The 288,358-nt window shown below is 36.6% G+C and overlaps 1 long non-coding RNA gene across 1 annotated transcript; it reads left to right on the forward strand.

Moving 5' to 3' along the window:
- Positions 1 to 8,739: 8,739 nt before the first annotated feature.
- Positions 8,740 to 174,927, forward strand: LOC112619131. Its single transcript, XR_003118179.1, has 4 exons — positions 8,740 to 8,800; positions 24,061 to 24,149; positions 171,968 to 172,077; positions 174,574 to 174,927. It is a non-coding gene; the product is annotated as an uncharacterized LOC112619131 (long non-coding RNA).
- Positions 174,928 to 288,358: the final 113,431 nt, after the last annotated feature.

Consider the following 288,358-nt stretch of genomic DNA (forward strand, 5'->3'; position numbering starts at 1 on the left):
TCCCACCTCTCGTTCTCTTGCTCCCTCTCTGGCCAAGTGATCTCTGTGCATGCTAGCTCCCCTTCTTCCACCATGAGTGGAAGCAGCTTGAGGCCCTCACAAGATGCAGAAGCTGGTGTCATGCTTCTTGTACAGCCTGCAGAACTGTGAACCAAATACACCTCTTTTATTTCTTAATTACCCAGCCTCGGGTATTCTTTTATAGCAGTAAGACAGGAATGATCCCAGCATTGCTCTCATTGGGTTTAAATGAGAAATCTTTTTCCCAACATGGCGGTTTTAACCCTTCAGTAAAAACTAGCGAAGCGCCTACCTATAAGCAAAACCCTGTAGTAGTTCCTGGTGATTCAGAGAGAACACAAATTACTCATGGGCTTTCTATCAGGGACCTCTCATACTTAATAATATTAATACCCAGGCTGGACTGCAGTGGCTCATGACTGTAACCCAGGACTTTGGGAGGCCGAGGTGGGCGGATCACAAGGTCAGAACTTCAAGACCAGCCTGGCCAACATGGTGAAACCCCATCTCTACTGAAGATACAAAAAATTAGCTGGGTGTGGTCACGCATGCTGTAATCCCATCTACTTGGGAGGCTGAGGCAGGAGAATCACCTGAACCCGGGAGGTGGAGGTTGCAGTGAGCCGAGATTGCTCCACTGCACTCCAGCCTGGGCGACAGGGCAAGAATCTGTCTCACAAAAAGGAAAAAATAATATTAATACACATATAAATATCTAATTATGGAGGCTGATTGGGACTATGAAAAGGTGGTAGTGGAGAGTGATGAGCTAGTGGGAATAAAGAAAAACTACTTCAGGTTTCTGGGTCAGTGTCTCACTGTGTAACTGCAGCAGCATCTGAATTTTATCTCCCACTTATGTGGCCACCTTCACAAACCAACAACATACTTAGTGGTCATTCCCAAAATCATGGCCGTCACTCTGAAGAGGTAGTTGGTATATCTTTATGCAATACTTTTGGTCTGTTATAATAGTTTGCCATATCTGGAATCACCACCATTGCGTCAATGGTATCAATATTGAATGGCTCATGCCCAGCTTGCTTCTGATAAGTTAATCTAAAGGTTGAGTTATACCAATGAAAGTGTATATTTACTTTTTAATTCCAGCTTATAAACAATAAAACATAAATTAACTTTCTACTTAGAAAACATCAGCTCAAGAAGCATGGTTTAAAGTTGACAATGTCTTTGACCATTTAACTTCTTAATATACGCATATAATATTTTAAAGCCCTCATGGTAAATCTGAAGCTAAGTGAAGAATTGTCTATGTAGTCCAGTGTGGTGGGTTACGCCTGTAATCCCAGCACTTTGTGAGGCCAAGCTCACGAGTTTAGGACAAGCCTGGGCAACATGGTGAAACTTTGTCTCTACAAAAAAAAAAAAACACATAAATTAGCTGAGTGTGGTTGTGCACACCTGTAGTCCCAGCTACTGGGGAGGTTGAGGTAGGAAGATGGCTTGAGTCTGAAAGGCAGAGATTGCAGTGAGCCAAGATCATGCCACTGCACTCCAGCCCGGGTGATGGAGCCAGAAATAATTTTTAAATCCAGGGATAAAACTGTGGTGTCTGTACAAACCCTATACCATTAATATATAAGTAAACATAAATTTCATCACATAACAATAGCATGTTTTTCCTCAAACCCATTCAGGTACATGATGTTTTCATTGTAGTATTGTGACAGCAGGCAGAATGGTTTAGTCAGAAGATATGGGAATGATACTGTCCTCATGTTAATTTGGGACACTCAGAAGCATGATAGCTAAATCCTGGTATATGTGATTACTCTTTCTCCTACAAAAAAAATTTATAGAAGGGTGATAAGAAGTGATTTAAAGAAGCACATTTCTTTTTTCTTGACTTCAACCAAAATTAGCAAAATGTAAGCTATTCTGGAAAAGTCCAAGAAATGCTATTAGTGAAATAGTCAGGAGTGGTGTGAACAACTGCACTCTTTTTTGTTGCTCTTCTGAAGTCTGAGGAGTTTCTACTTACTAACAAGATTGGACAAACAGTTTTCTTTGCTTCCATTAAAAATAAATAGAATTATGGATGACATAGGGGAAAAAGTTACAATCTGTAATTTATCCTAAATTACAAGTTCAAGTTGCAATTTTCGGGTCTGAATATGTTTGACAATAAGGACACAGAGCTAAAATCTCAATGGGCAATAATACATCAGGTTGCAGTGGACAAAGGATAAGACACTTCATGACATTTGAAAGCGGCCATTATATTGGTGGTCTTCCACATCCTCCAAGATTAATCAGAAATTATCGTTTGATGTTTGCTATAGCTTTTGATGGGAACACTAAATCTTTTAAATTCATGATTTGATGTTCAACATTCTCGTTGATTATTTTAATCACATCACACACAGAAGTACTTCAGTTATCCAATACCTCCCAGGAGGCATAGCCTCAATTGCTATCTCTAATCTTTTTAGAGCACCCTCTTCTGCTACTGTTCATTAATTAAACATAGCTCTGCTGATGCTTCTTTTGGCTGCTGCTCCCCCAGAAGCTGCCAGATTGCTTGTCATCATCTTATTCCCTTCATCCCAACCAAGTTCATTATCAATTATTTTCCTCTTTCAGAGCTATCTTTCTCTTTTAGAATATTCTTTGATGACTTGATAAGTCTTTACAGTCAAATCCCACCTCCATTTATTAATATTACTACTCTCAAAGGCACGACCAATCTTTCTTTGTAATCTTTTCTTTAGTCGCCAAAGAAGCTTAAGACTCCAGGATCAACTGTGGATGTACAAAATTAAATCCTCATATTGAAGAGTAAAATTTCAAACCAGGGGGCGAGGTTGATACCAAAACTCAATGTCAATGTAAAAAAATAGAAACTACAGCAATAATACTGTAACACTGATTTATTTATTTTCATATGCTATATGTATTTAATAAGCAAATATTTATTAAGGAGCAATACTGTGTTAAACACTGTGCTGGATAGGTGGGCAGGATAAAAATGGCATTTTTGGCAGGATCTATTTTTCAAAAAACACTCACGTATTTTTCTCATAATGTGACTTTGACACTTTCCTATAGACAGATGAGGGTCTGTGTTATTTTCCCCTCAATCTTACGACTATGGCTTACCACTATGACAATGCCAATGCTATTTGATTCCTAAAAGTAGGTCAAAAAGACCACAGAGTTTTTTGCTTGGTTCTTTTGGGACACTCATTTAGGAGCCCTATGCTACTGTGTAAGCTGTCTGACTGTCATAAGGTAGCCATGCTATAAGGAAGCCCAAATAAAGAGCTGGCAGGAAATGAGACCTCATATCTTTAACTAGTTCACTACCAACAGCCATCTCCAACTTGCCAGCTCCAGCCATGTAAGTGAACCATCTCGAAAGTGACTCCCCAGGTCCTAGTCAAGCTGCCCTAGCTAATGCTGCACAGAGTAGAGACAAGTCACTACTGAGCCCTGCCCAAATTGCCGACTCAATAATTGTCTTTTCAGGCACCAGGTTTTGGAGTGGCTACTCAGTAACAGATAACTGAGCAGTCCAAAATGTGCAGCACCTACAGTCTACAGTGGAAGACATCATGTTTTCACATAGTTCATCATGTGTGAATTAGTTGGAATAAATACCTCAGGAAGCCAGACATTCCAATGAAACAAGACCTTTGCGTGCATTAGCTCCTTCCTTATGAACTTCACAGCCATTTGCTGGAACGCATGGGATAAAAATCTAGGACTACACATGAGATCAAATCTTATGACCATGAGAAGCACCCTCTAGAGTTGTGTGCACAGTGCAATTATGACCCAAGATAAAAACTGGGCATTCAAAAAGCCCCAAAAAGTCAGAAATACAGTCCAGAAAACTAGGTCCAGAAAACCAGGTCCAGAACATCAGAAAATAACCTAATTCCTTTTGCCAGAACATAATTCTTGAACTTTTACATATTCATGGCCTATTCATTCCAATGCTGGGAAGCTTTTTGTTTTACTTCCAAGTATTGATTTTAGTAATAATAGTAACAATAACACTGCTACTACTACTGCATTTATTAATCAGTTACAAATTCCTAAATACTTTACTAGGTATGTATTTTCTCATCAAAGAACCCTATGGAATACATGCTAATGTTCTCAACATTTTATGAAAAGGAAATTGGAGCATAGTGAAGTGAAATCAATTGCCCAAGGTCATATAACATGCAAACAGTGGTGCTGTGTTTGAACTCAGAGTACCTCAATCCACAGCCTGCATTCTTCACCACTGTGCAAACTGTCCTCTTTTGTGCTCTGGCAATGCCTAGTAGTGCCATTCTCAGTTTACTCATCTGAACTGTCAGGCACTATTTTATCTGTACTCCCTAATGAAATGCACAGCATGGCAGTATATTGTTGATGCTCAATAAATGCTTGTTACGTAAATGCATGAAGGAACAAATTGTGTAAGTCACCTTTCCTCCCTGGATCATGATATTCTCATCAGGAACATGAGGATGTTGCAGTAGATATACAGGAATATCTCTTTTAGCTGTGAAATTCTGTGATTCTCTGACTTGAACTACCTCTAAGTGAAGCAGGAACTGCGAATTTTCATTCAATGTTGTCTTGATCCCCAGACTAGAAAATAATAAAAGTTTTATAGGGTTGCACTGAGACTAGCTCTTCTTTTTTTAGCGTTGGGGATTTCCTGTGCTACTTTAGTTAAATAGATCATACGCTCTGGATTCTTGAGAGGAACCCAGTTGAAAGAGTCACACTTTTGTTCTTTGAGATGAATGGGCAAACGGAACATCCTCAAGGCCCACAGGACTTGCCAGTTCTTAGGGCAGATGTGGTTCAGGGTTGGGTTGTCAGTATCACTCTTTTGGGTCTCTTTGTTTGTCAGGGATAACCCATCTGGGTCGTTCTCATCATATGAACCACAAGGCAAGAGAAATGGGAAGCTGAAGCTCCTTTTGCAAGGTAGCAAAATGGACTCCACTTCTCATATATCAGAGTGCTTGCAATTTGGTATATAAATGCTTGGAATGTTAAGTTGGCTTTAGAAGGGCGATAATCTACCTCTGTTACCTCGTCTAATTTTGCCGTTTTTTTAATTGGGGGAAGAAGAAGAAGGTATTCAGTTCATTGCCAAGCAAAATTACTCAGCACACCTCTCACTCTCTGAGCTCTCACAACTGAGAGGCGGCTCTCTGTCCTAGATTCCATGCTCCATTTAGGTGGCATAGTCATCACATCAAAGTCACTTTGTTGTTGTTGTTGTTTTGCTCAGAAATGCTCATATTTTCCCCCTTTGCAATCTATTGACTACTCTCCCATGTAATTTTCCTGGACTTCCTGGGTTGTTCTATTTTACTATTTCCTCAGCAATGACTTTAGAAAAGGAATTTGGTATTTATAGGACACAGTTCATACCATCCTTTCCTAACTTTATATTCTTGTCAAGTTGTCTGTAAAATGAGTCACTTTCTGTTCCAGCTAACACAGTAAACTTAAAGTTACCATCTTTGGAGGGTGAAGGAAACAACCTAAAGGAGTAGAACCCATTATCAATTCAAGGGTTAATACATGTCAATTTGACACTGTAGATATTTAAACATTTTCACTGTCCATAACCACAAGTATTATATTACATTCCTACTGAATCCACCTACAGGAGTCCTTGCCTCTCTTCTCTTCGTGTGTCAAAAATATATTTATTTTATTGCTAATGCTTTGGTCAACTCTCGGAATTTGTACCTAGTTTATGACTCTTACCGCTCTGGGATTTTCTGGGGACCACTCCTAGACATATCTTACTACACATTCTTACAGACCCTTGTAAATATCAATGCTTTGTGTCTGTTATTACAATAGTTATACATATAAGCTATTTTGCAGAGCCTGCCAAGATGACAAGTTCTCCCAGGGTTATTCAGTCACTTTGCTCACATTAAAACTTTGGACGTCACCCAATTTCCTTCAAATGAATGTGACAGAATACTGAACCATTGCTTACTGAGTTTCCTCTTTTTTTGGCCCTTCTTTGTTCTGACAACAGTGTTTAATAATCACACTCTCCCTCCTCTGTTTCCATAGCTAGTAACCCCGAGGTTGCTTTTGACTCAGATTCTTTCTTTGAGATTCACATTAGTCATGCAGTTAGCAATTCATGTATATACAGCTTGGCACGGAGATATAGAGAAAATTGGAATGATGGTCGCACATTCTCCCTGCTCCTTGCTTTCCCTTGTTGCTTTCAGTCTACATCTCTGTGTGGAAACACTGGGTCCCCTGCCTGTTTCTAACCTTTAATGGTTTGGCACATTTTGAATTGCTTGCAGTCACCTTATGAGAGTTGAGTGCACAGATTTTCTTTCATTTATTACCTGTCGTACAGAATTACAAAATTATTGTATCAAGTGGATAGCCTCTTTATTCCTTGGCCTACATGAATATCCCTTCTGTTCTTCCTTCCTCCCTCTTTCCATTCTTACTTTCCTCCCTCCCTCCTTCCTTCCTTTGTTTCTTCCATTTTCATTAGTCATTTGTTGAACACCTATTATGAACCATGTTTTGTTCCAGACACTGGAGAGAGCTTGCTCAAAAAAAAAAAAAAAAAAAAAAAAAAAATGAGATTGCTGGTCCTTATGTTTCTGGAAGGCAAGAAAAGGAGGTCCCAGGAAACATTTAAAAGGAATAAAACATAAACAGGATAGCTACATGTAGTGATAAATTCTCTAATAGCAAATATAAAGGGCAATGTAATAAAGAGTGACTTGGGGTAGGTAAGATACTCAAGAGAGACTTCTGCGTTAAGTTAAAACTATCATAATAAGAAACTAGCTAATCATGCAAGGCTTTAAAATAAGAACATTCCAGGCAAAGGGAACAGCTTATGCTATGATGTGGAAAAAACTTGGCTTGACCAAAAAGTCAGAAAAAATTCATTAAAAATAGTAAAATCAAACTTGAGAGCAAGAACACACTCATCTTCCCCATGTTAAAAATGGTTAAACAAATAAAAAAATGAGTAATGGCATTCCAAAAAGGATACCGATCATCTGTTTTCTCCAGTCATTTGTTTCAATGATACCGGATGGAACTCAGCTTCGCCCATTAAATATTGAACTAAACGTCTGTGGTACTGTAACCAGACGGCCAGTGTAGTATATCTGACTCTATTTCTTTATACCAGCCCTCCATTCCCAACTTTTTAAAATAAGAAAATAACTTTGGAGAATGGTACAGAGGCATGGGTGCCTGCTATAACATAATACCAAAGTCTGAAAATTAGGAACTGGAAGTACATGCATGCAGCTGTGTGTCAAGAAGCAGGTGTAAGATTATGTAGAATCCTGCTATTCATAACAAACAATTAAATATCATTCATACTAAACTAGATACATTGTATAATGTCCATACAATGGAATACATTGTGATATGTTTATAGGATAGAATGTGAAATACCCAAGGAATGCTACAAACAAGAGCATGAATGAAAACCACAAATGTAGAGTTAAGGAAGACAGACATACAAGAATATATACTATAAAGATTCAATGTATTTAAAGTTCAAAAAATAATAAAGCCCAGTATTTTTGGATACATGGTAATGTAGTAAAACTATAAAGAGAGATAGTAGCCATGACCATAAAAGGAAAGGTAGTAGGTGGGGAGAAAGGTAGCTGGAATTGGGCTAGGCTGTTTAGTGATTCTCAGGAGCAGGCAATTATCCGATTTTGATTTAGGTACATTACATGAGTGTTCTGTTTTTCAGGGGACAAATCACTGACCTGTATTTTATGGTGTACTAATCTATATGTCTATTACATTTTACAATAAAAAATAGTAACTAGCATAGTTCCTGGCCCACACTAAATGTTCCATATATTAAAATGGAAGGCATTATAAGCTTGGAAAATACATTTCTCCTCCTCATCTATGAAAGGAAGGATTAAGTGAAATGTTTCCTAAGTGCTTTCCTTTTCTTTTCTTTCTTTTTTTTTTTTTTTTTTTTTTTTTTGAGATGGAGTCTCACTCTGTTGCACAGACTGGAGTGCAGTGGCACAATCTTGGCTCACTGCAACCTCCACTTCCTGGGTTCAAGTGACTCCTGCCTCAGCCTCCAGATTAGCTGGGATTACAGGCATGCACCACCATGCCCAACTAAGTTTTCTATTTTTCATAGAGATGAGGTTTCACCATGTTGGCCAGGCTAGTCTCGAACTCCTAACCTCAAATGATTCACCTGCCTCGGCCTCCCCAAGTGCTGGGATTACAGATGTGAGCCACTGCACCCAGCCTCCTTTTTCCAAAGGAAAAAAAAAAACTATTTAAGAAATGGTTTATAGTTGCATCCTGATTCCTGGGTGTTGGGGGAGGAAAGGAAGAAACAATTTAACCTACTGATTCTACTAGTCTACTCTGGACTCAGCTCTCTATTAACATGAAACCCAGATTTATTTTCATCCGAACTAACATTCGGAAATAATAATATTAAGTATTAATGAATGAAAATATTTTTCAACCCCAGAGTAGTTTAAATATTACTGTATTATATGCTCTATAGGTACTAAATTTCTATTTTGCATTTCATTACATGTATATAATTAACAGATTGATTGCAATAGTTTGAAGTGTGTCTATTTTTTTCCTACTACTTTAAGATGCCATTCTTGTCTGGTTACCATAGAATCCTTGGAATCTGCATTGCAAGGCACATAGTAAGCAGTCAAGAATATTTGTGGTTCTACTGATTGAAGTCATCCTGTCTTGTGACTCACGCATGGCACGTGTAGAAGTCAAGGTAAAACGAGCTGTTGAAACAGATATACCCAAATTCTCAGTGATAAACAATAGTTTTATTGTCAGGGATCTAGACAGGTGATACTCCATGCAGTCGCTGGTGACGTGGGCTTTGACAAAACTTCTCACTTTTCCCCAGCTTGAGAGGTTACTGATATCCAATGGGCAGAGGGGGAAGAAAGAGACATATGGGAGTATACTGCTCAGAGGATGGGTGCACTAAAATCTCAGAAATCACCACTAAAGAACTTTTCCATGCCTCCAAAAACTGTACTCCAAAAACTATTGATATAAAAGAATGTAAAATAAAAAAAAAAAGAGAGAGGCGGTCACATGGGAGATCATACAGAAGATCTTGTAGGCCATGCCTGGAAATGGCATACCTGCCTTCTGCTCATATTTTATGAAGCAAATCCAGTAAGTGGCAACTCTAGATGCAAAGTCCTCTGGGAGATGCAGTCCCTGTCTAATCTGGGCCACTCCTTCTGAACAGTAGGGTCTCCTAGAAGGTTTTTCTACCATGCAACTCTGGTGGACAGCTGGCTCTCTATGCCACAAGACCATTCAATTAGTTTATTTCTACAGCTCTATACACCACACACACCTGCCTCAGCTACATTATAAGCAGGTGAAAGGAAAGAGATTAGATTCAAGTTTGAGTTTCAAAAGGATTTTACTTTGTCTTCTCAAAGTCACCATTTTAGTGTGGCCAGTGTAGATTACTGCTTTGTGTTTTAAGAAACTACAGAGTGAACAAATATTTAATTCATATTTTTGATCAATTGTGAGGACCTTAATATATTATACACTTAGAGACTTACCAGATCTGTTTATAAATGTCACATAGAAAGAGAGAGTGTTTGCTCAGAGTTTTCGAGAGAATATCTCAAACCATTCAACATTCAAAACAGAGAACAGTTCTGCCGGAAGATTAATCTTCATTCTCATAATGTCCTTGGTAAAATTTGAAATTACAACCTCAATTCCTTGACTCATACCAACAAAGGAATATTTCCAAAGGCTTGCTTCTCTTTCACACCAAAATTTCAGTTTGTTAAAGCAAACAATATCCTTCCTTTTGCAAATGCTTACTGCATTTCAGGCTATTCCTGAACCTTACATTTCTGATCTTTCTTACTAATAGTCAGCTGTTAGACATTTCAGTCATTCAAAAAAGGAGATTTTGAAATTTCTAATTTCATAGAAGACTATCTCAAGGTGCTGAAAGATAACCAAGAACTGGGAATTGTGGAAATTCTTGCTTCTGTGATTTCAAATTAGAGCTCACAATATCTTTGGCATAAGCTACATAAAGAAGAACATCATGGCACTGAGTGATTTAAACATGATAAACAGGTACAGGTGATGTGGTTCTAACCAAATCACTAATGTACTGCAGATCAGACAGAATTAATGAATTTTATGCTGCGGTCTCTATAAATGAGCCAACAAATATGCAGCAAAATTCTGAACTGCAGCCTTGAAATAAAGAGCTTAATGTAATTCAGCGCTTATTGGTTGCCTAGAAACTAACTTGGAAGGGGGTTGGGGAGGGAGGACTAGAAAACATGGAGGGTTCACAGGTTTAATAAGGAAATTATTAACTCTGAACTGCTTGGGGATGTGACAGATATACTCCACAATGCGCTCCTCTCCCAAGAGCTCCGTAATATGTTCGAGAGCAAGGTTGGGTGGCACACAGAAGAGGCTGCTATAGAATGCCAGGGCAGTAGTGAAGGCTTTGGGCAAACACCAGCATATACAAACCTCCACAGTTGCTGCAACCCATGATCATCTCAACTTGTCGACCAGCTGCAGCTATGGGTAAAGCATGCTTATTTGCTTTTCCTAAATTATTTTTTCTAGAAATATATAGCTTAGGACTTGGTTATTACATGAGACACTTTCCCAATTCATTATATCACTAAGGATATTTTAAAATGTTATTTGGGGCAGGTAGGGGATGGGGAGACAGAAGACAGCTTAATCAATTTTATATTAAGAAAAGTGGGCCAGGTGTGGTGGCTCCTGCCAGTAATCCCAGCACTTTGGAAGGCCGAAGCAGGCAGATCACCTGAGGTCAGGAGTTCGAGACCAGCCTGAATGATATGGTGAAACCCCGTCCTTACCAAAAATACAAAAAAAAAAAAAAAAAATTAGCCTGGCATGGTGGGAAGCACCTGTAGTTCCAGATACTCAGGAGGCTGAGACAGGAGAATTGCTTGAACTGGGGAGGTGGAGGTTGCAGTGAGCTGAGATCATACCACTGCACTCTGGCCTAAGGGACAAGAGCAAGACTGTGTCTCAAAAAAAAAAAAAAAAAAAGAGTGAAGGGGCTGAGAAACGGGGCACGGGGCACACGGCACACATATTCAGCAGGAAGCCTTTTGGAAGAGGAGAAATTAACCAGTTTGGATGTTTTAACTGCAAACCACGTGATGTGAAGGGCTCATTGAGACCACTCATGTTACAGTCCCATTGCTAGTTCAACTTCTTTTCTTTATTTGAATATAGAAACCAAGGAGGAGGAGATGATGCCCAGGTGGCAATTCACAAGGTAGCATTTTAGTATTTCCTTTAAAACTTAAATAAATGGCCCTCTCAATTTTAGAGCAGTGCATACACAGGAGGTACTGTGCTTTAGCGTCTCAGCTTCAAAGAGTTGCTTAGGGAGGACATATTTTATCCTAATTATTTTTGACAGGAATTAGGTCAGATTAATTAGTTTAAAATTCAGCTGAACAACAACGTCTTTGCTAATTACTTCAGGGTTCATACATAATTCATTTACAGTAGCAAAAAAAAAAAAAAGGAAATACTGGGAAAGAATGCTACCTAACACTGACCGCTTTGATGGGCCATTCATAAAAAGAGGACCCTCTGTGACCCAAAAGGTGTGATGAGGAGCACAGAGTTCCGTGAGCATTTGATTAAGTATGAAGATAAATATTTATTTATATAAATATGCATTTTTAGGTAGCTTTATGTTTTTAATTACTTATATTTAAAATAAACATTATTTATTTATTTATTTGTAAACAGTGTCTCCCTCTGTCACCCAGGCTGAAGAGCAATGGTGCAATCTCAGCTCACCGTATCCTCTGCCTCCCGGGTTCAAGTGATTCTCCAGCCTCAGCCTCCTGAGTAGCTGAGATTACAGGCGTGCACTACCACACCCAGCTAATTCTTGCATTTTTAGTTGAGATGGGGTTTCGCCATGTTGGCCAGACTGGTCTTGAACTCCTGGCCTCAAGTGATCCACCTGCCTTGGCCCTTCAAAGTGCTGGAATAACTGGCATGTGCTGGACCTAAATATATTTTTAAAAATACTTTAGAACGTAATGTCAAGGTAAGACAGAGTAAGAGAGTGAGTGATGAGGAAGTGAGTTTTAGAGAGAAGATAGTCCTAGCTCAGTCCCTTACCATCGGCAATGTACGTAACTGCTCTGAGGTTTAGAATTTTTTTTGTTATTGCTGTTAAACTAATAATAGCATTTAGCACCTACTTTATGGCCTGTTGTGAGAATTACACAAGATAATGTATGTAAACCTCAGCACCTGACATAGAATAAGTATTTAATGTTTGTTAGTTATTATCGTTTCTATAGTAGTATAGGAAATTAAATAAATGTTTGCCTTACTACCTACACACTTCTAAGCTTGCCCTCAGATTACTTTAAAGTGAATTATACCTTTTGGCTCAGATTGCATTAGAAAGGCTGCTTTAAATTTAGAGTCAATTTTCTACAGGGGGAAAAAAATAGATGGACTAAAATATTTCAGTAGATTAAATATCGACTAATATTAAGCAAAAATCAAAGGTGTTTGGGAGGTCTTGGACAAATATCAAATAGTAGAGTGTAAGTATGCATTATTTGTCCAGTGTCCTACTCAGGGATAAGAAAGCATTTTAAAATCTTTTATTTATGAAGAGAATCCCAAATGCAGATTGTGGAATCTCTTGATATTTAAAGGCTTGCTCACAGATTCTTTTTTTTAAAATGCATGAGACAAACAAATATATCTACACTTAGGTTCTGTTAGTCAAAAATTCTGGGCTAAATTATGACTGGATTTGGGGACATATAATCAAGCATCTAGATACATGTAAACTAAAGGCGAATTTTGCTGGCAAACAAACTAGTTCTGGCCTCTGGCATTAGGACTACTTAGATTTTCTTTTCAAATACTAGACTATATTTACAGCTTAAAATTTGGATGGAATAGGAGCCATTAAAAACGGATGACATTGAAGGAAACAGTAATAATATTTTCCATATGTAAACACAAGTTGAAAATATAACTGGCAACTCTGTCTGTTCAGTGCAAAGTATTTTGATGCTTAACATACATGTTATCATGATTGCTGCTACTTTAATTCCCACATCTCCCTGGCAAAATAATTGAATAGTCAAGAGAATAAATGTCTCTCACAGCATGTGAGGCAAAACCCAGGATGGTTCAGATCACATTTGGCCAAAGAAATGCTTTCTTATTTGTCTTCTAGAACTGTGTGTCTGAACACTATGATGGGCTGTCCAAAGTGTTTTATTAGATGGTTCTTCCCCCTAAATACCTGATTTCTGTACTGGAGGCATGCTGTCTTCCCTGGAAACAATTTTCCTTTTAAAGTTATAAAACAGCCATTAAAATAAGTAACTTAACAACTGTCATCAGAGAATAAATTCTAAACAGTCTGCAGCACTGTTAAGAGAAAAACAAAAGAAGGCCTATGCACTTTACATGGATAAAATTTCCAATTAACCTTTGGCTATTTTGGGGAGCAAACTTTAGCTATCAATGGGGAAAAGGAAGCAGGTGTTAGGGTGGATTGGGAAGGAGAGTGCAACTATCTTGAATTGCTGAATTGCAGACTGCAGTAATCATCAAATTCAGGCCATTTCTGGTCTTACTTTTTCTCTTTGACAAAAGAGCAACAAAAGCTCATTCTAGCCTATATACGTCTCAATTATCAACCAGCTGTAATTGATATTGTCATTTCCATGGGCACTGGCCGCACAACAGGTAGTGAACATGGGTGCAGCGAGAAAGATGTGGCTGAAATATTTTCTCCAACACAGACTATCTGAGATCTTTACCTACCTTATAAAAATGTTTTCTGCATTAAATTTTACATACAGGAAGACTTTAGCAAATCTCTTGATATATTGTTACCATAAAATAATGAAGGGCAGTATCATTGTTACTTTTGTGATTTTTATCAATATCAAATAAATTGTCTACAGTACACTGTAGACTGTCAAATAAATACAGTCAACAGTAGTTCTAAATTCAAAGATGTTTTACTTTTAAATAGAGAGCATAAACACAAGATATAAGCAAATGAGAACAGGTAAAAAAACAATTTTATAAATAGAATGTCATTGTAGCATTTGACTACACTTGTGACCACTTTTACTATCATAAAATAGGAACACTTACTTTTTCTTGAATGCTAACTCTAGGTTTAATTGTGTTAGGTGTTTTACCTATGAAATTTCATTGAATCATTGCAGTATAACTAAGCCTGGTGTTATCATAATCCTCATTGTAGAGTTACAGAAACAACTGAGCTTACTACATGAAGTTCAGTAACTTTGCTCAAGTCCCCCAGCAGGTGATGCTTAAACACAGGAGAGTAGGTGACCATATCTCTGGTAGATATGACTAGTAGACTGATACTTGTGAACCACTGCACCGCACTATACACTTTCTAAATTTGTTTGAGCATATCCACTGTTTAGTCTTTGCAAGAAAAGATGGAGGTAGGGTGACAGAGGGTGTGAAGGAAAGAGTAGATTGCTTGAAAGTTTGGCCCCATGGATTTAGGTTGACAGCACAGCAGTCTAGACCACCACTAGGGGGCAGACTGGTGCTAATTCATATTTCCATCATTTCTGGCCTAACCATAATGTACAGAACCCAAAGCAGCACCTTACTTTGCTCCCCACTATCCAAAAGGGCACAGTTCTGTTTCCTTCAGGATAATTAAATGAATGCAGTTATAAAGGTAAGTGAATATGTGCTTATTAGGGCAGAGATGAAAGAGCGTGAATGTAAAATGTTGCAGCCACGTTGGAAAGAAGTTGGACCATTTCTGAGAAAGTTCAACCCAAACTTAACATACAACCCAGCAATCAGACTCCTAAGATAACTATCCTGGAGCAATGAAAACCTATGCTTAAAGATTTTCATGTGACTATTCATAGCAGTATCATTCACGAATGATGGTCAAAAAGGGGAAGTTATCCAGATGTCCATCTATTGAAGTATGGATATATAAAATGTGCTCTATCCATAAAATGGAATATAAGGCAGCAATATAAAAGTAATAAAGCACTGATATATGTTACAACAGGAGGGAACCTCTCCAACAATACACTAAGCAAACGAACTCTGACACAAAAGAACCCACATGTTGTATGGCTTCTATGAAATGTATAGAATAGGTAAATCTGTAGAGACACACAATGCATGTGTATTTGCCTGGGGCAGAATGTAGGAATGTGGATTAACAGTAAATGGGTGTATGGAATATGGAGCAATGAAAATGCTTTAATACTACATTGTGGCAATGCTTGTATGCTCTGTAATTTTATTAAAAATCATCGAATTGCCAGGCGTGGCACTGTAATCCCAGCACTTTGGGAGGTCAAGGAGGGTGGACCACAAACTCAGGAGTTTGAGACCAGCCTGGTCAATATGGTGAAACCCCATCTCTACTACAAATATCAAAAAATTAGCCAGACGTGGTGGCACATGCCTGTAATCCCAGCTACTTGGGAGGCTGAGGCAGGAGAATTGCTTGAACTCGGGAGACGGAGGTTGCAGTGAGCCAAGGTGGCACCACTGCCCTCCAGCCTGGGTGACAAAGTGAGACTTCGTCTCAAAAAAAAAAAAAAAATTGAATTGTATACTTTAAACAGATGAATTTTATAATATGTAGATTATACTTCAATGAATCTGTTTACAAAAACTTTAAAATGAAATTAGGGATGGAGCGCGTCAGGTATGAGATAGCACATTCACTCGAGTCGTTTCTCTACTAAAAACATCTCACCCTTCAGTCCACATTCTGCTGCAGTGACTTCCTGCCCTTCTAGTCCCAACTTCTTTTATAACATTTTGCCTCTGCTTCTTGTCTCTTTATCCTCATCTCATATTCAACCCTCAGCCCACTGCAATCTGGCTTCAGCCCACATAATTCTACCAAAATTGTTCTTGCCAACTTTGTGATGACCTCCTTTTTGTTACATCCAGTGGGTGTTTTTAGCCTTTATCTTTACTTTCTCTCTCAGCACTCTGACCCTGTTCACCACTCTTGTACCCACTATTTTCTTACAGAATTTGTAACGTTTTATTCTCCTGGTTTTCCTTCAATACCTCTGGTTGCTTTTTTGCAGTCTTCTTTCTGGGTTCCTTTTTCTTTGTCCATCGCTTATGTTCCGATACTACTCAGGACACTATGCAAGATCCTCTTCTCATTATATTTCAGAGTGGTGTCACAACATCATCTCTACCAGAACCATTGGGTGGGGCTCTGCTTTTCAACAAGCCAGATTTGGGAACTACATTCTACACCTACTCAATGAAACACTCTGGAGTTGGTACCCAGGATTTTGAATTTTATTGGGTTTCCTGGGTAATTAATCTGACCCCAAAGTTTGAGAATCATTCCTTTATATATCATCCCTGAGTAAGATTATCTACTCCCATATGTTTAATTACCATCTGCTTGCTGACAACCTCAAAGTTTGTATCTCTAGCTCAGATCTTGTTCCTGAAAAGGACTTTGTTCATAATCCATATGCATAAATTTCTGCTAGCCATCTCACTTGAAGTCTTACAGAAGGAAAACCTTACTATGCCACCAAATGATCTCATTACCTTCACTTGCCATATTTAGTGTATGTTTCCTAGTTCAGCTAAGGAATCAACCATCACTGTTACAGATCTCACGAATCTAGTTAGCTTCCTTAACCCTTGATCCTCACCCTCCTTTACATCCAATCTGAAGCACTCTCAATTTAATCTTCTAAAAATACGATGATTCCAGCTACTTGTCTCCATCCCCACTTACAGGTATTCTAGTTGAGGCCAACAGTATCTGTCACCTGGAACCACTATAGCTGACTCCAAATGAGTTTCTCAGCCTCTATCTTTGCTGCTCTCATTTGTCTATCATCCTCTATTCGTACTGAAATGATTTTTTTGAAATGTGAACCTAACTAGGCTGCTTTCTTATTTAAAACATTTCTGTAGAATTCCAATCTTCTTAGAAGAAAGGTCAAATTCTTTAACTTGATAAAAAGGAACTTCCATGATGACACCCCGGCTTACCACTCCAGATTTATTATTCCCAATCTCCGTGTCATCTTTTCAGGAATTCTAACTTCTAGTTTCATTGAACTCTTACTTCTTTAAAGAATGCCCATTAATTTTGTATCCTGAGACTTTGCTGAAGTTGCTTATCAGCTTAAGGAGATTTTGGGCTGAGACAATGGGGTTTTCTAAATATACAATCATGTCATCTGCAAACAGGGACAATTTGACGACTTCTTTTCCTAACTGAATACCCCTGATTTCTTTCTCTTGCCTAATTGCCCTAGCCAGAACTTCCAACACTATGTTGAATAGGAGTGGTGAGAGAGGGCATCCCTGTCTTGTGCCAGTTTTCAAAGGGAATTTTTCCAGTTTTTGCCCATTCAGTATGATATTGGCTGTGGGTTTGTCATAAATAGCTCTTATTATTTTGAGGTACGTTCCATCAATACCGAATTTATTGAGAGTTTTTAGCATGAAGGGCTGTTGAATTTTGTCAAAAGCCTTCTCTGCATCTATTGAGATAATCATGTGGTTCTTGTCTTTGGTTCTGTTTATATGCTGGATTATGTTTATTGATTTGCGAATGTTGAACCAGCCTTGCATCCCAGGGATGAAGCCCACTTGATCGTGGTGGATAAGCTTTTTGATGTGTTGTTGAATCCGGTTTGCCAGTATTTTATTGAGGATTTTTGCATCGATGTTCATCAGGGATATTGGTCTAAATTCTCTTTTTTTGTTGTGTCTCTGCCAGGCTTTGGTATCAGGATGATGTTGGCCTCATAAAATGAGTTAGGGAGGATTCCCTCTTTAGCAAACTATCACAAGAACAGAAAACCAAACACCGCATGTTCTCACTCATAGGTGGGAACTGGACAATGAGATCACTTGGACTCAGGAAGGGGAACATCACACACCGGGGCCTATCATGGGGAGGGGGGAGAGGGGAGGGATTGCATTGGGAGTTATACCTGATGTAAATGACGAGTTGATGGGTGCAGCAGACCAACATGGCACAAGTATACATATGTAACAAACCTGCACGTTATGCACATGTACCCTACAACTTAAAGTATAATAATAATAAATAAATTTAAAAAAAAAAAAAGAATGCCAACTCTTTTATTACCTCTATACATTTGTATATAATGCTTACTGAGATGAAGTATTCTGTTCTCTCTCTTTGGCTGATTTTTACTGATTTGTCAGATATTACCTTCCATGTTACCTTCCCTGGAAATTCTCCGACCCTCTGAGTTCAAATAAGAGGACTCTGCAATATGCAATTGTAATACACTATGTAGACCCCAGCATAGGACTATTACACTGCATGTTAAGTTTTCAGTTTTAAGAGTTTACTGAACTCTTCTTCCACTGGACTACAGGCTTAATGGGGGCTGGACCCAAGTGACCAGAACATGGATTTTGCCAATATAAACCTATTGAATTATTCAACAGGGGAATGATTTTTTTTTTGTAAACCACAATCTAAAAAAAGTGTTATAGTCACATATGTTTAACTTCCACATAATTGAAATTATAATGAAGACTAAAACATTTTGTGGTAGGTTTTTGGATGACACTATGGATATCATTTTAAAACACTATTTGAATGTTTCATATAGAATAAATACAAATTATCAACATTTGGGGGAAAAGTATTAGAGAGTGTTAGCATCCTCAAAGCTAACTCAGTATAAACAATACCAAATTATATTAAAAAATATTTTCACTTATTTGGATACAGAAAATAATGCTGTAAGTTTTAAACTATTTTATTAGCACCACAAATTCAATAGCATTCTTATTCAAATAGACATGAAAAAGAGTCTTGTTCAAGGTCTATTTTCCTGTTGATTTACCTTCTGAATGAATGACATTTTTGAAGTTACAATGCAGATTTCCTTATTTAAAACACATTTACCTCCTCAGAAGCCTGTTTTTGACTCTGTATATTTTGAGGTGACCTCTTCACTTACAGTTTCAAGGTGTCTCTACTAAAAATACAAAAATTAGCTGGGCACAGTGGTATGCACCTGTAATCTCAGCTACTTGGGAGGTTGAGGCAGAAGAATCACTTCAACCTGGGAGATGGAGGTTGCAGTGAGCTGAGATCGCACCACTGCACTCCAGCATTGGCGACAGAGTGAGACTCCATCTCAAATAAAAAAAAAAAAAGAAAAAGAAAAAAAAAGAAAAAAGAAAGTTCATGAAGATCAGTAAAACAGTCAAAGAAAATACAGGAATGAGAAATTCAAGGCAAAATCTGGCCCACTGCCCAGATGATATGGGAATAAACTACTTGTGATGTTTAATGGGAAGCTATAGAGAAGTTAATAGGTTTGTGAACAAATACGCCAAGCTCTCAGCTCGAGGTATGATTTCCCAATTTAAGAAAATTTCTACCCTGAGGGTAGTAATTTTTACCCAGATTTTGTCCAAAGAAACTGCCACTATTTTCTTTTTTTCTTCCTTTTCCTATTTTCCTAATAAAAGTGTTCAGTATTCTTTGGTGGAATTCTGCCCTACTGTTTGATGTCATGACACTTTCTTGTCATTTGGAGCCACTGGTGCTAACCAGAGCAGTGCAGGATAGATACTAGAAGGTGCATTAGTACATTAGGTTATATCTCATATTCTTATATAACTCACACAATCAGCTACTTAATAGAACTCAGCTTCAAAGTTGTGTAATTTTATTTGTAGCATTTTTAAGTAATATTTTATTTTTAAATGTGATATATGCTCATTAAGAATGCACACTAACAATTAGTCACACATCGCTGTAACTGAAAACAAAAATTATTTGGAATAACTTCAGACAGGCCTGATAACCAGAAATATTCATAATGTTGGAGTCCTTCTCAGCTGCTTAACAACTGGGGTGATAATTTCGGGTCTCCTCACCCTGGTCCACTCCTTTCCCAAACACTCAAATATTCACTAGATCATCTTTGTTTGCGCTAAAACTCTCTGATACAAGAATACAATATTGTTTTGCAAGCGGAAATACAATTTGGAAAATGAAAATGAGAAAGGAACATTCTTGGTTGTAATTTTCTTAGAGCAGAATGACATTTCAGCTCCAAGAAGAAGCATCATTTTCTTAGAAACGACACAGGTCTAGAGAAATACTGTGACTTGCCTAAGGTTGCACAGACCTAGAATCCACGATCCTGGCTAGATATCTCCAACTTCAGTCTTATTTCCACTGTATTGATTATTTGATTCTATTTTCTAGTTCATTAGTTTGTACAATGTGATTCACTAATAACTACAGCAGGGTTAATCCTAATAAAGTTAGTGAATTACTCTAGACACTCATGAAGTACCTGCAATGGGAAGCTTCTGTAAAGAACTTTTAAAAAAGTAATCCTGCTTTATTCTCACAACAACAAAGAAGGGAATCACAGGCATTACCCACATTTTAGAGGACACAAGGTATTTTTATTCATATTGATGCATTATTTAAGTTTCCGTAGTTAGAAAATGAAGGACTTCAGATAGGAATCTCACATGTATGCCTCAAGAACTTGAAAACCTTAGTCTTTTTTTTGATACTCACTCATGACTTAATCAACTTTTTCTTTGCATTGGATTCACAATTTGTGTTTCTATATTTAGTCTGTTTTCTCAGAATTTAGCTTTTTACTAGAGGAGCAGACTACAAAAAGGACCCCTATTCTTTACTCCTTCCTTTGCCCTCTGCAATGTAACATTGCAGTTTCTTCCATCAAGAAGTGAGATCCCTTTGTTGACTGCTTGTTGTTTTGTTTTTGAGACACAGTCTCACTCTTTTTGCCCAGGCTCCATGGAGTGCAGTGGCGTGATCTCAGCTTACTACATCCTCCGCCTCCCGGGTTCAAGCGATTCTCCTGCCTCAGCCTCCAGAGAAGCCGAGATTACAGGCGCCTGCCACCATGCCTGGATACTTTTTTGTATTTTTAGTAGAGGCGGATATTTTAGTATTCCCCATGTTGGCCAGGCTGGTCTCCAACTCCTGACCCCAGGTGGTCCACCTGCCTTGGCCTCCCAAAGTGCTGGGATAACAGGTGTGAGCCATCGTGACTGTTGTATTAGGACTAGTTTTGTGACTTGCTTGGCCAATGTAATGCAACAAAAGCTAGTTAGCACATAGCAAAACAAAGATGCAACCTACAGAGTGGGAGAAAATATTTGCAAACTATTCAACTGAGAAGGGGTTAATAGCCAGAATATATAAGAAATTCAAACAACTCAATAGAAAAAAAGAAAGTCAACAAATAATCTGATTTAAAGATGGGCTAAAGATCTCAATAGACATTTCTCAAAAGAAGACATACAAATTGCCAACATCAATAATCATCTAAAAATTGTAATTCAAAACCACAATGAGGTATCATCTCACCCCAGTTAAAATGTCTTTTATCAAAAAGACAAAAAATAATGGATTCCAGTAAGGGTGCAGAGAAAGAGGAATGCTTGCACACTGTGGATGGGAATATAACTTAGTACAGTCACTATGGAAAAGAATATAGAGGTTTCTCAAAAAACTAAAAATAAAACTATCATATGATCCCAAATAAAGGAGATATATACCCAAAAGAAAAAAAAATCAGTACATCAAAGAAGTATCAGCACTCCCATGTTCACTGTAGCACTAGTCACAATAGTGAAGACATGGAATCAACCTAAGTGTTCATCAGTGGATGAATGGATAATGAAAATGTGGTCTATATACACATTGTAATATTATTCTTCCGTAAATAATAAAATCCTGTCATTTGCAAGAACATGGGTGGAACTGGAGGACATTATGTTAAGTGAAATTAGCAAGGCAAAGAGAGACAAATATTTCATGTTCTTATTTATATGTGCACGCTAAATAATTTATCTCATGGATGTAGAGGGTAGAATGATGGTTCCCTCACAAAATTGGAATTACTCCATAATCTCCCTGTTAACCTACTTTTTCAATTTACCAACATACATAGACTTAAAAAATCAATAGGTGTAGGCTCTCTTTGTGGTATTAATAGTTATGAAGTACTCATTTAAAGGATTTTACCACAGCACATTTAAAACATTTAACTAATTAGTTTTCCTTGATGCTTATGTGGTTACCAACTGCTCACTACGTTAAGCATCATGGCAAGAAACATCTTTGTACAGTTATCTCTTTCTCAGATCGTTTCCTTAAGAAAGATGTTGAATGTTTAGTCAAAGGGTATACTGAAATCAGTGATACATATTGCATGATTATCATCTAAAAATGAAATATCAATTAACATCTGTATCAACATTGCTTTCTTGAAAACGTTGTGAGGGCAGAAGACTGAAAATATGTATTAGGACTTCCTTGCATTGCTCTAAAGAAACTGTAAGACACTGGGTAAATTATAAGTAAAGAAGTTTAATTGGCTCACAGTTTTGCAGGATGTATCAGAAGCATAGCAGCATCTGCTTCTGAGGAGATCTCAGGAAGTTTCTAATCATGGCAGAACGCAAATGGGGAGCAGGCTCATCACATGGTGAGAATGGGAGCCAGAGTGAGAGAGAATGGCGGGGGCAGTGCCACACACTTTTAAACAAACAGGTCTTAGGAGAACTAATCATCATGAGAACAGCACCAAGGGGATGGTGCTAAACTCTTCATGAGAAATCCACCCCTATGATCCAACCACCTCCCACCAGGCTCCATCTCCAAAATTGGGAATTACAATTCAACATGAGTGTTGAACAGGGACAAAAATATGAACTACTTCAACCATATAGACTAGGATTGTTTTCCTGTATACACTGAATATAGTATAATGGTAATTTCCCATTCATCCATATTGGAAATTGTCAAATGACCATCTTTTACCTTTGCATATTTTCTACTGAATTATCTTAAACATTCGTTATCATTTGTAAAAGTGCTTTATATAGTAAAGATATCCCCCATTGTCTATATATTGTCAGACAGGTTACAACCCATATAAGCTTTTAACAATACCTCAAAGCAAATTTAATTGTATATGTATTCTATCTTCTCTTATCCTCTGTATTTATCACAGTTATTACCGTATATTTTAAATCATTTGGGTTTTATCATTTTTGACCAAATACTTGAATTGTCTAGAGCATAATAGCACTGAGGCCAAAGTAGTGGAAGCTGGCTATGATTTTCAAAGGTTTTAGAGTAAATTCCTTAGACAAACATGCAAAGACAATCTTGTGTCCCTGGGAGAAACAATTATGGCTAAGAACAATTAAGTCCACTGGTAGAAAGATACCTTATTGCATAAGTCTTTATTCTCCAAATGGGTCAGTGTTATCTTGGCTTACAAATTATGTCACATTATTAATGAAAACCAGCAGAGAAAATGTTTTTAAGGCTATCAAATTGCTGAACGTCAGAGGTCAAACTAAAATGTATTAGAAGCTGTCAAAAACATGTTATTTCCATGATTATAGACATGTTTCAATCACACTGAAAAATTATTAGAAGAAATTGCAGAGTTTTTAACCTAAAAGGACTCTGGAACTTTAAAAAAACAAAACAAAACAAAACAAAACAAAACCTTCTTTAAAAAGAAACCTGCATATTGAATTCTGTCACTCTTCTTGTTTAAGAAGCATTAAGCCTTTTAAAAAACCATGGTAATGAGAAGTAGTTCTGTCATCTGTGGCAAGTTTATGTATAAATTTTGTATACCAGCAAATCTGAATACATCTGCTATTAAAAGCACAAGTGTGCCCCCTTCTGAATAAATGAAATATTGAGTCCTATATTTGCACTTCAAATAACCAACTCCCTCCTTTCTGGACAAAACTGAATAAACAAATTTGGGCAAATATTAACAGAGAGTTTTAAGAGCACTCTTTTCTACAAACATTTATGATTGGCAAAATTGTAAAGGAATATTCAGATGACATCTGCTACGTCCTTTCATATGTGTTTGGTTGTTTTCACAGTTGGAATCCACTAAAATAAGTCACCCGGGAAAAAATTCTGATCTTATTCTAGATAAAGAATGAAAAGCCAGGAAGCTACATAACCCAAGGTTGAGTGGAAAGAGTTGGGTAGAGAGTGGGCAACTGTTTTGGAAACCAAAACAGTGTTAAAGATGTCAGAAAAATGTGAAGTGATATTCCATTAAGACAGTTCAAAGATGTTTTTAAAGACGGTAGCTACGTAAGTTAAGTATCTCGTGTTGACTTAAGTCTGACTTTGTTCTCTTAGTTCTATGGCTGAGACAAGTCCCAGAGTGATTAAGTAGGTTTTGGGAAATTATTTAATGACTAAGCCATATTTTTATACCTTCATTCAAGTGCTCTATCTACCAGAAAACATAATGATCCACATGAACTATTCTGGTATATTAATACATGCTGAATAGATTACCTCTATAAAACTATTTATTTCAATCCAAATTCTTCTCTTATTTCTCCTTCTGTAAATTCAGACCCAAAAACAATTTTTGACCAAAATATGGCACCATGTTTGATACACTTCTCTTGGGCAGTGTGACATTTGACTATTTTAAAACATCATGGAAATCAAATGTGGATGATGAAGATGATTATGACAACAGCAATTGTTATCAAAGTGAAGGTGCACTTTGTCATCACATTATTAAAGGTTGACAGTTAAATGATAGCTTAAATCATAGTTAAATGATATCCTAAGTCATCTGATAAACAGGAATTAACTTCTAACCAAGTTCTCCAATTTATAATCAGAGAACGTCGTGCTTTGTCTCATATTTGCCGCTATGGTGGCAAAAATAATTTGCCTCATTTTAAACACAAAGGCCGACTGATTAAACCTATAGCTACTATTGCTAGTTTTAGTGGGATTGGTGGCTAAATAAGTTACTTTCTAAAATGCTATAAATGTAATACATTAGAAAACTGAATATTTATACAAATTTCATCAATCTCTGCCTTTGTTTTCTAATGTATAGAAATTAATGTATAGAAATTAGAAAACAAAGGAGAGATTGATGAAATTTGTATAAATATTTAGGATTTTCCTCTCTTTAGCAAACCCATTCACTTCGTGGCCATTCGATTTAGCTCAGATCTATTTTTTCACATGGTATTTAAAACTCATATTCTCTAAGAATGAAGTAAATTATTCTTATTTTCTACATATTTCCAGTGCATTTCCAGAAATCACTAACTTCTGACATTATCAGAACTTTGGATTAAATAAACACAGGCTTTTGAATGAAGTAAATATTGTCTATCACCAGTTAAAATTCTTTTCCAATACTATTCTTTAATGATTCTATAAAGATTCTACACAGAATCTTTCCAACATTATTACTCAATACATTCTCCAGAATACTGTGTTAATATACTTACAAAGTGTTGAATCTTTAAATTGCTGTTCTCAATGGATAAAACTGACTGATAAAAGCACATTTATAAATGTCAGTTGCCATATGGTTTACACTTTTGCTAATGATCAATCACAAGATTAAATCAATCATTGGACAAATACTGTTATAAAACTGTGAAATGTTTACGCCAACTCTCTTCTTCTCTCCCCAAGTAACATCACTAATTTGTGCCTATATTTATGAACATTTAACCCATACCTCCTTTCCTGCTGTAAGATTCAAATTCACCAATTGCATTTAGAGTGACCACCTATTACTTGGCCAACGTATTCATTTGAAAAGAACATTTATTGAATCAGCATATATAAAATATCTCTTTGATTTAATTAATAGGCATTGTGTATTCCTTGCCAAAAATATGTTCTCAACTAAAATATACCCTATGATCATCAACTCACAGAGCTGTTGCTGATTATTCATAATTGTGCAATGAACTATCTTGTAGAATAAACAACCTCGACAGTTCTTATTTTGAAAAACTTCAAAACGTTCAGACTAGTAATTACATTGAATAATAGCTTAATTTAAATTGTAAAAGACCTCTAGTGGATTGTTTATTTCATTTACACTGTGTGATATGTTTTATACAGAAAGAAGTTATACATACTCATGAATCAATATGTACAATGAAGAATATTGAAAACAAATGGGTTTTATTCTACTTTTTAAAAAACTGTTGAAATTGAGCCCAGCCTTCCCCCGCCACTTGTTGCAACTTCCATACTTCATACGTACACCACCTCTTTCCTTGACCCTTGAAAGATATCATGTGTTTTTCACCTGAGAATGATGTAAATATGAACACTCTGATATTTACATTTTGTCAGAAGGTTTTGTTTATGTATTTATCTTGTGAATTGCTGATGTATTATCAGTATGGCATCCAATTGTCTTTCTTAACTGTGAATCACTTTTCAGTTGTGAATTTGTTATCTGTAAATCACAAACTATCCTTGTTGCCTGGGCTTAAATAAAAAGCCCAAGATGCATACCTGACTGATCACTATATTCCATCCCCTAGACTACAGAGCTTGATTCAAGAATGGACACCAACTAAAACTAGTCCAGTCTCAATAGGGTATTGCAAATTAAAACAACAATGAGATACCACTACACACTTATTAGAACGGTACAATCCCAAACACTGACAAGGACAAGTGCTGGCCAGGGTGTGAAGTAACAGCAACTCATTCATTTACATAGAAATGAAAAAAGGTATGGCCATTTTTGGCGACAGTCTTGCAGATCCTTAAGAAGCTAAACATAGAATTACCATATGATCCAGTAATTACTCTTGTTGGTACTTCTCCAAATGATTTGAAAACGTATGTCCACACAAACCTGCACACACACATTTCCAGTGACTTTATTCATAATTGCCCAAACTTGGAAGCATTCAGGATATCCTTCAATAGGTGAATGAAAAAACAAACTGGTATATCCATGCAATAAAATAATACCAGTGTAATAACAGTGATAAAAACAAGCAAGCAACCCCTCAAGCCATACGGAAAGGAACTTTAAGTACCTAGTGCTAGGTGAAAGAAGCCAATCTGTGAAGATGACACACTGCATGATTCCAACTATATGACATTCAGGGAAAAGGAAAACTCGAGAGACAGTAAAAACATCACTAGTGGCCAGGACTTTGGCAGGAGGGAGGAAATGCTGAACAGGTGGAGCACAGAAATTTTGGAACAATATTCTGTATGATACTGTAATGGTGAATAAATGATATTACATATTTGTCAAAACACATACAAACTACAACACAGAAGGTGAGCTCTAATATAAACTATGGACTTTAGTTTATCATGCTATATCAATACTGGTTCATCAGTTGTAACAAATGTACCACATCAGTGCAAGATGTTAATAGGGAAAACTGTGTATGGAGGGGTTGAGAATCTTTGGGAGCTGTCAATACTCACTGCTCAATTTTTCAGAAAACCTAAAAGGGCTCTAAAAATGAAGTCTATTAATTAAAAAACAACTGGTTGAATGAATCATAGTTCCAAAAATTCTCTTGGTGTTACTTGGAAAGAAAATCACAGGAAAGACTTCTCAGGGACTATCACATGAAGAAAGCCTGCCCATAAATAAAGATAAATTGAGGTGAATAACAGGAAAAGAGTGAGAAACAGAAATCGAATCTTGCATATTCTCTTCCCTCTGAAGGGAAACTGTGCTTGAATCCAGTACTACCTCTAAGCCTTTCAATGTACAGCTACCTCTAAGTCAACAGAATGCCTTTAGGTCAGAACGAGTTGGGTTTTCTGCAACCAAAGGACTCCACTCCTGAATAATACAGTTCTATAGGTACAGATAAATATTGCAGTGCTAGTTTTATTTTTTTAAATAATTTATTTAATTTTCCAAGTTGATGGAGATGGAGTGCTAGTTTTAAATTACCAGTTAGAAACACAGCTAATTTCTAGAGTGGAGAAGGGAACATTTCTAAGTAATGTTGATAATAGACCCCCAGAAATTCAGTTAAAGACAATGAAACAGATTTTATTTAAGTAGTGTTATTAGCACTGGGTATGGAAGAGCTCTAGACAGTCAATGGAATTCCCACAGTGGCTGCTATGGAACAAGTGAAGTCAACAGGTGGGTGTTGACAATGAGCAGGAAAGGCTCCCAAAGTCAGCATTCACAGCTTCTCTATTTCATTTACTGGACATCTCTGTAAGTATTTCTTTGAACAAAGGAATGTTCAGTGAAGACAAAGTTTGAAAGACACTAGATTTGGAACATGGGTAACTACCAAGTTCAGGTCTTGCTCAGTTCTGGACCTCCAAGAGAACCACGGAGCAGGAACTGAAACACATAAATGATAACCTGGCAACTGAATTTAGTGGGCATTTATTATTACAACAGATCAATTGGCTGCATCACAATAACCAGCCAAGTTTCTCAGGAGAAACAATAAGCCTCTGCAGGGGTAGAGAGAGCTTAGCACCTTGGAAGATGCATTCTGATGTCTTAACACAATACAAAAAGGGAGAAGACATCTACACAGAAGTGTGATGAAAGCATGGACAGGGTGACACTGACCTCAATGTATGCCTTTATAGACCAGGGTTCTGTTTGTATAAAGAATCTCTCACGATGGTCTTTCCAAATTGCTGCTTCTGTGTAATACTCTGTATTCCATAACACTTCCTGGAATAAAGGAATGGATGAATGGTGCCCCCTGGAGTTGTTCGATCCAGTGACCCTGCTGCTGTCACACTAACACGAGTATTTCAGTCCCCATATTATCAGCTATTTCAGGTGGGCATTTATGTCTCAATGCCATAATGTTAAAATGACTTCCTGCCAAAGTCATGCTCCCAATCACCTTGGATCCCCTTGGAATCCAAGATTATCTTCCAGTCTAGTTTCAACTCCTTATTTCCCACCCCAGGTTTTCTCAGGGCAATTTCTAAAAAGGTCAATTTAATTTAATTTTTATATTAAGTTTCATTCCTGATCACCAAAACCCTTGTTTTTGGACAAACATATATGTGTCTATTGAAAGACTTGCATACAGCTATAGTAATGTAATAATGATGATGACAAACATTATAAAAATCAACATTTATTGTTGTACCACACTGTACTTAAAGATTTTGAAATACATCATCCCATTCCAGGAGCTTCTAATTTCTAAATGAAACATTGACTTCTCTAAGGTGTCCAGAGGATTCCTCCTCCAAATAACTGTCTATTTATCAGGTACAATTGGCAATTCCACCAACTGGGATTCCTGCTGCTAATGTGGTTTCCCATATTGCTGTGTAGGAAGTAATCGTGACATCAGCTTCTGAACCAGCCATGGAAATAGCAGATCTCACACACACCTACTCTCTGCAAATCATCATGGACAGTTTTCCTCTTTCATGTTTGTAAAAGGGGGAGCAGATGATTTATGTTACTTGAGGGGGTGGAGATAAAAATTCTCCACCTATTTCTTGCACATCACAGCCACAGAAAAGATTTCAAGAAAGATTTGAAGCAGAAATGAATAATTTTGGACTCAGCTCTTGCCTCTACTGCTCTCTCAGGAAGGGTGCATAATAATGTTTTTTTCTTTTCATCTCAGAACGCTGGCAAATGTGTCAGGGAATGAGGATTAATTCATTTCTGAAAAAAATCTTTTTAGTCATAAGAAACATGGAAAGCAATTTTTATGAACATTCTGAATGATTTTTTTGATGTCAATAGTATTGAAGATAAAAAAATGGCAAATTAAAGCTCTACTTCCTTTTTAATTAGTGATGTTTAAAGGCCAATGTAGTTTTTAGAGCAGCATCTGTACTTTGATAAATGACATCCTTCAAAGAATAGTTTCTGATAGACTGAACTATATATTAATTTTGTTACAGAATTTCTTTCTTACCAACACTTTTATGTGATCATGAACACGCTTCTTCACTATTATGACTAAAAAATAATCCACATCGTAGCTCATTTTTCATCTGTAAGATTTTTGGCTTTTGAGGTACTTATTTGAAAGCTAAATAAGATTTCATTGAAGCCTCAAAAGAAACAGTTCTGCCTGTTAGTATCCACACACTTAAACTTCATGACATCATATACAAGTTCAAACACATTTTTCTTTACAAACTCTAATATTTTTACTGTTACGTGGAAACAATGTCATGTTATATTTATAGCAAAATGCCTAGACATGGTCAGAGGCTCCTGTTAAATGAGACATAAGACTGTTACTTTATGAAAGGGGGATGTGGTTGGGCAATGTCAAACAAATCAGAACCAATCATGGGGCAACAAGATGGGTATTTTTTAAGACTATTTTTTAGAACAATTTTAGGTTCAGAGTAAAATTGAGATAAAGGTACAGAGATTTCCCATATATACTCTGCTGGTACACATGCATACTCTCCCCCACTATCAACACCCCCTCCCCCACCCACCGCCCAGAGTGGTGCCTTTGTTACAATTAATAAACCTATGTTGATAACATCATTATCACCAGAGCCCATAGTTTATGTTAGGGTTCACCCTTGGCGTTATTCATTCTATGAGTTTGGACAAATGTATAATGACATAAATTCACTGTTGTAGTATTATACTGAGTAATTTCATTGCCCTAAAAATCCTCAGTGCTCCACCTATTCATCCCTTCCTCCCCCAAACCCTTGGCAACCACTGATCTTTTTGCCATCTCCATAATTTTGCTGGTTATTTCTTTTGACCGGCTATAGTGGGTTCACCACGTGAAGGGTAAAGCCAGCTTGCTTCCAGCGGACATGACTCACCAGTTTTCAAACAATAAAATTCTAAAATTCTAACCATATTTTTGCTTGAGAGAATTTTTAGAATTCAAATGGTATATATAAAGTGAGAGTATTTTGATATATTTAAGTTGCTCACTATTTTAAATTTGCATGGTTCCATTTATAAAAATGTGGCTCCACTGGTGCCCAACACATGGAAGATTCTCTCACAGATAAATCTGACCTTTTGCTGTAGCTGTACCCATTCATGTTCTGTGACACTCATCTCTTTGCCCACTTCATGAAAGAGAAGTAAAGACTGTTTGTACTAGAATAAATTATCTATATTGTCCTTGCCCCTTACTAAGTAATATTTAATTTATCCTTTTGGCATTGGGTCTACCATGTGAGATCCAAACAGAAGAGATTCCAAATTTTTATTCCTGTGCTTCTAAACAGAGAACACAGAAGGACATTCCATCTATAAGAGCAACTCTTTATAGTTCCTGTTTCACACTGCTGTATCAAAGAATGACTTTAGTCCTATGCATTCAGAATGCATCTTAAACAGGCATAAAGAATAATGTAATTGTACATTTAAAAATAATTACAAGAGTATAACTGGATTGTTTGAAACACAAATGATAAATGCTTGAGGTGACAGATACCCCATTTACTCTGATGTGATTATTACATATCATATGCCTTTATTGAAATATCCCATATACCCCATAAGCATAAAAACTTACGATGTACCCACAAAAAATAAAAATTAAAAATAAATAAAACAGGCGTAAAGAATGATTGAACACTAAGACATTTTGCTCTGGCATGTTTTGTTTGTTTGTTTTTTCCAGAGATAGGGCCTTGCTCTGATGCCTAGGCTGGAGTGCAGTGGCACAATCATAGCTCACTGAAGCCTTGAACCCTGGGCTCAGGCAATCCTTCTGCCTCAGCCTCCTGAGTCCTTTAAAATATTTTGTGAGCTAGCAAGAAAGAACTTTGGAGTTTACATAATCTGGGGCTACATGCACGAGCCACCATGCCCAGCTAATGTTTTTAGAGACATGGTTTCCAACTCCTGGCCTCAAGTAATCCTCCCACCTTGGCCTCCAGAGTCCTTTGGAGTAGTTTTGAGCAAGTGACAAAGTACTTTAGAGATTACATAATCTAGTCCATTCTGTTTTATAATGGAAGATCCTTAGTCCCAAGGGAGTAAACCTAATTGTCCCCTCAAATTTCTAATCATGTAAGCGACAGTCCAGTCTACTGAATCCTTAATTACACATGGTTCACAACATAAGTATAATTTCACCTACTTGTTTATTAACTTATCATTCCCATATGATATTCAGTGAGAGTTGCAGTAGACAAAGGACAGACTCGTTTCCAATTCTTTTCGTCCAGATCTTCCGATCTGGAATAAGATCACCTGGGTTTGTAATCTAGCTCTGCCACTTACTAGCTGAACAGGTTACTTAACCTTATCATTATCTTTTTCTGTATATTTAAAATGGAAAATTTAGTACCAATCTCTTAGGGATGTATGTCGAAATGCATAGCAGAGAGAGGGTTTAATAAATTTTAGCCACGGTGATAAGTATTAGCGTTATCCAGCCAATCTATTTCTAAATAAATAGTCCATAGTAGAATTTTCATCAGATCTTTTCTGTCTTGTATGTAACCTGCTGGTCTTCATTTCTTTACTTCTCTGGAACAAAAAATGTAATCTGAAAAAATATTATAACATATGTCTAAACTGCATCGTCCTAAGCAATATATCTTCTAAGGGATGTGGATGGGAATCCAATTGCAAACCATCCAAAAAAACTCATGCAAGGGAATTAAGTATCTAGTATAATAAAGGAAACACACCTAAAAAGAAATGACCAGAATATTTCTCTCCTGACTTGACACTGATTTTTGTCAAATGGTTTATGAGTTCTCTAGGAAACTTCTTGCAAATTTTTGTATTGGTGACTATGATGTTCACTCTCCAATGGAAATACTATATAAACACTACTATAAGAAATGACAAAGCCATTGTTTATTGTTCTAAAAAGTAGAGTTTTAGAACCCTCTAGGGAAACTATCTTCTGTAGAAAGTGATGTTCATGAAAACTTTTAGCATTGATTCAATTAAAAAAAGCCTCTATTTGCAAAAGTAATAGACTAAATGTGAAATTGTTAACCAATTGATATCTGCAAATGGAAATGAGAATAATTGTCAATCTGTACTCCCCAGTACAGATCTCTTCGGGTCACCACAAAGTAAATTTTGTTGGCATAATGTTACTTTTCCCATACTTTGCACCATGTCTCAAATCATAGCATATTATTATTTATATGTAATATACATATACAATACAACACACATACCTGCCAAAAGAAGTAAAATTGCTGGGAGTTTTCTGTTTGTTTGTGTTCATTCAACTCTGCATTCACATACAAACGCTTCCTAGGATTGTGTACCAAATTATTAGTATCAACTCTCTTAAAATTTGAAGAATGTTTTTACTAAACAATTCACTTATTTCCATTGCTCACAGGCATTCTAGAATAGAGCTTTAGAGCACAGGGTTCTGGGTTCTGGCTCTAGGTTCTACTGGAATTCAACTACTTTTTAGATCTAAGCCTCAGTTTTCTGAAATTTAAAGTGAGGGCAGAAATAACATAGATGTGGCAAAACTGCTAGGCATAGATGTCTGGAATATAACTAAGCACATACAATATATGTGTGTACAAGTGCATGTGTGTCTGTGTATATTGCATACATGCATGCCTTTTATTTCTGTTTTCAATTTTTTAGGTAATGCTGAAATTGTATTTGTTCAGAAAAAGTCAGTTTTTTGTAACATTAGTACAAACCAGCTCTTTTTCCTGGCTTCCATTCTCCTTGGCCTTTCAGATTTTGAGAGCTTTCTTTTTTTTTTTTTTTCCCACAGTAGGCATTTAATAAATATGTATTGCAATGATTTTGACTCTTTTCTTATTTAGGAATATCTGAATCTTCCCTTCCTCTCCCTTGGAGACCATATTTATTTATTTTTACTTTTATACCTGATAGTCCTGATTCTTCTGTTACTTATTTATATCTGGGAATCTGCCTCCTTTTCTAGTTCAGTGAAATTCTATTGCTGTAATGCGGTGTTTCCTGGCCTCTGCACTACTGATACTTGATGCTGGATACTCCCTGGTTGTTGGGGTTTTGTTTTGCCTTGCAGGATATTTAGCAGCATCCTTCATCTCTACCCAGTAGATGCCGGTAGCACACTCCAACCCGTTATAACATCCGGCATTGTCTCCAAACATTATTAAGTAAATATTCTCTGAAAAAATTGACTCAGGTTGAGAACCACTACTGCAATGTATTGGTTGACACACACACTTTAGAGTTAGAAAGTCACATAGTTTAAGTCTTGATTCAGTCCTTTCACCTGATTTTGACAATAGTAGGCATTTAATAATAACTTGTTAAATAAAGGCTGAAAACTATGATAACCACTTAACATTTCCAATCCTTAGTTTCCTGATTTGTGATATAGGAATAACAAAACACCTATTTTTAGAGAGATGCTTTAATGGTCTTAAGTGGGATTTAGTGAGACCTTGTAGTTCAGCTGCTGTGTTTCATTTGGGTATCTGAAGTGGATATGAAAATGGGATTAAACTTGTAAGAGTTTACCTAGGGGAAATGTCCATGTGAAGGACAATGGAAGGGACTTACGGAAGTCTAGAAGAGCAGAGCTATCAGGAAGCAAGCCTGACTCCAAGGAAAGCGAGGAGGAAAGGAAGATTGGATACCAGTGTCCTGAATTGCCATGCAATATAAAGAAGTTTCAGCAAGGCTGAAGGGGAGTCCTGGAGCAATAATCAACCATCAGAGGAGTCCTTCCTGCCTTGGAATCCCTGCCATGATCCCACCTCCACTGGGAGTTGTCCGTGAGAGACCTGGCCCTAGTGCAAAGAGGGTAACAGATCGCAGAGCGAGGCAGCTGGGGCCCTTCCTCAGTTACGCTCCTTGTGGTGGAGGTCTGCTGGGTGCTTGCTGGTGTCTGACAGCTACCTCACACAGTGCTTAAAATAGATTGGGACATTATTATGATAATTAATATTATCATCTTTGTTATGATTACTAGTATAATTCATATGAAAACCTCACCTTATACCAGACCCTAAACCCATAGCCATCTTCTCAAATTCTTTATTACGTTATCGACAACACACTTTTTACATTCGTTAGACATCTCTATTTGGAAATCTACTAGGAATCCTGAAATTAACATGTCCAAAACAACATAACCTCATTTCCCCCTACCCTGGCCCAACTTTTTCCTTCCCATTCATCACCAGCTCAGTAATGGGCTCCATCATCCACTCAGTTGCTCAGACAAAAACTCCTGGAGTCATTTTTGACTCCTCTTTTTCACATACTGTGTCTGATCCCTAAGCAAATCTTGTCACTTGGCCTTTAAAATATATCCTGAATCCAACTATATGTTTCTTTTTCTTGTTTTGTCCTTCATTCCGACTGGCAATCATCATTTCTCTCTCTTTCTTCTCCAGAATAAAAAGTTGCATGAAGGAATAATAAATGATTAAACAGCAGGGGCCTAAGGTCTAACATCATTGCCTAGGCCAGAGGTTGACAGACTTTTTCTTTAAAAGTTAGACAGTAAACAGTTTAAGCTTTGCCAGCCAAGAGGCTACATCAAAACTATTATGTAGGTACTTCTATAACCATTTATAGGGGAACCATTACAAAACGTAAAAAATCATTCTAAGCTCTCAAGTAATGACCTAGATTTTGCTCACGTGCCACAGTTTACCAAACACTTAACCTAAACTATCATCTCTCAACAATCGGGTTACCTTTCTCACTTCTTATTCTCCAACAATACTCTTCGTAGGAGAGCCAGAATAATGATTCTTTTATAATAAGATTTCATTTCATTCTGTTTCCCTAAACCTTCCTATAGATTCTGGTAAAAATTGTTATAAGATTCAAAATTCTTCCCTGGACCCATATGGCCCCACATGATGTGTCTCCCACTTCACTTCATCTCTCTGACATCATTTCCCACCACATCACCTCTTGATTTTTGTCTGTCCTGCAGCCACACGGGTTCTGGGGTACTTTGAATGCCACTCACATGTTCAGCCTCAGGGCCTTTGCACTGGTGTCTTCCTCTGCTGTTCCCTGACGCACCACCTGGCTGCTCTCTCAGGTCACATACCCCTCTGCAAAAATCTCACCTTCTTGGAGAATCCTCCCATTGAGAGGTGACAACGTGCTAGTAGCCCTCACTCTCGGTGCCTCCTCGGCCTCAGCGTCCACTCTGGCAGCGCTTGAAGGGCCCTTCAGCCAGCCACGGCACTGTGGGAGCCTGTCTCTGGGCTGGCTGAGGCCGGAGCCGGCTCCCTCTGCTTGCGGGGAGGTGCAGAGGAAGAGGCGCGGGCGGCAACCCGGGGCGCTAGCGGACCAGCGCGAGTCCCGGGTGGGCGTGGGCTGGGCGGGCTCTGCACTCTGAGCAGCCCTGGCCGGTGCTGCCGCCCCGGGGCAGTGAGGGGCTTAGCACCGGGGCCAGCACCCGGGCCAGGTTGCGTCACGACCCCCAGCAGTGCTGGTCTGCCAGAGCTGCGCTCAAATTCTTGCCAGGCCTCAGCTGCCTCCCGGCGGGGCAGGACTCGGGACCTGCAGCTCGCCACGTCCGAGCCCCCGCTGTCCGAGTCCCCCTCCGTGGTGGGCTCCCGCGGGGCCTGAGCATTCCGGACAGGTGCCGCCCCCTGCTCCGTGGCGCCTGGTCCTATCGACTGCCCAAGGGCTGAGGAGTGCAGGTGCACTCCTACATCCCCTGTGTGGGATCTACTAGGTGAAGCCAGCTGGTCTCCTGGGGACTTGGAGAACTTTTCTGTCTAGCACACTGAGTCTAGCTAAAGGATTGTAAATGCACCAATCAGCATTCTGTGTCTAGCTCAGGGTTTGTAAATACACCAATCAGTACTCTGTGTTTAGCTCAAGCTTTGTAAATACACCAATCAGTACTCTGTATCTAGCTAACTTAGTGGGGACTTGGAGAACTTTTCTGTCTAGCACTCTGTGTCTAGCTAAAGGATTGTAAAGGCACCACTCAGTGCTCTGTGTCTAGCTAATCTAGTGGGGACTTGGAGAACTTTTATGTCTAGCTAGAGGATTGTAAATGCACCAATCAGCACTCTGTGTCTAGCTCAGGGATTGGATCAGCGCTCTGTCAAAATGGACCAATCAGCTCTCTGTAAAACGGACCAATCAGCTCTCTATAAAATAGACCAATCAGCTCTCTGTAAAATGGACCAATCAACAGGATGTGGGTGGGGCCAGATAAGAGAATAAAAGCGGACTGCGCAACCAAGTCAGGTTCTTATCTGTGCTGTGGAAGCTTTGTTGTTTTGCTATTTTACAATTAGTCTTGCTACTGCTAACTCTTTGTCTCTCTGCTGCCTTTTTGAACTGTAACACCCACTGCCAGGGTCAGTGGCTTCATTCTTGAAGTCAGCGAGACCAAGAACCCACCAATTCTGGACACACCATGCAAACCCTAACTGGAATATCACTTGTCTGTCACCGTCTCTCCTCTTACTCTTTATTATGTTCCTCCATTGCGCTTATCATTGCTGGGTTACTTGCTTATTTGTTGGCAGGCAGTTTTTCTCTTCCACTAGGATGTTGGCTGAAAAATAGTTGATGGGGTTCACGGGAGGTCTCCATGCCAAGAAGAGTTCTTGATACTCAGTATAAAAAACTTGATTTTTTAAAGTAAACAAACAAATAGGGTTTAATGTCGTTTTGAATTATTTATTGCAATGTCTAGATTAAGCCCAAGCACCTTAAGTTTTGAATCGTGTATTTCATTTTCTTCTATTCTGTTACTCTTATGTCTTACACATGATCTGTGCTACATGTTTACAACCATTAAATACATATGACATATATGGATTTACTGTTAAAGCACATTTTCTTTTTTTTGTCAATAGAAGAAAGTCTTTTCTTATAATAAAACTAGTGCGCACTGACAAGTAGAGAAAAAGTATAGCAATAAGGTACATAAAAATTGAAAATTTTTTTTTTTTTTTTTTTTTTTTTTGGAGGCAGAGTCTTGCTCTGTCGTCCAGGTGAGAGTGTAGTGGCATTATCTCGGCTCACTGCAACCTCTGCCTCCTAGGGTTCAAGTTGTTCTGTCTCAGTCTCCTGAGTAGCTGGGACCACAGGTGTGTGCCATATGCCTGGCTAATTTTTATATTTTTAGTAGAGACGGGGTTTCCCCATGATGGCCAGGTTGGTCTCAACCTCCTGATCTCAGGTTATCCGCCTGTCTCTGCCTCCCAAAGTGCTGGGATTACAGGTGTGAGCCATCGCGCCTGGCCGATATATTTCTTTAGTGTTGTGTTTCTGTGCACGTATTCCTTTCTTTTCTTTTAATAAAAATAAGGTAACACGCTCCATAATCCTTTAACGGCTTATGGACTTTTTAAATTCAGTTAATGCTAGGTTTTTAATATCTTTTCATGCCAGGAACTTATAATTTGAGACTTGGCTTTTGAAAAATATGTGAGAAAATACAGAAAATCCATTAATTAGGATACTTCAGGATTAAATTATTGCAGAAGTGACAAGTATAGGATTTTTAGTGAGCAAGAGATGGCATTTGGGGGCCTAAATGCATAGGCATTGAAGTATAGATGGAGTTGGGAGAAAAATGTCATCTGTAGGTTAACAGGCTACCTAAAAGATACAGATTAACTATCTGAATTCTACAAGAGTAAGAATGAGATCAAGCAGTATAATAAAGGAAGAAGTAGCAAAATTACAACAGAGCAGTGAAATGGATATGCTTTCTGGCAATAATTGTGAAAGGTCTGGTAATGAGAAAGTAGGAACAGCTAGTGGCTGCCACGTAAAGAGAAAATAAATGAGATTAAATAGCTCAAGTTATAGCGTGATGACTTTAACAATCTGGAAAAGGTTTTGAGGAACATTTAACCATAGACAGATATTTTATGTGCAAAATTAAGGTTAGAAAACTTATTTTCTTTTTAATGTGAAGTTACACATTTCAAATGCAATGTTACTGCCTTTTATAACCTAAATTATTATTACTAGTATTATCTTTTTCCAGAGCTCTTGAGTTTAGTTAGAGCTGCCAAACATTCTCACATGATAGAAGTGATGCATTAAAAAGTAAAGTAATAGAAAAAGAGTTTTGCTGTTTTTTTTTTTTTTTTTATAAAAGGGCTGTTCAAATGGAATAGTTTCTTGCTTATATGGGACTGTAAGAGTTTGCAGTAACCAGTCTTCATGGTGTGCTTTTTCTTTAAACTTCCAATTGCTTTATGCTCAGGTATTGAGTTTCTACGTGCATTTCCTCCCTGTACAGCTGAGATGCTGAGAGATTCTAGTGTAATCCTTTGAGCCAAATGCTGTTGTTGCTAAGGCAGAATTTACGACATACATATAACTCCTATTTGGGATGTGGCTGTTTATTTTATTTATTTTCCCCTGGCTGGTGGAGCCCTCTGGGGAACATTCTGAGTCTGTTTAAATGAAGGCATGCTTAGCATGTGTGGAATCACGCATCATCCTTTTCAGCACAGACTCATCAAAGATTACTTTATACTTTATTACAAGAATCAAGATACGTATTTTCTCACTTTTTACACTGAGAAAATATCATTTTACAATGATCTCTCATCACCTTTCTTCCCGATATTTACATACATATGGTCAAAAAGGCAGGATCTGTACAAGTTCATCCACCTCTTAAAAAAGCTTAGTGGTCCTGATAATCGGCAATGATAGGAATAAATGCCTTCCCAATGTTTTCGAAAAGAACTCGCTTAGAGACCATAGATTTCATTTCGTATTGTCACTTAGACTGTCATTAGTATGTCCCTTTATCCATCAACTTCTTTGATATGCCATGACAACAGAAAAACTTACAGCAACCCTTTAGTTGAATCACAGTGTATTCAAATTCACTGCAGGCATTTCATTTAGAGCTCTTGTCAAAATGCCTCGGAAACAGAACTGTCTCTACCCGACACCCAAATTTTGCAAATCCCATTACCTTACTAATGGCATTTTATATCTGTAAATCTTTTTAGCCTTTTCAAAGCACTTTCAGATTTATTTATTTATTCGTTCAACTCAATGAGATCGTATGACATGCTAAACACAGAATTGGGGACAGAAGAAATAGGAAAGTACGGTCCAGCCTAACAGGCATCTAACCAGCTAAAGCTGGGGCAGAACTGCTGAACTGTGGTATTGACCACGATTCTCCAAGTGTGCTCCCAGATCAGCAGCATCAACATTTTAAGAAATATGTTTCATGAACATAAAGATGGTAACAATAGATACTGGAGACTACTAAAGAAGGTAGAAGGGGAGCAGGACAAGGGCTGAAAAACTACCTATTGGGTGCTATGTTCACTACTTGGGTGATGGGATCATTTGTATCCCAAACCGCAGCATCATGCCATATATCCATGTAACAAACCTGTACATATACCCCCTGAATCTAAAGTAGAAGTTGAAATTATAAAAGTTAAAAATGAAAACATAAATTCTAGAAAAAACACAGAAGCATATAAAATAATTTTGGAAAGTTGCATGGGTATCTCACATGCCTGGATGAGAATATTCAGCATTGGTAATATTAAACCAAGCTAAATTTCTGTATATATGCAAGTTGTTCCCCATCAGAAAAAAAAAGCGTTGATAAAGATAGATGAGGGGAAACTTGCACTTGCAGATATTCCATCGTGATTACGTACTAATCAACAGAACGGACAAGAACTGGTGGGGAAATAGAAAAGTCACTGATGGGCCGGGCGGTGGCTCACGCCTGTAATCCCAGCACTTTGGGAGGCCGAGGCAGGTGGGTTACGAGGCCAGGAGATGCAGACCATCCTTTAACATGGTGAAACCCCATCTCTACTAAAAATACAAAAAATTAGCCCGTCGTAGTGTTAGCGGTGGCTCACGCCTGTAGTCCCAGCTACTCGGGAGGCTAAGGCAGGAGAATGGCATGAACCCAGGAGGCGGAGCTTGCTGTGAGCCGAGATCGCGCCACAGCACTCCAGCCTGGGCTACAGAGCGAGATTCCGTCTCAAAAAACAAACAAACAAAAACAAAACAAAACAAACAAAAAATCACTGATGAATCTACATAGATAGTAACGCTGCATTATAGCATTATATATATTGATATATCTAAATAAATAACTGAATACATGTGGTAGTTATACCAGATACATATTTGTTACTTATATGATGCAAACATTAGTTATATTCAATAGCATTTCACTTTGTGAGATTATGACGTTTATTAAACAAAGTTTGTGAAGCTGGGGGAAAAAAAACAAAGAAAAAAAATGTGTTAGAAAGGCACTCTTACACCCCCACCCAGAGTAGCGGAATCAGAGACTTGGGGAAAAGTGGCTTGGGAGCCAGCTATCTATGTTTAATAAGCTCCCAGGTTTCTCTAAAGCTGATAAAAGTTTGAGAAACACTGCGTTATATATTAATAGTAAGAATATTTTTCAAAGTGAACACTGGAACAGTTTGCTCAGGTATGGGGCTCCCTTTAAAAACTGGCCATCATGTAGTTACAATGGCTAAAAAACCAAAAGCTTTCAACTGAGGTGATTTTACCCTGGAGGGGACTTTTGGCAATGTCCAGAGACATTTTTGATTGTCATGACTGGGGGAGTAAGTCATGCATTTAAAAAGCAGAGGCCAGAGATGCTGCCAGACATCCTACAATGTACAAGACAGCTCCCAAACACAAAAGAATTATCTGGACCAAAATAACAAGATTACCAAATTTAAGAAACCCTGAAATAGAAGTAAAAGAGGTTGTGAGAGCAGAAAAGAAGTGATTCATTTCTAAGGGAGTAAGGCAAAAACCTAAAAAGAAATCGCAAGGACGTGGTGATCTGGCTGTACACGAAAGGACTAGAAGATTTCTGACCAGATTAGAGAAGGTAGTGGAAGGTTGGTGTAGGGAGAATGGAAGAATGGGAAGTTGAGACTGGAATTCTAGGTTGAGAAGACTACCTGCTGTAAATAAAGCAAGGGAAGTAATAACAGATGTGATTCCAACTCTGTTAGCCAATCACACCTCCCCACTCCACCTCCTTCAAATATATCCCTGGACCACTTTTTCCCCTCCTTCCATGGGGACAATGTCTTTTGTGAATTTATCTATGTCAATTTTTTCTTGTTTAATTAAAGATTCAGTCTATGGATCCATTCTATACCATCATTGCCTTATAATTCTAAGTCATTTAGCTATGTCTCAAAATACTTGCATATTTTATCTCATTTGAGGACAAATAGTATGAGACAATAGTTTAGGAGTGTGAGACCTGGATTCAAAATCAGATTTAGCCTGGATATGAATCCTGGGCCTATTGAACTTGGGAATATGATTTGTGATGAGGATCAAATAAACTGATACTTGTAAAGGAACTAACACAGTGCCTGGAACATAGGAAAAGCTTAATATATGTGAACTGCTATTAACAAAATACTCATATTATATTTTGCACCAGTGCTATTAGGCAAATAACAAATGTTCCTATTATTGACCTGTGAAGGTGCTGAAGCTCTGAGAGTATCAGCAACTGATCCTGGATGACCAAACACATGTTTGTGAGACTAGAACCTGGGTCTCTTGCTGGTTTGAGGTTTTGACTTTTACCCCATGGAGCCAGGCACAAGTAATATCCATCATACAAATTTAAACAAAGATTTGAAACTAAGGCCGTTTAAAAGTCTACCCTTCAATTAAGGAATGGACTTTATGCATTCAGGTTAGGATGTATATATGTCACTACTTGGTAATGCCAAAATGATAGTAGGGAATGGGGACGTTTTATACTGGGGTAAGTTGCTTAGATACGGTCATTTCATTAACACTGCTTGAGCTTCGGCTTGTGTCCAGAGATGTGGAGATATAGTAGATACAGAGGTATCCTCAAGGAATTTATAGTCTGGCTCAACACAATATGTCAGATTTAGACAAAGGATAGATACTATGGGAACCCAGGAAATGATCATCAAACCTGCCTGAACATGTTGGTCTGGTCGGAATAGGTGTTCCAAGGGAGTTATTCCTGAACTTAAGAAAGAGCTAACTGCATGAAGAAGCGGTGTGTGGGCTGGGATCCCATTCAGACCTACTCATCTTCAGTCCTTCTCTGTGTACTTCTCAAAGATGTACAGATGCAAGATGTGGGCCTAAAATCCCCAATTTCCCCTTCAAGTCCATACTTGTCACAAATTTCATAAATTAAAAGGCAAGACTGGTGACCCTAGTGTATAAATTCATTTGAATGTCTCTGTCTAAGTCAGCACAAGCAACTTTCAAAATATGTTCTGAGTTTGCATTCATTTGTGCAAAGGTTTGTAAAGTGAAAAAGAATAAATTTTCACCTTAGTAAATAAATATTCATAGTGAATATGTTCTGTTCACAACTAAGTAACATATATGATCTGAGGTTTACAATCACTTTAAATATTTGTTTTACATAAAAGAGTAGCAAAATGTCCACAGGACAAGGAAAGAAGGAAACTCGATTCTAGTCTGATGCCTCTAAAGAACTGAGTGACCTTGAGCCAGTCACTTCCTCTTCTGGGTCGCATCGTTCCCTTTTATAAAAGAAGGAATTAATAACTTATTAATATTCTCTCATATGCTTTATTATACAAGACAATTCCAATTATATAGAATTAGACATAACATTTAAAGATCCCAGAAACATACAAAGAGTTAATTCTTGTTCTCTCTCTCTCTTTCTCTCTCTTCCTCTCTCTGTCCCCATTCCTTTTATTTTCAAATCAAATCCTCATCCAAGCATATATATTTTTAATAAGGTATTAGAAAAAATATTGGGTATCTGAATATTATGACTACTTAGAATTTTTCTATACTGTATTAATTTTATAAAGTGTCTATCGTAAAATACTTATTTCTCAATCTAACTTTTTCTTGTTCAAAACAGAGGCTCAGCAGAGGTATTAGAATAGAATAGCAAATGGAGTTTATCTTATTGTAACGCATATGCACATGCACACATCGACACTTATTCACATGCACACACAACACAACTGGCTGCTAAACATAGACAAAAGGCAATAGGCACATTTTTCATGTGCGTAATTGTCACCATAATAGGATTGTATTTGAAAGACAATGTAAAATGTCATGTCTGAGTGGTGACTCAGCTCCTGTCGATCTAGATTTATTTTTATAGAAAGAGCAAATGGAAATCAAGATGAAATGTTTGAGCAAAACTTATTGCTCTCTAGAAATCACTCAAACAATGGTTTAATCTTATCCTCTATTTCAACTGCTCTAAAATTATTTTATGTCTCCATTCTCAGCTTGTCTAGTAGATTGAATGCCGAAGCAAAGAGTCTCCAGAAAGGAGGGATAACTAATTTCTGACTTCTAAATATTGAACACTGACAAATTTTCAAACTATATCCCACATCTTCTTCTATTTTCACTTTTATATCTTCCCAGAAGTACGGCCTTTGAAGAGAAAGACAGTCAGGAAAGGGATTAAGTGGCACATTTCCTTCAAACGACTGATGCTCCTGTGAGTAAGAGACTATACAGTGCAATATAAATCAGCTGTTGATTTGAGTTATGGGAAAGAGTTGGTCTTGTTTATATATCTTAGATATCAATAAAGTGGTCAAAAGGAGGCAATCAAAGTCAGCATTAGAGTGATAATATACTTGCACAGTCTCGTCTCCAGCCTCATGCTAGGTGCTTGCCTTTTCACAAAAACAAATAGGAAAACAAACCACAAATAAAAGCTCTGAAGTTACAGAGTCTCCCACATTTCTTCCCTTCTCAGCCATCAATCCTTTCCCCAGCCCTCACAGTAGGAGCCCTGGGAAGACATCCAGGCACCTAACAAAGGAACCAGGAGGAGTTTTACATTTAAGGCAGACAACTATAGAATTCACTGAAAAGGTTGAAACAGAACCATTCAAGAGAGGTCCAGACTCAACCACAGGGAAATCCTCATTTTAGTTTTCACAGAAAGTTGCACTGAGGTAAAAAAGAATGAAAGATACAGGGAGAGGAAAAGCATGCATATTTCTTTGATACCCTAGACTTACTCCCCGAGGCTAGATAATGAGGGTAGAAATTGTGGCTGAGAACTATGACCCATTAAACTGTATAGCAATAAATACTGGAAAACGGCCCAGAACAATGTGTCCTAATCTTTGAGTTTACCAGTAACACTTCCTTTATTTTGCCTTTTTAATGTATTGTCTACGTAATCACTTTTTAAAAAATTGAGCTCATCTTTCTTACTTGATTTAAATTCATATATTTGAAGAAAGACACTGTATCATTACTATAAAAGCAAAACCAATATACCTGGCATATTAAATATAACTTCCAAAGTGATGTCAATGAAAGGAAAATGGTACTAGGAGAGTCCACCTCACACAAAAGTCTGGAAACTGCAGGTTCGTTATTTAAAAAGAGGTGAGCGTGAATTACAGAAGTGCTGAAGACCTGAATGGTAGGACTAGACCAACACTATCCCCTCCCAACAATGATGTGCTGGTCCACGTTTAACAGCTATCTGAGACGAAGAGGCTGACTTGTAGAAATTTCTGATTTCTGTGTGTAGATTTTTCCACCATGGATAATTTCAAGCTATTGAGGTAGCATCACTGGATATAGATGGGAGGAGATGCAAACAGCCTGCTCTTGTAAGCATCTAAGAGGTAACCCAGCACACAACTGCCTTTTTAAAAAAAAACTTTTATTTTAAATTCAGGGGTACACGTGCAAGTTTGTTACACAGGCAAACTTGTGTCATAGGGGTTTCTTGTACAGATTATTTCATGACCCAGGTATTAAGCTTAGTACCCATTAGTTATTTTTCCTGATCCTCTCCCTCCTCTTTTAAGTAATTAGAAGTACTGAAAGAATTGAAACAAGAAAACTTTTCTTATTATTATGTGTTTCTAGGTAATTAATTCCACCTTAGTGTTATACTCAAAGCCATATTCATTTATCAGCAGTGCTACATGTCCCCCTTTTGGAAAACATAAGTCTTAGGTAACTTCCCAGGCTACTTTTTTTTTTTTTTTTTTTTTTTAACACTGAGGCACTTTAGTAGATAAAATCATGTTATAAGAATGGTACTATTTTTCTACTTCAAAGCATGATTTCGCTGGTACAGTTGTATGTACATGATGCTTGCCCCACCTTCTGTGAGATACTAAATTGGATCTATCTGTAGAGAGTACATAAAGAATAACACAGGAATAGTGTAAGAATAAGCATCCATTTCAACTTTGTAAAATACAAAGTAAACACAAACTAAAAGAGAAAATGATGCTAATATCCTTAATCTAAACTCTTTTTCTATGGGAAGGAAAAAGGGGGTTGTTCTTTGAATTGGTTAGAAAATGTTTAAATGGCGGCATGAGACGAAGTGTTCAGAAGAATAAAGTGTATCAAAATCCCTGCATATATTTTGCATCCTATTTAGATTTCCTCGTACCCTTCCGGCTACTCTTCCTATTGTTTACAGAGGTAAATTTTAAGAGAGTTTTGTTTATTTTTTGATGAATCCTGATGGCATTTTTAGGCAGCAGAGATACCAAATGACACAGCTGAGAATAATGAAGCTCTTACATTAAATCAAAAGGCTCATGATTTCATCTCAACAATGCAGATTCAGCAACTGAGACCTTGAAAGCATCTATATGGAATACAAATGTGTAAAAGCAGAGATGGAAAATGTCCCAAATCTCTTCAGAATGCCACAGCAAATCAAATAAGAAAAAAATTACGGGATTTTTAAGAATGTTCTGTTCTTTTAATGGATAAAGATTCAGTGGCGTCCAGAAATGAGATGTGAACGTTCAGAATATAGTGGTGTGAAACTTTGTCCTGTCACTTCTATTCTATGAATTTATGTAGAGATTAAATTTTTATAGCCTGCTTCAACTCCCAACCAGTTCCTCAGGAATAGAGGAGAGATTCAAAGGTGATTTAAGGGAGCATTTACATCGACGGAGAGAAGGCATAATTCGTCAGTAGAGACTCATGCTTCCTTATTCTTCAGGCTGCTCAACTGAGCTGAAACTTTAGCAAGTTGAAAGGCTTAGCTGTTCAAGGAGAAGTTCTGGATTTAAAAAACTGGGGAAAGGGGCTGTGAATAATGGCACTAAGCTGTTGCGTGCACATCTTCTTTTCTCCCTGCTATCCCTGTTCTCTCCTTTGGGGATAATGGTAAAAATCACCTTTTAAGCTGGATTCCATGTGATCCATGGCTTCCCCCATCTTTCCACAAAATACAACAAATTATCCACTTTGACTTGGTAATATTTCCCCACTAGATATTCCTTTGCTTGCTTCCACCCTATTCTCCAGCATTGTTCTTCTAGTTCAAACTTCATCGTTTCCAGCTAAACTGATCTATGACTTTGTGACCCTAGTCTTATCCACTGCAAACTTCCAGAGTTACAGCTCAGCCAGCCAAGTCTGAGCATATCCTTCCCTTGAAGAGAATATCCTCAAGTCAGGATGACTGCCAAGTGCCTAAGGAGGGCATTTGCAGCCACTGTGCTCTAGGCCCTGCATACTTCTCCACATTCATCTCTTGCCATTCTCCGGCTTGAACTGCACCCTGTGCAAGGCTGTTTCTTCTGCTTCTGTGTCCTTCATGTCCCTCTCTTGTTTGTAGGACTCTACATCCCTTCTCCCACTCTACCGTACTTGATAATAAAAGCAACAGCATGTCTTCCATCAATGACAGACTAGATAAAGAAAATGTGGCACATATACACCATGGAATAGTATGCAGTAATATAAAGGAATGACATCATGTCCTTTGCATGGACATGGATGGAGCTGGAAGCCATTATCCTCAGCAAACTAACACAGGAACAGAAAACAAAAAACGACATGTTCTCACTTATAATTGAGAGCTGAACAATGAGAGCACATAGACAATTGAGGGGAACAACACACACCGGGGCCTGTTAGGGGGTGGAGTGTCAGGAGGGAGAGCATTAGGAAAACTAGCTAATGCACGCTGGACTTTATACCTAGGCGATGGGTTGATAGGTGCAGAAAACCACCATGGCACACATTTTCCCATGTAACAAACCTGCGCATCCTGCACACCTACCCTGGAACTTAAAATAAAAAAAACAACAACAAAATAACAGCAACAACAAACACAAACAAAAACCCAATAGCAACTTGTTTTTATAAACTGCTTACTAAACTCTAGGTACTGCTCTAATCATTTCATGTAATCCCCAATCAATTTTGACAGTGTGGACCATTATTATCACCATTTTAAACAGAGAAGTAAAGTAACTTGCCCAACATCATGGAGTTAGTAAGTTTTAGATTCCTGGACTCTGAAGTAGCACTCCATCACCATGCCATATTCACTGTGTTTGCCTTAGTTAAATGCAACCATCTCTTCAGACACAGAGTCACTGTCTCCAGTACGCTCTTCCCACTCTCCTGACTGAGTTGGGTTATGTGTTCTTCCTTTGCTCATGTGAGTCTTTCTATAAATTTATTTGGCTCATCGAACTGTAATGAACTGTTCATATACCTCTTCACCCTGCTGGATCATCAGTAGCCATGGCTGATTTGTTTTTATATCCCAGTCTGCTATCCAATAAATGCAAGTTGAATGTGAATGTAAATACATATCTTACATTATAGCAAAATATCAGAGGCTTACAAGGCACTAGAGAACATGATATTTATATATAATTCTCACTATCTTTTATACAAATATCCCCATCATCACATAAACCCAGAGAGCTTAGGTCAATATTTGTTGAGTGAATGAAAATGTCCATGATGAAATGTTAAGAGAAACTACAATCTTTGTAGTAAATATTCAGACTGTTCTCAAAATAAAGAGAGTACCCAATTAAATCAAACTAGACCAATGCTTCTGGGTTAGATACATCCTGGGTACAAATTAAATATTTGGAAGATTTATTAACTGATCTATGCAAATGGACAGAGTTCAACAGTTGTGCTTCAAATATAAATAGGTAAGTCTATGGGGGGAAATGGGATTTGATAAGTGCAGTTTAGGAAAAAAAAATCATCTTGATCCAATATCTTAGCTTAAACAGAGCAGCAAGTTAATGGTAGAAGAACTGATTACTTTCGGATTTAATCTAAGTATTGTGGAAGCTTCTTTGCAGTCAAACAATTCAATATATATATCAGCCTCTAAAAAATTAAACTATTCTAACATACAAAATAATGAAAAGGACAGTTTTGAGCCAATATTTCACACTAACTTTAAGTCAGTACAAACTGCATTTAGGAAGTACTTACTACAATCCTTTCATTTCCATTATTATTTTGTCTTCTTTTTTAAATGGATAATATGTGTACATGATATGCCATCAAAAATTATGAATGAATATATAGGGAAAGTAAGACTTTCCACTTGTTTGTTTTCCTCTTTCCTTCTCTATAGGCTAGCACTATTACCCATTTTGTGTGAATTCTTCCAGATATATCCCAACAAATACCAATGCACAAATAGTTACATAATCAAACTGCGTTATAATATTGAATTCAGTTTTCTATTATTGAACATTTGAAGTGTTTTAAGTTTTACAAACAATTTTTCAATGACTGTTCTTGTATATATGTCTTTGTTTATACCTATTAAATTCTAGAATACCTGAAGGAAAAAACACCTAACAATAAATCTGCTAAATTAAAACGTAGCTACATTTTAAATTTTGATGTGTTATCAAATTTGTAATCAAGCTGACCTTTGCAGAAGTTTTGCAATTTAAACTGTCACAACAATAAAAGAGAGTTTTTTCCCCTCTATGTCTTCATTGATAAACAAAAAGTGATGTCTCAGTGTAGTTTATACGTGTGTGTGTGTTTGTGTGAGTGTGTCTGTGTATCTATATATAAGCAGAGCTTAGTACCTTTTCAAATATTTAAAAGACAAATTTTAGTTTATTATTTGTCTGTAAGCTTTGTTTATTCTACGCCTATTTTTTTTCTGTTGGTTTGTTTTCTGATACATAAAAAGTTCTTTATACAGTAAAAATGAATAGTGGTGGCACTTAAAGTACTGGTTGGAAATATCTTTTTCTAGTTTGTTGTGTTGCCTTTTGACATTGTTTGTTTTTTTTTCCTATTCCAAATGCTTATGCAGTTGAACTTATACATTCTTGGCATGGTTTCTACGATTTGACCAACACTAAGAAAGGTCTGCATCTTCAAAAAAAGCCTCCATGCTTTTCCCAAGAACATTCGTGTTTTCATTATTTCCATTTATATCTTTTTATGTTTTATCCAGTTTTCTCCATGAGATTTATCAAATAACCTATCCTTTTTTCCTTGATATAAGTTTCATTTTTGATATATAATGAATTCCCTGTGTAATTTGGGTCTATTTCTGGACTCTATTCTGTTCCAACACTGTATTTGCCATTTAATTAGTTTGATAATATCTGTAGTATGATTTGGAGAGCATATTCTCACCTCTTTGTTCTCCTCTTTTGGAGATACTGGCTATAACTATTTTCCATATCTTTAGAATCTAAATTCCTAATTCCAGAGAGAAAATGATCCTTTCAAAATTGTTCCTTATTTTATCGGAATCGAATTAAGTTCGTAGAGTAATTTAGGGTGAGTTGAAATCTTCATTGTATAGAGTTTACCTATCCCAGATCAATATGATTTTCCTTCTATGCAAGCACTTTTAGGTGTCTTAATAACCTTCTACAGTTTCTTCAATAAATATGTCTTCAAATATTTTTAGTTCATTCATAGGTATTCTATGTTTCTATTTCTATTTAAAATTGAGTCTCTTCTGTCACTTGAAAATTTAGTTTTTTGTCTATAGCAAGGCCATTAATTTTTGTTGTTGATTTTGTTCCCAATCATGTCACTGTATTCTCTTGTTATAAGATGTCAAGATGATTTTCTTGCATTTTTCAAGTATGTCATATCTTTGGCAAATAATGAGAGCATTATTCCCCTCTTTCCCATTTTTATGCCACACTTATATTTGTAATAGTGAACATTCTTGTTTTCTTCCTAACCTCAGTGAAGCATTATAATATTGTATTTCTATTCATTCTGATGTCATATTTTATGCTGTTTTTCTTTTATTGCTTTATTTTTTCTGTGTTGTATATATTTGTTTGCTTTTTTGTGTGTGGGTTGGGTAACTTACTTCCATTCTGGAAACTTTTGTTTCTGTTTTGGGTCATTTTAGTATTTGATTCTATATCTATAACATGATTTAGTGTATTTATCTCCTATTTTGTGGACACTAGAACAATTTTGTATTGATACATCTCTAACTCATTTTCTCCAACATGGCTTAGTAGATACTACTATTAGCTCTGCTTGTACTTACTGCACACCTTAAATTATACCCAAACCTCAGTTGTTTGAACTGTCAGCTATAAGTGAGGCTTTTAGACTTCTGATTATAAAAGATGAAATAATCAGTATTTTTACACAACTGCCTAATTTCTTGCCAACTTTTATTAGTTATATTGTTTGTTTGTTGTCATTGCATTCACATTGTACTAATGAAGCTGTGATTCCAAGAGTTCCTTTTTCGTTACTTTTAAAGTCAAATAGAGTTTAGGTTCACCTTTGTCCTTTTGGTACAGTGTTTCTATTCAACAGGTGTTTGACTGAGATTTATTTTTTTTAACAATTTCTTCAAGTTGGCTTTAGAGGAAATATATTCTCCTAGTGCTTGCATGATCAAAAATGCCTGCTGTTGCCTTTCTATTTCAGCAATTTGTCTAGGTGTGTGAAACATTTTTGCTCACACTTTATTTCCTGGAGGACTGTGCATTTATCTCTCCACTGATTTCTGATGATGTATATTGTTGTGAATGCTAAGGCCAGCCTGATATATTTCTCGTATAGATTTTTGATCTTTCTGGCTGGATGTTCAATTATATTTTTAAAAATCATAACTTTACTGGGTTGTATTTTGGTAATTTTTAAATTGTGTTTTTATTGACAGATAATAATTGTACATATGTATGATGTACAGTGGGATGTATATATTATGGAAAATTCAAATCAAGGTATTTAGCGTACCCATCACCTCATACCTTGTCATTTTTTTGTGGTGAGAGAATTCAAAATCCTCTCTTCTACCTATTTTGAAATATAGAGTAATCTGTCTATCTATCTATCTATCTATCTATCTATCTATCTATCTATCTATCTATCTATCTATCTATCTATCTATTTTTCGAGACAAAGTCTCACTCTGTTGCCTAGCTGGAGTGCAGTGGTGTAATCTCAGCTCACTGCAACCACTGCCTCCCAAGTAGCTGAAACTACAGGCGCCCACCACCATGCCCAGCTAATTTTTTTGTATTTTTAGTAGAGACGGGGTTTCGCCATGTTTGCCAGGCTGGTCTCAAACTCCTGACCTCAGGTGATCCACTTGCCTCAGCCTCCCAAAGTGCTGGGATTACAGGTGTGAGCCACCACACCCAGCCACAATATTGTTAATCATAGTCATCGTACTGTGCAATAGAACACCAGAACATATTCCAACTATCTACCCATAAATTTGTACACATTGACCATTCTCTCCCTATTCCCCCTTCTCTCTCCCTTCCCCAGCCTTTGGTAACTATTATTCTACTCTTTACTACTATGAGACTTACTTCTTTAGATTCTGCACATAAGTGAGATCACTTGGTATTTGTCTTTCTGTTTCAAATGTCTGGCTTGTTTCACTTAGCATAACGTTGTCCGGTTTCATTCATGTTACTGCAAATGAGAGAATTTCATTACTTTTATTGGCCAAATATTATAGTATCCATTGTGTATATATGCCACATTCATTTTATTCATTCACCCTTTAATGAACACTTAGATTGATACCATTTGTTGACCATTGTGAATACTGCTGCAATGAACATGGGAAAACAAATAATCTCTTTAAGATGCTGATTCTATTCTCTTTGGCTCTATACCTAGTAACAGGATTACTGGATCACATGATAGTTCTATTTTTAATTTTTTTGAGGACTCTCCATATTATTTTCCTTAGTGGCTGTACTAATTTACATTCCCACTAACAGCATATAAGAGTTTCACTTTCTTCACATCTGCACCAGCATTTGTTATTGTTTATTGTCTTTTTAGTAATAGCCATTCTAACAAGTGTGAGGTGGTATCTCATTGTGGTTTTGCTTTTGCTAATGATTTATGATATTGAACATTTTTTCACATACTTATTGGCCATTTGTATGTCTTCTTTTGAGAAATGTCTATTCAGGTTGCTTGTTTGTTTTTGTTTTTTGTTTTTTTTGACAGAATCTGTCTGTCACCCAAACTGGGTTCAGTGGCACAATCTGGGCTCACTGCAACCTCCACCTCCTGGGTTTAAGTGATTCTCCTGCCTCAGCCTTCCAAGTAGCTGGGATTACAAGCATGCACCACTGTGCTCAGCTGATTTGTATTTTTAGAAGGTACTGGGTTTCATCATGTTGGACAGGCTGGTCCCAAACTCCTGACCTCAAGCGAGCTCAGCCTCTTAAAGTGTTGGGATTACAGGCATGAGCCACCAAGCCAAGCTATTCAAGTCTTTTGCCCATTTTTAAATATAATTATTTTTCTTTTGTTATTGGGTTGTTTTAGTTCCCTATCTATTCTGGTTATTAACTTCTTGACGCATAGTTTGAAGATACTTTCTTCCATCCTGTGGTCGTCTTTTTACTCTGTTGCCTGTTTGCTTTGCTATGCAGAAGTTGTTTGATGTAATCTCATCTGTCTATTTTTGCTTTTGTTGCTTATACTTTAAAGGTACTTTCCAAATTGCCCAGGCCAATATGATGAAGCATCTACCCTAGGTTTACTTCAGGTAGTTTCATTGTTTTGAAGCTTACATTTCCGTCTTGAATCCATTTAAAGCTGAGTTTTGTATACTGTGAGAGATAGGAATCTAGCTTTGTTCTTCTACATGTAGATATCCTCTTTTCTATTGAAGAGACTGTCCTTTCCATGTGTGTTCTTGGCAACTTTGTCAAAAATCAGTTGGCTTCTAGATTTGTTTCTGTGCTCTCTATTCTGTTCCTTTGGTCTATTTGTCTGTCTTTTATGCCAGTACCATGCTGTTTTGTTTACCATAGCTTTAATGTATATTTTGAATTCAGATAATGTGATGCTTCTAGCTTTGTTCTTTATGTTCAAGATTGCTTTGGCTATTTGGGGTCTTTTATAACTCCATGTCAATTTTAGGATTTGTTTTACTATATCTGTGAAGAATGTCATTGGTATTTTGATAAGGATTGCATTGAATCTGTAGATAGCTTTTGATAGTATGGACACTTAAACAATGTTATTTTAACCCATGAGCATAGAATATCTTTCCATTTGCTTGTGTCTTCTTTAGTTTCTTTGATCAATGTTTTACAGACGTCAGTGTAGACTTCTTTCACCTCCATGGTTAAATTTACTCCTAAGTATTTACATTCTGTAGCTATTGTAAATGAGATTGTTTCATTGATTTCTTTTTTATGTAGTTGCTATTAGTGTATAAAAATACTAATAGAAATTTGTATCCTGCAAATTTACACAACTTTATAGAAAATAGCATTTTGTATCCTGCAACTTTATTGAATTTGTTTATTCCAACAGTTTTTTGGCATTTCAGTTTTAACCATACCTTATTGTCTTTTCATGAGGCACACTGTGGTTTTGAATCTTATTTTTAGAATGTATTTTTGAATTTTTTTATTAACATGTTTTTAGTCTTTGCCTTGGTAGGAATTTTTTTGTAATTCAAGGATGCTAGATGCATGTTGAAACTCCTTTGCCTATTTTCAGTATCTATTTATTTTTTTCCTCTAATCCTACTTAATTCATTATTAGTTTCTAGTGTATGTTTTAATTTTATTTAATATGTCCTGTGCTCCATATTTTTATTGTGTTTTAAACAGTCCCTGAAGTTACTTGTTTTTGCTTTTTCTAATATTGTCTTCACTTATACTATGGTTGTATTTTTGTCTTTCACTGCTTTAGTGGGCTCTGTCTGCCAATTTAACTTTCATTTGTTTCCACTGAAACATATTTCTAATGTCTTACCTGGCCCATATCTCTGAGAATTCTGATTTCTTTAAATTTAGAAACTATTTTTTAAAAATTTAAGATTGTTTTTTAAAATTACTTAAATCCATTAAAATGCATTTGGATGCAAGATTCTTTGGCCCTCGGTAATATTTTTCTGATGTGTAGTCTGTAGTCTCTGACTTTTGTTTTTCTGGTTCTAGTCCTCCTCTTTTCTTATATTTACACAGATGCAGTCATGTATCGCTTAATGATGGGGATACATTCTGAGAAATGCATTGATAGGTGATTTTGTCATTGTGCAAACATCATAGAGTGTGCTTATACAGACCTAGATGGTGGAGCTTATTATACACCTGGGCTGTATGGGATAGGCTATTGCTCCCAGGTTGCAAACTTGTATAGCATGCTACTGTAAAAAATACTGTAGTCAACTGTAACACAATGGTAAGGATTTGTGTATCTAAGCATATATAAATATAGAAAATGTATGATAAAAATACAGTATAATACAGTATTATAATGTTATGGGACCACTGTTGTATATGTGGCCCACAGCTGAAAGAAACATGATTATGCTGTGCATGCCTATATTGTGCATCCTTTTGAAATATTGTTCACTTTGAATTAGGTGAGCCCTTCCTGGACCAGCTATTTTCTGGGCTTTATGATGGAGAGAGAACAGAGCTGCAAAATGTTTCTCTGCCTCAGAGCAGAGTTCTTCACGACACAGGGAGGTGTATGTGTGTGGAAGGGATTGATTTAGCCTTCTGTTTATCCCTAACTTTTAGAGATTTATGGCTGCAGGTCATCTAACAACTCTGAATCTTTCTTCTAGACCTTGACTCACAGACGACTTACTCCTGGCAAAAATGTCATGTGTCACCTAATTCAATTCGCTGCACCCCTCCAGTCTCTAGAGTTCTGTGGTACCAAACCAGGAAGCTCTGTCCTAGCTGTGTGTACTGATCTTTTGTAACAGACAAGGTGTGGCCCCTTGGCATGCTCCTGAGTTTTGGAGCTTGGTCCTCGCCAGGTTGTGCTGCCCTTGGCTGCTGCAGTGTTTCTCTTTAGTACCTTCCTGCACACCAGGCAGATCCTTTCTTCACACAGCACCCCATCTTCACCATTTGTGATTTTTGTGATTGAGGATTGTATGTATCTGTTGGTTTGTTTTTTTAGTCTCTGTTTTCTGCTCAGTTGTAGATAGATAAGGATGGTAGTATCTGAAATCTGCCATTGCATACATGATGGTACTGATGCTTCTATCCAATGTCCAGCACATTTAGTGCAAGTCTACTCTAAGCCTTCTACTGCTTTAGCTGCTGGTAGTACAGCGGCATCAAGAAACAAAAACAACAATAAAAACAACAACAAGCAAAACAGACCCATATCTTTGTCCCCTTGAAATAGGAAAGAATAGTTAACATAAATAAGGTAGTAGTTTAATTACGTCTTGCCCTCTGCCCTTCAAGTGTTTGGCTTGGCCTGCATAAAATATAATTTCAGTTAAAAAAATATTGCAAACTAAGGTTAGGCCCCCAAATCCACTGTAATTACCTCTGAGTTAAAAGGTCAGCCAGATTTCAGATTGTCTGTTGAACTCCCTGGCTGGAAATTCCCTTTAGCCACTTCACTAAGTATTGCTATTTTCCTTCTTCAGGGGTTATGTGTGACACAGGCACTGGGAATGAGAGTAAATGGCCCTGGTAATTCAACTTTAATAATCTCTTAGTGCCTTTCTCCCTTTACAAAACACTCATAGTGATTTTTGTGTGTTTGCTTGCTTTTGTTTATGAGAGCAGTACTGCAGTGATGACTCTTAAAATTCAATCCCTTTCTACTGAAATTTGAAGAAAAATTGGAAATATTTTATGACAGATCATCATGCCATTTGGAAGTATACCCTGGAGTGTAGAAGATGACAGGAGATTTCCCCCCAAACAATGGCACGAAACTCAAAATGGTATATAAATCAACTTGGGGTAACTAAAACCTTGTTCCTATCCATTTTCGTCATCATCGTGGAAGGTTAATAATAATGATGATGACATTTACTATTTTTAAATTTGTTTCATCTATTTTTTATTTTTAAATAATGTATTATTATGCTTGAGTGTTTACGCTGTGCCTGGACATCATACTACCGGCTGTATAAACAGTGTCTCATCCACCCTTGCAATTAAAATAATTAGCCTCATTTTATTTATTTTTTCCTTTTTTAGTAGACACGTAATTGCACATATTGATGGGGTACACAGTGATATTTTGATACATGTATACAATGTATCATGATCAAATCAATTTAGCCTCATTTTAGAGTTAAGAAAGGCAAGGCTTAGAGGAAATAAAAAGATCCTTGAAAATAATCCAGCTACTAATGGCAGAACTGGAGTTCAAATCCAGGTCTGTGAAATACCCAATCCAACACTCCCACCCATCATATCGTACCATCTTGGTTCTAGTTCCAGAGGTTCTTCAGAACCTTGGAAGAAATGAAAATCCTTTGACCCCACTTTAGGATTTCTGACTCTGTAGGCTGGGATGGAGCCTAGGAATTTGATATGCTCTAGATGATTATTTTCTGTACCAAGTTTCAGAACCATTGTTTTAGAAAAAAGAAATCTCCTTGTTATAATGAAAATTATAACTTAAAAAGTTTTGTTTTGTTTCTACTTATAAGTTTTTATATTAAAATATGAAACAAAAGAAAATCAGAAAAAAAATAAAAAATGAATTCCTTTAATCCTACCATCCAAAAATAACTATTTTTATATTTCCATGTTTTTCTTCTTTTTTACGTATTATGTATATCATTTCTTTTTGGTTTGCTTTCTCTTTCAGGTCATCTGCAATAGTGTTCTACATAAAATGTGGTATCATGATTTTTATACTTAGTGTTCTATAATAAAATATTTTAGTATTATTACGTAGGTCTTTATAAAGCTCACATTTGTCAAGATACTATACTTGCAAGAAAACCTGAGTCCAACTTATACTGGCTTTTACAAAAATGAGAATGTATTGGTTAATATAATACACCAGGGAAAGAACACGGTAGAGCTGGATTCAGTGACAAAACACCATCCAGCCTCTTTCCGTTTCTGTCCTTGTCTTGTTGTTTCTGTCTCATCACTGTTCCCTTTTTTCCCTGCTTCTGGCTGGCTTTTGAATTTAGCCTCTCAGGCTGTCAGTTCTCATGATTCCCATGTGGCTATAACCGTCGGTTCCCATCTAAAGAACAAGGCAGAAATTGCAAAGGGCAGAAAGAAATTTCCTGTGCTGATTTCAGAATGAAAAACCCTTTGGATCTTTGCGGTGGGTTGTGCGGTCAGCCCGTGGACCAACTGACATAGTCAACGAAGGTGGAGTTTCATGACTGGTATGACACGGGCCCACTCTTGAAGCCAGGAGATAATATGCTACAGTTGTTACCTCCCGTAACTACCAGACTTGAGGAGAACCTGCCGTTTAATTTTTTTTACATGAAAAAAATGTAAATGTAATTATATCTATTTTTCCAGAAGTAAAATCACTAAGCCAAAGTGTTGAAAAGGTTTAAGGATCTGTTATGTCTTTCCTAATTGTTTGTAAAAAATATTTTACCAATGTACACTGCTGCAAACACTGTCTGAAGGCTCTCTTTTTCCCATATACCTGTCGTCATTGACTTCTTTTATGATAGCTTTAAGTAAATCATCTGGGTATATATAGTGTAAAAGTAAATCTTAGTAATTACAGCAGAGACGATGTTTAGAAGACTATGTGGTTTAGCTATTAGACCACTCCCATGTGTATTCTACCTGAGGATGTTTACACACATGAATTTTTTCCTGCAATGTTGTAGTATAGTAGTTATTTATTAGTTACACTGTGATGTCTGGCTTAAGTAAAATTCAGTTGCATTATGGAAAATTATTGTTTCTAAAATTGAAGTAAAATCGTCGCACGTCTCCTAGTGTGTATTATGGTACACTATGATTTTATGTGGAATAGTATATGTGACAGTGTATAGCATAGGTGAATAGATTATACATAGCAAAAACAAGGAAGTGTGATTGCTCATAAAAAGAGAGAAGAAAAGGATAAAAGAATAATAAATTCAAATAAATTAAAAATATCAGCAGGTACTCATGCTGTCAAAAGCAAATAAGAAAATATAATTTTCCTATTGTGTTATTGAATTGGTTAGAAGCTTGTGTGTTACCTAGCTTATACAATGGAAATAATACAATGGAAATAACCAATACTTAATCAAAATCTGTGTACTAATAAGGAATAAAAAGAATTAGGGCTGTAAGAAATTTTGAGAATGCAAGAAATTCAAGGTGGGCCCTGTAAAATTTGTGGTCATCAAATAAGTGACTTCAAAAATATAGGGAAATAGTGGTAATGTGACAAAGTGTCAATTTCAAAAAGGCCTTCACTCTCCAAATATTACCAGTGCCAAAAATAAATGAAGTAAGTCAAAGCTTCCATGGGCCAGGCGCGGTGGCTCATGCCTGTAAACCCAACAAGTTGGGAGGCCGAGACGGATGGATCACGAGGTCAGGGGATTGAGACCATCCTGGCTAACACGGTGAAACCCTGTCTCTACTGAAAATACAAACAAAATTAGCTGGGTGTAGTGGTGGGGGGAAAAAAAAAAAAAAAAAAAAAAAAAAGCTTCCATGATACTACACAAAGGGGAAAACAGTATTAATTGGAACTCATATATATATATATATATATTTTTTTTTTTTAGATGGAGTTTTGCTCTTGTTGCTGAGGCTGGAGTGCAATGGGTTGATAACGGCTCACTGCAACCTCTGCCTCCCAGGTTCAAGCAATTCTCCTGCCTCAGCCTCCCGAGTAGCTGGGATTACAGGCTCCGCCACCAAGCATGGCTAATTTTTTTTGTATTTTTAGTAGAGATGGGGTTTTTCCACATTGGTCAAGCTGGTCTCGAACTCCTGACCTCAGGTGATCCGCCTGCCTCGGCCTCCAAAAGTGCTGGGATTATAGGCATGAGCCACCGCACCTGGTCTCATACATAAGTTTTTAATAATACTCACACATACATAAATTGCAATCAACTTAAATGAGTTTTACACCCAAGATTTCTGGCCAAACTTTAAGTTGGCAATCATAGATGGTAAAAATAAATTATTAGTGATGTAATAAAGGTGTTATTAAATTATAACCCTTGATATTTCAAATAAAAATGTATTTCTGTTTGTAATACATTCACAAATGGAGCCATCTTAAAACTAAGAAAAAAACATGGATAACTATCAATGACTAGGAAATGAAATGTCAAAATTAGTAGGGACAGCTGTGAGCACATACTGTATTACTTATTCAGAGGAGCTTTAAACAACTTCTAAGAGCACTTTCTTTTTAAACTATTAACAGCCAAAACAAACCCATTAATTGAATGTTATCTTGTTTATTTATTTATTTATTTATTTTTATTTTATTTTATTTATTAATTATTTTTGAGACGGAGTCTCGTTCTGCCGCCAGGCTGGAGTGCAGTGGTGCGATCTCAGCTCACTGTAAGCTCTACCTCCTTGCCATTCTCCTGCCTCAGTCTCCCGAGTAGCTGGAACTACAGGGACCCGCCACCACGCCCGGCTAATTTTTTGTATTTTTAGTAGAGATGGGGTTTCACCATGTTAACTAGGATGGTCTCCATCTCCTGACCTCATGATCCGCCTGTCTCAGCCTCCCAAAGTGCTGGGATTACAGGCATGAGCCAACTCACCTGGCTGAATGTTATCATGTTTAAACATATAACGAATATACAATTATCCCAGATACATTAATAAACAAATTAATGTTCAGTGACTTGTCCATGACTGCATATCTAATAAGAATTACAATGTGAATTTAATTCTGAGACTTATTCTAGGTATCTCAATACGTGATCTTTATGCATCAAGTCAATTATTAAAAGAAGCAATTTGATACTGCTGGAAAAATCAAATCAATAAGTGGATTTGAAAATCTAAAAAAATTTAATAGGGAAATAAGCTTTCAGTATGAATACACACACAAACACACCCAGGTTGCTTCAGGATATTGCTTCAGTGCTGCTAATTTCTAAAACATTTGGAATAGAGAGTTACGTAAAATTCGGATAAAGGTCATACTGGACCACATTACTCTGTAAAAGCAGTAAATTTGAGTAATAACTGCAGGAGTCCCATATCATGCTCTGGCTACAGCCTCTGCTACTCAAGCTGCAAAGGCTAGCTGATGTTCCAAGCCTGGCTGTGTCCACTAATAAAAGAAGGAGGAGAAGGAGGAGTAGGAGAAGGGGGAGAAAAAGAAGAGAAGGAAGATGAAGAGAAAGAAGAGGAGGAAGAAAGAAAAAGAAAAAACAAAGCTCATACTCAACACTTGAAGTAGTAAATTTTATACTAACGCTAAATAAAATATTAAAAATATATCCACAAAATTTAGGAGAAAGTAAAAAGTTTAAAACAATACCAAGTCTAAAAACTCTAAAAACAGTATATGAAAATATTTCTTGATCAAAGAAATATTTCTCACCTTATAGAATCTCTTAATCTGTATAAAATTAAAACACCTTATTTGCAATATATAAATTTTATAAAATAGAATATTACTATAATTTAAAATTAAACAATTCCAAAGTTAAAAAATAAATTGCACAAATTATTAATAAGGTTCAGACTAGAAATCTCTGCTTATAAATTGTCAATGTGATAGGACACTTTAAATTCTGGTAATCTTTATATACTATAGTCCTCTTTGAATTGTTACCACCAAACTCAAGGAATTAAACAAATGAGTACCAGCTACTCATTTTTATTTTGCCTTTATTAAGTCAAATAAAATATAAATTTTAAAGTATCTTGACTTTCTTATCCCAGTGACGAGAAGAGAAGAGGGTTGCTCTACTAGACCACCGGATAAACTTCTATTTAAGACTAAAGTTTCCGCATCATACTTTTTCCGCATCAAATTTTAAAATATTGCACTCCTTAACCATGTCAAAATGGTTTCAGTAGAGTGGGGAAGGCCAAAATTATCTGGAGGGGATTGGGAAGCAAAGGAGGGGTGAGGTGAGAAAATAGAGAAAGCAGGTACAGACATTTTCAAAAACTTTATTGTAAACAAAAGAATGAAATAAGATATTAGTTGAAAGGGGTTGTGGGGCCTAGCACGGAATTTAATTTTAAATACAAGAACTGTTTTTCATGTTGATTAGATTAAAAGGCATCATTGGTTGTACAAGAATGAGACACCAGGAAAGTCCATGAATGAGCAAAATAGAATAGGAGTACTGTATTTAATGTTGCCCTTACCTAGCTGCAAGGAGAAGTCCATCATCATTATAGGAGGGTGGGCAGGTGCCCTGGTACATCTGGTGAAGGGACAATGAGGCAGAAGTGGAGGAAGTGACACTGAAGTAGGAAGTAAGATAAGATGACTATTTCTCTACTGAAGTGAGTCAAAGCAGGATAACAGAGAAGATATAAATCTGTTATCTCCGAAAGCAGGAAGCAATCAGAAAAATGTAAGAAGCCAGCTAACAACCCAGTTGTGGTCTGAGGGTGTAAATTTAAATGTCTACCTACTTTGTGTCTACAGTTGAGAAGCCAATGTGGCTGGCAGATGCCATTTAAAGTTACCAATGTAGTGAGGATTGGTATCTTGCTGGCCAAACTCAACAGAGGTTAACGGAAGGTTTGCCAGTGATGGACTGTGAGTCCTTGCAGGTGCGGTGGAGCCACTGCAGAGTCCCCATGGGGTGGGAGATTGGATCTGAAAAGTAATATTAACAGCTTACAACACATAACATTGCTGAGGGAAGTTGCATCAATAATTGTGCATACTTTTCTTCATGTCAATTTCACTTGATGCGATACATGCAATTAAGAATAATGCTTTCAAGAGTTCTCTGAAAACTCTAGGTTCACAGATGATGCCACTTTACTATTAGTAGTGTGGCTAAGGTACAAAGAAGAACCTGCCTGCGTCAGCTGCCATAAATAGACTAAGAATTTCATGTAGCTACTACCCATCTGTAGCCTGCACAATGACTGTTCAAAAGTCCCAGATTCTTTTCCTCTCTGACACAGATGATTGGTCAACACAACATGATTCTCTCTAGGGAAATGGAGGTTCAGATCTGATTGGATATGTGAGAAAAAATAAAATAAAATAAAATAAGAGATCTCACGGGGAGATGAAATCAATATTATTATTATTTTTTTTTTGAAGTCTTCCTATAAGAACTGCTTGCATTTCTTTTTTTTTTTTAATTTATTTATTATTATTATATTTTAAGTTGTAGGGTACATGTGCATAACGTGCAGGTTTGTTACATATGTATACTTGTGCCATGTTGGTGTGCTGCACCCATCAACTCGTCATTTACATCAGGTATAACTCCCAATGCAATCCCTCCCCCCTCCCCCCTCCCCATGATAGGCCCCGGTGTGTGATGTTCCCCTTCCTGAGTCCAAGTGATCTCATTGTTCAGTTTATTTTAAACAGAAAGCAAATGTACAACATAATGAATCTTTGGTGGTCACAACCTTTTGTTTTCTGCCTTTTATCTTTGTTGTTAATCAAGAATTAAGTCTATTCTAGTGAAAAGAGTCACCCTCAATTTTGGTAAAATCTCTTCTCTTTAAAAAAAGTTGAAGAAAAAAAATTACATTGACCAAAATGTAATAAAATATATATAAAAATTTCCCTTAATTCCACCAACTATTGTACACCCTTACTGTCATTATGGGGTAATTTTTTTCCTCTTTTTTCTCTGCATTAAAATACATGAAACCACCTTTGCAAAAATTATGTAAGTAAAAACATTATGGCAGTTAGGCATTAGGGAGATCTGATCTAGCCAACCCCCTCCTTGCCTTTAGCTTTCAAACTGCCTTAATTATTCTTGGACTTAGGCCAAGCTAACTTTGGAAGACATTTAGGTTATAGGCTAAATGATAATAGCCCTTCTCCCAAAATCAACCATCTTTACCTTTGTAAAGCTAATGAGAGGCCACTAGGGTAGCAGGAGGAGAGGAGCCTGAATTTTGATAAAACGTAGACTGGTCACAAGATATGCACCTTCCTCAGTTAGTCCTGCAGATAACATCACTATTGTAGACTGGCCTTTTGAGATATCTTTTCAGGGTTTTCGTACGTCTGATACCGATGGATCCACCTAGACCCACCAACTGATGGTTTCACTGCTCCTGTAACTTCACCCAGAAGCAACTGTGCACAAAAGGACAGCTTAGACCCTGTATCATTTCATTTCCACTCCAACCAGTCAGCAGCAAGCACCCATTTCCTAGCCACTCCACCATTACCCCAAAACTGCCTTTGAAAAACCTCTACCCTACAAGACTTCAGTGAGATTAATTTGAGTAGTAACTTTCTCCCACATGGCATGGTTAGTCTCATGTCAATTAAACTCTTTCTTTACTGCAACGCTGTGGTTTTTATTTGTGCAGTGGGTAGGAATAATCTGTCAGGAGGTTACATGCATATATTTTTTAAAAATTGATATCATAAATACAGTTAAACAAAGTTTTTTTTTTTTTGAAACTGAGTCTTGTTCTGTCACCCAGGCTGGAGTGCAGCGGTGCAATCTGGTTTCACAGCAACCTCTGTCTCCCAGGTTCAAGTGATCCTCCTTCCTCAGCCTCCTGAGTACCTGGGACTACAGGCATATGCTGCCACACCTGGCTAATTTTTGTATTTTTAGAGACAAGATTTCACCACTTTTGTCAGACTGGTCTTGGATTCCCGACCTCAAGTGATCCACCCGCCTTAGCCTCCCAAAGTGCTGGGATTACAGGCATGAGCCATCACTTTCGGCCTAAAAATTTTTAATAGTTTTACTTTTTTTTTTTTTTAAGTTGGATATTTTTACTTGAATTTTGCGTACCTTTTTCCAGATTATTACCTATCATCAAATTCATAATTTTTACAGACTGCAGAGCTTTCTATGGGAAATCCATATTTTACCACTTTGCTGTCATTAGATATTTTCATTGTTTCTAGTATATTTGCTATATAAGACCCCAATAATCCTACTTTTTAGTACATGTTTTGGTGTTTCTCTAATTATTCCTAGAAATAGAGTTTTGAGGTCAAAAAGGAAAAGGTCTATTGTGAATATGATGGTTTCTCCTCAAGGTTTGTCTCCTTTTAAAGTTCACCACTGTTTTAAAGCCAGAGACTCTCATGTCTCCTTATGTTAGTTAAAAACAGCACCTTCACTGGCAATTATTTCCACAAGGGCCTTAAAAACATACCTAAAATATATATCTATTAAATCAATAAATAGTGTCATTTTATCAGTTCCTCACTTCAGGGGAATCACTCTTCTGACTCAGAGGAATTTAGAGACCAATAAGAAAGCTAGTCCTATAGAAAACTGGAAAGAATTAATTCAAACAAAAGTTGAGTTTCTATTGTGTTTGAGGAACACGACCCCAGTTGACATCAAAACATTGTTTCCTTTGGCACTTGAGATTTATTTCTCCCTTTGACAACAAAGATTTTGCTTTTAGGACACAAATAAGATATTCCAATTTTCTGTTCAAATAACCGTTTACTTGGTATTAGATAAGGTGGGCTCAGTTTCAAAAGCAAATTAATTGCAAACCTCAATTTGAGGCAAGTCAAAGCTACAAATATATTATGGAATTCATTTCAAAAAATGACACAAAATTAAAATGAAATAGGCTCTAAAATTTGAGAACCCTTAGGCACAGTAAATCTTAGTTATAGCAGAAAATGAAACATTATATGACAAGATCGGGTCTGATAAGATGTAATAAAAACATGAGGCATGATACATAAGGGCAGGAGGATTGATATAAAATGTGAAATGATCACAAAGATAGCATAGTCCTAGTCCCCTAAAGTATTTGGTAGTGACAGGAGAATTAAATAGCAAGCAAAGCTGAATAGTAAATGAGGGTGAATGTGCAATACATCATCCCTAAATCTATCTAGGTATTCCTAAAATGCATGTCACATTTTTCCTGGAAATAACTAATGTCTAGACCAAGGTTAAATTTTTCAAAAATGAGAGCATGAACATCATGGAATTTCAACAATGGTATTATGTACATATGATGAGAAGGAGATGAGGAGAAGGTATGGTGATTTGGCAGCAGTAAAATACAGTTAAGAAACCAGCAGAAATGTATTCTTGTAAAACAGAGTGTGACTTACTTTTATGCCTAACCTTGAAATTATGATGGCAAAGCCCACAGGTGCTGAAATGGCCAAAAGCTTACTGACATTGCACTGTAGAGCAGCGTGACATTTATCCCATAGGCACCTCTGATTAATTCACATAACCCTTTAACAAGTCAAGGGCCACCTTTTAAAATTGTTTTGGTAGTACAAAGTTCTTAGAATGAGGAATAATAGCTTTGCACTTCCTCATAGTGGGGTTTCAAGTCTGTCTTTGCTACTTAGTAATGTATGATCTGGAAGAATTTCTAAACTGTTCTGAGCCTCAGTTTCTTCATCTGTGAAACAGAGATGAATCTTACAAATGTTAACCAAGCTAAAATATGGAAAGTTATAAGCACAATGTCTGTTATTCAGTAACTTTCAAAGAACTTCACTTCATTTTCTGCCACTCCTTAACCTCTCCTGGCTGCAGAAATGTGAATTGATCTTAATTAGTCAGATACTGTCTTTATTTGTGGTTAACATCAGTAGCTATGAGAAAGGATGCAGAAAGGGGAGAAGGTGACTAAATATAAAAGGATAAAGCATAAATGTAGCTTAATGTTTCCTCTTAGACATTTTATAGCACCTGGCTTTCATCTTATTCCTCATCTTTTCTCTCTCTCTTTTTTTTTTTTTTTTTTGCCAGAAGTAAGACACTATGATATTGACATTCAGAATTCAGTAGGACAATAGTCTTGAAAACCAGGCTATTGTCCTGCTAAGACACTGGATAAATTATTCTTTCTTTTCTTTTAACTGATGCAGTTGGACTCATTGTTAAATCCCCTCATTGTATTGAGGAGATCAAGATTTCCAAGTTGCACAGACACAGGAGGCATCATCTACATTGTGTGCAATGGTTTTCTCCAGGGGTTGCTATTCACGTAATATACAATTTAAGTAATATTCAGGGAGATATTGCTGTTCCCCATTAGAGATGGGTGAGATAAAGTAGAAGGAACATAAGATAGGAGGGCAGTAAAAAGAAAACAAATAATTTTATCTACCCACTAGGGTGATACAAAGAAGAGAAGATCAGGGAAGAGAAGCTCATGAAGGAAACAAACATGGCTGTCCTGCTTAGAGAAGCACATTTGACAGTTTATGAAATCGTGGAGGAGAGTGACTCTTGCCTTGCCACCCATTTATTCATCTGGAAGGAGGCTTCCGTGTAGGTTGCACTCACACTCAGAGGGAGGGCAGTCACATGAAAGCAGAGGTCAGGCAGAGATTTAGTTTCCTTGGTTGCCCTTGGGTCTGATGAGGCAAAGGCATATTCAAAGCAGCTAAACACTTGGTTGGCATAGTGGGCAGAGAGGCTTCCCTTAGGGGTTCTGCTCCAAGGGCTATGAGCTAAATTCCCAGTCAGACAATCAGAGAGTGTATAGCACCAGCAAGAGCTCAAATAAAGCTGAGAAAGTCAAAAAGTATTACATGGCCTTGACTACACCCAGACAAAAGATGCTGACCATGGCTGGGCATAGTGACTCAAACCTGTAATCCCAGCACTTTGGGAGGCCAAAGCAGGAGGATTGCTTGAGCACAGGAGTTCAAGGCCAGCCTGGGATGCATAGTGAGACCTTGTCTAAAAAAAGAAAAAAAACAAAACAAAAACAATGCTGACCACAGTCCTAAATGCCAGCAGGGCTAACTGCCCCAGGGTGGTCAAAGGACATTGCTTTGGAGGTTAGGGTAAGGGAGGAATCACAAGACGAAGTATAAACACCTACTCCCCTTCTACCCAGATACCATCTTTAGCAGATAAGCAGAGATATTTGAGGTAGAGCAATCTCTGAGAGAGAGTAGGAAATTATATTTAAAAAATCTAAACCATTTTTAAAAGTCCTTGACTAGTTATTGGGTTAAGTTTTATTTTTTTAACTACCTATCTCCAAGTTCTGTGAATAACCTGAAAATGAGGTTGTAGAAGGCAAATAGTTACAGGTAATAGTTAAAAGTGACATTTTTCCCTCCTGTACCTAAGATGAGTGAGAATTATTGGAGAGACACTACTACCTACAAGGCATGCACAATTTACATTTGTATGACTACTAGAGTTTACAAAACATATCCAAATGTATTTTTCTTTTAGAAGGAAATTATCAAGGTAGAAAATATAGATGTTGTCGAGAGATCTTCATAAAGCAAGAGAAAGAGGAAGGTTTTTCTTGCATGAGGTTAGTTTAACATCCTTGAAATAGAAGAATAATGACTGAGATCTTGCTCTACTACATGTGGAAACATGCCATGAAGCTACAGCAATTATATCAGTATAGTTCTGAAGTGAAAATGATGGATCAGTGAAACAGTAGAGCCCCAAAATGCACATACATGAATAGATGGATATAAACAGTTAGGTATCCATATAGTCATCACATCTATCTATCTATCTATTCATCTATTTATATTCATATATGAATATCCTTATGTGAAAAAGTTACATTTCAAAATCAACAGGTAGTGGATGGACCATTCATTGGAGTGGATAGCTACAATAGGTTACTAATTTGTGGTGAAAAATAGTATTTGATTCTTACCTGGTATATCTTCCCTAACATAATATATTCATTTGACACACATTTATTCCAAACAAATACATGACCAGAAGGTAGAAAAAACATCTTAAAATACTAGATGAAAATAAATGTTAATTTGGAGAATGTGTACCTCTCCAGAAATAAAATAAAAATCAGAAGTAATAAAGAAATTAAATATTGGAATTGTTTAATGAAAAAAAGTTAAATTTGTCTATGGCAAGTAACACAATAAACAGCTTAAAATTAAAGACAGACAGGAGAATTATTTATAAGTATAAAGGCTAATAATAATAATAATAATAAAAAGGTCATATAAAATGTTGACTGGACTATATATTAGTACAACTTGTACTAATATGGGGCAATTTGGTATTAACTACTAACATTTTGATAGAGGATGGATAAGCCACACATACCCATTTATACCAAGACATTTTGAGAAAGAAGGAGGGATATTGGGGAGGGGGTATTTGTGAGAAATTAAGGATTTACATTCAGGAGAGGCTAATATTTTCTGAATGTGCTCAGTATGTATTGATTTAAACATTTCTTACTAATCATTAGGTGCCTTTCTAGGATTTCAGCACATAGAAGAAATGTCCCTACCTATGCATACAGACATGCATAAGAACAGAAAGTGAAGTCTTGTTTATCAGGAAAAACAGCATTCATGTATTACTTACAAAAATTGAGGCCAATCTCCAAGCTCTGCTGTGGAAAGAGTTCATCAGTTTCCTAGATTGAAGAAAGCTAATTGTAAGAAATACATATGTAGTATAAAAAAGTTTCATTATAAATAAGAGTAAAAATGTGCATTGTATATGTACATTTTTATGAATGTCTGTGTGTATGTGTGTGTAAATGTCTTTTTGTATGTGTATAAAATCTAGAACAATCTGCACCAATCTTGAAAAGTGGTTATGTTTGAGAAATGAAAATGGAGAGGCGAAATTTCTGCTCTAACCCTGACTTTGTTTCTTTCATTGTTTTTGTTCTTTTAAAAATAATTTACAGTGTGAAAGGGTTTGACATTTATTAAAAAAAATTAAATAACTAAACCACCTGTGTACAACAAAGCAGAATGTAATTCTATATGTTAATTAGAGTTATAATTTTAATTAGACAAAATTTGCATATATACTCAAAGATGTAGTCTTGATTGGAGGTAGGGGTAGGGGTAGTTTTTGGAAAAATTTACCAAGGTATAAATAGAAACTATACATAATGTAATTTACTTCATTTTTGTGCATTTTCTAAACTCAACAATTAATACAAGCTACTTTTTTATCCAGAAAAAGTCATTAAAATGACAAAATCTAGGACACCTGTGCATTTTGAAATATCTCATTTGGATAACCAAGATGACACTTCAGCAAACAGGTAAGAAGGTGTCTGTCTTAGGTTGATTCCCTAGAAGCAGACTGAGATTGGGATTTATTACAGAAACTGTTTATTCCAGAAGCGCCCCAAAGGGAACCAGTAAGACACAGGGAAGCAGAAAAGAGAAAAGTGGAAGAAACTCAACAAGGGTGTGGTTTCAGGCGATGTCTTCCCAGAGTTTTCCTGTCTATTCCTGCAGGGGACCTCGAGAACATAAATTAATCTCAGAGTTGTTCACCTCCATGCAAGGAAGTTGGACTTGCAAGTATTCTTTGACTAAGAGCCTCTGCTGGAGAAAGGGGCCAAGCTGGGCAGGAAGGAAACTCCTAAGAATGCTGCAGTAGGTGGTAAAGGGATTCCAGCATTGAGGCAGGCTTCCTAAGAGAAATGCAGGTGCGACAGAGAAACAAAAGCAAACACAAGCCAGGAGAAGGATGCAGCCAAGGAGAAAAGGGGATTGGAGGAGATTTAGTAGAGCATCAGCAGGATCCACTGCAGAAGAAGTTTTATTTTATTTCCAAATATACCTTCATTTGTTAAAATACTGCATTGAACAAATATCTTTTCTACTTCTAACACCATAGAAAAAAAATCAAAAATTACAAGTGAACGAAATTTCAGACGCAGTAATTGTAATACAGGGAAGTTTTTAGGAATTCCCAGAAAAGCATAACAATTTAACAGCTTAAATTTAGTGAGATCAGAGTTCAAAGTTCTCAATATTTTACAGACTTAGATGTTTCTATTATAAATCAAAACAGTGATTCAGCTCCCGCATCTATTTTTCTTCAGGATTCATTTTCTTTTTCAGTGTTCAGTGTTCTTTTATACACTCTGGGAAACTCAGTAGAGAAAAAGGATACTTTTGTTTTAGAAAGATAATTTAAGTTAATTACTCCTATATTATCCTAAAGCATCCCTGGACACAAGGAAAATAAGTGCTTTCAGGATGACTTAACACACAATTTAAACTATAGTGCAAAGGAAACAAGAAAAACAAGATGTATTCAAAGATAAAGATTAAGTACTTACTCAGAGACCCTACTGGCTGGGGTGTCACACAAACATGACTCCATTTTCCCCTACAGCATTCTTGTCTTCTTATATAATTGTTTTTTGTAAACTTGCGCAGGTTACTTAAGCTCTCCTAATTTCAGTTCCCCCATTGGTTTCCTGGTCAAGTTTTAACACATAGTAGGCACTCAGGAAATACTTGTTCAAAGGGCGGGCGTGGTGGCTCATGCTTGTAATCCCAGCACTTTGGGAGGCTGAGGTGGGTGAATCACTTAAAGTCAGGAGTTCAAGATCAGCCTGGCAAAACCCTGTCTCTACGAAAAATACAAAAATCAGCCAGGCATGGTGCCTGTAATGACAGCTACTTGGGAGTCTGAAACAGGAGAATGGCTTGAACCTGGGAGGTGGAGGTTGCAGTGAACCAAAATTGCGCCACTGCACTCCAGCCTGGGCGACAGAGCATTCAATATATGGATCAATATACAATATGGAGTATTAAAGATGAGTGTATTCTGGATACTCTAGATGTATGGAACCACAGAGCAGAAGTCCAAATAAGAATGTCAGTCTTATTCTCTGTACTTTAGCTCATGTGGTTCTACACATCTAGAGTATCCAGAATATACTCATCTTTTTCTCTAGCCATCTTATTATTTTTCTATTGCTACATAGTGAATTACCACACATGTAGTGGCTTACAACAACACACATTTACGATCTCGCAGTTTTCATGGGTCAGAAGTCCAGACATGGCTTAGCTGAGTCCTTTGAAAGGTCTCACAAGGCTACAATCAAGGTGTCAGCTGGGTGGTGTTTCTTTTTGGAGCTCAGGGTCCTGTTCCAAGCTCACATAAGAGTTGGCAGAATTCAGTTACTTGCAGCTGCAGAGCTGAGGCTCTGCTTTCTTGCGGGTTGTTAGCTGGGAGCCACTCTTAGCTCCTGCAAGTTTCCATAGTCCCCTATCATGTGGCCCCTTTGTAGCCCACCTCACAGCATGACAGCTCACTTCTTCAGGGCCAGCAAGGCAGGGTCTCTCATATCATCCTTGTCTGCCCACAGTCATAGATCTATATCTATGTCGATATTTATATCTGTATCTATATTTGTGTCTGTATCATCTATATATATCTATATCTACTACATGTATATATAACTTATACCTCAAGGGAGTGATATTCCATCATTTTTGCCATATTCCATGGGTTAGAAGCAAGTCTCAGGTTCTGTTCATGCTCAAGGAATAGAGATCATCAACAAGTATGACTCAACTGGGACTCCCCTTATGGTATATTTGTCACACTGTACAAGTCCTATTGGCTTCAAAGTCAAGCTCAACTCACAATCTTCTCCTTTGGTCTCCTAGCACCAGACACCAGACAGGACAGAACTAAGAATTTATCCAGGGTGTTTTTTTTTTTCTTTTTTCTTTTTTTTTTTTAAATCATTTGTCATGTCCTGTAACACACACACATAGGTGCAGGACTAAATGCTTAATGCTTACGGCTTCAGATCCCCTGAGGCTGGGATCTTGCAGCTATCTGCAATCTTTCTCTGTCTTTTGGCACACTATCCAAATCCTCAACAAATTATGCTAAATTTTCTGCTCAGACACTTAGAATCCTCACTTCTTCCCCATTTATGGGTCTTCACTCTATTTCAAACTTCAGATATATCTCGTGTCTGAAAAAAACCTTTTGGCTGTGCTTCATGCTTCTCGTCTTTGCTAACTCCTCAAACCCCTACACACGCTACTCTCTGAAACTGTCACCACAGTGATTATGCGATCCCCACGACATAGGCCAGATGTCTTCCTTACTTGAAGCACTTACCAGCACTTATATATCTCATCTTTCAACGAGTACATATGTAAAGACTAAGAATAATTTGTGTATTATTTTTTGTTTAGGTAACAAATTAAAAAATTAACATATCCCAAAATGGAAATAAAACAGATAAAATGCCAAGTGCATATTAAATAAGGCAAGCTATTTATGATGAGGTAAGGAGAGTACATAAAACTTTATTTTTAAGATGTAAAAGCAATACTAGTTTGAAACTACTTTGTTTTATTTTTAGTTTTTCTCAAAATTAATATATGTAATAAGATTCATAATTTTGTAGATAAGAGTGTGGAGCACAAAATTATGCAATACATGGGTGTTACCTACCCTCAACTGTGATGGTTTCCAAGGCTGCCTGTGGAGTCTGATACAACTGTGAAAGAAAAATAAATCTTGGGGCCCCCAAATCCCTCAGCTAAAGGGAAAAGTTAAGCTGGGAACTGCTTAGGGAAAACTAGCCTCCCGTTTTGTTCAGAGTCACCCCTCTGCTCACTCTGATTGCCTCCTTTGGAAAGGCTAATCAGAAACTCAAAAGAATGCAACCATTTGTCTCTTATCTACCTACGACCTGGAAGCCCCCTTCTCCCCCTTCTCGTTTGAAGTTGTCCCGCCTTTCCAGATGGAAGCAATGTTCATCTTACACATGTCAGTTGATGTCTCATATCTCTCTAAAATGTATAAAGTCAAGCTGTGCTCTGACAACCTTGAGCACATGTCATCAGGACCTCCTGAGGCTGTGTTACAGGCACACATCCTCAACCTTAGCAAAATAAACTTTCTAAAATAATTGAGACCTGTCTCAGATATTCAGGGTTTACACAACTAGAATCAGTCCTTGACACTAGAGAAGCTCATCTCAAATATTGATGTTCTGAAGTACCATAATTAGAATAATTGAAAATTAAATTATATCCAAGGGCAAAATAAATTCATCACAACAGGACCAGTGATGGCCAAGACCTATACAATTTGACACAGTTAATGGAAGCCTATTATTTCCATCTGCTTCAGGGGCATTAAGATTTAGTTGTAGATTTTTAAATATGCAAAAAAAATCTACATGTTGTTAACTTCACAAACTTGAAAAATATGGAGTTATTTATTCATTTGTTAACCTCACAGCAAGAGGCTATCTTGGTGCATTGATGAATGCTGGGAAGTCAAACAGGGAAGTTTCATATTCTGGTGATTCTCATTCTTTCTTGGGGACTGGAGTTTATTCAAAGCTAAGAAAGATGAAGAGGTAAATTGTTAACAAATTAGTATGCCTTGCCCAAAGAACTAAACAGGAATGAAATAGTTTATTCTCAACCTTTCCATGGTTTAAGCAATATTTCTTTTTTAGCATCTATTGTTAAGTATTAAAAACTACTAATTTTTTTCACAGTATTTTAGCATATGGTAAGGAGCATTTCTTTTTTCTTCTTTTCTTCTTTCTTTCTTTTTTTTTTTGTTTTTTGACAGAGTCTTGCTCTGTCACCCAGGCTGGAGTTCAATGGCACAATTTCAGTTCACCGCAACCTCCGCCTCCCAGATTCAAGCGATTCTCATGCCTCAGCTTCCCTAGTAGCTGGAACTACAGCATAAGACACCATACCCAGCTAATTTTTGTATTTTTAGTAGAGACAGGGTTTCGCCATGTTGGCCAGGCTGGTCTCGAACTCCTGACCTCAGGTGATCCACCCGCCTTGGCCTCCCAAAGTGCTGGGATTACAGGTGTGAGCCACCGTGCCTGGCCAATAGCAGCTTTTTTTTTCAATGATCAAAGAGAAATCATTTTGTAAACTTGCTATAAAACTACAGCAAACTCTTTCTGTACAGTTGAAAACATTGTTTATCAGGAAATATACGTATGCAGCTCAAAACTGTGGCAACTAATTGTATATTATATTATTTGTTTGTGTATTTAATCTATTTTGCTTTGTTCAACACACCATGAACAGAATTGATACTATACTGCTGCGTCTTAGAAGGTACATTCTTGGACCAATGTTGTCCTTAATTAAATTTAACAATGTTTTAAATGAAGTGGCCTAAACAGACACTTCCTTTGACTGCACCATTTACACAGTGACCAATTCAATTTATTTTCTAAGTTCCAATATCCAAGCCTCAAAAATAATGAGCAATCATTCTATTCAACAGAACTGATTCCATAAATAAAATAGTGAAACGTCAAACAAACGAGAGTTGTGGCATCCTTGCACCTTATCTTTTACCTACAGATATCATCATGCTTGCCCCAGCCAAGCAGATTTTAGAGGAAACTGCTCTGCTCATCTTCCTGTGTTGGGGAGCTGGTCAGGGGTCAGGGGGCGGGGAGCATGTTTTGTACCTTGTAATGCAGCCATTTCCTGGTCTAGGCTACAGAGCTGTGGTGAACATATAATAAAAGATGAGCTATCTACAGAGTAGCAGTGTCTAAAAATATGAAGTTGGCAGATCTGATCTTCTTAAGAATTTGAACTCAAAAACATAAAGAAATTAGAATAATTAATAGTAAGAAAAGAGCACAAGGGAAGAAGAGGGAACAGAAAATACCCCTGGCCAGAAAAGGAAATTAAAAGAGAATGAAAAAATATGGGGCAGCCTCATAAGTAGGTAGTGTCAAGGAGATATGGGTACTCCCTTGACAGAATCCATGTGTGTCTTGAGGGATAAAAGCTGGTTCTTAGAATTGTTGCAGCTTCTGAAGTTTCCCGTAGATGGGAATATTGTTTTATTTTCCCGAAAATTTCTTGAATATCTGTTTCTAACTATATGACAACAAAAGCAACAAATGTGTACTTTGATACTAATACCCTGGTATGATATTCAAATTATGAAATAATCAGTACGAGATAGGCAGTGATCAACCTGAATAGATGCTGAATATAAATATCCACTACTTGCACACCCAGTGGCCTAGCTAAAACATTCACTGTACTAGCACCATGCAATGTATGTGACACTAATTCAGAGGTGGTAACATTATGCAAAGTCAGTGTGCACTGACCTTTGACTTTGCTTATCAGGGCAAAAACAGATGCTCATAAAGTTTGAAAGTAGCAACAGGATTCTAACCTGGATCTCCCTGACTTTATTATTAATTAATTTATTTATTTATTCATTTTAGAGACAGGGTCTTGCTCTGTCACCCAGGCTAGAGTGCAGTGGTGCCATCATTACTCATTGCAGCCTTGACCTTCTTGGCTCAAGGAACACTCCCACCCCAGCCTCTTGAGTAGCTGGGACTACAGTATATGCTACCATGCTCAGCTACTTTTAAAAATTCTTGTAGAGATGGGGTCTCACTCTGTTGAGCCCAGGCTGGTCTTAAACTCCTTGTCTCAAACTATTCCTTTTTGGCCTCTTTTGGGAGGCTAAAACTCCTACTGGGATTGCAGGTGTGAGCCACCATATCTGGCCCTCTTTGACTTTAAAGCCATAATAATTCTAACTGAAGATTAGATTATACACACAGAAGTGGCTGACATTTAGTTAATGCTTAATATATATAAGACACTTGATTTGGTCTTCACCAGAACTCTGTTTGCCTGGTGTTATTATTGTGCCTATTATCGAGAAAAATAAATGAAAGGTTGAAGAATTTGTTCAAGATCACACAACTGGTATAATTTGCAGTCAAGTTGTAACAACAATCTAACTCTTGAGCCACTGTATTTACTGTACTGCCCCTCAGTCTAAGATCATGCTTGCTAGGTGGCCTTCAAAAATCTGACAGAAAGTAAGCAGTGGTGATAATTCAGACATGAAGGGCTCCCAGAAAAGGCTTTGTTTGTATCATTTGAAAGCTCTTCTCAGATGAAATCAATATTAACAGCCAAGTGAATAGTGAACCCAGCATGCCATTGTTACTTGTTGTAGGCTGGGGCTTCAGGTTTGTAGGACATAATATTAAGACATAATGTGACACGATGATGGCTGCCCCAAGCAGTCTCAGAGACTGAGAGTCACTAGTGACTTTAAATCACCTAGAACATTTGAATCATGATTCTAGAGAGAGCAATAAGCAGTGCAGAGCACAGAGTAAAGAGATTGTTAGAGGGGATAGCCAACAATAAACAAAATACTGGACTTCTTTGGCTTTCCCATAATAAAAAACTGCGTTTTTCCAGCAAGTTGTGTCTATGCTTTTATGAGTTAATGCAGAGAGTCTCTAAGAGTCAAGACAAAGATTGTTAGAAGATAAATATCTGTGATAAACCAGATAATGTCTTCAGTATTGATGTAGTATATAGGGATTTACTCAGATAAATTAGATGTGGAACAATGCTCCTGTGTGTAATATTATTTTTGAAACTTTTAAGGAAAAGACCAGAATCGCATGTTCCTTTCATTCTAACATTCCATGATCACTGAGCATATTTACTTGACAAGTATCAGATGAGCTCCTATCATCTATGCAGGAATGTGCTGAGTTCCCAGGACAATACAGAAGTAGTAATCTACACCATGCCTGCATCAAGAAGCCCAAGTTTGATCCACTGTTACTACTCAGAGCTACTTTATGAAAACTCATGAACAGAATTCATTCATTAATTTATTCTTTCAACAGTTTGTCTCTCCTTTGTTCCATAACTATGCTACATACTAAAATGTAAAGAAAAAATAACTGATTAATATAATATATAAAAGTGCCAATGAAAGATTCAAAATATCTACAATGAGATCCCTGCTTTGCTAGGCTGACAAAGATGAGAATTTAGCCAAATTAAGGCTATTTTACCAGGGGCCTTTTGGAAATAAGGATAGTCTCCCTCTTGTGACAAGTATAATGGTCCACCCTGGGCAATGCAATGGCTAGACTACAGACACTATATGCCCATTACCTTTAGAATCATGACTCTCCTATGGGGTTAGTATACCTAGACTGATTAGGTTTGATGAGGGTAGTACGAACAATGCCATCATTTATCAGAGTTAGTGGCTGAACTATTAGTGGAGCTTGAGGTGTGTTAAAAGCAGTGAGAAAGGATTAGTTTGTCAATGACTGCATTAATTTGATTTAAAGTATTCATTTGGTCAGGTTAAGTTTGTTTACTGACTACAAGTTAGGTTTGTTTATAGACTAATGTTCTCATCTTCATGCTGGCATAGAAATAGTCTCATAATTTTGTTGGTTATTGCTAATTTGACTCAATTTCTTATGCTATTTTAATCAAGCAGATATCCTTACTGTCTCATTGAATATTCAGCAATGACAGATGAAATTTTGCATGCACTTTTCCCTTCAACTGGAAAGGCATTCTATTTCTCATTCCTTCATCATAATTCTTCCCTGTTCTTGAAGCTTAATTCTATTCTTTTCTAGCAGAACTGTAGGCGTTATCAATCACATGTTCTTTGAAATCTTATTGCATTTTTTTTGTTTGTATAAAGCATTTTAGACTATCCATATAGAAATATGCATGCTGTATTACAACTTTTTTTCCATATACACATGCCATAATATAACCTTTTCCCTGTGTTTATTTCTTTATTTCATAGCTAACTCACTTGCAAGTTACCAGAGAGCATGGAGTAAATCCTTTATTTCTCATGTCCTCATTGTGCCTAAGACTGTGTTTCTGTGCACACATAAAAAATAGGAAATCAATGGTTCCCAATGCTGATGTGTGAACTCTTCAGGATCTGGAGGAACATTATAAATTGCTCTATTAGCTTTCTCTTCTTTAGGTTGAAAATAAAAATTGTGATGCCACTTCTACCTAGTTCATTCTTCCCAAGACTAACCTAAGTCATGGTTTCCTTACTAATTAGGCAATAATGAGGATCTTAAAAATATTGTAAGAGAAAAATATCTTAGCAATGGAATATGCTATCAGAATAGCAATAATGATAGTGCCTGAGGAAGAAAGGGAAGAAATTTTAAAGTAGGTAATTTTTGTAAATCCATATCTGTTTTTACTTTGGCCTAGAGGCAAATATTCTCTACTAATTTAACTTTTGAAAAAAGTCATTAGATTATGTAGACAAAAGACCAGATGAAGAGAAATAAGTAAATGTTAGAGGAAATTCTGCCATATAATATTTATAGGACTTCAGCAGAGCTGTTTTTGACATTTACAAAATAACAGAATTGTACTATACAATCTTTATGATTATTTTCTGTTCTGAAATTTTATGCTGAATTAGGTCCAACTTTTAACTCTTACACAGTTGTCCCTTTGTATCCATGGGGAATTGGTTCTAGGATCTCCAAAGTTATCAAAGTCTAAGGATGCTCAAGTTCCTGATATAAAATGGATATAAACTTATATCCAAAGGTTATATGCAAATACTATGCAAAGGTTAAATAACCTTTCCTATACACTTTAAATTATCTCTAGATTACTTATAACACCTAATATGATTTGGATTTGTCCTCTCACTCAAATCTCATGTTGAAATTTAATCCCCAATGCTGGAGGTGGTACCTAGTGGGAGGTGATTAGATCGTGGGGGCAGATTACCCTCGGTTGCTGTTCTCATGATAGTGAGTGGGTTTTCGTAAGATCTGGTTGTTTGAAAGTGTGTGGACCCTCCCCTCTCTCTTCCTCCGGTTCTGCCCATGTAAGGCATGCTTGCTTACCATTCACCTTCCACTATGATTTTAAGTTTCCTGAGGCCTCCCCAGCCATGTTTCCTGTGCAGCCTGCAGAATGGTGAGCCAATTAAACCTCTTTTCTTCATAAAGTACCCAGTCTCAGGTATTTCTTTATAGCAGTGTGAGAACAGATTAATACAATACCTAATACAATATAAATGTTATGTAAATAGCTATACTGTATTTGCATTATTTTTCATTGTTGTAATGTTATTATTATTGCCTTTTTCCTAATATTTTTTGATCCCCAATTGGCTGAATCCACAAAGGCAGAAACAATGGATGAAAAGGGCTGGCTATAAATCTATGTCAATGTGGGAAAAAGGAGCTGAAAACCATGTGTTTACATTGATCATCTTTTGCTTTTTTTTTTTTTTTTTTTTTTTTTGGTAAGTGCACTTAACAGGAAATCCATTCTCTTAACAAAATTTTTAAGTTCACAATACAGCATTGTCAACTACAGGGACAATGCTATGCTGCAGATCGCTACAATTTACTCATCCTGCATAACTGAAACTACACATGCATCAAACAGCAACTTCCCACTTACCCTGTCCCCAGGCCCTGGTAACCCTTCTTCTTCTGTTGTCTGTTTCTATGAGTTGTACTATTTTAGATATCTCATATAATTGAAATTATGCAATATTTATATTTGTGTGCCTGGCTTATTTTCTTAGCAAAATGTCCTTCAGGTTCATGCATGTTGCTGCATATGACAGGATTTCCTTATTTTTAAGGTTCAATAATATTCCATTGTATGTACATACAATATTCTCTTTATTCATTCGTATGTCAATGGTCATTTAAGTTGTTTTTACATTTTGGCTATTGTGAATAATGCTTCAATAAATATGGGAATTATAGATACCTCTTCGAGATCCTGATTTCACTGATTATGTATCCAAAAGTTGGATTGTTAGATCTTATGGTAATTCTATTGTTCAGTTTTTTTTTTAGGAACCTCCATAGCATTTTCCACAGTGGCTATAACAATTTTACATTCCCAACAACTATTTAAAAGAATTCCAATTTTTTTCATATTCTTGCCAACACTTTTTATCTTTTGTTTCATAACAATCTTTGATTAGCAAAATCCTTACCTAGTATTTAAAATCTTGAAGAAAAGAACCACCATTTCACTTCTTTTTCATCACCTTTCCTTATTAGTACATAGTGTTTAATAAATAAAGATAGTTTAATTTGACTTGGTTTTCTCAAAATACTTCTTAAAGTAGCAATCTCCATAATTTCTTCCACACTCTGGAGTCTAGAGCTATGGCTGTTAAGCCCATTCTAAGTTCTTGGACTAGCCTGATACTCTGGAAAAATAAATGGACTACTGAACTAAAATCTTATCGTTCAGTATTAATTTGGTTTCCTAGCTGACATTGAATGGACTCTTCTTCCAGGGGTCAGGATCTAGCCTTCTAACACCGAATCTAAATTCTGAACAACCCCTATTCCAGTAAATGGAGTTGTAGCTGTTGGCTATTGACACGTAATAAACATTCTCCACATTTAGTGGCCCAAATCAGTATCATTTATTAAGTATACAATTCTATCGATTGGCAATTTGGAATAAGAAGTCCTGCTGGTCTTGGTTAGATTTAGTCATGGATATGTGATCAGCTAAGGATGGGCTGGACAACTTCAGAAAGTATGACTACCCTTGTCCCACAGAGTCCCTTGCTCTCCAGCAAACTTCCTTGAGCTTGTTCACCTGGCAGCAGGAAGGGCTTGAACAGAGCAGCAGGAAGCAGGCAAGCTCTTTTGATGTTTAGGCTTGGAACCAGCCCGATATCACTTCGGTGATACTCTGTTGGCTGAAGCAAGCCACAAGCCATGAGGCCAGCACAGACTTAATAGATGGGAAAAAATGCTCCATTTCTCAATGAGAGAAGTGAAGACTCACACTGAACACAGCATAGATACAGGAAGGCAAAAATAATGGTGTCTATTTTTATAATCAGCCTTCTACGTGACATTTTTTCTTATTTTATTTCATGCCTAAAATCCTATCTTGACACCGTGTTCTGAGAGTCCAGGTTCCCCTGCAATGTTGTCATGGCTCAATCTAAATGCAAGTCCATTCTCCAAAGCCAGCTTCCATGGTTTGCTTTCCTACCACCTGTGCTGGTAGTTGGCTATGTCAGTTTTGTTTTTCCTTTTATTTTCAGTTGACATGTAATAATTATACGTATTTGGGGGATATGGAGTAATATTTGGATACATGTAAATAAGGAATAATGAGCAAATCAGGGTAATTAGCATATTTATCACCTCAACCAATTACCATTTATTCGTATTGTGAACATTCAAAATCCCCTTTTCTAGCTTTTTGAAAATATACAATAAATTATAGTTAACCATATTTGTGCTATAGTACTGCAGAACACCAGAACTCATTCCTCCAACCAAGCGGTTACTTTCTATCTGTGAACCAACCTCTCCCTGTCTTCCTTTCTTCATGCCTTTCCCAGCCTCTAATACCCACAATTCTCTCTACTTCCATGAGCTCAAAATTTCCTTCTTAACTTTTGTATATAAGTGAGAACATGTAATATTTATCTTTCTGTGCCTGACTCAACTTTGTTTAACATAATGTCCTCCAGGCTCATCCATGTTGAATGAGAATGGCTATTGTCAAAAAGACAAAAAAATAGCAAATGCTGGTGAGGATGCAGAGGAAAATGATTCCTTATAACGGTTGATGGCAATGTAAATTAGTACAGCCATGATGAAAAACAGTATGGAGGTTTCTTTAAAAACTATAAATGAAACTATCATACTATCCAGCAATCCCTTTACTGGGTATTTATCCAAAGAAAAGGAAATTAGTATATCAAAGGGATACTTGCACCCCCATGTTTATTGCATCCCTATTCACAACAGCTAAGATATGGAAATAGCCTGGATGTCCATCAGCAGATAAATGAGTAAAGAAAATGTATATATACACACTGGAATACTACTCAGCCACAAAAATGACTGGGATGTCAGTTTTTCATTGGATTATTTCACGTTGCGACTTCCTCTGTGTTCCTCCTACCTACCAGGTCACTAACACTCAATGAACACAATTCATTTATACTGTGCAACAGTGATTTCATTCATTCTGTGGATTTTACCCATGTCTTTTGTCTTTCTTATCATTGGATGAGACTCTGTCATCTAACTAGTAGAGGCATACATACAATAAATGGTTGTAAAATGGTCTTGTCATGAAGAAAACAGGAAAGTGTAGGCAGAGAACTTAGAGGGAAAACACAAGCAATGACTAAATAGCTACAACAGAAGAAAATGCAGCAGTATCTTTATTACTAAGGTTTTATTGCATTACTGCTTTCCACAGGAGGCAAATAAATCATGAGTTAGCTAGACTGATATCAGTACTGTCAACTACTATTTCTACAATAACATATGAGAGGAATAACAGCCTTGTAGTTTGATTCCTTTAGTAATTCCCAAGTCAAGGTTGAGATGAGATTATGCAGAGTGACCTGGAAATAAGAATCAAACTAGCCTATGTAAGTGCCAAACCAAAAATGCTGCTTCATGGAGTCCTTTTTTTTCTCTCAAAGCCCCAAAGAATAAATGTTATCAAATACAGGTTCTTTCATTTGCAGATTGTATAGCAGTTGTCAATTTCAATATGGAAAGGTAGAGGACAGGGAGCTGTGAAAAGCAGCTATTTTATATTTATGGATGGTTCGGGAGTCTGAACAATTCAGGTCTAATTACATTTTCATCATGGACTCACTTTATCAGAACCTTGTGACCTGAAATATGCCTGCTTAATGGATTTATTGTGGTGAACCAGAGAGTCATTTTCAGCTGGGCCAGAGAGTCATTGATACAAGCTTCAGGGATACAAGTAGATTTTAAACCATTTATTATCCAATGAAGCAAATAGATTTAAGGACAATTTAAAGAAGAAATCTGCTAGAGGGAGGGGTTGCAGCTTTTTTCTCTGAACAGTGATTACTGGTTGACTTGGTACCAATTCAGGGTCAAAAATGGAAAGGTAAAACTACCAAATAAAGGCCCCATCAAGAATTAAGATGGTCAAGATCATGTAGCAATGCCAAAGTCAGAAAAATTAAAGCTAACGGGGAGAAACGGGAATGCAAGAAACTAACAGGGAAGGCTAGGAGCAAAACGCTGACATGTGTTTCCCAGACCCCTAACATAAAAGCAAGCATTTCTCAGGCCCAAACCCTTCATGGTCACTATAGGGCTCATGGAACTCTCATGGTAGGAACATTAGCAATTTGTTCAAATACAGATCATACTGATTTATATTAGGCACTCAACTAGTACAATCATATGGGTATACCAAAAGCAAATGAAAATCCCAAAATAGATGAAATAATTTGTAAAATTTTTTATGGTTTTCTTTTTAGACATGGATGATTATAAAAGGATGGACACTTTTCTTAAGAACTCTCTAAATTATTGATGGTTTTAATGTAGTTATTTTGTCTCTTTTTCATTTGATAATGAACAATTAGGAAAACACCAGGATTCAAAGAGAAACGAGTCTTCTCACATAAAACAGTAGTATGCTCCATCGTCTTTCCATTATACACACATATGAGAATTTCTAGTTCAGGATTTTGTCAGTCTAAAACACCCAGTTTTTAGAAATAACATTATTGAACATAATCACTCAAGCCAAACCTATTCCCAACTCAGTGAAAATAAACTATTATTACAAATAAATAAGATACAATAAAACTATGAAAATAACCAAAAACTTGTTAGCGGACCATAGGAAAATGCCTTAAAATTTAAAAAAGAAATTATCGACATAATTTAAATTTCTAGTGTTCCAATCCATGTGTGTATATGTGCTAATCGATTATTATCATTTTTCAGAATCTTAATTTATTTTCCTGTTTGGCTACTGTGTGATGCAAATAAACTTCAAGGAAAAAATGATTTTGTGGTCTTTAATTCAATAGTAGGTACCAGTATCTGATTAAAATGTACTTAAGTAGAATGGTTGAGAAGGAAAGAGTCTGAAGAGGATTTCATTTGAATTATTTATTATCACCATCTGTAAAATATGTCTTTCTTACTTCTTCCTCTTTTTTCACTGTCTGAAACTGACTAATAAATCTACTGGAAATGAGACATCTTTTGTTTCCTCGTTGGTTAAGTATTGAGTTCATGGTTGAGAGGAATTATTTACTTTCAGATATATTATGTCAAGGTTAAAGGGTTTCAGACCCATACTGAGAAAAGCATAATGTCCTTAGTCTTTTAAAAATTGTGTTCTTTGATCAGAATGATATGAGTTTGCTTGCTTATGCATAAGAATTAGAAGGGAATGCACAAAACTGGAAATAATATATGTGTTAAAATGGTGAGATTAGTGGAAAGCCTTTCTTCTCTTTTGTCAAGTCATTTTAAAAGCAGTTGGAATATTGATTTGTCAAGAAAAATAAACTCTATTTGTAATATTCTTTAGACGTATAAAAATGATAATTCTTTTATTTCCATTGTCTTAAAGCTATAATTAAGTAATTATATCTTAAAAGAAAATGAAAACCTTGGTATTGCCATAACAAAATTTATAGGCTATACATAATGATAAATAATATAGTTGTAGGCATATACTTTTACCACATCTACCAATAAACTAGATTTCCAAAAACTGCTATAATAACAAATTCCCAAACTCTAAATATAAAAATAGACTCCGATCCAAAAGACTTACCCTTAATTCCTATGTTACAGCCACAGGCTTAACTCTTTTATTTAGAGTTGATTAACCCCTCCAAAGTTTGTTATACTCTGTAAACTGTTTTATCTAGTTTTCCAATCCATGACAGATGACAAGCAGAGACTGAAAGGATTTGGGGAAGGAAGGTGAGTCAGGGGATAATGAAAAATGCAAGAAAAGAAATTGCTGACACTTTGGCCAGGATAAGAGAGGGCTGTATACTAAATCATTACCAAAAAAAACAGCAACACCAAAAATATCTAATATTTACCAAGTGTTTCTTTTATATTCGATACCACGACCTAAGTGATTTGCATGGGCGATTTTATTCTAATTCTTGCAACAAATTAATGGGATATATACTATAATTATTTTCATTTTATATATGAGGACTCCAAGGCTCAGAGATGTTAAATAGCTTGCCCAAGGTCACAGAGTTAGCATGTTACAGAGCTGGAATTTGAACCCAGACACTGTGAAGGCTCAAAAAACAAATGGCTAATCATACTAATGATGTAATTGTACAGGAAAGTATGTATATGTACTTAAAATTATTCATGTTTACAAAATGTAATGTATAAATGTGTGTTTCAGTTAGTAGAAAATCCATGTATGTGGCTACTTAATTCCTAATCAGTAAAGCCTTGCTATTTCTCTCCACTCTCTCACTAATTTTTACTTCTAAGCTAAAATTCAACTCCTGTTGAGTAAAATTAAATGTTATATTCAACAAAATGTACTTACAGTGCCCAGTATTTCTCTTTGTAGACATTTTAAATTCTTTTAAAAATTTCCAGAAATATGATTTCGGTTTTCTCAAGGGTTTTTAATAATGTCTAAGTAGATGTTCTAGTATTAGCTCGTAAAATGCTAAGTCAAAGACTAAAGGTAATTTAGTCTTGAGAACTTTTGAAAGCGTTACATAGTTAAGTCACCTCAGGGCCATAACTATCTGCTAGTTCTATCTTATTATAGGTTTAAAAAAAACACAGTAGTGTTTTCTCTCCTCAGCCATATAAAGAAACTGGCAATAATAAAAAGCACGGTCGTGTTTGTGTAGTTGAGGGTTTTTCAAGCACTAAAGCTTTTCAACACATACCCACCTGACAGGTAAAGCTCTTTGCACATTGGTAGGTTTGTCAAAAGTTATTGCCAAGGGAACCCTTGAGTATAAGGAGTTGACTCATCTCATTGGAGTTGATTTGCTTCAAGCTTTATTGTGTAGAATGGGTAATCTTTCTAACGTGCCATTTGCTCAGAGTTTTCTGCAATATATTCTGACAATTTTGCTACTCCAAAGAGAAAACCAATTGGTTTGGACCTGGTCTGAGTATCTTTATAAAAAGAGTGTGGGTAAAAAGACTTTCCCTAGTAGAGAAGAACATAACTCATACCCTTATAGAGAAGAGCATAACCCACATTTGGCAAAACATTCCAATTACTAAACTAAGCATCGTTGGGAAAACAGAGCATGTTTCACTGCTGGAATCAGCATAGTTGGATATGGAAGATTGACATGTAGGTTTGTATTATTTCAATTGGGTTCAACATCTAATTGAAACAGGCATCCAAAGCCAATGAAAAACAATAAAACTTGTTCTTCAAAACAAATTCCAAGGTACATGATCTGACATTTGAGGTGGAAGGGAGGACATAAATAACAAAATTTATTGATAGTATGTGAATGGTTTTTAGCTCATAAACAGGTTTCACCCGTTTATTAGAAAAATACAAGACCTTTAAAAGTTTAAATTTGCTACCATCATTGACATTCATTTTGAGATCAAGGTGAGATATCATTACTTGTACATAGTACACAGAACTGGGCATCAGAACGACACACGCTTCCCCTTTGGAGCCTCAGGAATCTCCTCTGTAAATTGAGGAAACTGAACTAGTTTGGTGGATTAAATGCTTTTCTTAGCATTAGAAATCTTTATTTACATGTAATCTTATGTTGAAACACACACGCACTCATGCATTGATATGGTTTGACTGTGTCCCCACCCAAATCTCACTTTGAGTTGTAATGATCCCCATGTGTCAAGGGTGAGGCCAGGTGGAGATAACCGAATCGTGGGGGTGGTTACCCCCACACTGTTCTCTTGGTAGTGAACAAGTGTCACGAGATCTGATGGCTTTATAAATTGGAGTTTCCCTACACAAGCCCTCTTGCCTGCCGCCATGTAAAATGTGACATTATTCTTCCTTTGCCTTCCATGATGCTTGTGAGGCTTCCCAAGCCATGTAGATTGAGTTAATTTAAACCACTTTTTCTTTATAAATTACCCAGTCTCTGGTATGTCTTTATTAGCAGCGTAAGAACAGACTAATACATGCATACAGACAGACAGACAGACAGACACACACACACACACATGCACACAATTGGTTAAATTGGATCTGTGATTGAAGCAGAGTGGATTCATGGAACTCATCCTACTCTATCTTCCCCTAAACATTAAGGAAGCCTCCTGAGAAATACATGGCACAGAGGAAAACCACTAGACTGGATAACCTCAAAGGTTTATGATTCTGTCATTTTTGTTGCTGCCTGTAATATGGATCTGCTGTGAAATGAGAACCCCACATCTGCATAGAAAAAACTGTTGGCCACAAGTAACTTGTGTAAAAAAAACAGGCAGTCATTTTTATTTCAGTTGCCACCTTTGAAGCACCATAACTTTGGGGATTGAATTATCCTTCTGAATCATAGTTGCAGCTAATAACTTTTAAGTCTTTTTGTTTGTTTTTCAAATTTAAGGGACTGTCACCTGTTACCACAGCATAACTTAAATTCTCTCAGGAAGGCACAAAACCCCTGAAACTAATTTATGCTTGCAGCTATACTTGCTTACAGAAACAACAGTCAGATGCCAATAACCAGGAACCACCCACAGGACAAGCTAAGCCCAGAAATGCTGCCTTCACCTGAACTTCTGCCTCAGTGCAAGACCTGACCTGATTTCTTGCCTCATTCTCATAACCAGCATTTCCATCCAATGAAGAGAAATGTACCTTGCTGGGTGCAAAAAGTGCCAATGCAAAAGAAAAATGCAAGACTGCACATACTTAACCCCTCCTGGAAGAATAAACTTTTTTCAAGGAATCCCCACGCCTGTCTCCACCTACCTGCCTAAAAGCCCTTAAAAATCCCCCTTTAATTCCAGGGAGAAAGTACTTTGAGCATTAGCTCCCCTTCTCCATTACTTGATCAATGAATGGAATTTCTGCACTGTTTTGCCAAACCTGGTCTCCTTACATTAGTGTGAAAGGCACCAGGCAGGGGGGAAAAAAAAACCATCAGGGTCAAGCGAGGTCCTTTGAGGGTCAGTTGATAACGGGACTACATGATTTTTTGTTTGTTTGTTTGTTTTGAGACCAAATCTAGTTCTGTCGCCCAGGCTGGAGGGCAGAGGCACGATATCGGCTCACTGCAAGCTCCGCCTCCCTGGTTCATGCCATTCTCCTGTCTCCTGCCTCAGCCTCCTGAGTAGCTAGGACTACAGGCGCCCACTACCACGTCTGGTTTATTTTTTGTATTTTTAGTAGAGACACGGCTTTACCGTGTTAGCCAGGATGGTCTTAATCTCTTGACCTTGTGAACCGCCCGCCTTGGCCTCCCAAAGTGCTGGGATTAAGGGCGTGAGCCACCGGGCCGGGCAAGATTTTTTGTGGTTTTTAATTCACATCAAGACATTCTATTAAATTTAGTAATGTCTTCCAAGAGTTTTCTCAATGCTCTTCTGCTCAGCTTCTCCAGAACTTTCATACAAAATGAAAATAGTTTTGCTGATTATAGGTAGTAATAAGCTATAGGAAGAGTACAGATCTCTGGCCTGAAAAGGGATTTTTTTTTCAAAAAAAAAAAACAGAAGTTGTGCCATGGGATTAGCAAACTGTATGGATATCAATTCTCATTAGATATTTATTAAAAATGCCTGGGGCTCTTTTAAAACCTACCAAGCACTCAAGCTCTGCTCACCCCAGACAAATTAAGTCTGAGTCTCTGAAGGTGTTCCGGTAGATAGGTGTTCTGTTTTATTTTCTTTGCTTGTTTTTCACATAAGTTCTAATTTTAGAATTATGTACCTTTACAAAAAGTTTCAAAGTTCGGAGAATTCTTATATACCCCATACCCAATTTCCCCTATTATTACCATCTAATATTAATAGTTTTTTGCTTTTTACAGTTAATAATTCAAAAGTTATATATTGTTATTAACTAAAGCCCATACTTGATTCAGATGTTTTTAGGTTTTTTTAAATGTCCTTTTTCTCTTCTAGGATCTCATCCCACATACCACATTACCTTCAATTACTATGTTTTCTTAAGTTCCTCTTGGCCGTAACAGTTTTTCATACTTCTTTGTTTTTGATGACCTTGACAGTTTTGAGGAGTGTTGCTCAAGTACTACGTAAAATATCCCTTAATTGGGACTTGCCTGATGTCCTTTCTCGTGATTAGATTGAGGTTACAGGTTTTTAGGAGGAAGACTGCAGAGAAAAAGTGCCATTCTTATCACATCACATCAGGAATAAATGACATTTACATGACATTATTGTTGATGTTGACCTTGATCACCTACTTAGCTGAGGTGGTGTTTGTCAGATTTCTTCACTGTAAGGTGCCCTTTCTTCTTTTGTATACAGCACTTTCTAGAAGCAAGTTATTATATGCAACTCACAATTAAGGGAAGAGGAGTGATATTCCAACTCCTCGAGGGGGAAATACATAAATTATTTGGAATTATTCTAATTGGGAGATTGTCTATTCTCCCCACTTATTTATGTACGTATTCAATCATTGGTTTATATCCACATGGGTTCAAAAATATTGACTTTATACCTTGGACTATACTCCAGTATTAAGCTATTTATTTTGCTGCTCAAATTGTTTCAGCTTTGACCATTGAGAACTATTTTTGTTGGCTTTTGTGCCCCCTTTATATGCTTCCATCATTTTGTTTTTTAAACACCAGCCAGGCACATCTTGTGTATTCCCTGCCCCAACCTGACAAGCAGCCGTTTCTCCAAGAAGCCCAGGTTCCTTTTATTGGAGAATGGAACTGGAAACCACTATCTGGGCACTTAGTGTGCTCACTGCTTCTGGGGTGTTAGTGGTGCTTCTAAGACTTGTCAGTAGACAGAACTAGAAAATATATTGTATGTTTATTGCAGCACTATTTATGATAGAAAAGATTTGGAACCAACCCAAATGCCCATCAATGATAGACTAGATTAAAAAAAAAAAAAAGTGGCATATACACACCATGGAATACTATGCAGCCATAAAAAAGAATGAGTGCATGTCCTTTGCAGGGACATGGATAAAAGCTAGAAGCTGTCATTCTCAGCAAACTAACACAGGAACAGACAGACAAACACTGCATATTCTCACTCATAAGTGGGAGTTGAACAATGAGAACACATGGACACAGGGAGGGGCACACCACACACTGGGGCCTATCAGGGGGTAGGGGACAAGGGAAAGGAGAGCATTAGAACAAATGCCTAAGGCATGTGGGGCTTAAAACCTAGATGATGGGTTAATGCGTGCAGCAAACCACCATGACACATGTATACTTATGTAACAAACCTGCACATTCTGCACACGTATCCCAGAACTTAAAGTAAAATAAAAAAAATTAAAAATTAAAAATAGTTTTAAAAAAGAAAATATACATTGGCACTATTAACCTCACATACATATCTACATTAAAATTAACCTGAATTCATACTGATGTTTCCTACTTGGATCCATTACTATGTGGACCATTGTACTTTTTTCCCCTTGCCCATCTATAACCTCCCACTCCAACAGTGAGAAATCTGGCACCGTTCAGCATCTATTTAAACACTTGTTCAACCCTATATACAAGTACAGTGGTTCCAGAAGTGTTAGACTGTGCTTTTGTAGGAAGTAACTTCACCAATTAGAATGCAGTGCTTATGCACACTTCCTGTTGCCTTCAGTCTCAGTGTACTCAATTCCAAAAAACTTAGATTAGCACCTTGTTTCTCTGCCTCCTTCAGTAGGGTTATGCATACTTTTGTAATACAGTTAGATTCCCTAGTCACAGTCTACATTCCATCTTGCAACCCTCTGACCTCCTTAATTGATTTTTCAAATTTACATACATTAAAGTTCAGCATTTGAGCTGTAAATTATGTGGGTTTTGACAAGTGCTTAGTATCAAGTGTACACCACTAAAACGTAGCAATGGTGCTGTCCGGAAGCTTACCATGATATTCTAGTGTTCATCTAGCATTAGGAACCACTAGACTTTTCTGCCAAGTTCAGGTTCAGATGTGTCCAACTTTAGTTTTTGTGTGAGCAGGATCGAGAAGACTGGTGTGTTTCTTACTGAGTAAACTGGCTGAGTTAGTTAACCTTTTTGCCCAGGTAATGTATCCTCACATGGAGTCTCACAATACCTGCCTCAAGAGTTGTTACAGGAATTAAATTGATTGATAAAGATAAAGCACAGTTTAAGTGTTGAGAAACAGTAGGTATTTAGTTAATGTTAGCCATTATTTTATTGGATGTCCTCATAGTTTCTTAACATGACTCGCAAAGAAAAAATTCAAAAAGCAAGGGCAAGAAAGCAGAGAGAAACAGAGAGACAGAGAGAGACAGAGAGAGAGAGAGATCTTTTCCTTTTGCTTTCTGACTTTCATGCATTCTAGATTAGACATTTACTAGGTTGCTTCCCCATAGAATCATTTGCGGTTATATAACAGTCCTAATGTCCAGTCTGCCCTCAGAATAATTAAGTTAGAATTTCTGATGGTGGTGGTGGGGTAGAGAAAATAGCTTCAGTAGTTTTTAAAAGATCCCCAGGTGATTTCAATGATGTCATAGTTTGGGCTGCTTAAACAAATATATCACAAACTGGGTGGCTTAAACATTTATTTCTCACCATTATGGAGTCTGGGAAGTCTCAGATCAAGTTGCTGGCAGAGCTGGTAGCCGGTGAGGGGAGATTCTTGGTTTGTTTTCTTGTTCTATCTTCACCTGGCTGAGAGGAGAGAAAGAGGAAGTGAGCTCTCTCTCTCTTTATGAGGGCACTAATCCCATTCATGAGGGCTTTACTCACGACCCAATCTCCTCCCTAAGGACCCACATTCAAATACCATCATAGTGGTGATTAGACATCAACATATGAATTTGAGGAGGACATAAACTTCCATTCTATAGCAAATGTGAAGCCAAGTTTGAGAACCACTGAACAGAGCAGACAAGTTGTACCTTTACTACAATTTCTCCAGATTCTCTGACTCATGGCTTTGAAAAAGACTCCAGAATATGACCAGAAAGAGCAGCTTGGTTGAATGTGCACATGAAGCTTAGAAAAAGAGTATCATAGCTGTGATGAGTAATTTTCGCTGTGTTTCCAAATCCAGTTCTCAGCACTGTATTTCATTTGATTAGTTCAATACAGTCAAGGTGAGGGCAACTTAAGTGTGTTTATCTCCCTCGGGTCTTCCTGATCAAATTTCTGGCTCGCTCTCTCTTTCTTCATTGTTTCCTATTCCAGATAGTGGCTTTCCCCACTCTCGATGGCATGTGTTTATGCCTTAATGATTGGAGGTATAGCATTTCATTTGCACCTGGTCATTTCACCTTGTTTCATGGTGAGCAGGTATATAAAAACCTACCCCCGAAGACTGAGAGGCAGCTGAGAGACCAAAGAAAGAAGCTAACAAATCCAGTTTCTCAGAAAGAAAATATTCAAGAGGGGCTTACAAACCAAAGGAATGTCTTGGGTGGACTGGAGATTGTAGATCTCAGCTCCAGCCCTCCAGAAAATTTTCATTTCTGTAGAAGTTTTTAGGGTAAAACCTATAAAACTGGTCACATCTCAGGCTTGCTTGTTACTGAGGAAGTTGGATAAGCAGCATCTTTCTGAGGGGTGATTTATGCTGTAGGCATTGTTTTAATACCCTGCTGAAGAACAGCTTGATATGCAAAAGTGAAATGTCTGTCGTCATCATGGTTTCTTTTCAAAACAGCGTCACTCTTGCCATGCCACAGGCTGCTTTCCTGCACACCTGTCTGGGGATGATATGAATATATTTCTTTCCCTCTGCTTTTCTTTCCTTCCGTTTCTTCCTCTCCTCTCCTCAGCATTTCCCAAACTACGTTAAAATAATTTAGTTTAATGTGAGATGTTAAAAGACATATTGAAAAAGAGAGCTACCATAATCAAATACCCTTTAGAAAATACTGTATCCTCTGTCATCTGCAGCACATATTAGCATGTTAAAGACAAGGTGATGTTTGTCAATGACGTAAGTTAATTTACATTAAATTGTCCATTCCCCTTTTTTTGAGGAATATTTTTGGAGGTGGTGAGAGAAAGATAAATATTTCATATAAAAAGTTTTAGTCCATGGTGCTACAGAGTAAGAAATACTTACTTACTTATATAAAATACATAAGTTTAATCCTTTCTTCTACCTGATGTAGTTTGATGTCATTTAAAATGTGAAGCTCCTTACACTCAAAATCCTATTCCAAACCGCTTCATAGACTTAGAACCACATTAAAATTTGACAATCATAGTTTTAAATATTCATGTATTCATATTCAAGCCTGGCATGGTGGCTCATGCCTGTAATCCTGGCAATTTGGGAGACCAAGGTGGGCAGATCACTTGACCCCAGGAGTTTGAGACCAGCCTGGGTAACCTAGTAGAGACCTCATCTCTAGTAAAATTCAAAAGACTTAGCTGTGTATGATGGCTCATGCCTGTAGTCCCAGCTACTTGGGGGACTGATGCAGGAGAATCACTTGAGCCCGGGAGGTCAAAGGTGCAGTAAGCCATAATCATGCCATTGCACTCTGGCCTGGGCAATAGAGTAAGACCCTATCTCTCTCTCTCTCTCTGTATGTATACACACACACACATATATATATCATATTCAAAATTCAGTGACTACCTACCACTTTTCAGGCACTTGCATGTATTGATTCATCTTATTGATTCTTTACATCAACCATGTAAGATATTATTATCTTATAAGGAGAGGACAAAAAAGACAAAGAAATGGAATTATTTGTCTAAAGCAGGATTCTTCACCTTGACGCTGCTGATATTTTGGGGCAGATAAATCTTTGTTGTTGAGGAGCCATCATGTGCACTCTAGGATGTTTAGCTGCATCCCTGGCCTCTACCATCACATGACAGTAGTGACCCTCTTTCCCCCCCCCAAGCTGTGACAATGAAAAGACCTCTACACATTGTTAAATGTTCTCTGTGGAGCAAAAGTACCCCATCAGTTGAGAACCATTGGTCTAAACCCATGCAACAAGTAAAATGCCAAATTCAGTGCTTTTAGTTTCCTTTCTAGACATTTATCTACTTCTCAAAGGCAATGCCCTTATGGTTCAAGACCCATCATGCATAATCACTTGCCATGCCCCTTCTAAAATGCCATTATCTTTATGACATGATGCAGTATCTCCTACTGGTTAGCCCAGCCAGTGCAAATGACCTTAGACTGAGTTCCATTCTCATGTAAAAACTTGATGTGGGCTAGAGGAACAAATGAGAGCCACAGGCTCTTGTCTTGAAAATGTGTGGTAGGGTGTAAACTGGAATGTCCAAATGAATCCTTGTGGCTGCTAAAACAGATGGTAGGTCTGTAATTTTGTCTCTGGATATAGAGCAGGACACTATTATTGGAGCTCCACAGTACGGTAACCTCCTAGAGTATGTGCCATTTTGCAATCTGGCATCTAGTTTTTTTTATCATTATTAAATCCTTTGCACACAATGATGATTATTAGATTTTTCTTTGTCTCTTTGGCATTTGGTTTTTCTCTTCTAAATGTTAGCCAGATTTTGGTTTCAGAAATTCTTTTTTTTTCCCTATCAGTTATGGGATTTCTCCTAGACTTATAATCTCATTTCAGGTCAATCTCCCTAATTTCTTCATCACCTACATTGTCGTCATTTACCTTTTTAAAGTCTTCTATCTCTTTAGCCCCTTGGGAACTTAATACTTGTCTCTGGTGTTTCTTCCCATTCTCCTTTACACACAGGGGATCGGTAGATAATTTTTTGTTTTCTAGACATAGGTGCTTCTTCTGTCAATAAATTACCTCCTTCCTGCTTTTGAGGAATCTGAATGTCCAACTACTATCTCCCCTCATCAGATAAAACCCATCTTTAACATTTGCATCTATAGGTAGAGAGAGTGAAAGAGAGAGAGAGAGAGTGAAAGAGAGAGAGAGAGAGAGAGAGAATTTTTTCTTAAAATAAAAAATAAATTCTCGGCTGATATTTCCTTCCAGGTAGTTTTCCTAGATAATGGTAGAACAGTCCTGTTCAATCTCTTCTGACACTGAATTTCAGAAGACACCAAAGGCAGGGCCAAAATCTCTGAGTTGATGATGATGTGTTTTGCCCCAAGGCTGAGTTGTGCCAAGTCTAGGAAATGAAAAGTAAAGACGTGCCTTTCAGTTCTGCTGCTCTCAGTACCTTTCCAGAAGGGCCAGAAGGGTTCTGCAGCCCTGGAGCCAAATTGCCTAAGGATGAAAGATTCCCACTTGGCATAACAGGGAGGCTTGCTCTTTTTCAACCTCTTTGCACAAGTTCACAGGGACTGGAGATTCTTTCCTTTTAATCTAAAGGAAAAGACCCTCAAAATAGAAAAGGGCATCAATAGTTAACTCCCAGCTAGACAGAAGAAGGTGATCTTTTATCAAATATTATTTGAGAGGTTTAGAGTGTTTCTCCACACTCCATAATCACTTTAAAAAATCTCCCTCAGCTACCTCTACTTATCTTCTTAAAGACTGATTTCTCCTTTTAAACATGCATTTGGTCTAAAAAATTCACTGCTGGAGTGAAGATATATCTTACCGGTACCATCTTTGAACAACCATAATATTTCAGAGTAGTATTTTCTAAAACTTTATTATAAAATGTAGTTATTTTAGTAAAAAGGAATATGGTCATTCTTAAACTGCTAAAAATGCACCTTCACACTTCTCTCTTCCAGACCCGCTCCATAAGAATTGCCACGTGAACCTCTCCATCCCTATGGATCTATGTATATTTAAAAATCCTCTGAGGCCTTGAAATATATCACTAGATTTAAGATTCACTATTTGGAAGATTCTATGCCTGGAAACAAAACTCTGGAATAGAGAATGGAGCTCCAGTACTATAGGGCCAGAGGAGAAGATCCAGCAATTTGCTGATTTCAGCATTTGCCTTGCAATGTGCCTGGTACATTATTAGACAGCTAATTAATAATATCTGCTGGATGAAGAAATAATAGCACTAACACAATATGACCAAGAGTAACAGGAGTACCTCTTATTTATTTAGGTTAAGGAATAGGAGAAGCCCTTTATATATTATACTATTTTATGTCATTCCTACAATGCTTTTTTCCCCAAGAAAACAATATTACTGACATTCATTTTATAGTGTATAAATTAAGGCTCAAAAAGGTATTACTTGACTATGAGTTGACCTGACCCAAGCCTGTCTTATCTCCAAAATGTGTGCTCTTGCCTAGTATACTATACTGCTTCTCTGTCACTCCCTGCCTGTCTCCCTTCCACAGATATTTATTGACTGCCTTGTATGTGTTAAGAATTCTTCTAGGTGCTGGGGATATACAATTAAAAGGGAGCAAATAGCCTGTCTTATGAAACTTAAATTCTTATATGAACAGACAGAAAATATCAATTAAACATTATATATGTATATATAAAATATCCATTATACATCATATGTATATATGTATTATATTATTAATGTGTAATAAAATACCTGTTATACTATATATATGTATATAATGTATAATGGGTATTTTCTGTCTATATATAATATAATATATATTTTATTATACTATATATAATGTATAATGGGTATTTTATTACACATTATATTGTATTATATTAATATTATATTAATATATAAATATATAATATAATAAAATACCCAATTATATATCATAATTATATTATATATAATTAATCATATAATCATTATGTATCTATCTATATATGATATAATTGTATATATTATATATATCCTCATTATTATATTATATATTATATATAATACTGTATTTTATATATAATATGAGATCATACATGTAATTATAATTATATGTAATTAAGTATATATTATATATTATAGATAGATAGATTAGATAAGGTGCTAAGAAGTAATAATCACTGTGGAAACTATGGAATAAAAGTGGAGCTGGGAAGTGGAATGAAGAATGAGTGAGCAGATGTCAGGTTTACAAATGAACTGGCCAACATAGGCCTAATACAGATAGTGGCACCCAAACAAGAACTTGACGAGTGAGAGGGAGAAAGTTATTCAGGAGTGTTCATAAGAAGCCAGGTTACCTAGAGACAATCCTGTGTTTAACGTTTCATTTTATTGGCCTAAATTTCCATTACAAGTAAGACTATGTCCTAGAATTAAATAATTGTACAACTGAATCAGACATTTATCTGAAAATTTATCTCATTCAGGCTCTTAGCCAAGGCAAACATTCATCCCATACCATGTTCCTCATCTCCTTCTCCTGCTTTATTTGCCCCATGGTACATACTATTTGATGTATATTTTACTTACTTGTTTATTTTCTTTCTGTATCATTAGAATACACATACAAAGAGGGCAAGACTTTCTGTCCATTTTGTTCACACACATAAAATACTCAGAAGATAGCCTGACATAGAGTGGACCTCAATAAATATTGTGTAAATGAATCTTATACAAAGCAGTCAACAGCTTCATATGTTGCTTGAGCATTTCCCATGAGGGTGTGTTCCCTGTCTCAAAAGGCATGCCATTCCACTGATGCCCTACTTAAAAAAAAAAAAAGAAGAAGAAAAGAAAAGCTTTTCTTGTATGACTTCAAGGGGTAAGAAGTGATGTGGCCAAGCCAGTAAGAAATGCATCTGTAACTCTACATGTGCATGTGCTACCTAATTTATCAATGAAGGGTTTCTTTCATCATGGTACACATTCCTCATTGTCCCTGTTTTGCTAAGTAGAAACCTCAAGCAATCACTCAGGAGACTAAACACCAAAGTGATTAAGAGTTAAAGCATGTGTTCTCTGAGAGCAAGATCTGGGATGTGTATTCTAGGTTAATGAAACTCAAACTGAAGACTGAAAAGATGACTGAGCAAACTTTCCATTTTCCCAATGTTAGAAATAAACCTTGACATCTCATTGGCTTAATAAAATTAACATTTCCTTCTGGCCACATAAATGTAGTTTTAGAACAGATGGTCTCCTTCCATCTTGTAGCTCTGAAACATCTTTCTCATCTGTAAAATAATGGGGTTGATGATTTGGGTATCTTTTGGCTTCTTCCCCAGCATCCATTTTCCCACTTCTTTTAGCATTGTGAATTTCCATTTGCAGAGAAACCATATGGTCTGGGTAGTATTGGTTGTACTGCCCAATAAAAGAATGGACTCTGTGTGGCTAAAGTTAATCAGTGCCTGCCATCTTCTCATGATGGGAGCCATAAAGACTTCAAAAATGAGGCACATACTATAAACAAAAGAGTAGACTAAGGGAAAGTGATGCTGGCTTTCATGAGCTTTTTGAACCACTAGATCAAGCCTCACCTGAAGGATGACATATATTTGAACTATTACTTTACAGAGATAATCAATTTCTTTTCTGCTTAAGCAAGTTTGAGCAATGTTTTCTGTTGCTTATAGCAGAAAGACTTCTGATACAGATGATAGAACTGATATGACTTCTGAAGTTCCTTTCAGCCCTAAAGCGTTGAGCCTCCATTTTTGTCTTCTGATTGAGGATTATTTGGAATTAAACACAAAATAAATTCAGAAGGGCTGTCAGAGAGAGATCAAGAGTACTACAGAGAGATATGGCCAAGGTGAAGAAACCTTGGCAGAAAGCCTCTCGTAAGGCATATTCATCCGAGGAGAACTGATTTATGTTAGGCTCATGTCTGCAGTGTTTTACAACTGCAATGGCCAGTAAATAAAAGGAAATTGTTTCTGTCAGCTTACCACCTCTCTTATCATGAGTGGAAGAAGTTGAAGCGCTCCATCTTCTAAAAATTATATAAAGGTCAAGTAGAACTCCCATTATATCTTCCACCTGGAGGAAAATGATTTTGCATTTTCAAAGTGTAATGTGGCATCATGTTATGATCTCTAGATTCAGTAATGCCTAGGTTTTTAATAAATTCAAAAATACACTAAGGCTGTACTTCACAATGATGTTTGCATTTCAAATGCAAAGATTAAAATGTATTTTTTATTTGATTGAGTTGTATCATACAACTGGTGGATAGTAGGCACCTGTCTTTCTGTGTTCTTGGCTATTGATAACACTAGAGCACAAAACTTCACAAAACTCTGTCAAAAATATATGTGTATGTGTGAGTGTGTGTGTGTGTGTGTGTGTGTACACTAGGGATATTTCTTTTTCTCATTTAGATGCAGACTTTTAATTTTTTTTATTAGAAGGAAGATCATAGCTAGCTGTCAGCTCTCTTCAAAGCTGATCATTAGCTAGCTGCCTGCATTCAATTTATATTTTTTGAATTGAATAAAATTGGATTCTGGTTAATAACTTAATTCTTTTAGTTCACAAAGAATTATCTGAAAACCTTGAAAAGGTAACACATGGGATAGTGCAATGTATTACTGTTGCATGTGGTGCTTCAGAATAATTCTGAAGCCTGTTTTCAATTTCTCATTCATTCACTTACTAGCTGGATGACTGAAAACAAGCCATTTCTTTCCTCTGTGTCACATGTATTCTATTTCTAAAGTAGGGATGATAATAATAACAGTAGAAAGGGTTATTTTGAGGACAAAATTTGTGTTAATATGTATAAATACTTTGATCAGAAACTGGTACAAGTACTGCTATTTTGGTTCCTGACACCACATTTCCATTTGTGGTAGGTTTTTATGAATTTAGTTCAGTTAGATAAAATACAATTGTGAAAAAAAAAATTAAGTGAAGACTCATACAGTAGTATGTAGAAATGAAAAAAACAATTCATATGCTGTATTGTCCCAAAAGGAAATAACAGAAAGAATGAAGGGTAGGCAGAATTTGAAGAGCAAATATTAAATATGGCCATGTGTGTATCTTCTGTAGATAAATATTTTCTAGCCAGGTGTGGTGGCTCATGCCTGTAATCCCAACACTCTGGGAGGCTGAGTCAAGTGGATCACCTGAGGTCAGGAGTTTGAGATAAATATCTGTTCATATTGTTTTAATGGGATTATTTGTTTTTCTTTTTTTTTCTTGCTGATTTGTTTGAGTTACTTGTAGATCCTAGATATTAGTCTTTTGTCAGAAGTAGAGTTTGCAAATCTTTTCTCCCATCCTGTAGGTTACCTGTATACTCTGTTGATTATTTCTTTTGCTGTACAGAAGCTTTTTGGCTTACACAGGTCCCATTCGTTTGTTTTTGTTTATGTTCCATTTGCTTTTGGGGTCTTATTCATAAATTCTTTGCCTAGGCCAATGGCCAAAAGAGTTTTTCCTAAGTTTTCTTCTAGAATGTCTATGGTTTAGGGCCTTGGACTTAAATCTTAATCTATCTTGAGTTAATTTTTGTATATAGTGAGAGATGAGATACTACTTTAACTGACCCAGAATGGCCATTATTAAAAAGTCAAAACACAGTAGATGTTAGTTCAGATGTGAAAAGGGAGTGCTTATATGCTGCTAATAGGCATGTAAATTAGTACAACCTCTTTGGAAAACAGTATGGAGATTTCTCAAAGAACTAAAAGTAGATCTACCATTCAATTCAGCAATACCACTACCCGGTATTTACCCAAAGGAAAAGAACTCATTATATCAAAAAGACATCAGCAAGCATATGTTTATCACAGCATAATTCACAATTGCGAAGATATAGAATCAACCTAAGTGCCCATCAACTGATGAGTAGATAAAGAAAATGTGGTATATACCTATACCGTGAAATTCTACCCAGCCATATAAAAAGAATGAAATAATGTCTTTTGCAGCAACTTGAATGGAACTGGAAGCCATTACTCTGAGTGAAGTAATTCAGGAACAAAAACCCAAATACCAAGTGTTCTCACTTATAAGTGGGAGCTAATCTATGGGTACGCAGAGGCATATGGAGTGGTAAAAATGGACATTGCAGACTCAGAAATTGAGAGGGGGAAGAGGGAGGAAGAATAAAAAATTACCTATTGGTTACAAAGTATGCTATTTGGGTGTCAGGTACACTAAAAGCCCAGACTTTACCACCATACAATTCATCCATGAACTTCACCACTGTACGATTCATCTATGAACTTCACCACCGTATGATTCATCCATGAACTTCACAACCGTACAATTCATCCATGAACTTCACCGCCATATAATTCACCCATATAACCCCAAGTCACTTGTACTCCTAAAGCTATTGAAATAAAAATAAATAAGTAAATAAATAAATAAATAATACTTGGGAAGAAAAGAATAATGTGAATTTGAAGAAATATATGCATTCTATGATTCAGGATGTACAACAAATTCCAAGCACACACACACACAAAACAAAGGTAATTCAAATCTAGGCACCTTACAGAGAAACTTCAGAATACTTATAGCGGATCTTAAAGGGAATCAGAAGAATTAGAGATGAATTTCAAAAGCAAGAAAATTAAACACGTCTCAGGCTACATCACACTTCTACCACAAATACTTTCTAAATCTGCAAACCCATTTGATGTGCTAGCCATTTTCTTCAATGAAAAGAGGCAGATTAAGAAGACAGTTCAGACATAAAACATCAGGATTTGGTGGCTCATTACCTGGACAGAGAAAGAAGAGAACAAAGATGACTGGAAGCTTTTGAACCAAGGCACTCAAGAGACTACACTCTAAGACAAGAGAAGACAGCATGGGGTTGGCAAGGTTATGAGGTTTTACATGAACTAATGAGTTTCAGGAAACCTATAAGAATCCAGAGTAAAAGTGTCTTACAAAGAAGAAGTTTGAGCCTGAAGCTAAGTAGAGAAGTCAAAACTTTTAGAAAAGATTTTGTAGTTACGAAGATAGAGTTGGTAAGTCAAGCTGCAAGGTGAGTGGAAGTGCTAAGACAGCCAGCAGATAAAAAGAGGACCAAGAAGAAAACCTTAGGAAAAGCCTAAGATACACAGAAACAAACCATTGGACACACAGAAGGAAACTACAGCTAAATAATTACAAGAAACAGGCAAGCTCAATGTCATATAAGCCTGAAGAATAAAGAGATTTTTTAAATACCTTTATTTTGTAGTTAGATTCAGTTAGGCTGTAAGAAAGAGAAAATTCAAATTTAAATAGATTAAATCATAAGGCATTTTTTAGAAAATTCAGAGAGTTCAGCTGAGTAAGTGACTATTTAGATGGCTTGAAATTGGCAAAGATTCAAAGTTCTGCAACCTTTTCTGCTGTGCCACCCTCAGTATGTGAGATTGTGGCTTTTAGATGCCTCAGTTCCACGTATAACATACAAACATGGCAATGCTCAGTGAAAAATAAAATGTTTTACTTTTGTGGCTTTTTTTCTTCGCAGAAAACCTTTCCCAGACACAATGCCCTCACTGCCGATGTTCAATCTGTTTCACAGCTCATTGTTCAAGGCATAGTCAGATATTTATTCCCAAACCAATCAATGATAAGCAAAATGAATTTTACCTACGATTCACTTAAATTAATGAAGATCCATCATCTTTCCTGGGCATGTGCTGTAGCAGAACTGACTAAATTGGGACCATGATTAAAAGTTACCTGGCAGCAAAGGAAGGTTTCAGGTAGAAAACAAGAACATCTGATAGAATGAGCAGTAGGATGAAATGACAAACAGCCGTCAAATACATTGGAAAATAGCAAGAAGCTGTTGGACTCGCTCTTAGATGTAATTTTGGTTCCTTTCTTATTCCAAGCACTGCTGCACGTCTGGAATACAAAGAAGAGAAAGGCACAGCTCCTGCCATTGAGTTGTAGTGGTTTGGAGAGTGTATTACACTAAAATCTTAGTGCTGAAGACCAAATAGAAGTCCAAACTGCTTATTTTATCAAGATGATTGCACCGCAACAAATTTCCAAAGGAAAAAGTGTCCTCAAAGATAGTACAAAACTCTATTTGAGAACATTATCTTACCCAATTAACCAATCCTTTATGAATCTTTCCTTCTAGTCCTAAAATATTTAGAGAATTTATCTAGATATCTTTGATTTGGAAGAAAGTAAAATCACAAGAAAATTTATCATTGATCATATTCCTTTCTACGTATAGTATGTGTACACAGTGACATTCTACTTAAGGAACTATACCTGCAATGTCTATAAAGTTTATTTCAATTCAACAACTTGTCTTAATGACATTGGGTCTAATATATGGTAAGTTGGGGAGAGTAATACATTTTTTGCAAGTAGATTTATAAGAAAGAAAAAATATAATATAAACAACTATAGAATATAAAAAAGAATATAATTTAAAGAACTATGCTTTTTTTCTCAAGTACTTTTAGATGTATATCTGAATCCACAGGTATAGACTATTCTAACACTAAAATTAAAAAAAATCAAAATTCAACACTAGAGATGTTTTGTGTTGTTTATATTTATTTAGCCTCATACAATTCTCATTGTTTGGTCATTAGACCAGCAAACACTTTGTTGACAAAGTTAATTTTTAATATATTTTAATTAATTTTATATTATTATTTTATTTCCTTTTTCTGATGATCTTCTTTTATTTCTCTTTCAACTTTTGTTTTAGTTTCACTGGGTACATGTGCAGGTTTGTTCCATGAGTAGATTGTGTGTCACTGGGGTTTGGTGTATGAATTATTTCATCACCCAGGTAGTGAGCACAGTGCTTTATAGGTAGTTTTCTTGAAACTCACCCTCTTCCCACCTTCTCTTCTCAAGTTGGGCATGGTGTCAAATTTCTCATATTTGTGTGCGTGTGCACTCAATCTTTAGCTCCTATTTATAAGTGAGAACATGTCGTATTTGGTTTTCTGTTCCTGCATTGATTCACTTAGGATAATGGCTTTCAGCTACATTCATGTTGTTGCAAAGCACATTATTTTATTTTGTTATGGCTGTGTAGTATTCCTTGATGTATATACACTACATTTTCTTTAACCAGTCCACTGCTGATGGTTATCTAGGTAGATTCACTGTCTTTGATATTGTGAATAGTGCTGCGATGAGCATACGCATATATGTGGTCTTTTTGGTAAAATGATTTATATTCCTTTGGGTATATACACAGTAATGAGTCAAATAATAGTTCTGTTTTAAGTTCTTTGAGAAATCTCTACACTGCTTTCCATAGTGGCTGAATTAATGTACATTCCCTCTAGCAGTGTATAAGCATTTCCTTTTCTCTACAACCTTGCCAACATCTTTAGTTTTCGTTTTTTTGACTTCTTAGTAATAGCCATTCTGACTGGTGTGAGATGGTATCTCATTGCGGTTTTGCTTTGCATTTCTCTAATGATTAGTGATGCTCAACATTTTTTCCTATGTTCATCATTTTGGCCACATGCATGTCTTCATGTCTTCTCTTTTTTTTTTTTTCCAGATGGAGTCTTGCTCTGTTGCCCATGCTGCAGTGCAATGGCATGAACTTACCCCACTGCAACCTCTGCCTCCTGGGTGCAAGTGATTCTCCTGCCTCAGCCTCCTGAGTAGCTGGGATTATAGGTGCGCACCACCATGCCTGGCTAATTTTTGTATTTTTAGTAGAGATGGGGTTTCACCATGTTGACCAGGCTGGTCTTGAACTCCTAACTTCATGATCCACCTACCTCGGCCTCCCAAAGTACTGGAATTACAGGCATGAGTCACCACATCTGACACATCTTCTTTTGAAACGTGTCTGTTCCTGTCCTTCGTCCATTTTTCAATGAGGTTGTTTGTTTTTTTGCTTGTTAAGTTACTTATAGATTCTGGATATTAGACCTTGGTCAGATACAGTTTGTGAATATTTTCTTCCATTCTGTAGATGATCTGTTTACACTGTTGATAGTTTCTATTGTTGTACAAGAATTCTTTAGTTTAATTAAGTCTCACTTGTCTTTTTCGTTTTTGTTGCACTTGCTCTTTGAGCCTTCATCATGTAATCTTTGTCAAGGCCTGTATCCAGAATGGTATTTTCCAGTTTTCCTTGAGGATTTTTATAGTTTCAAGTCTTTCATTTAAGTCTTTAATCAATCTTGAGATGATTTTTGTATATGGTAAAAGAAAGGGGTTCTGTTTCATTCTTCTGCATGGTTAGCCAGTTATTCCAGCACCATTTATTGAATAGGGAATCCTTTTCCCATTGCCTATTATTGTTGACTTTGTTGAAGATCAGATGGTTGCAGGCGTACAGCTTTATTTTTGGGTTCTCTAACCTGTTCCATTGGTCTGTGTTTCTGTGTTGTGCCAGTATCATGTAGTTTTGGTTACGATAGCCTTGTAGTATACTTTAAAGTTGGACAACTGATGTCTCTGGCTTTGTTCTTTTTCCTTAGGATTACTTTGGCTATTCAGGCTCTTTATTGGTCTATTAACTTTAGAATAGTTTACTCTAATTATGTAAAAAATAATTTTGGTAGATTAATAGAAATAGCATTGAATCTGTAAATTGCTTTGGGCAGTATGGCCATTTTAACAATATTGATTCTTCCTACATGAGCGTGGAGTGTTTTGCCATTTGTTTGTGTTGTCTCTGATTTCTATCAGCAGTGTTTTGTAATTCTCATTGTAGAGATCTTTCACCTCCCTGGTAAGCTGTATTCCTAGGTATTTTATTCTTTTTGTGGCTATTGTGAATGCTATTATGTTCTTGATTTGGCTGTCAGCTTGGATGTTACTGCTGTATAGAAATGCTGCTGATTTTTTAATGTTAATTTTGTATCCTAAAACTTCACTGAAATTGTTTATCAATTCGAGCAGCTTTTGGGTAGAGATTGTGGGGATTTCTAGGCATAGAATTATGTTGTCTATAAAGAGAGATAGTTTGACTTTCTCTCTTCCCAATTGGATGCCTTTTGTTCCTTTCTCTTGCCTGATTGCTTTAGCTAGGACTTCCAGTACTATGTTGAACAGGAATGGTAAGCATGAGCATCGTTGTCGTGTTCCGGTTCTCAAGGGGAATGCTTCTAGCTTTTGCTTATTCAGTCTGATGTTGGCTGTGGGTTTGTCACAGATGGCTCTTGTTATTTTGAGGTATGTTCCTCCTATGCCTAGCTGTTGAGGGTTTTTAACATAAAGGGATGTTGAATTTTATCAAAAGCCTTTCTGCATCTATTCAGATGATCATTTGGTTTTAGTTTTCAGTTTTGCTTATGCGATGAATCACATTTATTGATTTGCATATGTTGAACCAACCTTGGATCCCAGGAATAAAGCCTACTTGATTGTGGTGGATTAGCTTTTGGGTGTGTTGCTGGATTTGGTTTGCTATTATTTTGAGAATTTTTGCATCTATGTTCATCAAGGATATTGGCCTGAAGTTTTCTTTATTATTATGTATGTGCCTGGTTTTGGTATCAGAATGATGCTGGCCTCATAGAGTGAGTTAGGGAGAAGTCTCTTGATTTGTTGAAACAATTTAAGTAGGATTGCTACCATCTCTTTTTTGTATGTCTGATAGAATTTGGTTGTGTATTGATCTGGTACACGGCTTTTTCTGGTTGGCAGGTTTTTTTCTTTACTACTGATTCAATTTTGAAACTTGTTATTAGTCAGTTCAAGATTTTAATTTCTTCCTTATTTAATCTTGGGAGATTGTATTTTTCCAAGAATTTATCCAGTTCTTGTACGTTTTCTTGTTTGTGTGCATGGAGGTGTTTGTAGTAGTCTCAAGTTTTGTTTTTTTGTTTGTTTGTTTGTTTTTCTGTGGGGTTGATGGTAATGTCATCTTTGTTATTTCTGATTGTATCTATTTGGATCTTCTCTCTTTTTTTTTTTTTTTAATTAACCTAGCTACTGGTCTATCAATCTTTGTTATTGTTTTGAAGAACAAACTTTTGTTTTTATTTGTCCTTTTTATGACTATTGTCTCTCCATGTAATTCAGTTCAGCTCAGATTTTTGTTATTTCTTTTCTTCTGCTACCTTTGGGATTAGTTTGTTCTTATCTTTCTAGTTCCTCTAGGTGTGATAAGTTCTTAATTTGAGATCTTTCTTCTTGATGTAGATTTTTAGTGCAATAAACTTTCCTTTTAATACTGCTTTAGCAGTGTCCCAGAGATTCTGGTATGTTGTACCTTTGTTTTCATTAGTTTCAAAGAATCTTTTTTATTCTTGCCTTAATTTTATTTTTTACCCAAAAGTCATTCAGGAGCAGAAGCAAGAAAATTGTTTCATTTTCTTGTAAATGTATGGTTTAGAGAGATCTTCTTCATATTGATTTCAATTTTTATTGCACTGTAGTCTGACAGTGTGATTAATGATTTCAGTTGTTTTGAATTTGTTGAGAATAGCTTTATAGTTGAGCACGTGCTCCATCTTGGAGTATGTGCTATGTGTAGATGAAAATAATGCATATTGTGTTGTTCTTGGGTGGAGTATTCTGTAGCTGTCTGTTAGATCCCTTTGGTCAAGTATTGCATTTTTGTCCCAAATATCTTTGTTAGTTTTCTGCCTTATCTCTCTAAAACTGTCAGTGGGATGTTGATGTCTCCCACTATTACTGTATGGTTACGTGTGTTTCTTCATAGGTCTCTAAGAACTTGTTTTGTGAATTTCTTTGCTCCAATGTTGGGCACATATGTATTTATAATAGTTCAGTCTTTTTGTATAATCGAACCCTTTATCATTATATTATGTCCTTCTTTGTTTTTTTTTGAACACTATTGGTTTAAAGTATTTTTTTTAAATCTAAAATAAGAACATCAACCCCTGCTCTTTTTTGTTTTCTGGTTACTTGATAGATCTTTCCCCATCCCCTTACTTTGAGCCTGTGGGTGTGGTTGCATGTGAGACTGGTCTCTTGAAGACAGCATACGGTTATGTCTTGCTTCTTTATCCAACTTGTTGCTCTTTGTTTTTTGAGGGGCATTTAGCTCATTTACATTCAAGATCAATATTGATATGTGAGAATTTGATTGTCATTGTGTTGTTAGCTGGTTGTTATGTAGACTTGACTGTATAGTTGCTTTATAGTGTCAGTGGGCTATGTACTTACATGTTGTTTTGTGGTGGCAGGTATCAATCTTTCATTTTCACATTTAGTACTCCATTAGGTGCCTCTTATAAGGCAGGTCTGATAGTAACAAATTCCTTTAGCATTTGCTTGTCTGAAAAGGATTTTATTTCTCCTTAACTTACGAAGCTTAGTTTGGCCTGATATGAAATTCTTGGTTAGAATTTCTGTTCCTTATGGATACTTACTATAGGGCCCCAATCTCTTCTGCCTTATAAGGTTTCTGCTAAAAGGTCTGCTGTTAGCCTGATGGGTTTCCCTTTGTAAGTGACCTGTCCCTTCTCTCTAGCTGCCTTTAAGAGGTTTTCTTTTGCACTGACCTTGGAAAATCTGATGTCTATGTTTCTTAGTAACGGTCATGTTGTATAATATCTCACAGGGGTTCTCTAATTTTCTGGATTTACTGTCAACCTCTCTAGCAAGGTTAAGGAAATTTTCATGGACAATATCCTCAAATATATTTTCCAAGTTTCTTGCTATCTGTCTTTTTCAAGAATGCCAATGAATCATAAGTTTGTTCTCTTTATATAATCCCATATTTCTTGGAGGTTTTGTCAATTTTTAATTTTTTTTAGTATTTATAGTATTTGTTTACCTGCATTGATTCAAAGGAGTGGTCTTTGAGCTCTGAGATTCTTTCCTCAGCTTTGTCTATTCTGTTATTAATGCTTCCAGTTGTGTTATAAAATTCATGTAGTAAATTTTTCTTTTACAAAATTTCAGTATGGTTCTTTCTTAAAATTGCTATATTATCTTTCTACTCATGGATCATTTTACTGTTTTCCTAGAATTAGGTTTTAACTTTCTTCTGCATCTCATTGAGTTTTCTTGCTATCCTTATTCTGAATAGTTTGTCTGTCATTTCAGTCATTTCAGTTTGGTTAAGAATCATTACTGGGGAGCTAGTGTGATCATTTGGAGGTAAGTAGACACTTTTACTTTCACAGTTGTCAGAATTCTTTTGCTGTGTTTTTTCTCATCTGCGTTAGCTGATGTTCCTTTAATTTTTGAAGTTGTTCTCCTTTGGATGGTGCTTTTTGCCTTTACATTTTTTGAAACTTTTGAGGGTTTGACTGCGGCAAAAGTTGTGTTTAGTTGGTTTAGTTCATTTCTGGGTGCTTTCATGGGCCAGGGCTCAGCTCAGCATTCCTGGACTTCATGGTCTAAACTTGGAGGTTTGGGACCAGGTTCACAGGTTTGTTCTCTGGCCCCTTCAGGTCAAGTTCCTGCTGCGCTGGGGTGATTGAGGTGTCCTCAGTATACTACTAACAACATTTTGGTGGGGATTGCCAGTCAAAGTGCTCCAGTGAGGTGATGGGGAGCCGCAGGAGAGTGTGCTGTAGTGTAGAGGCCATGGGTGAGCATGCACTGGCAGGGCAGTGCACAGAGGTCATAGGCAAGTGCACAGTAGTGGAATAGCTATGGGAGTGTGTATCCTGACGAGAGTAGAATTTCAAGGAAACTGCAGAAGTTTTAATGTAATGCCATTTCCTGACTTTTATGTCATGCCAGTATCCTTTCTGCAGATCTCCCAGTACTTGCAGGTTATAGGGTGACAGAGGTGGTGATGGAGCCACATTGAGACTTCCAGAGCTAAAGAGACAGAGCAGTAGAGATGGGACCCTGATTTTAGTGGATTGAGACAACGGCTTAATTTTAAAAATTATCTCAGTTACATCAAATCATTTAGTACAGAGAATGGTCTATTTTTTCCTTAAAACTTAGTGCTCTATTTACTTCCTTGTTAATTGTAAATTTTCCAACACATTAGCATTGTCATCCAAATTTGACAACATTTATAAGTGTTCTATAGATAAAATATTAGGCAAGTGAAAGATAATATGATGTTCTATTAAAAAATATAATTAAAAAAATCCTGACCTGAACATCCATAAATAATTCTTTTTCCTCTTTTGCTGGATGAGTATTTAAAAAGCCAGTGAAAATCTCATTAGTGGAGATTTTACCCAGACACTTCTCTAATGGTTCACTTAAGTAATTATAAATTACTGTAGACATAGAATCATAATCAACTTATCAAGGCATAAGGGAGCTAAAGGTCAGGTGTATGCAAATGGAAAAGTCATTTTGACCTTGGTTCTTGAGACTGGATAGTGTTGATGAGATAGAAAGTTTGAGTATTGTTATATACAAGTTCCTTTGAGTAGGTTCTAGAGTGGCAGCTGTCTTATTATTCTCCCATCACCAAAACTCGTGGATATACAGTAACTGGCTTAAAGTGTATGTAACATTAGTCATAACTAAATAATTTTTTTTTAAAAAAGAAATCCAGAAGCCCAGTGCCGAGAACCCATTAATTCAGACTAAATACCTTCATGGGACTTGTTACATTTTAATTGTGGTGAAAACTACACAATGATTCCCAGTAGTAAAGTGAGGTAGAAGAACAGTACTTGCATGGAATTCAGGCTCCTGCATAATTGCCTTTATAGAAAGACCAGGTCATATAAGCTTACATGTAATTGGCAATGTGTAGAGGGAATAAAGTTAGTTAGCTTGCATATTTTTCCAGTGTTGAAAACTTGCCAAGTGAAAGGTACCGTGCAAATAAAACAGTCAATGCAAATGGGTGCTAACATAGCAGAGAAAAATAGGTATACAGGTAATTATCACATAGGTAAACAATGATACTGCTTAAGACAGCCAAGTGGTAGATCGTGTTGCTGGCTCCTAAAATTCATCTGTTCCTGAATCCACAGCCTTTCTTCATCTTAGGGCCATGTGGCTTTCGGCTCTTAACTTTGTACCTCATGACCTGCTTTGGCCAGAGGCAGCAACAACAGTATGGCAGTTCTGAGAACAGGCTTTAGAAGGTCTCGTAAGTTTCTACCTGCTCTTTTGTGCCTCAGTCATCATTATAAGAAGTACATGCTATTAATAGATTAGTCCTCAGGGTGTGGGGGTAGAGTAGCAAAGCCATTATCAGCTGACCTATAGACCTGCAGTAGGAAGATGAGAGTTATTTAGACCAGCTGACACCCCGACAACCTAGAGGCACATAAACAGTAATAAATTATTGTATCAAATTTTTATTGGAAAGGTTTGTTACGCAGCATTATTTTAACAAAACCTAATCAATAGAAGGCACAAAAATACACAGGAATTTAACAGTTACTTAAATCTAAGGAAGTTGTTATAGGTGGCTTTGCTTTTAATGATGGGCAGATAGAACTTAGCCAGTTAAAAAATGGGGAAAATAAGTATGTTTGCAGAGAAGGGTGTGAGAAGAATATACAAAAATTAAAGATTTATACCTTTGTGAATACAGGAAGCAATCTGGAAATAACATTTGGGCATAATTCTCTGGCTCACAGATGTTGTGGCAACTTCCTTGTTCAAGTTCATAAAATAGGCACGATGAAGAAGAGAATTAAAAGGGAAATTAGGTAACTTTTCTATCTCCTTTCTCCCTCCATGATGACTAGAATGGTGATTTTACCATTCAGTATCATTTCAAAGGTATCTGTATTTTATCCTGCCTCTCTGGAATGGAAGAAATGGATGGTTCTAAGGTTAAACTGTAGATTTGTAATAGTGAGAGAAAGTTTCTCATAAATTATACCTTAATATTATGTTACAGTATTAATGGTAATTATATAATATTAATATGGTAATTTGGTGTTAAAATAGAGACAAAAGTCAATTTAGAAAATATTGTATAGACCAGGAAGTTGAGTATGATTCACCAGACCGTTGGTTTGAGGATGAATATCTTTTACTGACTCATAATACACATTTTTAAGAGCTCACAGGATTCTCCAAACAATTTATATATAATTATGCCATTAAGGTAAATATGATGAAAATGGTAACACTACATTAGGGAAAACTAACATAAACTGTTTTTAAAAATAATTTTCAATTAAATTACATTGTGTATGGTTTCATTTTCATTAGTTCAATTTCGTTGACAAAATGCCTACACTAATTTAACTGGCTTTAAGTTGCAGGGAATCTCATATCATTGATACACCATTTTTATTTGTGTGACATAACACCTTTTATGGAAATGCTTCTTCAGACAAGGCCTTGGGTCCTACGATGTAGAGACAATGCACTGAAAGTAAATTAGTAAACTTAGAAAATGTTCTCTAACTTTTTAGGTTGCTAACAGAGTTCAGAGACAACAGTCTTATTTATTTGTGACAAGGTATAAACAAATTGGTAGATAATTTCAATGTCATTTTGGCAAATATTGTCAATTTTCTATTCATTTTTCTATGCTTCCTGTAAGTAGGCAGTGAATAGTTGAATAGTTGATACAACTGTGTGAATATTTCAGACTCTTGTGAACCCAGCCATCAAGTCTGGAAAAAAGTATGTTTTAACTTACGTTCTCCAGAGTCACTCTTCAGATTGCTCTCAACCTTGATCCACTTGGCCAATGGCACACGGGTAGCAACTGTTTAGTGGGCAAAGTTTAAGCTTCAGCTATAGGAGATCCTTCGTATTACTAAACCCAGGTAGCAATTGTTTCATACTGTTTGTGTGCATAGCCTTTAGATGGTCTAAGAAACAAGTTGTCCCCCTTAGGCACTCTTCTTTCAGCTTCAAATTTTAATTATGGCATCTAGTGACATAAGGCCATAAGTATTACACCAAACATGGGAGATGTGAGAGGCTGGGGACTTCCTTAGGTTTTAGAGAAACTCAAAGAATAGATGAGGGAAGAAGACCAACCAATGGCCCTCTTGGATTGCTTGCATATTTCTTGTCATTGGCATACTCAAATTATGATTAGAATTTCAGTCAGATTCAAAATCTCCATCTCTGTATTTGCAATCTGGGTTTTTTGCTGAAGCAGCAGACATTATTATTGTCAAAGGAGACCAGATGGAGTGGTAACAGTGCTACAGAAACAACAGAGAACAGGGAATTTTAAAAGAATATTATTATTTTTAAAAAATTCAGGAAGAAAGTAGATACCAATATGGACTCCACTGAATAGAGTGATCCCTTGTAGCTCTCAGACTTATTTCTTTGAGGTTTCTGGGAAAGAAATAATGATCTATGAGCATTCAGAATCATGGTAATTTAGACATTTAAAAATGATATTTTATTTTGTACCCCAAGATGGTAAAGGGTATTACACCTATAGTAACTGTTTCTTTTTTTTATTATTATACCTTAAGTTACATGGTACATGTGCACAACGTGCAGCTTTGTTACATATGTATACATGTGCCACATTGGTGTGCTGCACCCGTTAGCTCGTCATTTATATTAGGTGTATCTTCTAATGCTATCCCTTCCCCCTCCCCCCACCTGATGACAGGCCCCAGTGTGTGATGTTCCCCACCCTGTGTCCAAGTGTTCTCATTGCTCAATCCCCACCTATGAGTGAGAACATGTGGTGTTTGGTTTTTTGTCCTTGTGATAGTTTGCTCAGAATGATGGTTTCCAGCTTCATCCGTGTCCCTACAAAGGACATGAACTCATCCTTTTTCATGGCTGCATAGTATTCCATGGTGTATATGTGCCACATTTTCTTAATCCAGTCTATCACTGATGGACATCCGGGTTGGTTCCAAGTCTTTGCTACTGTGAATAGTACCACAATAAACATATGTGTGCATGTGTCTTTATAGCAGCATGATTTATAATCCTTTGGGTATATGCCCAGTAATTGGATGGCTGGGTCAAGTGGTATTTCTAGTTCTAGATTCTTGAGGAATCACCACACTGTCTTCCACAATGGCTGAACTAGTTTACAGTCCCACCAACAGTGTAACAGCATTTCTATTTCTCCACATCCTCTCCAGCACCTGTTGTTTCCTGACTTTTTAGTGATTGCCATTCTAACTGGTGTGAGATGGTATCTCATTGTGGTTTTGATTTATATTTTTCTGATGGCCAGTGATGATGAGCATTTTTTTCATGTGTCTGTTGCCTGCATAAATGTCTTCTTTTCAGAAGTGTCTGTTCATATCGTTTGCCCACTTTTTGATGGGGATGTTTGATTTTTTCTTGTAAATTTGTTTAAGTTCTTTGTAGATTCTGGATATTAGCCCTTTGTCAGATGGGTAGATTGTAAAAANTAAGTTCTTTGTAGATTCTGGATATTAGCCCTTTGTCAGATGGGTAGATTGTAAAAATTTTCTCCCATTCTGTAGGCTGCCTGTTCACTCTGATGGTAGATTCTTTTGCTGTGCAGAAGCTCTTTAGTTTAATTAGATCCCATTTTTCAGTTTTAACTTTTGTTGCCATTGCTTTTGGTGTTTTAGTCATGAAGTCCTTGCCCATGCCTATGGCCTGAATGGTATTGCCTAGGCTTTCTTCTAGGGTTTATATTTAAGTCTTTAATCCATCTTGAGTTAATTTTTGCATAAGGTGTAAGGAGCAGATCCAGTTTCAGCTTTCTGCATATGGCTAGCCAGTTTTCCCAGCACCATTTGTTAAACAGGGAATCCTTTCCCCATTTCATGTTTTTGTCAGGTTTGTCAAAGATCAGATGGTCGTAGATGTGTGCTATTATTTCTGAGGGCTCTGTTCTGTTCCACTGGTCTATATCTCTGTTTTGGTACCAGTACCATGCTGTTTGGTTACTGTAGACTTGTAGTATGGTTTGAAGTCAGGTAGCGTGATGCCTCCAGCTTTGGTCTTTTGGCTTAGGATCGTCTTGGCAATGTGGGCTCTTTTTTGGTTCCATATGTACTTTAAAGTAGTTTTTTCCAATTCTGTGAAGAAAGTAATTGGTAGCTTGATGGGGATGGCATTGAATCTATAAATTACCTTGGGCAGTATGGCCATTTTCACGATATTGATTCTTCCTATCCATGAGCATGGAATGTTCTTCCATTTGTTTGTGTCCTCTTTTATTTCATTGAGCAGTGGTTTGTAGTTCTCCTTAAAGAGGTCCTTCATATCCCTTGTAAGTTGGATTCCTAGATATTTTATTCTATTTGAAGCAATTGTGAATGGGAGTTCACTCATGATTTGGTTCTCTGTTTGTCTTTGATGTATAGGGATGCTTGTGATTTTTGCACATTGATTTTGTATCCTGAGACTTTGCTGAAGTTGCTTATCAGCTTAAGGAGATTTTGGGCTGAGACGACGGGGTTTTCTCAATATACAATCATCTCATCTGCAAACAGGGAAAATTTGACTTCCTCTTTTCCTAACTGAATACACTTTATTTTTTTTTCTCTTGCCTGACTACCCTGGCCAGAACTTCCAACACTATGTTGAATAGGAGTGCTGAGAGATGGCATCCTTGTCTTGTGACAGTTTTCAAAGGGAATGCTTCCAGGTTTTTCCCTTTCCATATGATCTTGGCTGTGGGTTTGTCATAAATAGCTCTTATTATTTTGAGATACATTCCATCAACACCTAGTTTGTTGAGAGTTTTTAGCGTGAAGGGCTGTTGAATTTTGTCAAAGGCCTTTTCTGCATCTATCATGTGTTTTTTGTCATTGGAGCTGTTTATGTGATGGATTATGTTCATTGATTTGCATATCTTGAACCAACCTTGCATCCCAGGGATGAAGCCAACTTGATTGTGGTGGATAAGCTTTTTGATGTGCGGCTGGATTCAGTTTGCCAGTATTTGAGTGAGGATTTTTGCATCAATGTTCATCAGGATGGTGTTGGTCTCATAAAATGAATTAGGAAGGATTCCCTCTTTTTCTGTTGATTGGAATAGTTTTGGAAGGAATGTTACCAGCTCCTCTTTGTACCTCTGGTAGAATTCATCTGTGAATCTGTCTGGTCCTGGACATTTTTTGGTTGGTAGACTATTAATTATTGCCTCAATTTCAGAACCTGTTGTTGGTCTATTCAGGGATTCAACTTCTTCTTGGTTTAGTCTTGGGAGGGTGTATGTGTAAAGGAATTTATCCATTTCTTCTAGATTTTCTAGTTTATTTGCGTAGAGATGTTAACAGTATTCTCTGATGGTAGTTTGTATCTGTGGGATCGGTGGTTATATCCCCTTTATCATTTTTTATTGCGTCTATTTGATTCTTCTCTTTTTTCTTCTTTATTGGTCTTGCTAGCAGTCTATCAATTTTGCTGATCTTTTCAAAAAATCAGCTCCTGGATTCACTGATTTTTTTGAAGGGTTTTTTGCATCTCTATCTCCTGCAGTTCTGCTCTGATCTTAGTTATTTCTTGCCTTCTGCTAGCTTTTGAATTTGTTTGCTCTTGCTTCTCTAGTTCTTTTAATTGTGATGTTAGGGTGTCAATTTTAGATCTTTCCAGCTTTCTCTTGTGGGCATTTAGTGCTATAAATTTCCCTCTACACACTGCTTTAAATGTGTCCCAGAGATTCTGGTATGCGTGTCTTTGTTCTCATTGGTTTCAAAGAACATCTTTATTTCTGCCTTCATTTCATTATGTATCCAGTAGTCATTCAGGAGCAGGTTGTTCAGCTTCCATGTAGTTGAGTGGTTTTGAGTGAGTTTCTTAATCCTGAGTTCTAGTTTGATTGCACTGTGGTCTGAGAAACAGTTTGTTATAATTTCTGTTCTTTTACATGTGCTGAGGAGTGCTTTACTTCCAACCATATGGTCAATTTTGGAATAAGTGTGATGTGGTGCTGAGAATAATATATATTCTGTTGATATGGGGTGGAGAGTTCTGTAGATGTCTATTAGGTCCGCTTGGTGCAGAGCTGAGTTCAATTCCTGGATATCCTTGTTAACTTTCTGTCTTGTTGATCTGTCTAATGCTGACAGTGGGGTATTAAAGTCTCCCATTATTATTGTGAGGGAGTCTAAGTCTCTTTGTAGGTCTCTAAGGACTTGCTTTATGATTCTGGTTACTCCAGTATTGGGCGTATATATATTTAGGATAGTTAGTTCTTCCTGTTGAATTGATCCCTTTACCATTATGTAATGGCCTTCTTTGTCTCTTTTGATCTTTGTTGGTTTAAAGTCTGTTTTATCAGAGACTAAGATTGCAACCCCTGCTTTTTTTGTTTTCCATTTGCTTGGTAGATCTTCCTCCATCCCATTATTTTGAGCCTATGTGTGTCTCTGCACATGAAATGGGACTTCTGAATATAGCAGACTGATGGGTCTTGTCTCTTTATCCAATTTGCCAGTCTGTGTCTTTTAATTGGAGCATTTAGCCCATTTACATTTAAGGTTAATATTGTTATGTGTGAATTTGATCCTCTCATTATGATGTTAGTTGGTTATTTTGCTCATTAGTTGATGCAGTTTCTTCCTAGCATCGATGATCTTTACAATTTGGCATGTTTTTGCAGTGGCTGGTACCAGTTGTTCCTTTCCATGTTTAGTGCTTCCTTCGGGAGCTCTTGTAAGGCAGGCCAGGTGGTGACAAAATTTCTCAGCATTTGTTTGTCTGTAAAGGATTTTATTTCTCCTTCACTTATGAAGCTCAGTTTGGCTGGATAGGAAATTCTGGGTTGGAAATTCTTTTCTTTAAGAATGTTGATTATTGGTCCCCACTCTCTACTGGCTTGTAGGGTTTCTGCCAAGAGATTCGCTGTTAGTCTCATGGGCTTCCATTTGTGGGTAACCTGACCTTTCTCTCTGGCTGCCCTTAACATTTTTTCCTTATTTCAACTTTGGAGAATCTGACAATTATGTGTCTTGGAGCTGCTCTTCTCAAGGAGTATCTTTGTGGTGTTCTCTGTGTTTCCTGAATTTGAGTGTTGGCCTGCCTAGCTAGATTGGGTAAGTTCTCCTGGATAATATCCTGAAGAGTGTTTTCCAATTTGGTTCCATTCTCCCCATCACTTTCAGGTACACCCACCAGATGTAGATTTGGTCTTTTCACATACTCCCATATTTCTCGGAGGTTTTGTTTGTTTCTTTTTACTCTTTTTTCTGTAAACTTCTCTTCTCGTTTCATTTCATTCATTTGATCTTCAATCACTGACACTGTTTCTTCCACTTGATCAAATCGACTACTGAAGCTTGTGCATGCATCATGTAGTTTTTGTGCCATGGTTTTCAGCTCCATCAGGTCATTTAAGGTCTTCTCTACTCTGTTTATTCTCATTATCCATTCATCTAACCTTCCTTCAAGGTTTTTACCCTCCCTGAGATGGGTTAGAACATCCTCCTTTAGCTCAGAGAAGTTTGTTATTACTGACCTTCTGAAGTCTACTTCTGTCAACTTGTCACAGTCATTCTCCACCCAACTTTGTTCCATTGCTGGAGAGGAGCTGCGTCCCTTTGGAGGAGAAGAGACGCTCTGATTTTCAGAATTTTCAGCTTTTCTGCTCTTGTTTCTCCCCATCTTTGTGGTTTTATCTACCTTCGGTCTTTGTTGATGGTGATGTTCAGATGGGGTTTTGGTGTGGATGTTCTTTTTGTTTGTTAGTTTTCCTTCTAACAGTCAGGACGCTCAGCTGCAGGTCTGTTGGAGTTTGCTGGAGGTCCACTCCAGACCCTGTTTGCCTGGGTATCACCAGCAGAGGATGCAGAATGGCAAATGTTGCTGCCTCATCCTTCCTCTGGAAGCTTTGTCTCAGAGGGGCACGCAGCCATATGAGGTGTCAGTTGCCCAGGTGTCAGTCGCCCAGTTAGGCTACACGGGGGTCAGGGACCCACTTGAGGAGGCAGTCTGTCTGTTCTCATATCTCAAACTCCATGCTGGGAGAACCACTACTCTCTTCAAAGCTGTCTGACAGGGATATTTAAGTCTGCAGAAGATTCTGCTGCCTTTTATTCAGCTATGCCCTGCCCTCAGAGGTGGAGTCTACAGAGGCAGGCAGGCCTCCTTGAGCTGCTGAGGGCTCCACCCAGTTCGAGCTTCCCAGCTGCTCTGTTTACCTACTCAAGACTCAGCAGTGGTGGACGCCCCTCCTCCAGCCTTGTTTGCTGCCTCAGTTCGATCTCAGACTGCTGTGCTAGCAGTGAGTGAGGCTCTGTGGGCATGGAACTGCCTGAACCAGGTGCGTGATATAATCTCCCAGTGTGCCATTTGCTAAGGCCATTGGAAAAGCGCAGTATTAGGGTGGGAGTGTCCTGATTTTCCAGGTACCATCTGTCATGGCTTCCCTTTGCTAGGAAAGGGAATTCCCCAACCCCTTGAGCTTCCCAGGTGAGACAAAGCCCTGTCTTGCTCCATGGGCTGCACCCACTATCTGACTGAAATTCCATGAAAGAAAGATTAATCGCATTAAAACACACACACATAAACACACACACACACACACACACACACACTCTCCTGGCCAGTTTATCGGGTATTTGCTCACATATTCATGCCACTCATCATAAATGCTTATTGAGACTCTTGATGCTTCCAGCTTCCAGAGAGGATGAGAGGTGATTCATTCAAAAAGCTTTTCTTCTTCCTACTATTTTAAGAAAATAACTAGTTTTGCCATGGATTGCTTCTTTAATGGCTTCTTGAATAATGTAAAGATAGAGATTGTATTAGATACCTATTGCTGCATAACAAATCATCCCAAAAAGTGGTGACTTGAACCCACAACATTTATTATCTCATGGCTTGTGTAGGTCAAGTGTACGGATGTGGTTCAGCAGGATCTTTTGACCTAGGATCTGTCAGAGGGCTACAGTCACGGAGTTGGCTGGAGCTATGGTCTCATCTCAAGGCTCCAGTGGGGAAGGGCCTGCATCCAATCTCCTTTACATAATTTATGGCAGAATTCAGTCTTATGCCTTCTGCCCTCTCCATGAGGCAACTGATACCACATCAACTTGATTTATCAGAGCAAGCAAATGAGAAGAGCCAAAGAGAGGCCCTCAAGATTGGTTAAGTTTTAAAGGTTTATTTTATTTTATTATTGCTTATTATCTAATGATTGTGAATATTTATATGTCAGGATAACATTTTACAGTATTTTACTGTGCTTTTTTTCTTTTTTCTTTGTATACATTTAAGGGAGAATACATTTTCTATATAGATAATCATGATATCTACAGAGACATTTTTATTTTTCCCTTTCTAATCTGTATGCCTTAACTGCAATAGCTAAATCTCCAGTACCATATGGAATAAGAGCAGAGAAAGTGAACATCATTGTGTTGTTCCTAATCTTATTAAGTCTTTTGCCACTAAAGTATGATGTTAGCTGTAGATGTTTTATAGTTGTTCATTATTAAATTGAAGTAGTTCCCCTCTATTCCTAACAGGCTGAGTGTCTTTAATATAAATTAGTGTTGAATTTGGTTAAATGCTTTTTCTGCATCAACTAATAGGATTATATGATTTTTAATCTTAATTTGTTATACGGTGTACTTACATTGACTGATCTTTCTTTTTCTTTCTTTTTGCGGCAAGAGTATAAATTTTTATTAGGAAGGAAAGCTGTCAACTTAAATACAGTAAACGAAGAGTGAATAGGGAAACTTCCTGTACTCACAAATATAGATGACCTATATAAATATATAAACATATTATTATAGAAATAATATTTCTATAATTTAGAAATATTAAATACTTTTTCATTCAGCCGAATTCATCTGTTTACCTATTAAAAAAGAAATGTATTAAAAGCATGAAAGTGTTGTTTATTGAAAGAAAACTCCTGTAAAACAATAGGGAGGGAATGTAGAAATTAAAAAGTTATGTAAGAACACTCAATTGTAATTAAGTATATTTTCATATCTTCATAGTAATACAATAAACCGCCACTTGCAGAAAGGATTCAGATTGTTTAAATACTACATACATTTTAGACTTCTACATAAGTATTTGGAAATTACTTCTATTTATGTGAAATGAAGATTTGAATTCTTCTTTGAACTCCAGGCAAACCAAAACAAACACAAATGAAGCAACAAAGTTTTCCCAGAACTACAGTGTGAAAAGACTATAAACAATTGATTCCATATGGAATGGGATTTATTGTTGTTGTTGTTACAGGAAATCCAAGTTACATAAGACATGGAGAGTGTAAAAGGGTTGTGTTAGGAGGAGAAGGATGACACCTGTAGGCATTTAGTTTTCTGCCCCTTACACCACATCACGTTCCTCCCTGCGCTGTCTGATGTCCATAAGATTAGGTTGTTTCTAAGCAACTTCATGATAAGGATTCTGTCTTTGTATAAATCTTTATTCGGTGTAGGGCCGGGCGCAGTAGCTCATGCCTGTAATCCCAGCACTTTGGGAGGTCGTGGTGGGTGGATCACCTGAGGTTGGGAGTTTGAGACCAGTCTGACCAACATGTAGAAACCCCGTCTCTACTAAAAAAAAAAAAAAAAAAAAAAAAAATTGAAAAAAATTAGCCAGGGATGGTGACGCATGCCTGTAATCCCAGGTACTCGGGAGGCTGAGGCAGGAGAATTACTTGAACCCGGGAGATGGAGGTTGCAGTGAGCCGAGATTGCACCATTGTACTCCAGCCTGGGAAACAAGAGCGAAGTTCGGTCTCAAAAACCAAACCAAACCAAAACAAAACAAAAACAAAAAATAAGCCTTTATTCAGTGTATCAAATTCTGTGATGGGCTCATCAAAAGTTATATTAGTCAAGGTGCGGGAAAGCTCTGAGTTATTAAGGATCTCATAGTGATATACAGAAATGTTAAAAGCCAGCCCCAGGCAGATTAAGTGTAACAGTTTCACCCCTTTCTTATTTATATCAAAAGCCTCTTGGTAAAATCTTTGGATATTATCTGTCATTCGTTTTTGAACATAACCACATGCAACTTCAGCAAGATATTAGAAGTAATCTCCATTTTGATATAGATGACCTTAATTGTCTGGAGTTGCATTGACTATTAAGTACCTATTCCACCAAGTTGAATTACAATATTTAACGTTTATAAAGTATGCATGACTTCCCTCCTGGAGTTTCAACCGGGTACAATAGTTATTTGCCATATGCCAGTAGCTCTCTACATATTGATTGATTTTTGAATGGTGAGCCAGTATTCCATACCTGAAACAGATCTCATTTGATCATGGCATAGAATTCCTTTTATACATCATCAGACTCAGTTTGCTAATATTTTGGTGTGGATGTTCACATCTAGATTTATAAGAGGTACTGGTCTGTAGTTTTTTTGTTCTGTTTTGTTTGTGCTATCTTTTGTCTTGCTATCAGGAAAAACTAGCCTCATAAAATAAGCTGAGTGTGTGCCCTCCTCTTCTATTTTCTGGAGTATTATGTAGACTGGCTATTATTTATCCTTTAAACCCTTGGCAGAATTCTCTAGTCTAAGCATCTAGACCTAGAGTTTACTTTTTCAGTAGTATTCTGGTTGTACTTAAATTTCTTTAATTGACATATGACTATTTAAATTATCTATTTTATCTTGGTTGAGTTTGGGCAGTTTGTGGTTTTTCAGCAATTGGTCCATTTCTTCTAAGTTATTAAATTTTGGGGCATAAAGTTGTTGGTATTATTCCTTTATCATTTTAATTGCTGTAGGATCTGTAGTAATATCCTCTTTTTCATTCCTGATATTGGCAATTCAATTTTTCTCTCTTTTTATTTTTGTCAGTCTTGCTACAGGTTTATCAATTCTATTACTTTTTCTGGAACTAGCTTTTTGTTTCATTGATATTTTTCTATTTTTTTCTTACTTTAAGTTTCTAAACAACCTGTTCCTATATTTATTTTCTATCTTCTTACATGGGATGTATTTTGCTCTTCATTTACAATTTTCTTGAAGTAGCAGCTTAGATTCTTGATTTGAGATAAATGAGCTTTAAAGGTTAGATTAAAAAATAAATAAAAATAATAATTCTTTGAACATAAATGATAAAACAAAGAATTTTGAGGCATCAGAAAGGAAAAAGGAAAAACAGAGCATAAATGTAGGTATATACAATAGACTATATTTTACTTATGAGTTTTAGCAATTATATAAGATAATCAAAGCAAAAATAACAATACCATCTTACACTAGACCATTTTATTTAAAAGTAGGGAGGGTAAAGGGAACTAATTCATGGTTGAGAGTTCTTTTCATTTTGTATTTGAAAAATGTACCACTTTCTTCTTCTCTCCATGATTTCAGATGACATTAGAATTGGTATTGTCCTGTAGATAATATTTCATTTCTCTCTTGCTGCTTTCAAAAGGTTTTCCTTGTGTGTGATTTTCAGAAGTTTATTTATGCTGTGTTTGGCATTAATTTCTCTGTATTTAACCACTTTGGGTTATTTCTTTCATGAAGGTTTGTATTTTTTGCCAAAGTCAAGAAGTTTTCAGCTATTATTACTTTGAGTGCTCTTTCAGACCCTTTGTCATTTTTCTCTTTTGGGGGGCTGTGGTAATATGAATGCTGAACCTTTAGTTATGTTCCCTCAAGTCCCGAGGATCTGTTCTCTTCCTCTTCTTTTTCCTCCTTCTTCCATCTACATTTCAGCTGCTCTTTTTTTCTATTTCTCTCCACTTTTCAAATTGGGTGAATTATATTGATTTGTCCTGTGTTCTTTTATTCTATCCTCTGTCATCTCAACAACACTATTAAGCCTACAATGAGTTTTTTTTTTAAATTTCAAATATTGTTCTTTTCCCTTTAGTATATTTATTTTGTTCCTTTTTAATAATTTCTATGTTTTTGGTGAGATTTTCTATTTTTTAAATTTATTCAAAAGAATCGGTAATTGATTGTTTTGAGATAGCTGTTTCAAAATCCTCATCTATTCAACTATAATTTCAACATCTGATTCATTCAAGTGCCGATGGCTGTCAGTTGACTGTCCTTTCTCATTCAAATTGTAATTTTCTTAGTTCCTTGTATGATGGGTGATTTTCAGTTGTATCTTAGACATGGTTTAGTCTACCCTGTGGTCTGCAGTTCCTTGGTAGTTTAATTTTTGCATCCTTTGTGCTATTATTTTGGCTTGTTTGTTTGGTCTGATGCTTGTGGGGCTCTCACTGGTTCTTGCTGATGCTGCCTCAATAGGAAACTAAAAGATTACTCAGGTGGGGCTGCTGGGTGTCTCCAGGTGAAGGAAAGGACACCCAGGTTCCCTCTCTGGATGCTCATTTATTGCTGGCCCCTAACCCTGGCAGCCCTAGTGCTCTGCTCTGCATAGAGGAAGGGAGTATCAGGCCCATATGTACACAAAAAGACCTTCTGGGTCAGGACGGCTTCCATGTCTGAGTTCCTCCTTGCAGTTCTGTCTCCCACATGGGGGTATCCTAGTGTGGGTAGAAAGTCTGAAGTCTACAAGGGGCATCATTGTGAGGAGCTTGCTGTGGCAGGATTCCCCTGCCTGGGGGGACCTGGAGAGCAATTCTGGGAACTGTCACATGCAGAGGTGGGATCCCTATACCTGTGCCCCTTCCCCTCCTGGTGTCTCTGGGAAGGGAAGTCTCAAGACCATGGTGGCAAGGAGGCTTCTCAAACCCATTTGTTTGCTGTGGTCTCTCTTGCAAGTGTCATTGGCAGCTTCACTATCTCTCTGTGGAGAAGTCATCTCTGGCCCAGTGGTGGGAAGAGTGTTTCTTTGGTTGTCCATTGTTTGTGGGCTTCCAGATTGATTGCCTTGCCAGCTCTGCCAGTTTTGTGTTTCCTGTGGGGTTCTGGGTCTATGTGAGAAGGAATGGGCCTAACGAGGTTACTTTTTATTGTTAGGTCGGGGATCAGGAAATGCTGGCTCTGAGTCCCCTTTCTCTGTTGGTTGGGGACCATAAGACACCCTTTGGCTGTGCTGATCCTCCAGTCCTGGGTCCCTGACCAGTACACTGTCTTAACACCTTTCAGAGATTTCCCAGATTGCCTTGCTATGGTCCGAATATTCGTGTAACCCAAAAATTCATATGCTGAAACCTAATTCCCAAGGTGATGATATTAGGAGGTTGGGCTTTTTAGGTGGCAGAGCTCTCACAAATGGAGTTAGTGCTTTAATAGAAGAGGCTCCAGAGAGTTCTCACACCCCTTCTCCCATGTAAGTTCACAGGGAGAAGACAGCTGTCTATGTACATAGATGTGGGACTCGCCCTGCACAAAATCTGCCAGTAGATTTGATTTTGGACTTCCTAGCCTCCAGAACTATGATAAAAGAAAGGTTTACTGTTTATAAGCTATCTTGTCTATGGTATTTTTTGATATAAGAGCCTGAATGGACTGAAATAGACCTCTTGTTCTATTTCCTGGGCTTATAGTTGTATTTAGACACTTAATTTATGAAATTTAGAAATTTTAATTTGTGGGAGGAAAAAAATGGCTCTATATCATCTTCTCCTAACCTAAAGTCCATAATATGTTATTCAAAAACACTTTTTTAGTCTGAAAACTCCTCTGAGTATTTAAAATCAGATGTCAGTAAACGTAACATTCAAGTCGGATAGGAAAAACCATATAGCATCAGTTTTTCCCACTCACTTCCATCATATTTTAGAGATGTCAAGACAAAAAGGCAGTCTTATAATTAAATCCACAATGAAGAATCTTTAAGTTCTTTACAAAAAGCAGTTTGCCTTTGTCACTGTGCGACTCTGTATGCATTTTATTCTCCCAGATGAGTGAGGCAATAAATTCAGACAAAAGAAGAAAGTACTTGAAGTTGTGTAACAATTTAATGTGACATAAATTATACAACTAATTCCTATACTGCTGGTAGTTCCAATATGTTTTAAATGGCCACATCTAAGCAACCTAATTTTATTTGTGAGAACTACCTGAAAGGACTGCATAACGAAGTTTTTGAAAGAAAAATATGTGTGTGTGTATATATATATATTTATGTATATTAATACAATGTACATATATATGTTTATTTATAAATGGAGATAAGATGCCTATTGACAAATGCAAAGGAACCCCATGCATCTGTTGACTTTAATTCATGAATGTTGATGGCCTCTCTGCTCATGATGAAACAAATAATTTATTCCCTGATTGCAAAGTCATCCACAGCTACTCAAGCAAAGGGTGATTCGAATAATGATTTTTTTTTTTAGCTTTTAGGGTACTTGAGACTTCTGGGGTAGTATCCAAATTTGTCCTACAAACTTGTAGTAAATATGCAAGTCAGAACCTGAATATTTCATCCAATACATCAGTCTCTATGCTAGACAGAATAATGAGTCCCCCAAAATATGTACTTAAAGTAAGGACCTTGAGATAAGATTATCCTGGATTAAAGTCTGGGATCAACATATTTCCAAGGGGCCTTATAAAAGAGTTTTTATAGGAGGGTCAGAGTCAGAGAGAGATGACAAAGAAGCAGAGGTCTGTATTATGTAAGGGAGGGACCACAAGCCAAAAAATGCAAGCAGCTTCTAGAGGCTGGAAAGGCAAGGAAATAGATTTTCCCCTGGAGCCTCCAGAAAGAATGCAGCCCTGTTGACATGTTGATTTTGTAACTCCTGAACTCCAGAACCATAAGTGAATAAAATTTTTTAGTTTTTAAGTGACTACATTTGTGGTAATTAGTTACAGTGGCAATAAGAAACAAATAAAGCCTTCGAGTTAGTTTTCTTTGAAGCATGTTCATTCGCACAATATCATCAAATCTTCCTTTCCATCCCTTTGCCCAAAACCTTACTATTATTTTGCCTAGATGATAAATGGGAGAAATAAAAACTATGTTCTGGACTTCATTTTGGAAACTGTACTTCTGCTAAGATTCTTACTCCAAAAATCCTCCGAAGGCACAAAAATTTTTAGCTGAAGATGGTTTGGGTGTGTTTGTGTGCACGAAAGTGCAAAAGTTTCTTTCTGATCACACATACACAGCATATGCACACATGTATATATATATCATTTACATATTTATGTATAAATTCTTCTCAGACAATGTATGCTACCCCATTAATATGACTTGATGTAGATAAAAAAAATTTTCTGTTAACTACTGGATTTCCAGCACCCAGAACAGTCAATGTCTATTGAACAATGAAAAATTCAGTTGAATACTAATACAAACTAGTACTCTGTTTATCCTCAGTTATCAGGACTAGGTGCCTTCCAAGCTCAGAGTCACCAGCTAAACCTAGTTCTTTATATGTGTGTGTGTGTGTGTGTGTATATATATATATATATAACTATTTCATGCTGACATTGTGTGTGGCTTACAACTGAAAAGCTTAACTCAGATTTATAGTCTAATGCATATGGTTTTTGGGGGCTTTTAAAATTTTGATTCAGTTGTATGCTTATTGGTGACAACTCTAGCTTAGTTGTGGTAATCAAAAGAGATGACAAATTCATGTTAATGAAGAAGTGATGAGTAATATTCTCTAAAATTATGTTAAAATGGTTCAGAAGGGAGCCATGTAGGGTAGAGTATACCCCAATGTTTTTTTGAGAGAAAGGAATTAAAAATTCAGGATGGAACACATTAATCATATAATCAAATGCCATTACATCTAAACCTTTGGGGTATCTGGTACATTTGCTGTGATGCAAGTTTGTCACGAAAACATAGCTGGAAATCATATTCCCAGATGAAGGAAGTTAAGCTAATGTCACCCTCTCTGGTGAATTTACAAGCATAAAAGACTTTTTTTTTTTTTTTGAGATAGAATCTCCCTCTGCCGCCCAGGCTGGCATGCAATAGATGCAATAGCGTGATCTTGGCTCACTGCAGCCTTTGCCTCCCAGGCTCAAGCAATTCTCCTGCTTCAGCCTCCTGCGTAGCTGGGACTACAGGCATGCACCACCATGCTCCGCTAATTTTTATATTTTCAGTAGAGACAGGGTTTCACCATGTTGGTCAGGCTGGTCTCAAACTCCTGACCTCAAGCAATTGGCCTGCTTTGGCCTCTCAAAGTGCTGGGATTACAGGCGTGAGCTTCCATGCCTGACCCTAAAATATTAAATTGTAATGGCATAAGGAAAGGAATGGTTTCATATATCAGTGTTCATCTTTTATCTTGTTTCTACTCTCCAAGCCCCTGGATCATTTTAGGCAGGCTCTCTGACCTTTACTTTGGGTGCCTATAAATTCAAATCATTTTTTTTTTCCCAGATAGGTTTTTGGAATTTCAGAGATGAGGGGGAAGAGAAAGAGAGAGGTAAGAATTGATTTTAACAGTGAAATATAATATGGATTGTTGAATATCGTGTGCAGTAGTATTTTCTTCTGTTTCTTTTGTGTTGACATTGGAAGTGCTTATAATAAGAAAGAAAGAGAAAGAGGGAGAGAAGGAGGAGAAAGAAAGAAGATAAAAACAGAAAAAAGAAATAAAATAATAAATTTGTTGAATGTAATAATAATTGTAAAGAATATGATAATATAATAAATGTATTGTCATTATGTCATAGAAAATATATTTAGTTTTCAACTTAATTATATTTTTAAAAGAAGCATTGCAACTGAGAATATAAACTCATTTACCTACTGTTTTTAAAAATCAATTAATTAAAATGTCTTATTACTATTATATATATATATATATATATATGAAGCTTATGAAGCATTCTGAAATACCTTCCCAATTAAGGTAACAGATTTTAAATAAATATTTCATAGAATGTTATTTTGCATTAAAGCTAATATTACAAGATGTTTTGCCTACAGTATCACCAGATTGATTTTACTTTTCCACGAACATCATTATCATGTTTTTTTCTGCCCTCCCTTCTGTGGCTTCCTGGGATCTGGAATGTTCACATCAAAACTAGCAAATAATTTAACATGCCAGTAGAGGCTTCACAATGTTTTCTTACTTCCCTTCTTCCTCCCTTCCCCTCCCCTTCTCTTCATCTCCCTGCTTTCCTCTCTCTCTCCAATTAGAAAGTAAGTCCTTGCCAGATGTGGGCATTATTCTTAGTATTGGTAGGGAACAGGACAATCAGGGAACAGGACTGATTGGGAACAGGACAATCAGGACCTCTACTTTTGTTGACACCTTGTAATGAGGAGGGATGTTGAATAGAACAGCCGCACTAGGCTTATATCAAAGAAGCCCAAATAAAGGAGGTAAGACACAGATTCTGGAGCTGTTTCAATCTTGGCTCTGTAACTGATAAATGCATGACTTGAGATGGTGTGTAATCTTCCTGAGACCATTTTTAAAAAATCTACAGACAAGGAATAATAATAAGAAGGAGGAGGAGGAAAAGAAGAAGAATACTGCTTTATCGGTTCCCCAAGAATACTAGTGGAAATAAATATTTATAACCATGCAATTGAATATTATAAAGTCTCAATAAATGTTAGTTGCTATCATTACTGATATGATTATGTATTGTTAAAGGTTGGGCTAAACAATGTACCTGTGCTTAAGGAGTTCAGCTGGATTTGAGAACTACCAAAATATCTTCCTATAACTTATAAAAATAATGGTCTTTAATGACCAAAAAAATATTCACCAGGAATCCAATAGACTTGGAATAGTATAGTTGAAAATGGCCAATAGTATGATTTTCTTCCCAGGGCGCTTCCAAATTAGGGGGACAAAGGTGAGTTTATCAACCAATACATAACGTAACGCACCTGTGCTGCTCCAGAGTGAAGGAGCCCCACACAGCACATGCCTCCCAGCTCCTAATTGGCTGCCTCTTTTATCTGCTTCTTTTCAACCTGAAAGAGGTCAAGAAAGCATTGCAGAGAAAAAAGAGCATATGCAGTATAAAAATGACAACGGAGAAACTCGAAATCTTGAATCATCTGGTGAATAAAGGGTAGATCATTCATTCTTGGACACACATTTATTTTGAGTTCCAATTATTATTGCTGAATCCGTGCAAGAGGTAACATATGAAGCAAGGCTGACAACTTTGTTCATCAATGACCCAGGGAATGAGAACAGGGAAAATAAAAGATAGCTTGTGAAATGAGTCACTGCTGGGTTTTATGTTGGCATTTCTGAACATACTGTTTTTGCCTATATCCTTTTATGCTCATTACTGAAATTATAGGGAAAGATAAATGAAGGAAGCCTACACAAAGAGCTTCAGGATCACCATGACTGTTATTTGAAGAATAATGATTTGCATTTCATTGCAGAGATAGAGTGATTCCATTAACACAAAAAGTTGGCAAAAAAGGATGTAGGTCATAGAGGAGGTGACTTAGTTTGATGAGTAGTGCCATTAATAGCAACAGCCCTGAATTAGGAATCAGGGATCCTGGCAGACAGTCCAAAACATCTCTAGCTGGCAGGACAGCCCTGGACCACTGAGGAAATAAATCCTTGAACCCTCCCCCACCCCACCCTGTGCTTTACTGTATCATGTGCAGGGGGCCTTTAGAACCTTTCTCATATTTCTCGAAAGGAGTTGTGCCAATCAAAGGAGAAATGGCCACTGAGCTTCTCCTCATCAGCTAAAACAACAAACTGCTGTGAGGATATCAATAATTCATTTAAGTAAATCCTATTGATGTTTTTGTTTGAATGTATGCTTTTATAAAGGATAGTTTTGTTTTTAAATCTGTAAGTCTCAACTTAACCTTGATTTGTAAATACCATATTTTAAAAAATCAGTAGAGTCACACTTTCCCCATTCCTTTTTCTCTCCACCTGTCTTTTTCCTCTGGCTGTATTTTGCTGGAAACATACGCTGAATTCTAAACCCTTTCTACTCCTAGTGTCTAAAGTATGGCTAGGCATGGGCAGCTTTGGTATCTATCAGGAGTTTATTAGAAATGCAGAGCCTCAAGCTCCACCTTTCGCCTGCTGAACCAGACTTTGCATTTTAATCGCAGCACTTTGGGAGGCCGAGGCGGGCAGATCATGAGGTCAGGAGATCGAGACCATCCTGGCTAGCATGCAGGAACCCCGTCTCTACTAAAAATATAAAAAATTAGCCAGGTATGGTGGCGGGCGCCTGTAGTCCCAGCTACTCGGAAGTCTGAGGCAGGAGAATGGCGTGAACCCAGGAGGCGGAGGTTGCAGTGAGCTGAGATCCCGCCTCTGCACTCCAGCCTGGGCGACAAAGTGACACTCCATATCAAAAAATAAAAATAAATTAAAAAAATGAAAAAAAAGAGTAAAGACCGAAAACAAAGCACACAAACTCTCAAAGCTGGGCTGGGGGTCGGGGAAGTCTCTGGTGATCTAGTCCAGATTCCTCCTCTTAAACTGAGAGGAATACTAATATGGCCAAGGTTATATTCTTACTGAGCCAGGAGCAGAACTTAATCTGCTGACTTGAGTCATGGGCATTTTTCAACACCACCATGCTGGCAAAAATTTACTTTGCTACTGAACTTTTCCATTTTCTCTCTCTGGCCACAGAAAAGATAATCAGGTTCTCTGGGTCACCCTTGGTGACTTTGTCTGTGACTCTCAGGATCCTGTGTGCATGTACTTATTTATAGTAGAAAACAACCATCAACTGCTCAGTGGAGACCAAGGCCATCTAGACTGCGCTAGTGGTAGCTTGGCTAATTCACTACCCTTTGCCTCTGGCTCCTCAATTATGGAGCAGAGTATGTTTCATCTTTACAGAGACCTTTGACAGTCTTAGCTGAAAAGTCTCTGAGAAGTGAAGAGCATTACTGTGCCCAGCAAGTGAAAACCACACCATTCTGCGAACTCTCTCTGTATCTGGAAATGAAACTGAAATTCACAGCTGTCATTGGTCTGAGTCATATATTACCCAGCAGTTTATTCCCACAGGCCCAGCCAAATTTGTTTTGCAGTTTATGAGCTCTACGCACTTGGTTCTCTGTGGAAATAACTGTATGATAGAAAGAACAATAGATTTGTGGTTAGAAGTTCTGGCTTTGAGTCCCAGTTCCTCCACTTACTGCTTGTGTGCCTATAGGCTGCTATTCCAACTCTCTGGGCTTCTGTTTTCTCCTTTTAAATAGCCTTAATGCTGCTTATATCAAGATATTCTCCTCCAGTGTTTGCTATTGACGCTGTATTTTTCATCTGCCTCAGTGTAGAAGTCATCTTTCCACTTTCCCAGTGTTCATAATTTTTTCCCTTTTCTAAGACCACTAATTTTTCATTTTGCTGTCCATGTGGCCCCAGGGAATGCGACTCTACTCTCAGCTCTTCCAGAAGAGTATGTGACCATGCTGAGGCCAATGAGCACACTCTGTGTCCTCTGTTCTCAAAAACTGGGTTCAGTAGTTGACATGTGAACCAATGCACTAGCCCAGTGGGATGGTCCCAGGACTGGCCAGTCAATGCTGCATCCAAGAGTTTCACTTCCTCTTCACTTTGCAAGGAACAAGATACATGCAATTGTTATGACCATTTGCTTCCACAAGAGACACCAACTTGGGACAAAACTGACACACTGAGGTGGCAGAGCTGAAAGAACTGGCACCTGGGAACCACAATTAACTTCTGGATCAAACCACACCTAAAAGCAACTTTATCTCTGTACTTTTCAGTTATCTGAACCAGTTCTCTTCATTGCTTAAACAAGTTTGAGTGTGTCTATTTATACACCAGGAAACCTAATCATGTAGACTAATACAAACATTGTGGTCACAACAATGTTTTTCTAAGTAGCCAACTTTTCACACATTTTTTAAAATATTATTTATGGCCGGGCGCGGTGGCTCAAGCCTGTAATCCCAGCACTTTGGGAGGCCGAGACGGGCGGATCACGAGGTCAGGAGATAGAGACCATCCTGGCTAACACGGTGAAACCCCGTCTCTACTAAAAATTACAAAAAACTAGCCGGGCGAGGTGGCGGGCGCCTGTAGTCCCAGCTACTCGGGAGGCTGAGGCAGGAGAATGGCGTGAACCCGGGAGGCGGAGCTTGCAGTGAGCCGAGATCTGGCCACTGCACTCCAGCCTGGGTGACAGAGCGAGACTCTGCCTCAAAAAAAATAAAAAAATAAAAAATAAAATAAAATAAAATAAAATATTATTTATAATTTACTCCATTCCAAAAAACTTAGCATGGGATGTTGTTTAGACAACCAATGCTAAGGGGTTCTTTGAATACTGAGGTTAAATAGATATGTGTGTGTGTATGTGTGTGTGTGTATGTGTGTTGTAAACTGCGAAGTACTCACAAATCTAAAATATCATTGTTTCACAGAGTAGTGAGTCTTAAGGAAACACACTGGTCTTGGTCTTACTTTATTTGAGGTAAATAAACTAAAGGAATCTATAGGTCTTATTCCCCAAATAGTGAGTATACACATACACAGAATTTCGTAGAGTTCATGGACAAACTTCACAGGTCATTTATTATGTCTTCAGGACTGATCTTTTAGAATTGATTCTCAATGTATAGTTTATGGGCACATAACAAAGATTTTTAAAACCACACATTGTCCTAAGCACCAATGCATTATAAGAATTCCTCTATTGAATGTATCATATTAGAAATTCCCACCTCTAAGCAATATTAGAATTCAGTCAAATCTCCATTACAATTAAAGCCACAATTAGAGATGTTTAGCTGAAGTCAATGGTCCCATGCTTCTCTTTTGACCTGCCTTCACATTGCTCCTTAAATTATTTCATAATAAGGTGGGAAAATTTTTGACGGCTGTCTAAAACACAGATTGAAGTGGAAAACTACCACAATAATTGAATTCAATATTTTATTTGTGGAATCATTTTATATCCTCTGAAAGCAACTCAAGAGATTCCTATAGCTCCCTCTTCCAATCAAACCTCAGAAAGGAGAGGGCAGCAGACAAATATGGGAAAAGGGAGGCAGGTTTAGTGTGAGTAACAAAGTTATTTCTATCCTTCCCCCAGCTCATCCACTACAAACCTTGTGCCACAAAAAATCTTTTGCACAAAAAAGCAACAGTGAATTTATGATGCAAGCTTGGGCCAAGAGCTGGAATTTTGGAGTCAGAAAAACCATAATTTGAATTCCAATTTTCCAACCTTCTTGTTATGTAATATGGGGAATTTTCTTAATTGATTTCTAACTGCTACCCCTGCTTTTGCTATTTCCCTTCTTTAAAGTCTTTTCTCAATGTCCTTCTCATTGCCTATGCCTCTCCAGCTATGCCAAAATGTGCTAATGGACTGTCTGTAACAGTCATTCTCAGACAGTTACAGGGCTCACTCCCTCACCTTCGGGCATTTGCTTCCATCTCACAGTTTCATGGAGGGAAGCCCTGACCACCATGTTTAGTACTGCAACTCCCTCATATTGCTCTAAATTTTATTTTCCTTAGTCCATATTATCTTGGACAGCCTATGTGATATTAATATATATGTAAACATTGTGTTTATTATACCATTCTTTGCCAGGTTATAAACTCTGCAGAGGTAGGAGAAGGTGGGATTGATCTAATTCTCCGGTGTCACCCCATCACCTAAGAGTGTCTGGCATAATAGGAACTCAAAGCACATTTGAGTTACATAATTAAATATATTAATCTCTGTGAATTTTATTAAATTGGAAAATTGGACAATATAACATATTCTCGCAAAGTTTTTCACACGTTAAAATATTTTTATTTGCCTACTATGTTGACCAAATAGTTGGTTAATAACTGTATCTTCCCTGTATCCTTCCCTAAGCACATTGTAAGATATTTGACAGGCTGATACTGTGCTTGAGAAACCATATTCTTCATTCTCTGAATCTTCATTTAGTGTTTGGGCAACCAATAATTCTACATGATATGGTGAAGATTATGTGCTATGTCTTGAGGACAAAGTCAGCATATGATTATTTTAAGAAACAGGAATGCTGAAATTTGAAAGCAGGTGAAGGTCTGAAGCACAAATAAAAACAGGAAAAAAATGTTAAAGTGAGATGGTTACAAGTGCTGTTTAGTTACGTTTAAGCTGAGCCCTTCAATCCATGTTATCCCCTGAGGCAGAGAGAGAACAAACCATCAAGATCAAGGAAACAGTTGTTAGGACCCAACCTGAGAGATAATTGGGTCAAGATTTTTGTTTGAGGGAATTTTACTTCTGGAGATATAAGGATTCTTATGGCTTTTGGAAGAAGTATTAAAGGTTTGTCTCTCTCTTTCACACTGCTTTCTTATTTTTAGAGCAGGTTGCGTCAAAATTAAAGATTCACAATCCCTGATAATTAGAAGTGCTGACATAGATTGGTCATATTCATGGAAAATTATTAATCCAAGTGTGAAGTGTATGCTGTTTATAAAGTACTTCCCAATTTGGGGTTATTTCTAAGGACAGCGAATCTTGGTAACATTTAGACAAATATGGAAACAGGGGTAGACTCAAGTGACTTCAAGAAGGACAAGGATACAATGCTCAGGACCAGGCAGACAGAAAGGGGAGCAGAAGAACACCTGAGGGGTAGGAGAAAGCAGTTTGTGGCTAGAGCTATTCTATGACCAGAATAATTTTTTCTAGTTTTTCAGGTTTTAAATTTTTTTTATTTTTACTTTGATAATTCTGTCCTTTGCTAAGCAAAGGTTATTGTGGTTTTGTAGTATAACTTGTCAGTCTTTTCTGTTATTGCTTGTGGTTTTGAGTCATAATTGGGCAATTTTTCCCTCTAAAAGATTATAGCAAAATTTACCCACTTTCCCTAATACCAGTATGAGTTTATATTTTCCATTAAAATCAATACTAAGAATTATTTTCTTTCAAGATATTGGATAATTACTGTGTGCTTAGAACTGGACATGAACTAACCGACTTAGGCTTCCTTACAATTTTGAAGTACAGACTTTATGTATTCTATGCATGTGTGTATCAAAGGAGAAATTGAGAGTCAGAGAATTTAAGTGAATTCTAAAGGTCATGAAGATCATAAGTAGCAGTGCGCAGAGCCATGAGTTCAGTCCACCTCTAATTCTGGAGTACTTAAACACCATGGGATGCTGGTTTCCTGAAAGACACACAGTCAGAATAAGACATATATAGGGTGGGGTAATGGTGAAGGAGAATGAGTGACAAGTTGTACCATTTTATGGAGAAGACAGCCACAATAAGGTAAATTCCATAAGTCCTAAAGAATATCACCTTGTTTGGCTTTGGGTATTTCCTCTCACCAACACAATAATTTACAAAGAATCTGATAATTGCTCAACAATTAGAATTTGTCAGTTTCACTGTTATCTTCCACTACTATCATTTCTCTGTGTACTTTCTAAATACTACCTATGTTTACTTTCAAGAGGAAAGAGAGCTCACATATAACAAAACCTCAGAACTGATAAAAGAGTGCCTGAAAGTATATCTTAAAATCCAGGCTTATCCACTGGGCTCAGAGCTTTAGATGTGATAAATCATATATAATGCAAGAGCAAAAGAGTTAGAGAAAGTTCACCAAAAATCATTTGAACTTCCATTAAGAGAGTGTTAACAGCTGTCTCTCCTCCATCACACCACTAAGCATCTCATTATCATTAGCTCTCTTTGTGGATTTTAACCATTGTCTTTTCATCTAAACACCACTTCATGCTCTGACCCAACAAATGCAATTCTGACCCCATTAACCTGGTTGGTGTTAACCTTGGAATAATACAAAGATGAAACTAATCTCCATATTGATGGTGAGTTGGAGTCTTATTTAAGTTTGATAGTTGAGTTTTCTGGCCGTGGTCATGGGCTTTACCCTTCAAGTAGGTCAACCAGCATCACTTGGAGACCCAGAGTTTGTGTAAAGGAATGGCAGTGAATAAATGGATATGAAGTCCCATTCATCAGTAGAAAATACACTAGAAGTTAATGTTCTTCAGCATAGTGGAAAGAGCCTTAGAGATGATCCCACCTTAACCAAGTGGCAATGAAAACACAGAGGAGAGGGTAGATTGGAGGGTAGTTGTACATTTTTTAACAGCTATATGAAAAAAAAAAAGCTATATGAACTTTGTTGTTGTAAGGTTGACATATTTAGTAAATAAAAATATAGAATTCCCAGTTATATTTGAATTTCTGATAAGCAAAGAATAATTTTTTAGTACACGGTCCAATGTAATATTTAGAAAATATGTATACTAAATAAAAATCGTTGTTTATATGGATTAGAAGTTTACCTGGGCATAGTAATTTCTTTTTTTTTTTTTTTTTTGAGACGGAGTCTCACTCTGTCGCCAGACTGCAGTGCAGTGGCATGATCTTGGCTCACTGCAACCTCCACCTCCCTGGTTCAAGTGATTCTCCTGCCTCAGCCTCCCGAGTAGCTGGGACTACAGGCGTGTGCCACTACGCCCAGCTAATTTTTGTATTTTTGGTAGAGATGGGGTTTTATCATGTTGGCCAGGATGGTCTCCATCTCCCGACCTTGTGAACTGCCCACCCTAGCCTCCCAAAGTGTTAGGATTACAGGCGTGAGCCACTGCATCCGGTGGCATAGTAAAATTTATCTGCAGTCCTAGTCATGGGCCATGTCTGGTTTTAGGATTTTGGCAGCTACACACCTACACAATTATCTGGGTAACAGTGGAATATGCTCTCCCTCTATGAACACAAAGGAAATGTAATAGAAGCTGCTTTCTCTATGTTCCAAGTATTTCACCATCTGCCAGATTTTGAGGGATAGAATAAAATCCTGCCTGTAAAATCATAATGTTTTCATTTCTCCAGTGCAGTGAATATTTAGTCTTGCTGTTCACAAAATGGTATTAATGAGAAGGGAGGTCAGTGGATTATTTCCCTTAAGGTCCAGTTAGCACTTAAAAGAATCATGACATTTTACAGCTCGGAGGGACCAAACCATAATTCTGTGAAACTCCCATCTTTTCAAATAAAGAACTGGAGTCCCCAAGCAGTTGAGAGACTTGTCAAAGGTCAAATGGTAAGTGGCACTGATTCTGTGACCCACTGTACCGGGTCAAATATGAGTATTTTGTTATTTAATTTTCACCGCCAGCCTGAGAATAAGTAATGTTACGGTGGTGCAAAAGTAATTGCGCTTTCAGGCTGTGAATTTTAAATCATTATAACTAGGCTCAAACACATCTCTATTAATCAAAATAGGGATTATTACAATCAACACACATTTTTGCCAACAATAAATAAGTGTTTATCGCTGTAGTGTAAAAATTTTTGCTTTGGAATGTGACAAACTCTGGGAAAACATTTTCTGCATCTTGCTGGTTGTGGAAGCATTTTTTCTGCAAAAAGTTATGGAGATGCTTGAAGGAGTGGTAGTTGGTTGGTGAGGGGTCAGGTAACTATGGTGGATGAGGCCAAACTTCGTAGCCCAATTCATTCAACTTTGGAAGCATTGGTTGTGTTATGTGTGGTCAGGCATTGTCATGGAGAAGATATGGGCCCTTTCTGTTGACCCATACCGGCTGCAGGCACTGCAGTTTTCAGTGTATCTCATCAGTTTCCTGGGCATACTTCTCAGATGTAATGGTTTGCCCGGGATTCAGAAAGCTGTAGTGGATCAGACTGGCAGCAGACAACCAAACAGTGACCATGCCCTGCTTTTGGTGCAAGTTTGGCTTTGGGAAGTGCTTTGGAGCTTCTTCTCAGTCCGACCACTGAGCTGGTCATATAAAATCCAATTTTTGTCCCACGTCGCAATCCAAGAGAGAAATGGTTCATTGTGGTTGCGTAGAATAAGAGAAGATGATACTTCAGAACGACGATTTTTTTGATTTTCACTCAGCTCATGAGGAGCCCACTTATCGAGCTTTTTCACCTTTCCAATTTGCCTCAAATGCTGAATGACCATAAAATGGTCACCTTTGAGTTCTTCGGCAACATCTCCCGTAGTTGTGAGAGGATCAGCTTTGACAACTGTTCTCAGTTGGTCGTTGTCAACTTCCAGTGACCGGTCACTACGCTCCTCATCTTCAAGGCTCTGGTCTCCTTTACAAAACTTCTTGAACCACTACTGCACTGTATGTTCATTAGCAGTTCCTGGGCCAAATGCATTGTTGATGTTGCAAGTTGTCTTTGCTGCTTTACAACCCATTTTGAGCTAGAATAAGAAAATTGCTAGAATTTGCTTTTTATCTAATACCATTTCCATAGCCTAAAATTAACAGCAAGTAATAACTCATTAGCAAAACAACATAAAGTAAGAGATGCCCATTAAAATGATGTATAACGTAACCACATTTATTTAAGATTGTATTCCAATATCAAAAGGCAAATTCCAACAATGCAAAAATTGCAAATAATTTTACACTCACCTAATATTAACACAATTTTATAGATAAAAAAGGGTCTGAGAGAAGTTAACTAATTTTTATTGAAGAAGAAGGACAGAAAACAGCAGAGCTAAGATGTGAAATGAAAATTGTCTGAATCTTCAGTGCATTCTCGCTTAATATCTAAAAAATATCTCTCTTTCTCCCCACTTCCCCCCTTTTTGTACACACACACACTCCATGCCAACCTCTCCATGGGCATAAATAGTTCTATTGTATAATTTGTATAATGTACCTGTGAAGGAGCCAAAACAAAATCTGTAGATTTCTTAACATAAATCTAGCACCAGGACAGAAATAAACAATTTGAGATGGGCTATGAGTATCACTCCCACCCAGGTACGTCAGGGTTTCAAAACCAGAGGATAGTGCCAGGGTTGGCCTGTGAGTTCTTGAGGGGAACACCGCTATTTTCTTATGTTTTTTCAAGTCCTAGCTTCTACCTCATTAGCAAAGTTTTCAATAAAGTTAAGAATTGTACTATTCCTTGCATTTTTAATAGACTTTATTTTTTAGAGCAGTTTGAGGTTCACAGGAAAATTGAACAGAGTATACAGAAGGTTCCCATATACTCCTAGACCCCACATTTGCACATCCTTTCCTACTATCAACATCCCTTACCAGAATGGTACATCAGTTGCAGCTCTTGAACATACATTGGCAAGTCATTATCACCCAGAATCTACAGTTTACATTAGGGTTCATTCTTGGTGGTATCTATTCTATGGGTTGTGTCAAATGTACAATGACATGTATCCATCATTATGCTTATTATTGCCTGCATTTAAAGTCTGCTTCTGAGTTAGCAATTGCAAGTCTAACTGAAATTTCTCTTAGAAGATAAAGCACCTTGACATGCTGTCAGAAATCTTGGGCCATAATATAGTTAATAAAATGTTTAAGCAGGAAATAATACAATTTTATAAAAGTAATTGGTATTGGCCAACAGATGTAGCTTTGACAACCTCTACTAGATTTCCAAATATTATATCTTAAAATTTGCTTTAGGAAAAGTATATAATATTACAGTATTAAATAAATATATTTAAATGTCTAAGTAATCAACTTTATGGGAGTCCAGAGTGAGTCTAAGTTGTTTCTCTGCTGAATATTAATTTGTGTTTTAGTAAATATTATCTTGTTCGCTACAGACCTATGAACATTTAGTACAGCAGGAAAAAAAGACCAAATTTTATACTTACTGCCAATATATAAGAATGATATTTTCACTATACTTTCTTCTCAAAAATAAAATGATTCAACTATGGAGGGTAATCTGGAGTAAAATGACCTTTATTAACCTAAACACTCTTGTGCTGGATAACTTGGGCAGAGCATGCTAGCAAGCTCATATTGGTCAGCTCACTTTTGATGTTGGAAAAGAAACACTTTCAAGGTACTGTCATTAAAAAAAAGTCCACGTTTTAAATTTTATCAGAACATTTATAAGAAGTTTAAATTTCTTAATATTTTTCCCCTGAAAACATATTTATTGACTTAACAACTAACTCCCTGGAATATTTGGAATACTCAAGAACTTTAAATGAACCTAGGCCAGGCTTTAATGTGTGTGACAAATTCTGCTGGCTCAGGAGTTTCTAAATAAACTAAGATAATATAATTAAAGAATGAGAGTGCTGGTAGAATTCATAGTGTTGGCCCTATCAGTTCAATTATTAACAGATAGCCATATTCAACTAATTGAAAAGTTCTGTTGAGGATATCACCAAAGAATATTTCATATCTTTCAATTTGTTTCCATCACCACTTTTACACTCCTGTCCAAACTTATTTCCGACCTGGTCTGCAATAGCCTCTGATCCTAGTTTCCACAGCCCATCCTGGTCCATTGTCCCTCCCTTAAATTAATCCCATCTGTGGTTTCCTGCTAGTGTAAACTTTATAAAATACATTTGGATGAATTATCTCATAGTTTCCCATTACCCTTATGATGAAGAAAAAACAACAAAACAAAACAAACCTTCCTCTTCCCTAGAAGCCCTGAATGATTTAGCCACTGCTAACTCCACCATGAGTTTTATACTACAACCAGCTACTTATTCACGAAACTCTACTTACAGTAGTCTTATCTCTCACCCTTTAACTCGTCAAGACCTTCCCAGTCCCAAAGCATGCTGTTCACCTTGCTTCTTCTTTTCTTGTATTTTCTGGTTAATTTCTGCACATCCTTCAAGTCTTACCCTACATGTCTCTTTCCCAGGGCATCCTCCTCTGACGTCCCTAACACAGAGGTTAGGTAACTATGCTATGAGCTCTCACGGCAAGCTGAAATTTTACTTTGTAGCACATAACCACAATTTTATTCTAACAAGTATTATTGTATTGGTGTAATGTGTTTTTTTCCCCTCCACTAAGCTCCCTGAAACCACAGGTGTCTTGTTCATCACTGACTTCACTAAAATCCCGGTTGAAAAATTAAAATTTCCTGAAGAGACTGAAAAGAATTCTAATTCCTAGACCATGCCCCAGGTCAATTAAACAAAAGTTTAAGTGCTGGCCTGAGTATCAGTACTTTTTAAAACTCCCCATTATTTTATTTTAAAGCTCTTAAAGTGATTCAAATGAAATTCAAGGTTAAGAACATCTGACTTTACACAATACTTGTCATAAAATAGATGCTTAAGAAGCATTTGTTGTAATAAAGTGTAGATTAGAAATATTGGGATGGCCCCAAGACAAGGCATTTACAGGGAAGCAAAATAAATAGCCAAGTTTAAATAAAGTAGAAAATCCTGAGGAACCCTCTCAATAGGTTAGACGTCTTAACCCAAGGAGATTAAAAAAAAAATCATTATTCATATTCACTAAGACAACACAATCTAAGTAAAGCTATATCTGACAAGTAAGTAAAGTAAGTATAACAACAAAATGGAAGATAAGAAACTTGTTATAAATAAAAGAGTCATCTCCCAGTAGAAAAATAAATGTTTGTTTGGATTGGGGAGCAGTAAGAGAGAAATTACAGAGGTGTGAGATTTGGGACCATCTGTATCCACAGAACTTAACTAACAGGACTGAGAACTGAAGCCATCTCTGTCAACATGACTTAACCACCTTTTCCAGGGAAATCTTTCTCAGAAAGATAAGACTATAAACCAATACATAGCTTCCCTGTTTGCTTCACTAAATTCCTACAAACCAGTATATCTGAACAAACAGTTTTCTCATTTGGGCAAACAGTTCTCCTATGAGGACATTAGATTGCTCATGTAGGCAAATATCTCATTTGTCAAACTCACTTCAAGACTCTCATCTTGCTGGGACCACCAATTGTAAATTATTATACTATTTACTTTGTCTTATCCTAATTAGTTTCTCACTTTGAGATGCTTGCCTTAAGCTACTTGAGCCGTGACATCAAAACCTTCTAATCTTCTGCTGACTTTCCCATTTGGAAGACCCGTTAAGTTTCTTTCAAAATGAGAACCTTTCTGAAAATCCTTTGACATTGATCAGATTTGAAAAACTATCTTCAGTAGAAACAGGTTTTGCTAATATGAATACTATCTTTTCTCTGTCTACAACATAGACAAATTCTAAGAATAAAGTTATGATGAGGGTTTGCATTTCACTTCTAAGCCAGGACTTTATTACATGTGCATAAGAATTTAACAAGTGGTGTGTCAAGACATTAATGTGCCTAAATGAAACCAAAAGAGCAAATCTCATCCTTAATTTGGAGAGACTTGTGCTCCATAGGAGGTAGGGAGTCCATGGTACATATGGCCTTAAAAACAAGTGTAGTCTCTCAACCTGTGAATGTACAAGATAGTACAGAGACTTGTTCTCTGAGGCTCTAAGTGCTTTCAACTCAGAAGGTGTGTATAGAAAGCCTTGCTTTAGCCACAGGTACCAGCTATATTTTTGAAGTGCTCTTATGTTGATATCACAATTGGTTAGGACCCAAAGGGAAGGCAGGGTAAATGATTAGCATCCTCTATCCTCTGGCAAAATGCTATGCATCAAGTCAATATCTGTATCTTACTAGTCAGCAAATAGATCAACAAAGCAAGTTTTTATTTGGCCCAGATAATTAGAGTAAAAGCAAGACAAAAAAATTAGGTTGTGGTTCAAGTTATAAAACTCTATTTCTTTTAATCACATATCTTAACAAGGGCATTTGGAATTTATATTAGGCCATTATTGCATTGCTGTAAAGAAATACCTGAGACTGGGTAATTTATAAGAAAAGAGATGTAATTGGTTAATGGTTCTGCAGGCTGTGCAAGAAGTGCAGTGCCAACTGCTTTTCAGGAGGTCTCAGGATGCTTCCAATCATGGCAGAAAGCAAAGAGGGAGCAGGCACATTACATAGCAAAAGCAGGAGGAAGTGAGGGGAGCGAGGTGTCACACTTAAACAGTCAGATCTTGTGAGAAGTCACTCACTATGGTGAGGACAGCACCAAGGGAATGATGTTAAATCATTCATGAAAAATCTATCCCCATGATTCAACTACCTCCCACCAGGATCCATCTCCAACATTGAGGATTACGCTTCAACATGAAATTTGGGTGTGGCAAGTAACTAAACCATATTATTCCATCCCTGGTTCCCCCCAAATCTCATGTTCTTCTCATATTCAAAATACAATCATCCCTGCCTGATAGTCCCCACAAAGTCTTAATTCATTCCAGCATTAATTCAAAAGTCTCAAGTCCAAGACCGAAGTCTTTTCTGAGACTCATCTCCTACCTATGAGCCTGTAAAATCAAAGCAAGTTGTTTATTTCCAAGATCCAATGGAAGTATAGGCATTAGGTAAACACTGCCATTCCAAAAGGCAGGAATCAGCCAAAGGAAATGGGCTACAGGTCTCATGCAAGTTTGAAACCCAGCAGGGCAGTCATTAAATCTTAAAGCTCCAGAATGATCTCCTTTGACTCCATGTCCCATATCCAGAGAACACGGCTGTGAAGGGTAAACTCCCGAGGCCTTGGGCAGCTCCACCTCTGTGGTTTTGCAGTGTTCAGGCCCCACAGCTGCTCTCACAGGTTGGGGTTGCATGCTTGTGACTTTTCCATGTGCAGGTTATAAGTTGCCAGTGGCTTTACCTTTCTGGAATGTGGAGGTTTGTGGTCCCTTTCTCACAGCTCCACTAAGAAGTGCCCTTGCAGAGACTGTGTGGGGCTCCAACCCCACATTTCCTTCCCACATGGCCCTAATAGAGTTTCTCTGCCAGGGATCCAACTCTTCAGCACCCTTCTGCCTGGACATCCAGACTTTTCCATACATCCTCTGAAATCTAGGCAGAGGCTCCCAAACCTCAACTCTTGCACCCACAGGCTTAAAACCACATGAAAGACACCAAGGCTTATGGCTTGCACCCTCGAGAGTGGCAGCCCAAGTTGTACCCAGGTCCCTTTAAGCTGAGACTGGAGCCAGAGTGGCCGGATGGGGAGCAGTGTTCCAAGGATCCACAGGGCAATGGTATCCTGGGTATGGCCCATGAAATCATTCTTCCCTCCTAGGCCTCCTGGCCTGTGATGGGAGGGGCTTCCTTGAAGATGTCTGAAATGCCTTTGAGGCCTTTTTCCTACTGTCTTGGCTATCAGCACTTGCCTTCCTTTTAGTTATACAAATTTCTCTAGCAAATGGCTGCTCAGCACCCTGCCTAACTTCTTCTGAAAAATGGGCTTTTAATTTCTACCACATGGCCAGCCTGCAAATTTTCTAAACATTTATGCTATGCTTTCCTTGTAAACATAAATTCCAACTTTAAGTCATTTCTTTGCTCCTGCATCTGAGCATAGGTTGCTAGAAGCAGGCAACCCACATCTTGAATGCTTTACTGCTTATAAATGTCTTTCACCAGATGCCCTAACTTGTCACTCTGAGGCTCAAACCTCCACAGGTCCCTATAGTAGGGGCACAATGCAACCAAACTGTGCTAAGGCACATGTGTGACCTTTGCTCCAGTTCTCAATAAATTTTGTTCACAACCATTCAACCAGTCTCTAAGAAGTTCCAAACGTTCCTTCATATTCCTGTCTTCTTCTCAGCCCTCCAAACTCTTCCAACCTCTGCCTGTTACTGAGTTCCAAAGCTGCCTCCACATTTTCAGGTACCTTTATAGGAATGCCCCACTCCTTGACACCAATTTTCTGTATTAGGCTGTTCTTGCATTGCTATAAAGAAATACTTGAGACTGGATATTCTATAAGAGGCTTAATGGACTCATGGTTCTGCAGGCTGTACAGAAAGTATAGCAGCATCTGCTTCTGAGGAGACCTCAGGAAGCTTCCAATTGCAGTGGAAGGCAAAGAGGGAGCAGGCATACATGACAAAAGCAGGAGAAAGGTACAGGGTGAGGTGTCACACACTTTTAAACAGTCAGATCTTATGAGAAGTCACTCACTACAGCAAGGATATCATCAAGGGGATAGTGCTAAATCATTTATGAGAAACCCACCCCCATGATCCAATCACCTCCCACAAGGCTCCACCACCAACACTGGGGATTACATTTCAACATGAGATTTTGTCTGAGCAAATATCCAAACTATACCTGAATCATAAAAAAATGGCCCCATGAGATATTGATCAGAACTTAAAACCATGCAACTTCATCTGTATCCACTTCCTAGCCTCCTTTGATATGAAGCTTCTGATTTCAAATTTTGAGAAAGAATGTTCTTGAATTTTAACTGTTATTTATTGTGTAGTTCAAAATTTTTGTAGATGTAGGTCTGAGCAACAAGAAGAGGTTGTTTTTAATCTTGTCTTCCTTCTGTTCTTTTCTTTCCTCATTCTTTTCTTCCTTCCTTCCACCAAGACTATAAGAACTCTTAAGTAATGATTACCTCAACTGATTTTTTTCATTCACCATGAGAAAGTCTGTACTCGAAATCATATATATTTATATGTAATTTAATTATCAAGTTGGGTTTACTTTAGGCTTCCTGTTTTTTGTTTAAGAAGATAAGTTTGTTTAAGAGTATTTCACACAGGGAAATTATGAAACTACAAAATTTTTCACTAAATAAAATCAAAGTCATCTGATGAGTCTCTTGGGCCATCTGTGTTTATCCAGAACGTTTACTGAGTATCATCTCTTTACCAGACAATGTGGCAAGAGCTGAGCACTAAATTCTGCCATATTCACTCATTACAGCAAAGGTATTACATTTATTCCAGAGTTACAAATGGCATCATACTTCCTGCTGGTCCATGTTACCTCTAATCTTAACATAAGTATACTTTTATATTTATTATTTTAATCTCTCCAACAGTCTTAAATCTCTTTAATAATTTTTAATCTCTTTAATAATCTTAAAAATTACATTACCTAAAGCAATAATGAGAGTCTCTTCCAGAAAGAAAACAAAAAACAAATTTCTTTAACTTTACCTTCTAAAATAATTTCTCTTTGATAAAGAAGTTACTTTTCTTCTTTGTTTCTTATCTATTCATAATGAAGGCTGTAGTGCATGTGCACGGGAATTCAAAAAGATGTCATAACATATGAGAAGATGAGGTCGAAAAGATAGAAGTGTTGAAAGGAAACTTTTGTGAATGAGAGATTAGACTTTTCAGTTTTAATAGACATGGCTGATCTAAGACTGATGGGTAGAGAAATAGACATTAGCTCAATCGAAGAAAGAGCATTCTCACAATTAAAGCAATAAATAAAAGGGAATGCAATTTCTCATGAAGTCTTTGTCTCTGGAGTTATCAGGAAGAGACCAGGTAACCACTTAATGAGTACATCCAAGTGAAAGAACAGGGAAGAGGATTGATTTAAATTGTTCTTTACCAAAGTGTGAGACTTCTAGGTAGTAGTTATTAAGTAAGTGGCATCTCTTGCTTGTTACCAGGAGAGGATGTTTGAGCACTTCTGCCCACTGCATCTTGTTATCAGAGTCACCAAGGAAGCCACAACTTAGTCAAACACTGAACGGAACAACATTTTATTCATATAGGGAAGTGACAGAGCAAGATTGGCTTCAGGAGTGGGCACCAGTCCCTATGGCCAGTGGATCCTTTCTGGCAGCCAATGAAAGGCAATTAGCCAGCACTCCTCTTGTGTCACAATGTTTTACTTAAAGACAACTAATTATATACGTTAACCACATACACAGAATACCTTCACAACAAAATCTAAATTAGTGTTTGACTAAGCAACTAGGCACCACAGCCTAGCCTAGTTGACATGTAAGATTTAAGCAATATGGAGTCTAAGGATAATATTACCATTTGTTTTTTTGAAAGGGGAAGAGTTTGGAGCTGGGGCAAACATTAACTTCCAACTACTCTTTTCAACTTGCAGGTTTATATAACCTTGAAACAATTACCTACCACCCTTGAAAACGTGTGTACTCATCTGAAAATGAGAATATACTACTGTTTATTTTACATAGTTGATTAAAGAATACATGGAAGAATTCTTATAAAGTATGAAATAAAGTGCATAGCCCTTAGTAAATGCTCAATAATGGTGAAAATAAAGAAGAAATATGTAGACATTACTTTCAACTTGACAAGAGCTATTTTGATATCTATGCAATCAACATTACTCAGAATTGAAGAAAAATGTGTTCTGAATTTTTTTAGTATTTCTCCCATAAGCAAAAGTCTGGGTTATTAACAAAGTACTAGTCCAGTTTCTAATTTAGTAAAATATTATTTCAATCCACTACTGGAATACATTTGCTTACTGTAACTTACAATATATCAACTCAGCTGTAGAATTTTAAAACTCTTGTATTATTTGGAGTGAGTTATATTGTGAATTTTCTACTTATTTCTCTTATTTTATCTACATCTAACCTAGTTTATAATCCACTCAGGTTTCAGAGGTATTTTTTCATATTATGTATGAAATATATATAATGTATATTTTATTAATTAAGGAAAGTTCATAATTTTGAATTGATATTTTCAATCTTGAAAGTATTTATCCATATAGTTTGAAATCAATTTTTAAAAAGGTTTTTTTTGATAAAAATGCTAAAATAAAAAATCATATTGGTTAAAAATTTAGGCAATATGTAACAATCCCAAAAAGTTACAGAAAGGCAAAAACTAAATTTCACCACATGACAGCTTATTAACATTTGTCTACATCATTTTAGATCTTGCTTATGCAAATAGGCAAATAAGTCTTTTTGTATATTGCAGTTCCAATGGAGAAATGAATGAAAAAATGAATGGGTGGTGGAGACAGAGTAATAAAGATAAAATAAATAAGTGATGAGAGAGAAACACAAAGGGATAATCAGATAAAAATGGGATCACTGTAAAATTATTCTGAAAGTTTCATGGTAAATTTAGTTTAATTTAAATTTAACAATTAATATAGTGTAGAGAGGATGAAGTAATTGCTAATTGTAAATGTTTTTTACCACAAGAGAAAACATTCTTAAGGTAACCCTGTAAAGTTAATAAAGATGTTATTTAAAAGAGCAAGAGGTAGTCTTCTTATTTTTACTAATACTACAAGATTAATGATTGGACCTTTTCTGTTCACCAGTGAGACACATTGCTGATTTTGGCAAGAAAGATGAAAATACTGAAGATCAGATGTTGAGCTGCTTACCTGTGTCTCAGGTCCATGCTTTGTCTGCCTGGCACATAAGAGGTGTTGAAAGAATTTCTTAGCATTAATCAGTGAACGAACTTCTGGAGAGGGGAGGGAGGAGACTATTGTAACCTCTACATAGTCTTGTTAAACTGAAATTTTTACACTTCATCTGGCCTCTAGAGTTTACTTACCTTAAGGGGGATACTGTTATCATTACTTACTAACATGATATGGTGGGCAAAAAAACTTAGAATCTAGGATTTTTATCTTTGTGCTATTTTATACACATTTGACCTTGGGTCAATCAACTTGTCAGGTGAAAATTTCCCCAGCTTCAAAATCAGGATTATTGGGAGGACTCATTATGTAATTGACTCTAGATCAATGTCTGGAATATAAAAATATTCAATAACTATCATTTTAAAAGACTGGTAGGGATAATATAAACAAGCATATATCTTTATTTTTTAATCTGTGAAATTCTTTAAGATAAGGTTCTATTATATCTGAAACTGTAAGCTCCATTCTCAATGGAGTTTGAATTATGAACTAGGTGAGCATCATGAATAATGCCAACTGAAATTGATTCATTTCTATCTCCATATTGAGGATCCAAACAGTTAGGCAAAACCTTGGGATCCTACAACTAGTAAAGTAATTATGTTTTAGAGTAGCTTAATACAAGGAATTCATTATTTGAACATTATGTGGAACATTTATAGACAAATTCCCTCTGGCTGTACTGGTATCTTACAAATATATTGGGAAATGTCAGCAATTTGCATGTTAGAAATATCTTCTTTGATTTAGAATTTCAAATAGTTTGGTTATGAAATCATACTCCCCACATTCTGCAAAGACTTGGCATGAATGGTTTTGAATATGATTCACAGATAATCTAGGCAAAGCTTATATTTTCTGATCAAAGAAGCTGTGGATATGTAAACATAAGTCATATGCAAATGTAAATAGAAGGTGTCAAGAGATTCTGTTTCCCCTGGAAGCATGGTTTCTAAGTGTCACATCTCTATGCTCTAACAAACCTCCCTATAAATCCAAAGGAGTCCAGTGCTTATTGTCACAAGAGTAGAGAGGACTAAGTAGTGCAATGGGTCACAAGATAGAAGAAGGAAGAAACTGAAAGTTACTAAATAGCTAGGGTGTATCAGGGCTTGGTTCTCTACCTTCATGATCTTGAGTAATCTTCATCGAAGTACTATAAATTCTTCTAGAATGCAGACAAGGAAAGAGAGCCGTGGAAAATTAATAACTTTCCTAGAAGCAAGAAACAAGTAGTTCCTGGGCTTGAATTAGCACTGAAGTCTTTTGATTCGTAATCCTAATTTTGCCTGAAGTGTAAATTGTGTATATTTCATTAATGCAGAAAAATTTCATCATTCTGAATTTATTTTAAGTCTTTAAAATATTTATTATGTAGTGTAGACCCATTATATTAAAACATTTTAATTGTTTTTTTGAAAAAAATAAAATAAGAAATTATAATCATTTAAAATTGAGACAATACATAAAAATGTTCTTCCTACTATACTGTTCTGACTCTAAAAAAATGCTTTAAAATGTTATTTGGCTATCTCTCATTATAAACAATTAAGAAAATAAGCAACCAAATGTATCTTACCATAGTCAATAATTTATGAAATCAGAATTCAATTTTGAATATAGCTGATTGTAAAGTTCATTTTATGCTACTTATCTGCCCTTCCTTTTAGAGTTAAATACTGTGTATTAGCCCCATAAAACTAAGGAATGTATACCTGTGTTCTTCTTTATTAAATTCTTCTTCATTGTATCTCCAGTACATAGTACAGTGCTCGACATGCAGTTATTGTTCAGGCAAATGTATATTAAATTGATGTAAACCATTGAAGATATGGCATCCATGAATCCCATCTGGGAATTCTCCCTCTCTCTCTCTTGCTCTCTAATTCCATTGTAGTTCTATCCCATTGCCTACCTTCCCACAAGCCCTAATTGGTTAAGAACATGGAGAGTAGAAGGAGTGATATTTAGATTGTCCCCAAATCCAAACCCAAATGAAACAATGAGTAACAGGAAGAGGGGGCCTATGGTAAAAACAGAAACTTGAACACTTGTAACGCTGGAATTGAGAATGCACCTTAGAGCAATGACTGCAGTTGGCCTTGCTAACTTTTCTTTATCTTCAAATCCAGAATGCTGGGGTTCCTCTCTAGGGAAGTAGGTCTGAAGGCTCTTGAAAGATTTTCACTGCCTCAATTAGTAGGAAAAGAGATGAGATTATATGATGCAGTAGGCTTGAAAAGACAAATAAGCAATCCCCTTAATTTAAACTAAGTAGGGTAAACAGATTTTTAAGTGTACAAATTTGGGCTTGTGGGTAGGCCAACACAATGAAAGATAGAAAGAAAGAGATAAGAAAACAGTAGCTGGAAAAGACAGCCTAGAAATATATCTCTGTCAAAATAGCCTACAAACAGTGAAATAATATTCTTAGGGGAGATGATGCCTGAGACAGGATTCAAGATGATTCAGAAATGAGTAATTAAATAGCAATCAGTTTAGATGATTAGTATAGAATTAGCTGGCAAAAGGAAAATTTATGTATTACATTGTATTACTGAGAAGTTTTTTCCATAATAAGTTATTGATATGGTTTGGCTCTGTGTCCCCATCAAAATCTCATGTTGAATTCTGATCCTGAGTGTTGGAGGTGAGGCCTGGTGGGAGGTGATTGGATCATGGGGGTAGTTTCTAATGGTTTAGCACTACCCCCTTAGTGCTGTCTCACGAGGAAGTTGTCACAGGATCTGGTGGTTTAAAAGTGAGTAGCATTTCCCCCTTCATTCTCTCTCTCTTCCTTCTGCTTGACCATGTGAAAATGTGCCAGCTTCCTCTTCACCTTTCAGCATGACTGTAAGTTACCTGAAGCTTCCCCCAGCCATGCTTCCTGTACAGCCTGCAGAACCATGAGCTAATTAAATCTCTTTTATTTATAAGTTACCCAGTTTTAAGTAGTTTTTTATAAAAAAGTGAAAATGAAATAATACAGAAAATTAGTACTAGAGAAGTGGGGCACTGCTACAAAAATATCTGAAAATGTGAAAGCAACTTTGGAACTGGGTAATGGGCAGAGGTTGGAACAGTTTGGAGGGCTCAGAAGAAGACAGGAAGATGAGAGCCAAGGTCTGGAACTTCCTAGAGACTTGTTAAGTGGTTTTGACCAAAATGCAGATAGTGATGTGGACAATGAAGTTCAAGATGAGGTGGTTTCAGATGGAGATGAGGAACTTATTGGGAACTGGAGTAAAGGCCACTCTTGCTATGCTTTAGCAAAGAGACTGGCAGCATTTTTCCCCTGCCATAGAGACCTGTGGAACTTTGAACTTGAGAGAGATGATCTGGGGTATCTGGTGGAAGAAATGTCTAAGCAGCAAAACATTAAAGATGTGACCTTGCTGCTTCTAACAGTATATGCTCATATGAATGAATGAAAAGGTTACCTGAAACTGGAACTTATGTTTAAAAGGGAAGCACTGCATAAAAGTTAGAAAAATTTGCAGGCTGACCATGTGGTAGAAAAAAAAAATTCCGTTTTCTGGGGAGAAATTCATGCAGCTGCAGAAATTTGCATAAGTAAAGAGGAGCCGAATGTCAATAGCCAAGACTATGGGAAAAAATGCCTCTAAGGTATTTCAGACCTAAACAGCAGCCCCTCCCAAGACATCAGAGATCTAAGAGGGAAAGGTCGTTTTGTGGGTTAGGCCTAGAGACCTGCTGCTCTGTGCAGCCTTGGGACATGGCACCCTGCATCCCAGTCACTCAAGCTTGAGCTGTAGCTAAAAGACACAAAAGTACAGTTCGGCCCATTTCTTTGGCGGGTACAAGCCTAAGCCTTGGTGGCTTCCACATGGTGCTGGGCCTGTGGGTCCAAAAAAGGCAAGAGTTGAGGCTTGAAAGCCTCCACCTAGATTTCAGAGGATGTATGGGACTGCCTGCATGTCTAGGGAGAAGTCTGCTTCACAGGTGGAGCCCTCATGGAGAACCTCTACTAGGGCAGTGTGGAGGGAAAATGTGGGGTTGAAGCTGCCACATAGAGTCCCCACTGGGTCACTTCCTAGTGGAGCTGTGAAAAAAGGGCCACTATCGTCCACACCCCAGAATGGTAGATCCACCAGCAACTTGCACTGTGTGGCTGGAAAAGCTGCACTCCATACCAGCCTATGAAAGCAGCTGTAGGGGCTATACCCTGCAGGACTACAAGAGCAGAGCAGCCCAGTGCCTTGGAAGCACGCCCCTTGCATCAGTGTGGCCAGGATGTGAAGCATGGAGTCAAAGAAGATTATTTTGGAACTTTAAGATTTAATGGCTACCCTGCTAGTTTTGGGACTTGCATGGGGCCTATAGATCCTTGGTTTTGGCAGATTTCTGTCTCTTGGAATGGGTCTATTAACCTAATCCCTGTACATTACTCATATGTTGGAAGTAACTAGCTTGTTTGCTTTATTTTACAGGCTTATAGGCAGAAGGGACTTGTCTTGTCTCAGATGAGACTTTGGACTTGGACTTTTCAGTTAATGCTGGAATGAGTTAAGACTTTGGGAGACTATTGGGAAGGCATGATTGTGTTTTGAAACATGAGAAGGGCATGCGATTTGGGAGGGGAGAGGGATGGAATGATACAGTTTGGCTCTGTGTCCTCATTCAAGTCTCATGTTGAATTGTGATCCTGAGTGTTGGAGGTGGGGCCTGATGGGAGGTGACTGGATTATGGGAGTAGTCGCTAATGATTTAGCATCATCCCCTTAGTGCTGTCTCTTGAGTAAGCTATCATGAGATCTGGTTGTTTAAAAGTATGTAGCACTTCCCCTTCACTCTCTCTTTCTCCTGTTCCACCATATGAAGTTGCACTGGCTTTTCCTTCACCTTCCACCATGATTGTAAATTTCCTGAGGCTTCCCCCAGCCATGCTTCCTGTACAGACTGGGGAACCATGGGCCAATTAAACCTCTTTTATTTATAAGTTACCCAGTCTCAGGTAGTTCTTTATAGCAATGTGACAGTGAAATAATACACTACTTTATTGTTCAATTATATTTCTGTTCTAGTATTTTAAAAGATTTATTTTATGCCTAAGACTTAACATATGCTTGATAAATACTCTAAGGTCCTCCAACCAGAATTTCTCTCTCCATTATTTCTCTTTGCCCAAGGTGCTGAGTTGGAGTCTGTAATGACACTACTCTGTGTGAGGATCCTGGGAAGAAGGACAAAGATTTTGAAAAGGATAGCAACAAGAATAGCGATTGAAGAAAGGGACTGATTGGAGAGATTTCAAAGAAAGAATTAAGAAGATATGATGTGGGGGGCAATGGAATTTGGGGGGATGTGAATAAGTGTAGAGAGGGAGAAGAAATATTCCACAATAATGGCCAGGTTTGGCTTGAAAAAACTGTTTTAAGGGAGCTAAACTGTTAGCTCCCCTAAAACAAAGTCACCTAAACTACAATATTTGGCATACCCCTTGTCAAACAAAAGTGCTGAATTGGTTAAACTGTTTTAAATAGTGTATACTAGTGCCAATGATGAACATGTGATTAAAAGCATGTTTTAGTGAGAGGTCATAAATTCAGTTTTGCATATGACAATTTCGAAGTTCTCATGGGAACGCTAAGTGAGGATGTCCCATTGTGTTTGGAAAATGTAAGTTTAGGGCAGATGGGAAATGCAGTTTGCATATGTAGACATGGTGATAATGAATATATACATGGTTACTGAAAGCAACACAGTAGAAGGAGTATATGTAACCTGAAAATGGAAGAAATTACTGGACAGATGACATATGAACATCGATGTTTAGTGAAGCAATGGGTACGCATAATGAAGACAGAAGATAAATAGACAGAGATGTAGGAGAAGGATAGGGCAATGTGTTTTTTTGTGGAATTCATGGGGGAATAAAAGTACTTCATAAAGAGGAGAGGACTCATCTATGCAAGGGCTTTTGAAAGTTTTAAGAAAAAAAGTGAAAATGGCAATAGGATTTAGACACAATTACTTGGTGAGACACATTTCAGTGAGGTAAAGAGAGACAAAGTCAAATTTCAATGTCTAGATTTTCTAAGGAAGTGGGAAAATGCAGGTGGCAATGAAAGGAAATTAGAGAATATCATTTGGTGGGAGGGGCTATGATGTCAGGGCAACTCTGCTAGTGAGTTGGTTGCTTAGTTAAAACAGAATAGACCTAAATGTGTTTAAATGCTGATAAATGCAGTCAGGATTGAAAAAGAAGTTGAAAACGAAGTTGAAAAAAATATGAAAAACAGAATAGGCCTCCCTCTGAGGAAGTGGGAATAAACAGCATTTCTTAAAAAACAAACAAACAAAACCCAAGTTCTAACCCTATGTCAAAGAGGAGACAAAATTCCTTTATTTAAAAAAAAAAAAAAGTATAGATTCATGGTCCTGTGGCTAAATTTACAAAGTTGGTGTCAGAATTTGAAAGCTTTGCTTTCTATTTAGTTGTGAAATGAGAGGTGAAGACACTTGTGATGGTAAATAGGTAAGACATAGGAACTGAAATTTGATGATAAAGTAAATGCATCAAGTCATTAGGAAGTATATATGCTTGTAACGTTGTTCCATACTATCCTGTAATGTTGTTCTAGAAGCTTTATCTGAATTACTTAATTATAGTCTCAAATAATTCCATAAAATAGGTACTTTATTATTCTCCTTTTATAGGTGATAAAACTGAGAAGACTTGAGAGAGCTTTAATTAGCAACTGTGGAGAATGGAACAAATAACTAAAAAGGCACCTAGAGTTTGCAGGGCAGTACTGAGAAGTCAGTTGCACTGAAGCTGACAAAATACTACTAATATCATCTTCACAGCTGTATCATATTCTCCAGCAGCATTCAGGGTTCCAGAGCAGGGTCCAGAGAAAGCTGGAAACTAGACCACGCCCAGGGTTTACCCAATTGACTTTAACAGAATCCCAATGAGGCTAAAGGAATAGGCAAAGGTAATGATGAGCCCTGGAGAGAACGCTGGGTAGGGAGAGAGAAAAAACAGAAGGGGAGCAATAGAGAGAAGCCACAGTGGTCAAGGGCTGGATAGTTTTGGGAGATTGTGTATGCTATGGGGAGCTACCAAATGACAGAGTTGGAAGAATAAAACGCTGCGGACAGATGGTGAGTTGTCTGAATCCATGGCCTAGAGATGGTTCTACTTGATGGTTCGATCATAGCAGTGAGGTGTGAGTGGGTATTAAAAATAAAGAGAAGGTGACACTTATGTTAGTCGAGGAACTGAGAAGCCTGTACAGGAAAGCACCATGAGTCTATAAAGAAGATGGCAGGCCTTTGAATAAAGAGGAAGATAGATTTTACACTTCAGAAAAAAAAAAAAAAAAAAAAAAAAAATGAAAGCCCCAGAAGTCATCAGTTGCTGGCTGACAACTAAGCTAGGATGTCCCATTGTGTTTGGAAATAAGGTGACAAATAAGGGCTGAAAATAATCTAGCATGAGTCTAAAGGGGACATTGAAGAGTTAAGAAGATGCCAATTGTACCATCCAACCTTAAGAATGTCAAGTGTAGTGTAATGAACAGTAAATACCCAATTGCAAGGGCTACAAAGGAAAAATAGTCCTCCAGGGAAACCCAGTATTTGGTCAGTACAAAGCAGGGCTTTGAGTCGGGGAGTTAGTTCTCAGGAAAGGTCAATTAAGAGGATACCATGGAGAGGATGGAGAGTGTCGGAGAATAGGTCATAGGAAAGAAAACAGCCCTACGAAAAGGAGTGTGGGAAAATGAGGTGCCCCAAAGAACTGTCATTAGCTGGCCTACCATAACTGGGAATGTGAGGATGGGAGATTTCGCAGACAAATTTTCAGACTAAAATTGATTCAAGAGGAAAACAGCTCAGGTCATCAAAAGGAGAGCAGATAAACTGTAGGATATTTATACAATGAAATACAACTCAGCAATAAAAGAATCTACACATGCAATGACATAAGAGGCTAGGCATTGAAGGTTGTTTACTTATAAATTTATGATATTAAAAATAAAATAAAGTAAAATCCTAGTTAAATAAAGTAAATAAATAGAGTAAAATAAAGTAAAACTATAGTTACAGAGAGCAGATCCACAACTGAGTCCTCTTGTGGTGGGTAGGATTGACTGTGAGGGGACATAAGAAATTTTCTGTGAGGATGGAGATGTTCTATGTCTCAATAGGGGTGTGGGTTACACGTGTTTTGGCATCTGTCAAAATTGAATAAACTACATATCTAAGACCTATGCATCTCAATAGATATCAAATATATATCAATTTTAAAAATAGCTCCAGCTGAGTGCAGTGGCTCGTGCCTGTAATCCCAGCACTTTGGGAGGCCGAGGCACGCAGATCATCTGAGGTCAGGAGTTCAAGACCAGCCTGGCCAATATGGTGAAAACTCATCTTTACTAAAACTGCAAAAATTAGCTGGGTGTGGTGGCGGGTGCCTGCAATCCAAGCTACTCGGGAGGCTGAGGCAGGAGAATCATTGGAACCCAGGAGGCGGATGTTGCAGTGAGCTGAAATCGCACCATTGCACTCCAGCCTGGGCGAAAACAGAGTGAGACTCTGTCTCAAAATAAATAAATAAATGAATAGTTCCAAAGCCCTTTAATAATCTATTTTGATCTAAGTTCTTTTGCTTCTAATGACTTGTTACCTCAGTGGTATGTTGAAAATTGGTATGTTGGGGGTTGATTGCTGACAACTGCCCCCAAAATTGGAAACACCGATACCCTACGGTGGTTGCATAGAACTCCGAGATTTATGGATGTGATACTGTTTGTTTGTTTGGCGGGTTTATATAGTAGATGCTCAACAAAAGTGAGTTGCAATAAGTTGACTGTTCTTCAATCACAAGAAAACAAGTGCTTTGTGTGATGCTGTCTTTAGGGTAAAGATCTAACATTAACTCACTGGCAATCCTTGGATTATGCTGGTAAGAGAGTCAAGAGGCTTTGCTTGAAATACTGATATATGCTACTATCATTGTTTTTTAGATCTGTGGCATTTTTATGTTGACAAGATTAGCATCTTTGCTCTCCCTTCTCTGTAATTTATGGTTGTTCTGACAAGGAGATTGCATGCCAGGAGTTACAATTAGGTCTGAGTTTATGATCAGTTATTTCTTTTGTTACAGTATTTACTTTCTTAAATAGCAAACAAGGATATTTTTGCCCTAATAAAGAAAATATAATTTTGTATTTGCAACTAAACATAATTTATTGAAGTTATGTTTCTAGGAAAAAATGGCTGCATTCATAGTTGCCAAAATTGACCATATTGGGAAGCATAAACATTTTTATATTGGTAGCTACATTACCTCACTGTTTTACTTATTTTACTGGAGAAAAAGGAAAATCCTGTCTGTCAGTTAAAGGAAGCTAAGTAAGAAAAAGTTATTTTAAAAGTAATAAAAATATATATCATAAGAAAAAATAGAGGTTGAGAGGCATCCAGGAATTTCAGAGCTTTCTTAAGGTACATTAAAGCATGGTAGAAAGAAAGCTAGACTCTAGGTGGAGTTCTGTCACCTACTCGACCCGTGTTTTTGGAAAACACACAAACTCTACATACTTCACAGGATGCTGTCAGCACCAAACAAGATAATATATCTAAAAGTGTCCTGTATATCCCCCAAATTGTTGTTAATTTAATTATTTAGATAGCATGGAAGCACCAAAAGAATTCTCTTTTATTTATTTGTTTTTCTGATCAGTTTCTGTCCTATGATCCAATACATCATCTAACCTCCAACTGTTCTTGTTCACTTTAGAATATGATAAGTACTTTAGTTCAAAGCCAAATCATTTTTTATTTAAATATAATAACTCAAATATTTTGTAATTTAAAAAGCTTGGACTGGAATATTTATGTAGACTTTAATTCCAGCCGTTGGTGCTGACATCCAAAAGGAAGGTAAACATGTCATCAGTTTGGTTCCTCATTTACACCATACCTAGCAAATGGCCGACTATGTAATAGAGATTTGAAGCTTAATGGCATAAATTAATGGATAAACAAATGAACAACTGAATGAATGGTATGCAGAAGTTATAGCACATGGTGGCAATGAATACATTAGGCAATTAATAGGAATCATCAGGTTGTTTGAACTGGTCACCTCATATTTCATTATTTGGCCACCTCCTACTCATTTTGAAGGCCCAATACAAAAATATCTTCCACTAGAAAGCTTCACCTACCCCAGGTAGAAAGGACTCACTTACTCAGAACTGTGTCTATACCACTGTAAGAGCACCTATCCCACTGCGTGACAATTAGCATTGGCAGTCAACTCCGATAGCCCTAGCCTTCCTAGGGCAGGGGCTGTGCTTTGCGAACACACAGACCCTGGGACAATGCTTGATACAGAAGGTCTTAATGAAAACTTAAAGAGTCAGTTTAATAAAAGAGTGCTTTACATTTTCTTTGAATTCCTTTTAGAAGAGGAAAAGAGAACCTATCAATCAAGACATAAGCTCAGTAGACTTGGCAAGGAGGAAGAGTTAAACAGGCAGTCTTAGTATAGCTGAAAAGCTGCCTCGACCTTTTTTATTTTCCTCCTACATTTCAAACATTTGGGGCTGTCATTACGCAAAAACTTAGTACAAACATCTTCATTTGTATAACAGGAAAAGCCAGTTTGTGTTTTCATTCTGTAATTCTTGACTTACATTAAGATTATAAAGAGAGCCCATTCAATGGCTCTTCCCTTTCTTCCCAAAGCTACAAAGACTCCCAATTACCTTTTGGTCATTTTCCCAAGGACATGGAGACTAAATTAAAAGAAAGTGAGCTCCTCCTCTTTCCTTTAGATTATAAATTCTTTGAGGGCAGAGTTTTCTTGTCTGTTTTGTTCACTGTTCTTCCTCAGCACTTAGAACTATGCCTGGCACAGAGCAGGTACTGTTGTTTGAATGAATAAATATTTGATAAAAGCTGAAAGTTTTCTCATTTGAAAAAAAATCTTTGTGTCCCATTCTAAGTATTAAAATGATACCTAAATGGAACTGCAGAAAATTAATTAACAGAAATCCTAAAAAGATATGTATTAAATTTCTTGTCATATGCTTCATTGATTCTTCTTGTATCCATTTAAACTTGAAAATCGTATCAAGCAGCTGGAATTGTCCTAAATAAACTCAAGAAAATAAAGACAGTATCTTCAGCTTTATTGGTTTTATAATCTGTGTGCAACTTGATGAAGTTTGTTTAAAGAACTTTTTATTGAACAGGAAGGTTTAAGCATATTTCTTAATACTTCTATTGTGTAGCTTAAGTGTTTTTATTTTTTCTTGTAAACATATAAAATGCAACTATGCAGTGAATCCACAAATGATCTGAGTCCTCTCAGTTTACTTAGCCTTTCTGATTGTGTTTCCTCTAGCATTACATTCAAAGCAAGGTTGATCAATATAAAAGTCACAAACCTAGCTATGTGGCTCCTGCACAGTTTATGGAAATGAATTCCAGGTGAAACTTTACAAAAACCTGTTGTTATAACTGGAGATATTAAATATAGGATATCTATCCTGTTGTTGCTATACATTGCACAGAACTGCTAAGTTAATACATTGCAAAAATAACTGCAATGGCAAATTTAAATTTTCTAACCATTTGGAATATTCCAAATATACCAAAAGTTATCTAGGGAAAAAAGTAATGTATATTCATATACCCACCACATAGCTTCAGTTTGCCATATTTGCTTCAAATTTTTCTTAAAGAACTTGATCTTCACAGATAGAGCTGAAGCTTTCTGTGAACTGTACAATCAATCACATTTCTCCCCCACGGAACTTCCCTTCCTGAGGGCCTACTCTCCTAAATTTTGTGTGTATCATTCTTATGCATAGTTTCATTCTTTTACAAAATGATTTCTCTCTGAAGGATATAAAACAACATTTTGCCTGTTTCTTTAAGCTTTATATATACACCACATTTACATTATGCTCAGCACAGAATAAGGACCCAATAAATGTTACTCTATTTGATATGCCACATGCTTTATTTCCTCTTAACATTGCATCTGAGACTTAGCCAAGTTCATACACGTAGTTCCAAATAATTTGCTTCAGCTGTGTTCTTGGGCGCTGTTGTGTGAGTATGCCACAAAGCCAATCAAGTCTTTCCTATCTGAAAGTGCCCTTTTCTTTTTCCCATTTCTTCCCTTTATTTTTAGGGGGAGGGAGACAGGGTCTCACTGTGTCATCCAGGCTGGAGTACAGGCATACTATCACTGCTCACTGGAGCTTCAAACTCCCAGGCTCAAGCGCTTTTCCCACTTCAGCCTCCCAGGTAGCTGGGAATACAGGTGACACCACGCCTGGCTTTTTTTTTTTTTTTTTAGTAGAGATTAGGTCTCACTAGGTTGCCCAGGCTGGTTTCAAACTCCGGAGCTCCAGTGACCCTCCTGCCTCAGCCTCCTGACTAGCTGAGATTACAGGTGTGAGCCATTGTACCAGCTTGAAAGTGCCCTTTTATTTCTCTCCTGCAGTGACCGCTGACACCCAGCCATCAGCTAGAGGCTGTTCCTCTACTGCCACCCCCTGCAGCCTGCCTACTGGTTTTATAAGGTACTGGCTTGGTGTAAAGTGATGTTTTTCTCTGGTAATAGGAGAAAACTGTTGGTTCTACTTAATAGACATAATATTACAGGTCTTAAAGTGATTAAGTATGCAGACTATGTAAATCAAATAAATAAATAAGTATATGAAAGAACAAGTAAAAGAAATACCTTCTAACAAGCATATTTGTATATTATTTTAAATACAAATAACGCCATAATTAAGTCTATTTATATCTCCTTGCTCACATACCAGTGAGTTTTTCTTGAATCACAGTTAATAGAATGGCTAGGTTGAAAATATGCATATTTTTACTTACTAGATACTACAAAATTGCTCTGCAAATTGGTTTTAGCAATCTATTCAGACAATAGGGTCTAAGAATTTCCCTTCCTAAGCATATTTGCCAACACGTTATTTTAAGAATTTAAAATGTTTTAGCAGTCTGATAGGTGTAAAACATTATCTCAATGTTTTTACATAAATTTCAACAATTTCTAGAAATGTTGAGCATCTTGTTAACTTCTTGATTGGTCAATCCAATCTGCTCTCTTCTGGAAATTGCCTGCTTGAATTTTTTGTCTATGTTTCTATTAGTTATTGTCATTTTCTCTGTTAATGTGTAGGAATTCTTTATAAATTTGAAATACTGATCCTAGGTTGTTTATATATGTTGCAAATATCTACCCCAAGTCAGTAACTTTACTACCTTTGTTTATAGTATTTTTGGTTGACCAGGACTTTTATTTATTTGTTTGTTTGTTTGTTTTAGAGATAGACTCTCTCTGTCACCCAGGCAGAGTGCAGTGATGTGATCATATCTCACTGCAGCCTCAAACGCCTTGGCTCAAGCAATCCTTCCCTTTTCAGTCTTTTGAGTAGCCAGGACTACAGATGTGTTCTACGATTCCTGGCTAACTTTGAAATTTTTGGTAGAGACAGGGTCTCAGTAGAATATGACATTTTAAAATGTTAATGTAGACCAATTTGTCAACTCTTTTATTCAAGTTCTGTAATTTTATTTTTCATTTAAAAAACCATTCTCCATTCTGAGTGTATAAAATGTTACATATTTTATTTTTTAGAAATTAATGTTTGCTTTATATAATTAGGTATTAATCTACATGGAACTGATTTTTGTGTACTTGAAAAGTACAGAATTATTTATATGCTCTAAATGCATAGCAAAAGGCCTCCAGGTTATTTATTTACCCATCTATTTTTTATTCACTGATTTCTAATGCCATCTCTACTATGCATCCCATTTACATTTGCATGCAGACAGGCAAGGTATTTTTTTTTTTTTTCCTGGATTAAAAAATCTAGATCAAACAGATAGTAAGTTATTTTAGTCAGCTCAGGCTGCTATAACAAAATACTATGGGCAGCTTAAACAACAGACATTTATTTCTCACAGTTCTGGAAGTTTGAAGTCCAAGATGAAGGTGGCAGCAGCTTGTGTGTCTGGTGAGTGTCTGCTTCCTGGCTTGCAGATGGCTACCTCTGGCGGTGGCTGTGTCCTCACATGACTTTTCTAGGGTGTGCTCATGAAGAGAGAAAGCAAGCTCCTCCTCTTCTAGTAAGGACACAAATCTCATTATGAAGACACCTCTCTCATTACCTCATCTAAACCTAATTATTCCCTTCAGGCCTCACCTCTAAGTCCCATCACATTAGGGTTTAGGGCTCCACTATATGAACGGTGGGGAGAGACACAAACATTCAATCCATAACATGGATATTTAATAAATGTTCTTTGACTCGAGAAAAGGTAATTTAAACTGATTCCCTGCAGCAGCCTATCATTTAGAAGTCTTTTAGTTCATCTCTTCCCTCAATGGATATATTGCTAACCTTAGTTATAGAGGAGTCATATTACTGTGCATTTAGCTTACAATATTCCAAATATAGACATCTGGGGAATCAAAAAGAGAAGAAGAGAAACAATATTAGTGTCTTGAGTGACTGTCTTCCCTTTCCTGAAATGAATATAACCCAAAGGGTCATGAACAGTAAACAGGGGGACATGAAGTAGCCGCGCCTACAGTGGGTATGTTTCTGGGAGACTCTGTCAGTGTGAGCATCTTGCAGTGTGTTAAGTCTAGTTTAGAAATATAGTAGTCCATTCTTATTGTGGTTTTGCTTTTTCATGGCATCACTTACCTGTGGTCAACTGCAGTCCAAAAATATTAAGATATTTTGAGAAAGATAGAAACAGAGAGAGACCACATTCACATAACTTGTATTACAGTAGATTCTTCTAATTTTTCTACTTTATTATTGTTGTTGTTAATCTCTCACTGTGCCTAATTTGGAAATTCATCGTAAGGTATGCATGCATGGTAAAAAAAAGTATGGTACAGTATATATACAGTCTGGTAAAATGTATGGTTTCAGGCATCCATTTGGGGTCTCAGAATGTATCCTGCCAAGAATATGAGGGCACTACTGTAGTATCTTTATTATTTTTTTTTTAATTTATTTTTTGAGACAGAGTTTCACTCTTGTTGCCCATACTGGACAACTTCCGCCTCCCAGGTTCAAGTGATTCTCCTGCCTCAGCCTCCCAAATAGCTAGGATCACAGGCATGCACCACCATACCCAGCTAATTTTGTACTTTTAGTGGAGATGGGTTTCACCTTGTTGGCCAGGCTGGCTCAAACTCCTGACCTCAGGTGTTCCTCCCTCCTTGGCCTCCCAAAGTTCTGGGATTATAGGCATGAGCCACCGCACCTGGCCTACTATACTATTTTTAAATACTATTTTACTGCATAAGATTGCATACACAAATCTATTTACAATGCACTTTATGTCCAGCTTAATGGATTTCTAAGGGCAATTTTACTAGACATGGTTTTCACCATAACTACTGACTTTAAATCCTAATTTCTGAGTCAAACATGGCTCCACTGTAATCAATGTGTCAATGGACCACCAAAATATTGCTTTATCTTGAACAAGAGGTACAGATACAAATAAAACAGCTTTAGGTATTTCCTCATAAGCAGTGGTGAATGGGGAGATGCAAGGGTCTGCCATTAGATCAGCATGTTTTGGTTCTCAAGGTAAACACAGGCATACCAGGACACTACAAATCTGGAAGCATTGTTTACCAGCGACATCTGGGCAACAGTTTGGCCTTTTCCTCCTGGATGAAAATATGACCTGTTGACACTGTGTTCATTTCAAGAACCATGAAGTACCTGCAATGGATTGAGTGTTCGTGTACCTCCCACATTCATATGTTAAAAAACTAACCCCTGATGTAATGACTCCCACCACCTTTGGCAGGTAATTAAGTCATGTGGGTAGAGCCCTTATGATGGAATTAGTACCCTTTAAAGGAGAGACACACAAAGCTTGCCCCTTTCCCTCTCTCTACCATACGAAGATACACTCTGTAAACAGGAAAGGGATCTTTACCAAGAACATGACCAAGATAGCCCCTTGATCTTGGGCTTTCAGCTGCCAAAACTGTGAAAAATAAATTGTGTTGTTAAAGCCTCCCAGTCTTTAGTATTCTGTTATGGCAGCCCAAACTGAGTAAGGTAGTGTCAAACATTATAAAGTCACAGAAAGGGACACACTAAATTTAAAAGAGTTTGACTCTACAAAGAAGTGAGTTTCTCAAAGCTGGAGAGAACTGCTTTGCTCAGACAACGGCATTACTGAGTAATCCCTTTAGAAACAGGTGACCAATCAAAGCTATTCTGGTATTGGCTGCAGCTGCCAATTCTCTGTGTGACCAGCTCACTTCTGATATAATTTTGTTTATTAGCTTATTATATCAGAAACTTAATCTAACTTAGTCGGGTGTGGGGTCTTATCCAGACAATTTATACCTTACCTGAAACACATCATTGGATTATTTCTGCAATGGCAAGTATAATCAGAATAACTTTACTGTCAATTTATTATACCATAAAGGTTTGTCTACTTGAGGAACTGAAAGGAGAACTCATTCTTTAAAGCATAAGAAAAATGTCCTTGCGGACTTAATCGTAAGATGTTAGCTCTCATAGACATCTCAGAGACTACCAAGTCCTACAAAAATTGATAAAGATCTGAAAACCAGAGACACTGAGCAGTCCAAGGTCATCCTACGAAGAGGCAGAGCTGGTCTTGAATACAGATTTTCGAAATCTTTGTGCCGCTGTTGGGCCCACAAACCGAATGCCAATAAGCAAACCAGAACCTATCAATGTAGCTATTTTCTTCCTAAACAATTTACTACCTCAGGGCATGGAGACCTAAATCTTTATGTTCCTAAGAGTTCATATTGAAGGACACAATAACAATGATGTGAACTGTGATTATCTGTACAACTCACTTATAATTTTTTTAAATGGACAATGGCTTTAATTTTAGTCCACTAGCTGTATTTTCCCAGAGTTATTTACTGTCTCAGAGAGTACCAGGTGTTACATGGACACTCAGGTCTCAACAACATGGAAGTAGGACGTGCAATTTTTCTTGAAGATTATTAAAATAATAGTGACAATAATAGCACATATAACAATATAATGGCTAACACATATTGAGTGCTTACATTTAGTATTAAAGTTCTATCTAAGTACTTAATATGTATACATTTATTTAATTCTCACAATAAACCTATGTGGTAGGTACTATTTACCTCTGAGGAAACTGAAAAATAGAGGAGTTATATACTTTGTGGAGAAAGGATTTGAATCCAGGAATCCTTCTTTAGAATTCACACCCTTAGCCATTCTTTACTGAAATAGTCCTAAACAAAAATAAGGAGAAGGAATACAGACCTCTTCCTTACCTTTCTGAATGCAGAATTTTAGTTCAGTAAAGAGGCAATTTGATAACCAGATTGCCGGTACCATGAAAGAGTTAATGATGCTTCTCAGGTGGAAATTTCCTGTGTGGGAGTAATTCACACTCTGGAAAAATGTGGCCCAATATGTTAACACAATGAGCAAATAAGTTCTATCTATTGAGGTGTCGAGGTTGACATATTACTTAGCATATTCTCTATACCCTGCAGATAGCAGCATCTGTATAATGTAGTCGAAATAAATAAGACTTTGAGTGCATGGGAAAGATAATCACATATCACTTTACACATAAACATAAACTTGTCTGCTGTACCTGCTTGTCACAACTCGAGTTCTAAAAGAAGATGAGGCATTTCCAAAGAGCATCTGCCTCAGCCACTAGCTTTATTGTTTCAATTACAGCTGTTTCCCTCTCAGATGTCAGAAATGCCACCACAGTTGACAGGACCCCCTTCAAGAGGGAAACAATATATGCTCAAGTTCTCAAAAACTCCCATGAGTATAAGAAGAAGGTCCAACTAGTGTATAAAGAGGGGTAAGATAGTTTCCATTGTCATTAAAGATGTCTATTCTAAAATGCAATAATTGTTCCTATGTTGGTGAAAGGGTAGTCAATACATTGTTGAAGCCAATACAGATAGATATAGAGTCTTGGAGATATGTCTCAGAAACTTTTCATTCCGAGGAATTGGCAGTTAAGAAATGATTCCCAATACAGGAAACAATTCATGCTGAAGGCCACATGACATGTAGTTGTGTGAAAGCAGAAACTTCTTTGCTGAACAAAAATGGAAAAGCTATTAAATAAATATGGTGCATCCATGTGAAGGAATACTATGCAATAACTAAATGTCACACTTAAAAAGTGAAAATCAGGGAATAGAAAACTATAAATATAATATTATATGATTTTTGCAAATTTTTGTAGTCTTTTCTTAGCTTTTTAAAAATTTGTGTTTTATTTATAACTGGCACATAATTATTAGACATGTTTATGGGCTATAGTATGATGTTTCAGTGAATATATACATTGTATAATGACCAAATCAGTATAGTCACCAAATCCATCACTTTAAACATTCATCATTTCTTTGTGGTGATAACGTTAAAAATCTTCTCTTCTAGCTACCTTGAAATATACATTACATTGCTATTTGCTATAGTCACCCTACTCTGTAATTAAACATCAGCACTTATTCTTTTTGTTCAACCCTAATTTTGTACAGTTGACCAACCTCTTCAGGTCCTCCCTCCCATCTACTCACCTCAGCCTCTGGTAACCAGTATTCTACTCTCTATTTCTATGAAATAAACTTTTTTGGATTCCACATATGACTGAGATCATGCAGTATTTGTCTTTCTATGCCTGACTTATTTCACTTAATGTAATGTTCTCCAGGTGTATCCATGTTGTTGCAAATTACAGAATTTCATTCTGTTTTATGCCTGAATAGCATTCCATTTTTTTTTTTTTTGTGTGTGTGTGTGTGTGTGTGTGTGTGTGTGTCACAGAGAGAGAGAGACAGAGAGAGAGAGATCACATTCTGTTTTATGGCTGAGTAGCATTCTATTGTGTGTGTGTGTGTGTCTGATATATCTATATGTCTCTCTCTACATATATATATCACAATTTCTTTATTCATTCATCTGTAGATGGGCATTTACATTGATCCATATCTTGGATATTGTAAATAGTGCTGCAATAAATATGAAGTGCAGATATCTCTTTGGCATACTGATTTCATTTCCTTTGAATATGTACCCAGTACTGAGATTGCTGGATCATATGACAGTTCTATTTTTCTTAAAAATCTTTGTATTGCTTTCTATAATGGCTGTACTAATTTACATTCTCACCAACAGTGCATAAGAGTTCCCTTTTCTCCACATTCTTGCTAGTACTTGTTATGTTTTTGTTCTTTTGATAATAACCATTCTAACAAGTATGGGGTGATATCTTCTCTGGTTTGATTTGCATTTCCCTGATAATTAGTGATATTTTGCTTTTTAAAATGTATCTGTTGGCTATTTGTGTGTCTGGTTTTGATAGTTGCCTATTTTGGTCTTTTGCCCATTTTTAATCAAGTTATTATTATTTTTTGGTACTAATTTGTTTGAGTTCCTTATATAGTCTGGATTTTAACCCCTTGTCATTGCATACTTTGAAAATACTTACATCCATTTTGTAGATTCTGTCTCCATTCTGTTGATTGTTTCTTTGGCTGTGCAGAATCTTTTTAATTTGATGTAATCTCATTTTTAATTTTTGCTTTTTGTTGCCTGTGCTTTGAGGTCTTATTTTTAAAATCCTTGCCAAGTTCAATTTCATGAAGTGTTTCCCTTATGTTTTCTTCTAGTTTCATAGTTTGAGGTCTTTCATGTAGGTCCTTAATTCATTTAGAATTGATTTTTGTATATGGTGGTAGGTAGGGATCTAGTTTCATCAGTTTGCATGTGGATATCCAATTTTCCCGGCACCATTTGTTAAAGAGACTGTCCTGTTCTCAATATGTGTTCTTGGCACCTTTATAAAAAATCAATTATCTGTATATGCATGGATTTATTTTTGAGCTCTCTATCATGTTCCATTGGTCTAGGTGTCTGTTTCTGTGCCAGTATCATGCTGTCTTGTTTACTTTGTGGAATATTTTGATGTCAAGTAGTGTGATGCCTCCAGGTTTGGTCATTCTGTCAAGACTGTTTACCTATCCAGGATCTTTTGCATTTTCAAATAAATACTAAGATCTTAAAAATTTTTTGTAGTCTACATTCTCATTTTCTCCTCCTTTTATCCTTCTTCCCTTTTCTTCCCCATTTCCTCTCTCAAACATCAGAAAGATACATTGGAGGAAGTTAGGTTACAAAAAAAAATCAAAATGGTGAAAGCGGTTTTCTGTAAATTAATTGGTCATTATTATTTCACCTTAAAGATGTAAAATTTGAGAATTAAATATGTTAAACAGATTTGCCCAAGGAATACAGAACTACTAAGCCTGGGTGGTGCCATGTCATGCTTCTTCCTGCCTACCTACTGAATTTAATCCTCCGATTCCTCAATTGTAAAAGGATGATCTTTCTGAGCTCTTCAAATACTGATGTGACCAAGTCCAGCCTGATATATTTGTATGATTTTCACATTTGCACCACGAAAAAGTGTGTCAAGTAAGTTAACAAGGTAATCGAATTATGTTAATAGAACTATCAGGCCTTTAATGTATATGTATGTGAAAACAAGTTTGAATTGAAATGAATTCTTTTAAATAAATGAGCAGATCTAAAAATGCTTCCTTCAGTCATTTATTCATTCACTTGCCATGAATTTATTGAGCACCTTTGGTGTCTCAGACCTTGTGCTTGATACTAGGGATAGAAAAATCAGTAACATAGGTCCTACTCTCAAGAAGTTCACTGTCAAGTGAAACCTCTGTCTCTCTCTCTCTCTCTCTCTCACATACACACACACGCACACACACACACACACACACACACATTAAAGCTACACACATACTGTGGTAATTATAATGATAGTTATGTGCCCAGGTATTAGAAGAGGCAAACAAAATATTAACACAACTATCCAGCCTGTGAAGAATTTTTGGAGACAAGAAGAGAATGTCTTAGTGAAATTACAGAGTATGAATAGTTATCTAAAAAGGGATAAGAAAGAATATTCCAAAGACAAGAACACTCTGAGTTTAAAGTGAAGAGTGGCAAGTCATGAGTTTGGCCAGTTGGAGTAGACAAGAGAGAAACATGTTCACCTGTGAAAAAATTCAGACTTGAATCACTGGAGAGAATTGACAAAATCTCAAAGCAAATGCTTCTGTTTATCTCCACTTTTTATTTTCAACAGCTGCTGGAACTCTGTAATGGCTTTATAAGAGACAGCATTTTGTGGGTCAAGCCATGATCCTATAGACCAGTTCATGTAAAAGATAGGGAGAATCTAAATTAGGGCGGTGGTAGCACAGATAGAACAGAAAGGATAAATCCAAAAAATAATTAAATTAATCTACATTAATCTAAAGGTATGGGCATTTCAAATATATACACATCCACAGCTTAGATACAATTTTAGAGAGTTCAAATATCTCAGAGCTCCTCCTAACAGTCCATTAATCCTCACTGAAGGTTCCTTTGTCTACAATAAGTAAAACTGTGATGAATGCCTATGGAAATTAGTTGGAATTAGTTTTCAGTTGAAATTATTATACTAGCATTGCTTTTAAGCACTTAATAATTAAGATGGCCTACTCCTCAAACTACTGAGTAAAATTTTATTTTAGATACGATTTCTTAGGAAATAAAAGTATTCTGCTTTTCCTTTTAAAAAAAAAAGATACTCATTATTTCATTTTCCCAAGGTACATAAAAGCTTGGCATTCCTAAGGCACAAAACAAAACACATAACTGATGCATGAAAAAGCTAAATGAATTTGCACGAAGTCGTCTATGTGACATATCTTTAATACCTTGTTAAGTGAGGACTTGCTAAGTCCAAAACTATAACTGTAGAACATGTATGTAATTGAGTAAGTGGAGAGAGAGATTTTAACCTTTAAGTCATAGGTGTCAACTCTATGAAATGTACTTTTTAAATATCACACACAATATAGCTTTTATATGTTTTACTATGACAAAATTGAAAGTTATATTGATCAAATTTTGCATTCTTAAATAGCAAAGATGTAGAATTGAAATAAAGAAAATATATGGATGGCCATATCATTTAGTAGATGTGTGGTTCAGATTTTCAGCATATTGGATGCCAATAAAAAGTGACAGTGAAACCACCAAACGACAGCATATAGTTACTTCAATTTTGATTATTTGGCCTTTGACTATTTCCTCCTTGACTCTATCCACATGACCAAACTATGGATAGGGGAAGGAGTGAATTACTGTAATTAAAAAAATAGGCTAAAATTATCAGCATTGTGAAAGAGAAAAATAAGAAAAGTGAAAATTGATAATTTATAAATTGGGTATTTCATGAATAACCCAAATTTACTCTATGAAACTTTTAATTTAATTACACAAAATGGTAAGAACTTAAAATCTCTTTAAAAAATTACTCAGTAAGTAAAATGATAATAAGTGATGTTCTATTTATTGACTTTAGTGAGGGTTACATGAGAATGTTCATTTTGAGATTATTTATTGAACTACATGCACTTTTCTATACTTACATTAGCTTCCTAAAGACCTTTAAAGTCTGAATACATAATGAAAAGTAAATAGGGTTACAAGGCCTTTGCAAGGTGTAGATCTTATTTGAAGAATAAAACTCTGGAAGAGTTTATATCTAGCTAAGGCAATGACTCAAGTTCAAAAATTTATTCTTTGAAGTGCAATTATAAAAAGAAGTTGTCTGAATGGGTATATGACAAACAACTGCTATTTGGGGAACTTAATAGACGTGACTTTCCTGTGATCAATGGAACAGTCAGTGCTTTCTAATAGAACTTTCTGTGATGTTGGAAATTTCCTTTATCTTCATTGTTCAATATAGTAGCCACTAGCCACATCCAGCTACCGAGCATTTGAAATATGGCTTCTGTGATTAAGAAATTGAGTTTTAAATTAAATTAAATTTAAATTTATTTACATCGAGTAGCTCTCTGTGACTAATGGCTACTGAAATGGACAGCTAGAGTAAGCAAACTGAGATCAAATGTTTACCTTTAATTTTAAAGTTAATGAAGTTGTACCTATTGAAAAAATAAAATAAAATTCCACTTTTTGATTTCCAGGGTCCCCAGTTTGAAATGTCTTGTTACTGCTGACAAGACCTGCATGACTGACCATTTGCTCCCTAAGAGATGAAACTGACATCACTTTGAAGTTCAAAATGACACTGCCAGTGAGCTTTACTTTAAAATGGAACAATTGCTTTCTAGTTAAAGGGATTTCTCAAAAGGTCTAAAGATTTGCTGTCATGAAAATACATGTTCTGCCATCATCTTTTTTTCTTTTTCATTTTCTAAGCAGTAACAGGCTACAACTGTTAGAAAGTTATTTAATTTTTCATGAAAATATTGGGATACTAATTGCAATGTTTCTATGTAAAGCTCCATGAAGCTAGAAATTTGCATGTTAATAGCCAGCTGAATGCAAAATGCAGTTCTTCTAAATGCCTTCCATAATATTCACTGTTTGATTTTGTTTCCCTACTCTGACCTACAGAGTTGTATAGTAGTATGTAGTAGTTACAAGAGTGTATTGTAATGCCTACTTAACTTTCTGTATTCTTCATCAAACTGTAAACACATAAGGGCAGGAGCTGTATCTTATTTACTGTACACAGAGTTTATTAATATTTGCAGGTTAGAATGAATGAAATAAATCACAAAGATCATTATGTTAACAAATATAGAAAAGTGAAAAATGAAGGGCAGGTATTAATCTCATTTAAATTCACTTGATTACATACACAAGCACCAACATGCTCCTCTATTGTGCCCATGGCACATGTCATTTTAAAGACCTCTTAATTTATACTGTAGAAGAATGTGATTATGTATAAGAACTCAAAAGGGAGGGCTGGAAAACAAGAGAGAACTAATAGATTGCAAGCCCAAGGCAAAAATGTAAGAGCTGGAGATTAGAGTTACAAGAGGAACACTTTGTATGCTTGTATGTATAAATACTTTCATAGTACAGCAGGTGTCTACCAGACTTTTCTAAAGGAGCCAGATAGTGAGTATTTAAGGTTCTGTGGGCCATAAGGTCTCCATTACATATTCTTCTCTTTTCTTTATTTTTCAAAAAAAAAAAAAAAAACCCTATAAAATACAAAAAATATTGCTACATCACAGATTATTAAAACAGAAGTAGGCTGTGATCTTGATCATCTTGATTTGGCTCACAGACCATAGTTTCCCTACTCCTGACATAGAAGATTGACGTTATTGTTGTGAAAATTTTAGTGATTTGGTTTTTTTGGCCTCAAAGAAGAAAACTGTCACATGATGTTTCGCATTTAAAATTCTACATTCACAAAACAAAACAAAAAAACAGCCAATGGCCAATTCAACCTTGAAGTCAATTTGGAAAATGTTGATTTAGAATTCAGATACTCCCACAATTATGGCTCCAGACATTCCATGTTTAAACAGGAAAAAGAAAGAAGAAAAGGAAAATAGTCAAGAAAAATTAATCAGAACAATATTGAACCTAGTTACAGATGGGTTTGCAGGTGGCACAGGCAACGAGTAATAAATGATCTCATTAATAAAGCCAGACATTTAATAACAACAGTAGCCCACATTCTATAGAATGCTCAAATATCTGAAAATGCAAGTTCTGTACAGAAAAGGATATCTCGTATATGCACGAGGAGCCTCATTAAAGTGGAAGAATCCTTTTTGTAAAGTCTCATCACTATTGCTAGCTATGAAAGATATGGTACCCCATGTCCAAATTTTCTTTTTTCTTTTTGTGTAGTTATTCTCCACATCATAAAATGAAATACTTTAAAGGGAGACAATGTGCCTGTTCTTTGTTCTGCCTATAAAATCAGTACATAGGCCAGGCACGGTGGCTCATGCCTGTAATCCCAGCACTTTGGGAGGCCGAGGCAGGCGGATCATCTGAGGTCAGGAGTTCGAGACCAGCCTGGCCAACATGATGAAACCCCACCTCTACTAAAAATACAAAAAATTGAGCATGATGGCATGTGCCTGTAATCCCAGCTACTCGGGAGGCTGAAGCAGGAGAATTGCTTGAACCTGGGAGGCAGAGGTTGCAGTGAACCGAGATCGTGCCACTGCACTCCAGCCTGGGCAACAGAACGAGCCTCCGTCTCAAAAAAACCATAAAATCAGTACATTATTCTCCAAATAATGTGCGATTAGTAGATTTTGTTTCAAATGAACATGTTATACCTTCTAAATGTAACAAAAGATAATTCTTTTATTTTTCTGGCTTATCGAGTGAATTATCCATTTACATGTTCATTGTAAAGGCATCTTAAAGGTTTAACATGAACTTACTAAAAAGCACTTAAACAGCATATACTCTTCATTTCAATACCTCCAACCATATACAGTATTTGTATATTTTAAGTACAGAATAGACAGTCTCCTAGAGAACCTAGGTTTCAAAAAACACAGTGAAGTGGTTTTAAAATAACTCCTAATTTTGAGAGAGGTAAATGTCTAGGGGGAAGAAAAGTGTTACCCACTGAATAAAAATTAAAGTAGTTAACAAGAAATCCATCTTATTTAAAATTTTTCCTCTTAGAAAGTTCAAATTGCTAAAGTGGTTAAGGTGGTACATAATTTTTCTTTTTGAAGAATTTTGTCCAGTTTGACAAGTAAATAAATGTTTAACTCTCTTTCTTCTTTTATTGCTGCAGAAACAAGAAATAGAAAATAACTGCAGCACGTTTATGACATTGGTTTCTTTCTCCACATGAAACATACAATGAGAACACTTTATAGATGAATTGTGCCTTCGACTGAATAGAGGATGGTGGACTAGCTTGGGTTTTATGGAATTGGATAATTTGTCATAGTTTCTGCCCCTGGAAAAATGATAACCCAAAGAAAAACAAGTGGAAAAACTTTAAAAAATAGTGATACAATACACAGCTGATATTTTTGGTTCCTAGAATACTTTAAAGCACATAATTTACAAAGCAAATTACTAAATTATAAGAAATGCTGTCATCATCAATAAACATTCACAGAGCTTCAGGTTTTAACACAAAGCATTCCTCTTACTTCAGGTGATATTATTTACGAAAAAATTACTTGGAGATCGCTCCACGGTTATCACACTCTTTTCTAACCCCCAATGCCCTATTATTATTTACTATTATTAGTTATTATTTATAAATACATATGAATGTACAATTAATGAAAACATCCTTTATGTATAGCATATAAATACATTTGAACTTTATTTTCCCCTCATATCCTGCAATATAACACCACCAATAAAAGAGTATCTAAATATTAATTGCTCCTGTCACAATAGTGGAAATTAGAAGAGATAAGTTTTCCCAAATCTGAGTAGATAACCATGGTTAGCTGATAACCATTTGTCCATTTATAGAATTATAGTGACAAAATCCAGCTGATAATATTTAGTTTGCTTATTATGTAGTGGCAAAACGTAATGTCTTTTTCTCACCCATTGCAAGGGTCACAGCTGACACCACTATAACAAAACACAGGTGAACAAGAAAAATGCATAATGTGTTTATTTAACAAAGTTTTAATGATGTGGGAGCCTTCAGAAATGCAGTCCCAAATCCAGAGAAAATTTTGCATTTGTATGCTAAGTCTGAAGAAAGAAGTCAATAGTTGTGGAGAAATGTGATTCGACGAAAAGAGTATGACCTAATGATAATAAACTGAAGAGAATTTAGCAACGCCTGTCTCTTCACATTCTTCTCAACCTTTCTGTCTTGCATACCTTCCCCCCATATAGGGAAGAACAACTATCAGAAAAGGGTATTCTGACCTATTTTCAGGGGAGGTAGGTCAGAATGACCCTTTTAGGTTTTACGGCTTGCTGTGAGGGAAAAGAATTCTAATTTCTATGAGCCGCCTTGAGAGAGAGGAGAGCTGGAGAAAGGAGAGTGAGAGAAGGTCAGAGAGGCCTTCCTTCTGAGGCCCTTCCAATACCCTTCAGTTCAAAGTACTCTGCATGCCAAGACACCATATATTGGGGTATAATGTTCTGAGTCCTAGCAGTTAATAATATAATATTTTTCAAAAAATCTAGAGAAGGAAAGAATTTATTTCAGAATGCTACTAACCAGCTTTTTAAAGTCAAATCTGAAAAGGATGCCAAAAATTATACTGATTTTTTTCTTCAGATAATTGTGAAGTTCTACTGTGACTTCTCTTTAAAGATGAAAAAATAAAATAAAAAACGTGAGCTGGGCATAATGGTGTGCCTGTAATCCCAGCTACTTGGGAGGCTGAGGTAATGCAGGAGGATCACTTGAGCCCAGGAGTTCCCAGACTAACCTGGGAAACATAGTGAGGCCCTAGCTCAGAAACAAACAACAAAAAAACTTCTACAATGCATAAATTTGCTTTCAACATCAGTATCTGTTCAGTTGGAGGGGAAATTCTAAAAAATCTCATAAATATTGGTACAAGAGCCTTTCTACTTCCTTCTCTTCAAAAAATTAGTAAACTGTTAGGTTACAAAAACTGAAAAGTCTGGGTTTGATCAACACAGGTCTCTAGATGGAAGTTATTCTGGAATAGTTGTGCCTGTCATACATTGTCTTATTCCAACATCTCCTGAAGCTGTCATTTGGAAAACTATTAAAAAGAACATAGTTTCTCTCAATTCAGTTGATATTTTAAGATGATGTATATATACTTTGAATTTAATTTTTTTGTCTCTGTCTTATATGCTAACTTAAATTCATTAAACCTACACCAATCTTAAAGGAAAAGCTGATATTAAGCAATTTCTTCAGTACTCTTTGGCTATAACTCTTTGTCTAATTTAAAAACCTAAAATTAATGCTGGACCGTTTCACTGCTGTGAAGACTAAAATTACTTTTGGATATATTCATTAAGTATTTTCTATATTTAGGTTATAGAGTCTCAATCTTTTTTTAAAATTTATAAACCCTCTTTAAGTATATTTTTGTTCTAATTGTCAAACTAACCACTTATGCCCTAAATAACATCAGTGAAAAAGAATTACTTCAAAAAATTTGTAATTCAGGCGAGCAGTAATTGACCTATGGCCATCTGCTGGAAACCAGACAAGATATGGATTTGGCCTTTCTTTTCACAAAGCAGAAGAACATACTAAATAGCAAATATCGTAGACCACGCATCTATCCTATTTTGACATTAATACCAAGGAGTTTATTTTACATCGGTTGCCTTCCATGTTACCTGTCTCGAAATGTTAGGCTATCTAAGCTACCTTTCTTCCAAAGGAGCTCTGAGACCTTCAGGGAAACAAAGTACACTTTAATCTCTTCTCCTCTTCACTATCCACACACTTTCCTGAAATCTGAGATTAGTGCTCAAACTAAGAGAGAAGAGAGTGAAAAAACTCATTACTCTCTTTTCCTAAATCTTTTAAATATAAAATCTGTGTTACATTACTTAGTTAACTTATAACACCCTCACTTTGCAGGACAGGTAAAAGAAAAAAGTAGTAAAAATTTTTGAAATAGAATCATAAACTAAACATTGCCTGGTTCAATCTTCGATTTAAGAGAACTTCTCTATATAATAGTTGTTATGGAGTCAAGACTCTCTAGACACTCACATACAATTATTTAACTTTTTTTCCATGGGAAGCAAATGGTATTGACCAAACATTATTTTTTCCCCCTTAAAGAAGAAGCACATGATTTTATCTGGGTGTACTTTCCCAGAAGATAATTCTTACATATAGTACCAAAATAAAAGAACATGTAATTTTTGCAGACATCCTTTGAAAACCATCTTTCATTAGAAATAATGTTAGCTTCATTTATGCCTCCTAAGGTGCCAAATATAGTAAGACAGTTGTAATTCTTTATCACCATGGGTCCTGGAAAAACTAGAAATGGCATCAAATTACTTCATTTTTGACCTTGTTATGGTCCCTAGAAAACATACAAATACTCCTCTGCAAGGCAAATACATGCCTATGTGTCTTCTCACAGTCGTCGGAACAATTTAGGTCTTAAAGCTAAAGTGGATAATACTTGTAGACTTGTAGGAATCTCATCCTCAAGTAGAGAACTTATAGAAGTGTGAAAAACGCCATTTATTGCTTTGTGGTTTTTGTTTTCTGAGACAGTGTCTTACTCTGTCACTTAGTGCAATGGCACAATCAGAGCTCATGGCAGCCTCAACCTCCCTGGGTCAAGTGATCCTCCCATCTCAGCTTCCCAAGTAGTTGGGATTACAGGCATGTGCCACATGTTCAGGTAATTTTCAAAATTTTTCTGTGGAATTTTTCTATGGTCTCACTATGCTGCCAGGCTGGTCTGGGACTCCTAAACTCAAGCAATCCTTCCAGTTCAGCCTCCCAAAGTACTGTGATTACAGGCATGAGCCACCACACCTGGCTGTTTTGTGCTTATTTGGAAGGAATATAAAGTCAATACAATCTGTTTTCTAATATAAGGAGGAGAGGAGGCAGTCCCACATTTCCAGAAACTAAACCTAAAGTTTTCTCTTTTACAGATAAGGAAACACAAAGCCCATAGTCCCCAGAACTCCTCAAGTCTAGTGATCTATAGTCTCTCAATGACAAAGGAAATATTTTATTTAAAAATTGCCCAAAATATACCAAAAATGTCAATGTATTCTGGAAAAAGCAGGTTTAAGTAAGAAAGCATTTTACATCTGAGAAGTTCTGTGTAACATTTAAGTTTGCTTTATTATAATGTCAGAACAAAATTGGTGATCATTAATCTATCTCATAAGTCTACTTATGTTTGTGATACTCATAGAGATCATAACTACCTTAGATATATTATTAAATCTTTGATTTTTTTGGTTTAGATTCTCATTTTGCAACGAAAGTTTGTTTTTGCCTATTATTTCTCCAAAATGATCTCTTCAAAAATTGATTTATAATACATTAAAATAACAGTTAAAATTTTACAGGCTTGGTCTAAAATCAAAATATTATAACAAAAAATGGACAATTCATTTTTGTAAAATAATTGTTCTTATTTAATGTTCAGGACATAATATTCTAAATGTTACTAACTTACAGAGCAAAATAATACTGGAGGAGTTTAGCAAATGCTAGCCCAAAATACGCTGCTTTTGTACGCTGATTATTTCAAACTGAGGGGACCTGGGGAACAGCAAATGAAGGAAGGAGCTTTCTCTACTTCCTTTATCTGTCCAAAAGCAGATCTTCTGAAAGGAACTCAGCTATCATGACTCTCCTTCCCGGGAGTCTCATTAACCTGGTTAAACTTGTATCACAGGAGAGGACACTGGAGGTTGACATCATGCCCAGACAGACTTTGCTGTAGTCTAATACTTATTCTTCTGAGGGCTGATTGATCTTTCCCCCAAATCATTTACACTTCCCTAAGTTCGCCTACATCCCCTGCTTACCCCTCTCTAATGAAGAGATTGTAGGGTGCAGAAAGGGGTTGATCCCTTTTCTTGCCATCATGATGGTCATGGCCAACATCCCTATAACTAAGATTAAAAGGAGAAGAGCATAAAAAATTTATTTGATCATAGCTTTATGTGACAAGGAGCCTTCAGAATGAAGATCCAAATACACAGGGAAAACTATACATTTTTATGTTTAGGTTCAATGAAGTCTAAAGAGCTCTGTAGAAAATTGTGATTGGACAAAAAGAGATATGACCTAACGCTAATACACTGAGAGGGGAAACCCAATAAGGCTTATCTGTTCCTTTTTTTTTTTTTTTTTTTTGGTCTCTCTGTGCAGTATTCCTTTTTCCTGGGTATGGGGTAGGAACACTCTGGATTGAGGTTCTTAATTTCTTTATGACCACCTGTTACACAGAATGGTGGCGGGGAGAAGATTAGAGTATTACTTTAGGTTTTATGTCTGGCTTTGAGGAAAGGGGGTTCTGGTTTCTATGGCTTGCCTAGGAGAGAATGAGAGGCAAGAGACAGGGTAGCAAAAAGAGTTCAGAGAGACACTTTGCTTCTGAGGCTGTTTCTTAAGACTTCACTTTGGAATATTATTTTCTGAACCCCAACAAGAGTACATAACCTTCTGGATCTTCCTGGGTTTTGGGGTGTTCACTTTTCTTTTGTGTGATGTCCCCACGTATGTAATAAATTTGTACAGACAGTCCTCAGCATACTATAGTTCAACCGACAATTTCTTGACTTTATGATGGGCTTATCAGGGCTTAAGATGCATTTTCAACGGATGATGAGTTCATCAAGATGTGAACCCATCATAAGGTAAGGAGCATCTGTATACCTTTCTCCTGTTAATCTGCCTACTCTCAATTGCATATCAATTATTGACCCCTCAGAGAATAGTGGAAAAATGTGCCCTCACCTACAATGCTTTACTATCAATTAATGTTACATGAGTAGGAAAAGTGTTTGCCCAAATACGGGTCTGGGAATGATATAAGATCATTACCTTGAGTTATGAATCATAATTTTCTAAATATTTAAACAGCACTTTTGCCAAAGATGCCATGTTTATGTTTTCCTTGTCAATGAAGTCTGTTTCCTTCTTCCTTGACAAGATAAAACAGGAACCACTCCAATTTATGAGTCAGAAGCTAATCATTTTTAAAAGATAGTTTTAGAATATAGCTTTAAGTAGGTTTTCTCTAAAAAATAATGAGTTGCAATCTCTCAGAATCTTAGCCACTACAGTATTCACTTCTGAGAATAGAGAAAAAATGTGAATTTGGTTGGAAACACTCATTGATGTCTTTCATTATTGACAGGGTAATTATTTTGTTCAGCAGTATTTGGAATTTTAATAAAAGGCTTGCAGAACCTCAAAGATTGATGGTTAAAACAGATAAGAAATTACCCCTACCACTGGAAGATGTAATGTTCCTGGTGCTGAGGTATAATCTGAGTCATTTGACTTTTGTTTTGTTTTGTTTTGTTTTGAGACTGAGTTTTGCTCTTGTTGCCCAGGCTGAAGTGCAATGACACGATATCAGCCCACCATAAGCTCTGCCTCTTGGGTTCAAGCTATTCTCCTGCCTCAGCCTCCTGGTCATTTGACTCTTGATTTTATAATTGTATTGGTAGAATTGAGTCTAACTGATTCATATGAAAGTCCAACATTTTTCAGGGAAATTGCCATTACATGAAATAAATGTGTCAAAGTCACATTATATAAACACAGGACTTAGAAGACACAAGTTGACAGCAATCCATTCAATAAAGGCATGGGGGGTCATTTGACCATGAGAGCAATATGAGTCACTGGTGAGATATGTATTAAGAGATAATTTTCAAATAAAGTTCAAATCATGATTCTTACACAGATATAAAAATGAACATGTGTTGAAGATTTTATTTTACTCATACGATATTAGGAAACCAGGGAGATGTTGTAACAGATTCAAAGGAAAAGTCAAAAAAGCAAAAATTACGTAGAATAAAAAAAGTTTGGATGGGAAATGTTACAAATGGGAATAGAAGTGGTTTTCCATAGGAAGGAGGAAATTAACTAAAATCACTATTAAACAGGAATGAATTTATGTACCTATCAGTTACAAAATGGCTTAAAGAGTTGCAAAATGGCTTAAATACAGTAAATGGAGCTAGACTCTAAGAGCCAGGAGGGCTAACACAAGGAGGATGAATAGTTTTCTATTTAATACAATGTTTTTCTACATATGACTACTAAATAAACAACCATAACCTGAGACTGATCTAATAGAAATAAAGTCCCAAGTTTAAGGGAGACTATAGTCAGCCTGCACTGAATGTAAGTAAAAACACACTAAAATAATATGTGAATTATAAGTATGAATTTTTAAAAACAGTACCATTCATTCTTACCCCAGCCCCAAGACCTCCTCCTCTCTCACCCTTTATTTTTCCCATTTCTGATAAGAACAATAGGGTCTACCCAGTTATTCAAATCCTAAAACTAGGAAGCATCTAGTCCTCTCTTTCAATCATCACCGATCCCAATTGTAACACAAGAAATCTATCATCGAGTACTGGCAATTGAATAATTTATTCTAATTTGGTCTATTTTCAGTCTTCACTATTCTAACACAAATTTAAATTATGATCTCTCTTTGTCTCTCTCTCTCTCTTCTCTCTCTCTCTCGAATAACTCCTCACAAATTCCCAACCTCCACTCTTGCCTCCTTATAATCTATTCTCCATAAAGCAGCCAATGAAATCTATTAAAAATTGTATATTAGATCAAATACTTTCATACTTAAAGCCATTAGACATCATTGGGCTTTAGAATAAAATCTAAATCCCTCACTAGACCCTATAATGTCTGTCTCTGCCTCTGTCTCTGTCTCTGTCTCACACGCTGATACTTCTCATTTAATCCTGTGTTCTACTTAGTCTATGCTTACTGAATTCCCTTGTCTTTTGTATATACTACCCTGGGTCTTACCTTTGCCCTGCTTTTTCCTTTACTTAGCCCCTTTTGGTCCCAGATTTTTGAATGCTTGACTTCTTTTTCATCATTCAAAGGCAATTTCCTCCAGAACTTCTTGCCTCATTCAATACAGTATTACATAGCACTCCAGAACATTCTTGTTTTTTGTTGTTGTTGTTGTTGTTTTGTAAAGTCTCTGAGAAACTTACTGCTTAGTAAAATTTAAAATTGTTTAATTTTTTGGTTATCACCTATCTTCCCTGCCCTCATATGCAAATTACCTAAGATCTGTGATCTTCTATTTCCTGCTCATGGCTGAATATAAGAACACAAAAAAGATTCTAATACTATTGGTCATCAGTCAATATTGGTTGAATTTATTAGTCAATTATTCCATTTTTTTCCTCAAGGAGTTAGATAAACTACATTTTTTTTTTTTTTTCTGAGAAGGTAAAATTTATAGGATTTGTGATAAATTCAGACCTACTGAAGGAAGCTTAATTTAAAGAAAAGAGGATTCAGGCCTACAGGTACTGCTAGCTTTAGGGGTAGCTGGGAAGAATAAGTAGATTAGTTTACTTAGATCTTCCAGCATCTGATTCAAGAAAAGTTAGCAGGGACTTATTTTAAAGGGGTCAGATTAAAGTCTACACGAGGAGAGTTCTTTAGGCTAACATGGATAGCAAGAGAAGATATTCCACATGACAAAGAAGCCTGGAATCACTGACTACAGGTTAGGCTAAATAAACATCTCTTGTGTATCTGATGGAGAAGCCTCAGCTTTCCAGTTTGTAATAAGGAAGTAACAGTTTTGTATTCCTTCCCTTAAAAGACAAAAATTAAAATAAATTCGGTCTAAAAATCTTAATTGTCTTTTATCTGCAATTCTGGAATCAGTCGGGCAACACCTCATCCTATAAAACAGAATGAGTGAGCTGAGCAGAGAAGATTAGCTTTATAGGCAGAAAGGGGCTGAAGAAAGCAGCAACTGAGAACAAAAAGCAGATTAGTAATTTCAAAGTCACTTCCCTTGTAAAGGTTAAAGCAGAAGAGACTCCCTTATCATGCTGGCTAAAAACTGACCTGTTTGATAATTTGGTTATTATTTCTTCCTCTCTTGATTTCTTGGAAGGTCAGATAAACAACTTAGTTTCAGCTTGGTAACTTGGAAGTTGAGCACGAGTAATTCCATTTTGGTTTGGTCTGTTGTGCCTAGTCTAAGAGCTTTGTCCAAATCAATGGTCTCCTACAAATTTTATTTAACTCCGCTTATATTTTATTTTGTTGTACAGATCCTAGGAGATTATTTACAAGAAGACATTCTGAAAAAAGGAATCTTGTTTCAACATGAGGCATCACTGTCATTAAAACCACTATGTAATCTCAAGATCTCCATTTCATCATTTAAACATTCTGTCTCAAAATACTTCTCTCCTTGCTTTGTAAGGTACAGATGCATGCAAAGAATTTTATTTTGCTGCTTATGGGAGCAATATAGGTTGCATTAGAAATGAGCGTGATGGAAGGATTCTGTTCATTTGGTTTAACCCTGCAAGGGGATTCACAAATGTGCAGAAAACCTATAGAGTGTAAATTTGTGCCAGAAAATGTATATGAGCCATTTACAGTATTAAGGTAAGTCTACTTTACAAATATTTACGGAGTGCTCAATTATTTTCAAGTTGTGTCTCCAGCCAAAACTCCATCTAATTTACTAGCATGACTCTCATGTTTACTGAAAAGGCTTCTTCATTCTTTTCCTGCTTAACTGATGGCTTCCCACTAAGCCTAGCCATTACCACTAAGCATATGCTTGTTTAGGCAACATCAAACCTTCCTAGCTCATTTTTCTGATTCTCCCTTGCCATAAATCCATATATTTCTTTGTTTCTATTAATAATAATACCTGACTCTGTATAAAAATAGTTACTATTGACTGAATGATTGCCAGGTGTCAAGCACTGTGATGAAAGCTCAACATGCATTAATAATGATAGCTCATGTTTGTGACAGGCACCATTGTAAGTGCTTTGCAGACATTAACTCATTTACATCTCAAGAAAACTTTGTGAGGCAGTTACAATCTTCCCCAATTTTCAAATGAGAAAATTGAGGCGGTTAGGGGAAAAAAATAATTTTTCCTCTACATTTTATAGTGTTTAGATGGGATAGATTACTGTAACAAAAGAAAGATTAACAAGAGAAAAAGAAACAGAAATTTAGTAATATATATACTTCATGTAGATAAAAGAGATATCCAAAGAAATGAGTAAATCTCAAGGTAACTTTGAATTCAGGTTTAAATACTGTTGTCCACTGAAATAAAAAAGGGTGTGGGAAGGGCTGGTTATGGAGAGATGATCATAAAACACAGAGTAAACAAAGGTAAAGTTTGTTATGCAGATTTAAGTTGATGCTTTCCCATTGATAAGAGTCTTTGGCGATGCAGAATCATCTGTGTTTTCCTGGTACAGAGAGAGGGAAACATCCTTATAAACGGAGAGTCCTTTTAAAGATATAAGTAGATATAACACTGATCTGCTATAGACAGATAATGTTACAGAACAAAACCGCATTCACAGAACTAGAAAGTACTGAAGCTCAGTTAAAAACTGTTAAAAACCTTAGCACAAGGCCGGGGGCGGTGGCTCAAGCCTGTAATCCCAGCACTTTGGGAGGCCGAGACGGGCGGATCACGAGGTCAGGAGATAGAGACCATCCTGGCTAACCCGGTGAAACCCCGTCTCTACTAAAAAATACAAAAAACTAGCCGGACGAGGTGGCCGGTGCCTGTAGTCCCAGCTACTCGGGAGGCTGAGGCAGGAGAATGGCATAAACCTGGGAGGCAGAGCTTGCAGTGAGCTGAGATCTGGCCACTGCACTCCAGCCTGGGGGACAGAGCAAGACACCGTCTCAAAAAAAAAAAACAAAAACAAAAACAAAACAAAAAAAAAACCTTAGCACAATGCTGAAAAGTAGGTATTTTCTTCAAAATAAAGACATTGAGATTAGAGCCCAAAATGCTTAAGTGACTTGCCCTATTTTCATAGTCCAAGACTGGGAGAAAGCAAGGACCTGAAGTAATCCTTTCCAATGTCATGTTCTGGGCTCTTGCACATACCTCATGGGCTTTAAATTGTGCTAGAATTTAAATGAAGGCTAAAGTCAGCAAGTGTTTCCCAACAAACAAATAGTACCAAACAGCAGAGTATTTTAATTCCAACTCATCATTCATTTTAATCACTATATTCTCAGGGGCAAGTATGCAATAAACTGTCTGGGAACAACACACACCAGTTCTATTAAAGTCATTACAGGACTGGAAGGAACTGGAAGCTCCTTCTTACTCTCTGGAAGATAGTTCCCTGCTCCTCTTCTAGTGAATATTAGGATCTAAGCTGAATGTCTTGCCTTGCCTTTGTACTCTTGTTCTGAGATTCGTTCTGTAAAAAAGCTTAGGAAGGTTTCTAGAAATAAGGGTCATGGCCCTCCAGGGTGCCTAAGGAACAGGAAAGTCACCAATTCATTTACTACATTGTTTGTCTTTCCTTTTTCTCAAAGCTAATAAAAATGAACAGTTCTCAGAAATGTGAGAAATGAATATCTAAAATAATTTGAGTCGTATTGAGATGGGGTTGTTCCCTTGACCTTCAATTCATTTGTGGGCAGGAACTAGTGGTTCGTTTCACTCATCCTTTAGTCTGTGGACAGCTAGGTGTTAACAGCTTAGTGAAGGGTCAGGGTGACAGCCTCCAGCACCTGCTCTTTTTGACACCTGAGTTCTTGTTCAGTATCCAGGAAGAATCAGGTCACACAGAAGGGTAGTGTTTGAAAGGAGGTTTTTAATTCAGGAAGTTGTGATCAAATACTTGCTACAAGCATTTCATATTAGTTCATAAGGAGCTACAGCTAAGTGACACATCAATAGAAAAACATTTTTGGTTTGTTCAGTCTAATCTAAGCGCCACCAAACTTCCCACAAAAAACTGCCCTGAAGTTCACTTTTATAAGACTATCAATGAAACTTACAGTATATTTCCAGTTCTAACATTTTCCTTAAAATTTGTCAGACTTAAAAAAGAAAACAGAGAGTGCTCTTATTTATTCAATAATAAGTAAGCAAACAAATAACAGGCTAATTTAGATCTCTTTAGAATTTCTTTTGTGTAAGTAGTATTTGTAACAAATAGTTGTCCATTTCATAATTTCGAGTTATAGCAGCTTTTACTATTCAACTTTGTGATTTTATACTTTAAATACAACACATTTTATATTGTTTCTATTGTACAATTGACTGTTCATTCTTTTTTAATTTCTTAAATTTAGAGTATTGATTTCATCCTAAACATCAAGTAACATTACACAACACTACATAACTACATTTGCATATAATCCCTCCTAATGACTTGGTTGAACTGCTTACTTTAATAAAAACAGGTTTAAAGGCATTAAGAGTGATAAAATGATAAATGCACAAAAGGACACCAATTTAACTGATACTTAACTAGATTATATCTAAGGATGGAAAATAATATTTAAATGCTTTTGTTTCACAGGTTTGTGCTATTTTAACACAGTTTTATCTATGCAAATTTTCTTTCAGAATGGCAATAAGAAAAGAGTGCGTATTATCCAAATAAATGAGTAAATCCTAGATAACCACTTTCAAAATAAATTTAAAATATCATGTACAAAAAAAAAAAAAAGAAAGGAGGTTTTTATTGGGTGACAAAAGTGGCTTTCAGTGGGATGGAGAATTGGAAAGGGGATGGTGCAGGAAGAAAAGCCATCTTTCCCTGAAGTCACACTGTCTGAAGTTAAACACAACTATTCCTAGTCTCCAGTGCTCAGCCACATGTATCCCCAGTGTTCAGCAGCCTATATTCCCAATGCTCAGCAGCTTGTGTCCCCAACCACTTGGATCATCCACTTGTGTTGCTCTTTTCTTCTTTTTTTTCTGCCAGTTGGTCTGGTTTTTATGGGCACAGGATAGGGGACAGGATGGGACAAAAACCAATCATTTGGGAGGAAAAATGGGGTCAGCTGATTTCACTGAGAGCCAAGGTTCCAGGATTAAGAGTGGAGTTTAGCCAGGAGCCTAGCCCTTCAGTATCAGGGTCAGTTTTTTTCACATAGGACCAAGGTTCCAGGCTTGAGGGTGGAGTTTAGCCAGGAGCCCAGCCATTGTGTATTAATGTCATCATAAAAAAAATATGATGCAAGACCCATTTGTGTTTTTTCATCAACAAAAAGGTAGTAAATATTGAGGTAATTTTAATTTTTTTGTTCTACAGATATTTTATGATTTCTGTCTAATGATAACCCTTTTTTTAAAAAAAAAAAAAAAGATTCCCCCCACCACCTTTTAAAAAGATGATTGTGTTAACATGCCCATGTTGTACACATCACAGCTGATGCTGTACTGGACCATATCTGTGTTAGGGCTCAGAACATGATAATCCAAAATATGACACCTCGGGCAATTGAGAAAGACACAGAAGCAAGAAGTTTCCTGTGACCTTCCCCTGGCTGTCTGGTGTGAAGCACGGTCATAAAGGAATTCCCTGACCTACCTCAGCTGAATGTAGATTATAAGACTCTCATTCCAGGGGCTTCCTGCTCCATACCTAGCGGAGAATAAGTGCTGTTCAGAAAGGACAAGAAGAATCTGAACAAACAAGATTTGCTGAGTTCCTCCCAGTTTATTACCATTAAATTATACCCCTTTCTTTGTCCAATCACATTTCTGAATGACTGTCCATGCTTCATTGACCCTAAGCATAAAAATACACAGTTTTCCCAGGGTCTGTGGGTCTTCATTTCTCAAGAGTACCATGCCATCTAAAACTTTGTTAAATTAATTTGTTATGCTTTTCTCTTGTTAATCAGTCTTGTCTTATAGGGGTGTCACCCATGACACTTGCAATGGGTAAGGAAAAGATAATGATTTTTCTCCCATTCACCTGTTTGGACAAGGCTAAGGAACTTGAATCCAAATATTGGCAAAATTCTATGTTTTGTGGAGACTGACCCCAAAATCAGCTTCACCATTTTGCCTTGTTCTGGGAACCTGGAAGGGTGTATTTGAGAGATTAGACAGTTTGAAAAGGAAACAAAACACTCAAAACCTTACTGGGTATAAAGAAAATAATTCATCTCAAACCCTTCACTTCCCTTATGGCAAAGATTCTCAACTTTGGTACTACTGACATTTAGAGCCATATAATTCTTTTATTATTATTTTTTAATGTGGAGGTTGTTGTGTGCATTGTAGGATGTTTCGCAGCATTTCTGGACTCTACTCTCTACATGCCAGTAGCACCCATGTCCCTGTGCTGACAATAAAAAATGTTTGAAGACATTGTTAAATGTCTCTGGGGGGCAAAATCATCCCCAGTTGAAAAATAACAACCTCATGAATCTTAAAGTAGTAGATAAACATACACATAAATCAAAAAAGAAGATTGAACAATCTGTCATTCTAGTAAAACCAGAATAACTTGGTGTTAAAAATCAAGGTTTCTTTCTCTATAAACTGGAATGATTAAGAAACAGGAAGAGCAAGAGAACAAGACAAAGAGGGAATATGAATGAGTGATGGATGCTCAGCAGTCCTTAACTCAAGTTCCTCAGTTTTATTAGTCATGTCCTCCCAAATAAAGGAGCTGTTCTAAGAGAAAAGAAGCATGCTCTTCTTTCTCCCACAGAGACAAGATTCCTATTTTATATATAAGATTAAAATACCAGTTAGAGAGAAAATATGTGATGTAGAAAGGGGACAAAGATAATCTAGAAAAGATTAAATGTACAAATGGGCTAGCTGAATAATGAAGACATAGAAAATAAGGGAAAGGAGACAACTTTCATGGGTTGGAATAAGAAACAGGGTGGCTGGTCACAGAGAAACAATGATGGAGAGAGAGAAATGTTTATCTCTAGGCTTAGGCTTACAGTTCCAATCAAAGTTTATATGTCAATAATAACAATAATAAAACAGTTTTTTTCCTTGGATTAATTTTATTCAAATCTTCCTCCTTGCAGTCAAATAGATCAGATGCAAACATTGCTACCACTATCACTTGTATTAAGAGAAAATGGACTTGTCAATAGTGTCAACCCAAATATGAACCCATGTCATATTTTTAAAACTCAATTTAAATAGCCCTGATGTATCCCTAGAGATTGTTAAAGCATTGACAGAGAGAATACACAAACATTACCTTTTGCATCCTTCCTGATATCTACCAAGACCTTAAACTTCTACAGGACCAGAAGATAACTGTCTTTTCTCTGCTTTTTCCCCTTTTAGCTATATGTATTTATAGTAAGTTCAGCCAACTGTTTTTTTTTTCTGTTATAGTTTTGTGAAATCCGCTTTTCTCAGGAGAGATTGCATCTACTTTCTGCACCTTTGAAAGACTATTATCTTAGATACCTTTCGATTCCACACAGTACTTTGAAAAAAATTTTCTAAATTTTAACTATACTCAAGATTTATAATTGTAAAAATAAAAATACAACAACAACAAAGAGGTGTATCAAGGTTTATATTCTTAGAATAACAACAACTTGTCACCACAGAAAATCCCACTGATATGACAAACTAAACTAAGTTCAATTCCTCTGGTCCCCCCAAAGTTATACAATGTATAGACTGAGTCTCCCTAATCTGATGTTCAGAAGTTTGAAACTTTTTGAATGTCAACATGATGTCACAAATAGAAAATTCCACATCTGACCTCATGCGATGATGGGTTGCAGTCAAATTACAGATGAACAATTCACAGTTTATTCAGTGTCTCTAAGGGAGAGAAGACCATCCCAGGCCCCTTCAACTGTGATATATCTTTTTCACATGTACCCATATCCCCCCAGGCAAGCACATCTAGAGTGTAATAAAATGCCTTGTGTCCAGACCAGTCTCACCAACAGCAAGCTCTTCACAATGCCTCACAGCTACTGAAATATTATATAAAATGACCTCTAGGTTATATGTATAAAGTGTAAACAAAACGTAAATAAATGTTGTATTTAGACTTGAGTCTCATCCCTAAGATATCTCATTATGTAAACAAATATTCCAAAATCTGAAAACTCTAAAATCCAAGACACTTCTTGCCCCAATCATTCTGGAAAAGTGATGCTCAACCTGTACCATTCTCACTTTAAAGCATTGACAGAGAGAGAGAATACACAAACACTACTTTTTGCATCCTTCCTGTTATCTACCAAGACCTTAAACTTCTACAAGACCAGAAGATAAAATATATATATATACACACACACACATATATATACACACATTGTTTCATTCACCTTTCATGACTTTACTGCAAGTGTTAGGCACGTTTTTAAAAGAAAATCGCTTCATAGTTTGCCATCACACTCCTTCAACAATGAATCATCTAAAGTGGACATTCCTCATGTTTCAAATCACTACTGTAAATTGGGAGTAAATGAAGCTGGAATTTGAGTCTCAGAATTTTATTTAAAGACTTGTTGAAAGTTAAATATAACCTAATCCATCTCTCATTACAGATGAAACAAATAAATCCCAGGAAACATTGCTCAAGGGCAAATGATAAGTAGTTCTGAGAGTTAAACTTAGATAAATTTAGATCATTTTGCTCTAAAAATGATTCACTCTTCTATGTTTCTATCATTATAACACACTATCTCTATGTCTTTCTGTATTAAGTCATATGTAGCCACCAGCATAATTAAAGAGTATATCAAAATGATTTAATTTTTCTATCTTCAGGCAAGTTCACATCAAACTTCATTAGGCATGTAAAATATCATAAGCGGAAAAGGAGAAGCTAATACTTAGCTCTTACTCTGTGCTAAACATTGGACTAAACATTTTATATGTAACTATCTCATTTAATTACCAAAATAATGCAACTTATGAGTCAGAGTTGAATGCTGTCTTGTTTAGGGTTCATCTGTAGAGACTAATTTTTTTCTTCTGTTATAAACACCTAAATAAGAAAAGCTTATTATCATACAAAAGTAAAGGAATAGACTCCATACCCAGGCTGGGGCCACACCTGGGCTGCCCAGGTAACTTCTGTGTCTGGTGTGGGAAGGAAATTGCTCGGCCATTGATCCACCTCTGCCAGGATCTCTGTGAGTAAAATGGAACTCCAAATTGCAAATCTGAGACTCCAAGGAATACATGTGATCTGCAAAACTAAAATCACATCCAGAACTGTAGCTGCAAGTGAGCCACGAAATGCACTGTAGAGGCTGCGAAGGCTCAAAAGTAACAAAGGCATGCATGGAATCATCAGAAAGAGCGTTACAAAGCCAATACAAATGACCCTCCACAATTATTACCTCATTTAAATCAAGAAATTGTGGGAAAGAATGTTCAAGTGACCAGAATTAAGTCACATAGCTTGTGTGAGGTGAAATGGTTATTCAAATGTAGATTTATATGACTCAAATATCCAGTCTTTTCTCTACAACAAAATGTTTCTCTTGATTCCTTTGATTGGCCCATGCAAACCACAGAAATTTTTCTGATTTCTTTACCTACCATCTTCCAGACCTAAATTCCAGCTTTTTCTGCCTTAGCTCCTGAAATACATTGTGCAAATGTTCATTCATAGTTCATTCTATGCATCAACTATTCACCAGAAAACTGTGCCCTCATCCTGATTATAAGGCATGAGATAACACACGATACTATCATTTTATCATTGTGGTAATTAAATGAATTAGTCACATGAAAAATGCTTAGTCCAATGCTTGGCACAGAGTAGGAGCAATCTCAAAGCAGCACACAAATATGAGTTTGTAAGAAAGGTTATGTTCAAATACCATTAAAGAATCAATGGCCAATTTAAGATACTTGAAATATCTGGACTATTTAATAGGCATATACTTCTTTTTGGGAAAAAATCTGAAAAAAATTAATCATGGAATAAAAACAAACTATTTAAGACAATGTTTCTAGTTATCATATGCTCCATTTAAGAAAGTAAGACCTATGTGTTTTAAAATTCAATGTTTGTATATTAAAGAATGTTTTTCCTCTCTGGGCCATAGCAGACTGACGATATTTGGAAAATACAGTAAAAATACTATGAAAATATCACGTTGCTACAAAAATTCCTAATGCTGTCCCTTGGTTTGTATACTTATTAGTCACAGGTAACAGGCAGCTTTCAGACCAACAGCTCTCTACAAATTAGATTTTGACTAGAACTGTTTTAAAATATGCTGTTAGTCATTTCTCTAAATTTTATAAATTTTTTAAAACTGCAAATATTTTTTTATTTTTCTTCCTTTTGGAGTAAAACTTTAAAAGCATATAATAGTATTACTTTAGAGTAAAACAATAAAAGCTAATCTGAAGACAATATTAGATTGAAATTCAGGGTAGGAGGAAAAGGGTTCCCTAAAATAAAATTGTAATTTGGGAAAAGTAAGATGTTTCTCTTCTGAGTTAATGCCATGTTAATAAAATAAAAGTGTAACTTCTGGCAAAAACTTGAAATTACATTCATTTATTTCATTCATTATTTTTTGCTTTTACTAAAATGAATTTAGTCAGAAATTAGGTTCTGGATACCTGCCATCAACAATAAAATGAACAGTAATTAAACTTGTTACTAGTGTATTTTAAGAGTGTGCTAACGTTACTCATTAAACACCGGATGAATTGGTTTTTAGCCCAGTTTCAATGGCGGTTGCATTTTATTATGCAGATGTTGCCTGGTGTGTTGGCAAATGACATATGCTGTCTTCCTAGAATACTCATGGAAATGAAGTGTGTGTACTCAGAGGCAAACAGGGTGACCAAAATCTGGCAATTGATGAAATCAACAAAGAGCCTGTTTGTCAAGGGTGACTTTATGTTTACATAATTGATTCTCACCTCCATAAGGATGATGAGGTGTTTTACTATCAGTGATTTTACACTTGGAAGAGGTGATTAAACACCTCTGGTTTGCTGCTCCCATTAAGGAAGAATATTTTTACATTCATTCTTGTAACAAAGCTGAAGTTTGTACTACATTTGGGAGTCTCTGGCAAGGAGATGATGTTTCATTTGCTGCTCTACCCCGGATTTGGAATTTTTAGTTAAAATAAACATAGTTCACGTTTTCGAATGACTTCTCGGTTACCACTTAGGGTATTTGTTCTGCTTTATTCTCAGGGAAGCTCACACTGTTTTTGCCTCCAGAACTTTTTATGACTTATCCTTGAATAAAGATTAGACAAAAACCTTTTGTACCTCCTCCAAAGAATGGCTATAAGACGAGGGCAGGCCTTGGAGCTCAAATTATTAAGTACTAAACTCTCTTGGATGATTAAGGTTTATATCTCAGTATGACAGGGACAAAGCTGATAAAAGGACCTGATTTCTCTGGGTAAGCTCTGTGAATGTAGTTTTAGAGTATACAAGAATTATCAATGATTTTGCTTTCAGGTGATAAAACTAAATCCAAGTCTCATTCTTAAAAACCTATCGGGCTGATGGAAGATTACAACGTTTGTCATTACTGGATGTATTGTGTTCCAGAGTTCCTTCCTAATTTAGGACAATTACAGAGAAAGGACTCCATAGTGTAATCTGGTGTGACTACCATTGACATACTCATTATACAAGCCAATCATGGAAGAGCTATTTGCTTTTATGCTATGAAGCCTAAAGACTGAGCCTGAAAGCCTTTAAAAGTCTACCTACAAGGCCTGGTGCGGTGGCTCATGCCTATAATCCCAGCACTTCAGGAGGCCGAAGCAGGCGGACCATGAGGTCAAGAGATTGAGACCAGCCTGGCCAATATGGTGAAACTCCGTCTCTACTAATAATACAAAAATTAGCTGGGCGTGGTGACGTGCGCCTGTAGTCCCAGCTCCTTGGGAGAATTGCTTGAACCCAGGAGGCAGAGGTTGCAGTGAGCCACTCTACTCCAGCCTGGCAACAGAGCAAGACTCTGTCTCAAAAAAAAAAAAAAAAAAAAAGGCTACCTCCAAACAACTCATTCGCTCCAAAATCCTTTCACCTCTTCAATGTGTACCTTCCTAAATATCAGTGCTCAACTTGGCCTTGTTGGGGTCAAAGAAAGACTTCCCTTTCACCTCTGAAGGTTTATCTAAAATCACTGACAAAAAGCAGATTCGTAGGAGAAAAGATATAGAAAATTTGTGAATGTGTACATGGGAGCCTTCAGAATGAAGACCCAAAGATACAAGAATAATTGTTCTTTTTTTTTTTTTTTTTTAAGCTTAAGTTTAACAAGTATGGCCAGCTGTGTAGAAATATGATTGGACAAAAAGGATATAATCTAATTCTAATAGACTAAATGTCTATTAGAGGCCTGTCTGTCTGGATTCTTCTTGGCCTCTCTGAGCATGCATTTCTTCCTTCTGTGTGTGGGGCCAGACTCTGTCTGGACTGGGGGAATCTTACACCCTACAACGTAGGTCAGATAATTTCTTTATCGCCAGTTTTTTTGCACAGAAAGTTACTACACAGAAATAGTGTAGTAATTTTTAGGTTTTATGGTTGGCTTTGGGGAAAGGTGTTTCTGGTTTCTGTGACCCACCTTGGGGAAGAGGGATTCTAGTTTCTATGGCCAGCCTAGGAGGAGAATGGGACTAAGAGACAGGAGGGCAGGAGAGGTTCAGAGAAAAACTTTTGCTTCTAAGGCTTTCATGTTGGGGATATTGCTTTCTGAATCTCAACAGTATCATCTTTTCAGAATATTCAGTCTTTAAAAAACAAAATTCAGGAGGGGAAAATACCTTACAGAAAACTCCTGCAGTTGGCATTGAAATACAAAGTTGCCCTGAGGCAAAAGAGAAGAAGTGACGCTACACTTTTGTGAAATGTTGTAAGGGAGAATTTAGAAATGGGGACAAGAAAGAAAGAAGAGATATTTCTCTAAGTTATTTTTTAAACATGTGTGCATGAGTTATATATATTGTGATTTCTAAGGAGACCACTAACTTACATGACACCTTCTTGTAAGTTTAATGGAAAAGTTTACCTTTGAATAGAGAAGTTACCAAAAGGGGCAACTTCTGGGTTGAAAAATAATAAAAGGTGTTCCTTTCTTATGGATGACACAACCCCATCCAAAAGCTTATGCATCGGTGATCAAAAGGGGGATGGATTTCATCTCCCAGTTGTGCTTGCTTCTCTAAACCTTCAACGTTCCCTTTTTAGTTTTAGTAGTAATTATCTTCATCAATTACATAATTATCATCATCATCATCATCACATTACCGTTATCATCACCATCATCCTCATCATCGATGATATCTGAGTACTTACTATGTGTCAGGTGCTGTCATAAGTGCTACACCTGAATCATTTTTACCAAACTCTCAAGATGAGTTCCCAGTGAGAATTAATTGAGATATTACTAATCTGTTCCAGGCAGCATTCTAAGCTTATTTAAATTATAATGATCTCATTTAGTCTCCCAACTCTACCAGGTAGGTACTGTTATTATAACTAGATGAAGAAACGAGGCATAGAAAGATTAAATCAGGTGATAAAATTTGTCAGCAGACCTATATATTAAAAATGTGCCATCTCAAACACTCAGGAACTACTATCGGGTAAAGAGGACATCAATGTTTTGAGATAACTATTTTAAAGTTATTCTATACAAAGCTAGATGAATGTCCAAAGTAGACAATTCATCTGTGCAAAAAGATAATTTATCCCAGAGCAGTGAACAAATACCACTCTTAAGAGATATTTTAACAGTTTTTTTCTAATAGCCATTAAAACTGACTCATCATATCCACGGTTCCACCAGATTTAGTTATATAAAGTTATTCTTATAAAAACATTTAGAAGACAATAGGCAATTGCAGTGAATGATGTAATATTAGAAGTTACATGTGGATTTGTCAAAAACTATAATGGTGCCACACTCTCCGTGAAGCTCAGTAAATCTTGCTCTTGGTGATGATAGGCAGAACTCTTGGATATGTGAAAATATGATGAAAGATAAAAGACACATGACGGTCTTTAAAGGAGGCCAGGATTCAGAGAGAACACTACACATTAACTTGATTTTCAAGGAAAAGGAAGTCACTTTGGTCAAAACAAAGTTGGAGAATCATAAAAGCAAGTTGCAATTAACACTGGGGGTCGTATTGCCTCACTTTCACCCTAACAAAGTGAGTTTTAAGGGTGGAGATATCGGCAGGGGCCAAACTGTGAGAGGCTTTGAATGTAAATTTTATACTTGTACATTTACAAAGACTCACTGTAAATGTCATTTTTTTGTTTCAGTGTTACATATAAAAAGGATACATGTTCCTTCTGAAAATTTCAATCAATAACTAAATGCACAAAAAATTACAAAATCTTTTTCTATCTATTTCTGAGATATAATTCTTTTAAATTTAGGGGCACAGACTTCCAGACTTTTTCTGTACATACACAGGCACATACGTATACCTACTTTTATTTTTGACAAAATGGTGAATCTACTCTAAAATCCTTCTACAGCTTGCTTTTTTATGTAACAACCCATCTTGGGCACTTTTCTATGTTAAGAAAGAAAAAAAAAAAAAAGAAAATGCCCTATTGTCAAATGGTAAAGGAGAGTGAGAAAGGCAGGTATATGACAAGGACCAAGACCTTATAAACGCACCAGGACTCTTCGAGAATCTGATATGCAGGGGCAATAATTGCTGTATTGAGGGGAAAGACTGTCATTCCAAGGCAACAGGTTTTAGTTACCTAAGATATCAAGATGCCATGGAATCTTCTTTTAACATGATTTGAAACACTAGGTTTCAGGGAGGCAGACAAAGGAGCCCTTACCAATAGAACTAGCATTCTTTAAAGTCTTCTTTCAAATTGAGCACATTGAGATGAGCTGAAAGGAAACCATTTCATTGATCTACGGATATCAGTAATTCACAGGTCAAGATCAAAAGCAATCTGCCCACGCTGATCTGTAAATCAAAGCTGTAACACACAGCATTCTATTGCTCTCCATCAGCATGTTTATACATTGCCATGCAATTGTTATTCTGTGCTTTCAATAATCAAATCACTGATGTGGGATTTGGTTGCAGCTTCTAAGAACAAAAGTTCATGTGTGGTTCTAAATTACTTAATGCAATTTTAAAATGCAAAATGTTCATTTTTCTTCCTCCAAAAAAAGAAAAGCCTCAAACCAAATATACAATATCTTGTTGAGAACTAAATGGAGGATATTAAGATTACAAACTAATGATTAAAAATACAAAAGCAGATAGTCTGTTCGTAGTTATAAAAGGAGTGATGAGGAGATAGGGTACAGAGTGCTTCAGAATTTACAGCTCATCACCATTTGTCGGAAACAAGAAATCAACAGGATGTATGACCCTGATGAAGATGGGAAACATTTTTGAGCCATTATCTTCACCCACTCTCACAAATGAATGGGAAACAAGCAAATAAGTGTGGGTTTGTGTGTTTTCCAATGACTTACCGGTTTAATAAAACAGAGAAATAACCCATTTATCCTTTCTATGGGTCCCAAAATAAGGATGTTCATAGATGAAATTGTAGCACATAAAACATCAACTATTCATTCACTATTTTAATTTATTTTAATTGCATGTTTCTAATAGCACATTTGTTTTATCATTTTTCATACTGCCATTCCTTTTAGTTGTACTTTCTCGCTAGCAGAATTCACTATGGAAATATATTAACTATTTTTCAATTACTTCCCATTTTATTGTGTGAAAAATCTCCATGGGTGTTTTTGGAGTAGAAATTGTTTTAAACACAGCAGGTCTCATCATATCCAATTACTCTTCCTTATCTCCCACTACCTCTTAAGTCAGGAAATTACTAGCAATGAAGTGATAAGCACTGCACCCACAAAGGTTCTCCCCCAAACTGCTGTTAAATTACCCAGTGGAGCAGATCATATGGTGCGTGTATTCATATTTTTTGGAGAGAAGTGTTAAAATATTCTCAGAACAGAAGAAGTGGGTTTGTATTTTCTAGAATAATTATCCATGTGAATTAGAATAGTCTACCCATTAAAGACAATTTTAGTGTAATGAAATTAAAGTTTATGACATTTCAAGCATGTTTGAGGTACCATAGGACGATGTTGATTGTTGGTGGTCAAGTTAAAAAACCAACTAAGAATTGTCATTTTCTGTCTTTAGAGATTTCTAAGACAAATAATTCCTTTGTCATGTTTTCAGTTTCTGCCACATGCCAGGAGCTCTGCTAGGAGTTGAAAATGCGGCAGAAACACAAGAGAAAATTTTTCTGCTCTCTTGGAACTTACCAGTAAACACAAAACATTAAACAAACCCTGCCCCTGCTGTCCACCCATTTCCTCTTTATTCTATGAAAAGGCCAATATATATAAAAAGTCTACAGGGCACTCAAAAAACTCTCTACTCTATAGTAGCAATTAGACCCAACCAGAAATGTGAACCCAGGGAAGGCATTTAAAAATAATTTACTTAGAGACCTTCACTTATGGACAAATGGAGCAGATATATTTTCCTTATTTCTCTTACTAACTACAACTAAAAACCCTGGATAATATATGTAAAACAAAAATAAGAAGACTCTGAAAGGCAGACCAACTGGTAACATAGGGACGTGGGAAAAGCTATAGTAGTGACTTTCCTGGTGCCAGAGAAGGCAACAACTCAAAAATACAACAGGTACAGACAAAACAAAACAATATCCATCAGAAGCCTGTCGATCTTGTCAAAGGACCAATAAAAAAGAAGACAGGAAACTTTTAGACAATAAATGTTTTATTTCAGCCAACATCACAGAAAGAACAATGACTCTGTCCACACCCACATTATCAAGGGATAAGTAGAGAGCTGGATTGCACCTTCAGGAGGCTCTTAGGTACCCCAACACCCCTGAAAGGGTGGTTTCAGAGAAGGTCAAGTAGGGTGTCTGGTCAGTAAACAGCATCTGCCTCATGAGGTCAGTGCAGAACAAACAGAGAGTCTGGATCTTTATGCACTCTCCCCGCACTGTGGTAGTATCAGAAAAGCACTAGAGAAGAGTGCAGGCTTTCGCGGTCACCTAGCAGTAACAAGCTGACCTCCACCACAAGGTCAGTGGAGACCATAAGGCACCTCAACTCTAATCTCCACTCAGCAGTGAGGAGGAGCACCCTTCTCAGGTGTCAGCAGAGGTTGAGTGGGAAACCTTGACTTGTTCTTCTATAGGACAGTAATGAAACGGTGCCCTTTCTCCTTTTCCCCAGTGGGGCAGTGTCAAAAAGAAAGAAAGAAAAAGAAAACACAGTTAAAGCTGAAGGTATACATAAAATCCAGAAACTCATAATATAATACAACAATATCCAGACTAAAAAATCACTTATTACAGCAAGAAAAATATCTAAAATTAATTTAAAAAGACAATTGATAGATGCAAACACCAAGGTGACAGAGATGACAGAAGTATCTGGCAGAGATTTAAAGCAACCATGACAAAAATGCTTCAATAAACATACACAAACACACCTGAAACTACTGAATAAATAGCAAGTCTCAGCAAAGAAACAGAAAATCTATGCAAAGAAAAACCTGATATTAAGAAGAGCCAGAGGCCAGGCACAGTGGCTCATTCCTGTAATCCCAGAACTTTGGGATGCCAAGATGGGTGGATCACGAGTTCAGGAGATTCAAGACAATCCTGGCTAACAAGGTGAAACCCCATGTCTACTAAAAAATACAAAAAATTAGCCAGAAGTGGTGGCACACACCTGTAGTGCCAGCTACTTGGGAGGCTGAGGCAGAAGAATCACTTGAACCCAGGCGGTGGAAATTGCAGTTTTACCGAGATTGCACCACTACACTCCAGCCTGGATGACAGAATGAGTCTCTGTCCACTCTGTCCCCTCAAAAAAAAAAAAAAAAAAAAAAAAAAAAAAAAAAAAAAAAAAAAAAAAGAACCAGAAGGAAATATTAGAACTGAGAAATACAATAATTGAAAAAAAAATCTCAGTAGATGAGCTCAATAGCAGAATGGAGGGGACAGAGGAAAGAATTAGCCACTCTCACTTCTGACACCAAATAATAGTTCTGGGGTCCCCAGGACTACCTTTACATTTAATAATTTGCTGAAAAACTCACCAACCCTACTGACAGTTGTTATATTCATGGTTGTGGTTTACCACAGTGAAAAGGATATAGATTAAAATCAGCCAACAGGAGAGATGCAAGAGGTAGAGCCTAGGAGGGTTCCAAACCTGTGGTTTGCAGTTGTCCTCTCCTAATGCAGTAATGGAAAGTGTTAACTCCTCCCACAGATAAATTATGGCAATATATATGAAGCATTACTATCCAGGAAAACTCACCTAAGCCTTAGTTTCTAGCATTTTTATTAGGTCACATAAACCTGGATGGCTGCTAACATAGCTAATCTTAGACTTCAAGAGAGTCAAGCTGATATCTTGTGGCCCCAAACCCCCACTCTAAATCACTTTATTAGACTATCTGTTGTGGCCCAAAGTCCTCACTCTAGATTACATTGTTATACAATTTGGTGTGACAATTTGGTAAGGACCCCAGATAAGATACTCTTATCAGGCATGACATTCCTAGAGTTCATCTCCCAAAATCCTAGATCATAGACCAGATCTCTCTTTGGGCAAGGTTAATTTTTTTGCTATACAAATAGTTACAGAAACCACTGAAATACTAAGGAAACAGAAATAGCAGGAAACAGAAAACAGAGAAATTATATTTTAAAAAAGCATAATAGGCCAGGCATGGTGGCACATGCCTGTAATCCCAGCACTTTGGGACGCCAAAGCAGGTGGATCAACTGAGGTCAGTAGTTCGAGACCGGTCTGATCAACATGGCGAAACCCCGTCACTACTAAAAATACAAAATTAGCCAGGCATGGTGGTGTGGGCCTATAGTCCCAGCTACTCGGGAGGCTGAGGCAGAAGAACTGCTTGAACCTGGGAGGCGGAGGTTGCAGTGAGCTGAGATCGCACCACTGCACTCCAGCCTAGGTGACAGAGTGAGACGCTGTCTAAATAAATAAATAATAAAGAGAACAAAAATAAATGATGAAATTCATCTCTAACATATAAATAACTATATTAAATAAAAATGATTTAAATATAACAATTAAAAAATAGTTTTGGGAACACTATAACACTAAATGCATATGCTATAAAAGAGAGAAAATTTTATATTAATAGTTTAATCACCTCAGAAACCTAGAATAATCAAAGTAAACAGAAGGAAGGACATGAGAAAGCTCAACACAGAATTTAATTCAATTTTAAACAGAAAAACAATAGAGGATTCAATAGAACAAAGAGCTGTTTTTTGAAAAGATTAATAAAATTAACAAATTTCTAACATTTCTAACAAAAAAAGATTAAAAAGTCGCATATGAAAATCAGTAACAAAAAACAGATAATCACTGTGGAACACAGAGTTTGGACAGAGAACTAATAAACAACTTTACTTGCATAAATTTGACAACTCAGATGAAAAGGACCATTTTCTCAAAAGACACAAACTACTATAACTTACTCAATATAAAGTAGAAAATTTGAATACTCATACAAATATTAAGGGAATTAAAGCATAATTAACACCAATTATTTACAATCTCTTCCAGAAAATACAAGAAGGAGACATTTCCCAAGCTATTTTATAAAGCTCAAACTACTCTGAGAGCAAAATGAGACAAAAGGTACAAAATAAACTAACGAATAAACTACAGACCAATATATTTTGTGAACTGCAGTGCAAAAGCCTACAACCCAGAAACAGATTTATTCAAATATGCCCAACTAATATTTGGTCAAGGTGTAAAAACAATTAAATACAGGAAAGATAGCTTTTACAACAAATGGTGCAGGTTCACTTGGATATCCACAGATAATCAATCAATCAATTAATAAAATAATTTCTAAGTCTCATACCTTATGCCAAAAGGAAAACAAAATGACATTATGTTAAGTGAAATAAGCCAATCTTTTGTATTAAAAGACAAGTACTGTATAATTCCAGAAATATGAGGTATCTAAAGTTGACAAAATTCTAGAAACAGAAAGTAGAATGACAGTTACCAGGAGCTGGGCAGAGGGACAGAAAAGTTGTTTAATGGGTATAGAATTTCTGATTTTCAAGAAGAAAAAGTTCCAAAGATGTGTTTCACAATAATGTAAATATGCTCAACAATGTTGCACTACACACTTAAAAATGGTTAAGATGGCAAATTTTATGTTGCCTTATTTATCGCAATAAATTTGAATGCAAATCAAAATATATCACAAACTTAAATGTAAAACACAAAACTATAAGACATTTAGGACAAAATACAGAAGAAATTTTTCATGATACAGAGCTAGGCAAAGAGTTCTTGGACTTAACATCAAAAGCATGACCCTTAAAGGAAAAAACTGACAAACTGGACCTCATCAAATTTAAAATACTTTGCACAGTAAGAATCCCTTTCAGAGATAAAAAGTCAAGTTGCAGAATGGGAGACAATATTCAAGAGCCATGTATTCAACAAAGGACTGATACTTAGGATATGCAAAGAACCTAATAGTAAAACAATAACAATAACAATAGTGACTATACCAAATGCTAGTGAGGATGCAGGGAAACTGGATCTCTCACACATTGCTGGTAAGAATGTAAAAAGGAATGGTCACTCTCGAAAGTTGGAGAGTTTATTTAAAAAGTGCATATGCATCTACCATATGACTCAGCAATTGCATTTCTAAGCATTTAGCTCAGAGAAATAAAGACTTATGTTCACACAAATATCTGTATATGAAGAGTTATAGCGGTTTTTTCTCATAATAGTAAAAAACTGGAAACAGCCCAGATGTCCTTCAATATGCAAACAGTTAAACAAACTATGGTACATCCATGCTGTGGAATACTACTCAGTCATATGAATTCTGCTGAGTAAATATGTCAATCCTAAAAGGTTACATATTGTATGTTTCCATTTCAATAACATTCTTGAAATGACCAAATTATATAAATAGGGAACAGATGAGTGACTCTCAGGATTTAAAGAGAGTGTGCAGATGGAAGCAAAGGGGATGGGGCTATGAGAAGGCAACATGAGAGGTCCTTGTGGTGATGGAAATGCCTCATTGGATTCTGTTAATGTCAATATCCTGTTGTTACATTTACTATTATTTGGAAGATGTTACCATTGGGGAAAACTGGGTAAAAGGTACATGTGATCTCTTTGCATTATTTCATGCTATTGCATGTTAATCTACAGTAATCTCAAAATAAAAAGTTTAAGTACAAAAATAAGCAACTTACATGCAGAAGTCTTATTTTTAAACATGAAGGAAGTGAGGCAAGAGTCACTCATGGATGCTAAATGTACTGGAAAATTTTAAGGAGAAGCAGGATATCTTTATGGTTCTCAGAGTATGTTCTCACAGATTATTAATTGCAAGGTAGGGAAAAAAGCACATATTGGAGAAATCAGGAAACACTTTCTTGACTGGAGGATCAAAATTATTATCAACACTGTCTTGGATGGATGCTATGTGGCTCTAGATGTGATGGATGTGATTCGCTGAGAAGGACTCAGTATCCCTATGTATTATCCCAGCAAATAATGCGAAAATTGAATCTAGTCATGAGGAAACACTAGTCAAGCAAAAAAACAAGAAATTCTACATTACGAGTATGGCTGGTACTGTTAAAAACTGTTATTAAAAAACAAAGGCCATGGAATTGTTTCAGGCAAAGGGAATCTAAAGAGACATGGCAAAATCCTCTAATACCTAAATCCCATCCAGCTCCTATAGGAGTAGGGTGGTATGATTCTATAAAAGGCATTATTGTGTAACTGAAGAAAATAAAATATGGCTATAGATTAGATCAAATGAGTATATTTATGTAAATCTGTAAAGTTTATCAGTGTACTATGATGTGATAATGTAAGAGAATATCTGTATTCTTAGGAAATGCATGTTGAGCCACAACTACATATCTGACTTAGCCTGAAATAGTTCAAAAAATTAGCTACATATATATGTGTGTGTGTGTGTGTGTGTGTGTGTGTGTATTAGAGAGAGAGAGGAGAGGGAGAGGAGAATGAGAAGGAGAGAGAGAACAGAAGATAAAGCAATGTACTAAAATGTTAACAAAGGTAAAATCTGGATAACTGTATATGATTTTTGTTCATACTATTTTTCTTATTTGGCAAATTTTGCAAATTTGAAACTATTTTGAATTAAGAAAAAGTCTAAAACTGAAGACAAAATACTGCTCATGTTCAATCCTGTTTCAAGGTGAAACAACAAAACATTTCTGTATGAGTGAGGCTTCATTCAACTTCAGGTGACAGTAAAAGCTCAAATGAGCTTATACAATAAATAGAAATGATGGAAAACAGGAGCAGCTTCAGGCACTTTTGGATTGAGGGATTTCAAAATTCTATGTGTCACAGAACTTCATCTTGGATTAAGTACCCAGGATTAATCACTATGGGCAGTGTGGTGTGGTGCTCTATTTGCCCGGGTTTGAATCACATGGCTACCTATGACGGCATCTGGGGAAAGGGAGGCAGAGTTGTGGGTGTTGATCACACAAAAACCACATGATTAAGAGATGGAAGAGTTGTTCCCAAAAGAAAATAAGGAGTTCTGTTATTATGTAAGAAAAGGCAAACAATAAAACCTCAAAAACACCATGACCAAAATTCAAAGAACTTTGGATCAAACTCCATGATCCCCTACCTCTTAACACTTTTCCTTATAGCAGCATCTTTTGTCGAGCCTGAGGAAGAGCCTTTGTATTACAAGGCTGCCCACAGCAAGAGCTCAAGGTATACTTACGTGTTCCATAAAGACCCTCTCTGAGAACACAGTAGCCTGGGGTCTGCAGGGGTTGGCACTGCAGGAGTTGAGAAGTAGGCAGACCATTAACTCCACAGGCAGAAGTAATTGAACAGTTCTTCCTGGTGAAATTCATGACATTCATGAATCCACAAGCAGTCTGAGATTCTCCCTTTTAAATTGGCAATCTATAAAACCTAAGCTTCTGGATGAGACCTGCAGGTAGTTTGTTACAATTGAAAGTTGTATTGATTTTAACATCTACCTGTGTTACACTTATCACACAATAAATGTACAATATATTAATATTTAATGACCATTCAAAATATGTTGAAATTATCAAATATTTATGGATAAATATTCATAGACAACAAGAACAATAGAACACATAACTAGGTAACATTATTTTCGAGGAGATGGCAATGTAATCATCTTACATAGGACTTCTGGTTAATTTATTTATTTTTTATCCCAATAGTGCAAGATTTAAACTGCTGTAAATTTTGTGGGGTTTTTTTTTCTGAACTTAATGTGAATATAATACCACTGTTGGAAAAAAATGATACAAAAAAATAATTATACATAGTTTTTTTTTTTTTTGCAGAAGTCCAAAGACTTGGTTCTAAATTGCATAGTCAAATAATTTTTTAAAGGAAGAACCACCAACTCTAACCAGCAACGCAATAATGTGTTTCTTTTTTCCACAAAATAGCACAAAAAAACCCAAAACCTGCAATCAAACATCAGAGTCATACGATGATAGATACTGGCTTTATAAACATAATTGTCATAATACAAGATAATTTTTAGGCCACTACACATCTAGAATAAGAGAAACAAAACTATTTTCATCTGTAACTGAATTATCTTTTTGCCCCAAGTATTTCAGATAAAAACTCTCCAAAACAGCAGGTTATATGTCATAAATACGTAACTAGAAATAAAAATAAAAATAAAATAAAATAAACAAAGTAAAAACTTACTGGTTAAAAAAGAGAGCAAATCCTCCTGTCTCACAAACGGAGCCACAGTTTTTTTCTTTACCTGTAACCACATTATTAAAGTATACATGTCTGCCTTCATTTATCCACATTCGCAAATCCCTGGCACAGTAATTGGGAGGATTTGTGAAACAGAGAATTTGGCAAAAATAAAAACTCCTTGCTAATTTTTTAGTTGATTCCCATATCCTGTATCCTGACACACATTTTACCTGCAATATCTTTCTACATCTCTGCAAAGACTACTGAAAGATGCTCACCAGTCACTTCTCAGAATGGTGATAAAGGCGAAAAGAGAAGGGTAGAAAAATGTCTGAGAGCTGTGAGTTGGTACAGATAGAATGGTGACTCACCTATAAAGTGACTGAATAATTTTAATTCATTAAGTATTTATTTTATGAGATTTATCACTTACATGCTATGCTCAAATCTTCTTCTAGCTAAACAGCCTATTTGCTCAGGCAAAAGATACTGGGCTACTGTAATGCAGAAATTGAGCACTAACTGTAATAGAATAGCTACCGTCCATATGCTGGAATGACTCATGAGGTGGCCTGTCACAAAGAGCTTTCCCCTATGATCAGAATAATGCTAATTAATGTAGCCAAATAAACGGGTTGCCTTCCTCTTGGATATGGATTGTAGAACAGAGAATACTGGGGTAGTCAAGAGCAAGAAGAAGAAAAGAGAGAAGATATTGAGAAACAGAGAAGGGCTAGAAAGATCTCTGCAAGTCCACAGGGAATAATGAAATAAGAACAGGCACAAGCAGGTAAGGAATTGTGGACGAATGGAATGGTATATTCAAAAAACATGGAGCTTGTTTCAGACATTTACAGTAGTTAGAACTTGTATAGGCATGAACTGAAGGATGGAGTTTTGTTTCAATATTTGCTTCTCCTCTCATTCCAGACCTCTAAATCTTGTTGTTTTAAGGGCTAATTTTTGGTCCACTTTTATTTTCTATTCATATTCTTTACTTAGCAACTTCACTTTTACTCCAGTCTTTTAGGTTATCTTTATGTTACCACTTTTCAAATAAATGTCTCCACCTAGCCCTCTGCTCTGAGCTGCAGACTCAAATACTCCCCTGACTGTTTGAGCTCTCCATCTGTATGTCTCACTAGCATCTCCATAAACATGTCTGAAATGGAATGACTCCTATGCCATTTCTGCTCCACCCCAAAAAAGAATACCACCATCCTCTGGCATCCTTTCTAATGCCAGGAATCTAGGAGACATGCCTCACTTCTACCTTTACCTCATGCTCACTCTGACATCCACTGCCAAGCTATAACTAGGATCCATCCACTTTTTTCTATCTCCTCTTTCAGCAATTTAGGTCAAATCACTGTCATAGTCTAGGTCACCATAATAGCTTCTGAATTTGTCTCTCCAATTTTCTTCTTGTCTCCATACTCCACCCATATATCCTACAGTATCTCACGCCATATTTTCAGAGATAAGCCCCACTACTACCTACTACTATTAACTTATATGTAACTCTTCATATAGCTACACATTTTCTACATATTAACTAATTTAAACTAATCATATTGTTCCCTTACTTATAAATTTTTTCTTTCTCTTTCTTTCCTTTCTTCCTTTCTTTCTTCTTTCTTTCTCTTTCTCTCTTCCTCTCTCTCTCTCTTCTCTCCTTCTCTCTCTCTCTCTCTTTCTCTCATTCTTTCTTTCTTCCCTCTGTCTCTGTTGCCCAGGTTGGGGAGCAATGGCATAATCTCACCTCATTGCAACCTCCTCTTCCTGGGCTCAGGCGAGCCTCCCATCTCTGCCTCCTGAGAAGCTGGGACTACAGGCACATGCCACCAAGCCCAGCTAATTTTTTATAGTTTGGATAGAGATCAGGTTTTTATTTTCATGTTTCCCAAGCTGGGCTTGAACTCCTGGCCTTAAGGGATCCTTCTGCCTTGGCCTCCCAAAGTGCTGGCATTACAGGTGTGAGCCACGATGACTGGCCTTTTTCCATGTATTTCTACTGTATTTAGGATAAACAAAAAAATAAATAGGGGGGGCGGAGCAAGATGGCCGAATAGGAACAGCTCCAGTCTCCAGCTCCCAGTGCGAGCAACACAGAAGACTGGTGATTTCTGCATTTTCAACTGAGGTACCGGGTTCATCTCCCTAGGGAGTGCGGGACAATCGGTGCTGGTCAGCTGCTGCAGCCTGACCAGCGAGAGCTGAAGCAGGGCGAGGCAACACTTCACCTGGGAAGCCCAAGGGTGAAGGGAATCCCTTTTCTTAGCCAGGGGAACTGAGACACACAACACCTGGAAAATCGGGTAACTCCCACCCCAATATTGCGCTTTACCAAGGGTCTTAGCAAATGGCACACCAGGAGATTATATCCCACACCTGGCCGGGAGGGCCCCACGCCCACGGAGCCTCCATCATTACTAGCACACAGTCTGCCATCTAAGGGCAAGGCAGCAGCGAGGCTGGGGGAGGGGTGCCCGCCATTGCTGAGGTTTAAGTAGGTAAACAAAGCCACTGGGAAGTTCGAACTGGGTGGAGCCCATAGCAGCTCAAGGAGGCCTGCCTGTCTCTGTACACTCCACCTCTAGGGACAGGGCACAACTAAACAAACAAACAAAAGCAGCAGAAACCTCTGCAGATGCAAATGACCCTGTCAGACAGCTTTGAAGAGAGCAGTGGCTCTCCCAACATGGAAGTTGAGATGTGAGAACGGACAGACTGCCTGCTCAAGTGGGTCCCTGACCCCTGAGTAGCCTAACTGGGAGACATCCCTGACTAGGGGCAGACCGACACTCCACACCTCACACGGCGGGGCACACCCCTGAGACGAAGCTTCCAAAGCAAGAATCAGACAGGTACACTCGCTGTTCAGCAATATTCTATCTTCTGCAGCCTCTGCTGCTGATACCCAGGCAAACAGGGTCTGGAGTGGACCTCAAGCAATCTCCAACAGATCTACAGCTGAGGGTCCTGACTGTTAGAAGGAAAACTAACAAACAGGAAGGACACCCACACCAAAAACCCATCAGTACGTCGCCACCATCAAAGACCAAAGGCAGATAAAACCACAAAGATGGGGAAAAAGCAGGGCAGAAAAGCTGGAAATTCAAAAAATAAGAGTGCATCACCCCCTACAAAGGAACGCAGCTCATCGCCAGCAATGGATCAAAGCTGGACGGAGAATGACTTTGACGAGTTGAGAGAAGAAGGCTTCAGTCCATCAAACTTCTCAGAGCTACAGGAGGAATTATGTACCCAGCGCAAAGAAACAAAAAATCTTGAAAAAAGAATGGAAGAATGTATAACTAGAATAATTAATGCAGAGAAGGCCATAAACGAACTGACAGGGATAAAAACCATGACACGAGAAATATGTGACAAATGCACAAGCTTCAGTAACCGACTCGATCAACTGGAAGAAAGAGTGTCAGCGATTGAGGATCAAATGAATGAAATGAAGTGAGAAGAGAAGTCTAAGGAAAAAAAAGGAAAAAGAAATGAACAAAGCCTTCAAGAAGTATGGGATTATGTGAAAAGACCAAATCTACGTCTGATTGGGGTGCCTGAAAGTGAGGGGGAAAATGGAACCAAGTTGGAAAACACTTTGCAGGATATAATCCAGGAGAACTTCTCCAACCTAGAAAGGCAGGCCAACATTCAAATTCAGGAAATACAGAGAACGCCACAAAGATACTCCTCGAGAAGAGCAACTCCAAGACACATAATTGCCAGATTCACCAAAGTTGAAATGAAGGAAAAAATCTTAAGGGCAGCCAGAGAGAAAGGTCGGGTTACCCACAAAGGGAAGCCCATCAGACTAACAGCAGATCACTCGGCAGAAACTCTACAAGCCAGAAGAGAGTGGGGGCCAATATTCAACATTCTTAAAGAAAAGAATTTTCAACCCAGAATTTCATATCCAGCCAAACTAAGTTTCATAAGTGAAGGAGAAATAAAATCCTTTACAGATAAGCAAATGCTTAGAGATTTTGTCACCACCAGGCCTGCCTTACAAGAGACCTTGAAGCAAGCACTAAATATGGAAAGGAACAACCGGTACCAGCCAATGCAAAAATATGCCAAAATGTAAAGACCATCAGGAACTGCATCAACTAATGAGCAAAATAACCAGTTAATATCATAGTGACAGGATCAAGTTCACACATAACAATATTAACCTTAAATGTAAATGGACTAAATGCTCCAATTAAAAGACACAGACTGGCAAACTGGATAGAGTCAAGACTCATCAGTTTGGGGTATTCGGGAGACCATCTCACATGCAGAGACACACATAGGCTCAAAATAAAAGGATGGAGGAAGATCTACCAAGCAAATGGAGAACAAAAAAATGCAGGGGTTGCAATACTAGTCTCTGATAAAACAGACTTTAAACCATCAAAGATCAAAAGAGACAAAGAAGGCCATTACATAATGGTAAAGGGATCAATTCAACAGGAAGAGCTAACGATCCTAAATATATATACGCCTAATACAGGAGCACCCAGATTCATAAAGCAAGTCCTTAGAGACTTACAAAGAGACTTAGACTCCCATACAGTAAAAATGGGAGACTTCAACACCCCACTGTCAACATTAGACAGATCAACGAGACAGAAAGTTAACAAGGATATCCAGGAATTGAACTAATCTCTGCACCAAGGGGATCTAATAGACATCTACAGAACTCTCCACCCCAAATCAACAGAATATACATTCTTCTCAGCACCACATCACACTTATTCCAAAACTGACCACATAATTGGAAGTAAAGCATTCCTCAGCAAATGTACAAGAACAGGAATTATAACAAACTGTCCCTCAGACCACAGTGCAATCAAACTAGAACTCAGGAGTAAGAAACTCAATCAAAACTGCTCAACTACATGGAAACTGAACAACTTGCTCCTGAATGACTACTGAGTACATAACGAAATGAAGGCAGAAATAAAGATGTTCTTTGAAACCAATGAGAACAAAGATACAACATACCAGAATCTCTGGGACACATTTAAAGCGGTGTGTAGAGGGAAATTTGTAGCACTAAATGTCCACAAGAGAAAGCTGGAAAGATCTAAAATTGACACTCTAACATCACAATTAAAAGAACTAGAAAAGCAAGAGCAAAGGCATTGAAAAGCTAGCGGAAGGCAAGAAATAATTAAGATCAGAGCAGAATTGAAGGAGATAGAGACACAAAAAACCCTCCAAAAAATCAATGAATCCAGGAGTTGGTTTTTTGAAGAGATCAACAAAATTGACAGACTGCTAGCAAGACTAATAAAGAAGAAAAGAGAGAAGAATCAAATAGACGCAATAAAAAATGATAAAGGGGATATCACCACTGATCCCACAGAAATACAAACTACCATCAGAGAATACTATAAACACCTCTATGCAAATAAACTAGAAAATCTAGAAGAAATGGATAATTTCCTGGACACTTACACTCTCCCAAGACTAAACCAGGAAGAAGTTGAATCCCTGAATAGACCAATAGCAGGCTCTGAAATTGAGGCAATAATTAATACCCTACCAACCAAAAAAAGTCCAGGACCAGATGGATTCACAGCTGAATTCTACCAGAGGTACAAAGAGGAGCTGGTACCATTCCTTCTGAAACTATTCCAATCAATAGAAAAAGAGGGAATCCTCCCTAATTCATTTTATGAGACCAACATCATCCTGATACCAAAGCCTGACAGAGTTACAACAAAAAAAGAGAATTTTAGACCAATATCCCTGATGAACATCGATGCAAAAATCCTCAATAAAATACTGGCAAACCTAATCCAGCAGCACAGCAAAAAGCTTATCCACCATGATCAAGTGGGCTTCATCCCTGGGATGCAAGGCTGGTTCAACATATGCAAATCAATAAATGTAATCCAGCATATAAACAGAACCAAAGACAAAAACCACATGATTATCTCAATAGATGCAGAAAAAGCCTTTGACAAAATTCAACAGCCTTCATGCTAAAATCTCTCAATAAATTCAGTATTGATGGAACATATCTCAAAATAATAAGAGCTATTTATGATAAACCCACAGCCAATATCATACTGAATGGGCAAAAACTGGAAGCATTCCCTTTGAAAACTGGCACAAGACAGGGATGCCCTCTCTCACCACTCCTATTCAACATAGTGCTGGAAGTTCTGGCTAAGGCAATCAGGCAAGAGAAAGAAATCAAGGGTATTCAGTTAGGAAAAGAAGAAGTCAAATTGTTCCTGTTTTCAGATGACATGATTGTATATTTAGAAAATTCCATCATCTCAGCCCAAAATCTCCTTAAGCTGATAAGCAACTTCAGCAAAGTCTCAGGATACAAAATTAATGTGCAAAAATCACAAGCATTCTTATACACCAATAACAGACAAACAGAGAGCCAAATCATGAATGAACTTCCATTCACAATTGCTACAAAGAGAATAAAATACCTAGGAATCCAACTTACAAGGGATGTAAAGGACCTCTTCAAGGAGAACTACAAGCCACTGCTCAGTGAAATAAAAGAGGACACAAACAAATGGAATAACATTCAATGCTCATGGATGTGAAGAATCAATATTGTGAAAATGGCCATACTGTCCAAGGTAATTTATAGATTCAATGCCATCCCCATCAAGCTACCAATGAGTTTCTTCACAGAATTGGAAAAAAATGCTTTAAAGTTCATATGGAACCAAAAAAGAGCCTGCATTGCCAAGACAATCCTAAGTCAAAAGAACAAGCTGGAGGCATCACGTTACCTGACTTCAAACTATACTACAAGTCTACAGTAACCAAAACAGCAAGATACTGGTACCAAAACAGACATATAGACGAATGGAACAGAACCGAGTCCTCAGAAATAATACTACACATCTACAGCCATCTGATCTTTGACAAACCTGACAAAAACAAGAAATGGGGAAAAGATTCCCTATTTAATAAATGGTGCTGGGAAAATTGGCTAGCCATGAGTAGAAAGCTGAAACTGGATCCCTTCCTTACTCCTTATACAAAAATTAATTCAAGATGGATTAGAGACTTAAATGTTAGACCTAATACCATAAAAACCCTAGAAGAAAACCTAGGTAATAGCATTCAGGACATAGGCCTGGGCAAGGACTTCATATCTAAAACACCAAAAGCAACGGCAACAAAAGCGAAAATTGACAAATGGGATCTCATTAAACTAAAGAGCTTCTGCACAGCAAAAGAAACTACCATCAGAGTGAATAGGCAACCTACAGAATGGGAGAAAATTTTTGCAATCTACTCATCTGACAAAAGGCTAATATCCAGAACCTACAAAGAACTTAAACAAATTTACAAGAAAAAAACAACCCCATCAAAAAGTGGGCAAGGGATATGAACAGACATTTCTCAAAAGAAGACATACATACAGCCAACAGACACATGAAAAAATGCTCATCATCACTGGCCATCAGAGAACTGCAAATCAAAACCACTATGACATACCATCTAACACCAGTTAGAATGGCGATCATTAAAAAGCCAGGAAACAACAGGTGCTGGAGAGGATATGGAGAAAGAGGAATACTTTTACACTGTTGGTGGGATTGTAAACTAGTTCAATCACTATGAAAAACAGTATAGCGATTCCTCAAGGATTTAGAACCAGAAGTACCATATGACCCAGCCATCCCATTACTGGGTATATACCCAAAGGATTATAAATCACGCTGCTATAAAGACACATGCACTCATATGTTCATTGCGGCACTATTCCCAATAGCAAAGACTTGGAATCAACCCAAATGTCCATCAGTGACAGACTGGATTAAGAAAATGTGGCACATATACACCATGGAATACTATGCAGCCATAAAAATTCATGAGTTCATGTCCTTTGTAGGGACATGGATGCAGCTAGAAACCATCATTCTCAGCAAACTATTGCAAGAACAGAAAACCAAACACTGCATGTTCTTATTCATAGGTGGGAACTGAACAATGAGATCACTTGGACTCAGGAAGGGGAACATCACACACCGGGGCCTATCACGGGGAGGGGGTCGCAGGGCGGGATTGCATTGGGAGTTATACCTGATGTAAATGACGAGTTGATCGGTGCTGACAAGTTGATGGGTGCAGCACGCCAACATGGTACAAGCATACATATGTAACAAACCTGAATGTTATGCACACATACCCCAGAACTTAAAGTATAATAATAAAATTTTTTAAATAAAAATAAAAATAAATAAAAGCTCCCCAACCCCGAATTCTACATGAGCAAGCCACTGTCTGCTTCTCCAATCTAAACTTGCCTCTCTCCTTTCCTATGCTTAAGTCATACTAATCTCTCTTAATTTCCAAAATGTATCAAGTTCTTCCAGGTACAGCATCTTTTTGCCTACTGCTCCCTGTGCTAGGAGCCCTCTTGTCTAGATACTTTTGCCTTACTAGTTCTTTCTGTCCTTTAAGTCATGGTTTCATTGTTACCTCCTTCTACAGACATGCCCTGACCACTCCATATGAAAGATCCCTGAATCATATTACTTACTTACTCTGAGTCATATAATCTGACTTACTTATCACATGGCTCAAGATATAATTAATAAACATTATCATTATTTAAATTCATGTTTCTTGTGTGTCTCCCACACCACAATGTATGCTTTGAAAATGAAGAATCTTGTCTATCTTGTTCTCCCTTGTACCTTCATGTTCTTAGCGCAGTGCTTGCCTCCTAGCTGATGCTCAGCAAATTTTTTTTTTTGAATGACTAGAGTATATTTAGGAATTAGTCAGGGCATATGAGCAGCTACAATAAATCACTCCAAAATGTAAGTTGTTTAGCAAAATATATTTATTCCTGGGTCAAATCAGTACAATGCAACTCAGTAAGGGTGGCAGAGACTCTTTCATCATCAGCATATAACTACCAAACTTATTTTAGAGACTCACATCTATTTGGCTGATGGGAGAGAGAGAGAGGAAATGGTAAAGGCACACTTTCTCCTAAGTTTTCTAGGCAGAATTTTTTTGCAAAGTATCCAGCCAGTCCTCTCCTGGCTATATATAACATATTCAACATCACTATGTGATTTCTCATGTTGCACGCTCTATCCCATAAGATGTGGATCTTTTTGATGTCAGGGACCTCAATTCCGTCCTCTACTTCCTCTTAGCATAGAAAAGTATAAGTTTATAACTTAATAATTTCTGTTGATCAATTGATCAAAATGAGTATAGGAAGACTGAACATAGCCTGCTGGCAAAGAAAAATTCTGGAATAATCAATATACATAGGTTTAAATTACTTTCTTCTGTAAATGCTACTTGCTATATGGCATTGGGAAAGTAAATTTGCCTGATCTCATTTTTTTTTCTGTCAATAGGTTCTTATATTGTCATTACGTTACAACAAATTAATAGCTTTTAATGGGTTAAAGCATGTTTTAAGTGTTATAGCCTATGCAAATGCCAAGTATCCTTCTAAACTTAATTTACAACCAGGATGCATAAACTCTTTATCTTTAAACAAAATCACGAAGACTTCATTTTCATATGGTGTTCATTATTTGTATAGAAAGTAGTGAATGAAGCATATATAAACTTGTCTCAGAAAAAAAATAAATAAGTGATATCACCACAATGGCAGAATAGGAAGTCTTAGGTGCCACTCCCCATCACAGAAACTTCAACTAGCACAGATCAGACCATATTTTTGAAAACCCAATACTTGGAAATAAGCCTGAGACACCCATTGGGTCTGCAGAACTGAAGAAAGTCTGAATTAGAAAGGTAAGAAGAAAAGTCTCACTCTAACAGTGTTGCCCCCAATTTGGCAAAACATCAGACAGAGAGAATTTTCCCGGGTCCACAATTTATGAAAGGGTAAAGAAGAACTGAGGCAGTCATTTACCTTCTCTAGCACTTCAAGATGCTTCCCAGAAAGCCCACTTCAATCTCATCTCATGGGTAACACCAGGGGAAACAGCAGGAATAGGCCACCAGGGGTCAGGCACAAACAAACAAAAAAAGAAGGCAAAGGTCACATAGTGACTAGTATGCAGATCTTAATGGTACTTCTGGTCCTGCCAGATATGGCATTTGATTGCAGATACCAGTCAACTTTGCAGCCAACCTGCAAAAATGAGCTGGTTGCCTTCAGGAGCAAGATGGGAAGTTCAAGCATATTTGGAACAATGTAGGCCTGTAAGGATGTTACGTAAGGCAATTGTATCCTTAGGAAGAGGATTAAAAAACAAAACTATTAATAATGATTATAGCTAAAATACATTGTCTGGAATACACAACACAAAACGATGGAAATTCTAACATCATAAACATAAAATCTGAAGGAGAGGAGAGTAAAACTGTAAAGTTCTGGTATGCAATCAAAGTTAAGTTTTTTCAGTTTGAAATAGGCTGCTATAGCTATAAGACATTCTATGTAAGTCTCATGGTAACTGCAAGGCAAAAATCTTTATTAGAAGCAGAAAACAACAACAAAGCGTTCTATGCATATTACTATAGAAAACCGTCAAACTACAAAGGAAGATAGCCATAGAAGAAGAAACAAAGTATTTACAAAACAACCAGAAAACAACTCTCTAAATGGCAGTTGTAAGTCCCTATCTATCAATAATTACCTTGAGTGTAAAAAAATTAAATTATTTAATAAAAAGACATAGAGTGACTGGATTGAAACAAATAAAGGAAACAAGTCTCAATGAAATGCTGCCTGTAAGAGACTAACCTCCCTTTTAAGGACGCACATAGACTGAAGGTGAATGATATGGTTTGCCTGTATATCTACCCAAATTTCATCTTGAATTATAGCTCCCATAATTCACATGTGTTGTGGGAAGGACCCAGTGGGAGGTAATTGAATCATGGAGCATGGGCTTTTCCCATGGTGTTCTTGTGATAGTGAATACGTCTCATTAGATTTGATGGTTTTATAAAGGAGAGTTCTCCTGCACATGGTCTCTTGGCTGCCACCATGTAAGGCATACCTTTGCTTCTGCTTTGCCTTCCACCATGATTGTGAGGCCTCTTTAGCTATGTGAAACTGTGAGTCCATTAAACCTCTTTCCTTTATAAATTACTGAGTCTCAGGTATGTCTTTATTATCAGTGTAAGAATAGATTAATACACTGAAGGTATGAAAAAAGATATTCCAAGAAAATAGAAACCAAAAGAGAGCATGGACATCTATACTAATATAACAAAAAATAAACCTTAGGGCCAAAAACATAAAAAGAGATATAGGAGGGCATTATATAATGATAAAGGATCTATTCATCAAATAGATACAACCATTGTAAATATATATGCACTCAATATCAGAATACCTAAATATATAAAACAAATAATAAAAGATTTGAAGAGAGCAAGATATTGCAATTAAATAACAGTAAGATATTTCAATATCCCACTTTCAGTAGGGAAACATTAATAAGGAGATATTGAACTTAAACAACATTTTAGACCTAGTAGATCAAACAGACATATATACTGACCATTTTACTCAACAACAAGAGAATACACATTCTTCTCAAGCACACGTGGAACATTCTCCAGGACAGATTACATGATAGGGCACAAAACAAGCCTCAGCCAATTTAAGAACAGTAAAATGATATCAAATATTCTTTTTAAGCACAATGATAAAAAATTAGAAACAGTAATAAAAAGAATTTTCTGAATAACAAATGGGTCAATAAATAAAAGAGAAACTGAAAAAGCATCTTGATACAAATACAAATGAAAATATTATATACCAAAATGTAGGGGATATATCAAAATCAGATCTAAAAGGAAAGTTTATAACAATAAATCCCACATCTAAAAAGAAAACAAGACCTCAAATAAACAAGCTAACATTACACGTAATAGAATGAGAAAAAGAGAAACAACCCAAGCCTAAAGTCTGAAGAAGGAAAAAAATAACAAAAATCAGAGCAGAAATAAGTGAAATAGAGACTAGAAAAATAATACAAAGCTCAACAAAACTAAGAGTTGTGTTTTGAAAAGATAAACAAAAAGTGAGGAAACTTTAGCTACACTAAGGAAATTAAAAAAAAAAAAAACAAAAAAAAACAGGATTCAAATAAATAATATCCAAAATGAAAGGGGAGACATTTGTACTAATAATTCAGAAATACAAAGGATCATAAGAAACTACTGTGAACAATTACATCATCCAATTGGATAACCTAGAAGAAATAAACGAATTCCTAGACATACACAACTTGCCAAGACTGAATCATGAAGACATAGAAAATCTGACAATTATAGCATCCTTTCATAATAAAAACTCTAACTAAATTAGGTATAGAAGTAATATACTTCAATATAACAAAGGCTATATATAAGAATCCCACAGCTAACATCACACTCAATGGTGAAAAATCAAAAGCTTTCCTTCTAATACCTAGAACAAGATGAGGATGTATGTTCTTGCTGCTTCTATTCAAAGTCCTATTTTCAAAGTCTTACTTCAAAGTTACTTCTATTGAAAGTCTTTGCCAGAGAAAAAAATAAAAGTCATACAAATAGGAAACAAAAAAGTGAAATTGTCATTGTTTGCTAATAACATGATCTTAAAAACAGAAAATCCTACAGACCCTGCCAAAAAACTATGAGAACAAATGAGTACAGCAAAATTATAGGAAACAAAATTAACACACAAAATTAGTAGCATTTCTATATACTAACAACAAACTACCTAAAAAGGAAATAAAGAGAATAATTTTATTTACAATCATTGTAAAAAATAAGATACTTAGGAATAAATTCAACTAAGGACGCAAAACACCTGTATATTAAGTTATAAAATGTGTATGAAAGAGATTAAAGAATTCACAAAAATGGAAAGATATCCCTTTCTTATGGATCAAAAGAGCAAATATTATTGGAACAGTCATACTTTCCAGAGCAGTCTACAGATTTAATGAAATTTCTATCAGGATTCCAATATCACTTTTCATAAAAATAGAAAAACAATCTTAAGATTATATGGAGCCACAAAGAAACACAAGCAAAAGCAGTCATGAGTAAAAATAACAGAGCTGCAGGTATCATACACCTGATTTCTAACTATGCTACAAAGCTAAAGAAATTAAAACAGCATAGTACTGTTTAGAATAGACACATTGACTAATAAAGGAGAATACAGAGCCCAGAAGATAATATACACAGGCATATCGATTAATTTTCTACAAAAGTGCCAAGAATTTGCAATGGGAAAAGGATAGTCTCTTTACCAAATTTTATTGGGAAAATTAAATATCCACATATAGAAGAATAAAACTGAACCCTTATCTCATATCATATGCTAAAATCAACTCAAAATAGATTAAAAACTTAATTGTAAGACAAGAAGTTGTAAAACTACTGGAAGAAAACATAGGTGAAAAACCATGCAATGTTGAAAAAATCGTCTGGGCAATAACTTCTTTTTTTATTTGACTTTGAAAGTGCAAGCAACAAAAGCAATAATAGACAAATGGGATTACATGAAACTAAAAATCTTCTGCAAAGTGAATAATTAACAATATGCTGAGACAATCTACAGATTGGGAGGAAATATTTTCAAGCCATGTATTTGATAATGGGTTAGTACTCAAAATATATAAAGAGCTCAAACAACTCAATGGGAAGCAAACAAAACAAAACAAAACAAAACAATTTTTAAAAGGGCAAGGGACCACAATAGACATTTTTCAAAGACCTACAAAAGGCAAACAGACCTATAGAAAAATTGCCAACATTGTTAATTATTAGAGAAATTTAAATTAAAACCACAATGAGATATAATCTCAAACATGTCAGAATGGCTATTATCAAAAAAGATAAAATATAAGTTTGGGTGAGGACGTAGAGAAAGGGGAACCTTTGTACACTGTTGGTAGAACTGCAAATTAATACAGACGTTATGGAAAGTTCTATGGAAATTTCTCAAAAAACTTAAAGTAGAATTACTATATGATCCAATATTTCCACTTCTATTTGCCCAAAATATTTAAAATCCATTTGTAAAAATGTTTGCAATCAGATGTTTGTTATAGCACGAGTTACAAGAGCCAAGATATGGAATCAACCTGGGTGTTCGTCAACAGATGAATAGATAAAGAAAATGCTGTATATACACACAATGAAATATTATTTAGCCTTAGAAACAAAGGGAATTCTGTCATTTGAGGCAATGTAGATTAACCTGAAGGATATTATGCTAAGTGAAGTAAGCCAGCAACAGAAAGACAATTACTCTATGTGCTTACTTGTATGTGGAATTAAAAACAATCAAACTTACAGAAGCAGAGAATAAGAAGGGTGGTTACAGGGACTGGAGAGTAAGGAGAATGGAAAGATGATGATCAAATGGTACAAAATCTAAGACAGGAAGGATTTTTTAAAGTTACCTTTCACATTGTGGTGAATATAGGTAATAATATGTACAATATTAATAGGTAACTGTACATATTATTATCTGTATTATTACTATATTATTACAAAACAGGTGACAACAAACTTCAAATGTTCTCCCCACAAAAGTGTTAAGTATTTGAGATGATAAATATGTTAACTAGTATGGTTTATTTATTTCACATTGTATTCATAAATCATAACATCTTTTTATTCCATAAATATACACACTTACACACTGTCAATTTAAAATGTTAAAATAAAGATAATAATAGGTTAAATGAAAAATTAAATTTGTGATTGAAATAGAAACTATGTCATTTTATATAACCTTATAAAACTGTGTAAAAATTTTTTTAGGCAAGTGTTTGCCCCATTTAAAATAAATTTGATGAAAAGTCCTAGCGTTCAGATCCCTTGATAGTATTTATAGTTTTCACACTCTACCCTTCAGTCTTCAGAAGGTTCTAATTATTGAATTGCTATCTTTTAGTAATATAACACTCCCCAAATGATTAATTATTATTAGTATTTTTGACATAGAATATAATACGATAGTTTTGTTTCTCTTTACAATTTAAAATTACTTTGAATGATTATTCTAGTTTATTTATCTTATGACTAGCATCATTTATATAAAAGAAACTCAAGGTAAAGTCAATAAAATGTGAATTTCAAATTTCAGAACCTAAACGCCAGTGTATCCCAACCATACTATTGATGATCAGTATTCCAAAAAGGTTATGTACTAAAAAGGTAATTTTTTAATCTTACAGTTTTTAATGGGCATTTGCATATGATTTCCTTTGATCCTTACTGAAAATGTGAATTAGTTGACATGTACAAGTGGTACAAGTTTTCCTATGTCCATTTTGTAAATTAGGAAAATTTTAGAGGGACTAAATTCTGCTCTCTATTTCACTATAAAACTGTGAAAGTTAGATATTGTGCAACCAAACGTTCTAAAACATAGTAACTTAAAAACATATGTTGTTCATGCTTCTGAGGATCCAAAATTTACTCTGGGCACAGTTGATTTGTTATTCTGTGCTTGTCCAGAATTAATCATGTCTGCAGTAACCTATGTAAGCTAAAACACATTGCAAAAATGTCATCATATAATATGTACTATTGTATGTTTTTACATGCATAGGTAGCTCACTTTTTAAAAATTACTGACTAAATGTATATTAATGAGTACATCACAACAGGTTTATCCATTTGTCTGTTGATTGACATCTGGGTTGTTTTTAGTTTGTGTTAGTATAAGTAAAACTATGATGAATATTTATGTGCAAGTCTTTGTATAAACATATGCTTTCTTTATTCATGGGTAAATATCTAGGAGTATAATGGTTGAATCACATAGTAGATGTAAATTTAACTTTTTAAGAAATTGTCACACTATTTTCAATATGGTTATATTTTATATTCCCACCAGCAGTGTAAGAGAATTCCAGTTGCTCCATATTTTCTCCAAAACTTGGTTTGATTGGTCTTTAAATTTTTAGACATTAGAATTGGTTTATACTGATTCCTCCTTGTAGTTATAATTTGAATTTTTCTAATGAAAGCATATATTCATTTGCTTATGCACCATTCTAATATCAGCTTTGGAGAAGTGTCTGTTCAGAGCTCTCATCCACTTTTTATTAGATGTATTGAAATTTAAGAGTCTTTATATAATCTAAATTCAAGTACTTTGTCAGATATTTTGTTTTATAGATATTTTCTTCTAGATCGTGGCTTGCCTTTTCATTTTTGCAAGAGTGACAACTTTTTCATGTTAGAATTAGGGGTACATGTGCAGGTTTGTTACAGGGGTATATTGCACAGTGTTGAGGTTTACAGTACAAATGAATCTGTCACCCCAGTAGTGAGCATAGTACCCAACAGGTAGTTTATTCAACCCTGTTCCTCTCCCTCTCTCCCTCTTCTTTTATTCCTTAGTATCTATTGTTCCATCTTTATGTCTATGTGTACTCAATATGTAACTCCCATATACGGTATTGGGTTTTCTATTTTTTCTTTAGTTACCTTAGGATAATGGCCTCCAACTGCACCTATGTTGCTGCAAAGGAGATGATTTCAATTTCTATGGCTGCATAGTAGTCCACGGTGTATATGTATCATCTTTTCTTTATCTTATCCACCATTGATGGGCATTTGGATTTATTCCATATCTTTGCTATTGTGAATAGTGCTGCAGTGAACATATGAGAGTGCATGTGTCTTTACAGTAGAGTAATTTGTTTTCCTTTGAGTAGATACCCAGTAAGAGTATTGCTGGGTCAGGTAGCGGTTAAACTCTGTTCCTCGAGAAATCTCCAAACTGCTTTCTACAGTTGCTAAACAACTTTATATTCCAACCAAAAGTTTGTAACTATTTCCTTTTCTCTGCAGCCTCATCAACATCTGTTGTTTTTGCGTTTTTAACAAAAGTCATTCTGATTGGTGTGAGATGGTATCTCACTGTGGCTTTGATTTGCATTTCTCGATTATTAGTGATGGCTAGCATTTTTTCATGTTTGTTGGATGTGTGTATGACTTCTTTTGAGAAGTGTCTGTTCATATCCTTTGCCTACTGTTTAATGAGGTTATTTCCTTTTTGCTTGTTGATTTGTTTAAGCACTTTATAGATTATGGGTATTAGACCTTTGTCAGATGTATTGTTTGCAAATATTTCCTCCCATTCTGTAGGTTGTGTGTTTACTCCCTTGATAGCTTCTTATGAGTGATTATTGAAAGACTAAAGTTTTTAATTCTGAAGTTCAAACTGTTGGTTTTTTCCACTGTCATGTTTACTCTTTATATCCTATTTTAAGAAATCTTTGCCGAATGCTTTCTTTCAGAAATTTTCTACTTTTAATTTTTAAACTCTTGTCTATAATCCATTTGAGTTAACTGTTGAATGCGGTGTGAGATTTTAAAACCGCCTATATCAATAATTACATTTAAGTAGTCTAAATGTTCCAAATAAACAACAGGGAGTATCAGACTAAATAAAAGGGTAAGATTGAATTATATGTTGCTGTTTACAAGAAAGGAACTTTAACTGTAAAAACAGAGAGATATACTTAAAAGTAAACATAAAGATATAAGATACATTGTGCTAGTGAGGGGCTGTGTAAATATCAAACAAAATATATTTTAACAAATAATATTGACAGATAAGAAGAAATATTTCATAATAAAGGATAGAAGTGTCAAGTTATCAAAAATACATAGCAATTATAAATACATGTGCACCTGCTAATAATACTTTAAAATATATGAAGCAAATATATTAAGCAAAACTTGACAAAATTAAAAGAAGCGATAAACCTGCAACTATAGTTAGATCTTTCTTTTTTTTTTATTATTATTATTATACTTTAAGTTCTAGGGTACATGTGCATAACGTGCAGGTTTGTTACATATGTATACTTGTGCCATGTTGCTGTGCTGCACCCATCAACACGTCAGCACCCATCAACTCGTCATTTACATCAGGTACAACTCCCAATGCAATCCCTCCCCCCTACCCCCTCCCCATGATAGGCCCCGGTGTGTGATGTTCCCCTTCCCAAGTCCAAGTGATCTCATTGTTCAGTTCCTACCTATGAGTGAGAACATGCAGTGTTTGGTTTTCTGTTCTTGTGATAGTTTGCTAAGAATGATGGTTTCCAGCTGCATCCATGTCCCTACAAAGGACGCAAACTCATCCTTTTTTATGGCTGCATAGTATTCCATGGTATATATGTGCCACATTTTCTTAATCCAGTCTGTCACTGATGGACACTTGGGTTGATTCCAAGTCTTTGCTATTGTGAATAGTGCTGCAATAAACATACATGTGCATGTGTCTTTATAGCAGCATGATTTATAATCCTTTGGGTATATACCCAGTAATGGGATGGCTGGGTCATATGGTACTTCTGGTTCTAGATCCTAGAGGAATCGCCATACTGTTTTCTATAATGGTTGAACTAGTTTACAGTCCCATCAACAGTGTAAAAGTGTTCCTATTTCTCCACATCCTCTCCAGCACCTGTTGTTTCCTGACTTTTTAATGATTGCCATTCTAACTGGTGTGAGATGGTATCTCATTGTGGTTTTGATTTGCATTTCTGTGATGGCCAGTGATGATGAGCATTTTTTTCATGTGTCTGTTGGCTGTATGAATGTCTTCTTTTGAGAAATGTCTGTTCATATCCTTTGCCCACTTTTTGATGGGGTTGTTTGTTTTTTTCTTGTAAATTTGTTTGAGTTCTTTGTAGGTTCTGGATATTAGCCCTTTGTCAGATGAGTAGACTGCAAAAATTTTCTCCCATTCTGTAGGTTGCCTGTTCACTCTGATGGTAGTTTCTTTTGCTGTGCAGAAGCTCTTTAGTTAAATGAGATCCCATTTGTCAATTTTGGCTTTTGCTGCCATTGCTTTTGGTGTTTTAAGACTCCTCAGCAAATGTACAAGAACAGAAATTATAACAAACTGTCTCTCAGACCACAGTGCAATCAAACTGGAACTCAGGATTAAGAAACTCAATCAAAACCGCTCAACTACATGGAAACTGAACAACCTGCTCCTGAATGACTACTGGGTACATAATGAAATGAAGGCAGAACTAAAGATGTTCTTTGAAACCAATGAGAACAAAGATACAACATACCAGAATCTCTGGGACACATTTAAAGCAGTGTGTAGAGGGAAATTTGTAGCACTAAATGCCCACAAGAGAAAGCAGGAAAGATCTAAAATTGACATTCTAACATCACAATTAAAAGAACTAGAGAAGCAAGAGCAAACACATTCAAAAGCTAGCAGAAGGCAAGAAATCACTAAGATCAGAGCAGAACTGAAGGAGATAGAGACACAAAAAACCCTCCAAAAAATCAATGAATCCAGGAGTTGGTTTTTTGAAAAGATCAACAAAATTGACAGACCACTAGCAAGACTAATAAAGAATAAAAGAGAGAAGAATCAAATCGACGCAATTAAAAATGATAAAGGGAATATCACCACCGACCCCGCAGAAATACAAACTACCATCAGAGAATACTATAAACATCTCTATGCAAATAAACTAGAAAATCTAGAAGAAATGGATAATTTCCTGGACACTTACAGTCTACCAAGACTAAACCAGGAAGAAGTTGAATCCCTGAATAGACCAATAGCAGGCTCTGAAATTGAGGCAATAATTAACAGCCTACCAACCAAAAAAAGTCCAGGACCAGATGGATTCACAGCTGAATTCTACCAGAGGTACAAAGAGGAGCTGGTACCATTCCTTCTGAAACTATTCCAATCAATAGAAAAAGAGGGAATCCTCCCTAACTCATTTTATGAGGCCAACATCATCCTGATACCAAAGCCTGGCAGAGAGACAACAAAAAAAGAGAATTTTAGACCAATATCCCTGATGAACATCGATGCAAAAATCCTCAATAAAATACTGGCAAACCGGATTAAGCAGCACATCAAAAAGCTTATCCACCATGATCAAGTGGGCTTCATCCCTGGGATGCAAGGCTGGTTCAACATTCGCAAATCAATAAACATAATCCAGCATATAAACAGAACCAAAGACAAGAACCACATGATTATCTCAATAGATGCAGGAAAGGCTTTTGACAAAATTCAACAGCCCTTCATGCTAAAAACGCTCAATAAATTCGGTACTGATGGAATGTATCTCAAAATCATAAGAGGTATTTATGATAAACCCACAGCCAATATCATACTGAATGGGCAAAAACTGGAAAAATTCCCTTTGAAAACTGGCACAAGACAGGGATGCCCTCTCTCACCACTCCTATTCAACATAGTGCTGAAAGTTCTGGCTAGGGCAATCAGACAAGAGAAAGAAATCAAGGGTATTCAGTTAGGAAAAGAAGAAGTCAAATTGTCCCTGTTTGCAGATGACATGATTGTATATTTAGAAAACTCCATTGTCTCAGCCCAAAATCTCCTTAAGCTGATAAGCAACTTCAGCAAAGTCTCAGGATACAAAATTAATGTGCAAAAATCACAAGCATTCTTATACACCAGTAACAGACAAACACAGAGCCAAATCATGAATGAACTTCCATTCACAATTGCTTCAAAGAGAATAAAATACCTAGGAATCCAACTTACAAGGGATGGAAAGGACCTCTTCAAGGAGAACTACAAACCACTGCTCAGTGAAATAAAAGAGGACACAAACAAATGGAAGAACATACCATGCTCATGGAAAGGAAGAATCAATATCGTGAAAATGGCCATACTGTCCAAGGTAATTTATAGATTCAATGCCATCCCCATCAAGCTACCAATGAGTTTCTTCACAGAATTGGAAAAAACGGCTTTAAAGTTCATATGGAACCAAAAAAGACCCCACATCTCCAAGACAATCCTAAGTCAAAAGAACAAAGCTGGAGGCCTCACGCTACCTGACTTCAAACTATACTACAAGGCTACAGTAACGAAAACAGCATGGTACTGGCACCAAAACAGAGATATAGACCAATGGAACAGAACGGAGTCCTCAGAAATAATACCACACATCTACAGCCATCTGATCTTTGACAAACCTGAGAGAAACAAGAAATGGGGAAAGGATTCCCTATTTAATAAATGGTGCTGGGAAAATTGGCTAGCCATAAGTAGAAAGCTGAAACTGGATCCTTTCCTTACTCCTTATACGAAAATTAATTCAAGACGGATTAGAGACTTAAATGTTAGACCTAACACCATAAAAACCCTAGAGGAAAACCTAGGTAGTACCATTCAGGACATAGGCATGGGCAAAGACTTCATGTATAGTTAGATCTTTCTACCTACATATAATTGATATAAAAAGTAGTCAGAAACTAAGGAAGTGTTTTAAAAACTTGAAAAACATCAAATGGATAAGTAGCCTGAAAATAAGTAAGTACATAAAAGACGTAAACAAAATCAGCCTAATTGACCTGATGTATATAGTTAGTACACTGCACTCAACAGTGACAGAACTTATGCATGTTTTTCATGTGCACATGGAATCTCACCAAGATAGACCACATGCTGTGCCATAAAATAAATCTCAGTAAATTCAAAAAGATTGAAATCTTACAGAGTCCATTTTTTGCCCACAATGTGTTAAATTAAGAATCAACAAAAACCAGATATTTGGAAAAACACTAAATAATGAGAACTTACAAGACAAAATATGTAAATAAGCAATAGGTCAAAAAAGACCAGTTGGCCAAAAAAAGATACTCCTGGAGAAATTAGAAAAATATTTTGATCTTAATTTTGATCACAAGATATCAAAGTCTGTGGAATGCATCCAAAGCTGTATTTATAATTCTAAGTGCTTAGAAATAAAAAGTCAAAATTAATAATTTACGTTTCCAATTTAATAAGCTATAAAAATTGGCAGTAGGAAGTGAATAATACAAATAAAAATTAATGGAATTAAAGCAAAAGGATAAATCATTAAAAAATGAATACAAAAGTCATATATTTTAGATTACTAATAAAATTGATAAATTCTGAGCAAGACTAATAGAAAAAGAGTTAAAATTATAAATTATTAATACCAGAAATGAAAGATATTATCACAGATCCTATAGCTATTAAGATGATAATACCATAATATTATGCATAACTTTATATCTATGAATTTGACAACATAGATGAAGTTGCTAAATTTCATGAAAAATAGAATACCTTCCTCAAGGCCGGGCGCGGTGGCTCAAGCCTGTAATCCCAGTACTTTTTGGGAAGCCGAGGCGGGCGGATCACCTGAGGTCAGGAGTTGGAGACAAGCCTAGCCAACACGGTGAAACCCTGTCTCTACTAAAAGTACAAAAATTAACCGGGTGTGGTGGCGGGCGCCTGTAATCCCAGCCATTTGGGAAGCTGAGGCACAAGAATCGCTTGAACCCGGGAGGCAGAAGTTGCAGTCAGCCGAGATAGCACCACTGCACTCCAGTCGGGGTGACAAGAGTGAAACTCCATCTCAAAAAACAAAACAAAAACCTTCTTCAACAAATCAGGAAAATCTGAATAGTGTTTACGTCTATTAAGGAATTTTTATTTATCAAAAATCTCACTGTAAAAAACAAAAAGCCCGGGTGTTTTTATTGTTGATATTTAGAAATGATTTGTGAAGTCATTATACTAATTTTACACAAACACTTTTAGAAAATAAAGGAGGAAACACTTTGTAATTCATTTTAAGAGACCAGAATAATAAAAGTAGAGAAAAATATTACAAGAAAAGTACAAACAAAATTCTCATTAACACTGGCACAAAAATATTTAACAAAATACTAGCTAATTAAATCCAACAATACTTAAAAAATTATATCATATTTAAAGTATGGCTTCTCCCAGGAATGTAAGATTTAATAAACATGAGAAATCAATGCATATCATTTACAAAGAAATCGATATGTATAATTCAATACATATAATTCAAGAAAATGAAGAAGAAATTTGATCACTCTGTAGAAAGAAAACATATGCCAAAATTCAATGTCCATTTATGGTAAGAAAAAAAACCCTTTTAACAAACTGTGCAAAGAAGATATCTTCCTCAAACTGACAGTCTCTACCATGGAACCTATAGCTAAAACCACTTTATGATGAACACAAACACTTCACTCCTAAAAGACTGAACAAGTAAGAGTGTCATATTTACTACTTCTGCTCAACATTGTAATGGAGATCCAGATGAATGCAATAAGACCAAAAAAAGGCATGCAGATTAGGAATAAATAAGTAACATTGTATTGATTTATATGTGGCATAATCACAATTATGTATGCCAAAAATCCTATGAAATGTACAAAAAAATTACCAGAACTAATAAGTGAGTTTAGCATAGTCATGGTCACAGCATACCATCTTCACATATAAAAGTCAATTGTATCTCTCTATAAAGTAATGATTAATGAAAAAAGTAAAATACAGTGTTTCCAGTAGCATCAAAAATCAAGAAATATTTAGGAATAATTTAAATACTAAACAGATAACTGCAAACATTGCTAAGATAAATTAAAGCAAACTTATCTAAATAAATGAGATATGTTGTGTGCATTTGATTGGAAGATGTATTATTAAGATGTCCATTATCTCCAAACCGATATTTAGATTCAAAATAATTCCATTGAATATCCAGCAGGGTTTTTTGAGAAATTTGGCAAACTGATTATCAAATGTATATGGAGAACTCAAAGAACTAAAGTCAAAAATATTTAGAAACAAAAGTATACATTTATATCACTTACACTAGCTGATCTCAAGATATACTGTAAAGATTCAGTAGTCAAGATAGGGTTATATTGTCACAATGATACACATAAGATCAATGGAACAAAACAGAAGCCAGAAAGATACCTTCATACATATGGTCAAGTGATATTTGACAAAGTGTCATGATAATTCAATGGGGACATGATAATACTTTTCATCAAATGGTAGAACAACCAGGTATCTATATGGCAAAAAATGAACCTTGACAATAACCTCTGACCACACACAAAGGATCTCAAAATAGTATTTTATATTTGCAAACACTGGCCTTTATTCTATTAAAGGCAGATATTCGTTGTTCCAGTGAAGATCGTTCTGCTTCTTAGTGAACAGTGAATTTCCTATACCCAGAGACAAATAGACCAGTAAACAATTTTAAAAAGCCAACATGACATTACAGAGATTACACTAAAATTGCAACTGCAAGTTTGTGAGAAATTGTACTGTTCAAGCAGAAAATCATAGTTTGGGGCATTATGTCTACTGATTAAGACAAAGTCTAAAAATGTTTCATGAAAGTATGCATAATAAGTTAATCCTAATATATCTTTTACTCAGTTACACTCTATTGTCACTGGTGCCTTTTATTTAAATAAACTTTATTTTTTAAAACAATTTTAGATTTACAGAAAAATTGAGCAGACAGTACAAAGATCTCCCATATATTCCCCTCCCCCCCATAATTTCCCCCACATTAACATGTTATATTAATATATTTGTAACAATTAATAAACCAATATTGGTAAATCATTTTTAACTAAAGTGCAGTACTACTATGGGTTTGGACATATGTATATCATCACTCATCTATCATTACATTATCAGAAGGAACAATTTTACCAGTCATATTGGATTAGAAGAATAATAGGTTCGCCACTTTAAAAATTCCCTGTGCTTTTCATACTTGCCCCTCTCTCTTTTAACTACCATCCCCCCACCCACAACCACTGATCTTTCCAGTCTCTATAGCTTTGCCTTTTCCAAAATACCATATAGTAGGAATCATATAGTACATAACCTCTTCAGGCTGACTTCTTTTACATAACAACATACATTTAAGGTTTTTCCTTGTCTTTTTTGTTCTTTGACAACTCATTTTTTCTATCACTAAATAATATTCCATTGAATGGGTATACCATAGTCTGTTTATCCATTCACCTATTGAAGGACATCTTGATTTTCAGATTTTTATTCTTATAAATTAATCTGCTCTAAGAAACGATGTGTAGATTTTTGTATGGTTATGTTTTCAACTCTATTGGGTAAACACCTTGGAAAATGGTTGCTGGAACATATTACAAAACCATGTTTAGCTGTGTAAGAAACTGCCAAAAGGAATTCCAAAAGGACCATTTTACATTCCCAGTGGCCATTGCTCAAGCATTTGTGAGTGTCCTTGCTGCATGATACCCATACTAGCATTTTGTATTACTGGTTTTGGGGATTTTAGTCAATAGGTATGTAATAATATCTTATTGTTTGATGTTGCAATTACATAACGTCCTATGATGCTGAACATCTTTTCATATGTTTCTTTACCATGTGGATGTTTTTCTGGGGGAGGTGTTTGCTCAGATCTTTTGTCCATTTTTTAATTGGGTCATTTATTTTCTTTGTTTCAAGAGGTTTTCTGTACATTTTATACACAGGTTCTTAATCAGACGTATTTTGAAAATACTTTCTCCCAGTCTGATTTGTTTTTCACAATCCTAACAGTGTCTTTTTAGAGAAGTTTTAAATTTCAATGAAGTCCAACTTATCAACTTTTTTCTTTACTAAATGGTACTTTTGGTGGTGTATCAAAAAAGACATCACCAAACCCATCATCTAGATTTTCTCCTGTGGCATCTTCTAGAAGTTTCATTGTTTTGTGTTTTGCATTTTTTGTCTGTGATTCATTTGGACTTAATTTTTGTGAAATATATGATGTCTGTGTCTAGATATTTTGCATATAAATATCCAGTTGTTCCACACAATTTGTGGACATGACTATCCTTTCTCCAGTGAAATGCCTTTTCTCTTTTGTCAAAGATCCATTGATTATATTTGTATTGGTCTATCTGGGGGCTCTCTATTCCATTAATCTACTTGTCTTTTCTTTTGCCAATATGCTGTTGACTTGTTGACTACAGCTTTATATAAGTTTTGAAGTTGGATGGTGTTTGTCTTCTGACTTTGTTTTTCTCTTTAATACAGTGTTGACTATTCTGGCTATTTTCCCTTTCAATATAAACCTTAGAATTAGTTTGTCAACATACACGAAACAACTGGCTGGAATTTTAACTGAGATTGTGTTGAATCTGTAGATGAACTTGGGAAGAACGGAAATCTTGATAATATTGAGTCTAACTATCTATGAAAATAAAATTTCTCAATTTATTTAGATCTTCTTGGATGTCCTTCATCAAAACTTTATAGTTTTCCTCATACAGATTCTGTACATATTTTGTTGCAGTTATGCTTAATATTTTATATTTTGCTTATTAATGTAAATAGTTTATTTTTAATTTTAATTATGGATACATAATTGTTGTACATATTTATAGGAAACATATGATGTTTTCACACAGGCATACAATGTGTAATGATCAAATCAGAGTAACTGGAATATCCATCACCTCAAGCCTTTATCATTTCCTCTTATTGGAACATTTCAATGCCACTCTTTTAGTTACTTTAAGATATACAATAAATTATTGTTAACTATAGCCATCCTATTGTGCTACCAAATACTATAACTTTTTCATTCTAACTGTTTTTGAATGAAATTCCAATTGTTTCTGGTTGGTATATAGGAAAATGATTGACTTCTGAATATTACTCTTATATCTTGCCACTTTTCTATAATTTTTTTTCATTCTAGGATTTTTTCCTAGGGCTTCTACTGCAATGTTGAATTGAAATCCTTCAAACAGTCATCACCCTGGCTTGTTTTTGATCTCAGAGGAAAAGCATTCAGTCTTTCACCATTTGATGTGATGTTAGATGTGCATTGTTCATATATGGTCTTCATCATGTTGAAATAGTTTTATTTTATTCTTATTTTAGGGTTTCTTATCATGAAAAGGGGTTGAATTTTGCAAAATGCCTTTCTTCATTAATCAAGATGATTATCTGTATTTTGTCCCTTCATTCTCTTTATGTGATGTAATAAATTGATTAATTTGTATATGTTAAACCATTCTAACATTCCATGAATAAATCTCACTTAGTTGTGGTATATAATTTCTTTAATCGACTGTGTAATTCAGTTTGCTACTTTTTTTTAAGGGTTTTTGGATCAATACTCATAAGGGATACTGGTCTATAGTTTTTTGCAGTGTCCTTTTCTGACTTTGGCATCAAGACAATGATAGCCTCACAGAATGAATGAGTTAGGAAATATTCTCTCCTTTTCAATTTTTTAAAGGATTTTAAGATGGATTGACATTAATTCTTATTTAAATGTTTGGTAGAATACATTAGTGAGGGTATCTGATTATGGGCTTTTTTTTTGGTAAGTTTTAGAACACTGATTTAATCTTACTACTACATTTATAACTATAGGTCTATTCAGATTTTCTATTGCCCCATGAGTCAGTGTAGGTTGTATGTTCTTAAAAATGTGTCTATTTTCATCTAGGCTATCCAATTTGTTGATATACTCTTACAGTAATACAAGAGAGTAATAGATGCATTAGTATACATATATACATATGTACATACATACATATATACATACATACATATATGTATATGTATGTGTATATATGAGAGAGAGAAAGTAATATAGCTTTCTCCTGGGGTAATCTTTAATCATTTTTTTTAAAATTTCTGTAAAATTGGTAGTGATATTACAACTTCAGTTTCTGAATTTAGTAATTTGAGTCCTCTCAGCTTTTTTTTCTACTCAGCCTGAGTTTGTCAATTTTGGTGATTTTTTTCAAAGAATCAATTCTTATTTTCATTGATTTTCTTTATTATTTCATATTCTCTATGTCATTAATTTCTTTTCTAGGCTATATTTCCTTCTGTCTCTTAGCTTTGGGTTTAATTTTTTAAATAGTTTCTAGAAGCATAAAGTCAGATTGTTAATTTCAAGTGTTTTTTTCTCTTTTAATGTAATGTATAGCTATAAATTTTTCTCTAAGCATTTCAGTGCTACATGCCATATGTGTTGGTATATTGTATTCACATCTTCATTTGACCAAAGATATTTTCGAATTTCTCTTAGGATTTCTTATGTGACCAATTGGTTGTTGAAGACTGTGTTGTTCAATTTCTACATATTTGTGTATTTTCCAGTGGGCCTACTGCTGTTAATTTATAGTTTTATTTCCTGTGGTCAAAAAGAGACAGTTTGTATGATTCAATCTTTTAAAATGTATTAAGACTTGGGTTGTGGCCTAAAAAATGGTCTCTCCTGGAGAACATTCCATGTGCTTTGGGGGAAATACAATATATCCTGTTATAACTGGGCAAAGCATTCCTTACATTCTACTAAATCTTATTGGTATATAATGTAATTTAAGTCTTTTACTTCTTTATTGATACTCTGTCTTATTCTATTCATTATTGAACATGTGATATTGATGTTTCCTACTCTTATTGTAGATCTATCTATTTCTTCATTTCAGTCAACATTTGCTTCATGTACCTATGACCTCATATTTAGTGCATATACAATAATCCCCTCTTATCTGCAGAAAATAAGTTTCAAGACTCCCAGTGGATGCCTAAAACCGATGGATAGTGCTGAATTCCACATTTAATATTGTTTTCAATGTGATAACTGAGACAGCTATGTTTCAAGACTACCAGTGGATGTCTGAAACCCATGGATAGTGCTGAATTCCATACATAATATTTTTTTCAATCTGATAACTGAGACAGCCACTAAGTGACTAATGGGAAGATAGCACATACAACATGGAAACAGTAGAAAAAAGTGATGAGTCACATACCAGGAAGGACACAACATGACAGAGTGAGACTTCATCACACTACTTAGAATGGCACACAATATAAAACTTATGAATTGTTTATTTCTGGAATTTTTTATTTAATAATTTTGGACAATGGTTGACTGTGTGTAACTGAGACCATGAAAAGCAAAACCATAGGCAAGACAGGAACACTCTCTCTTTATATTTGTTGTATCTTCTTGATGAATTGACCTTTTAATCAATATAGAACATTCTTTGTTTCTCATGACAGTTTCTACTTAAAGTTTATTTTGTATCATATCAGTATAGCCACTATTGCTTTCTTTTGGTTACTATTTGCATAAAATATCTTTTATCTTTACTTTTACTTTTAACCTATGAATGTTTGAATGTTCTTAGATCCAAATTGAATCTCTTGTAGACAGCATATAATTGGATTTTTTAAAAAAAACCTATTATAGTAATCTATAATATTTGTGTATGAGTGTATTAGTCAGGATTCTCCAAAGAAATTGAATTAATAGGATACAAACACACACACACATACACACACAGAGATTGAGAGAGAGAGAGACTTATGAAAATTGACTCACAATGTTGTGGAGGCTGAGAGGTCCCATGATGTACTGTCGGCAAACTGGGAAATCAAGAAAGTTAGTGATATGATTCAGTTCAAGTCTGAAAGCCTAAGAACCAGGAGAAACCAATTGTATAAGTCCTGGAGTCTGAGGCCCAAGAACCAGGAACTCCAATGTCCAAGCATAGGAGAAGATATATGGCCTTGCTCAAGAAGATAGAGAGAATTCACCCTTCTTCTACCCTTTTGTTCTATTTGAACCTTCAAAAGATTGAACTGACATTACCCACATTGGTGAGGGCAGATATTCTTTACTCAGTCTACTGATTCAAATGTTAATCTCTTCCAGAAACATTAATACAGACACGACCAGAAATTATGTTTCACCAGCTGTCTGAGCATGTCTTAGCCTCATCAAGTTGACACATAAAATTAACCATCATAAGGGGTTTAATGCCTTTGAACTTATTTACTGACAGGGAAGAACTTACTTTTGTCAATTTGTTGTTTTCTGTGTCTTATAGTTTTATGTCTCTCATTGCTTTAATTACTACTGTCCTTTGTGTTCAGTTCATTTTTTCTAGTGACACATTTTTATTTCTTTCTCATTTTCATTTGTGTATATTCCATATATATTTTCTATGTGGTTACCATGGGGACTACATGTAACATCTTAGAGTTATAACAATCTATTTTAATTGATACCAACATAAATTCAATAGCATACAAAAACTGCACAACTTTAAGCTTCATCTCCCCTTTATGTTTTTGATATCCCAAATTACATATTTATAAATAATCTACACATAAACATAAATGTATGATATTTATGCGTTTGTTTTTTAAAATCCTGTAGAAGAATAAAAAGCAGAGCTAAAAACCAAAATTACAACAATACTGGTTTTTATATTTGTTTGTATATATTGCTTCACCAGAGAATTTTAGATTTTTATATGGCTTTGAGCTACTGTCTAGCATCCATTTATATGAACAAAAATGGCTGTATTTAGCATTTATTGCAATCCAGCCCTGATGGTAGTGAACTCCCTCAACTTTTGTTTTTCTTGAGTCTCTTAATTTCTCCCTCATTTAAAATGAGGAATATCTTAAAGAAATATTTTGTTATCAGATATAGAATTCTCAGTTGACAAAGATTTTTTTTGTGTGTCTTCTTTCAGCCCTTTAAATATATCATTCTACTATCTCCTGTCCCCTAAGTTTTCTCCTAAGAAATCTATTGATGATTTTACAGAGGATCCCATGAACATGATGAGTCATTTTTGTTTTGTCACTTTCAAGATTTTCTGTTTGATTTCAGCAATTACATTATGTTTCATAATATGTTTCATAATATGTTTCATCATGGATCTCATTGGGTTTATTCTACTTAGACTTCATTGAATTACTTGATATTGTATATTCATGCTCTTTCTCCAATTTCAGAAGTTTTCTACTTTTTTCCTTCAAGTAGTCTCTCTGTCTTGTTCTCTTTATCTTCTTCTGAGACTCCTATAATACATATATTGGTCTATTTGTTGGTGTCTTATAATTTCATTAGGCTCTTTTTCACTTTGTTTCTTTTTTCTCCTCACACTCAATTTCAAATGAACTGTTTTTAAGTTTGCTAACTCCTTATTCTGCCTGCCCGAGTCTGCTGTTGAACCTCCACTAATGACTTTTTCAATTTGTTTATTATACTTTCCAGCTTCAGAATTTCTCTTTAGTGCCTTTTTAATTTTTATTTTTGTTTATTATTATTATTTGAGACAGGGTCTTATTCTGTCATCCAGGCTGGAGTGCAGTGGCAAAATCTCCACTCACTGCAACCTCCGACTCCTAGGTTCAAGTGATTCTCCCATCTCAGCTTCCCAAGTAGCTGGGACTAAAGGCTTGCACCACCATGCCCAGCTAATTTTTGTATTTTTAGTAGACATGGGGTTTCACCATGTTGGTCAGGCTGGCCTTGAACTCCTGACCTCAAGTGATCTGCCCACCTCAGCCTCTCAAAGTGCTGGGATTACAGGCTTAAGTTACCATACTCAGCCTGATTTCTTTCTATAATTTCTATCACTTTATTAATATTCTAATTTTGTTCATATATAATTTTTTATTTCTTTTGGTTCTCTGTCCATTCTCCATGTTTTCCTTTTGTTTTTGAATAATTTTTGTAGAGTTGTTTTAAAGTTTTTCTCTAGAATGTCCAATGCTTTGGTTTCTTTAGGATTAGTTTCAGGAGATTTATTTTTGTTCCATTGAATAGGCAATCTTTTCCTCTTTCTTTGTATGTCTTGTGATCTTTGTTGAAAATCACACATTGCAAAAAAGTATTTTATCAATCTTTTCAGACTGTCAGGAAAGACCTTTACGAATTAGCAGGAAATGTTCTGAGGCTTGACATCTCCGCAGAATAAAGTCTTAAAAGTCTTCTCAGTCCTTTTCTGAGCATATGTATTCCCTGGGCTTGCATGTGTGCTTTCTAAAATTTATTCCAGTATAGGTCTAGTGTGGTGGCTCACACCCCTGCAATTCCAGCACTTTGGGAAGCTGAGGTGGGAGGATTGCTTGAGCCCAGGAGTTGAGAGACCAGCCTGGGCAACATAGTGAAACCCTATCTCTACAAAAAAAGTAAAAAGCTAGCCAGGTGTGCTGGTGTATGCCTATAGTCCCAGCTCCTTGGGAGTTGAGGCAGAAAAATTGCTTGCACCCAAAAGTTTGAAGATGCAGTGAGCCATGATTAGGCCACTGCACTCTGTTCTGGGTGACAGAGCGAGACCCTATCTCAAAAAAAAAAAAAAAAAAAAGTGCTCCAATATATGGCATAAATTAAATATCTTAATTTTCCAAAGAGTCTCACTCCTTGTCTATATTGGGTCAGTAAACATGCTATTGTATCCCTCCACAAAAAAATCTTGTCCCAGGCATCTGTGGGTCTGTACACCTCCTGAAGTTTTCAAAAGCTACTTTGCGCATGACTTTTCCCAGCCTGAGACCCAAGATATGCAGCTTTTCCCCAAATGAGTTCAGGGAGGGAGGAAAAATAAAGACTTATCTTTTAGGTATTCCCTAGAAAGATTTCAACAGTGCAAATAAAGTCTTCTTTGCTCTCTCCAATTTGAAGGAGGGAATTGGAAGCTGGACAGCTATTTCTCCCACAGGGCCAGGGTGGATCTTGTGCAGTGGGAGTAGCTAGTAAAAACTCCACAGATTTTTCTATCATTCTAAATGTCATTTTTTCTTAATTGGACATTTGATTGGTTGTTTTAAACCTTTGACTTTTTCAGCATTCCTACAACATTATTTAAGTCAGTTTTAGTTGTTTTGTTTTGTTTGTTTTAATGTTTTTATGAGGGAACAAGGTGCCTGGGGCTTACTATTAATAGTTCATTATCTTGCTGATGTCAATCCAGAAAATACGTAGGTAGGCATCTTTTAGCCTTTCATTCCTCTTTTATGTAAGACCACAAGGCTAAAAGATGTTGGAGTTATGTAATTGCCTTTCTTCCAAGTCAGACAAGGCTTAGATAACTTAGTTTCCCATGGAGGGCAGGCTGTTGTTAAGACTGTCCTAGCAATATCTCAAAATACTAAGTTTTCCCCTAGGGTTATTTAAAAATGGTTATTCATTCCCTATCTCTGGCTGAAACAGAAGGGTATTTGTCTCATTTCTTCATCTTAAAAACTGGGTGGTACAATTAGAGGGAAAATCCAGAAAAGTGTGAGACTTCTCCTTAAAGACTGTGTTTCCAGATATTTTTAACTTTTGATCTAGCCCATGTTCGGTCTCTATTAATCTGACAATTACTGTTTAATTGTTCAATGGTTTCTGTTCTGGGTAAGTTTATCCTGGGTCTGATATTACCTATTGTTACCCGTTTCTCTAGACTACAGAATGGTGGTTTGCTCTGTGACATTAATTCTCTGTTGAATCTAAAGAATATTATTCATGTTCTGTTTGTTAAGTTTTTCTTTTCTTGTAAAGATGGGAGTGGTGGCTTCCAAACTCTGTGAATGTTGCAGCTGAAAGTGACAATCTTCTTTTTTTGAATATAGCCAGTGCCTTTTTCTGTATCCACATGCTACCTACTTTCTTGGATTCATTTTATGTTTGGTAGACATGCCTCCTCAGATTATTAGAGATATTTGAATGATAAGCATTGTGGTTAAGTTTATATTAAAAAATAGAAAACATCTCAAATCATACTTTAAAAGTACAATACTTAGAAAAATACATACTTAGAAAAGTACAATATCACAATCTGGCAAATATTGTACTAAAAGAAAACAATATATTGGTTTCATCTAGGAGCATTAGTGAAAACCATACATAAACCCAGTAAAAAAAAAAAAAAAAAAAACTAAAAAAAAAAAAAAGAATGCTAAACAAAGAATAAAATGCCTTGCAAAAACAGGATTTGTTCCAGAAATGCAAACGTGAGAACATATTTAGAACTTAATACATGCTATGTTGCTAAACAAAAGGAAGAAAGACATCTAACATTTTCTTTTAAAAGTACTTTAATAAAATCTAGCATTTATTACTGATTTGACTAAATACAGAATAAAACTATTTGTAATTAAAACTATTCATGCAAAACCAATAGAATATATCAATTTCAATGAAAAACATTAATCTAAAAGCAGTGAGCATAGATCCTATTATTATTTTTAAACAACATTATTATGGCATGTTTATCAAACGCAAAACTGAAGAATAATAAATAGTATACATAATAAAAGAACATAAGAGTATCTTCAAATTAGCTACATTAAGTCCATGAGAATAATTAAAGAATACATTAAAGTTGATCAGAATATAGTAAGCTATCTGTTTTGAAAAGCCATTTTAAAAAGTAATATCTTGTCTGGACATGGTGGCTCACACCTGTAATCCCAGTACTTTGGAAGGCCGAGGTGAGCAGATCACCTGAGGTCGGGAGTTCGAGACCAGCCTGACTAACATGAAGAAACTTCGTCTCAATTAAAAATACAAAGTTAACCGTGCATGGTGGCGCATGCCTGTAATCCCAGCTACTCGGGAGGTTGAGACGGGAGAGTCACTTGAACTCGGCAGGCAGAGGTTGTAGTGAGCTGAGATTGCACCATTGCACTCCAGCCTGGGCAACAAGAGCAAATCTCTGTCCCCCATGTCCCAAAAAAGTAATATCCTTTCTATACAGCAACAGTAAAAAATGAAAATTAATGTCTTAGAAAAAACTATGATTCAAATACCAATAAGAACTTCAAAATACACAGGACTAAAATTAATCACAAAATAGTCAAAACAATATGAAGCAAAAAATAAGTGATGGTTTATAGCCATAAAATAATCCTAAACAGCAGTTTTAATATTGTAGAGATGTAATTACTTTTCAAAATTTTTAATAAATTAAATGATCTTTTGGTCAAAATCTCAATGAGATTATATAGAGGAAAATTCAGCAAATTCAATTTCAAGTTAATTTCTAAAAAAAAAATTCATGTATAAGAATAGCAAAGAATATTGAAAAAGAATGTGTGACATGACCAATAAAATAATAAAAACCCATACAGTAGTTGAGAGTGAAATAGCTTAGATCCATAGACATGGAGTTCAGTAAAAGAGAAAAATAGAATGAGTCTATCTATGTATCTACCTAGCTAGCTATCTCTCTATCAGAATAATCTTATAAAACAAAAGCTAACTTTTCAACCCATGAGGAAAGAATAACTATTCAATATGTAGTAAATGAACAATTGCTTATCTAAGCAAAAACATGCATGTACACACACACACATATCTGATTTCCTTCTATATGCTGTCAAAACTTATGCAGATGAAATAAAGTTTGAAAGGTAAAACATAAAACCATATAGATTTTAAGTTACAGAAAAATTTTGGGAGACATAAGCTGTCTCTTTGGATGTTAAATGCTCTCTTAAAATTAACAAAAAAAACTTTGGGAAAAAAATCATATTTCATTCAACATAATTATAGACTTACTGAGATTATTATTGATATTTGCCTTGCGGTACTATTGTGAAAAGATTATTTAATGTAAAATTCAATATAGAATCTAAAAAATTATTTTAAAAATATTTATTACTTCTCCTTCACACATCACTTCTGCTTTTTTGTGATATATCCAGGAGGTAATTTTTCCCTAATAAGGTAACTCTTGCTATAGTAATGGAAGTCAAACAAACAAAACCTATTATGGCTACTGACTTGGCAAGATCCCTGCACCAAAAATACAACAAGACTTCCTCTTATATTATCAACTTCTACTTATTTTTTGATCTCCAAAACTTATGCTTATTACTTAATATTTGCCTTGATGAATTCCTGCACAAAATTTATTGTTATATTTCTATAGATGATATACAGATGTTTAATGTTCATTTGAACACAGAAACTAAGTTCTCCGTTTTCTGAAGTCCATTTTTATTTGTATTTATATGGCTGATTTTCCTTACCGAGTTTCTTTTCTTTTCTTCCCCCACCCCCCTGCCTACAAAAACTCATGGGAATAGCACTCCCAGTATACCTTGAGGTTTGACCGTTTGTTTGTCACCACAACACCTGGGCTGGCTGTTTACACACCGTCCTTTCTATTGCCTGAATACTGTTGACATTGCTCCCTAATCCTCTAGCATGGAACACTGATCTGAAGATTTCTTAACCCAACCTCATGTTTCTTCTTATGGTTGGTTTGCTTTTGTTACCCAGATGGTTAAAAATCTCTCTTTTTTACCTTTAAGCCAAACGAGCTTACAAAGGTACATCTCACTAGCCATTGCATAGATGAATCACTCCTGGACTTGGCGTTCCTTCTCATTGTGCAGATTCCATTCCTTCTGAATTTCAGGAAGAATGCCTTCTGAAATGAGGCAGCAATGGGATAGGTTACTAGTGGAGACTGAAGCCAGGAGGCCTAACTTTGACATACAGCACCATCGTCTCCTAGTTGTGTGTTTTTTAGACATTAAATAAAGTCTTATATTCTTCAAGTCCTTCGTGTGCAAAATGGAAATGAACATTACAATAGTATCTATTAGGTTATTGGGAGGATCAAATAAATGAATACACATAAAGTGATCAACACACTGTGTCTGAAAAATAAAAGTTGTAGAATACTCTTTATTTGTTGAGTTGTTTCAAAAATGGCCATGCAATTCTTTCCATCCTGCATGCCTGTTTACAATGCAACTTTGCCACTCCTTCAATCAAGAGGTGGTGTCCGTTTCTTCTCTTCTTCAATATCGTCTGACCTTTGTGCCTAGCTTTGAGCAAATAAAGTTGTGGTAAGAAAAACTTAAACTGAACTATTTCACTGTTAGCAGTCTGAATTATAATTACCATGAGTTGTTTAAAAATACTGTAACGAGTTAGGCCGGAAGCAGTGACTCATGTCTGTAACCCCAGCACTTTAGGAGGCTGAGGAGGGCAGATCACAACGTCAGGAGATCGAGACCATCCTGGCTAACATGGTGAAACCCCTACTGAAAATAAAAAAAATTAGCTGTGCGTGGTGGCGGGGGCCTGTAGACCCAGCTACTCGGGAGGCTGAGGCAGAAGAATGGCGTGAACCTGGGAGGAGGAGCTTGCAGTGAGCAGAGATCCTGCCACTGTACTCCAGCCCGGGTAACAGAGCGAGACTCCGTCTCAAAAAAAAAAGAAAAAAAAAAAATACTGTGACTAGTTCTTTCCAAGGGACAATAATCCCAGACTGAAACTGAAAATGCAGGAAGGAATGAAAGGCAATAGAAAAGATAAAGATAAATAAATATTGTTTTATGAAGCGATTTTAGAAATGTCTTATGGAGATTAAAATATATGTAACATTAAAGTGTGTGACAACAGTAAGACAAAAGTCAGGAAAGCTTAAAATAAAATTTTAAAGTATTAGTAGTGTGGGAGGTGTTAAAAGTAATTGCATATTAGACTTTATTAAAGAAATAATTTATGATTTAACAGTGTAACTATGCAGAGATTTTCATATGATTGTAACTAATGAATTTATACAGGGAGCAACGAAATACTAAACCATTTAGTTCAAAGTAAGGCAAGTAGAAAGACTTAAAGAACCCTAGTCAAAGTATAGGGAAAGAGTAAATTATTGAAATAATCTCAGGTTTACTGGTAATTCTATGAAATGTAAATGTACAAAATTTTAATTTCTTTATAATTGTGTCATATATGCTATATAATTGTTAAGTGTTTGGAAATTCTTTTGTTGATTAATATTTAAATGGTCTATATGTTTTTCCTATTAAAACAAATATGTAACATTTTTTTAAAAAAAGAGAATATGGCAGAACTTAATACTAGACTTCAGCCTTAAGCATGTTTTCACTCTCTTTAAATCTGATCGCCAAATTATTTAATTATGAGAAATCATGTGAACAGAGAGGTCACAAAGAAGCCATCAAGAACAAACATGTGTAAATTAGACCACTTTGGATGCTTCATTCCCCTTTGAACTTTCGCAGCTGATACCATGCAGCAGAGAGCTCATAATCAGTGAGTCCTGCCGGATCAACTGTCCTGCAGAAACCCAAGCAATCAAATGATCCTAGTTTTAAGTCCTTTGAGGGTGGTTTGCAATGCAGAAAGAGAGAATTGAAACTATTTTAGTTATATTTATCTTAATCTTTATGTTTTACTCTTTAGCTTTGGGGTTATTAGCTTATATTTTTTGCACTTCTAATTTTATGCATTACTTCTTTTTACTTATCACTTATTTTCTTACATCTGCAATGCACCTTTTTCATGTAATTTTGTGTTAATGGACATTATATCATAGCATCTAAAAGCACATACTCCAGGGCCAGACTGCTTACATTTGAATTCCAGCTCTAATACTTACTCATTGTAAGGCTTTGTGTATCATGCTCAAGCTCTTTGTGACTCAGTTTTCTAATCTGTAAGATGGGAATGAAAACTACCTTATAGGGATGCTGTGAAGATAAAGTATAATAAGTGACTATATCTAAGCTGACTAAAACACACATACACACACACACACACAATAATCATTGTATTAACTATTATGTCATCTCATTTTATCATTTTATAGAAAATACCTTCTATTTAAGTTGAAAATACCTGCTACTGAAGTTTTACCTTAGTGTAAAACACTCAGAAGAACGTTTTCTAACTCTTTAGACTGTACTTTATTGTAGGCTAAAGGTTTCATGGTTTTGGCACCCTCTTCTGTTATCACTGCCTCACTCAGCCATATCATATTGCTTTTGTTTCTGTGATTCTTTATTTCTTCTTACCTAAAATGGGTACATTTGTCCAGATTTTGTATCTCTTCTGATATAATTCAGATTTATTTCATTTATTACATTTATAATTTACATGACCTTTGCCTTCTCTGGGTTGTAATTTAATACTTGAGCATTGCAGTCTCTTCTGTAGTATGTGGGACAAATAAGGGATTAAGGAAAGTTAAAAACTCAACTGGCACCTTGGGCATTGTTCGTGGGAATACCAGATCTCTGTCATCTTTTCTGATCATTTAGATAACCTCTAACATTTGCTTCAGCTGACTATAACTCTGCCCTTGGGAGAGAAAACCCACCCCCCTCTCCTGTGCCTGCCATAATCACCACCAAAGCTGAGACTGACTTGGAGCTTAGGTCTTCACTGGAGACATTCGGATTCTTTTATTGACATCTGTCTTCATGCTTTTCTTCCCATCAGTAGTTCAAACTAATCCCCCATGCTCTGTATAATAGAAAGGAAGGGAATAATGTCTTCCTCTCTTGAGATTTAAGGATATTAGAATTTACAGGATCTTGCAACTCATCAAAACAGATGCAGAATATAATGTCATGACTAAATATAGCACATTGCTGCCCTGAAATTATCTTTATCTCCTTGGTTACCTTTTTTGAAATGTGTGATATAAGGTAATATCTTACTTCTAGCTTGGTTCTGCTCTTTCTTGTGTTTGTTTATTGGTTGTGGGTAGGTTTGTTTGTAATGGTAGGGGTGAGGTTATCTCACTTCTCTCAGCTCATTACACATTTTTGAAGAAAGAAGAGACCCACATTTTTACACTATTTGTTCTTAGAAATTACGACTCCCTTTTGAATACAATAAACTCAGACAAAATTCGAAGGAGACTTCAAAACGGGTTGCCGCTTGTAATAAAAAAATAATTCTTTCATATAGACAACTCTGCACTTGGGTAATTGCTTTGAACTAATTAGAAAACAAATTGTACAAAAGTCTACAATACGTTTCTAAGTAAATCTACTACCCTGACCATAAATTCATTCTTATATATGTTTGACCTGAATCATCTCAACTGCTCTTCACTTTAAGCCTCAAAAAACTCTGCTTGACACATTATAGTATCAATATTTTCCTAACATCTACACCATATTTGAGAATATCACGTTCATATCCCTTGGCATTGGAATCACAATATCTATCATCGCATAAATCTTTTATCAGTTTGGAACCTGATATATCTCAGAAGATCCTTGGGGTTAGTAAGCACTTCACTATTTCTGAAACCTTTTTCTCATGATAATTCAAAAGCATAAACTTTATTAGCTAAAAAGAGAAGAAAATGAGATAATTGCTATACTTATATTTGTATAATGATTTATCATTATATTTGTTTGTAATGTAACTCCTTTTAGAGTTTAATTAATCCCACTTAGTGTTTAAGTATCCTATATATCTGCCAACAGGAGTTCAATTTCTAGTTGCTGTTTATTAGCAAGATAATTGGGTTTATTACTTAAGCATGGTAGCTTCCTGGCACTCAGCCCAGATAGGATATTTTATATGTATCATATCCGGAAAAAAAATACATTTCCTTAAAAGCAGATGTTTAAGCAATATTAAAAGCCTAGAATTTTTCAAACTACCATAATATACCATATTGGAGTTAAAACAACATAGCAATCAAATAAACTGTAACATTTTCTCCTAGATTACTAAGTTAATAATTATTACTTTCTCAAGGAGTTTTTCTTTTTTTTTTTTTTTTGGAGTTTTTGCTGTTGTTGCCCAGGCTGGAGTGTAACAGCACTATCTCGGCTCACCACAACCTCTTCCTCCCAGATTCAAGCAATTCTCCTGCCTCAGCCTCCCGAGTAGCTGGGCTCACAGGCATGCACCACCAAGCCTGGCTAATTTTGTATTTTTAGTAGAGACAGAGTTTCTCCATGTTGGTAAGGCTTGTCTCGAACTCCTGATCTCAGGTGATCCACCCGCCTCAGCCTCCCAAAGTGTTGGAATTACAGGTGTGAGCCACCATGCCTGGCCTCTCAAAGAGTTTTTGAGTTTTACTTAGATACACAGACACAAAAATATTTCTAAAGGTATTTTACATTTCAAGTTTAGTTGATTAAACTATTTTTTGCCTGCTTATCATTTTTTTCCCGAAAAATAATAGTCAACCTTGGTAAAAGTTTTCTTGCTAATGACTTGCCAAGTTTCCAGTTTCTAATATAAATATATTTTGAGCTACATAGGCTATCAGAATACCAAAAGAAAGAAAGAAAAAATGCCACTAAATTTTGGGAAGGAATTATGTCAAAATTTAACTCTAAGAATTAAAAATGGAGGTCTGATAGATTCGCTGTATCATTTCTTTTTTGCAACCTTTATTTCAGCAACTTGAGGACAAATTGGGTTTTGAGATAATTTCAAGTAAAATTTTTCCTAAAAAAATTTCAAAGTTATAGTAGGTGAACAAGAGACTTGAATATATATTACTGTGGTCTATGAAAATCAGAACAATCATATTAATTTCAAGTAATCCAGGGGAAAAGAACTTCATAAAGATTGGGTGGGGCCTAGACTCATTTGGCAAAGAAAAGTGTCACTCTCCACAGAGATGTAATCCCTAGGATCTATCAAACACAAAATCTTCACTTTCCTAACCCCAATAATCACTTCCTATTAAACCATCAGCTTTCTAGAAAATGGGAAAATATTATTATGATTTCCCCAGCATTGAGCAAAATATCAGTCCTGGAAGAGACTGACCCAATGATTGCTGGATGGAGAGATGAGCAAAAGGAGGAGAGGTTGAGAAGCAGCAGTGTTACAAGTAATTTTAGGTAGTGTGTTATCTGACTTACTGTAGAATTCTGATCACCAAAATGCATGTCATTTTTACCATGTAAAATGAAATTATATAGTACTCTGTGAATTACTTAAGCTACAAACTCTCAAAGCAAAGGAATACTTTTTTAAAAGGCATATTTTAAGTCCTATGAGGTCTCAAATCACAATAGTATATATTCTCAAAAGAATCTGGCAATGTATTAATAATTTTTTATTTTTTAACATCTCATTTTAGAAACCATTTTACTGTTGATGAGATGGAAATACAGCTTAGGAAAAAAGCTATTTATCTGGTCTTTTAAAATCCACTTGCCCTTAAAGTGTGATGATTCTTGTGGCTATTGTGCTATATTTATATGTACCAAGAAACAGGCTTCAAGAGGAAAAGAAAATATATCTCTCTGTTCTCTCCTCTTATCTTCTTTTTCTTAGTTACCTCAGAAGCACACAAGATAAATATACCATAGGAGGTTAGAAAAAAAGTCTCTCTAGGCCTTCGAAAACACTTCATCAAAATGAAATAGAATTTCTCTTATCCAGTATGAATTTCTTCTCTTCTTTGGCTTCAATTTTATTTTTGTGTGTCCTCATTTCTGCCTGCTTTTTCCCAACTACCCAAAATATCAGTAAGAGTCTGCATGACACCTATAGTTTAAAAATTCAAATGGGAAATTTTTCTCAAAGCACTTTTTTAGGCTTTATGTCTCTGGATTTCTGTCACATATTCATAGATGCATAACACATATGGTGATCTTTGATTACATGTAACAATATGTTACTGTAAGCTGCATAGACTTGCAGAAAACAGATAGGTTGAATATCAAAGAAGGAAACAGAATTAAGAGGCTCAGCCTAGATTGTGAAGGATGAATATGCATCAGGATTAAACTTTTCTATAAAAATGAAACGTTTGAACACAAGAACTAAATCTGAAGTTGGCTGGATATATGGATGGCATAGAATGTTAATAAACACTTGCTCTTACATGCTTCTGTGCTCTAGGTTTGGTTGGTCCCTTACTGGCTTCCATAATCTTGTTTATTTATGGCACACCCATATGTAATGCCTTTACTGGAAGAAGTCTTGGTGACATGTGGTCGCTCAGTCTGTGCAGCCAGATATACCACTGGTAATTTATATTTGCTGAATTGTTTCCCTCATCACCTGTGGCCAATCCATTGTTAGGTCCTCTCTCTCAAGGGGAAAAGATCTCAGCATAACAAGGTATCAGGCTTAGCAACCTCTGACAGATAATCTTATACAGGGGATAGTGCTAGCGATTTGGACTAACCAATAAGAATGGAAGTAGTTCAGCAAGAAATCACTGAATTTAAATGTACTGGGCTCTGACACCACTCACTGGGATTGTGGCTAAGTCTCTGTGCTTCTCTTTGCTTATCTGATTGTGACAAAAATGAATAAGGAAATACACAAAAGTTAATGTAGTAAAAACTCAAAAACTTAGTAATGGTTTTCAGCAACATTGAGGAGTAGTGTTTATGCTGTTTACATGATGAAGTTTAAATAGCTACTCTCAAGGTTTCTAATAGATCAGGAACAAAGAAGTAATTCAAGGCCAGAGAATCTTTTTCTTTTTCTTTTTCTTTTTTTTTTTATACAGAGTCTCCCTCTGTTGCCCAGGCTGGAGTGCAGTGGCGTGATCAGCAGTGTGATCTCAGCTCATTGTAACCTCCATCCCCACTTGGGTTAAGCATTTCTCCTGCCTCAGCCTCCTGATTAGCTGGGATTACAGGTGCATGCCACTGCACCTGGCTAATTTTTGTATTTTTAGTGGAGATGGAATTTCACCATGTTGGCCAGGCTGGTCTCAAACTCCTGACCTCAGGTTATCTGCCCACCTCGGCCTCCCAAAGTTCTGGGATTACAGGTGTAAGCCACCGTGCCGGGCCAGATAAACCTTTTAATTGAAAGAGAAAATTTACCATGTGAAATAAAGAGAATGGACTCTATGCTCCAACATTTAAATACAGTCATTTGTTACCTGGTTTTATTCCCCCAAATTCCAGTTCTGAAAGCCTGTCAGCTAGAGAATAATCTTCCCAGAAACCTGATAATGAGAAGCAATGGCCAAAATGAGTATGGAAAATACAGCTGGTCTAGCACAGGAAGTCATTTTTCCCAGTTGTGTTTAGATAGTTCAATAAATGGACTGTAATATCATTGTGATTTTTATAACAAATAACATATGGTAACATAATCCACCAGTGGTATCCTGCCACAGAATAACTTATATGTACCATAACACCAGTTTGTAGGGGAAACAAAGTTGTCTAGTGGTATATGGAGCGAATTCTTTACATTATACTGTAACCATCTTCCTTGCATTATAACTGTTATTTCCATAAATGTGATCAATTGCAATAATAAACTTGGGGGACAACTGTAGTGCCTCCTGACAAACTTTCTTTTTTCTTTTTCTTGATTGCCATTCCATATTCTTATTTCTGCATTGATCTGGTGTTTAGCTTGTTGACATTCTATGCTGTATTTGGTAACAAATAAAATACTTAAGCTTCTAAATGTTAGAAAATGAGGCTATATCAGATTGCTTAAAATCTAAAGAGCTGGTTTTAATGTAAGAATGGCTTACTGTAGCTGAGAAGATATTCTAGGCTCTTTATTTAAGCCCTGAAGGTTCAGGGTCAGGCAATATTGCTGCTCTTTAACTTGCACTTCTTCCTCTAGCAGCAAAAGTACTGGAGAATCACCACCTGGCTTTTCACCCAGTTGACATAAAGAATCTTTACTGAGGGTAGACATGGGTGGGATAGAGAGAAAGAGAGTTTTGTATGCTAAAATGACAATTCCTTAGTGATTCAAATAGATCCTAAAGATTGTAAAAAGCAGGAGTTTACAAAACAAAGTACATGTTCTAGGACAAAGTACAGCTGACATAACAAATGTAGTTAATATTCTATATTTCCACTGATAGGTAGGGAGTGGATCAAAATTAAGAATATCATTGAAAAGTGACAATGATTTTCATGATTATAAATTCTGCATTGAATTAGTTTTGGCCAAAACAAATTGCCAATTACCCTTAGCAGTATCTGGTTATAATATGTGCACTATAATCCAAAAGTCAATAAAAGTATTTAAGAGTCATGTTAACTCAAGAACAATAAAGGAATATGGCAAAGTGGGTGGTCGTGTTGCTTAAACGTTACCATATTTAAACATGAGTCCACAATATACTACAATATGATAAATCAGCATTAGCACACATCACTAGTGTATCTGCTCAATGTAAATATAATGCCATTCTTTATTCCTGTTCCATAATTCTCATGCCCCTCATTGTGGAGATAAGTTGATCCCTTAATTGTAAATCAGTTTCAACTTAGGCTCTGGAATGCATAGTGTCCTTAGCCATATATAACTTGAGGATTCTGAGGACAACACTTTAGGGACTCATCCTCAAGTTAAATTTGTTCCAACTTTATATCCAATATTGAAAACAACTTGTATGTTCTATTTCTATGAACTTGTCCCCACCTCACACTGCAGTTTTATTTTTTTCAAGCTGTGAAATATTTTGAGTAGGAGTATAATACTCTTTTAATGCTTTAGAAAGATGTCGATAAAGGAATATGCAAAATGAATTGATAGTGAGAAAACAGAGGCAGAGTGATCATTGGAAAGGACTTACACAAAAATGTAGGGTATAAATCAGTATCAATGTTGCAAGGTAGAGATTGGGGAGGTAGGTCAGAGAGATGCTGGGTTTGAAAGATGATGGATTTAAATTGAGCTATTGTTCAGAAGGGAATAAGAGATATTTCTAACTTGCTAATAATAAAGGCATGGCAACACCTTTGCTAGAAAAGGGGAATACAAGATAAAACATACTTTTATGCCAAGGTTAATATTTCTGATTCAGTCATCTTAAACTTCAGGGGTTTAAATACATTTAGAAAAATTTCTCAAGGAAGTAAATATGAGGGTCTACATTTGGAGATGCAAATCAATAAAGGTGAATGAAAGGAAGCCACTTAATTGGACATTAGGAAACAACGGTCATTCTAAAAGAGTAGTTGGGTCAAACCCAAATTGGAAAAGGTTAAGAAAGAAATGAAATGTAAGACAGGAGAAGGAGCCAGTCCTTTGACAATTTAGCAACAAATGAACAAGTATTCACACACACCTAGAACTGGTATTATTTTAGGTTCTATTTAAAGAGAAAAAAGAAGAACCAATTTCTTGAGTTAATATGATCATGAATTGATTCACTATCATCCACAACACTTTCATTTAACGACGATACTTCAGTCATGATTCTAGATGTTGTAGATTCAAAGTTGAATAGGAAGATGTTCCAATATGGATATTACCATCTTCTGCAAAATGGCAGTCAAGCTGAGATATTTTCTTACATAATTGAGAGAGAATAAGTATCAATTAAAGATGGGATTTTGTTTGGCTAAATTGCTCACATTGGTTTCTGTATTTATCAAGTTCTTCACATAATAATTTTACCTTTGATATGGTTTGGCAATGTCCCCACCCAAATCTCATCTTGAATTGTAGCTCCCATAATTCCCACGTGTTGTGAAAGGGACCTGGTAGGAGGCAGTTGAATCATGGGTGCACGTCTGTCGTGTGCTGTTCTTGTGGTAGTGAGTATGTCTTATAAAATCCAATGGTTTTATAAAGGGGAGTTCCCCTGCACTCACGCTCTCTCTTGCCTGCTGCCATGTAAGACAGGACTTTCCTCCTCCTTGCCTTCTACCATGATTTTCAGGCCTTCCCAACCATGTGAAACTGTGAGTCAATTAAACCTTTTCCTTTACAAATTACCCAGTCTCAGTTATGTCTTTATTAGTAGCATGAGAACAAATACAACACTCAACTTTACTTTGCTTGTGATAGACACAGTCAATAACTTGGTAGCAGGGCCTGTAGCCAAAGCTTTGAAGAGAATGGTGCTGATTGATAAAAAGTGCTAACATATGTGAAAGTGCCTTGTAAACTGTAACATACTATATAAACAGAATTACTATCTTTCTCTTAGAAAAGAATTTATTCAACCAAACAAGAATACCACTAAAAACATAATTTTATCTCATTTAGCTTCACGAATCATGCTGCTATAAAAAAATTTTTTTCATAGCTTTCTTGGTGGGCATGTAACACAAACCTATAAAACCATACATTACCTACTGTGTTTAATTTTATGTGTCAACTTCTCAGGGCCATGATATGCACAAATATTTGGGCAAACATCATTCTGGGTGTTTCTGTGAGGGCATTCGTAGATGAGGGTAACATTTAAATTGGTCACCGAGTAAATCAGGTTGCCTTCCATAAAGTGGGTGGGCCTCATCCAATCAGTTGAAGGCCTCAATAGAACAAATGACCAGCCTCCCCTGTGCAAAAGAGAATTCTCCAGCAGATAGCCTCCAGATTCAAGCTGTAGCATTGGCCATCCTAGGCCTCGAGCCTGACAGCCTTCACGTTAGAGCTGCAGTATTGCCTCTCCTGGGTCTCTAGCCTTCCAGTCTACTCTGCAGATTTTTAACTTGCTAGGTTTCAGAATCTGCCTAAACCAACTCCTTGCAATAAATATCTTTATATATGCATATATATGTATACACACACACACACGAACACACACACACTTATATTGATTCTGTTTCTTTAAAGAACCCTGACCGATGATAGCAACTCATCCTAACAAATCTGAAGTGTAGACACTTGCCAAAGTAATAAAAACAATAATTTTTTTAAAAAATTCAGTGTGAAAAGTTAATGAATATTATTTCAGAGTAATTTTTTTTTAAAAGCTATTAAAACACATACAATATCAGCACTATGACGAGAAGTCTATTTTTCAACCAATGTTTTAAAAATCCATTTTCAGTCCAACTAAAAATCCATTTCAGTCCAACTAAGCCAAATCTGTTTTTTTTTTTTTTTTTTTTTTTTTTTTTTTTTAGTTTTTAGAGTTTTCCAAAGGCAATTTATTTTAAGTTTTATACCCAGTAGCAGTTTAAATTTTAGTGACATCTGAAAAATGGCTTATAGAATTAAAAAAAAATAGGTACAATGCACAAATATAAAAAGGAAGCATTGGTATTTTATTCTTGTCTCAATGCCTATCTCCTTTTAGGCCACTGGACTTAAGTTTTCTTCCCAGGCGATGTCAACAGAAAATGTACCATTTTTGCTTCTTGAAAAATGCCAAAAATATGCCAAATATAAATGGATGCAAAATTTTTAAAAAATCATTTTATTTGAAATAATTGTTGTATACACCATAAAGCACTAAGTTATTGTTCAAACAGATCATTAGTATGATTCATTAATGTGATTCTTTAATATTTGCTTTATTTCACTTTCTTTTTCATAGGCATAAAACTATGAATGGCAAGTTACAGCTTAGAAGAACTTTCCTATATTTATTTCATTTCTTTGGCATAAATTCCAAATAGGAATTTATTTTCCCAGTCACCACACACAGTCATGCCTTGCCTAACAATGAGGCTATGTTCTGGGAAATGCATTTTTAGGCAGTTTTATCATTGTGTGAATATCATAGAAGGTGCTCATACAAACCTAAAGTGCACAGCCTACTCCATCTCTGCTGTATGGTACAGCCTATTGTTCCTAGGCTACAAACTGGTACGGCATGTGACTGCACTGAGTACGTTAGAAAACTGGATCACGGTGGTAAGTATTTGTTTATGTAAATATACCTACACATAGAAAAGGTACTGTAAAGATACGATACGAAAGATTGAAAAATGGTATGCATGTATAGGGCACTTATCATGAATGAAACTTGCAGGACCTGCATTTGCTCCGGGTGAGTCAGTGAGTGGTGAGTGAATATGAAGGACTGGGACATTACTGTATACCACTGTAGACTATAAATACTGTACGCTTAGTCTACACTAAGTTTATTAAAAATATATTTTTCTTTCCTTAATAATAAATTTTAGCTCACTGTAACTTTTTTCTTTATACACTTTTTTAAAGTTTTTGATACTTTTGTTTAAAACATAAACACAACTGTACACAAATATTTTTTTTCTTTATATTCTTTTTTTTTTTTTTTTTTTGTGGCAGAGTTTCACTCTCTTTGCCCAGTCTGAAGTGCAATGGTGCAATCTTGGCTCAGTGCAACCTCCGCCTCCCAGGTTCAAGTGATTCTCCTACCTCAGCCTCTCAAGTAGCTGGGATTACAGGCATGTGCCACCACGCCCAGCTAATTTCTGTATTTTTAGTAGAGATGGGGTTTCACCATGTTGGCCAGGACGGTCTCGATCTCTTGACCTTGTGATCCACCCACCTCAGCCTCCCAAAGTGCTGGGATTACTGGCATGAACAACTGCACCCACCCGGTATTCTTATTCTACAAGCTTTTTTCTGTTAATTATTTTTTACTTTTTAAACTTTGTTAAAAAAGGAGACACAAACAGATGCATTACCCTAGGCCTATACAGGGTCAGGATCATCAATATCACCGTCTTCCACCTCCACATCTTGTCCCACTGAAAATTCTTCAGAGGCACTAGCATGCATGGAGCTGTCATCTCCTATAATAATAATACCTTCTGGAATACCACCTGAGAGACCTGCCTGAAACTGTCTTATAGTACACTTTATTTTTTAACAAGTGGAAGAAAGAACACTCTAAAATAATGATAGAAAGTATGGTAAATACATAAACCAGTAACATAGTCATTTAGTTTATTATCATTGAATATTATGTGCTGTACATGATTGTATGAGCTACAGTTTTATACAACTGAAAGCACAGTGGGTTTGTTTATGCCAGCATCACTGCAAACACAAGAGCAATATGTTGCACTATGACACAAGGACATGAGGTGGTAAGAAATTCTCAGCTCCCTTATAGTCTCATGAAACCACCATTGTATATGTGGTCTGTCATTGAGTGAAACATCATTATGTGGTGCATAGCTGTAGTTATGTGGACATCATGATTCAGATATTCAATGCCAAATGTCAAATATCATCCTTTTTTTGTCACTATTGGCATTCTGGCCTCAACCCAAATTAGCTGAGCTCCTGCTTCGTGCAAGGTATCACGATGAGGTTTAAGAGTACGAAGTAGCATCATTGTTCATAGCTTGCAGGATATATAACAAAGTGAGGAAAGTAATCCCTCTGTGAAGATAAAATAATTAACAATTTAAAAAATGAAGAGCATAATGTTTTAATAACACCTCTCAACACTTCCCTTCATGAGTGATGTGATTTTCTTCCTTAAAGTTCTGATATCACATTTAACCCACAAATAGGAAGGAAAATATCACCTAGGAAGATGTCGGGTAGAGCCTCAGAGGGAATGATGAGAGAGACTGACAGAAGACAGAGGTGGGGAATGTTCAAAAACGAGCATTCCAGCTTTGTCTCTCAGTTTCAAACATTAGAAATGGAGGATATTAAAAACTTCAGATAGGGTGTCAAAGATGACAGAAAAGGAGATCTCCAGGAAGTACCCCAAATTTTGCTTTAGATCTGTAGTTATTAGGACTGATTATGAATTTTGGAAGCAAGTGACAACCCAATGACCCCAGAGACAAAAATATATAGACAGAAATATACATATCTACAGATGACCCCTGAACAGTGCAGGGGCTAGGGGCTCTGAATCCATGTGCAGTAGAAAATTTGTGTATAAAATTTTGACTACCCACAAACTTAACTACGAATAGCTTCCTTTCGACCAGAAGCCTTACTGGTAACATAAACCATTGATTAATACACATTTTTTATGTTGTATGTATTATGTATTGTATTCTTACAATACTGTTAGCTATAGAAAAGGAAATATTATTTTAAAAATCATGAAGAAGAGAAAATTATTTACTATGCATTGAGTGGAGGTGTATCATCATAAAGATCTTCATCCTCATCATCCTCACATTGAGGAGCTGAGCGAGGGAGGGAAGAGGAAGAGCTGTTCTTGCTGTCTCAGGGTGGCAGAAGTGGAAGAGGTGGAGGAGATAGAAAGGGAGGCATGAGAGCCAGGCACACTTAGTGTAACTTGTATTGAAAAAAATCCACATGTAAGTGTTCTTACATGGTTCAAACCTGTGTTGTTCAAGGGTCAGCTGTATATACATACATAAAAATACACACGAGTATTACAAATAAGTGTATCATAGGTGATTATTTAAAATGACTATTATACATTGGTGCTTCCCAGATGATAACCAGTGACTAGAGCTGGTTTATGATAAAGTTCTCACTGGTCTATAGCAGAATGACAAAAATAAGAACAATGTAGTTAGGTTTTCATAAAGTTAAATTTATTTCATGCTTTCCATGATAATTATGAGGCTGTAAATGCAGGTTATAAAATGATGGCATTATTAGATGATTGGTTCATCAGAAATTACATTTAAAAGAATGTTAGCAACATGAAGTGACCTTCATATTTTTATGTATGTGTGAGAGAGGTCTGCTTTTGGCAAACTGTGTTTCTCTGTTAAATCACAAGCTCAGGGAACCAGTGATTTTACAGAACTGTTGTTCTGGGCTGAATAACATTATCTCCACCATCCTAAAATGTGTATGTTGGAAGCTCTAATACCCACTGTCTTAGCATGTAGCTGTATTTGGAGGTAGCTCCTTTAAAGAGGTAATGAGGTTAAAATGAGGCTATTAGTGTGGGCCCTAATTCAACGTCACTGGGTCCTTATAAGACATTAGGACAGAGAGAGAGACACCTGGGGTACATTTGCACACAGGGACTACCTTGTGAAGAAGCAGCAAGAGGGATGCCATCTGCAAGCCAAAGAGAGAAACCTAGAAGGAAACCAACACTGCCAGCTCTTTGATCTTGGATGTCTCCCTTCCAGGACTGTGAGAATATAAATTTATGATGTTGAAACCGCCAGTCCATGGTATTTTGTTACGGCAACCCATGGAAACCAATACAAGTGTTATACTTATTAGGAGGAAGCAGTTGTTTAAATCTGGGGTCAGAGGCTGCCTCAAGGAACAGGTAGGAGGTAAGATAGACCAGATTTATGTGGAAACTAGGAGGAGGGCATTCTAGGAGAGAAGAATGCCAGTAAAAAACATGCAAGAGCTAGTCCATGTAGGGCCGGGCGCGGTGGCTCAAGCCTGTAATCCCAGCACTTTGGGAGGCCGAGACGGGCGGATCACGAGGTCAGGAGATCGAGACCATCCTGGCTAACACAGTGAAACCCCGTCTCTACTAAAAAATACAAAAAACTAGCCGGGCGAGGTGGCAGGCGCCTGTAGTCCCAGCTACTCGGGAGGCTGAAGCAGGAGAATGGCGCAAACCCGGGAGGCGGAGCTTGCAGTGAGCTGAGATCCGGCCACTGCACTCCAGCCTGGGCGACAGAGCGAGACTCCGTCTCAAAAAAAAAAAAAAAAAAAAAAAAAAAAAGAGCTAGTCCATGTAGCATCTTAAAATAGGGAAGAATAGTTTTACTTGAGTAAACTTTGTAATGAGAGTTCAAGTTGGTGAAAAGTAGGTTCAAGTTAATTCAAAAAATTTTGAATGTCATACATCAAGAATTAAATGTTTAGCTTGTGTTAGGCAGCTCCACTGTATACAAATGAGGAGGAAACAGACTCTAAGAAAATAAAGGCATCGACTACAAAACATTGTTTTGAGAAGTTTAATAATTAAATGCAACGAAACATGACAGAATGTCAAGGCATTGATAAAATGCAGAAACCATTACCAAAGAAAGAGTTCGTCACTCAGAATTTGAAACCAAAAAGGCTAATTTATTACTGAAACAAAAGTGAACTATGATGACCAGGAATGGTCTCATTTGGCAGAGCACACTGATGATCTACTATGGAATTTGGTAGAAGAATTTGTTTGCAGTTGGGTTGCTCACAGATGTGAAGGTGTGGAGGAAAATGCATGTTGACTTTAGTAGTGTGTTTTCTGCTGTTGCCTGATGGGCATGATCGATTGAACAAGTTTCACCTGTTCGCTTGGCAGTTTGCTTGTCACTGCAGCTATAGAAAAATCAGTCATGCCCAAATTGTTTGCAGGCTTCCTTATTTTCAACATGAAGTAATAGCCAAGACTTCATGTCTTTCTTCTAAATGTTGCTTAGTTCAGTCATTCCGCTTCCTACCATTGTTAGATCTTGCTGAGAGCTCATCTTTGCTAGATCATGCTGAGAGCTTATCTGCTTGTTACGTGCTTCCCCAGCGCTTTCACACCACGTTATTCTCTAGTTCATCCTCAGATTAATTGTGCTAAAGTAAGTATTCAATAACATCACTGTCCTTCCCAACCAACTCTAATAATTCACAACCCTCTACAACCTAAAATTTGTCCTTCTTGCATCTATACTTTTTATGATGCAGTCCAACTTGCAATCTAGGATTAGCTTCCTCTATTGCCCACCTCATACGCTGAACTTTACTAGGATATTTTTATCACTGTGCCCTAATATGATACATTTTAAATCCTAACTTCAAGTTTGTGTTTACCATTTCTTAAAATAATTTGCAATGGCATCCATTTTAAGAGATTTTCAAGAATAAAAGCTACAGAATATCACACAGATTTATGATAATGACTACGTATACACATGACACACACTCACACTCCCATACACACTCACTCTATTAAAGTTTATCTTCAAATGCAAGGATCAGACAGTTATCAGTTACCTTAACTTGATATTGTTTTCAATAGGTAGTGCTTTAACTTAAATTATTTAGGAAATCATCTCAAATTACTATAATACTTTAAATTCTCCATAGAGATACAGTCAACAAAAACAAAGTGATCTTCTGAAATCAGAATTCAATAAAATGTAAATCATTTAAAAATAACTCAAAAAAGGCACTGATCTTTTCCCCAACTCTCCACCCCCAGTTAGTAGAGTAGCTTAGGTCAGAGATGGATCATGTTATCTCAATGGATTCATAGGCAAACAAATGGCTCTGAGTTTTGTCTCTCCTTCTTTCTTCATGCTCCATTAAGAAGCAACGAAAAATACATTTTCACTTTTCTGTTCATTAAAGAAGAATGAGTGTGGTAGAAAATGAAATTTAGCTTATTTGGACTGTGCTCAATTTAACGAGATTGCCATTCATTTTTATATGATTTTTGGTTTTAAATGGACAAACAGACTTATTTTCAGGAAGTACTGTAATTGTTTCTCATCTCATAAACAGTAAATCTTACGCAGATGAACTGCAGAAATGCCACCTTTACAGACATTTTATCACCTCAAAGTTACCAACATTAAATCTTAATTTTAATTAAAAATATAAAAATCAGCACAGATATTTATATAAGTTAAGCTTAATAGCAAATTAAGATTCTGGCTTAATCATGTTTTAATTGCAGGAAGGTCCAGGTGATATGGCTCCCATGAGTGGAGGAGCACCAGGGTTCTTGGTTCTTATGCCAGTTTAGGTACAATGACACGGACACACATGGAGTGGTTTTAAGGAGTGGAGAGCTTAATAGGCAAGAAGGGGCAAGAAGGGGCAAGAAGGAAGGGAGAAGGAAGAAAGAAGAAGCTCCCTTGTACAGACACAGAGGGAAGGGGGCTCCGAAGCTGAAAGATGAGGTCCCCACCTGCCACGGACACCAGCCAGGTATATAGGCAGAGGCTGGAGGAAGCAGTGTTTGATTTGCATAGGGCTCAGGGGATTGGTTTGACTAGGCATGTCATTCATGTAGCCCGTGAAAGAGCTGGCCCTCCTACCCTACTCTTTTAATATGCGCATGTAGGGGCCATGATGTTCTACACACGTGGGGATATGTGGGGGTGGCCATGTTGCCAGGAACATGCGGGGCAAGGGCAAAAAGGCCTCCTAATCGCCATGTTGGGTGGACCCAGTTTCTAATGGCCAGTATTTGCATTTCACAGGTTGCCTGCCTGGCTCTAAAAGCCTGGGCTTTACAAGAAACATTTCTGGAGATGCTTTAAAAAAACAAAAGCTTCCCAAGGACCACTTTTCCTCTCTAGTTGCCTAAAATAATTTCTTAGTAACTCCTACAGCACAGGTTGGTAAAAACATATTTACCATATATATCATAGATGAGAGCTATTACAAGCTTTATCATCTGGAGAGCCCTCATGAGGCAACCAATATTCAAAATATTTTCATGAAGTGTCCACTATACAGCATTTACTGCATAACTGTGACAAAACTAAACAATAAAATAATTTTGTAAAATTAATTTATCTTTTGGTTGGAAAATAGTCACATGAAAAACAAGCAGTTGAATTAAATTAGAAAGTACAAGATAATGGAGGCAATAAATTCACTGAAAGGTTCAGAATATAGAAAGTCATCGAGTTAGACAAACCCAAAGATAAGATTCCAGAAACAAATAAGCCAGTTTGACAAAGCTGGGAAAACCCAAGGATAAGATTCAAGAAACGAATAAACCAGTTTGGCAAAAGCAGAAGATGTATTAGAACAAAATAAATGGTTAATTATTGCAACCAGATATTAAGGGGTGTGAGGGATCATTGCATAGAATTTGAACTTTGTCCTATATAACACAAGAAACAAGCCGACATCCTCTGTGAAGAAAACTCAAGTAACTTAAGTCACATATAATTCATTAAGACTTCATTACTCAAGCTTAAAACTATTTTCTTTTTCTTTATTTTATTATTTTTTGAGACAGGGTCTCAGTCTGTCACCCAGATTGGAGTGCAGTGGTGTAATGTTGACTCACGGCAACCTCCACCTCCCAGGCTCAAGTAGTTCTCCCGCCTCAGCCTACTGAGTAACTGAGATTACAGACGCATGCCACCATGCCCAGCTAATTTTTGTATTTTCAGTAGAGATGGGATTTCACCATGTTGGCTACGCTGGTCTTAAACTCCAGACCTCAAATGATCCACCTGCCTTGGCCTCCCAAAGTGCTGGAATTACAGGCGTGAGCCACCACGTGCAGCCCAGAACTATTTTTAAATACGGTGAGAAATTTAGAACATTCCCAGGATTCAGCTAAATCCTTAGTATGCTAACAGGTTTTATACCACATTTCTTGTGTTTTTGTTTTACTGGCATTTAAAGACAATGAATTCGAAAAGAAAAATAACTTATCTGAGCTTACAAATTAATATGTCCATTAATCTCTTTTAAACTTCTATCTTATTCTTTATATCCAGTGTAATAGCAGCTAGGCCTGGAAGGCAATCACTTAATCCATTCAACCAATACTTGAGTGCCAGGTATTCTCCTAGTCTGGTGATAAAACAGTGAAAAAAGGCCAAAGAAAAATAAATAAACAAACAACAGTAACAACAACAATACAGCAAAACAGAAACTGTTCTGTCCTCAAGGATTTCCATCCTAGAAGATGATCATTAATCAATAATCTTAAGAGTTAATCAACTGGTGATATAAATGCATAATTGTTATGAATGCTGTGAGAAAGAGATAAAATCATGCAGTTCAGGAATTGACCTAATCAAGGAACCTTTTTTTAGGGGAATGAGATGCTTATAAGGAGAAGTTAAAAATAAGAAACAATTAACTAGGTGTGAGGAGAGGTGAGAAATTTTCAGAGAAAGATAGCAACATGTGCACAGTTCCTGAGAAAGGAGTCATGGTATCACATCACAAAACTGTCCCTACGTTTGGATGTGATTGACAAGCATCTGCACACTTTCTTCAGACTAAATCAGGTCACCCAAATATTTATGTAAATAAAGTTTTATTGAAACACAGCCACACCCTTTCACTTTCATGTTTTCCATGGCTGCTTCACCCACTAATGAGGTCACGTTGGGTAGTTGTAAGAGAGACTGTGTAGCTCACAAAGACTAAAATATTTGCCATCTGGTCCATTGCCAATCTCTATTATAAGACTCTTAATCAGGTATGCAAAACTTTGGCCAATTGGGAAAAATTTCATCAAGGTTCTTGTGACTAAATGTATAACTTCATTCCAAAAGTATTATAATGTTTAGAAATAAAATCGTAAGCAGTTTTCCAAAATATAAATTATATTAAAATCTATCCTACCTAAAGTAAAGACATGGGTTCCAGCCCTCTCTACCTGAATATTGAACCAATCCTACAAGGCAAAACACATATTTCAGAAAACACTGCTGGAGACTATAAAATTAAGAAAGTATCCTACATTTCCAAAGCAACCATAGTCATCTGTTTTTCTCTAAAATGTTTAAAATAAATTCTCTCATGAAGAAAAAAAATGAATTAATAAAATAATGATCACATATATACTCTACAAATAAATTCAACACTTAACATTTTGCCATATTTTGATATGCCACATTATGTATTGTGACTGTGTGTTAGCAAACTTTTGTTTTATAGAATTTATGCAAGCTGCACATATCATAATACTTCGTCCATAATTTCTTTAGGATGCCTCCCTTACAAAGGTATTCTCCTACATAATCACAATGTCACTATCATATCACAAATAAAACAGTAATTTTTTAAATAGTTAATACACAGCCAACATTCAATTTTAACCCATTTGTCTTTGGACAACTATAAAAATCATTCATTGAATTAAATTATTTCCCTTTGGTCTTTATTATCCTGTTACAGGTATTCATTTGTTTTCTCATTATATTGACTTTCAGTACAGATCAAAACAGTTAGTTTATAGAACATCTTACATCCAGAATTGTCTCATTGTGTCTGTCTTTTAGTGTTTTCATTCTTTCTTGCATTTCCTGGAAGTTTGATTGTAACACTTTGAATAAATACTAGCACATGTGTCTAAAGTGATACTTTTTGGAAAAAAAAAAAGAAAAACGGGAGAGAGACAAGAAAAGAAAAAGAAAAACCGAAAGACAGAAACTTAAATCTCCTTGGAGGCAATGTTATATTAATTTTTACCTTGAATATTTTTAATCAAATGGAAATAAGTATTCAGTCTGCTTTTTTTAGAAGAAGCTATATTTTACCCTTAGTTAATGAAGTGAAGTGCTTCTTTATAGGAAATTCAGTCAATAATGTAGGACAGACAGTATTAAAAGTCACCATTGTACAATACCCAAGAAATGATTGATTGAGCAAAGGACAACCAAAAGATTCTAAAACTATTAGATGTCAGTGAAACAAGCGAGTTCCCTTGACATTTTCATGGGACTTGTGACAGAGGTGGCTTGTTTACTCAGCTGCTGCTCTCAACCCCTTATGAGACGGAACATGTAAGCAGATGTGTGCGGGAACCGGAGCAAAAGAACGAACACTGGAGCTGCCAGCCACTTCTCTCTGGTGGCAGTGTCCAAGTGTGTTACAATGATCTTTTAGCTCCGCCTTCTGGAAGATGGTACCTGTGACCCCCAGAGTGCATGTTACCGGTTCAGTGGTCCTTTTGCCTCATTGCATGGGGTGGCTGCCCTCTGTCAGTGAGGGCAAAGGGTCAGCGTGACAGCCTTTTTGGGTTCCCACACCCAGGGGATCCCAAATTCTTGTCCAATGCCCAAGAGGAATGAGGTCACATGGATTTGAAGGATGGTGAATGTGGAGATTTTATTAAGAGGTGGAAGTGGCACTCAGTGGGATGGAGTGGGAAGGTGGTCTTTCCCTGGAGTTTGACCAAACTCCTCTCCATGCTTCTCTTCTTGACGTTCAGACATGTCTCTCTTCTGTCCTTCTCTGCCACACCACTCTCCTCTTCTGCCAGTGGAGCCTGGGGTTTTTATGGGCACAGGATAGGGCATGTGGTAGGCCAAAAGGCAACATTCAGGTGAGAAAACAGGGATATGAAGTTCTCATTTGGGGCTGTCGATCCAGTCCACAGACCCCGCCCTTTTCTACCCAGTATTGCCCTGCCTCTTGTCCATATCATAAGGTTGTTGCAGAGCCAGTTCCTAGGCCTGGACCAAAGAAATCCCCCCTTCCAGAGTATTTATTCATTGCAAGGGGAAAAATACAGGCTTAGACTAGAAAAAAATCTGTCGGCACCACTTTAATTTATGAAAATTAACATCTCTGACTGATTTTATGGCCTCCTGATATTGTGCAGTGTAAAATACACAGAATCACCTATGGAAAATTTTTGGCAAACATTTTTGTATCTGGCTATTCAAAAGAAGCTCATAAAAACAATCGGACGAAAATAGTTTTGTAAGTTTTATATACACTTGAAATGATGATTAATCATTCTGATACTGAGTGTGACTATTCTTTTCACAACTGACCTGGAAATTAACTAAGAATGTCCCATAGTCTAGAGAAAAGAACAGTGAACTATATGTAAGGAGTCTCATTTCCATGTTCAAGCCATTTTTAACTAAAAAAATCCTGGTGACCTTCAGCACCGCCGTTGTTTCTCAGACCTGCCATTTCTCCGCTTGCAAAAGAAATTCTGAGTAACGTTTCTCTTACCTCATGCATTAAAGTTCTATAGACTTAGATCTCAGGAAATAGTCTTGAATACACAGTTTAATGTAGTAGTTAAGAGCAGAGACTCTGGATGCAACACCCCAGCTTAGCCACTGCCATACTTCTCTACACCTCAGGCCATTAACCCATAAAATAGAGGTATTACGATCACTTTACCTGCTTCATAGTGTTATTGCAAGACTTGATTCAGATAATGCATATAAAATGCTTAGAAAAACAGCTACTGCATAGGAAGCATTCCCAACTCTGGTTCCCGAATAGCTGATTTTTCCTTTTTCTTTTTACTGTAGAGATGGGGTTTGCAACGTTCCCCAAACTAGTCTCAAACTCCTGGACTCAAGCAATCTGCCTTCCTCAGCATCCCAAAGTGCTGGGATTCCAGGCATGTGCCACCTTGCCCAGCTTCAGTGATATACTTCCTATAGTGGAAATCAATTGCTGGAGCATCTAGCAAAGCTTTCAACAGGACAGACTTGGACATCACTGCTTTCATCCTTTACCCTTTACCATGTTTTCCGTCCAGAACACAAACACAGTGCCAGGAAGTACAGCAGCCATCTTGCGAATGTGAAGTCAAAAGCCAAGGTCTTTTGAATGGGAGAGGAGATGGAAGAGCTGGGTCACTAATAGGCCCATTGAACACCTACAGTAGTCATACTATATGCCTGATTTCTCATTATATGAAAATACAAGTCCTAAAGTGTTTAAATCACGATTAATTTGGTTTTCCATTGTTTACAATTGAAGCAATCCCAAATGATATACTTATTCTATTTCATTTAATGTCATAAAAACACTAAGAGGGAGGCAAGATTATTACTGCTGTCTGACACTTGTAGTAAATACATTCTTTAAAAGCCTTGTTTTGAAATGAACTGTAAAGATTGAGACTATCTACATATTTCATTAATTTTTAAAAATTTATTTTGCTGTATAGGTTCAAAGATAATTATCTTGCATTCCAATTTGTATACACTTCAACAGAAACTATACTAGCAGCAAATTGAGGTGTGTTAATACAAATGACTTACCTTCAAACCATTACAACCACGAATTACTTATTAGATGTTCAAAAGACTATGAGAAAGGTCTGCTGAATTAATGGGAGGAGTTGCAGAAACATAAATAAGAGTTTACTGTGGCTTATGAATTGTGAAGACTTTAAGAACTGTCTAGAAGATTCATCCCATCATAACAAAAGCAATTCATAATTGTTCAGGCAATTTAATAAGCCAAAGAAAACGTTGACAGTGTGATAGATACTAAAATATATTTATCATTCAGTCCTGGAATATGGAGTCCACTCTTGGGTATGTTTTGGATAGCTGACTCTATCTTACGCTAAATAAATATGCTAGCATTGCTCATCTTTTTATGCTGTTAAGTAAACATAATAATGCCAGTTGAAACTCAGTTTTGAGTAAAATTCAAGGTTACTCCCACTGCAGAAGATGCCAAAAGGAATGTAAAGGCAATTTCTAAAGCTTGAAGCCTTTTGTGGCAGTTTGCTGAGTTTCAAGAGTATTTGCTTTTAGCTTTTTCTTCACCCTCCCAACCTATAAATTTTTCTCTGCCTGTTTTCCTTAAAGTTTCTTTCCTCAATATCCTACTCCAAACCACACACTTAAATATAGTCACAGAAATCCTTCCCCTGGTCAACTCACTTTCAAGACCGATAAATAATAGAATCACCACCCAAAAAACATTTGCAAAGCTCTTTTGATATTAAAATTTCAGCAGTGTCCTAAGTCTGTACACAGTAAGGTTTAGGAAAAATTGTTTTCATTCTAAGGCATCCCAGAAGCCCTAGAAAGCCAATAAGTGGTATGAACACAAAATTCTCAATTATGATAGCTTTTTCACAAAGTGTTCTGTCAACTCTTTCCACAAACAACCGAAGTAGAATTTTTTTTTTTTTTTTTTTAGATGGAATCTTGCTCTGTTGCCAGGCTGGAGTGCAGTGCTGCGATCTTGGCTCACTGCAACCTCTGCCTCCCAGATTCAACAATTCTCCTGCTTCAGCCTCCCAAGTAACTGGGACTACAGGTGCGCACCGCCACGCCCAGTTAATTTTTGTATTTTTAGTAGAGATGGGGTTTCACCAGGTTGGCCAGGATGGTGTCAATCTTTTGACCTTGTGGTCCACCCACCTTGGCCTTCCAAAGTGCTGGAGTTACAGGTGCAAGCCACTGTGCCCTGCCTTCCGAAGTAGAATTTTTATATTCAGCTATACACTTTTAAGTCGTATGGCATTCAGAAGATATAGAGGGTGAAAAGAGAATGTTCCGAGATGTAAAAGCATAATGTAAAAATAGATTTTTTGACTAATTCAACCCAAAGCTATTCAATTATCAATAATAAACAATTTTAAAAATGTGTCTGTGTCCTTGGAAGTATGCAGAACAGTTCATTCCTGACAATAGCATGGCAAGGTTATATACAAAGAGGTACTACAAGTGTTTACACTGTCTATTCTTCTGGCACCATCTTTCGTTCACTACATCCTAGTAACATTGGGGTACAACATTTGGAATAACAAAACAAACTTCCCTTCTCTATAATCTACCCCCTAGATCCTGAGGAATATGCTCACAGCAGAAACTTGGCACATTTGTGCTTTCCCAAGGACTGCTCCAAATGCAAATACATACATGCATGCAAGCCTGAGTCCTGAACTAATTGGATTCTATGATAAGCAAAGAAAACCATAAGCTCTGAGTCCACCAAATCCACCACCTTTTCCTTATCAAGTCTTTCGCTAGAACTAAGATGAAATCTCTGCCCTCCCGAAAATCAAATTCTAGTAGAGAATATATTAAACAACTAAATCAAGGAAACAAACACATGATTTAATTTTAAACAGTACTAATGTCTATCAAAAATATTAAGAATACCAATGAGGTTGGGATACCACATTAAAAAGTAAATTCATTGAAGTCTCTATTTAAGAGAGCCACAATTGAATATGTATCTAAATTGTGTGTGTTGGGGGAGGTAGGATATTCCAACACATGCACTTGGCTACTTCAAAAGCTCCAATGGTGAGAACGAAACTAATGGAATTTAGAAACAGAAACAAGACCATTGTGGCTGAAAAAGAAAGATCCAGCAGGAAAACAAGTGGTAAGAAATAAGCCAGGACTGGCTTCCACCAGGCTTTGTAGACTATGAAGATGTGAGAGATTACCGGAGAATCTCACATAGGGCAGAAATTAGATCTTACTTGTATGTTAAAAAAGCTTTTCTCTGCTGTATAGGGATGCAATTATGGGGCTAACTTACAGGGTTACACTGAAGAGCTCACATATGTAAAGGATTAGACCAGTGTGTAGTATATGGTAGGAACTCAGTTAATATTAGCGCATTATTATTTGTTATGATGATACAAGACCACAATATATTCCAAATCTTTAGAGTGACCAAAGTTTTAGAATCTCATAAAAGAGAGACACACACATTTATAGAATATACAAAACTGAAGAACTATCATGAAGGATTAGAAAAAATCATGCAATTGTCATTTCTTCTTTCAGGCACAAGTGCTAATAATTTTTTTTCTTCTGATTTTTTTTTTCTGTGCAATCATATCTATATAACTGAGCTCTTGCTGTGTACACACTGCAGTATGCTGTTAGGCTTTTACAGATTAATTAAAGTAGGTTAAGTTTTAGGAGTTTCTAACTGCTCACTCAATCACTTTCCAGAAACAAGGTACTATACGAAATCAATAGCATTGCCTTCACATATTTGTTTAACTGTTGCACATGTCATACATTGAGTGTGCATGTCTTCTCATGGAAGCCTCAGCTAAACTCTCTGATGTGTGTAGGGCAAACTAGAATTTTTATTACAATTTAACAGTTGGGTAAACATACTTCAGAAGCTAATTGGAGGAGTTGTACCTCAAATAACACGTGGGAAACTGGCATCTAAACCTCAGCTCTTTTTGTTTCTGGCTGACTGACTTTCTCACTGGTCCCACCGTCATCTCCTTCCTCAACTCATCGTCACATCCTTTCTACTCAACTCACTATGGACCAGCAGTATTGGTATCGCCTTGCAGTTTGCCTGAAATATGGACTCTCCAGGCCCCTATCAGATCCACTAATGATGATTCCTCTAGGCATTAAAGTTTGAGAAGCTTGAAAAGCACACCTCTAATCTCTTATAGAAAGAGGCTAGCATGATCAAGATAACTAATATGGACTGGGAACAGTAGCTCATCTCTATAATCCTAGCACTTTGGGAGGCTGAGGCAGGAGTATCATTTGAGCCCAGAAGTTTGAGATGAACCAGGGTACATAGCCAGAATTCATCTCTATTTAAAAAAAAAATTATCCAGGCATGGTTGCAAGTCCCTGTTGTCCCAGCTACTTGAGAGGCTGAGGTGGGAGGATAGCTTGAGCCTGGGAGGTTGAGGCTGCAGTGAGCTGTCATAATGCCACTGTACTCCAGCCTGGACAACAGAGTGAGATCCTGTCTCATAAAAGAAATAAAACGGATAACTAACTTGATGACCATGCCCAACTTCATCTGCAAGCTAAACACAAGGACTTACTAGTTTCATACAGAAGACAAGAAAAATAGTAATTTGGGGCTATAAATGTCCTACTGACCATATTTTTTTTTGGTCTGCTAAAGTACAGATTAAAGCAATTTATTCACTTAACTGGAAACCATCAACTAAAGTGACCTGCATAACTTGCATTTAAAAATAATTCTTGCCTATAGATAACCAGGTTATGTACAAAAATGATATTCATGAATAAATATTTATCTCATCATTGATTATTTTAGCAAAAATCTGTTAAAATTCTAACTGGGGGATTGCTGGCAAGATGGCCGATAGGAACAGCTCCCGTCTGCAGCTCCCAGCAAGATCGACACAGAGGCTGGGTGAATTCTGCATTTCCAACTGAGGTACCCAGTTCATCTCATTGGGACTGTCTGGACAGTGGATGCAGCCCAAGGAGGGCAAGCTGAAGCAGGGCGGGGTGTCGCCTCACACAGGAAGCACAAGGGGTCGGGAAACTCCCTCTCCCAGCCAACGTAAGCCATTAGGGACTGTACCCTGCACTCCAGTTCAGATACCGCACTTTTCCCACAGTCTTTGCAACCGGCAAACCAGGAGATTTCCTCTGGAGCCTACGCCACCAGAGCTCTGGGATTCCAGCACAAAACTGGGTGGCCAATTGGGCAGACACTGAGGTAGCCATAGGAGTTTCTTTTCATACCCCAGTAGTGCCTGGAATGCCAGTGAGACAGAACCATTCACTTCCTTGGAAAGGGGGCTGAAGCCAGGAAGCCAAGTGGTCTGACTTGGTGGGTCCCACCCCCATGGAGTCCAGCAAGCTAAGATCCACTGGCTTGAAATTCTTGCTGCCATCACAGCAGTCTGAGCTCGACCTGGGACACTCAAGCTTGGTGCGGGCAGAGGCATCCACCATTGCTGAGGCTTGAGTAGGCAGTTTTACCTTCACAGTGTAAACAAAGCTGCCAGGAAGTTTGAACTGGGTGGAGCCCACCCTAGCTCAGCAAGGCCGCTGTGGCCAGATTGTCTCTCTGGATTCCCTTCTATCTGGACAGGGCATCTCTGAAACAAAGGCAGCAGCCCCAGTCAGGGACTTATAGATAAAACCCTCACCTCTCTGGGACACAGCACCTGGGGAAGGAGTGACTGTGGGTGCAGCTTTAGCAGACTTAAACATCCCTGCCTGGCAGCTCTGAAGAGAGCAGCAGATCTCCCAGCACAGCATTCAAGCTCTGATAAAGGACACACTGCCTCCTCAAGTGGGTCCCTGATCCCTGTACATTCTGGCTGGGAGACACCTCAGAGCAGGGGCTGACAGACACCTCATACAGGAGAGCTCTAGCTGGCATCTGGAAGGGGCCCCTCTGGGACAAAGCTTCCAGAGGAAGGAACAGGTAGCAATCTTTGCTGTTCTGCAGCCTCTGCCGATGATACCCAGGAAAACAGGGTCTGGAGTGGACCTCCAACAAACTCCAGCAGACCTGCAGCAGAGGGGCCTGACTGTTAGAAGGAAAACTAACAAACAGAAAGGAATAGTATCAACACCAACAAAACCGACATCCACTCAGAGACCCCATCCGAAGATCACCGACTTCAAAGACCAAAGGTAGATAAATCCACGAAGATGGGGAGAAACCAGCACAAAAAGGCTAAAAATTCCACAACCCAGAAGGCCCCTTCTCCTCCAAAGGATCACAATTCCTCGCCAGCAAGGGTACGAAACAACGGTGAATGAGTTTGATGAATTGACAGAAGTAGGCTTCAGAAGGTGGGTAATAACAAACTCCTCCGAGCTAAAGGAGCATGTTCTAACCCAATGCAAGGAAGCTAAGAACTTTGAAAAAAGATTAGATGAATTGCTAACTAGAATAACCAGTTTAGAGAAAAACATAAATGACCTGATGGAGCCGGAAAACACAACACAAGAACTGTGTGAAGCATAGACAAGTATCAACAGCCAAATTGATCGAGCAGAGGAAAAGATATCAGAGATTGAAGATCAACTCAATGAAATAAAGAGAGAAGACAAGATCAGAGAAAAAAAGAGTGAAAAGAAATGAACAAAGCCTCCAGGAAATATGGGACTATGTGAAAAGACCAAATCTACATTTGATTGGTATATCTGAAAGTGACAGGGAGAATGGATCCAAGTTGGAAAACACTCTTCAGGATATTATCCAGGAGAATTTCCCCAACATAGCAAGGCAGGCTAACATTCAAATTCAGCAAATAGAGAGAACACTACAAAGTTACTCCTTGAGAAGAGCAACCCCAATACACATAATCACCAGATTCACCAAGCTTGAAATGAAGGAAAAAATGTTAAGGGCAGCCAGAGAGAAAGGTCAGGTTACCCACAAAGGGAAGCCCATAAGTCTAATAGCAGATCTCTCTGCAGAAACCCTGCAAGCCAGAAGAGAGTGGGGGCCAATATGAAACATTCTTAAAGAAAAGAATTTTCAACCCAGAATTTCATATCTAGCCAAACTAAAGTTCATAAGTGAAGGAGAAATAAAATCCTTTACAGACAGGCAAATGCTGAGAGATTTTGTCATCACCAGGCCTGCCTTACAAGAGCTCCTGAAGGAAGCACTAAACAAAGGAACAACTTGTACCAGCCACTGCAAAAACATACCAAATTGTAAAGACTGTCACCACTATGAAGAAACTGCATAAACTAAAGGGCAAAATTACCAGCTAGCATCATAATGGCAGGATCAAACTAACACATATCAATATAAATCTTAAATGTAAATGGACTAAGTGCCCCAATTAAAAGACACAGACTGGCAAATTGGATAGAGTCAAGACACATCGGTGGGCTGTATTCTAGAGACCCATCCCACGTGCAAAGACACACATAGGCTCAAAATAAAAGGATGGAGGACTATTTACCAAGCAAATGGAAAGCAAAAAATAGCAGGGGTTGTAGTTCTAGTACCCGATAAAACAGACTTTAAACCAACAAAGATCAAAAGAGACAAAGAAGGCCATTATATAATGGTAAAGGGATCAATGCAACAAGAAGAGCTAACTATCCTAAATATATATCCACGTAATACAGGAGCACCCCGATTCATAAAGGAGGTTCTTGGAGACCTACAAATAGACTCCCACACAATAATAGTGGGAGACTTTAACACCCCACTGTCAATATTAGACAGATCAATGAGATAGAAAATTGACAAGGATATCCAGGACTTGAATTCAACTCTGGACCAAGTGGAACTAATTGATATCTAAAGAACTCTCCAGCCCAAATCAACAGAATATGCATTGTTCTCAGTACCACATCGCACACCTATTGCAAAACTGACCACATAATCAGAAGTAAAACACTCCTCAGCAAATACAGAAGAATGGAAACCATAACAAACAGTCTCTCAGACCACAGCACAATCAAATTAGAACTCAGGATGAACAAACTCACTCAAAACTGCACAACTACATGGATACTGAACCGGCTCCTGAATGACTACTGGGTGAACAACAAAATGAAGGCAAAAATAAAGATGTTCTTTCAAACCAATGAGAACAAAGACACAACATTACAGAATCTCTAGGACATATTTAAACCAATGTGTAGAGGGAAATTTAGAGAACTAAATACCCACAAGAGAAAGCAAGATCGATCTAAAATCAACACCCTAACATCAGAATTAAAAGAACTAGAGAAGCAAGAGCAAACAAATTCAAAAGCTAGCAGAAGACAAGAAATAACTAAGATCAGAGCAGAACTGAAGGCGACAGAGACACAAAAACCCTTCAAAAAAATCAATGAATCCAGAAGCTGGTTTTTTGAAGAGATAAACAAAATAAATAGACCACTAGCCAGACTAACAAAGAAGAAAAGAGAGAAGAATAAAATAGAGGCAATAAAAAATGATAAAGGGGATTTCACCACCAATCTGACAGAAATACAAACTACAGAGAATACTATAAACACCTCTATGCAAATAAACTAGAAAATCTAGAAGAAATGGAAAAACTCCTGGACACATACACCCTCCCAAGACTAAACCAGAAAGAAGTGGAATCCTTGAATAGACAAATAACAGGTTCTGAAATTGAGGCAATAATTAATAGCCTACCAACCAAAAAAGTCCAGGAGCAGTCAGATTCACAGCTGAATTCTACCAGAGGTACAAAGAGGAGCTGGTACCATTTCTTCTGAAACTATTCCAAAAAAAGAAAAAGAGGGAATCCTCTCTAACACATTTTATGAGGCCAGCACCATCCTGATATGAAAACCTGGCAGAGGCACAACAGAAAAAGAAAATTTCAGGCCAATATCCCTGATGAACATTGATGCAAAATTCCTCAATAAAATACTGGCAAACCAAATCCAGCAGCACATCAAAAACTTATCCACCACGATCGAATTGGCTTCAACCCTGAGATGCAAGGCTGGTTCAACATATGCAAATCAATGAACATAATCCATCACATAAACAGAACCAATGACAAAAAACACCTGATTATCTCCATAGACACAGAAAAGGCCTTCTGCAAAATTCAACAACCCCTCATGCTAAAAACTCTCAATAAACTAGGCATTGATGGAATGCCTCAAATATAAATAATAAGAGCTCATAAATAATAAGACATGTTTATGACAAACCCACAGGCAATATCATACTGAATGGGGAAAAACTGGAAGCATTCTCTTTGAAAACTGACAAAAGACAAGGTGCCCTCTCTTGCTACTCCTATTCAACATAGTATTGGAAGTTCTGGCTAGGGCAATCACGCAAGAGAAAGAAATAAGGGATATTCAATTAGGAAAAGAGGAAGTCAAATTGTCTCTGTTTGTAGATGACATTACTGTATATTTAGAAAATCCCATCATCTCAGCCCAAAATCTCCTTAAACTGATAAGCAACTTCAGCAGTCTCAGGATACAAAATCAATGTGCAAAATCACAAGCATTCCTGTACACCAATAGCAGATAATCAGAGAGCCAAATAATGAGTGAACTCCCGTTCACAATTGCTACAAAGAGAATAAAATACCTAGGAATACAACTTACAAGGAATGTGAAGGAACTCTTCAAGGAGAACTACAAATCTTTGCTCAAGGAAATAAGAGAGGACACAAACAAATGGAAAAACATTCCATGCTCATGGATAGGAAGAATCAATATGGTGAAAATGGCTATACTGTCCAAAGTAATTTATAGATTCAATGCTAGCCCCATCAAGCTACCAATGACTTTCTTCACAGAATCAGAAAAAAACGACTTTAAAGTTCATATGGAACCAAAAAGAGCCCACATAGCCAAGACAATCATAAGCAGAAAGAACAAAGCTGGAGGCATCACACTACCTGTCTTCAAACTATACTACAAGACTACAGTAACAAAAACAGTATGGTACTGGTACTAAAACAGATATATAGACCAATGGAACAGAACAGAGACCTCACAAATAATGCCACACATCTACAACCATCTGATCTTTGACAAACCTGATAAAAACAAGCAATGGCAAAAGATTTCATATTTAATAAATAGTGTTGGGAAAACTGGCTAGCCATATGTAGAAAGCTGAAACTGGATCCCTTCCTTACAAAAATTAACTCAAGATGGATTAAAGACTTAAATGTAAGACCTAAAGCCATAAAAACCCTAGTAGAAAACCTAGGCAGTTCCATTAGGGACACAGGGATGGGCAAAGACTTCATGACTGAAACACCAAAAGCAATGGCAACAAAAGACAAATGGGATCTAATTAAACTAAAGAGCTTCTGCACAGCAAAAGAAACTATCAATAGAGTGAACAGGCAACCTACAGAATGGGAGAAAATTTTTGCAATCTACCCATCTGACAAAGCGCTAATATCCAGAATCTACAGAGAACTTAAACAAATTTACAAGAAAAAAACTAACAAACCTATCAAAAAGTGGGCAAAGAATATGAACAGACACTTCTCAAAAGAAGACATTTATGCAGACAACAGACACATGAAAGAAAGTTCACCATCACTGGTCGTTAGAGAAATGCAAATCAAAACCACAATGAGATACCATCTCATGCCAGTTAAAATGGCAATCATTAAAAAGTCAGGAAACAACAAGTGCTGAAGAGGTTATGGAGAAATAGGAATGCTTTTACACTGTTGGTGGGAGTGTAAATTAGTTCAACCATTGTGGAAGACACCGTGGTGACTCCTCAAGGATCTAGAACTAGAAATACCATTTGACCCAGCCATCCCATTACTGGGTATATACACAAAGGATTATAAATCATTCTACTATAAAGACACATGCACACGTATGTTTATTGTGGCACTATTCACAATAGCAAAGACTTGGAACCAACCCAAATACCCATCAATGATGGACTGGACAAAGAAAATGTCACACATATACACCATGGAATACTATGCAGCCATAGAAAAGGATGAGTTTGTGTCCTTTGCAGAGACATGGATGATGTTGGAACCATCATTCTCAGCAAACTAACACAAGAACAGAAAACTAAACACCACATGTTCTCACACTGATAAGTGGGAGTTGAACAATGAGAACACAGGGACACAGGGAGCGGAACATCACACACTGGGGCCTGTTGGGAGTGGGGTGGGGGCTATGGGAGGGATAGCATTAGGAGAAGTATGTAATGTAGATGATGGGTTGATGGGTGCAACAAACCACTATGGCACATGTATAGCTATGTAACAAACCTGCACGTTCTGTCCATGTACCCCAGAACTTAAAGTATAATAAAAAACTTTTAAAAATACATAAATAAACAAATACAAAGGAGGTAAGAAATATTTTAAAAACTCTAAATCTGGTCACACAAAATATGGGATATTTGTATAATGGCAAATAATGCAGTCATTTAAAAGGATGTAATATTATGGAACACCCTCCTTAGTGTTGCTAAGTGAAGAAAAGCAAGATGCTTTGTGTGTGTGTGTTTGAAAACATATTTAAAGACATAAATATGACCATAAAGATATGGAATATTTCTTAAAGCATACCCAAGATACTAGCAATGTGGACAGGGGGAGGAGACCTACATTTCACTGTACATGTTTTTTATATATTTCAAACACTGTATAATGTGCATATATTACTATTCTATAATATCAAATAAACACCTACATAAATATTTTTTATTTTTATTTTTTTATTTTCAAAGACAAAGTCTTGCTATGTTTCCTGAACTAGAGTGCAGTCACCACCGGATTCACAGGAATGATCACAGCTTACTACAGACCCACACTCCTGGGCTCTACTGATCCTCCTGCCTCAGCAGTCCCCAGTCCTGTGGCTGAGACTACAGGTGCAAACCATCACGCCCAGGTTAGAAATCATTTTTATTCAGGATCAGGAAAGTTGGGGAGACTAATTTAATTATCATGTATAATGACAAATGTTAACCTTCACAGGACATCAAAGCAGAGAAGAGTAAAAACAAGCAATTTAACAACTTGTCCCATTTATTAAATAGTTGAGTCACTTTAGTTGATTTTTTTTTTTTAATTTTCAAGTCTCAGTACTACTTTTATTTTAGAGGAGAGCAAACTCTCCCTCCTTTCAACTACTTTATAATATTGTGAGGATGAATTAAGGAAGTAGATGGGAAAATTCATTACAAACTGGGATATGCGATACAAAATTAAGTCTGTATTATTGAGCCTGGATGTTTAATACTTTGATATTCTCTAAATGGAACCACATCAAATATTAACTACATTCTTTATTATTCCTCTTCAATACAACCTACATTTCAGTAATGAGTTTTCCTGAATCACAAATCTTAATATGAATCTGTCTAAAAAATTCCAGGGACATGTTACATTCATTTGACATTACAGCTCAACAGTGCTCTTGCACAACAACAATAAAAAAATGAGCTTTTCTTTCATTTGAATTTTGTAAAACACTCTGAGTGTTCCAGTTTAACTGGTGTATTTTCTTTTTCCTTGAATAGTATCTTCAGTTTTCTGACTCCAAGTTGTTAGAAATTGGTTTGTGGCAAGAATAGAAAAAAATCTGTTCGTTCTTATATGCCAAATCTAAAGTGCACAGACTTTGAGGGTGAGGACGAGGAGGTGATTATGGTGATGATGATGTGATACTACAAAGTATTTCCTTACACATGCTAGGAAAAGTGGCAAGTAAAGCTGACCTGAGATACCTTTAAATGCCTCCATTTCTTCCTTACTCTAGTGACACCAGGGAGGCTATCAACATCAAAAGAGGATAGGTTTTATACTCTCTTTCTAGACTGTCTGTTTCCCTCTCTCTGATGGTAGAGAACCTTTAAGGACTATTTTAAATGCAACTTCTTTCTAGAAGCCATTTCCAGTGACCTCAATCCCATGTGATTTAGACTTTCTCTGAATCACTACTGTATACTCTACCTGTCTTCTAATGTAGTCTGTGTTATAATGCACTGAGTTATATTTGATTCCCTCCTAGAGTGTATGCTCTGTGAGGACAAGTTTGTATGTTGTTCATCTTTATATCCTCAAAAGCATTCTATACTGAGTAGACATTCAACAAAATGTTAATTCATCAAATCATACAGGAAATAAAAATCCTCTCCGTTCAAATCTACTTCTATCGATGTGCTAAAAAAAATTCAGTCTCTAAGTGAAAAACAACCAACTACAAAAAATGTCAGATCAACAGAGGCACTGCTTTTATAAAGACCTTCTCTGCACAGGGAATTTATTTTCTGCAGCTGCCCTTTTAGTGAATTTTGTCAAAAAAAAAAAAAAAAGCACTGATTGTATAAACTAAGGCAAATTATTTTCTAAACCTTGCAATACATACAAATTAGCAGGTTATTTTCAAATAGCTAGCTTGCTTGGGTTCTTATTTGCACTTGTTTAAAAGTTCATCCTCCTGTATACGTGCATTTATTGAAAAATAAAATGCTCAAACAATGTCAGACAAACATAGACTAGTGATTTTTCTTTCAAATTTGAATCCCACTAGAATGGGAAAAATGCAGTGACATTAGTAACTAATGACTCAATCAAAAAATGATTTAAGGCAAATTAACAAAGATGAAAGTCAAATTTAGACTCGCTTAGTCTGTCTAGAAAAGTTGAAGAATGAAAGCCAGTAAGTGCTGAAATTCTGAAATATATTACACATTTAACTCATAATCTCTAGCTTTATTTTCAAAATCATTTCAGAGAATTATGTTAAAGTGCACCAAAACTTATAGACAATTTTTCTACTATAAAGACTGAGTCAATATTCATCAAGCTTCCATATTGAGCAACTCTAAAGAGGTATCTGTTGTATACCTGACTCTCAGGTATACCCAGTGAGTCACTAAATAGAATGCAGTGATTTGGGTCTAATCATGAGTCACTAAACAGAATTTATAAAGATGAATGGAGAACTGAAAAGATGAACTCCAACAAGCAGCTCCTACCACCTTACTTGGCTATGATTTTACTTCAAGCCTTAACTTTAACCTTTACTTTGCCAAACCTCATTCCTTCTATGCTTATCTTCACCATCCAAACTTGCCTGAGGGATGTATCTCCTTCATTACTAAATAAGAATTGTTAAAAAAAACAAAACAAAACAAAACAAACAACAACTCTAAGTAACTCCAGCACCAAAGCAATTTACTGTTAGGAGAAGGTGGAACTAGCTTCCAAGCACTCTGGCTTTCTAGGAGGCAGAAACAGATGATTTTTCCAGGATGAGACTGATTTGATGAATGACTCCATCCCTTTTTTTGCCTTGCTGTCACTGATGCTCAAGAGTTGGGTTTATGAGAAAGAGTACTTAAGTGGTCTAGCTTGTTGTCATATGCCCCTTCCCCATCAGAGGTCAAGGCAGCTTGATTGATGAAATTGATACAGTTAATAAAATTGTATCCCATCGATAACAGGGCCATAGGAGGTTCCCATTTGGAGGTGCAGGAAGGGAGGAGCCAGATGTTTACTTTCTCTCTGATGCAAGCCCTTCACCATTTATTTAAAATGTGGAGTCCTAACTAGGGAAAAGGAGTCAAGCTCGTGGGAGCAAAGAGAAAGCAAAGAGAGAAAGCACATGAGCTGAGTCTGCCTTTCTTCATGGTCCAAGACATGTAGCCCTCTTGCATCCAACCTATCACCAGGCACCTGCAAGCTGGCTCACTGCAACCTTGGCATTATCGATACGGCACCAGGCCCTCTTCAACAGACAGCATTGCTATTCTGTAAAATCTCCAGCAAGTCTTTGTTTCCTTGCAGTCAGCCTCTCTTCTGCTGATCCTGCCCGTTGAGAGAAGGCAATGTATTTTTTCTACTTTCTTTAATAAGTATGCCTTTCTCTACCTACAGTTGTCTTGATAAATTATTTTACCCCTGTGCCACCGGCCCAAATAGTCGTCGCACCCCCTTGACATAAAACTTCTTTTCATAGCCATGAAAAGCTCAAATTTGCAATAAAAGAAATTTTTGCACTTAAAGAAAAACACTGCAGAGTTTCAGGTCTCCCTGCCTTTGCTCATGTGACTCCCTCTGACTGGAACACCATTAATCTTCGCTGGGTGAAATTCCAGTCCTTCTTCCAAACCCATTTCAAACAGTACCTCGCCTGTAATGATTTTCCTGACCTCTCCATGAGGAATTAATCAATCCTGCTCCTGTATTTCCAAAGTGCATTCTCCATAACCCTATGGACTTGCCCCAGTGTTAACAGTTAATTATTTAAGTGCTGCTCTTTGTGATGAGATCCTGAAGGCACTGAAGCTAGGGATCTGGCTTCAGGAACACCTCCAATCCTGTGCTCCAACCTGACCAGCAAGTCCTCCACAAATGTCCTTTGAAGATGTTAATAAAATTTTTAGGGTGGTAAACTGAAAAGTTCCTTCCAGATATTCTCTGATTCTATTTTGTATATATGCTGGATATAATTACAAAATAAGCATAATTTTAACACCCCACTTACGAACCATAGGTCGTTTTGAGAGTTCAGTTGAGTTACTTTAACAGTTCCACATGGTGTCTATTATGATAGTTATTTTAAAAGGAACCAAAAATAATGTATCAAGAACTACAAATTCTCTAGGCTAGACTTTACAAAGAAGAAATTCAATAAACACTGTTTATACCTCCTACAAACTTAATATCTAACATGAATAATAATGACAAAGAGAGGCAATATGCAAAGGAAGAACATGTAATACTTTTAAAATTATTACATACTAATGGACACTTAAAAATAATTACATATTTATTTATTTATTTTTTTTGAGATGGAGTTTCACTCTTGTTGCCCTGGCTGGAGTGCAACGTTGCAATCTCAGCTCACTACAGTCTCCACTTCCTGGGATCAAGCAATTCTCCTGGCTCAGCCTCCTGAGTAGCTGAAATTACAGATGTCCGCCACCATGCCCGACTAACTTTTTGTATTTTTAATAGAGACAGGGTTTCACCATAATGGCCAGGCTGGTCTTGTACTCCTGGTGATCCACCCACCTCGGCCTCCCAAAGTGCTAGGATTACAGTTGTGAGCCACTGTGCCTGGCCATATGTTTATTTTTAGTTTTAGTTATTAAAATAATTTAACTTTTAAATTATTATGTACATACTAATGGACATATAATAATTTTTTAAAATGAGGAAGTGAAGTAAATTACTTGTATGTCCAAGAAGTAATATATGAACATCCATGAGTACAGGAGAAAACATATTAATTTAAAAGATGAATTTGTATCAAATAAAGTAATGCAAATATCCACTTTCCTGTCTAAGATAAACTAGAAAGTGTTTACTTCTTCAGAATTCTTACCAATGCAAATTACCCCATATATTTAGTTCTTAAATTTTTCCATTCTTTAAAAAAATTATTTAACATTTATTCAGCCTGATTTATCTCCCCAATGACATTTTAAACTCTGAAGACAAGAGATATCCTTTTACTTCCTTGATATGCTGGAAAATGTACCACATAATTCCATAAACTTAAAATGCTCATTAAATGTGTTGGGAGGAAACCACTTTCACTGTCTTTATATTTCTCAAGTTTTAGGGAATAAGTTAGTAAAATCTTTTGGTTAAAGTCTTCAGGTTCTTGTATTTAGCTTTGACTCTACATTAAGGTTGACTTTTTCCTCACTCTGAGGAAGATATAAGGTTATTGATATTAATTTTTACATTAATATGGAAAGCATACTTGGGTAAAATAATCAATCTCCTAAAGAAATTTTATTAATTTAACAATATGAATGTTCTAAATGGATATAAATCCAGAGGTCCTCTAAAGAAGACAGGGTTACCGCTGTCTTATTTCCTCAAAGCATAAACATTATGAATTAACGTTATGAATATTATCAATGCTCGCTTTGAACATCACCTCCAAGTATTCTGCATTGCACTAAAAATCCTGTTTTTGGAGGACACTCACTTTAAATTATCTTCAAGGCATGCTACTAAAAAAAATAATAATAAAATAAAATTTAAATAGCAGTAACAGAATCGGCAAAGCCAACAGGATTACTGAAAAGATGATCTTGGGAGACCATCTTTCTAGCTCATTTCAGCTTAGTAGCAGACTAGACTTTGAATGGTTCTTGTATGTTTCAGCAATTCTGCCAACAAACATTGAAAGAGAAAAAAAAAATTTTCTCCTGACAAGCACAGACTTTTGACACTACATTCTTACTTGTACATGTATGGTTTAAATTCACTGCAGTTACTCACGATCTATTCAATCTCTTAATTCTCAAATGAACCTGTGATGTTTGGGTATGAATCACTTTCATACCTGCTTTGAAGTGGCCAGAAATTCAATTAGTCATGGGTTTTATTTCATTTCAGTCAGACAGTACTAGTACTATACTTGAGTTACAATAATTTCCTCTTAGCGCTGAGAAGAAATTTGTGTTTAGTTTTAGCACAAGCTGTCAAAAATTAAACAAATCCAATACAGATAAATAGGGGGTACATATTAATTTAATTCTAAAGAGAATAAAAGTTTTGTGGCCAAAGCAAATTCAAAAAGTTAAGCACACTTTTCTATGTTGCCTGAGTCTCAAGACATCACAGGCAATAATTTTTTTTCTCTTACCGTTTAGATATTTGCTAGCCCTGTTGAGAACCTGTTAGAAGAAAAACAACATATTAAGCCTAAGTCCAGATCAGGAAGGATTGTAGAAGATATGAAATGCATGCGAGATTTCTGACTTTCAGTTTATTCACAAAATCAGGGCCATGGAAATGGTCAAAAATTTCATGAAAACATTTACAAAGCTTGTAATAATAAGTACTTTATTAAGATATTTACTTTTTTTTTTTTTTTTTTTTTTGAGACGGAGTCTCGCTCTGTCGCCCAGGCTGGAGTGCAGTGGCTGGATCTCAGCTCACTGCAAGCTCCGCCTCCCGGGTTCACGCCATTCTCCGGCCTCAGCCTCCCAAGTAGCTGGGACTACAGGCGCCCGCCACCTCGCCTGGCTAGTTTTTTGTATTTCTTAATAGAGACGGGGTTTCACCCTGTTAGCCAGGATGGTCTCGATCTCCTGACCTCGTGATCCGCCCGTCTCGGCCTCCCAAAGTGCTGGGATTACAGGCTTGAGCCACCGCGCCCGGCCAGTTATTAAGATATTTAACAAATCCTGGTAAAAATTTTTTTCACATTGTGCTTTACTCAGTATTTTTATGTACATGCTCTCATTTGAACTTGAAGAAAGCGTGTGTGTGTGTGTCATTACTTCCATTCACGGCCGGCTTCCTGGGCAAGTTACCTATGCAGTGGCTCAGAGGTACCTATGCAGTGGCTCAGAGTCCAAGCTCAGAAGGGCCCCAGACTTGCATTAATGCTCTGATGTTGATGTCTTAGACTTTGTAATACTGTTTGAATAATGGGCCCCATATTTTCATTTTGCACTGAACCTTATAACTTAGGTAGCTACTGTCAATTGCAAGCAGAATCAGTTACCTATTTTTCAGGGTTCAGTGCAAAATGAAACTACAGGGCCCTTTATTCAAAGGACCAGAAGGAGAGGATCATATTCAAACTCATGGAATCAATTAATTGAACTGTCTAGAGAAGAAAAAAAAAAGATAGGTATTACTGGGTCTTGAATAACACTGTGGAAATAGATGTAATTTGGGTGACAAAGGGGAGGGGAACAGACTAATTCCAGGTAGGGAGGCCTATGCTTTGTCTCTGTAAGGGTACTAACTTTATAGTAGGGGACTAGAGTCCATCCACAGTCAGGTCTATCTGTACCTGATAAAATCCTGACAAAAATCTCTCACGAAAATTTTAAAAGAAAAAGCACGAATTGGAACTAAGTCAGTCGTACCACGATAAGAGACCTATAGCCAATCAGATGCCATATCCTATTGTTAACAGCCAACCCTCCTTTGATTCACAGGCTCAGGGGCTGTGTCCTCAGTTTAGGGAAACTGTCTCTGTTGTTTCTGACACTGTTGAAACCAAGATACTCTATGTATTTGCAAGGACCATGCACAACACATGGTCCTTGAAATCTGGCCTTCCAGAGTATTCCAGGCTCTCCCCCAACTATCATTCCTTATTGCATTCTTCCATTCATCTGTTTCTTTGGGTCACATATAGTTTGGAATTGAAATGCTCTAGATTAGGGGCTAGCAAACTATGGTTCAAGGGTGAGATCCAGTCCAGGACCTGTTCTTGTATAGTCCTCAAGGTAAGAATAGTGTTGATATCTTTAAAGTGTTGCAAACAAAACAATATAAACAGTAAAAAAAGAATATGCAACAAAGAGAATGCTGCCAATATGTGTGGCCTGCAAATCCTACAATAGTAACTATCTTGACTTTTATAAAAAATGTTTGACCATGGTCTAAGTAAACTCAATCATTTTCAGACACGTTATATTTCTTCAGAGTCTTTTTCTGACCAAGAATAGTTATTAGGGGGACCTTAAAGGTAGCATTATCAAAATTTTAAGAGCTAGACTCACCATTAACAGGGCATGGTAGGCCTTAAAAACTCTGACAAGTTGGTTGCTTTGGTTTTGGAGGGCACAGACTACGTTAACCTCACCACAGAGCAAGATTCAATTCAAACTTGCACTCCTCTGTGACCTTGATTCAACCTTGGCAGACTCTGTCGAGTGTTAGTCTCCATTGGAGCCAACTGTAAACAAAAGACTTGGTAGAACCCTCTGACTTAGTCCTATCTTCTCCCTTCTTCCTCTTTCTCTCCACAGGCAGTCTATTCTTGATGACCAAAAATAAGCACACTTTCTCATCACCCACCTCTGGTTTTTTTTCTTCTTTTTTTTCTTTTTCTTTTCTTTTTTTTTTTTTTTTTTTTTGAGATGGAGTCTTGTTCTGTCAACCAGGCTGCAGTGCAGTGGCATGATCTTGGCTCACTGCAATCTCCGCCTTCTAGGTTCAAGTGATCCTCCTGCCTCAGCTTCCCATGTAGCTGAGATTACAGCCGTGCACCACCACATCTGGCTAATTTTTGTGTTTTTAGTAGAGACAGGGTTTCACCATATTGGCGAGGCTGATCTCTAACTCCTGACCTCAGGTGATCTACCCACCTCAGCCTCTCAAAGTGATGGGATTACAGGCGTGAGCCAACGCACCCGGCCCACTCACCACTTCTATAGAACTTTTGCTACAGGCTGTAAGTCTTCACCACACTGTGAGCCTTCGAGAAATGCAATCAGTGAAATTCCATGTCCCACACCCTAGATTCTGAGTCAGCCTAGATGAATACAGTACAAACTTCCATGCTGGCAGCCGTAGTTCCTTTTTGCGCTTACCTGCTTAGTGGCAATTTTTTTCCCAGGTGCAGAAGAAACTCATCAAACTCCTTACCCTGGCCATCAGCAAACCTTCTGCAGCTGCTTTCGTCACTAACGGATGGGTTCTGGGCTATGGGTTGTCTGTGTCCGCAGCCAAACCATCTTGGCCTGCCCCAACATTTTGGTGTAGAATATTAGAAAAATTGGCCCACAATATTGCAGCTAAAAAAGACTAGCTGGAAACATGCCTATTTTCATCAGAGAATAGACTTTCACTCCAGTGCAAATAGATTTTTAAAATTATTTACTTCAATAAAAACCTGCATTAATTTTTTTCTGTCCTATTACATTTAAGGTATAGATAGAAAAGCAAAGTAGAGATGTGGGCAATTTACATTTGGATAGATAATGTAACTGAAAAGAGTCACGAAGGGAAATATGAACTATTAAGTAAAATGCTCTTAATATATTTTCTTTGTCCTTTCAAACTTCACTGAACCAAATGTTCCTTCTTTCTCTTTCTTTTTTTCCTGACACTTAGGATGTTTTGTGCAAGAATAATTTACTGAGAGATAAACTTGTGTGAGTTCTTCCACTTTTCCTTTCCCTCACTGCAAGGTAGAAGACATGTCTTAATCACAGATGTTTATACAGTAGAAAACAGAAGCCACTTACAGCTAACATCTTTTTCCAGTGTTTTATAAAAACTTTAAAACAATTATGTTAGTGAGTGCCTTCAAGGGCAAGAAGAGAAAAGAAGTTTTCCAAAGGCTAAAGACATTACAGGTTGTGGAAGTAAGAAAATAAGCCAGAGAGAATGGGATCCTTTAGACCTTGGTATCAATATTTCAGGGAGTAGGTAAGAGCTGACTGAAAGGAGATGGTTTTCTGGCGTTTCTAAGGATGTGGGAGTCTAGGTACAAAGATTTTTATTTTCCTAGTAATTGTCTTTTCTCCAAACAGAGCATCAAAGCAGCAAAGGTATGTCCAAAGGTATCATGGAGACTGGTACAAAGGGCATCTCTATCAATGCTGTGGATGGATCATCAATGACCAACAATCTTATGGATGGGCTGAATTCCATAAGCCTGAAGAATCTCTAGGAATATTGTACAGCTGTAGACAAAACAACCCCAGTAATGGTTTGTATCACTTTTTCTGCCAGCTGATAGTATGGAACCCTCTAGTCAGAATGATTTTGAATTAAGAACAATGAATAGACTTTCTTCAACATCTAACTTTGTAGACTACATTCTGAGCTGGTTATGACTTTCCATTTATAGATGATCAGAATGAATAAGTAAGGCTCTTGGAACGATAAGGTTAATAACCCTTGTACACAGAAACCTCCTTCATGTTTCCATTGACTTTGGACTTTATTGTCAGTGATGGTTCATCCAGAAAGCTGCACTTTGGAGCCTTGTTCTTCCATGACCCTTTCCTGTCAACCTCACAGCATTACTACTCCAGGCTGCAAAATCTTCTACATGAGGGATATATTGGAGAGAAGAGGGAAACAGCCTCCATCTGAATTGATGTTGTAGGTTGTGTAAAGGGAATGGGTTTCCCTTTTTCACACACCAGAATCAAAGAACTTCAGCCTGCATGGTTATAAAGTCTTTGCATTTTTGGTTAGCTGATGCTTCCAGCCCATCTAAGGTTTCACTTCATCTAAATGCTGAATAGAGAAACAAGCCTTGGCTGGAGAAGTCCATCTGAGGTCACCCTGCCTATCTCCCTGCCTCCAGGCATATTAGTACCTAGACCTTGCAACTCACGAAAGTACTTTCTATTTTTAAACAGCTCCAAGAAACAGCATTATGTAACTTTACTTTGGTAACCCAGTTTAGTGTTTACCAAGCTGTCCTTATATCTAGAGTTAACAAAATCTAAAATAATAAGAATAATTAGAATAAAATTAAGTAAACAAAACAAATTGTTCTAACTTAAGCTCTGTTTTCTTTGTTGTTTTGTACTCTCACTCAAGTAGACAGCATATATTAAAAGTGTCCATTAGTCACCTTTAGACAGCTCATTCATGCATATATTCATTAATTTATTCACATTAACTCTATGTGTTCTAACATAACTTTCTGAAATTTTCTTTTGTATTCATTTTGTTTATTGTTCATTCTGTGTTCTCCTACTCCCATCCCTACCTCCACTGAATGGAAAGTCCCAGAAGACAGGGACATTATCAGCTTAGTTCATGGCTCTGTATCATATTGCCATTTATCAGTAGGGTTATGGCAGGTCTAAGGACCAAATATTTTTAAATGAGAGAAGAAATTGAATGGCAAGTTGATAAATGTTGCAAGAATGATTAAGCATCTACTTCATACAAAGCATTTTTGGAGTACAAAGATGGGCTGCTGCAGCATCCCTAGGCAGAGGACATGTGCCAAAAGTTAAAGCATAATTTGATATGTTCTAATCGAGACATATGTAAGGAGTTCACAAAAGATAAAATTGCAATAAATCTGTCTTGTTTAATTAATACTACTTTTCTCATAACATTGCTTTGAAACTCAGTCTCAACTTTTGCTTTGACACTCTGTCCCAATGTTTGTCAGTGAACCTGCCAATATAAGCCCCCAATCTATTAAGGAGCGACATGTTTCGACTTTGGGTACATAGTTTGTGGCATGATTTCTGTGAAGGTTGTTCAGAAAGAAGAGGTTTCAACTGGGGCAGTGTGTACTAAGTCATCATCCCCTTTGAAAAGAGAAATGTATAGCTTGTCTACCAAACTACCAGGAAACCCACACCCCAGGAATGCCCCATGGGGTTTTTACTTCAAAATGATTCATAACACCTGAAGTATATTTCATAAATCAGCCAATCCACAATTTAATTAAATGTTTATAAGCTCTATCTAGACCCTATTTAACTTTAAAAAGCTATATACTCCAAAATAATTTAGAACTTAAGTTCCAGGGTGGACTGCTAATATTTTCTAGAATTGATAATACATTTTATAGCAGCTTGTACACTGGATAATCATATTAGGACACTGATGGGTTAAAAGAGGTTAGCATGTTATGCACACTGGAGCTATCTATGATAGTTGTTGCTTGGTTGGTATGACAGTAGCCCTAGTGAAAACTCACACCAATTTAAGGAAATGTTCAACATTCTCCCCAGGGGTGTATGAATGAGACATTCTAAAACATGGAAACTGTCAAGTTGCTTGTTGAGCATTCTGGTCACAGAGAGGCCCGGGCTATAGTCAGCATCGTGTTTCCACTAGAAGGATAAATCAATGATAGAATGTGAGTGCATATGCATCCCCCTAGAAAAGCAGAGGAACAGTGAAGGAAGCTAATCGCTTTTAATCTCTCTCTTACAGGAGGTTTTGTTTTAAGTCCCATTCCTTTACATTATTTTTCTAAAGTAAAACCTTAGAGTAGGCTTCTGATTCTTGCATTTTGAGTGGACCATTTCATTCACCACTTGTTTGAA

The sequence above is a fragment of the Theropithecus gelada genome, chromosome 2 (genome assembly GCF_003255815.1).
Source record: "Theropithecus gelada isolate Dixy chromosome 2, Tgel_1.0, whole genome shotgun sequence".
In the NCBI taxonomy this organism is placed as follows: Eukaryota; Metazoa; Chordata; class Mammalia; order Primates; family Cercopithecidae; genus Theropithecus; species Theropithecus gelada.